We start from the raw sequence: 288,358 nt of genomic DNA, 5'->3' as shown, positions 1-288,358 counted from the left end.
ACATGATAAGTCAACCATTGTGAGACGATTTTTAAGGAAGTACATGAACACATTTGACAGTTTTAATTATCTGAGAGAACAGGAAGTAAACTGTGTGAAAATTTCTCATTAACACTATAGCACCTGGTCTGCTTGTCCAGCTGTGTCGCATCTGTCATAAAATTGTGCTCGCAGTGAAACAAAGCAAAGCAACTGTCGCAGACGTAAACTGCTGATTTGATTCGTGTGCCTTGTACCTGCTCTATCAGAACACAGTGCAGTCAATCCACGTCACCGCTGAGGTCCCCTGACTATCCAGACCTGACTTCATCCCTGACACCAACTCATTATGTATCAACTGAAATTATGATTGAGTGCGATCATCACAGTGCTGTACCTGTAGCCCTGAGGCAGCTGTCAGTGTTGAGTAGCAGTTCCCCTGGGTTTTTTACCAGTCTGAGTGCCAAATTATCCAAAATGTTCATTTTGCCTGCAGTGATTTACGTGGCTGCTCTGGTGTGGAAATTTCCAGTTTGGACTGACACAACACTGCGGTCAACAGTAAAAAATAAAATTAGGGGAAACCATTTCTGCATTTGTGATGACTGCCTTAGTTCAATGCACTGGGCATGCTTTGGGTAATCAGCTATAGCATGTTTGCTGGCACCTGTGTAGCATCCATAATACAATCAGGAAAAAGATAATTATTCTCATTATATCACCAAAATACTTTAAAAGGTACCCAGTCTTTGTTTTTTGTTCAAATCTTCAGTTAGTTTCTGAAAATGAAGTTATGACCAAGTGTTTTGTAGAATAAAAAAGAGGCGGCACTGTGAGAGAGCTCTCTGAAACTGACATGTATTCAATTTTTAACCTGAGTGTGGAGACAGAGGACCAGCCACAATGTTAAATTGTTCTTGGAAAAGCTACAAGGACAAAGTCAAATTCACTTTCACCCTAAGTTTGTGGTTTTTGGATATCTGAGGTCAAAGGTAGGCAAAGTGGGTGGTAACTAATTAAAATGGAGGTATTTCCCTCAACAGAGGTATGAATCCACTTCCATCTTGGTTTAATTGCATCTCAGCCTCTGGGTCAGGGCTCAAGGCTAAGGATGAGGTGTGCTGTGCTGCAGACGGGGTCACACTTGGTTTCTTAGACCAAATTTATTTGATGTATGCGGATAAAAGATAAAATAAACCAAATTAAATTTCCAGGGTCAAGACTGAACTTTCAGACTAAACCTTTGATCTGACAAAGTGAAACAGTTTTGTCGACTAAATTGATTTTCTGGACTTTATAAACACAGTGCCATTCTTTCTGGCATGTCAGAATGAAAGCTCCTTCACACACTCACCATGACATTTCCAGACCTGTCGACTCAAATGTTACCCGTCCAATGGAGCTGCACATAGTTATTTGGAGGGGTCACTTGTGATTTTTAAATCTTACCTTTAAGCTCAGCGCCAGTTATTTTCATTTTATCTATGAGAACTTGAGTTCAAAATGCCACCTATCGTTAAGATGAAATAATAACTTCAATGCTTTGTGTTCGTGCCTAACCAGCTCTCCAATGTGCTCAGACAGAAGTATGAAAATGTATGCTGAGAACTAGATTATTATGCTTTGTTGCAGGTGCATACTTTGGTAAAATCACTAAGTACTAGAATGTTATTTGAAGCAGCTGCTGTAATGAAAGGCTGCGGACAGGAGGGAACAGTCTGCTGTTGAATGGTGACTTCAATCATTTGGTTTTGCTTTTTTTCATTATTGATGTCACGCATTTATAGACAGTTGGTTGTGCAAGTCTGTATTTTAGATTTTAATCCTAGAGAATTCTCTCAATTTTCACTGAATTTTGTGTGTAACAAGTGCGCAAACTTGTGCAGAAGGTCACTGCAAAGTTGGCACCACAACATCAGGGCCATTTTTAAACTTCCATTAATTGGTGGTTATGAGAGTCTGACTTGTACAATGCCCTCTCATTCCTGAAGAGGATATAAGTATCCCTCTGAAAAATTACGGCTGCCATGAGACAACTAGACAATGTGTTCATATTGATGGAAAGGTTTTGACTTTCAAAACAGTTTCCATTATTAAAACAGTCTGTATTTTTGACTTTCAGAGTGAGAATGTTGTACGTTTTACCAATGACTGAATGGATGTGGACTGTAAGATAGGACAACAGGGAGAGGAGAGGAGAGGAGAGGAGAACAGAAGAGAAAGTGGAGGGGATCGGTAGGAGTTTATACAACAGCAGCTGGTACAAAGCTGTCATGCCATGCAGCTGCCACTAGTTGTGATTCACCAGTGTGAAATAAATGGCAGCAGGTGGCAATGGCTGACAGCTTACATTTGTCTCATTTGACTTGATTTTTTGTTTGTAGGCGTTACATCGCCGAATGCAGACGAGCTTTAAAAGGGAATGGCGTTTTGAAAACCAGCCCAAAAATTCAAAATGACTAATGACCCAGTTCTGGCAGGACACTCTAAGCTCCTTCAGACAGGGATGCCAGCAGAAAGACTTGAAGTATGTGCAGTGTTTCCAGTGTCTTTTCCTTGGACAAGTATTCTTCAGCTGAAGCTAGACTTACAGGAGCCACGGGAAGGTACTGCTCTACATCGCAGTGGCACTCGTATCAAGAGTGGTTCAGTTTTGCGCGGTGGGTTGCTGATACGTCACGTCATGGGGAAGCCACAATGTAAACAATGCCAACCACAAACAAAAACTGGCATGGTGCCAGCTTCGTGGCCAGAAGGCGGCTTACCGGAGTACTGCTGCTAACACACACACACAGACCTGAAAGCTGCTGACATGCTGACTTCAAACCAGCTTTTGTCGACGCTGAAAGGGGCTTCGATGTCATGCTTTGCTGTGTGAGTTGACTACAATTTTTCCTGAACCACTGCATTTCAGTGACGTGATTTGTTTTTTGATGTATTTACTCTTAACATTGATATGAGCCTGCTGTTATGGACCCTCCTGCTTCCTATACTCAACCTGTTGTTACAGCTCTGCTCTTGTTCAGTGCACCCTGGAGGGTCTTACACCCCGAGATAATAATGACAAACACGTAGGGGGAATATTCTCTGCAGTCTGCATGCTGCTTATCACGTCGCTGTGTTGTCCACACTGTTGTGTTTTTTTTTGTTTTTTTTTGTTTGTTTTTTTTTGCCTCCACAGGATTCATACCCATGAGCAGAGCTGGTCTGCAGACTGAAACCGCATTTCCATTTCAATTTTGAGTGCATCCTGAATGGGAGATTTTCAAGCAGCTTTTCTGAAAAGCACAATCTCAAGGTCTTATTTCACTGTTGCCACTCTATAACAGCTCTATAACTGGAATTCAGTCAACATTACCATACACAAGGTCCTCACTTAAAGGGATATTCCAATGTCAATGTAATCCATGGTCTAACACGCCGTGACACTGAGTAAGACACCCCCTCAAGAGATCAAGTTTGCAGTCCGCAGCTTACGAAGTTTTAGCAACCTCAGAAATGACCGCACGATAACAATACATTGCAGTATACTCCTCCAGCAAGAAACTGCCATCACAAAGCCACAAATAATGCTCAGAACAGCACCAAACTTCAGCAACAGTACAAATAGGGTCTCAGCACATAGCTCGAGGCATCAAACAGCAGCTAGCTTAGCCGGATTGCTATTGTAAAGTGAACACAACTCACCACTCTCCTGCCACAGCTTCCTGTTGTGGGGAAGCCCTGCGAGTCGATTACCGAATGCAGTAGAGTTCCGCAGCTCAAAGATGAAAATGTATGCTTATCACTCCATGGAAATGCAATCAAAGTTCATATGTGTCTTGTATGTGTCTACCAGCTTATAACAGTTATTATTGAGAGCAGACAGGGAAAAGAACGGAATTGAGCATTTTCTGACTGCACTCTGTAATCGACTCGGAGGGACCTCCCCTCAACAGGAAGCTGCTGCAGAAGAGTGGTGAGTTGTGTTCACTTTACAATAGCAATCCGGCTAAGCTAGAAGACATATAATGCCTCGAACCATATGCTGCAAGCCTGTTTATATCGTTGCTGAAGTTTGGTGCTTTTCTGAGCATTATTTGTGGCTTTTTGATGGTGATTTGTAGGTGGAGGCATATACTGCAGTGTATTGTTATCGTTGCTAAAACTACAGAAGCTAGTGGTCTGCAAAACTTGATCTCTCAAGGGGGGGGGTCTTACTCGGTGTCACGTGTGTTGGACCATAGATTAAACTTACACTGAGACTAATGAAAACAAGTATCTTATTGCTTAAAGCAGAACTCTTGCCAAAATGCAACCTAGGGTCTTTTTGTGAATATACCCAAGTCAAATGTTCATTTAAAAGCATAATTGCGTTTTTTTTTTTTTTTTTGTTTTTGTTTTTTTTAAATATATTTTAAGCTCTTAAAGCTTCCATATAAATGTACAGATAATTTGTTGTTTTGTCGTTAGCGAAAAACAATATTTACCCTTGAAGTTGAAAAAGGAGCCTCATAAGGAACAATATCCTAAAATCAAAAGCCGGAAAAGTCACACGAGATCTCACGCGGGTAATTGTTGCCAGAGGACAGTAGCTGTTCACCTTAACTGTGCTCCAGGTTACGTCACATTTGGAAGTCAACACTTTGCGACTGGCAGGACGGCAGCGAGTGGAACAAGCAACTGCTAACATGAGTTGTTCGAAAACTTTCTTTTTAGTAAACTCTGTACACATGAACAATGTTCTCAATACTCAAGTTAAAATGTAGAGACTCTGGTGATACTACGAGCAAAGTTTCATGTTGTGTCGAGCCTTCTTAGTGTTTTAAAAATAGCAATTTTGATGCTATTATAGAAACGCCCCTAGCACTCCATTGAAAATGATTTTCACCCGAAAAAGAAAATCTGGTCAACCTTAAAAACAGCACTTTCGTTGTAATTATGCTTTTAAACGAACGTTTGACACAGAAAGACCCTAGGTTGCATTTTGGTGACAGTTTCGTTTTAAGAGAGGGGGATGTATGAGTTTTTGCTTTTTCTTACCATTTATCATTTTTTTTTTGGATGAATATAGCAAAAGAACTCATAAAATATGGAAATTAAATTTCAACCATGACTGGATTTGCATGGACTTTCATCTTTTAGTGAAAAGTTTGCATTGACTGATAGACAACTTTTTTCGGTTTTATGTAAATATTGACTTTACAGTGAAATGGCTGTGGAAAAATTACACCATGCGCTTATATATTGGTTCCCTATAAGCCTCGCTTTCACGTTGCAATTCGGTCTTGATTTTTCAAGCAAAAATGAAGGTCACATCATGGCATGAAGGAAGCAAGTGTGCCACTGTCCAAACAAACCAGGAAAGGACCGTTGTTATTTCCCAGTCAGACTCCCCAGGTAATGGTGAAACAACTGGAACAACTGTGGAGACTCTCTGCAAAATAAAAAGAACCCACTGATGGAGGAGGTGAAAAAGGCGAAGCGGGAGAGTGGCAGAAACCGAGGTAAACAAGAGCGAATGCTTGGGCATCCGTTCGATGGAGAGTGCTGGTGTTGTGTCAAAGGTGTTTCTCCTAACAACCAGGACTCGAGATGGAACAAAACAAACAATCTTTCTGTTAGATCAGTAAGTAAAAAAGCCTGCCTACGTACTCATACAACCATGTGTTTTCCTTTGCGTAGCACTGAGACCAAGGTTTCTTGTTCAAATCTGGACATGTTGCTAACGCTGTGTTTGGGACAGTGGTGCCAGCAGTAGTACCACATGGAAAGACCATAAAAGCCATATATAACTTTCATCCACAGGCCAGCTTCCCCGCTCCTTTAAAGAGGAAATTATCAATTACTTTATGACACCTGATAACCAGTTTCAGCTCTCCTATTTGATAATTTTCTGACTTCAAACTCAAGAGAAAAAAATCATCCAATCGTGTCCCACCACACAGAAGTACATCAACTGGAATGTATTGATAATGGGACACACTTTATGAAAGTCAACAAATTCCATTACATTAGGTAACAGTGATTTATAATGTTGTTGTTGTTGTTGTTGTTATTGTGATTATTCAGCATTTTCTCACTATTATTGGAGAGCAAAGGCTGATGGGAAACGGATGACGGCTAGAATCAAACTGGTGACATTCAGATATTACAATGTTTACATTTAAAAACCAGTAAATGGTTTAAAGACTAAGGCTTTGGCTAAATATTAATAACTTATTGATAACTTGATGGTGTAAAAAAACTGTTAGAAACATGTAAACCTAATGAACGACCATTTATTAAAGATGTTTAACAAAGTCGGCTACCGCAGAACAGATAGAGCTCATCCAAACCACAGTGCTCTCTGATTCCACATGCTGCGCACATACGTTGTTATCATGTCTACAAACATTAAGATTAAATAAAAATTGCTCTTTTTCTCGTTTTTTATCCTCTAGTGATGCATGATAAGAAATTATTTCAGCTACTGATTAATATCAAATAGGTAAAGAGAAAAAAATCAGATAGAATCATCATGAAGGAGATAACAATTCTCTATCACTCACAGCTGCTGTGAAAATAAATTGATTTACCAGCCAGACAGCTTTCTGAACAACGTGCTGCAAGTCATATTTTCTCCTTTCTTTTTGGCCACTATATTAAAAAAAAAGGATGATAGAACAAAATGATTGATTATTATCATACTTTTGGTTGAGTGGCAATATAAACGTCGAGCGCACAGACCAACAAGGCTCTGCACACACACACACAATAACACATATAAGTTTTCTTTGTCATCACATTTTGACAAGCCGATTGTTGTTTTGGTTTCTTAGGATTGGTCTGAACATTGTTATTGACTGCTGGACAAGAGTTCTCTGTTTTTGTCATTGCAGGAGTGTTACAGAGGTGTTACTGTGTTTCTCCTGTGACAGGAAAAGAAAGGATTAAATTCAGAGCAGGCCATTTCCAAGGCTGAACTGTGTCCTCAGTTTTCTGTTACACATTCACAGACTGTGCTGGGCTGATGTTGTCAAACAATTACTTTCAGGTTTGGCCTGACAGAACCAGAAAAAATTATGTTTGGGCACTGAATATAGAGAGAATCTACTTCACTCTTAATCTTTATACTCTAAAGCTGTTAAATATCTTTGACATCTTTTCATATCTGATTTTATGTATGGAAATTGGCCCAAAAAAGCATGACACTGGTGCAGTCTGGGCTACTTGGTTTATGAAAGTTTGATTAAGGGTTTTAATTAAGGGTCAGGATTTTGAAGCAGTAAAGAGAAAAAAAAAGATTGATGGATGGATTTTAATCACATGGCTTTAATTTTTCTGCCAATCATTTTTCTATGCTGGACACAATGGAGTGAATATTAACGACTGTTAAATTTAGCTCCCTTGGTAAAAGCAATATCATACTCGACACCTATACATGATTTACGACACTCGGTATACTTTAAACTGAGGAGGAACAGCTCTCCAAAAAGTTTTATGACATTCAATATCAGCTTTGTGAAACTAAGATGCCATTTATTACGGAGGCACGGAGCAAGTTGTCATGTCATGTCATTGTCTGTACCCGCTTTATCCCTTTTATGGGGTCGCGGGGTTGTTGCTGGAGCCAATCCCAGCTGCCTCTGGACAAGTCGCCAGCTCATCGCAGGGCCCTCCATGGCCCAGCCATGCAGGGTGCCAACTGCACGTCAACGGCCGGACTTTCTTGATGTCCAGTCCTGTGTAGGGGCAGAATGTGTCAACAAAAGAGATTGCTGCTCCAGTCCTCTTGCAGTATGTAGGACCTTTCATATAGGAAACGGTATAAAAATGGTACAGCAATTTGTAAAGCCGGGGGTCTTTCTTGTGATACGCTGTGTAGCTTATACAACATGTCTGCATGTTGAGATATCTCCAGTGAAAGTACCATGTACACTACATTTTAAGAGCAGATCATCAGACTCTGTCAGTCAGTCATTGGTGTCAGTCCCCAGCGACTGAGGGCTTGTTTCAATACTCAGCATTTTTGCCTTCATGTTCAACAATCATCAAGGCTGAAATCCATTCTGTGAGCAGCTAACAATGTCTCTATTGATAAAAGTCTCAATAGACCATGGCAGGCTTAAGGTAGTGGGTACAAAGTGAGTGCACAACAACAACAACAACACACAACACTGCAAAATAAAAAGAGTTATTTTGAGATTGAGCACGGTGAAAGATGAGATGCACTGAACGTTTTCGAGTTGCTGATTTTTAACTGTGAAGGAGGATTTAAACACGCTTTATCCAACAAACATAATGATGTTTTTACTGCATGACTTATTAACATATCTTCCTCTCCCCAAAAATGTTCTCTATGTGAGAAGCTGTATTTTATAGCCTTTCAAGTTTGTATGCAGTCTGTTCCCTTTTGAAGCAGAGCTAAAGGCTCTGCAACGAAAGGGCCGCTCAGTCCATTTCCATCTGAGTGGTCACTGTATAATGTAAGTGAAACCGTCTCTGAGATGTTCTCCTGTGTGGAGGAATTCACTCAAGTGATTTTTCTTGCCACGTTTGGAGGGATGTTTTTTGTTACTGACACCTGCATATCTAATTTGAACTTGAGCCATCAGAAGCATCACTGCTGTGAAGACAGGCAATTAGGTTGGGCTTCCTGAGGAAAAAAAAAGACCTTGCTGTTCCTTTTTACAAAACGCCGGCATGTGGTAACACGTATATATGTCTGATATACGTATGTCGGCTGCTGCATGATCCTTTATACTTAAAAAAAAACAAAGAAAAAAAAAATTAATAGATGAGGAATATTACCCCGAGTACTCTTCAGACAGAAACATCATTTATTCTGACTTGCTAGTCACATCTAAAATCCATCCTATAATAAAAATATCATGCCAAAATAGGTTGGCAGTTACCCTGCTGGGAAACGAGGTTAAATCACATTAAAAGCTGAAGAGATGCCAACATGTAGGCCTAAGTGTTGCACGGAATTTCAAGCCTTCCAGATCCTTTGAGACTGAGCCCAGCTCTCCCCTCTCTGCTCAGTAAACAAACTGCAGGAGGTTATGGAAGTTTTCCATAGTTGCAGAGTCCTCAAGACCTAATTTTTCATGTGTTTTACACCAGCGAAATGTATGAGAACTGAAGTGAGAGTAACACGAGTCAGTACATAACAGAGATAAGCATTGAATCAACACCTCTCTGACACAGTCCAGCCCTTGTAAGAAGTTCTTCTTGGTGTGTGGAACGTGAGGGTCATAAACGCAGCTATGGGTTTTCAGTAATTGTGTTGAGTGTTTGATTCTTAAAGGAAATGTTTGACATTATCTTCCTTTAATAGAGTTAGATGCAAAGATCAAACTGTATCCTTAAGATAGAAATATCGCTACATCCGGCATTTATTCAGCTTAAAACTACAGATGTGCTATGCCTAGCGAGCCCGAATTTATCCAAATAATCCAATTAACAACAACTGTAAAGATAAACTGTAAGAAAGGTTATGTGCCAGACTATTTCATGGCTAGGAACAGTTATCCGGTGAACACACTTCAGAATGCCACAGTGTTTTTAAGAGTGTCCTCAAGAGTAAAATTGTTGGCTGGTGACTGAACCAAAACCACAAGATTAAAGACACTAAACACTCTGTAGAGTTGAGGGAAACGTCAGAGACAACTAAAAATTAGCTGGATTTGTTAAAACGAGGAATCCCTTCAGTGTCATAATTGTTGATATCAAATTCTTTTTATTGCTGTTTCAAAGTCCAGGTAGTCAAATTCATCCAATTCAAGTCATTCGTAAAAAAAAGAAACACTTTCTGCTGCAACGGCACTATTGAGCTGGCTTTCACTGTTGCTTGCTCAGTCCTTTTTAAAAACCAAATTCCTCAAGAGTTGGGACATGATAAAAATCCTCTGTGAACAAACTGCATTCACCGTTTTTTTTTTCAAGGATATGAATTGCGACTCGACTGCTTTGTGGAAGCATACAAGCATAAGGTGGTAATTATGTTTTTTCAAGCACATTCTTCAGGCAAGTGTGCGCTGTTTTTAAAAAAAGGGAAGTGTACATGGATGTACAGAACAGAATACAAAGTCTCAAACACTGTCATAGCCAGAGGACTCAATTTTCACCCAGCCGGGCAGACCACACCAGCCTTGACAGGCTAAATAACAATTTAACATGAGCTCTGGATATCTATGAATAGCAAATAACATCCAATTCAAGGTTGTACATACATAGAAATTTCAATTTTCTCATGCCAGGCTCTCATAAAAATGAAAAACCACTCGACAACCAGATTGACGTGCCTCCACTTTGCCACTGTTTGTGCGCGGATAATGGAAGTTGTTAACACCAGGGTTGATATTGTTGTTGGCCATCATAACTCTCATCTGATTTCTTTAATGATTCCATTATACATAACAACCCCTCTGCTTTAAGACAAAACTGCCATTCCCGAAGTGCAGGAAATAGAGGGCTGCGGGAAAATGTGTCATGAGGAGGTCGACTCGCTGGATATGTACAGCGCTGCAGTTGATGAATGGTAAGGTCTTGATCCCTGGACACCATGACAGCCATTGATTAAGTGTCTACACTAACAGGGTATTGGTTAAACATGCTAGCACTCTGATGGCGTCGGCTGAAGAAGGCTTTAATCGACACCCTCTCTCAGAGTTGCAGAGCCATCAGCTCATTTGAAAAACTGATAAATGTGTCTTTTTTTTCCCCTGGATGTGATGTGTCAGAAAGGCTGGAAATTGGCCGCCATCCTCAGTGGATCAGAGCATTATTTGATGGAGAAAAAAAACTTTGATTGTTTGCTATAATTAATCAGGATGAACCTTGAGAAAGTGTTTGACCACTTAACTTCTGGCAGCATCTGGACTGAATTCAGTTATCAACGAAGAAATAACCTTCACAAACAGATTTACAGATTTCTTGTTAGGAAGTGACAAGAAGTATTTATTCATGGATTGCCAGGATTTGTAACTTTATTAGTGCCAAATAGCAGCTATACTATGCCAAAGCATGTAAAAGAGCCTCTGATCTACTTGAGGAGGACGGGGTTGATGAATTGGTCAAACACAGGACTTTCAGACAGGAGACTTTGGGCTTGTGTCCCATGTGAAACCAAACGTTAATGTTGAATTGTTTTAAATTAAGTTTGTGAGGTAGCTCACACAACATACTCAACCCTGGATCTACTGATTTTAACCCAAACCCTGCACTTTTCCTAAACCTAACCGAGTAGTAATGGCACCGGCACTACTGTTGACCAACGGTAATTGTGAACCTACAAGCTATGAGAGAAAAAACAAACAAAAGTCACTCCACATACGACAACTAAAATAAAAAGGAAGCTTAATAAAAGAAGTAAAGGTAAACGATAAAATGTGTTTTTCGTCGTGCTGGAGAGAAAATGAATACCACCTCTGACATGTCATATCTTGTCGTTCTACCGCAGTTTCCTTCCAACACCATGCGTTAGACATTTTGAACACAACCCAACACAATAGACCGGATAAGTGAATATTGTCATTACTAACCTTGGAAACACAGAACTACATTGCTTTCTGTTTGCCTGGTGCTTTATTGTGCCGCAATCTTAACAAGTTCTCTGATCAGTCATGCAGCTTTCCTCTCTCCCTGCCTGCCTGACTATTTTCTCCTGATGCTTCTCTATTCTCTTTTTCATTATAATCTTAATATGCTGCTTTAATCTCATGAAATCTCATCTGCATGGAAAACTAATTTGCCACATTGTCATACAGTCCCCAATCAGACAGAGGGAGAAGTTTCATAGAGCAGTGACTGGTATCAAGGGCAGAAGACTGTTCCTGAAGGACTGCAGACTTAAACTTGGAGTGTAGTTTAATCCAAAGCATGTAGCCGACCGGGGAGATTTAGAAAAGATTGAGATCTTCTGCTGGATTTGCTGAATAGATTTATATAGCTGAAAAAAAAATGCAAAACTGTTTCCCATTAAACTTTACAAAAGAAGCTCACAGAATTGTCTCTTGAATGATGACAGTTTGATAAACATCACCCAATTCTGACTCGCATTGTCTTAAAAACAGCTACCTAGTCAGTTGTCATATACTTCTTAGTTTGGCAGTGTCGGTCAGTAATGTAAGTTACCTGAACATTATTTTAACACAGAGCAGCCAAGTTGTTTGTGCCTGTTATTAACAGTCCAGGAGCCATAACATGTCATAATAGCTAAAATGTTTGTCAGGAAGTTTCATTTTTTTAAACTCAAACTGGACATTGCATATTATGTATTATTGCTAACTTAACCACGGAGTCGTCCACAAGCAAAACTGACGCTAGTAGGGTAGGTAGAGCATCATATTGTGAAGCTTAACATCACAGATTACGGCGTGAGAATGAACTAGAGGTATAAAGTAGAGCTGCAGTGGTCACTTGATTAATCAATCAGTCGAACCACGGAAAGTTAATCAGCACATATTTTGATAATCGGTTATTTTTTTGAAGCTTGGATGCCAAAAATCCAGCTTCTTCATATATTTTGCTTCTTTGATATGAAACTGTTTCTCTGGGGTTTTTTTGTTTGTCGATTTTCTGTTTAATTTGGCAATTATAGCTCATGTGTCATAAATCATTTTCTACTTTTACCCCCGACTGTGTACTTTTTCCTGACATTTTACAAACCAAACAATCACTCAAGAAAATAATGATCAGATTTAATCGATACCAAAAATACTTGTTGCAGCCCTCGTTCATAATGATTAGCAGTTATTATTATATAGGAAGAAGAGTGCTCAATGAAACGCAGCAAACGTTATCAGATCCTCGTTAGAATAATTAATCAAGCAAGTTAAGTAGCTGTTTTAATCTTAGTCCATATCAAAATAATTTCCTGCTCGAGGTGACCTTGTTTAATTTCTCTAGCAACTGAGCTCCGGATGTCCCCAGAACACAGAGCATTGCATGGCGAGGCACAGCTGGCTGATCTGGTTTCTCTCAGCGAGTGAAGAAAAAACGCAGCGCTCTCCAGGCGCGGCGTCAGCCTTCTGTGAAGTCTCTCTCTTAGGAGATAACAAACAAGCCCACAACAAGGGAAAACAGAGTCGAGTTGTGCGCCCACTGAAAACCTCAAAGCTGTGTTTTTAATCCTTTTAAAACATTTCAGTGCCAGTGTGTGTCTGCATGTGTCCATTGTGTTTTTACATTTCCTCATTGTAATGGCCTTGCTGTTCAGTATATATGCACTACATCTTATTTCACCAAACAGGAAAGAACAGCGATGTTTTTTGTTTTTCCTTTTTTTCACGCTTACATTTGTCTTTTACCTGCTTGCTAATATGGGCAGAAGTGACAAATACGCCTGAATCCCTGAGCTGACAATGTATCATAGCTGCAGCAAGAGCTGATGCACAGCAAGAAAATGCCTGACCTACATTTCGGGGCTTTGAGTCTCTGGAGGAATCTGACTTGTGAATCATCTTTCAGAGCCCCATGGAAAACCTTAAGGAGAGTGCCATCCTCTTTCAAAAGGCTGAAAAACATGTCGGGGTAAAGGTCAGGAAATATAAATTGAATAACTGCAGTAACTCTCTTTCAGTTTTAAAGATCAGAAGTACATGAGTACCTGCAGAGTGAGAAATAAGTTAGAAAAAAAGTGCTGGGTCCTTCTGTGAATAATTCAGAATCCTGAGTTTTTCTTAAAATTTAATTTTCTCACTGCCTTACAACAAGGTCTTTAAAGGCCATATTCATGGACTGGTTATTATCACATTCATATTGAAACCAAAGGTGTCATAATTCTGGAGATGAACATCATATCTGAATCATATCATACTCCATGATAAAGAGCCCCATATATACATTGTAAAGTCATTAACATAATCACCATCTGTGCTCACACTGGGTTGATGACAGCAAAGATACACTACACTATTCTGCCAACACCACAGTTCATCACACTATAGATATAGAGTAGGGCTGAGAGTTGGGTGGAGGGTTGGGTGGGGGCGGGGACACAATGTTCATTCATTTACCTGCGGTGTGTCAGTCTCCATTCATTTCTGTTTTCCATCTGAGAGCACAAAACTTCGGATTGAACCTGCAAGTAGGTCAAAATCTTTTAAACATCTTGGTAACAAATAAGGCAAGAACATGTGCTTTTCAGAGGGACTCAAAATAACCTTGAAATGCTCTGTCATACAGCCCACACTAATACCTTACCTTCTTAAAGTGTTTGTTTGCATATGCAGGCAGAATCAAATTCAGACCTTGAACCTTAACGTCTTCAGAATACATTGCACAATATATTCGGAGGTTTTCCAGTTACAAAACCAAGCTTTTGTAAGCCACTGTATTATTAATGCATTTCTTATACGGGTGCACTTAATACAAATGTACATTGCTCAGGCAGCTATTCTCCACTCGCACAGTGCATGTTGCTACTCTACAAGCTGCACATCATATGGCTTCTGGTGGCATCTCTACAGTACGCGTGTATCAATATCTCTGTTCTTTGTATATATAGTTAATAGTTTACTGTTTGTTTTTGTTTATTGTGTTTTTAATGTTTTGCAGGTGTTCCTAACTTGCAAGGCTAGCCCGTCAGCTGGCTTCCTGAAAAGCTCGCTCAGGGGTTGCAGTGAGCCATGGTATATGATGATGATAACGATAATGTTGCAAGATGATGGTGATGCTGATGGTTATGGTCATCATCATGATCATTAACAGCAACAGTGACGGCAATGCCTCCTTTGTCCCCATTTCGAAGACATTTGATCGAGGTGGTAATACACTGATCATCTTGCTGTAAGTGTAAAAAATAATCCTTTATTCTCAAAAGGCCACCTCAAAGTTCCAGTTTGTAGGATTTAGTGGCATCTAGCGATGACTTCGCAGATTGCAGATCAGCCTACCCTACGGTGGCAGCTCCAAACATGAAAAACTGGAGCCAGTGGTTAGTTTGTTCATTCTGGGCTACTACAGAAACATGGCAGTGGGACATGGAAGACTCCGTGGAAGAGAAGGTTTTCTGTTGCCCACAACACGCAAATAGCTTATGTATGTGATGTTTAGTACATTATATAGCTACTGTTGAGAAAGGTTGTAGTTTGGTTACATTTTGGTTGAGTTGAGGATCAATACCTACTGGTTTACGCTGAGGAAAAGATCATGGTTTTGCTTGAAAATAGGCAAATAATTGACATTTTGATGTATGTAAGTAACCACTAAGCAAAGAATAACACATCTGGTCTAGAAGGGTGGGTCACACCTAAGACCTTCATATGATTGGGAGATTGGGTTTTGCTTCCTGTGTAGAGCAAATCTGTTTTACCTAAAGCCATGATGTTTTCCCACCACTGTCGGAGGAAACAGGAATGAGAAGCTACCAAGGTTCATGCTGAACCAATCACATTGCGACCTGTTTTATACCGATTAGGTACAGTTAATGTGCTCCTGCCCTGAAACACGTCCACAACCATAGCTCCAGAAGCAGACCCCCTGCTTGTGTAGATAGAAAGGGCTCATTCCAAAGTAAGAATTATTTTTTCAGGTGATTATACACTAATGATAATATCACTGCCCAGAATTCCACACACTGGAGCTTCGAATAACAAGACTAAGAAGACTGTTATCGTGTTGACTTTTGATTATCAGCATAAACATGAAGTACATTTGAGTCTGATGGAAATGTCATCACCTTTGCTAGTATGAGGTCATAAATTACCAGCACTGGCCAAATTGAAAAGTTAAGGAATGACCAAAATCATTGCAGTTCATCCTGAGGGTGACATGCATTTCCATTGTAAATTTCACAGCAATCCTCCCAGTAGTTGTTGAGATATTTCAGTCCGGAGCATCCAACACTGCCGTTCACAAAGCCATGCTGGCAGTGTGGCTAAACATGTCTGATTCCAATCATCTTTATTCAGCCCACTCATTTTTCAACATCTGTGAAGTAATTATACTGACACAAAAAGATGACAAAATGACAAGGTGTCAAAAAGGAAGAACTGTTTCTTCATACCTGACAAACATAGCTCTGTGCATAGGGGGCTGATCGGCACTCTGTTCACCAGCCTTCTCAGCTTAGCCTGGTGTGTGTGATAATAATGGGTCCAGATACGGATGAAAGGGTTTGTCCCATTCTGGCTTGTTGTATCTAAAGCTTTCTTTGTTGTGACCCGAGCTTCATTACATGGCAAGAGAGAATAGATAAAGCCTGAAACACTGGCTGGTATTTGAGCTTATCTGTGTTCTTCGAGGCAGGTCGAGATCATTATCAGCAGGGAAAGGTCAACCAGACCGCAATGTTCACGCCCGGAGCTGATGCAATTAACCGTAAACACTTTTTGTGAAATGAACGCAGGTCAGTATAATTTAAAAAATAAACAGATCAGCATCAATTAAAAGACTTCAGCCCATTTTTATCTCTCTGACAGTGTAAGTCTGTCTGATGGCTTGTTGATCCCGCCTCAGTTCAGACTGAAGTATCTCAATAACTATCGTACTGCTGTGACATTTGAGCAGACACTCACAGCCACAGAGGATGAAGCCTAGTTACTATGGATTATACTTCTTCAGCCCCCAGTGTTATTTTTGTTTAGTGCTTATTAGCAAATACTAGCATGCTAGCACTTAAAGTGAAACTCTTGCCAAAAAGCAACCAAGGCTTTATTTGTGACTGAATATGAGTCAAACCTTCGTGTAAAAGCATGTCTGGCAAGCTAATTTTCAATGGAGTGCATGGGGCACTGGCACGCTAGCATCAAAATCGCTATTTTTAAAACACTAAGAAGGCTCGACACAACATGAAACTTTGCTCGTAATATCACCAGGGTCTCTACACATAAACCTAACAGGCAGGAGAGCATTGTTTGTGTACGCAGAGTTTACTAAAAAGAAGGTTTTTGTACTCACTGTAGGAGCTGGATCTCTGGTGCGCCCCTGTCATGGCAGACAAAAAGTGTCGATCCCCGATTGCGACCTAACAGGTAGGAGGTCCACCATTACTCTCCTGCCTGTTAGGTTGCACTCGGGGATCATAAACTCTTCTTACACAAACAATGTTCTCAGTGTTTGTGTTCATGTGTAGAGACCCTGGTGATATTTGGTTGCTTTTTGGCGAGAGTTTCACTTTAATTAAGACGGTCATGGTACAAGTTTTACATCCTTAGCATCAACATACTTTCATTCTCATTGTGAGCGCATTAACCTCTAGCTAAAAGCAATGCTATGCCAGTGTACAGTTACACAGAGCTGCTATCATACATGTAGATTCTTGGTCTGTGTTAAGAAATGCGAGAGAGAGGTCCGACTGGACTAATTTTCATTCTGGTTTTGTACTTTTTTAAATAAACTACGTGAAAAACCCAGAATACAGCTGTGGTGCCCCGTGAGGGACTTCTTGTGCGCATAAGAAGGAAAGTCATGGGGAAGAAGCTAAGAGCTGCTACCTTGTCTACATCTCCACCTTTAGAGATTACAATATTCAGCATGTAAATTGCTGGCTCATAGGCAGTTTCCTGTAGCAATGGGGATTTGTAAAATAAGAACCTGGACAGTGAAGAAGAGGAGAATGAATGTATCAGTCGGCTACAGGTTTATGCTCACAATCTACATCCAGTGAGTCAGACAAGGTACATCCTAACTCTACACTTCTGTTCACTCTGTCTCTCCTCCTACATGAGCCTATGCACCAAATCACCTTGACAGAAGATGATCACCTCTTCACTTTCAACTGAATACAAGCAGCGAAAAGGTATTCAACATGTGCACGATTCATAACTTTTGACATGCTGACTTTCATGTTGAGGCTGAGACTTCCTGCTTATATAACCTCCAACTCACCTGGGGAACTTTCTGATCTATTTCAGGATGCGATTCTGGTTGCTTCACAATGACTTGTTTCCGCTCGGGGGCAATAAAAGAAATCAGATTCAGATTCATGAACCGTATCCTTCCAAGGTGCCTACAGCACGTGGACATCATGCTGGGCGCAAAGCTGCCAGGACACTCGAGCGAATAGCCCTTTTTAGGTAGAAAAGACGGCACATTTGCCCCAAGGTAAGGGCAGCAATGAGGTAGGCATAAACATGTGACGTGAGTGAAGCACGAGGTTGGGCAGTGAACAGTGACAATGAATTTGTCTTCAAAATAAGCGCTTTACATTGCACATTGGAGTTTAGAACTGAGTTCTTGGCTGAGGGCTTTTAATTTGAAAGTAGCGACCGTTAGTAGCTTGCTGCTGCAACAAGTGGACACAACCAAACAGCTACAGAGGTTACGCTAGCATCTCCCGGATCTCAGCGGCTGTCTAGTTGCTCATCTTGATGTCTGCGGATGGAGTGATGGACTGAGTGCTGTGATCAGCTGTTTCCTGGTTTTAAAACTCCCTGGCTGTGGGTCGCACAACAGTGCACGTCATTGACACCTCCGCCCATCCCACGTAGTGGCCGGCACATTGACGCCTCATTTTTAGATAGCAATGGAGGCGTAAATAAGTGTACCCTCCGAGCCGGCAAATTGGCAGCTCAAAACAGAACCCCAATTTGCAGCCCTCTGTCTAAAACCGCGGACCGAACCACAAAAAACGGCCAAATTGGCTGCTCGCTGCCCAGTATAACAATGGCTACTGAAAAAAGCAGTCAGACAAGTGAAGAAACAAGACTTTACTTAGAACTGTAAGGACAAACTTGAGTCATTAAATCTATCTGAACTTTGTGTTTCTGTTCTGATCGGTTTGTGCTCCCTCTCCCCGCTTAACTCTGTTAAATTAAGCCACAGAACAAGCTTCAGTCTCAAGGTCTCTGTGTGGGCAGCAGCAGAGCAAGAACCAACATTTGCCAAGTCAAAATGCCATAACTTCCCTGTCTCACTTTGATCATGGCCTGACAGCACACATACTGATCAAAAAAAAAAACCCTGGGCAAAAATTCTGGCAGAATTTTAATCATGAAGTGCAACAGGTAAGAACAGAGCATCACAAGCCGAGTCATTAGCAAAGCAGGAAGCCGGGAAGAGAGCTGGAGAGGGAAAGAGAGTCAGCCTCCCACTCTGTGTTAGCTCTCAACACTCATGAGACCTCTTAATAGTCACAGAGATAAGCACCTTCTGTTGCTTTAGGAGGTTAAATTGAATTCAGTGATGGACTTTTGAAGATATGGGTGTGACTGTGCAACTGAATATGACCAGGAAAAAAAATTGGGGCCACAGCTGATTGAAAATCTTCAAACTCTTCAAGGAAACGTGAATAAAATATCATGGAAATGAAAACAACCCCCACAGAGAGTAAGGTGCTGCTTTGAATGATTACTAAATTGTGGCCTGGTGAGTTTGTAAAAAAAATAAATAAATAAAAAAAAAAATAGAAAAGTTTTTATTTATCGGGAATATGATTCTCATTTGAGAGAGCTGTTTGAGATAAATGCCTGTAGGTAATGAATTTAATTACAAAGTGAGCTTTAAAATGAACAGCAGCCACTTCTCTACGGTCGTCCATGCAAGAAGCTTATGATGACTCATTTTCACATCAGTTGTTAAGTGATGATCTCTCGTGGCTGAAGTGATTGTGATTGAAACGAAGGAGGAGGTCAGGTGTCATACTGTCTTAAACGGTGTCGTCTGGATAAGGAAGAGTTTTGGGGTAAATGGCCGAGTCAAACACATAGACAATAATGTAGTTTCAGTGACATCACCCATAGGTTGCTGAGGAGCCATTGACAACCCTAACGTAGTGTCTCTGGTCCTCACCATCATGGCAGCACTTGACTCCATTTAGGTTCTTGCTGACCCAAAAATGGGCAAAGAAGTGGAGCGTGGGTGGGCCGAAGAAAGCCTAGTTGCAAATAACGAGCTAGACAGCTAACAGCTAGCTGTCACTTAACGCAGACGTGCTTATTTATGCATAACTTCGAGAGAGTTATTCAAAATGTAACCCCCTGCGTAGTTCAATCAGGAGAGACAAGTGAACGAAGTAAAGTAAAATGTTTGTTACAGCAGATGATATGCAACAGAGTCAGAAAGTCTTTGGTGCTTAGACTCCCCAGGGAGATTTCGTGACTGAAGGGGGGTCTACCCTGAGCAGCAGCAGCAAGACGAGTCCCCCCCGTGGAGTCAAGACACTGGTGGTGGTGCTGGTTGATGACTCTTCTGAGACAGATCGGCTGATGAAACGATAAAGCTGGTGAATCTGCAAAGACTGGGCGGTGTTTGGGAGGTGGAGGACGTGTGCAAGACAGCAGCAGGAATGAAAAACAGGCAGCGGACAGTCATACTGAAAAACACAGCAGCAAGATGACCGTCTAACAGTGAAGGTATGTCGCTGTGCCGTTGTACAGATGTGCCAGGCTGACGTAGGCAGCTGATATCATTTGATGAGCCCAGATAATGCCCGGCAATTATGAGTGAGAGGAGTGAATGAGAGGATGATATGAGAAATAAACTAAGGACGAAGCATGTGCAAGATCAGCCTTGCTGCCTGAACCTTCAACAGAGATTCATTTGTCAACAGGACAATTAGCTTTAGAGATCTAAACCGATTTTGTGCCATACATAAACATGCTTTGGCCGTTTCTGCTGTTGAGTTGGTAATTTTAATAAGGAAGTCTGGTGTTGGCTTCATTATCAGCCCTGGAGGTAGCCACACCCAGACTTTTACGTGGGCGACAGCTGTTCGTGCCCCGTGTGAAACATTCACAGCATAACATTATGCAACATATCGTGACAGCATACAAGGTAGCTGCACACTAACGCAACACAATGCAACCTAAAACAACACGACCTAACACAGCGCAACCTAACACAATGTAACGCGATACAACATAATGCAACTCAGTATTAGGTGATTCTACGTAACATAATGTTGTAGGACTTATGTTACGTACTCAACTTTTTGCTGCCTGAAGATTGTTTCACATCGTTGACCACGTGACAACAAAGGTCCCACATGAAGAATGCTGGCACACCACTGGAACCACTGGCTCCATATTTAGAGGTTTTTCAGGTTTAGTTCTGAGGATGCCAGAATGAAAAGATATGTGGAAGTTTATCATAATATTTCAGGACAAAAAGCACAAAGATAAATGATTAAACTTAAAAAAAGACAAACTGTCGTTGTACACACTGACACTTGTTTCTAATGGTTAACTAATGAGCATCCCTGCTTCCCTTTTCAAATGTCAGAGCCAGCTCTGAGATCTTTCTGTCAAAATCCTTTCTGTGTCATTTCATACTGCCTTTTGTTATTGCCTTGAGTATCTTTTACATATTTTCTCAATGCCTTTCTATCTTTTGTGCAGCACTTTCTACCACCCTTCAGCTGGAAACTGCTATACAAAAAAAAAAAAATCGCCTTTCATGAGATGCCCAGTTTGGTGCTGTACATGTATAGATAATCGATTTAGCCGTATGGGGTCTCTTTCACCCCAGGGGGCTTTTGATGGAAACTGCATGGCATTAACACGCTATGTGTCTCACCTGCTTCTAAATAATCCCATCCGTGGTTGAAAAAGTCAAGTCGCCCTCTGCCGGGTCTGAGCCTGTTTAACGCTAATGAGGGGCAATTAAATATTCTAAAGATGCCAGTGTTGTTGGGTTACCATTAGGCCTGAGAGAAAGGTCAGCACCAAGGGTGTTGGGCGACCTTCTACAAACGCTTCCTGTCCCAGGGGAAACTTGGATGAGTATTGATCAAACAGCCCGACATGAATAGTGACAAAGTGCGTGGTGATAAGTCTATTAGCTTGCTGTTAGAAGTTCGTGTACTCTTTTTTTTTAACAGTGTTCGTCTATGTGTAAGTTTTATATTCTCATCAAATGCTTCCTTTTAGAGAAGGAGAAAAGGTGACAGCGAGGTGAAAAAAGATGCTTTGGCTCTCTGTATGCATGGGGCAGATGTGAGTGCAGTCACAGAGGCAGTTCTTTGAATTACAGCCAAGGCATGGCGCAATATGAAATATATACTCAACTGTATTGTACTGTGATAAAACAAGAGCTCAAAGTCTTGGTGTTGCCTTCTTCATCTCTTTGAGTCAGCCAGTCGTACGTGTTCTGCCCTACAGGCATCTTTTCCCTTTGATTGTAAAAAGTCTTCGGTCCAGTCCCTCATGGGAGTTGACTTTTACATAAAATGTATTCGCTTTAAATGGAAAGTTACTGTTTGGTTACCCTTGGCTGATTCTGTGTACATAGGTCTTGAATCTATTCTCCTGCTCAGCCCATCCATATGCAGCAGATGCCGACGAGGCTTAAGAAAGAAAGATGAATATCTGGAGGTTGCATTCTGAGGGCAAACTAGGCTGCTGAGGTCAGAGAGTAGTGTGTGAAAAATATTTTTTGTGTACGTGGTTACACACTCAACTCGCACAGAAAGACGGATGTCAAAATATAGATCAGGTGTCATTTAGTGAAAAGCAAACATTTTATATTCCCTCTTTTCTGTCTTGGGCAACTGCCTAGGCACAGGAAACCTATTAAAGATAACACATTCATGCTAAATAGATTTTCCCTACAGGGCATTTGTTCATTATCATTTTATGAGCTCTGCTAGCAGAGTTTTTTTAATTGCAGGCGATTTGGCTGATGGCCAAAGGGCCTGGCAGGTTGTTGTTGGAAGGCGGCTAACCCTGAACCGTTTTCTGTGGATTGCCCAGCAGGCTTTACTGGATGCATGCACTCAAGCTACAAATCGTGCTGGTGTGGGTAATTACAAAAGTGATCCTCCACAGCTGATTATGAAAGCAACAGACAAAGCGTTTAAAGGTAAGATTCCTGGTTTGATTCCAGTGGTTTTTTTTTTCATGGAGGATCAGCACTAATGTGAGGCGCAGATTTTAAAACCTGCTCGTGCCAGCAGAGAAGCCGGTCTGACAGACTCTGCTAGGTGTGCTTTTCACGCAGAAGATGTTTGCATACAAATGGTGTAAGACTGTGAGTGAAAAAGCTCTAAAGTTTCGTGATTGCTAGCCATGTTCTGCATAATAAGGCCCCTTAAGTTTGAATGGTATTATTACAATAAAAAATGAGTCCAGAAATGCCTGGACACGCAACTGATCATTCAAGTATACTTATGCTCTGATTGACGGTGTAAAGGTCACAAAAAGCACTGATTCTGTTGTTTACAGAAATTACTGATGTCCCCAGCATGGCTGGATTAACCACCAGGGGACCCTGGGGCAAAAATAAACCACTGGCTTCCGTTGGCAGCCCTCCTCTGTCTCTTGCCATTATATATGTACCATGCTGCATTCACACTCAGCAGTCTACCACTGGCAGATTAATTATACTTTATCTCGAGCTTCAGGAACCAACCAGTACCTCCCGGCTGGAATACTGTCTGATTCAAGAATTGCTTATGTTACTTAGTCCATGTAAATTTGATTTAACACACATTTATTTACCAATATGCTCCATGTTAACACAATAAGGAACAAAAAATGTGATTCTGATAATTGACACAGGGTGCCATGCAAGACTGAGCATCCAGATAGCATCATTATAGAGGAGCTTTGATGCTCTAATCACTTCATACACTAATCGTGCATATTCTTACACAAATGAGCAATCAATTTGAAGGGCAGCTCCATCAAATCTACTCATTAAGTGTGTTTACAGTTCTTGGGGAGAACAGTGACAGTGCTGCAGAATACATGACAAAGCAGTATAAAGTCTTTTGTGGCTCCAGAGGACACCGCATGTAATCTGATAAACTGCCTCCAGTGATATCACTGGAAAAATGCATACAGCAGAAATAATGATCACCTTTTTTCATTCCGTACGTTCTTCCTCCTTTAAAACCTGGCAACTACATTAACCACATTGCAACCTTGACACTGAGTGACATCACTGGAGGCAGTTAAATACATTACATGGACCTGCCTCTGCAGCAACACACACACACACACACACACACACACACACACACACACACACGCACACATCCCGAAGTACACCACCAGACATGCAAACACACTTTAATATGTAAAACTGGTGGAGTTACCCTTTAGTTTAATTACCAGCTATCGATCAGCAAAAAAACTGAGTTACTGCTCGTGTGGGGACCCGAGACAGTAACCAACCAATAATTACATGGCTTTCAACAATAACATATAATATTTTATTTTCCCCCTATGCACAGAACACAGCCAGGTTTACCCAGAGGAACTCTAATGCCGAGAGTGATGTTTAGCAAAAGCCTCGTGTTACATTCAGAAGAACATTCTTGACTAATTAAATATCACTCCAGGGTGTTTTAGTAAGAAATATTTGGAGTGTGCTTTGTCAAACTTTCCCTCTGTGTCAGAGGAGCTTTGATTAAAAATGAAAAAATCTAATTCTCATTTCACCCCAGCTCATCAAAGGGGATTAAGAAAAGCTATCCACTCTATCTGACAGCACCTCTTGTTAACAGCACTTCAGTCAGAAGCCTTGTTTGTGGATTATTTGTGCGGCGCAGTGCTGATTTTGTGAGTGGGTGAAGAGCTGCTGCACAAACACTGAGGGAGACAATTAAATGGCATTAATAACAGAAGACAGGAGCGAGTCTCAGTGTATGTGATGCCCTTCAGTCTGTACAGGATTATTTTTCAGCAACATTAGGCCCACTTTATTTTTCAGTCAGCCGTGCATCCGCATATTTCACCTCCCCATGTGTGTGCTCAGAGTGCCAACTTGGCCCAAATATTCCAGCCGGTTCATGACAAGGTCTTAATTTAATCATAACTTTATTTTCATTGACACTGTGCCAATTCATATTATTTTCCACTGACACATCAAAACAAACATTTTTTTCTTCCAGAAAATACCACGATGATGGCCACAGCCGTGATAGAATACAGAGAAGACAACATATTCACAGAGAGATTACAGCGTCACGTCAGATCAGCTCAGTCGCCGTGTGCTCCTTCAACATCGATAACCGTGTGATTTAACAGAGGACAGGCTGGTGTCTGCGTCAGTGGATTCAGTCCACTTCCACGATTGGCCCAGTTTGAATCTGCTGCAAAGACACATACAATCTGCAAACTGAATGCAAAATTTCTAAATGATTCTTTATGTTAATCAGTCTGACACGTACAAAGATGCACCCAGATGTTGCATCTGTGATCACCGATTTGTTGGGCAGAGGACACAAATCTGCCGTTTCTAACCATGGCAACATTCAGCTCACAAACTGTACACTGTGATTTGTGTTGATCGTGTCGTACCGTCTTGCCTTTAAAAAGGACAAGAAACTGATTTGACTCCTTATGCCTTCACTCTCATGTTTTTTTCCAGGGCCGGAACCCAACAACTACTCTGCTTTTCTTTTCTCATGAATAAAATGCACGATGTCGCACAGTGCTTGACCTTGCCACTTTTCAAAAGCCACATCTCCTTACGCTGTTCGCCTACCTTGCTGTTTACGCCGTCTTTCAGATGCGGCAAAGACCGCTATTCATTTAGGTTTCACAATTTCTTGTTTGCTTTCACTATATGAAACAATGCACACCATTACACCATAGAACAAACACAAACACAGGAACTGGCCGGCACACTGGATAACCTCCTCTCGCTCAGGTTCTTTCCTCGTTTCACTAAAGGGGGGGGTCATGATTTACTCTCATTCTTGTCCAAGCAAGATTTGCAACTTGCCCTCTCGAAAGTAATTCCTGAAGACCTTTCGCCATTTTGTCTCCTGGTTTGTTTGCCTCTCACCTCTGCTTACTTACACATCCACGCGTGAGATTACGCTTCACGTAGCCGCGTTCAGTCGCTCAAAACTATTTGCAGAAACGCGCCAGATTCGCATTCTGATTCTTTTTTTTTTTTTTTTTTTTTTGCAAACTTTCAAAAGCCTCTGAGTGCGGCTATTTGAATTTATGATTGACAGCTATACATATTTATGACAAATTACTGGATGAGCAGCACTCCTACTGCCTGTCAGAAGCACAGAGAGAGACAGAGACAGAGAGAGAGGGAGAGAGAGAGAGAGAGAGAGACACAAAGAGAGAGAGGGAGGGAGAGAGAGAGAGAGAGAAAGAGAGAGAGAGAGAGAGCGGTGCAGAGAAAAAGTGAAAGAGAGTCATTGTATAACAATTTGCGGTGGAGTCAATCTGGGAGCATGCAGTGAAAGTGGGGCACATCCCACTGAGCAGTCCGTTGTGATTATGATGTTTCCGAAAGACAAAAAGGTGCTTCGTATTCTGTGCTGACAGGGCTCAGATCAATGCACCATCGCGGTCAACAGCTCCAGATCAAAAAGTACCAAAGACAAGTTCTCTTTTCTTCACCCCTTTTCATCCCTCTGTCACAGTCACACATCCATTTGGACCAGCACTAGAACCGGCGGCGCCTCCGCCACTTTGGTCTTGCGCCGCAGCAGGTGGGTCAGGCTCCTGAAGGAGGGCGTGGCGTGGAGGAGGAGCTCTTTGAGGCCGGCCCGAAACTCTCGGCGAATCAGGCAGTAGAGCACGGGGTTGAGGCAGCTGTTGGTGTGTGCCAGACACACGGTCAGGGGGAAGGCGTAGGCCTGCACATTGTAGAAGGCCTTGCTGAAGGGCACGAGGTCAAACTTTATCAGCACCCCCCACAGTGTGAGCGCCTGATTGGGGAGCCAGCAGAGAAAGAACGACAGAACCACAATGACAATCGATTTGGTCACTCTGGAGCGGCGATTTTGCCGGCCCTGCTCCACCTCGGGGCCCGCTGCACCTGTGATACGCCGACTGAGGATTAGACGCAGCAGCAGCAGGTAGCAGACAGTGATTATGATCAGAGGAATGAGGAAACCCAGCAGGACCTTCTGCAGCTGGTATAGACCCAAAAGCAGCTGTGGATCCCAGCTGCCTGAGTCTGGGAAACGCACTAGGCAGAGCTCCTCATCTGACACCTGGGCGCTGGTGGAGTAGATGGCGTGAGGCAGCGTGGCCAGCAGAGAGACAGCCCAGATGCCCAGGCTCGTCCACTTGGCCCTCTTGGCCGCTGCCCGCCGGCTGTGCATCTTCAGCGCCGAGGAGATGGAGTAATAGCGCGCCACGCTCATCGCCGTGAGGAAGAACACGCTGGCGTACATGTTCATGGTGGTGACAGAGCTGATGATTTTGCACATGACGCGGCCAAACGGCCAGCGGAAGTCCAGGGCCGTGTCCACGGCCCAGAAGGGCAGGGTCAGAACAAACTGGAGGTCAGTGATGGCCAGTCCCATCACGAAGCAGTTGATGGAGGACTGCTTCTGCCTGTAGCGCGAGTGCAGCAGATACAGAGCCAGCGCGTTTCCCACCAGCCCGAGCGCGCAGACTATAGAGTAGACACACGCGATCATCACGCGCACCACCAGGCTGGAGCTGTCTGCCTGGAATTCCATGATAGATTCCTTAGTGAGGAGCTGCAGCCAGCAGTGCAGCGACAGGTTGCCGGTGGAGCCCCCGCTGCAGTTCCCAGCGCTGTCCTCCTGTTGCAGTTGCTGCTCACATGGCTCAGGAGCCAGGGTCTGAACTCCAGTCTCGTTCAGCTGCATCTTGCTCACACATCAGCCTGAACACTTGAGTCGGACATCTGTGTTTCACGAGAGAGAGAGGGGGAGAGGGTGGGAAAAAGTTTGTGCTGAGGACATCCTGAGCGTCCGCTGTCGTATCCCTGTCCCTAGGATGCAATCCTAGCTCTTCCGCGATTATCCTCTTCTCTCTCTCTCTCTCTATCTCTCGCTCTCTCTCTCTCTCTCTCTCTCTCTCTCTCCACGACGACTCGCGGCTCTGCGCGCCACGATCGTTTATAGGTTCCACGTGAACGCGCAGAGCTCCGTCGCGCGGTCGGGGCGCTCCTCCTCACCAGCAGCCAGTTTATTGGACCAGAGCGAGTAGACGGTCTGACACATCAGAGTCTCCCAGCGTGTCCGTCAGAGGTGAGGCGTGGCAGCGCCAACTTCCAGATAATCGTGTTTGAGTTGTTGTCTTTTTTTTTTTTGTAAAGAGACTTGGAGATAGCGGCGCGCGTAAAGTATGCAGGTGAGTGGAGAGGATGCATGCGCCGAATCCCCACCGTACACGAACAAACAGTCCCGTTTTTTGTTATGTTCCCCTTCCCAGACGTGCGTGGAGAAGAGTCAGGGACACAAAAACAAAGACAGCGAGCAGCGACAACCTCTCCGGATGAGCATGCTCCGCTCTGACTAGAAACTTCAGTGGGATAAAGCTGCCGTGCGCACTCGAGATATGGCGTGTGTGCGTGCGTGCGTGCGTGCTTCCAACAAATCCCCAGGGTGAAACTTTTTTTTTTTTTTTTTTTGAGAGGAGAAAGGAAACGGGGTCAGGAGCGTCTCTAAAAGTTTTGGAAATAATAATAAAATAACCTCTGCACATCAAAATGTAAAACTCATTGGCAGTAATAACAATGATGATAATATTTGATGCGTTTCCAAATGTTTCAGTGCTTAGTTTTTTTTGTTTTTTTTTGACTTATTTGTATTTTTAGCTTCAGGGTGAGGGGAAAACAAAATGGTCCAACAGAGACACGAGCATCCTGTTTGAGAATATGAATATGTATAATGAGATTAAACCTCGCCGAGGAATTGTTTTCTCCCAAGTATTACAGTTGCATTATGCATTCAGAGGGGTGAGTTTTGCGGAAACTGTCAGCACAAATTAGCAGAGGTAAATGTATTCCAAATAAAACCGCAGGGGAGATAATTAAAACACAAAGTTCTTAGCGGAAAATCACTTGTTGTGTTGTTGTAGCCCAGAATTGATTCACGTTGCATCATTCAAGCCTCAGTACCTGATTTTCTGCCCATCCACGTTGCAATAATGTGCTCCTTTTTCACATGATGTACCGCAGAAAACCACAGTTGTGTGACCTTTTTCCTCAGCTCGCCACGGCTGCCAGCAGGGATCAAGAAAGGAAAGGATGACATGCCAGTGCCACCTGTTGTAGCTGCTGTCATTCTTTCAAACAGGAAGGCCCAAGTAAACATCAGAATAATGGTGGACACACTTTGCACAGGGGCAAAACTATAATATGTGACAACGTATCGGGAGGACAACTACATGAAATTTTCGCAAGAGCAAATTTCAGAGGGGGAACTCTGTGAAGGGGGGGGGGACAAAGCATATTTTTCCCAAGATGGGAGGGTTGTGTGTCCTCTGTATCCCTTGGGACTTGGCCACGAGTTTTTAACAGTATGGACTTCAAATCACCCCTACGACAAGATCTTCACCTCTCTTCCCTTGTCTTGTGAGTAATCCCTCCCTATGAGTTTTTAAAGCAAATTAAAAAGACAGACGGAATTAAAAAAAAAAAAAAAGAAGTAATCATCTGCCGTCTTTTAATCCCTTGCAACCCGGTTCTTGTCATCTTAACACCTCCTAAACCCCCCAAATGTGCGAGCAGTGACAGGGTGCAGGGTTTAATGTTCTAAGCGTTCAGATCTGTGATGTAGCCTGGAATAAGTCTTGCACAGGCTGCTTACTAAGCACTAATATTGCACAAGTTTTCTTGAACCAGTTTTTCATCTGCTCTGAATTATCGCGCGGCTGTGAAGGACGCCCTCACACCAACAGGGCCGATCAGAACGTTGATGAGACCATCAGTAATCGCCGGAGCTGATGAAGAGTAGTCACATAACATATCGACATCTTTTTTTTTTTTTGGCTGCAAGTCCTTTAAAATATCAGAAATCTGACAATTCTTTGTCATTTCAATGTTTAGTGGTTGTTAAGCAGCTAAAAAAACACTGGAGAGTGAAAGTTTGGAGCGACATCCGAGGTGAAACAAGACAGTATTTGATATCAGTTTACCTTGGACAATAGCTAACGTTCACGTATTTACACACTTCATAGCTAGCGTTGCTGTTTGATAGTACCATAGTGATGATAGGTAAGGCAAGTAAATCAATTCTAAGGTGTCAACACACACCTTGGACACATTTATTCAAAGCTGGGGGTGAAACTGTTTGCTAGTAAGCGGCTGAATGCTAACGTTAGCTAATAGGTTATCAAATATGTTGTTTTACCTTGAAGCATGGCCCGACGCCCCTCCGGATTTTCACTACCAATCAAAGCTTTACTGCTGATCAAGGGAGGCAGTGAAATGATGACAGTTTGTCAGATTCCTTATGTTTATGCAAATAGCAAACTGCGACACAGCGGCGTAGCGTTACCCCACCGCTCGAGCTTCACACCAGTAGAAAATGTCAGTAGAAAATGGCCCCCGTGTGAATATATGGTCTATTGGAGTTTCACCTCGGAGTCGCCTGTGAAATCACGGGGTCATCGACGGGGCCAGTGATGCAACAGAAGCATTCTCTGGTCTGGACAGTCCGTTGGGTCCTCAGAACCAGCTCTGTTGTGCTTTCATTAAGGATCTGTGGCAGAGAAAGCCTGGGGCTGGAGTGATAGTGATAGTGACACATATAAAGAGAGGATAAATCCCTCACATCTTGTTGCGTCACCCTTTTATTCACTTTAAAGGAGTGAATTTGAAGTTGGGGAATGACTGCACAGCTTGCTCCAAGGTTGTTGAGGCTGTCATGATTGATGGTGATTGATTCAATTCAGTGAGAGAGCAAAATGTTTAAAAAACGAGGTGTTGTCTGTTTGACGCAACGTTTTTACTGAAGTCACCCCTGTCAAACTGACCCACGAGACAGGGATGCATTTTTGACGCTTTATGCATCCTGCCCGACAGAATTGTTAAAAAAGGAGAGAACGATTAAGTGGATAAGGTTTGATATCTGTTTGCCCTTAGCGCTGACTGTCTCCTTGAATGAGTGAAAACAGTTTATACTGTCTTGTCCCAGTGGGGCTAAAGACACTGCTAACTGAATACTGACAGAAATGCGATGGCATATAAATCTCACATTGGTGTGTGAATGGCTGCCCATTGTCAGAGCTGGCCTCAGACTCACAGTCACAGTCACCTTGAGAACGATTAGCATTCCGGGGTGGGAGAAAAAGAACGATTTCAGGATGTCATCTGATCAGGCTAATATTTGGTGTAGGCCAAACTCTGAGGGTACAATTCTGCTGTCAAACATTTATCTTTGTCCAGACACAACTGCAAATCAATCTAGAGTGCTTAGAGGACAATTTTAAATGCATGCTTTTTTTTTTTTTTTTTTAAATCACTGAGCCAAAAGTAAACTACTCTGTTTCTGTCCACCTCACAGCCCAGCCAATAGAATAAAAGGTTGGCAGTTAACATTTCTGCGCGTCTTATTTCACGTACCATATCGGTGTCTCTTCATTGCATGTTCATGACCCGACTTTAATGTGAGACTTTTACAAGACTGTGTTTAAATGTGTTTCCAATACAGGCCAAAACATGATGTTTAAGCCAAAAAAATTGTTTTTTTTCCTAAACATAACAAAGTGCTTTTTTTAAATGTCTGACATATCTTGTGCCTTTCCACATCTCCATGGTTCGCAGATAATTATATTGCCAACAACTATTGTGGTCTGGCGACTGGGTTGCATCTTATAGTAATTATATAAAGCTCCTACAGGCTGTTCAGAATCTGCTTCTTTCGTTACGTAACGAAAGGAGTCATTATCATAGACCGACCTCCTCTGCATGGTGATAGGAGATATCTGAAAGGGGGGGCGTTCATCCCTGAGGTGAAGTTTGGTGTGTCCTGCAGTGAGACAGCAGTGTTTCCCAATGTCATCGCTCAAAGCTAGATGCGCAACATACGTGCCTATATTCTGTCGCAGCTACAGAACAACAGAAGAGACAGTGGTTGTGTTTCATATTTTAAGACAACGTGCTGGCTACGGTTCGTATTAGCTTTTGTGTGTGTGCTAATTGCATCACATCGGACTGCTTCAGTAACGAGGGTCAGTACAAAGCTGGCTTTGCCTCGACACTGACCCTCATAAAAGGATCAGTCTCAACCATACTGGACCCAGCAAGTGCACCTGAGCCACCGAAAAGCGTCGCCATGGTTTAATAGTATTTGTAGTTGCCTACGAGTATGATGAAGTCAGTTGGAAATCGGCTAACTAGTTAGCTCCGTGTCAGTCCGCTATGCAATGCATTTTGAAGTGAGTTTAATGTTAATAATATTACAATGGAGCTTGGTTGTCGCAGTAAAAAGTCTGGAAACGTGCAGACTGGAGACAGAGACAATGTGAACAGTGTCCAAGTGTTTGGAGACTGAGTTGGAGACAAACACAGCTTTCAGCCATTAGCTTCATGGTGGTAAATGTAACAACACATACGAACAAACTAACATTATACAGACACACTAACCATTCTGAAACGTCCTGCTGTAGCCGCAGAGTCTGTACTTCTTAAGGAGCCTCTCCTTCTGGGCCCAGTTCTGGGTCAGACTGGTTCGGTTGAACGAAAAAATCTCCGCGAGCCATAGCTATACATCCACCGTAAACATTAGCGCATGCTACTGCTAAAGCAAGGGGCATCCTCACCCTGGGAGTGACGCAGCAGGCAGGGCTATCCAAGTAGGCGTTGACAGGCAGAGCTCATTAGCATTTAAAGGTGCAGGCACAGAAACAGACTGCTCTGAATAGAGCTCTGTAGAGCGACTTTTAGACAGCTGAAATTCAGGACCAGGCATGGGTTTGGGGTAATGCATATCGAATACAGAGCTGTTGGACCTCTGACTGCTGTGTGAAATTGATGAAAAACAGTATAATATGGGACCTTTAAGTCTTGTCTTTACACTCCTTGTTTATTACTGCTGCTGTTTAATTTCTGTAAATAGATGGCTTCGACATTTGTACTATCAGGCTTTGTAAACACCGAGGTAAATTGTGTCTGCCACAGTTTTTTATGGAGATTTTTTTTTTTTAAGTGGAGCCACCCACCTTAGGGTGACACACTGCCTGGTTAATGAAACCTTCATTTGTTTGCACTGTGTGTGTTGGTGTGCACGCTGTTTGCCGACTCACGCTCACCTTTATCTTGCTGCGTCTTCGCTGTCTGGATTGATGGATGGTCTGTTTGGTTTCTAATGATTCATTATCTCCCTGGCAAGCTAAATTCCACCATCTGGGTCTGAAGAGATAATCCAAAAATGCGCAACAGTTATCTAAAAAAAAAACAAAAAACAACTTTATTCTGGACCACTGTGATAAACTTACGCTCCGTACTCATTGGAAGAACCTGAATATCATAACTATATAACGTGTTGGTATAAACAGGAACCAACATATATCCCTGAGATGAGACCGTCAAAATATATAGAACTCCTTGTTAGCTATAAATATTCTCTTTGTTTAATAAGCTTGTTATTTCTAAGAGTGTTCAAGCTCTACATCACGTCTAAATTGTTAATTTAGGTGACTGGATCCGAAGGTGATTAAAAATGCCTCCTGTTCAGAGCAAGGCGTCTGCTCTGCTAACTTTTTTTTTACAGTACTCAGCCTGCCTCCAGCTCTGACATGGTGATTAGAGGCAGAAGTAATCGGAGTGACATCCAGACATCTTCAGACCCTCGATGTCTTCAGAGTATATTTAGATTTCTCCATCTAATATTTACAGCAGTATTTTTTTTTTTTTTGCAGTCCATGCTTTGGTAAAAAGATTTGCTGTCAAGGTAATTTTAGCTTTTTCAACAAAACTTCCAGCCGCACCAGCTCTCCGCGGAAACACTCTTCAGAAATGTCCCAGTGCTGATTATATTTCTTGAACAAACTCTGTCCAAGCAATTGTGCTGATAATCACTTGTGTTTGGTCCATCCTTGGGAGCATTCATTTGTCAGGCTAAAACTGAAAGCCTCTCTGACCAAGGCTGGTCTGTTTACACAGCTTTCAAATTAGCGGACATTTTAACAGCCAAAAAAATTGACACAGGTTTCTGTATGTTGCGCTGTTTGCAGCATACCTCGCAGAGTTCCTCTGCAGGCTCTTTTCTTTCGACCAGGACTTGCAATGTAAACAATTAGCGTAAGGCTGCATACATCCATTTATACATAAGTTACCCCCCACAAATTAATATATGACTTGTAGTAGCTTTCCACACAGTGTGGGATGCAAGGTAATTAAGCTGCATACAACAGCGGTGCCACTAGTCCACAAAAATCATAGTTTGGCGTCAAATAGATCTTTGCAGGCAAAAACCTGGTTTATGCATGAACACGATCAAAGAAGCCAAAGGTGTAAGTCAGTAAATCCAGTGTAAAATATAGTATTGGTTTCTGATGGCAATTCATTTCTCCATTGCCCTTTTCAGTATCATCGTGTTGTGGATTTTTGTTGAAGCCAAATGCAAATCTCCACGACTGTTGCATTTAATACCGAATACATTTACACTGTATATCTCAACTGGCTGATCTGCATCTGCATAGTGAGCCATTAATTCCGCCATTTAATTAATACTTTAATTTGATTATCTAGTTATCACAACTAGTTAATTTCAAATCATCACATGGAAGGATAGTAAACTGATGGCAACCAGTGTACGTTAGGACTAATTCATTTGTGTGGAATGTCATTATATTGAGTTGTACAAGAATTCATTCTGATGCTGAAATGAATCACTCCATTAAGTTATAGCACTTTTATAAAGAGTTGTCGACAGATTATGTTCACTGTAAGTATAAACAGTATCCAACAGAAGCATGCTTTAGTGTGTAGCTATGTGAAAATCAGACTGTCCACAGCTGATGTTTCGATGGTGGAAAGAATAGTAAAGTAAAGATGGAAAGAAATGTCCCCGGGGGAGCAGTTATGCCCCTTATTAAATATGACTGCAGAGGTTAATCTGATTAATTGACAAAATTGTTTCAGCAGAAAGCAGTAACAAAATACATTTTAGGGTCATTTATTTTCCTCAATCTTATAATGAAATTGATTATTCCATACATACATACATACATTAATGTGGGCGATATAATGGTTTTTGAGAGGGAAAACTGTGCAGAGGAAAATATTCTAATATTTGACATATTTCGGAATCTCTGTTAGCCTGACACACATTTCAAATTAGTGTTGCAGAAAAACCTATCGCATCACGGCTAAAAAAAAAAAAAAAAAAAAAAACAAGAAAAAAGAAGGAATAATCCCCCTTGCACTTCTCTGAGGTGTGAAATATTGATTCAGCTCTGTGCTTTCAAGCTTTAGTACATGGGTAGTTGTTTTAGTTCCCTCTTTATTCTTCTGGAATTGGAAAAAACAAAACAATTCTGTTAATAAGAAAGTTTGGAGGCGCTTGATAATCTTCAACCAAACAAGTTTATTCAGGCCACAGTCACACCTTTGGAAAAAAGAGACCATCTTGTAGATTAAAAAAGGAAGGAATCTTTTTGAAAGACACTCTGGCCTACCATCATTCCTTCCTTGCTTACTCAAGTCAGTGGGTGCTGATCTAGGTGAAGGGGCTTCCCGGCTCCACAGGGATTTGGTCAATCAAAGCAATGGGTTATGTTAGTGATTTAAGCCACTGGTGGTCAAGAGATTTTCACCTTGATTAGAGCAAATAGCTTAAGACTGAGTCCAATGAAAGAGGAAAGGGGGCAAGATGGAGGGCAGCGATAGAGGGACAAGGATTCAACCAGGTCACACATCGTGCTGACACAGAACACATTGTCTGTTTAAAGGCATGTAAAATGTGTTGACTGTCCTGTCACACACCGTAGGCCTGCTCAAATCAATTTTTGTCCACTGAGAGTTAAATTAAGGTATTGTTTACTCCAAAGACACAGCCCGAGCCTTACCATAAAGCTGATAGGTGATATTTATTAGTATGCAAATGAAATTACCTGAAACTGTGTCCTCAGCCGGGTGAACTATAAATTGAAAAGTGACAGTTAATGGGTTTGCAGTGGTTCAAAGAATAAAAAACCTCTGGCCATGTAGAAGGATCTTTAACTAATGACATCTGTGTTATAGTCTAGAAAAACACAACGTTAAAGGTGAAAACTGTGCAAGGTTTGTTGGTGGCCGTTTGCAGACGTTCCACTTAAGGCTGGCCACTACTACCTGCCTGGATCAGAGGCCTAAAATTGTATTTTCCGACTTTCTGTGCAGCCAACGACGAGCTTCGCCCTGTCGGCTGTTTGCCTCTCTGCATGTGTATGTGTAGCTCGCCCCACCCTCAGTCAAACAGACACACAGCCCAGCAGCTCTTTTTACACCCATAACAGACCAAGAGCAGAAGACACAGACGGACACAGCAACCTGACCTGGTTGCCGCGTTTTTAAGGCCAGCATCTCATGCAGTATCAGAAAAGAAGAAAATAAGAAAATACAGACAGAGGACAGGTCATCTGCACATACAGACACAGCTGCACACTTGAATAAGAAGTGAAGAAACTGCAACAACTTGAGCAAAGTGCCCACAAATTGCTGCAATTTAAGCAGCTCCTGACATCCTGACTGTGACTGACATCCGGCTATGGGCTGGCCGTGTCAGCTCTCCACAGGGATGGAGAAAACGGACGGAAAGTACATCAGTCACATGTCGAGTTAAAGAAAGAGAAAGCTAAGGTATTGTGGGCGGTCTTTTGTTAAATTCCATATCAAATGTAATACTTTATGAAACGAGGATCTATTTTTAAAAGGCCTCCCCGTGCTTTTACGATATTGAAAACTGCTGAATTTTTAAAATGTCATGCCTCCACATGAGCAACCACTTTATTACTTTACAAAATGTTTCCACTATAAGGATTGACATTAAATTGGAATTGCAGTGTTGGCTTATTCGTACTGTATATTCTGTTCTGCCAAAAAAAAAAAAAAAATGGTTTCTACAGTGGATGATTCCATCACTGAATTGAATCTCCAGTCCTGCCTTGAAGTTCAGTTAAGCTGACCACAGGAAATGTCAACAAGTCAAACCTGAATGAAATTCTGGTCCAAGTGGCAGCGAGGATAAGAGCACTTTCATCCCGTCACTGTGCGGTCTGCGCTGACAAGCCGGACACGGGGAGAGCAGTGGACACAAGCTACAGCCCGACTTCTATGTGTAAATATATGAACATGTCGATCATTGGGTAAGAAGTATGAGTCACAAGATAAGAGGTCACCCGGCCCACCTTTGGCCCGTTTTTTTTTTTTTCTGTCTCGCTCTCTGCAAACCATGTCTCCAGTGACATGCTGCTCTCGCCCTTTGAGAGATGGCTCGTCTCGAAATTGGATAGTACAGATTCAGGAGCCGCAAAAGGAAACATTAACTGTACATCGTAAAGAAAAATGAATGCACAGTGTTTTGATCCCTGTGATCTCGCTTTGACTGCTTTTATTTGAGGCAGTGAATAAATCTCAACAGATTTTTTAAATTTGATTTTAAAAAATCCTTCACAAATTAGTCATTTGGATCTAAACTATACACATCGTCACAGCTCTATTTACCCAGCTTGTGACAGTCTGAAACGCACTCATTTACACTGGCATTTTATCAAAGCCAGCAGGCAAAACAAGCAAACAAACACAAACAGTTTACTTTGACAGGCAACGTCAGCATGAGATTCACATCCATATTCTGATATATAAAACGGTGGCACAAATAAGGAAAAAGGCGTCCAGACATAATAACAAACAGGAATGCAAAACAGGAATGATTACAGCCTAATTTCCCTGTCTGTGTAGACAGCAGCCCCAGATAATTTCCCGCTCTACCATTACGAAAGAGGACGCTGTGGGGAGTTCATGTTGAGATCATCTATGCATTTCTTTTACATATCATCAGCATGTGGTCGCAGCCTGGCTGATCGCTGGGGATCCAAGGTCAGAGTGGCTATGTGACCGGTAATCGGGTCGACGTGGTAGTGACCCGCTCTTTCTTCCTGGCTTCTGTTTAGAGACAGCGGCTCCAAATCGGGCCCGTCTTGGTTCACTAACAGCTTCCCCATCAGCGAGGTAACGTCGTCAAATTCCCCGTCTCCGGGGAAATGCCGGTGCAGAGGCTCGGATTCGTCCTCGGGGGAGAACGGCGGCTCGGTGACGTGCAGCACGCGGGAAGCCTGAAGGTTCTGCAGGGACCTTGACTGGACTGTGTGAGAACAACAGGCAAAGGGGAAGACATACAAGTTGAAGCCTCTGTGGACAAACAGCTCAGCTTATTATCATCCAGCATCCCTATTTAACAGTCATGAGCAGCTTCTCTGTGCCAAAGATCATTAACGTGATATCACGTTTTTGTATTTACTCTTTGTATTATGTAAGAAGTTCATAGCCTGCAGTTTGTGCACACCTTAGGGTAAGAAAAGGCTAACATGGAGTCAACATTTTAGCTCCCTTCTGAAATCTTGCAGAACATGTATTGCAAATTGGCTCTGCCCGGGTGCAGCAGTTTGATGTCAGGAGCGCAACAACAGCATGCTGTGCTCGCTCTCCTTCTCCTCCTTGGTTTTAACTGGGGGAATCACAAACAAACCTTAAAGGTGCATGCTGTCAGTGTCTGCTGTATCAAAGTGTGTTTAACAATGCTTGATAACTCAGTTACAGCAACATGGCTTTTTGTATATATATATTTTTTTTATAGATAAATAGATGAATAACGGATAACATAAAAGTATTTAGTGCTGCCTTTCAAGAGCAGTTTAAAAAGTGTTATCAAGATATACATGATACACAGCCAATGTTAACAAGTTGACGGGGACAAGGAGTGTCAAGATGTTAAGTAAAAATCAATCAAAATAAGCTTTTAAGTTCAGCTATTAGTTGCATGCAGCTGCACTTCCAGGCAGTTATTCTCTGTGTACGATGAAAAGGAAACTGACTGGAAGGAAGGTTATGCTGACAGTGTTGGATATGTTCCACACATCTATTATTGATTCGCTCGGTGGTTTATTCAGGGCAAGTTTGAAAACATGAACTTTTGTAACAAAATGAATATACCGTTTGTTGTGTGAGGTTTCTGAAGTGTGGTGTTTTTTCCCTATGGAACTCTGGGATCTTTACATTTTTGTGAATATCACTTGAACTTGCCTGTTCATAACCTGCAAAAGTTGCCATGATATAAAGTCAAACTGTTGCTGTAAAGACATTTGTTAGACATGAATTTGAAAGATTCAGATGGCAGCTGTTAGGGTGTAAAAATAATAACCCGCTGATTTTTACAATCAAGATGTGATGGTAGCGGTAGTGTAGCTGAATCAAATTGAAACTCTTAGTGTAAGTTAAATGGCCTTATGCTGCTTGAAACAACATGATGGTATGTTTGAAAAAAATGCTTGTACACTGCTTGAAATTGCTATTAAGGGGGATATAAATTGAAGTGTTACTATGTTGTAGCAAATGAGTGTTAGTGTGCTCCCCTGTGCGCGCGCACACACACACACACACACACACACGCCTTTGTGTGTCACAAGTACATCAAACTCAAGCGTAAAGACATTTAAGACTCTAAACCTCTGAAAACTTGTGACATGGCCTGTAGCACTCAGGGAAAGTGCAGCATCGATTGCTTTTTCAAGGCTGTCAACCAGCTTATGGTAACAAATTACATCTTGGTACTGCAGAAATCCCGATCTCGCCTCCAAATTAAAAAATTGACATTTTGGAAGTTGGTGCCAATAAATCTTAAAACAAAGTGATAATTAATGGCCATTAATTAGAGGCTGTAGACAGCAATAGCTTCATAGCTGTAATGATAATACATGGCCTTGGCTCTCTGTGCATTAGCCTGTAATCATTCAATTTTAAGCTGACAGCAAATCCCTGAGACAGGCGGAGCCGGCTGTGAGGCTCCGCAGGTGAGACCCTTTCAAGTGGTGGGTGAGACTGCAGTTCTAACAAGCTCCTCAGCTGTGACAGAGAGGTGCTGGATTAGTTGGCGGGCGGGCACACAGTGCTATTTGGAGTTGGAGGTTACTCACTTCTGACTGGACTGAAGTCTCCTTGGCTGACCTTGGTGTCAGAGAAGGGCTTGAGGCTGGGGAACAGGATTAGGGAGAAGGACAGCAGCAGCACCTGGGGGACGGGGAACAAGAGAGATGGATAAAGGCTGGAAAATATGTCCTTCCCAGAAAGAATGCTACTTGAATATCTGCGTAATCTTCATTGTGTGGCTTTTGAATGTCCAGTAACTTGGACAGAATGGTTTTCCTGCTCCTCGTGAAGCAAAGTACACAGATGTGAGACTATTTATAGACACTCATGTTGCCTCAGATCTTGTATTTCATCCTATTGGCGGGGATCAAAGGCAACGACTTGCAGCTGTTCAAACAGTGCTTGTCTCTCCGCGGGGACGGTGTCATTTTGCGATGTTTTGGCCATTTACATATCTAGTTTGACCTTTGTCAGTGGCTCGCTTGTTGCTTTTTGGCTCGCCACGAAGGTGAATGTATTTTTAACGACGAGTCATACGGCGTTTCTGGGCAGTTTGTTAATCAGCCTGGCATACACACAGAGGACGTCCATACCAGTACACATGTCCCTGTCTGGGCTGGCTTTTTCGAAGTATTCATGACGAGAGCCTGCAGCCTGCGCAACTGTTCCATTAGTGACCTGCGGGGAGGACGGGGCACAAGTGGAAAAGGAGGAAAAAAAAAAAAAAAGGAAAAAATATGAATGAAAACGTGAGACAAGATAATTGGATTAACAAGGGTTTGAGGCAACACGAGGGCGAGGAACAACGTCTACTAAGTGGAGGAAATGTCAGCTGCCTGATTACAGAAAAAAGAGCAGTTGAATATGGAAAAAAAAAAAAAGAAAAGAAAGAAAAGAGGCCTCTCACATGTTGCACTTCTCCAGCTGCGACACTTTCCTCTGCAGCTCCTGGTTGTGTGCATTACAGGCAGCCATCCTAGAGGAGATAATACAAAACAGCTTCAGTCCAGGCAATATGTATATCCAGGGGTAAAATAGCAAAACCTGGAAGACCAAGATGCCGCCTGCAGTAAACCCACAGCAGGAGAGGAAAAATCAAGAAATTCTGAATTTGCTCTGGGAATGGTCAGCATTTCGAATTCGTCGTTAAGATGCAAAAACATGCAAAGGAGGAATTTCAGCCGACTGGGTCGCGATATGACGAGAGGCCAGAATCCACTACAGTTACACAGCACAGCTGGCTAATCATGGCACTACATAATGTCATAATGTACTGACATTAACTGACCGTGGAGCGCCTGGAGGGCATGGCAGGAAAGAAAAAGTCTAAATCAAGAAATTCTCAGTTTGCTTTGGAACATGGTCAGCATAGTGAATAAGCTGTTAAGATGCAAAGCCATGGAAAACAATCAGGATTTCTCTGCATATTTACCTGCTCTCCAGCCCATCAATATACTCCTTCTTCTTCTTCCTGCTCTCCTGGGCGGACTGCTTATTGCGAATCTTTCTGCGTATTTTCTTCAGAATCCTCTCTTCATACTGATTGACAGAGGAAGGAACATTTTCATTTTGCGCCTCCGTGGGATAAACTCTGTGAGCCGGTGGTTGTTTTCATTATTTGTGTATTGATAGGCATTTACCTTTGTGAGAGGCAGCTGGCTGGGTAGAGTCACCCCCTCCTTTGCCAGAAGCTTCTTCTCATCTTCATTGAGAATCAACTCCTGGATGGACTGTTGGGATGGGTGCTGCGGCTGGTGGTGAGACGTGAATACTAATATTTAAAACATAGTCAGTGCTGTTTGATTCAATTTTCTCTCTGCCCCGACTCCTCTCCCTCCGTCCTCCTCCTCCTCGTCCTCCTCCTCCCCCACCCTTCTCTCTCCCTAGAGCCTTACAAGAAGTAGTTAAATGAATGCAGAATATCTGGCCACCTTCATCACTCTCATTTCATGGCTATCTCAAAGCAATTATGGTGTGACATCCTAAGTTGCATTCTGCGACTCTCCCCTTCATCTTATTATTAAGCCGGCCTGGTAAGATGTGATCAATACCCGGAGTGAGCTGAAACCCACACCACTCGAGAGGCGAAAAACAAAATAGTCCTGTTGTCATCATCTGTATTCCCGTGATCTGTATTCCACTTGAGGAAAAGTTTCTCAGGTACTTAAAGAATTATGACAAGTATAATTCAAATGCTTACATATATTTATACTTTATGCTAATTTCCGGGTTCATACTTTTGTGTTCACATACTTGAATTATTTTCTCATACTGTCCATTGCTGCGACACCTCTATTCACCTTCTGTCTTCTCGATAGTGCCCATAGGTGTAAATGTGACCCTGCCTCTTGCTCAGTGTTATGGATGGATGGTGCGGCATGAAACTTTGTCTTCACAAAATTCTACTAATCCATTTGGCAAAAGGTACGAACAGATTATAGGATAGTTCAGTGTTTCTTTTCGTTTCCTTCGCCCTGTGTCAACATTAAAAACCTGAGCACTGCTGGCAAGGTTTGCTGATCTTGCAGCAAACCCTCCCATAAACAAATGTTTAAAGATAGAAAGTTCATTTGCAATTCCCCATGCCTCACCTCTCTCAGTGAATGCATGATTTCAGCGATTGTAGTCACCCACTTGTTTTTACACTCACACTGACTCACTCAAAAGATGAAACAGCAGGCCCTGCACATGAGTCGAGCAGGCAAAGAACGACGCGCACTAGCGCTCTCCCCCACCAACCACGACTCCACCATCCCCACAGACTGTCAAACTCCCAGCCCAACCAGGAAACACTCACAGCTTCGGCAGTGCCAGACAGCAGCAGATCCTTGACAGTTAGAGGGAATCCAGAGGACAGCTGGGGTCTGTGTACCTCGGAGGGATATTCTGTAATTCTTGTCTGGCCCGTTGAGAAGGCGGGCTCCCAGGCATCTGCTCCATCACACACAAGAACACATAAAGCCCATGTAAACAAAGATGAATAAGACATGCTAGTGTCATAGTATGTATTATGTGATCTGTGCTCATTCTTTACTGGAAACATTTATTATGGTGTAATAACGATGAAATGATCGTGTTTTCATGGAGTGAAAATTGCCCCAAATTTATCAGTGCTCATATGTTAATATTTTCTCAGTCCTCCATGACAGTATTCATTAATCCAATATGGATATATTTGGGTTTTGGACTATTTGACGACATCATTAAATTAAAGGAAATTGTGACAAGCATTTTACATTGATAGACCCAACAATACATTTGCTCAATAAGAATATAGCCTGTGAAGTGCTCAGTTATAAAAATGCTCATTAGTTGTCCCCTAGATGTTAAAATGTGTCATGTTTTTCACGTGGACTTACTGAGGTCAACGGAGATGTTGCCTTCCAGGGCCGCCTTAGTTTGTGGCCTCGCTGGAAAGTACTGAGGGTCCCCATGGGGGCTCTCGGGACGCTGAGGGCTGTCCATCTGGTCTGATGGAGGGTCTTCACTGATCCCACTGTCACTGGGAGAGGGGGACCAGAGAGGCGAGCCTGACACGGAATCATTTCCAGTCAGGAGGGCGTTGAGGAAGTCATCATCTCCCTGTTCGGCCGGCTGCAGCATCTGCTGGATGAAAACACTATCATTAGTCCGTGCCTGTGACAGCGCAGCACGAGATGGGACAGTCTCTTTTAAAAACCGTCAAGAAGCCACAGAGTATGTCAAGGAGCCACAGAGTCAACGCGAAGTAAACAGCTATTTGTAACGTGTACGAATGGCAGTCGAGATCCCTCAGTTTCACGCACATTCGGGTCCTGGATTGGCCAGATGTGATGGTTGCCATGGCGCCCTGATTCTTCATGACGGAGAATGCCTTCGTTTTGATCAAACAGCCAGTCAAGCAGTTCGATGCCATCACATCCCTGAAATGAGATCATGACATTTAATGTCACACAGTGCTTTGCCTTTCATGCTCTTAGAGGCAGAGAAATCAAGACAAAAAGCCGTCATACACTTCCAGAGCTGGGGGTGATGACTTATCACTGCCATGATCCTCCTGAACACACTGTACTCTACAATATCTTTCCCCAATCTGCCGAGATATCTGTCATTCTCTGTGACCGGCACTTTCAATGTAGTTTTAACAAGCATTTCTTTATAGATTTCGGCAGATTTTGTTTTGGGTTTTTTTGTGTTGGGTTACAATGCGCTCTCACGTCTGAACTTTGCTCTGGTGACTCGTCCCAATAACCCATAAATGGCAAGCTCCAATGCAATAAAAAGTATAATACTTTATTTACCTGATCTTGGTAGTGCTCCATAGTTCCCTTGCTTGGGGGAAACACCAAAGAGGTCCCCAAGACAGCAGAGATCAAGCCAAAATATCTTATTCCTTTGTAGTCGAGGAGCTTTGTCTCCGTTCCTAAAGAGTCTCCGCTGTATCTCTCTCAGCTCTTCTTCTCAGGTCCAAAGTCTAAACTCCAACTCAACACACCCAGTCAACTAGCTGGCTTTGTTCGCATTGGCTACGAGGAGATATAATCTGATTGGTAGCCAAGAGTACACAATAAGGAACTTGACAAGTTGGTCAATATGGAGACGGCGGACATGAAGTCTCCACTAAGATGTAAAACAACAGAACGGGCAAAGTCTGTTGTTTCATTTCCCTTCTGTTTTTTTTTTTTTTTTTGATAGTTTATTGACACAAAGGTAGCTCTGACCTTTGGCATATATTCACAACACAATGGACATGCAAGGGTTGTAGAAAACAAAAGTCATCAACACTGGTTTGAAAAATGGCGTAGAGCAATGAGAGCACTCCAGACAACAGTCCTCTTCAGTAATGTGATCATGTGTTTCAAATCATATTCGTGAAGTGAATGACACATTTTCATACGCATAGATTGCATTTTGATGTGTCATGGCACTTCTTGAAGAAATGGGGATATTAAGGGGATGATTTGTTTGTCGAGTAAGTGCAAGTAATAAAAAGCAGCCTGAAGCCATTAAAAAGCTGCGTTAATCAGCCTTTACAAACATGAATGTACTGCAAAGTAGTGGATAAAAACCTAATTACACAAAAACAATTAGCACCCTCTCTTAATCATAATCTATGTGAATTGTCTGGGGGCCTAATTATTTCTTTCACTTAAGCTTTAAAACCCAGAGTGTACCTCTGCAAGACAGAGAATAAATGAATTCCTCGCGGAGGGAACCTGAGAGCACAGAAATACCCTCATTTTATTAAAAATTTAGCTTTAGATTGAATTTTCATGTGAGACTGAAGACAAAACACACAAAATAGAAAAAGCGCACATAGAAAAAAGAGGAGCACTGTTCTGAGGATTTGAGCTTGTTGATCTTTTTTTTCTGTCATCCGAGAGCACGAATCAATACGCAGCTGTAGAGACAACACAACTTTCTCCATCAAAAGTCAGTACAGTAAAGTTTCAGCCTGATACAATCTTAAAAAGCAACCATATAGTGAGTCAGTGAAAGCATCTTGGCACAACCCGTAGCAATTATTAAATCAGCAAGGGAGGAAGTCAGGTGAGGTGATTCATTGTCATTGGTGGTCACTGCTTGTGTGTAGCTTAACGCAAAATGTCAACAGTGAGTTATTGTAACTTAATAATGTAGTTAAGTTACATAAGATATCATGAAGTGCTGCAGTTATTTTCACCCAAACCACAATGTTTTCCCTAAACCTAACCAAGGAGTTCTCTTTCTGGATAAGTTTGACATAAGAAATATAAAATAATATTAAAATTACATTAAAAAACTTGGTTTCTTGCAGGGAGTTAGATGATGAGACTGATACCACTCTCATAATGGTTCTATAGATATGGCGCTACAGCCAGAAGCTGGTTAGCAACGGAAAACAAGCTAGTTATTGGCTCGCTTTGAAGATATTCGTATGAGGCTTACAAGGAAAAAAAGGAAAGATTATGTTATTTTATACATTTTTACATTTTGCATGGATTAAACAAAAAAGGTATAATGCATAGGTGTGGGAAGGTGAACTTTTTACATTTTGGACTGTGCCAACCTAACCTTTTCCGCTAATAGAAAATCTAACCAGCTGCTCACTCAAGCAACGAGTTTGACTTTGTCATTACCTGGTTTGCTAGTGACACTGGTGTCAAACCGAACTGCATTAAAGGCTGCCCTAAGCGTTGTCGTCATTTTAGCTAACTTCGAGCGATAATGTGGTAATTGCCTGACATAGCAGCAAACAGGTGGAGACAGGACTGCCTCTTTATGAAGTTCTCTGTCCTGATTGGATAAAGTGAGCAGGGATACCAGAAAATGTGTTTTCTCTTGTTTATGAGTGGGCAAATGAGAAACACTGGTCACTGAGCAAACACTGTATAACTGTGAATACTGTTGGAATACAGAGCTATTTAACACACATTTTAGTAAAGACATATATAACTGACAGCAGCTTTAACACTGTGCATCTGTTAAGTCTAGTTAGGATTATGATCATGTTTGCTAATGATTGTTTGAGACAGCAGTTCGTGGTTGCGTGTTGTTGCAAGGCATTTCTTTTTTAAAATTTTTTTATCAGTGTTCTTCTTGCTGTTACTGCATGCTGTCCAAATATCTGGACAAATTGTGCTGTACTGATGCTTTGGCAATTTTGTCCTTGAAATGTTCATGTCATTAGGTTAATTTTAGATTGAACTGATGTGAAGGAAAATCCTGAGCCGCAACAGGCAGCCAATCACCACCATCCGAGATAAACATTAGCAAATATAACGAAGTGAACGCACTGTATCAAGCTGCTGGGAAGAAAGTGACAAAGCAAGATCGTAAACTATACCTTTAAAATCCCTCCACCAGCATAACTGCCGGAAAAGAAAGTCTTGCAAGAAATTCTGTGATACTTGAACTTTTAGTGTAGAAATTGAAATTTCATGATCTTGCCTGTAAGGCCAGAACCACCGCTTCTTTTCGTTCCACCAAAATCTCACCCTCACATCCTCTCTGAGCTCACTGACACGTAGACAGGTAGAATGAGGTCACTGCCAATAAACATGTTTTTTTATCAGACTTATTCACTTCATGTATTGCAGTTGGACATGGCAATATATTTATTTGAGTTGGCAGCAAAGGATTATCAGTAAGGCTCCCTGCTGCGGCAGTACAGCATGACAAAACAGAGCAGACAACACGTCATAAATAAACTGAAAGGGGAATCGCTCACAGTAGTCTTGTATTTAACTGAACAATCCAAACTCAGCGGAGAGAATAAGACCTTGCGGTCAGACGAGACGGGGAGCTGCGGTGAAGCGGCAGCAGAGCAGCAGTACGAATGCCTTTAAACAGACGACCACATCAGTACACAGAGATTTGAGGGGCATGATAAGCTGGCTGTCAGCTGACAAAGCACACAGTGTCTTGCCGGGACTAGTCTGATGGGTGTTCATAAAAGAAGCATTATGTAATCATTATGACTTCATTATCTGATGCAAGAGGGTTCCAAAGGGCAAAAAAGCCCTGTAAGTGCTGCACAAGTTGTTTCTGAAAACTCCAAAGACACAAAGCTCTCTGAGAAGAAACGTTCAACACAAACACTAAGTGGGTGTACAGTAATAAACAAAGGTCAAACAAATAAAGGTCAAGTTTCACGGCCCCAGCGTCATGTAGGTTATCAGCAGTATCTTCAGGAAGAGACAGATGTGTTTTGTGTGCCACCAGTGTGTCTAGTTATTCTTTACTTATCTCACACTTTGAGTCTTCACTCGGGGAATTTACTCATGCTGTGATATAATTGCCACTACTAAAAGGATTTCCTCCATGAACTTTACTTCTGCCTATTTAATAATTAATTAATAGTTAACGAACTAAAGTTTAGTTTTTGGAGCATTTTAGTAACTAAGACAACTAGGATGCATACTTTAATGCGGAAGTAAACTGAGTCATTTCGCTGCGTTAGCCGTGTGGCTCCATTAATGGAAATGGCAGTGGCAGTTGTTTGTGTCAAACGCCGCTTTGGTCCTCACAGATGTTTCTGTTAATTTAGCAAACAAAATTAGCATGGTAGCTCAATAAACTGAGACGGGGAACATGCCAAGCGGTACACGTTATCATAATTTTAGCGCTGTCATTGTGAGAATTTATGATGGCAGACTCCATTTCTAAATGAATGTTAGCTACCTCCACTCAGCTCTCAGAGGAGGGGAGAGAGGCACAAGAATCTGCATGAGGTCTCATCCTTTGTGGTGCTGTGGAAAATTAGTGTCCTTCACAAAGAAACCCACAGTCCAGCAGCAGTAAGAAACGTGTGTCCACAAAACTGTCTACAGGCTCGAGTACTGCAGGCAACTGAGAGAGACGGAAAATGTCTCTTTGTTCACGTCACATTGTGGTCTGATCACACTTGGCCAATAAAAAAAGTGACTGATTCATGAAATTGCAACACATTGTTATATACCATATTTAAGTCCCCCTTTTAAGTCTTAAACTCTTAAGTCGGCTAAGAAGAGACGAGAGGTGAGGAGAAGATACACGTTAAGGTCATGAAAATGCCTTCCGGCATCGTACATGATGTCAAACAGTTCATTCCTTGAGCTTGTGGAACTGCATGTTCCAGCACAACCCTGCAATTTCTGGGTGGAAAAAGGAAGGAAAAAAAAGGAAAAAGGTAGATGAAGAAATTCTGGTCTTTTTTTTCAAGCTGAAAAGATTTTTAAAAAAATGGGGGGGCGGGGGGGCGGCTGAGAATATAACCTAAAATTAATCCTGTGAATCTGATTTCACTTGGCTGAAATAAACAATAAAGGTAACCCCCATTACCAGCACGAATCCAAAACACAGATTTTACGATGCTGAATGTCAGCTACCCAACAGACAGTAAATGGCAGTACTGTACTGTGCCGTCGTGCACGTGCCTCCACTCTATGCCCCAGGAGAAACTGCTTTCAAACTCGAAGGTCAGCGGTCTGACAGTACTGTGAAATATTAATTTGAAGGTGTCTAGAGGGATGCAGTCAGGTACTGACCTAATGTTACAGTACAACAACACCTACTTTTTTTTTTTTTTTTATTAATTTGCTGCATGTCAAACCATTTCTATTCCAATACCTGAGGGGCGATTTTTTTTTTTTCAAGTCATGGATCCTTGTGGAGAGTTGAGAGCCCTGCAGGAGGAACAAAAAGGAGCTAAACATGCATAATGAATGGCTTATATAGCGCCTGCGCCTGTTGTTGTTGATGAGTTGAGATGACATTTGACAAAACACTATTAATTTCCCATTTGAACGCTGCTCTCCGCTTTGCTGCATATTCCAGAAAATCTGAGGCGAGGGTCAGATGACAACGTATTCCTAATTGAAACCTGGGGTGGGGAGGGCGGGGGGTGTAGTTATGGTAATGAGCCTCAACAACAACACCGCACTGAGATTTACAGATGCTGCAGACCAAATGCCAATCATTACAGTAAATGCCAGTCTGACAAGAGCTTCAAGACCTCACAGGTGGCCTGCATAATGTGAAATTAAAAAATCCCAGGAAACACTAATGTAGCCTGAAAGAAGCTAATGAAAATCCCTATATCATAATATGTTACATGGCGCAGTAGATGATGTGACATTTGGTAAAATAAGTCGTGCATACATGAATATTATAACGGTTCTAGTGGCAACTCCTCAACTATAACCTGGCATGTTTCAGTCACATGTTTAAAAGTGAGGGACTTGTGCTGCAACGTTCGTATTACTTCTTACAGTACACTTGAGGCTTCATTTTTTCCATGGGTAATTACACAAAATATGCAGAACAAAACACCAGACAGGCAGCTAATACTACATCTACCACGCAATACAAAGAAACCACTAAAGGTCTAGCTCTGAGAGACTATTAGCATATCAGACCAGAGATGTGACAATAGGCCAATTTGCATTAAGTCTCTGGAGTGAGTTAAGGTCAGCATGAAGGCTTAGTGAATAACTCTGAGCTGACATCTTATCATGTCACGTTTGTTCAAAAGAGAGACTAAAAAAGTGTTTTGTCATCGGAGGCTTTGTGCGCGGGGAGAGAGAGGAGAAAACTGGAGGAGAAAGGGGGGCGTGTGGCGATGCAGCAGAGAAAAGCAGATGCAGATGTCGCCGAGAGAAGATGTTTTTCACGACCTTAAGTTCAGCTCTTCTTGCCAGCAGCACTGGTTAATGGTGATCACAGCTTTTGTGATATGAAGATCTGCTCACTGCTCTGGTTCTCATGATTCTTGTCAATGGACTGAACGCACAAGATGAGCAGTTACACGCTCACTTTTAAATCTTGCCATTCGTAACAGTCTTTTGCCATGATATTCCACAATTTTATCGACTGAATGATTTCGAAATTATTTGTGCAAAGCTTTGAAAGACATGGTAGAGTACAATGACCATTATTCTAAAAAGATTGTTATTCTGCAAGTCTTGGCCCATAAAAGCAAAGTCAAAAGAAACATCGTAAGAAACACCGGTGCTTAATCCTAACAAACCGATTGATACATTCGTTTGGCAAATAGTCGGCTGAAATGATCATCCAGTACAGATAAAATACTTTTTTAGAGGTATGAGTGTCATCCAAGTAAAGTATGTTGGTATCTGGACTGAGGTTTATTCACCAAGCTCTAGTAAAAAATTCTGTTGATAATACTCCTACGTTTGTAATCAAAGACATAGAGCTTGAGCTCAGTTAAATATAATACATCTAATAAATATAGCAAATTCTGATCAACCCATCAATTCCAGGCTGAACTGTGCAACCTCAGTTTGAGTCCCACGCATTGTGAGTACAGATATGGACACAGATAATGTATCTAATGGAACAGATGCAGACACAAACTGGAGAGCATCTTGCAATGGGATGACACCGGCCGCCTTCAACATCATGAACCACGAGTACTCTACAATCATTACGAGATAATTACGTGAGCCGCATGCATCTTTTGAACTTGGCTTTCATTTTAATCTTATTGCATCTGTCCACAGACAGACATAATTACGACCGGAATAAACACTCGTAGCTGCTTCTGTATTGGTTCCCGCCTCATATGTATCTCTAGGACAACAAACGTGGGCGGGGGCATGCGATGGGGAGATGGGCTGGCATGCTCCCACGTCCATCCCCCTTGGAAAACTTCCACGTTCAAATTCTGCCTTCATTTTGCTCTCAGCACACACCTTTAGTGTGTCACACTATCGCACTGACAGGAGCCTGTCCACAGACAGACAAACAGATAATACGTCCAATAAGGAACCCAAACTTGTTACAGTAAAGCATACATACATTCATACACTGATGGCGGTGGCTGCCATTCGAGGTGCCGACCAGCACATCAGGAGCAGTTTTGGGGTTCCGTATCTTGCCCAAGAACACTTTGACATGCAGACCAGAAGAATCGAACCAGCAACCTTCCAATAAGACGCTGGGCTCTACCCTGAGCTACAGCTGCCCCTGAGTCACAGCTGACAGCACCAATCGGCGCCTTTTGGAAATAACAGTAATAACGGTGTACTAGCTCCTCCTTATACGTCCTGGTTAAAAGGATGATGAGTCCAAACTTAAAAGCAGCAGCAGAATTCCCCTGGACTTTGACCAAGGACGAGGAAGAAAGGCCCTTTGTGATTGACGACATAAGCAATAAATAGTTAGTGAATCAGAACGTGAGCCAGGAGGTGGGGTGGGACTTCAGCTCTGTGTTCCACAAAAGATAATCCTGAGTCTCTTGTTGGCCCAACACCGAACTGTCCTCACAGTGTAGTGTATGATTCAGGCATAGCAGTTAGCTTGGCATGCTTAGCTCTGTCAGAAAGTCATGACATGTTCCTACCAGCACCGCTCATGGCCATGTTGGAACAAAAACACAAGAAACAATAAAGTTTTTTACGATTTGTGATAGTTGAACTGACAGGGTTTGTCTTGTACTTTGCTTACATCTGGCAGAAAGTCAGACAACACATTATTTTTTTCACATGCACTGTGAAAACACACTCGGGGGCACCAGATTCATGTCAGCGACAAAGCACACACATCCAACACCGACATCGGCAGCAAAATGAGCAGCAGCAGAGAAAGGTAAAGTTGGGGCTGGTCGTGTTGTCCCTGTACTCCGCCGTGTAAATTGATGATATCGAAAAATGTATTCCACTTTACAGTCAATCAGTCAAGTTTCGGTTCACCAGTTAGCTGCATCAGCCCCCGGGCGAAAGGAATCACTCTAACTCGTGATAAAACAGCTCCAATAAGAGCCAGGGGACATGCATTCTAAACCTTCAAATTGCTTTATTCAGAGTGCTGTGTTTTTGAAGGCGCTTATTCATTAAAATTCCGTTTCATGCACGGGAATTTAAAAAGTGTCAAATGTTTGTTTTGTTTTTCAGTCAGAGTGTGGCAAAATAGCTTGGATAGAAGAGTTCACTTGGATTTCATTAGACACTTATAAAGACAAAAAAAGGGCACTTTTAAGTGACAGGACCTTGAGGCATTTTTTCTAAAAATGTGTCTGCATTTCCACAGAGTGCTCTGGTTTTCTTCCCAAAGAGTAGCAGGTCAGGTCGAAGCTGACATCCCAAATTACCTGTGCGTGTGTGTGATAGTCTGTCTGTGTGTGTGCCAGTGTGCGCAACCTCCTGTGCGACAGAGGGGAGTGAATGCATCCAAGAGGGGGACTTATTAAGGAACTATCAACTTTACTAACAGGCGTTTCTCACAAACATTCTGACCCCGAGCAGGTGTCAAAGGTAATGTTCAGGGCCCCAGACTAACATTTCTCACTGGTCTTACTGGCACCCCTAAATGCGCCTCATTTAGGTGCACCGGCACAGGATTAGGGGTGTCCTCCATAATACATTTTCACTTGGTTTCATAGCAAATTCCGTAAATGACTGTAAACAGGAGTAAAGGTGCAGGAAAATGATTCTCTTCATTTATATCACATCAACAAGAAATTGCGACAGCCTACATCGTTTTCAAAAGCAAAGTTACAAAGAGCTGATGTTTAAAGGTGAATGTGGTGAACTTTCTAAGCCCAGTGTGACTCTACAGTCCTCTGGTTTATCAGTGAAGAGTCTGCAGTCTGGATTATCTCTGACAAACACAGCTGACTCGCATGGACGGGTCCAACGCAGGTTGCGTTCCACATCTCACGTGTGAAATGGCTGAATCCTAACTACTCCTGATAAACTATGATATTCTGGTCATGGGTCTCCTCTGTCATCGTCCAGGGTCCGACTCTCTCCCTCCTGGACTTCCATGGCCTAACGTTACCGATGTAGACACAGGAGCCCTTAAATTAATGATTGCTCTGTTATAATCGTCTGGGCCAGAAGGCAGCGTCAGTAAGCCAGCAAGCACGATGGCGAGGCTCTTAATGAAATGGCTCTTGCCAAAATGAAAGCCAGCCCTTTCAACAGAAAGCCCCTTTGTTGTTGAAAAGTCACGCCGTCACGGTTCATGAAAACTCTTGACAAAGACTATTTCTCCCATCTCTCGTGAGCGTTCATGCTCTGCTTGTGTTCTAAACAACTGACTTTTAATGTTTCAACACAGTGCGGCTGTTGTTAAAGTTCCCTCAGCCTCACCAGGTTCAGGTTGTTAGAACTCTTGCCCAAACGACATGTATGGGATTGCTGTCGCCTAGCAACCTAAACCACGTGCAGGTATGACATCTGAATGTGTCTGGGAATCGTTCGACTTCTCCGTAACTTCAGATGATTCCAACGGTAGCGCGCGCTTCGAGGAATTTGAGTGAAGATCAAGTTTTCTATGGCTTCAAACATTGCATCTTGCCCCATGCAGAAAGGAGGCTTTGCTCAAGGCTGGCCCGCAATCATGCCGCAGGGACTTGTCCCCCGACCTGAATAGGAAGGTGTGGGGAATCAACCATGGCAGAGATTAGTGGGTTCTGCTCCAAAGGATATCCGGTTTGCTTTGATCTGTTGACACAGTGGGTGGCCTGTCTGCCAGTAAAATGAACCAAAAGACTTTCATTATTTCGGTTGTTTTGATGCAATATGCAGATTGAGGCACCTTGTAATATTCAAATCTATTAGAAGTGGAAAGAACTGTCATGTTGCCCATGAAACACCATCCTGCACGATCCGGTTTGCTGTATTTAGTTGTCAGGAGTTGTCAAAGCTACCGTGTCCATCCAGCACTAACATTGTTTCAGGCTGAAAGAAAAGCAGCGAGTGAAAGAAACAGCCACAAAAATCACTGAATCATTACCTTTGAGAAAATATATAATTTGCATAGCCCAGTCACCGGGATGTAATGGTTAGCAGTTAAAGTGTCTTCAAACCAGGGATCCGTCCAAGGTTGTCATTAGTAGCAAATGTAGCATATTACATTCACATCTGACGCTTATTTGGTGAAAAGTGGGTGTTTCGTTTTTTTAAGAACACCTGCGAACCTTTCCATCTATCATCGTGGCCACCAAAACAGGTATTTTAACCCATACCAGGATGTTTTTTTTCAAACCCAAAACAAGACATTGTGACAAGAGAGAAATATAAAATTGGACCTGTATAAATGTAAAGTTGCAACATAAAGACACATTCAGTTTGAACTTGTCTGTGGTTTGGCAGAAACAGACTTAGCTAACGTCTGGATGGTTGTATATCACGGCAGTAAAACCTTTGCTTTAATGCGACGCTATCAGTAAGATGTCACTTATGAAAACAATCTAAACATGAATTAAACTGGCTACAAACAATATCTGTGCAATAAAAGCTGAATGAAACACTGTATGGTGTGTATATATATATATTTATATATATATATAATGACTTCATGTTGTGGAAAATAGCAAAAAGTAAATTACAGCCGCAGAATTGTGGCAATCAACTGAGACTGCAATCAAACAAAGTGTAATATCAGTTCCAATTCATTTTTCTCCCTTTTAGCAATGCTCAGTTCAACGCAGACTAGACTGTGCAGCTGTATTCTTACATGAACGGATTGATTTTAAAACACGGAGAGGCATATTTCAGTTTAAGAAACATAAGCCACCACATTGTGGACGCTCCCTCTGTCATGGATCCATGCTCTCCTCTGGTCATTGGGAGTGTTAAAGGTGCAATGTGTAAGAACTGGCCACCTGTCAAATTGATCCAAACAAGCAGCAACAAGCAGTTTGTCTGAAAAATGAACTGCTTATTTCCTGCTAACTGCAGTGAGCTCGTAAGATCAGTTGATCGTGCAGCTTGCGGATGTAATAGCTGACTCTGCGTGGACTGGAAGGTCGGTACATCGGTGTGTTGGTGTTGTTTACCTTCTACATTACAACGTTGCTCATGTCTAGCTGGTTTTCACGCCAATACAATAGATATCCTTGCAACACAATACACAGGCATCTTTATCTTCAAAACTGCATTTCTTTCACATTCTGTTGATAATTGTGGTGAATTTTTAGATCTTTTCGGTGGTAAAATGTTTTATTTTGTGATTGCATAATGTTTTTGTTGATGTTTTTTTTTATTTAAAATGTTGCACTTTATAGATACAGATTTGTCAAAACACATTAATTTATTTTACTTTTACTATTGTCAGTGTTTGCATTAAAAGCCGTGTTTTAAAGGGTCATAGTGATGACGCGCTCATGGCACACTTTTTTTCTTTTTTTTTTCTTTTGTTGATGACCCAGAAATTGTATAGACTTAATGCAAGCTGAAAACATGCTGTCTGATATTGACATATGTGTGGGAGGAGTGTTTGGACACTTTTCATCAGTCTCATCAGTCCCCCTGAGGCCGAATCGCAGCAGATGTTCAGTGGCCCTGAAACAGCCTCATCTCAATATGCCCCAACTCACCTGAGCCAAACACACTCCACATCTGCCAACTCTTTTTCCACACCGCTACCACGTAAGTGCTCCGGTATTGTGAAGTTTCCCACCAACAGATGTGTTTAGTGACGCTCTGTAAAAGTTGTGCAAAGCGCCTCATCTGCATACACTGTGCCAACACGGGTGGATAACCAGCCGACTGAGGAGGCCAAACATCCTCAGCTATCTGTGAAGCCCTGCCTGTTTAACTGGCAGTTCCTGTGAGAGAATCATTTCTGTCGATATGGATTATTAACAGCAAATGCGATATTGCAGATGCTGCTTTAGGGGAACTGGCAATAATTTATTGCAGGTTAGTCATTATTTAGACACAGTTGTCCTTAAGTGACTAGCAGGATCAGAGCGCAGATCCCAGTGGAACACAGCTTCCATCTAGTGGTTGCAAATTGTAAGTACAAATTCAACCCAAAGGTCACGGAGGCTTTCTTTCACAGCATGCTGACTTGCTGTAGCAGTGGGTATATAGACGTGTAGGGCCCAGATCATCAAACGCTACGACAATCCAGCAACACAACTTGTTTGCACGCATGGAAACACTTCATGATAACTTTCTTTCATGAATGCCACACTCATTGTTTATTAGATTTTAGTTCATAGTTATTTCACTGTTAAAAAACTCTTCAGTGTTTCATAGACTATTTAATGAGAGAGGAGTGTTGAATGATCCATCTGAGCCCAGGGTATGATGATCCAGATCGGTCAATACATCAGGCAGCAGGAGCTACACAGTGTTTATTAACCATTCACAAAGTATAATAAACATCAGCTGCAACTTTACAACACAACGTTTCTGAATAGTAATAAAGCGTTTCATTGCTCTTGAAAAAACTATTTAACTAAAAGTGAATTCACTATAAATGTATCAGTTATTAACGATGACTGTAAGAGTTAAAACATTCATTTTTGTTATTTACTGTTTGTAACTACTTTCAAAAGAAATGCCAGAAAACAGTTATGGATTGTAACTTATTACATTCTCGCAAATATTGAGCTTAAGTCAAATTTTTAAGTTCTTTCCATTTTCTGCTACTTCCACGCCTCCACATTTATCGAATAACTTCAGCAACACTGCAGACTGCATCATATATCAGAGACAAAGAAGCACATTTTGAATCAATTTATTTTATTCGCAGTCAGATTTTTAAAAAAAAAAGGAATGAAGAGGAAGAAGGAAGAAAACAAAATGATTTTGATCATCAGAGAAAAACTGTAACTAACTTGCTGTAACTAAAGACGTGACAAAAAAAAAAAAAAAAATAGACCCGTGACTTGGTGCCTGACACTTGGACCAATATACAGAATATACATAGTAAATGTAAATAGACATACATAAACGCACATCGATCACCAGAAAAAATCCTTTTGATCAAGTATTGTACATTCAATATCAGATACTTTATGACTTGACTTTTTACCAAAGCAGTGTTTAAACACAATATATTTACTCTTATTTAAGAAAGACTTGTGGGTATTTTCTTTACAACGCTGTCTAAAAGATATAAAGATTTTGCTGCAGGAAACTGGGTCATGTTGTTTGATGAGTTTATTACACCAGCCTGAACACATCCTGTCACTAATCTACTTCTTCTGTTTAATATAAAAAGGATTCACTTGTGTCTCTGTGAAATTCATTTTCCAGCGATAAGCCGTGTGTGTGTGATAGGAAAGACAAATATTCCCTCTACAAAAATGGACATGAGGAGGTCAGACCATGTCTTCTGTTGATGTGATGGCATTTTGGAGATAAGTGTATTAATATTGAAACAGCAGCGGTCCAGACAATCTCAAAATTGAGGTAGTTGTTGAGGCAACTCAGATCACAGCAGTGACTTAGATTAGCGAGAAAAGACGAGATGGCTCTGCGGGCTAGACCATTTCCCAATCACAGTGGGCGATCGGCATCTCTCAGAGGCCATTTTTGGATGATAAAGTTAATCTTCAATATATCAAAATTGTTTCATTATTTCCAATCATTCCTGCTCCTCTTTTATCCCGCAACCCATGTGACGCCCAGCAGGAGACCCGGAGCAGAAGGAAATTGTCTGTTTCAGAGCCCTCAGTGGACCGAGAACAAGCTGCTCAGTGGGAGGAAGACACACATCCTGGATGAGGATCCGTACGAGTCCTGAGACAAATCAATAGTGGTGGAAGGGGCACTCAGGTCTTTTAAGGGAAGTTTAAAAAAAAACAAGAAAAGCAATACCACATACAAATACTCCATTCCCAGTAATAAAGTCATGCCTTGATTTTTTACCAAAGTAATAACAGTGATTATTTGCATGTGTAAGGTCACATTTCTGCATTCAGATGTATAAGAAAGTACTAGCTGTTGTTGGTCATTTGTTGACTTACACATGTACATTATCCCAAATGTTTACAGAGAAACCCATACATGTATTTCAAGCAACTGCGCCCCTCATTTGGTCTCTTATTCCTCCACCGTTTTTTCTTCTTCTCCATATCCTCCTATTCTTCCTCTTCTTTTTCTTCATCCCCTGTTCTTCTTCTTCTTTTCTTCATATTTTCTTCTTCTTCTTCTTCCTCCTCTACTTTTTTCATCTTCTCCATCTCCTCCTCTTCGTCTTTTCTTCATCTTTTCATCATCATCATCATCATCATCATCATCATCATCATCATCATCACCATCATCATCTTCTTCTTCTTCGTCTTCTTCTTCGTTAGGGCAATTATAAATAAAGCTAAGATGCATTTTGAAATTGCTTCCTCAGCCTGATCTGCTCCGTCTTCTTCGGCATTTGTGATTCTGTGATGAGTTTTAATAAAACGATGATCATAATAATGATAACAATTAGAAGAAACCTGCAAAGTACCCAGTTACTAAAACCATCAATTACATGCTGTGGAGTACAAAGCCCATCATCAAGCAGCACAAATGAGCCAGCTGCCACAAACCAACCACAATCCAGGGTCTAATCTGGGCCGCCGGGGACAACTGGGAAACTTAGGAAATGTTCAAACAGTGGAACCTGTAATGGTTCAGAGATTATCAGGGACTCGTTTGTGTGGTCTGTAGAGGGAGGGATGATTATTAAGACAGCTGGTGACAGTGGAGCCGGTTCTCTCCCCCCCTAACTACTACATCCATGTTGTAATTGGAATTAGAAATGTGAGATCGGGGTGCTCAGACGCTTGTACTAGTTTAGATTTCATTTGCGTTCATCTCTGTCAGCTGACTGTTTAAAGCTCCACAGCAGGAGAATTCACAGGATTTACCATCGAATGTGGAATTTCATGAGAACTCGTGATGTAGGAGTGGAAGTCCGTTTTCCTGATCAGGGGGGGAAGAACATCTTGGAGAGCCTCGGATTGATATCGTGGAGCTTCATACTACTTTCTAACCGGGGGGAGAAAAAAAAAAAAGGTGCGGCAGAGCAGCTCCACAGCTCAGCCTGCTCTTATCACATCTCATCAGCCTGTTAACTCAGCGGCCCATAAAACTGTCTCCAGTGTGATCCGCCATCATCACATCGCACCCTAATTTTTCTTCAACAACACCTTACAGTCGAGCGAGCATGCTTTGCAATGCATAACCGGATTGCAGGGGTGAATGAGGCGCCGGGGGACACCTCCAACTCTTACCGCTTGTTAAACCGCAACTACACTTTCAGAAAACTTCGGCGCGCCAGCCGGAGCAGAGCGGAGCGGAGAGGAGAAGAGAGGAGAAGAGAGGGAGCTTTTCCCTTCCTGCACATTTGTGATTTGTCAAGTTCCCTCGTTCACTCGTCGACTCATCGTCTACAACTAGGCGGCATATGGCAAGTTAAACTGTGTGTCCTCACGTTCTCAGTGCGCTGTTTGTGCTTACGCTGTTGTTTTGCACAATATGCAAACTGAGTTACTGGATGAGCAGTGTTGAATTTGGATAATTAGGGTGTGTGTGTGTGTGTGTGTGTGTGTGTGTGTGTGTGTGTGTGTGTGTGTGTGTGTGTGTGTGTGTGTCTGCAAGTGCACGCCTGTCTTGACTGTATGTCTACGAGTGCACACAGAATGCAAAAAAACCGACTCCCCCTCAGCTGCTGCCTGTTGTCTCCGCCCCCCCTCGGGGGCCCTCCAGGCCTCCCAAGCTGAACAGATCAAGCCGGGCTGCCTCCCTCTCAGGGTCCAGGCTGGTTAACAAGCAGAAGAATGAACGCCAGCCAGTTAAATTGTATGTAACTTTTTAGTTCGCACTAATAGTGTGACCTTTATTGATTTCTTGTCTCTGCCTTCAGCTTGGCGAAACACTAATGGCACGGGTCAATAAAAAAAAAAACCCATGAAGTGGAAGTTCTCAATACCCCCCTCCACCCTTCCTCCCCCTACACTGACCACATCCCTAAAAATAGCCGCTCAGCCTCCCTCCGCCACGACAGCTCCGCGCTCCGATTCAATATGAGTCGCGCTCGCCCCGTTTGTTGCCTCGCCGCGGACGCCAGCTGAGCCGTCCGCCCCGACACACCCACCCCCGACCCCCGTCCCCGCCAGCTCCCATTCAGGTGGCCAGCCACATCCAGTGAGTGCCCCCGCCTGTCCTGATCAATACATCCATAACACGACGGACGGAGCATAAAATAGCACCGCGACTGATCGAAAAAAAAAAGAAAAAAGAAAGAAAGAAAGAAAGAAAGAAAGAAAGAAAGAAAGAAAGAAAGAAAGAAAGAAAAAAAGCAAACAGCAGTCTCAGCAACTGTATCTTCTGGTGTGGCACTCTGGGACCCGCCGCTTCAAAGGATCACATTCACATTTCAAAAGAATAAGTTTACTAAACGAACAATAATGAAAAAGTATCAAAGAAAAGAAAAGAAAAGTCTGTGCAGCTACCGCCCACTATTTTATTGACCGGTAATGTCAATTTGTACCCCTGCCTGCTGATGTCTTTCCATCCACACTTGCGCTTATTGAGTTTTGCAGCAAGAAATATTACGAGCGGAGTTCAACAGAGCTGAAAGCATTCTCAGAGAAAACAACCATCCACTCCTGGACATCTCCAACAAAACTTCTCAACGCTGCTGACCGGTCTGCTTCTGCTGCACACCGAGGCCCACTTTTGGATGTGAGCCACATTCCTCCGCTTTTTTTTTTTTTTTTTTTCTCCAGGTACACCACTCAATTCAGAGCGACGGAGGCAGCTGAAGGCGATTGTCTCTCACGGTGTTGCAGCCAATTGCGAGTCAAAGTTCTGGGAGGGGCCCCCTGTGGTGCTGCCCCTCCACAGGGAGACAGGCGGCAGCCAGCAGCGGTATCGATTCACCTCGCAGCCTTGAGCCTGCTGTCACAGACGGTATATATCACTTTATTTAATCCACTGTTAAATAGGCTGTAATTAGAAATCTGTCCGGCAGACGTGTTTTAGTTAAAGGCTGGTTTATGGCTAAGTTGTAAGTCAAACTACACTGGTGTTGTTCTGCTTCCAGTAACAGTTCAGCAGGACTTTTTTTTTTTTTTTTTTTTTTGGGGTTGGTGGGGGGTTGGTGGATTTAGATCTGAGTGCTATTGACAGTGTCTGCAAAGAGAAGGCAAATGATGCAAATAAACCTCCTCATGGGGGATTAGCCTGCGTGCTATTTGAAAAGTACTTACAGTAAGTCTCCTAATTGTGGTTAATGTTTGCAGGTCCCCTGACTCAATCTAATGACAGAGCGCAGATAGCAATACCATTTACTTTTAAACTGTGCACTTGTCACTTGCAGAAGCGTTTGCTGTAACATGCACAGTGGCACAGAGGCCCGTGCCATGTTTATGGAGGTGTATATTTGGGTGAAGCAGACGGTTATGGTACCTGTGATGCCAGAAAGGTGTCCAAACAACCTCTAAAAGTACTTTTAACATGTTCTGAGTGTGTTTTAACACACAGCGTTCTGAGCTGTGATCTAATCTCAGTGTATCGCTGTTGCTCAAAAGTGGTTCTTAAAGGACACGTTCACCCGAATTATATCAAATTCAGGCATTAGTTAACCCCCGCCAATATCAAAGTTGGGTGAATTTTCTAAGTCGACAAAACATTTCGGGAGCTTCACAGTGAAAAAAGGGTTGCAGCATTCTCCTGCTGAAGTAGATGGGGACTACTTTTTCAGCCCCACAAAAACAAGCAAACAAAATAAATGATTCAATAAAACGGCTCCGCGCAGCTTGTCTGGCACAATCCAAGTCTCCGGAAAAACCTGGAGAGACAAATTGATCTGAAATGACTGTATTTATAACCCTTGACGTGTGGCTCCTGCACTGACTTCAGATGGGGTGCGTGCTAACACTTTTTTTACTTTCAGCTCAGCAGTGAATTAGCTCCAGTGAAGAATTTGACCTGAAAAAGGTGTAAATAACATCTTTTCAAATCAGTTTGGGATCTCTGGACTTCTGGGGACATTGATCATGCTGCGTGAGCTGCATGGAGCCTTTTGTGAGTGTTTCCTCTGTTTATTTTATGTCCCCATCTACTTCGGTTGTTGAGGAGAAATGCTACAACACTGTTTTGTTGTAAGCTCCGGAGATGTTTAGCGGTTGAGTAGATAATGACTTCATTTTCATTTTAGGGTGACTTGTTCCTTTAAGCTTCTTGCTTAAATTTCTCTCCCTCATTTGCCTAATTTCTCTGTCATGAATCCTCTATATTTCGCACACTGATAGTGGACATTTAGATATACAGCCGCATTTTTGACATCAACACAGCAGTTTTCATCATTCAGATCAGGGCACTGATGAACTACTATTTATAGACCTGCTGACTGTTATATGTTTAGTCGCAGGAGAAGTAACCCTGCACATTTCTACTCGAGTACTGCGCTGAAGCACAGTCTCGCTTTTAACTTTGTGGAAGCGTAACACTTTTCTCCAGCGCAGTTCAGAGGCAAATATTGCACTGCTTTACCTCATTTATCTACAAAGTTTCTGCAGTTTTCAATTAAATTTTTATCCAACCGCTGCAGAAACTTTTGCAAGATATTACTCCCTAACGTCAGCGTTTTACTCCACTACATAGTGAGAATCAGCACGGCCGCTGCAACTGAAATGCACCGCTGTGACAGCTGCACATCAGTGCTTTCGGAGAGGGTGAGTTACGTCCACATTTCCTGCCAACCACTCGTTCACTGTGAGTCAACTAACACTTCGAATGACGGGCTTTTTGCTTTTTTGGACGGGAGACGTTCGGACGAGTCAGAGTAGGAAACACACAGGTGTGGGATGATAAAGTCAACGATGGCTGTCAGGACTTCCTGGAGCACTTCCACGTGTGAAGGAGCCATCACTGATGCTGTTTGTAACGTCTGGGCTGCTCCTGCTGTGACAGTCCAACACGTCCTCTGCTGCTCTCACTCAGCCAAATGATCTGGGGGTTACTTCTTCCACAACGGGCGGTATTTTACATACATGCTCAGTCATGGCCAAACCCACACTTCATACATTCCCACACAACCCTCACCAGCCTGTTGGCCTCTCCCTGAGCTGCAGTACCCGTCTCCTGACACTGGGTGTCGCTCCAGAGCGTCTAATGTCGCTGCTGCGCGCTCGCTCCGCCGCGACTCCCCCTCCCCTCCACCTCCGCCTCCTCTCCCTCTCCTCTCTCCGCTTTGTACTGTGTGTGCGTGTGTGTTGTGTGTCGGATAGAAAGTCAGCCTGGTTTCCAGCTGAGTGCTTGCTCTCTCACAGTGTGTGTGTGTGTTGTCATTATTATCCACTCTGCTCCCAGCTCAGAATGGCCAGATTCACTCAGACTGAAACAAGAAGGCAGCACCATCCACAGCAGCCCCAGCCCGCTCACTCCAGCCTGGTTTTCACCGGACCGGGGGCGCCACCGACCCAACAACCACTACTACTTATCCCACACCAGCACCAGTACCCTCAGATCACATTTCCGAAACCCATGAACGGGTCAGAACCCATTTCAATTCATCCGGAGAGCGGCAACATGAAAGACCAAGATGCCATTAAGCTGTTTATCGGGCAGATACCGCGGAACTTGGAGGAAAAAGACCTGAAACCTCTGTTTGAACAGTTTGGGAAAATCCACGAACTGACAGTTCTCAAGGACCGATACACCGGCATGCACAAAGGTAACGTGTCGCCCCTCCAGTGGCTGCGAGGCCCGCTTATATGTCTTGATATCATTTCTGATCATTTTCTAACCTATTGAACTCGAGCGTGTTAAAAACAGGTTCGCGTATTTACGCGTGTATGTCACTTCTTCTTAATCCGATACGGAGTCGCTTTACTATTATATACATATTTATGATGAAAGGAAATCATAAAATCTTCATGTGCATCATCGCTCACACGTTTTCATTTTACATTCATGGTTTTTGTCATGTTGTCCCAGTTGTAGTGGCGTAATAACGCGCGTTGTTTCCTCACGGCGTCATATTTCGGAGGCATTTTTATTTATTTTTTTTACGTTTCCATCTTGATAATTCCACCTTTTTTTTTCCTCAATACGCGTGCAAACAAAATGGAAGCTTTTACAAACAGTGTGCGGTATCGTGTTTCTGCGTCTCATAGAGCATTTGGACAGTGTTTTTCTTGACGCGCTCTTAAGTGGGGCAGAGGCGCTTGGAAAGGAAAGGATGCATTTTTAAAGAGCCTCCCCCTGCCAGTCCCCTCCGTCTCCTCGCGCAGGGGCGGCATCATTTATTCATCCATATGCTTTCTTTAACATCGCCCCATGTGCGAGTAGGGGCCGGGTCGCAAATAACCCCAAAAAAAAAAAGAAAAGAAAAAAAAAAAAATCAGTTCAATACCACAACGTCTCCAAAAGGGCGCCAGAGCTGTCGCAAGATGACGGACGGAGAGAGGGCAGTGCTGCTACTGCTGCTGCTGCTGCTGCTGCTGCTGCTCAGGCGGAGGGCTGAGAGTGTAAATCCACTCCGCTCACTGTACACAGTGACAACTTCCACCCTCCATAATGAAGTTGGTTATATCAGGGATGGATAGTGTACATCACTGCTGCCTGGGTGGGAGAACCGCATCACACAATACGTGGTCCCCCTCCTCACAGACGAGCCACGCAGTGTTAGACGTCATCACCACCATCACCACCACCATCATCACCACCATCATCATCATCATCATCATGAACTTTGATTTTGTTTGTCACATTTCATTTGTATTCTCACTCAGCCATGTTGGACACAAACCACGGGCAGCTGCAGGGCTGCGCCTGTCTGCTGTTTGAAACAATCACTCATAATAATAATAATAATAATAATAATAATAATAATAATAATAATGATAATAATAATGATTATGATGATGATAATGATAATTATTAGTTCCATTGTAATCACAAGATCACATCTCTGCTGTAATTGCTTGCAACACAAGATTCACAATTCAAAGGGAGAACAAAAGTTTATTCTTTTGCACAACATTTATGTGTTTCTAAAAACTGGGAAAAAAAAAAAGAAAAAAAGGCCGCTCTCCTCCTCTTCCTGATCTTGGACTTCTGCAGAGCAGATGTTGGCACTTGAAGGATGTTAGTCGAGGAGATAAGCCCCTTTATTACGGTGACATTTAGAAAAAAGACAAGACAATCTGTGACAATAATGTAAATGCCATTTGAAAACAGTGCAAACAATGCCACGTCGCTGTATGAGATACAGGGGCACCGTCAAGAAATACTGCATGTGTTACCATCGCAACGGTTGTCCACAGCTGTCACAAAGCCCCCCTCGCACTGAGGCCGCGTCACCAATGCAATAATTCTGCTGTATATATTCATTAATATGGATTCATTGATCGCCCCAACTTTAACGACATGAGACGCTTTGAATACATTTTGATAAATGGGATTAAAAAATGTATATCAATACATAGATTTTTATTTTATTATGTGCAGTATCCTCTGTAGTGATTGAAATGTTGTGCTCGGTTTTATGAAGGTTTCTTGTGCTCTATAGATATTTTCCATCCAGGCTCTTATCTGTCACATATATGGAGCCGGATGCTCCTGATTCCACAGTTGGTATTGTGAGTGAGTGTGGAGGAGGAAAGACTCTTTTTTCTTTCCCTTTCTTCTCAGTGTAGCTCTCATTTGGCATTCATCGGTATGTGTTTGTGCATGTGTGTGCATACATATACTAAAATGTCATTGTCCCGTGTTGCATAATGATTGCACTATTTAGCACGTGAGTGATCGTCGCCTGATCACGGTGTCAGGGAAAAAGACAAATTCAGGCCCTTGGATGTGTTTCCATGCAGAGAAAATAGAGCTTTGACAGATCTGAATGTAGTTCAAGTGAAATATATAAAGAGATTACTGTAACATAAATTACATTTATTGGCAGCGGTAGATTAGAATAGTGATTTGTTTTTGCTGATCCACTGTTTTCATCACATTTGAATAGTCTCTTATGGCTTTTCTTCATTGTATTTTTATAACTATCATCATTTATGACATAATTCATGCTCTTATGATTAGATCTTCCACTTTTCAGTGAAACTGACTCTTCCTCAGGTCTGAAATGCAAAACTTTGTAACAAATTAAAATCCTCTTTTCAGAAAATGTAACAGAGTTTGTGAGAACTTATATACTGACGTATATTGTATGTCAATCAGGCGTTCCTTCCCATTTTGAATCTAAAACATGAACTCATATAAATGTAAGTAGACAAGGTCGCCTCTCTGATCAGATTAGATAATAACATAACTGTGAAAATGACTGAATTGTAGAAGTTCATTGTCACCTTTATTCATTAACTTACAGACAACTAATTCATTTTAGATAAGTACTGTCCAGGCAAATTAAATGGCTTATAAATGTAATGAATCCAGGCCACACACAATTAACAATACATAATCAAACCCTAATGTGCCAATGATCTCTGATGAGGTTATTTTATAGTTAATCACATTATTAAGCAGAAAAAAGGATTACGGGTATGGAAACACTGGAACAGCAGCCACAAAGGAACACATTCAGACTGACAAAATACGTTGATGGACAGAAGGATAAACACACAGACGCACACACACACACACACACACACACACACACACACGCTCGTTATCACTCCTAGTGTCGTGTGTTTCGGTAGTCACTGCACTTATTCTGTCATTCTGATTCTCATTTCGTCCACATTGTGCTCTCTGTGTTTATTATTTCCTCTTTTCTTTTCTTTTCTTTTTTTTTTTGCAACTATTTTTCCCCTTGGTAATCCATGAGGGAAAACATGGAATTAGTTTGTAACGCGTGATAATAATGCATGGCCATAATAACTTGACTCAAGAGGATTAGCAAATGTGCATTGTCTGAAGCAGCAGTCTCTTGGGTGATCAGCTGGTTGCCTCCCTAAACAGTGGCTGCCTCTGCCAATTAAAAATTCAGTCTAGTCTGCCTCTTCAAATGATTAATTCTGCCCACGCTGTCGATGGCCTGCCAATTATTGTCGCCCAATTGGTATTAATAGGTAGAGGATTTCCTGATGTGGAATTTATCATAGACTGTGAAAACTTCTCCCTTTGGCTCTAATTAGCCTGCACTTATAGTGCATGCAGAACACACACTTGCACATTTATGCACATGCATATATGCAGAACTAAGGCTTTAATCTGTGGATGTTTCTTTTTCATGTGTGTCGGCTGCTGGTCTTTTTTGTTTTTTTGTTTTTTTTTTCGGTCTGATTTTCTTTTATTTATTTGATTTTGGAAGAAAGTGGATGCACACATGAAGAAGCACTTAAAGAGAATAGGCTGAATGTGTTTCTGTGTCCAGTCGCATTGAGTCGCTCCTCATCTGGACAGATTTTATCCCACGAGTTCGGCTGAGGTTGACTAATCTTCCCTTGTGCGGTTAAGTAACCTGCACTCTAACGAGAGAGAGAGAAAGAGAGCTGCTTCTTCTTCTTCTTCTTCTTCTTCAGGTGTGATTCAGCACAGCAGACAGACAAAACAATCCCTATGCTGCCTCACTTCAATCTGCCGACCGGCACAGCCCGGGTATCAATATTAAGCTATTGTCGGGTATCATTGTGTTAATGCATTTATAAATGGACCAGAGATATTGCCCCGGACCTCAGCCAAGCAGAGGCGCATTAAATCACAGAATAATCTAATGAAATATTTATTCAAGATTTTATTTTTTTTTCACGCTCTGAGCTAGTGTGATGGATAGCGTCCCTCTGTGGGTTGGCCTCCCAATAAAACAGAGAGGAGCAGGGAAACAGAGATGGATGGAACGTAGCGTGTGCATATTAACATGAGACCACACTTTACCCATTTACATCATGAAGTGATACCTGAGCGACAGCAGCACCGACGGAACTCTGGTTTGTTGACGATGTTCTCTCCTCTCTGATTGAATGGAAGCGCGAGCTCCCTCTGCACGTCGCCATATTGTGCGCGCCTTATGGAGAGTGTCAAAGATCACGGCACTGCTGTAGGACAGCATCTCCCCTGAGGAAACAGATGGGATAAACTCACTTACAGACTATAAACAGAGCTGCTGAAGTGATATAGATGGTACATACACAACACGCTGTGATAGTTTTACTAGTTAAAGTGTAGTACGGGCATGTGCAGAAGGAAAGGGGGGCGGGGGGGTCTGAGGGTGCCCGAACACCTGCCCCTGTGGCCCTGATGTTCAAAGTGCCCCTTTGTATGGAGTGTATTTTATTTTACACTATTGTTGTTGTTTTCTGGGTGAAGGTCTTTCCATGGCCCTCATCAAGAAGGGCAAGATAACAATTAAGGTAATTTAGCGCTGACTAAATGACCTCGCAGTCGGCTGACATCACATTATGACAGTGGTTCTGGTATATAGCATGAGCATTAAGCTGTATCAAATAGTTCTTCCGGGTGTTTTTGCTAGTTTGGGCGACAGAATGATACCATTTATAAGCATCTCAAAGTTTGCTAATGCTAAATCTAGCTCGCTGATTTAAACTGATTAAGCGACTAGCTTTTTGTTTCAGAAATGACTGAAGAGAATAATGGATTATCAAAAAAATACTGTGTTCTTTTTAATCGACTGATTGCTGCTGCTCTAGCTCCATGTGCCCTTTTCAAATTTAGAGCACCTGCTACGCCTCTGCACGGCCCTGGTGCATATAGGCCTTTTGCCCGTATGACAATTGTATGGCTGCTAATGAAACAGAGCAACTTCATAAAGGTGTCGACTCCGTTTCGGCTGAGCATGTTAACACCGAGGCACAGGAAAAACAATTCTGTCTCCCTGCAGTTTTGTGCAGTGATTCGATTTAACAAATCAAGGATAAAATCTTCTGTCAGGGCTAGTGAGCGAAGGCCACCGAGCCAAGCTAATGCAGTAACAACACTCGCCTCGCAATCTTTAAACGTCTGTAAATATTGTAATAAGCAACAGGGCTTTCCTCATAAAAGATGCAGCAGCTCAACTGGTACTGACAGGCGCTATGGGCCTTGACTTCAGGATGAGGAGCTTTGCCTCGCTCTCTCTTTCCCTCTTTTTTCTGTTGGTTTTCCAAGGAGATTGCCAATCTCGGATGCCGACAAGGCCGTGCTGCTCTGCTGGAGGTCAGTGTCCGCACACCAAACTCACCTGGCTTTTATTCGGTCCCCGCTTCTCTTCCCCTTAATCCCTGCCCGAGAGAGCCTTTCAGATGGATTGATTTCCTGCTCGAATGCAACATTCATTACGGCTCGCAGTATATTATGCTTTCATTATGTTGGAAGTGCAGTTATTCCGTGACCTTTCAGGAATGTTTGCTCTTAATGGGTGCCTGGAGCAGGAGACGAATATGGGAAGATGTACTGTGAGGTCCGAGGGAAAACACGGACCAATTTCATCACCGAGACACTCGTTTATGAAGCCATACACTCCACGTGTATTTCATTAGACTGGACTAAATGGAGTTTTGCGGTGTCTGTTGCAGGAGCGTCGCGTTCGGAGGCATGAATTGTAATAGCATGTTAGGAGCGTTAAAGCAATTTTAAAAGGTTCTTTCATCAGTTGGCTACCTGGAGGGAAACCCATTTGTTATTCTGTCGTGCCGTTTGCTGCTTGAAGTCTGTTTATTCAAATATCTTGATGTTATCATTGTATTATTGTTGCTGTGATAAAATATTACCATTAATATAACCCTGAAATGTGACAAAAAATATATATATTTGTATATAAGAAAAAGGAAAGAAAGAAGCTCTCTATTTTGGATTAAATCTGGAAATATGATTTAGCATTCATTACATTTATTGGGACACTTTTGGGGCTGTTTGAAGATGTCGGGCTCAAACGTTCTCTGCTGTGTTTTAGCTCCAGTTTCTCTTTCAGAGTCAGTCGGAGCGTGCCACTTTCTTGTGCATGCACAAAGGTCACACAGCTATTTCCTTAGTCTAAATAGAGGGATAGAAGCCTATCTATTTTGTATGTGTAGCTTAGCAGAGAGTGCCATTGCCTACAGAGCAGAGTGTGCTCTTATGGGGGGGGGGGGGGGGATGGGGGTTGTAAAGGCACAGAGAAGAGAAAAAAAGGAAGGGAGAGACAGAGGGAGGGATGGAGGGAGGGAGGAGAGGAGGGAGGAGGGGGTTGGTGGTTTCTGTTAGAATAGCATGAGCTCTTTAATGTTGTGTTTGAGCCTGGCTGGGCACAGACTCATTTTAGAAGCAAAATGAAATAACAAGGGAGAGGGGAGAGAGGAGATTTTAATGCAATGTTTTGTGATAATCCCTCTCCATTTTGGAATGGTTCAGGAGAACTCATGCGATAAAGCCTTGTACAAGCCTGGAAAATAATAACTTATTTGTCTTGCCTTATAGTACTGTGCCCTTGGAGGGCTCGCTAACCCCCGTGTTTTGGCCAAAAAAACAATCACAGATTAGTCAAGCTGTCACATCTCTGTGATTGCCAAATGGTTGAGCCCTTGATGCTTGTGTGAATGAACAATGCACGAATGTCGTACATGTATCAGCCCGAGAGTGCGTGCGCGAACACAAGATATGGCTTAGCGCCGCCACTCCGTCGTACAGGACAGGGAGGGAGGACGACACACGCGCGCAGGGGTGGCCCGCAAGGCAAATGACAGACGGACACACGGGCGCAAACAGTAGATGTATGGACAGATGGATAAGTGGAGGGGAGAAGAGGAGATGAAGCGTTTGTCAGGGATGCAGAAACAAATAGTTGCTTTTATCCCAAGGCCTTGCGGGAGAAGAGTGATGGCTAAGCTTGGGACACGGAGGATCCCCTCCGACAGGTTGGGAGCTTTTTGGACACTCGGGGGAGGGTGGAGGAGGAGGAGGAGGAGGAGGAGGAGGAGAGGAGGCTCAAGTTCGACAGATGCGCAAAATAATCACGTGAAAGCTGCAAACACAAGAAAATCCCCCCGGCAAAACGAGTAATACTAATAATATTCCTTCCTAATATACTTCCGTCGCGATGTAATATTCCAATATTACTGCTGCTGGTGCACATGCTATGACTTCTGCTACTGGTCTCAGAGGTGATTTACTATTTTTATGGATGTTAGCATTCCTAAATTACCAATGCAAACAACAATGAAATGCTTATATTAGCTAAAACAACAGACTAGAGATGCTAAAAAAGGAGATTTTTTTTTTTTTTTTTTTACAACATGAATAAGCCACCACATTATCTCCCTAAATGGTGATTATGACAATGGTAAACAAGGCTATCAGCGTCGAGACCAAGATTTTAACCAGTCCCCAACTTGCGATGAGGACACATTTTCGGATCGGAAGAAATGTCTATGAACGCTCAGGTCCGTGAGGGATGTGTGAAGATACATGCTGCTCAGCACGGTTATAAATAGAAATTCTGTGGTATTTCCGAAAATAGGTTAAGCTGCCATTGCTGCACTGCTGGCATGACATCACTGATTGCCTGCCAGCCTCCCCCAAAAGACTGCTCCCATACTGTGCTCAAAAAGGAGGGGGGGAGACCGGGAAGGAGCATCTGTGGGCGAATGCAGGGCCACCTTCCTCCCCCTCACACACACACTCGTTTCCAGCCCCCATCGCCCCCCCACCCCTGTACCCTCCATCACGCGGCCATCCCTCCCCTCACTCCTTCCATCTATCTTCCCCGCTGAAGCGCCGACGCTGTAGCTAACAGTGTCTGTGCTTTATTGCCAGAGACACAAACTGGTCAAGGAGCTTTGTACTGGAGATGTATCGCATCCACAGTTTTTTTTTTTTTTTTTTTCCAAGATACAAGCAAATTGTGTGCCAAAATAGTGCAGGAGACACGGGATGAGGGGGGGCATTTGTGTTTTTCCTTTTTTGATGATAAAATGTTAATGCGGTCGCATGAGCGGAGCGTGTGGACTTTATGTGAGATCCAACATGGCAGCCGTTCTGTGGTTCACTACTCAACGGTAGATCTGGCTTAATTAAAAAAGACTACTCAAATTAATTAATGGCTGATGGGTTCTCATATCTGTTTCATCTGCTCTTTTGGTTCACGTCAGACTTCTGTCCTTGCCATCCCTCTGATCTATCTACCTACCTACCTACCTACCTACCTACCTACCTATCTATCTATCTATCTATCTATCTATCTATCTATCTATCTATCTATCTATCTATCTATCTATCTATCTGTCTATCTGTCTATCTGTCGACCTGTCGACCTGTCGACCTGTCGACCTGTCGACCTGTCGACCTACCTTACTAGTCCCTACTTTTTTTTCCCTGTTTGGTCATTAACACAGTATTTCGGGAATCCACTGGGCTCAATGCGGCTACCAGGAAATATACGTCAATACAATTAACACACTGTTGCCTGCTTGTTAGTCAGGCCATTAGTGTTAATTATTACCCTTCTGCAGCTCAGTGGCGACAAGAGATAAATAAATAAAAAAAGGCAAGAAAGAAAGCTGGGACAAGGACACAAAGTTGTATTTTTATTCTTTTTTAAATTTTTTTTTTTTTTTGCATAGCATAATTGAAAGTATGTGTTTGGAATGCAGCATGCTCTGCTCCATTTGGCGCATACACAGAATGGAAAAGACACAACCATAAGAAGCTCTCATTACAGGTTTGTTTACGTGCAATTAAGGTTTTTCGCTCAAGGTGGGCTGCGTTCAGCGCGTGTGGTACAGACGGATTGGATTTTTTTCTTTTTTCTTTCCTTCTCGCACGTCTTTCCCCCTCATTCCTCTTTCAGTCACTCCATCCGAGCAACCTCTGGGCCCTTTGAAGCGCCGTCTTTAAAGGTATCTAAAATCAAAGTGACTGAAAACCTGATCCGTCTCTCTGTCTGCAGTCAGTTTGCAGCTGCCAGTCATCTTGTGATTGTGGCTTTGCCGGGATCAATTGATCTGTCTAAAAGGTTTAAATGCCTTTTCACCTTTGGAACGAGGACAAGCATTGTTGGGGAATATTGCATGAAATATGTATATTAGGTACGATAAATGAGGACTTTGCATCAGTAGAAGTGTAGCACGCCGTGTTGTGCCATACACAGCAGAAGGCGATGTGCCTGAGCCAAGTGGAAGTGATTTTATTACTTCCGTTCGCCTGGTTTGTTTTTCCAAGAGGTTGTACATGAAAAGGAGGAGATTCAGTTTTCTGACTTTGACTTGTGGGGAGAGGGGCTCGGAGAAACTTTTATTGATTTCCTTGTAAATCCCCTGGCCGGAGCAGCAGACGTGGCTGGGAGGAGGGAGGGAGGGCGCGACAGGGCTGGAGAGACGGGACTTGGCAGGTAAACCCGTGTTGCCCTCCCAGAAGTAGCACGGCGGGAGGCAGTAAGTGTGAACCTACACATTATTTACAGCTCTGTGAAACTCCATCCATTAACAGTGACAATTAGCTTGCTCATCAGGGATGCAGGCCACTAGATGTATTTATAGATCGGGCCCTGGCTTTAATAGCAGAAGAGGGATGGAGTGCGCAGATAGTCTACAAAAGTCAAGGCGTACTTTAAAGGCTACTGTAGATGCCAAAGGGCTGTATCCTAAGTGTTATCCTGAGCCACATATTGAAAGATTTCTGGCTGACTTGGGGAATGGGGCGACCAGTCGCAATCTATCACGTCACCCCTGGGAAAGTGCACCTTCTGCCAAGCGGAATTATCTCAGCAACTTTATCAGGAACCGGTTGGAAGTGTATCACTGTTTCCAGCCTTTCCAGCGGCGCTACGCCTACAGCATAGAGCCGTAAGTACATATGTCAGCTCTGGAGAGAAATCCTCTACAGTTGGATTATATATGAAGAACCACTTCTGCCCTGAGAGAACTGTTTAACCTCAGAGCCACACAATTGTGCGAGAGCGAGGGCGTTGAAGTCTCTCTCTCTTCATTGTCAGAACGGCTTTCTTGCGGAGCCTTTCATGAAGAATTCATTGCATTCGTCACACTCATTAGGCAATGCATGCCACAACATAACACGTGCATGTAAACGTTGTGTAGCATTCACACCTGCATGTGGCCGGCTGGCCCCTCGGGATATGCCGCCTATGGATCTGTTTGACTGCTGCTTGGAGGCTAGTGTAGTCTGAATGAGCGGGTAGCAACAAATCAATGGCTGAGGTCTCCTGCTCAGGGGTCAGAGAGGATACTAGGGAGGGACTATTTCTTGCCCTCATGATGGACACCGATGCTCCTCTGCACTCCACGATGTTTATCCCCCCACCCCCACCCCCACGGCCATTGCTCAAGGTGAGGGGATAATGGGCGGAGCAGTGAAAGGAGAAATGAAGGAGGATTTGGAGCTTGGATGTGGCAGAGATGAAGGGATGGGGTGATTGATGAAGGAGTGATGGAGGAGTGTAGTCGGCTTCAGGATCATGAGATGGTGACTGAGCACAGTCGCTGGCTGCCTTTAAGGTGGCTGTCTGACTTAATTAAGGTTTACAGGTTACGCTAGGCTACTGCTTATATTACAGTGCTCATTACAAGCCCATTAGGCCCGGGCAGAGAAAATATTGTTGTCAGAACAATGAGTGAGAGCATTTTCAAGAGTCCATCTCACAACTCCATGCTCTGGCTCTTCTTTATTATACCTCTCCATCTGTCCTCCCTCAACCTGTCCTCCTCTCCCCTCCCAGAACATTGCTGTGATTGTTGCAGTGTGTGAACAGATCGAGGATCTTTTTTTTTTTTTTTTTTTTTTTCCAAAGGTGAGGGAGTGATTATATGAGTTAACAGCTTCTCCGAGACCAGACTGATTACCCACCTCACGGTCAATCTGCGCCACCGAGCCTCCTGCCTCCCCAACCGCCGATGATTCAGGTCATAATCACATTGTATCAGTGCTGATGATGTGTGTTTCAGCTTCCGACCCCTCTGAAAGGCTATCAGTCCCCCCTCGGAGCCCCACATGGCAGTAAATGAAGTAAGCAAGTAATCTACCCACAGTGATAGCATTTTCCAAAGAGTGCAAATGATGTGTGAGGGTGCAGGCGAGGCTGGTGCCAGCACTGGCTCGTTTTTCTGCTACCTTCACACTTTCTGGCCATGGAAAAGCCACACTGAGAGCAAGTTCACACTTTTTCATAACACTGGGGCAGTTTGGCTCCTCTGGGGCGAGGAGATGGAGAAAAGGGAGCAAAGTGGGTATGAAAGGCGGAGTGGAAAGAGAGGTTGTGGTTTAAGCTAGTCTACAAGGAATTGCATTCATATTTGACGATTCTGCAGCTCAGTGTAGAAGTAGGACGTTTACTGAGCTCCTGCAGTTGACACCACAGATTGCTGCCTGTTGCTACGGTCACAGGCTCCATATATTTTTGATTTCTTTATGGTCCTGCTAGCATGTGCAGCTGAATATCATTAGGTGCTAAGGTTGTTGGGTAAAACGTTGCTGGATTGCTGCCAATACGCATAACACACAGGTCTATGGATATTAGCAATGCCAGCAAACAAATGAGAGGGCCATTGTTTAAAGTCAGAGGCCCATGGAGCTCGTGGTGCTTTCAATTTAATGATCATTTTATTAAATGAATGACTTTCACATTTCAAAGGTTACCATCTTTGAGAAACAGCACTTTGTTAAGGGAATAGTGTTATAAGCTGGCAAATGAAAGCGACACAGTAAAGTTACTGATCAATACACCAGGCTGCATGTATTTCCCTTAAGGGGGATGGAAAGTTAATGGACTAATTTAATAATGTATTCAGCATTGGGGCCGCCACTGTCGTTCACGAATGCGAGTGCGTTGCACCCTTCAGTGCGGTGCTCGGTGGCAACATCACAGCAGACGGTGGTGAAGTTGCTTTGCCAGCTAGCTGTGATAGCTACACAATAAAACAGCGTCAACGGTCAAAAAGGGTGAGAAAAAGCAAAAACATGTCAATATGTTACTTTACATACTTGTCAGATATGTAAAGTAAGAGCCCTACTTTGGTGGTAGTATAAAGCTGTTTGCTGATGAGGATCTGTTCACCAGAACATGTCTGGTGAAGGCCCGTTGAAGCTGGTGATTGACATGATTGGCGTCATGAGCTCATTTTGAACTTGTGAGTGAGTGAGTGTATCTTTGAGTTGAAAGATAACTTAGCAGATTGTAGTCTCTATCGTGACACTAAATTATGTTAACGGTTATTGTATTGATTGGTGAATTGATTTTGTGCTGACAGTATATTCCTTATAGTGGCATAAGATAATTTACGAATGACAGTGAGTTCTTGCTTTAATTCATGCAAGACGCCTCGTTGAGTTTGACTGATGCTGTTAATGTATTGAGCTGCACGGTCAGATTTATTTATTTTTTTGAATAACACGTGGTTAATGTTTGGACTAACTATGTAGGTGGTTAATTCAGTTTAGCTCCTCCAGTCCTCTTATTTCATACAAATTCACACACTGGATGATTTGTGGAATTGAAGGATAAAAAAGAAACAACATTTCAAGACTGTAGATTAGCATTGTTTAACACATGTAGTAGGTGCAGTGTGTTCATCTGTGTATCTGTGCGCACATGTTTGTGACTTCATACACATAGGTTTGCAAAGGTCAAGTGTTTACATGTATCTGGGTCGACAAGAGCTGTGTCCCAATTCGATACTTCACTGCAATTTGAAGCAGGTTTTGATCATGCGGATGACAAAATGTGGCATTGTGGACATGCGCATTATTGCCCCATAATGCATTGCACAAAGGGAACTTGAGGAGCTGCTCTCAGCAAGTGAAGCCTTGTATTTATACAAGTTTAGGGTCATTTCCTGTTATTGACTTGTTGTGCGGCGAAAACAAAATGACTCGTAACGGTAAGAGATTTGGGACACAGTCGGTGTGTTAATTGAATAAGTGTTCTTGATATAAGTGCTTGGACACAGTAAGAAAGTACCAGAATCAGGTGTGTTTGTGTAGACGTAGATGTTCTCACCAGGACCTGTAACCTTAACAATACAATTAGCATCCTACTGAGCCGCCACGACAGATACATACATTTTTGGGAGCGGAGAGCCTCAGCCTCGGTGAATGTAAATGGCTGCAGTCGCCACAGCAATACAGTATCTCCCACCGCTCTCTCTCTCTCGTTCTCTATCCGTCTCTGCCGCCCACTTGCTCTCTCTCTCTCTCTCTCTCTCTCTTCCATGTAAGACTCTTTAATTACATGCCAATTCAACACAGTGGAGATGGAGAGACTCAGCCCCATTTCCCAGTACACACACAGCGCGCACACACTTAAAAAATATAGCATTAAGAAACAGGAGACGAGAGGAGCCGAGTTGGCACTGATGGAGCGAAAGAAGTCGGGAGACGAGGGGAGGATGAGAGAGAGAGAGAGAGAGAGAGAGAGGAGGGAAAGGGAGCAGGGAGGAGAGGAGAAATGTTTTTTTCTCTTCGGAGCTGAAATCAATGTGCGAGATAAGGCTGTTTTAGGTTTCTATCAGATGATGCAGAGGATCATCTCCTCACAACGGGAAGGCTTCCCCCATTGCTGTGTCAGCAGGCTCCGATTACAGTGGCTTTTTGTTGTGTTTCAAACAATTTCATCATGCTCGCCCCCCCCCTTCACACTTTTGCACTTGGTATGCAATGCAGCACTGGCAATTTGTACGTGTTTGGATTCCAATTATGAAGTTGTTAAAGCTCTTTCGCCTGTGGCCTGCAAATTCTTATTAAGCCATACATTAAAGAGCACAGAATCACATTTAAATGGAGTTCATGTTTCTCTTTTGTTTGCCAGCTTCGTGGTTGTTATTAATTTATTCTCAATGCCCTATGCATTACACATTAACAAATAAATCGCCTTTGTGATTGTAATGCAAAAGACTTGTTTCTTATTCAGAGATGGGGGCCGGCATTTGTCAAGTAAACCAACAACAACAAGCCCGGAGAGAGTGGAAGAGAGAGAAAAACAAGCACCAAAATGGAGCCATTCCCTCCGATTAGCCTCAGCCATTTGTGAAACAAACAAACAAACAAACCGAAAAACAACAATGACATCTCTGCAGTCTTTTTTTTTACAAGCTGACACAGAAGAGAGAAAGAGGATTTAGACAGCAGTGTGAGTGATTGAGCGATTTGCTCGGTGGCCATTGGAAATCATTAGGTTAGGGGTGCTGGGACAAGGGAGGCTGTGGGGAGGGCTGCACCGTGACACCAGCGCTACAGTCGGCCACCTCAGAGGTCACGACCCTGGGCCGACTCCATCACTATCTGTCTTTCTCGCGCTGAAAAGCATGGCGCCGTGCCGAGCAACTGTCCACGAACAAAAGGAGGAGCGGTGTGAAATGGGGAGGAGAGAACTGGATTTGATTTGGTCGAGAGTGATCAAACGCTCGCTGTATATAAAAATGTGCAAAGTCGCACACGTGCAGACACTTCGTGCTTCGGGTAGGTTACAAGTCAATCAATGAATCAATGGCTGACATGGCCTTTTTTAACCCCGCTGTTTGATGCAGTCCTGCAGAGGTTACAGTGGGGACGCAGCCAAAGCGCAAGGGTCATTGAAACAGCAGGACGAAAAAAAAAAAAGTACACGTGCGCAGGCGAACGACAAAAACGGATGGCGGGTGAAAGCGATCTCGAATGCAAGAGGAAAAAAACAGATTGGAATATCGTCCGTGTAAAGACACTTAATACACCGCCACCCACTGAATACATTTGCCTGTTGAAATGAGATCCAAAATGCAGTGGCTGCTAATAAACCGTCTTCAGAGTGGCAGAAATATGATGCACAGTAACCCATATGAACCTCATTAATAGAACACAAGCAAATCTATTTATTCAGACAGTCAGGGGGAAAATGATTGCCTCAATACTCCATCTGGTTTCGCGCCATCTCTCCTTCTCCCTGCCTTCTTTCTTCTCCCCTTTATGTATTCAGTGATTTTGACAGATGTTGTGTGTACGTGCGCGCTTAACATTCGTGCTCGGCGGCTGTTTGTGTGTGTGTGTGTGTGTGTGTATGTGTGTGTGCACGCATGGCAGCACATGCGGAGTCTTACAGTTTCACCCCGGAGAGGTTTAACGCCACCTCCCATCCTCCCCTCTTCTCCACCAGTATTTTCCCCCTCCTTCCTCCATCCCTACACTGATCTCCTGCCTTCTTCTCCGGTCTCCAACCTCCCGATACTCTCCTGCCGTCCCGTTTTCTTTTGTCTCCGCCGCTGTCACAACTATTCAGGGTGGGGGGCGCTGGTCGGGCTGCTAGGAGCTCTTGAAAGGACGCGGCGCTGGGGATGAGGGAGGCTGGACGGGCCTGGTGACTCATCCAAAGCGTCTTCTGCTCATATTCTACTCTATTTTTTGTTTGTTGTGGTTTTGTTTTTTTTGTATCGCAAGGTTTCCTGTTGTCATTAACTTGCTCTAGTTATTCTCAGACATTTTCACTAACCCATGAGACCCTCTTGACAGATGTGGCTTCTTCCTTTTATTAATAGCTTCAGTATCTGGACCTAAGCAATCATCATACCGAAACAGGACAAGCATCATGCTTTTTTTCCTCCAAATTCTCCAAATGCTTTGTAATTCATTTTCATCTGTGACCTCATATTCTTAGCTGCCAATTATTTCAGTCATTTTTTAATCTAATTAAGTTAACGTATGTTCGATTGGTATGTCTAATGTCAAGGTATGTTTGACTCTAATGAAGTTTCTACGTCGTCTTCCCCCGTCACAGGTTGTGCATTCCTCACCTACTGCGCCAGAGAGTCGGCCATCAAAGCCCAGAACGCCCTCCATGAACAGAAAACACTGCCAGGGGTAAGTCTCTCTCCCTCTCTCTGTCCCTATCTGTCTGTCTGTCTCTTCCCCCCCTCTTCCCAGTCTCTCCCTTTTTCTCTCTATGGCGGTCGGCCGTGCCATCTGCACCCGGCTGCACACCAGCCGGCATTCTCCTTGTATAGTCCCAGAGATGAAAAACACTTTGGAAAGCAATTCAATCAATAGCTCAGCCTTTTGAAGGCCTGGTTTCAACTTTTCCATGTGTCTGTTCCCCGGGGGATATTGCCAGCATTGATCAGACCCACTCTGCCTCGCACTTTTTGAAGCGATAGCAAAGGGTGACAGTTTTTGAGGGGGCGAAAGCTCTGCATTCCTGCAAAGGTGCTACCAGCAGACGAAATGTCATACAAGGCTTGGAATAATGATATTGAAATAATTCATTTGATGAAGAGAAAAAAAACAAAAAACGTTCTATTACATGTTGATTTGTGCCCACGGTGTTAGCGCATTCATCTGAATTATATATGCATTTGTGTTTGTGAGACGCTTGTGCACAGATGTGATTTTCCTGTATCTGTGTGGGATTCTGACAAGTGTTAAAAAATTGTCAGATAGAGACAGAAGGAAGGAAGGGAGGGTAGAAATTGCTCCCCACAGAGGCAGCGTGGCTTAACATGCTCGGATCAAGAGCGAGCCAGACGGAAACATCAGTAGAGACCCACTCCCGCCCCTGCCACCCCCCAGCATCCCCTCTGATGGAAGACAAAGAGCCTGAGAAGCCTCAGCCAAAAGGCACATGTTTCAGTTAAACATGCAAATACAACTACACACAAACTATGGACATTTTTTTTTTCCTGTGGCTTTCAGGAAAAAGAAGTTGTCTCGTTTTTTTTCCTGCAAATTAGCCACGCACGAGGCTGGAGGGCGTTGTTCTCCTCCTTTTTTTTCTTCTGCTTTTGAATAATAAGATGGAAGTTCTCTCACATAATGCCAGAGGATGTGCTCATGAGAGGTCATAACTGTGTTCAGCAGTGTGTCCAATAAAAGATGATTCTCTGATTTCTTCGCCGCTTTTGTCAGTGGTCTGGCTTTTTGGTGAGCTTCTCTCTCACGCCTCCTTGTCATTAATTACGTCCCCCCCAACCCCCCCATGCCATTCTGGCAGATCGTCGGGAAAGTTCGACCTACCTGTGGGATTAAATAGTTGATGTGTCTGAATGTTTAAATGAGCGTACAGACTCTGACTCACTCGCCTTCTCCCTCCCTCCTTTCTCTTTGTTTGTTCTGAGCATGACTCCAAACCATCTGGGCTCTGAAAGGTTTAACAATCATCTGAATGGAGTGCTATAAACATCATTACTATAAACAACATCACTTAATGTAAACGGAAAAAAGCAACCAAAAGAAAATTAAAAAAATTATTTGATGACTGTACAGCCATGATGCGTGGAGTATGCACAGATGAGCACCCACAGCCTCGCATGTCGAGTTTCTCACAGTGCTGAAAGCTCTTCCTGTCGAGTGTGCGAACACACACTCAGGCTGCACTGTATCACTTGTGAGAAACAAAGCCCTCTTCGTGTACCTTTCAGTCCTGCTTTTGGACCTCCCGCTCACTTCCCCTCTACCCTTCAGCCGGTCCTGTCCACCCCACATCCTCCTGTCTCCCCCTCTCTCCCGTCGCTCCCGTGCCGCTTTGCTCTTCCTGAGACAGAGCGTGTCATAGAAATGTAACAGGCAGACATTGATGGGTGTCAGGCCTCACAGATGAGGGTGCTCTGCTGTTCCCTTCAACTTCACTCGCACGCACAGAAACACCAGCGGTCCATGGAAGCACAGTGCACGCTCTAAAACTGCAGCCATACAGGTACAACTCAAGCTCCTGACGGCTACAGTGGCTTAGGACAACAGAAAAAAATCTACTATGATACAAAAGGAAATATCATGCAGGACTTTGTTTAATTCCCATGCTGCATTGCGCTGTGTGTGTTCTGTATTTGTGCATTCGTCTGCCCCCCCGTTGCCTCTCTGTCCTCCTCTCTCTCTCTCTCTCTCTCGAGCCTCCCCGCTCCTAAATCTTTTGCGATGTGACCCCTGTTGCTTCACTGCTTGATGGTAAGTAGATATGCCAGTTGTTTGTTTGCAAAATGCTGCTTGATATGCAGTTTGCCAGGGGCTACGGTGTAATTAATGTAAACTAGGAATCCTCCAGAGATGGGTTATGAGTGATTAACGTGTGCAAGTAACCCCTGCATTGCTGCTCCGCTCACAGGGGGCTCTGACCGGTGTGGCTGCTCATCCATATCTGTAATTTTTTTCCAAACACATTTGAATCAGTTTTTGCTTCGACCAACCAAAATCCTGCCGGACTTTACTTGTTGCAAATGAAGTATAAGCATGTACGAAAATTGCACCGCCTAACAAGCTACCCTGAATCTTATGGAGGGCCCTTTGTGGACACCAAGCACAAACGAGCCCAGACGCACACACACACACACACACACGCTAGCGGCACACGCATTGACACCAGCATGCAGATGGAGTGTTGGAATTTTTGGGCAAGACGTCAGCTGGGTTAACACCTTGTGTCTGCTGTAATGTCCTTTACTAAAGTACTGAATCTTTTGCAGAGAGACCGCACTTTAAATACAAGTTATAACCCTGGAGATCTGAGTCCTGCTCGGCTACGGATCACCTCAGGTCACTGCTGGTGAGGGCAAGCGCGTTTCAAAAGAGTGGCTGCTTCGGCTGAAAGTAACCATTAGTTGTCGATCATTCTGTTGGTTATTTACTTCATTAATAGATTAGTACTTTGGTCTGTAAAATGTCAGATGATGGTGAAAAACGTTGTTCGGCGCTTCTAAAATGTCTTGTTTTGTCTGTATTAAGCTTACTGATAAAGAGGAGGAACAAAACCACAAATTCATATATTATTCATATATCGTATTTAAGGAGCTGGAATCAGAGAATTTGACATCTAATTGCTAAATTTCCACAGCTTTAGTGACCTCCCTTTTCAGATATGCAAAAGAGGACGAGCAACTTGCGTGTACGTCGTGGCTGCGCACCCAAACAAGCAAGAAAACGCGAGCTGAGATGATTTTAGTGTTTCGAGAGAACACAGTGAACTGTGCCATCCGACGTGGTATTACTGAACTCCTGATCGAAATGTTGTTTCTTTTGTCTCCCGCGTCTATTCCAGTTTGTGCACGGATCAACTTCTTCGATTCGCCCGTGTGCATGTGTGTGTTCAGCAAATCCTCCGCGGGCAGGTGCGCTCCTCCAAAACGATGAAAGCCACTTTATAAGAGAGGTGATTACAGAATGCTAACACGTTGGATTCACAGAGTGGAAATAATGCTTTCTCTAAATTGTATCAAAAATGTGGTTCGGTAGAGTAAGCACAAAAAAAAAAAAACAAACTCTAAGGATTGTTAATTATCGAGACATCAAGTGCCGTGTGTCTGCAGATGCTAGCATGGAGGCGCTTTGTGCCACACACACACACACAAACCCCCACAACTGTCCTCTTATTATTAGAAAGAAGTGCTTGTGTTCTTGGATGTTATTATCCATGTGCCCCCTGTTACACATTAGCTGCTGAAAGGAACAGTATGGCCTAATGCAAGTGTACTGGACTGGAATATAGATTCCTGCGGTGAAGGGTGATGGGAACCTTGGGGACGCGAGTGCCTGACATAAGTTTGGCCGCCGAATAGGAGAGGCTCTGACAGTTTACCAGGTGTGTGTTGCTTGGCTCCATTAGCCGTGTGTGTTTGTGCATGTGTGGTAAGCTGGCTTTGCATTGCAGCCAGCCCTATGTAGTTACAGATATCAGTGTTTAAAGGTGGGAAGAAAAACATGTGCACATGGCAGCTTGCCGTGATCACACACCGCCCACGACAGCGAGGCTTGAATACATTATTTGTGTCCTGTTTCGTGCTTGTTTGCCACTGATGGAGATGCACTTTCTTTGTGTATTACATAACCATACCAATGCCTTTGTGTCTATGCGAATCTGCTTGCGTGTGTTAATTTTAAAACACAGGAATCAGTGTTTTTTTTTCTTTTTTCTCTCACCGAATGAATCGTAAAGCCTCCTCTTGTGACCCGGACAACCCGATGACCCTTCATGACATTGTTTCTTGAAACAGGCTGTCAGTTGAGGCCCGATGGCTGCTTCTATAGCTGTGTGCGCATCTGAGCATCACAGCTCTCCGCAGAGAGATTCCGCAAAGAGATTTACTCCACCCAGCTTCAGCGTCAGCGACAAAATCCTGCGTCCTCCACGCTATCCCCTCTCGCCCGATCCCCCTCTCTCCTCAAACTCTCTGTCCTCCCTCACCGCCGCTCCTCAAATCCAGTAGATCCAAGAAATAATCTCAGCCACTGTAGCAGGTCCATTTACTGTAGCATGGGGAAAAAAAAACCCAAACATGCCACCCATGCTAGGGTTGTGTAGAACAGTGAAGAGGCAACGATGGAAATGTTTTTGCTGCGTGCATCTACTCCTGGTATTAGTAGAGCTAGACCTGAGGTGTGTGTGTGTGTGTGTGTGTGTGTGTGTGTGTGTGTGTGTGTGGTGGTGGTGGTGGTGGGGGTGTAAGAGGCTGGCAGTGATTCAGGAGGCAGGTTTATGGAAATAGCAGCCACATTAAAAAACCCAATGAGAGCAGGGAGAAGATTATGCTCCAGCACACACATGTGGGCTCCTGCAATGTCAACACTCTAAGTAGATCCCCTCCCTCTCAATTGCCTCCGTCTCCCTCCGTCTCCGTCTCTGCCTCCCTCGCTCTTGCGCCGTGCCCTCTGCCGCGCGAGTGCCTGCGCCGTTAGTCCGCCGTGCGCGCGCACGTGGGCCCTCTCATGTTTCTGTGTGCGTTGCGCGAATTAATGTGTTTGTTTGTGCTGCCGGTTGAATTTGCCGGTGCTCATCTCGGCCATAATAGGACGCGTGCGAAGCGAGGAGCGGTATGCAGGGGCTGCGCTGCGGAGAGGGCGGCCGACCTCGCGCTCTTGGAAACGAGGCTGCCGTGCGATGGAGCCGTTCCTCGACACGCCGCACGAGCGCCCAGCCTTCCGCGGGGTTTTTCGCACGCACACGCAGGCACACAAACCTCACATGTACACCCGTAGTTTTGCGTGCGTGCTATCCACCTGTTCATCAACTAGAGCAAAGCTGTGCCGGCTTAGCTGCCACAAAAGCTGAATAATTCAGTGCCACACTCTGTGAAGGTTGGCGAAGTACGAGTGCGGTGTATTGTACGATTGTGTGTGTGTGTGTGTGTACTGTATGTGCCTGCGTTGAGTGGGCAGGGGGGGTTGGGGCGTGAGTGGAGCGGGCTGGTCAGCATGAAGGCAATCGGTGCTGGCAGGATTGGAGGCCTTGTAGTCAGGGAGTGGGGACTCATTAGAATTTAGCCTTTGGATAACAGGAGTGTGTGTTTGTGTGTGTGTGTGTTTTCAGGAAGAAGTTCATAGTGGAGGGGGAAGTTGAAAAAGGCATGGTCAAGGTCTTTTCCTCTTTAAAACATCTTTCTCGGCTTTATGAATTATACACAGATATGTGGTGCGAATGTATCATCTGAGTTTAAAGTAGAATACCATTTCTGCACAGCCTTTACTTAGTTTTTCAGTTTTTTTTGTTTTTTTTTTAATCACACATGGACTTGTCTGTAAGCTCTCTGTGCTTCTGAAATTAGCAAACACATCCATAAGGACCCGGATGTCCGTTAAAACGTTCCAACACCGTACGTTATGAGCGTTTGCTCTTCCAGAAACAAGCTGTTCTCAATGCTACAATGAGCTGAACGGCTGCTGATGTCTGTTTTGTAGATACAGGTATTCTGTGGTTTTCTTTGCCTGTGACCTGGCCTCTCTCTGAAATCAAAAAAAGTCTGATCACACTGATAAGTAGGAGGAGCAGGTGGTGTTATAGAAAAGTCTAGAGGACCGGGGTGTACGTGCACATGTTTATTACTGAGGTGCATTCTTATTATACAGGGGGCAACATCACCACAGTGCCAGTAGCGGAATGTAAGCACAACAAAACTAGTTTTCTTCGAGTGTGTGTGTTTGTGTAAGTGTTTGTGTGTCTGCTGTAATGGCATATCGGTGTAATGTACGCACAGTAAAGAGCTGCTGTTGCAGAGTGCTCCTAAGGGAACTAAAGCCCCACACCCTTACAACTTGCACTCGTTCTCTCTCTCTCTCTCTGTCTCTCTCTCTCTCTCTCACGTGAATATACACACACCCGAAGCGGCGGCGGCGGCGGGGGGATGGGGGGGCTACAAATAGACTAAAATACACAGGGTAACTGTTGGCGCCATCACAGTGATGCTTGTTTTCCACCTTCTGTCTCGCTGTTGCTCCTCTGGTACCCCTTTAACACACACACACACACACACACACACACACACACACACACACACACACACCTCTCCTTTGTTGGCTTCGTTTTTTTTTTGTTTTTTTTTTTCGTGTGGTAGATTAGCCACATATTTAGAGAAGCCTTCTTCTCCCCGGGGGAATTGGCTTCGGAGGATATGTGGAAGAAAAGAGCGGGATGTGCACTGTGCACCTGCCTTCGGAGAATAAACAACACCCACTGAAACACTGAAAATGTGTTTCATCATGACATTCCAGTTCATTTTAGGCCGTATATAAATGCAGTGGTCTCCCACTATAATGAATGTTGTAGTATCTGTTACTTTTAAATGCTTATTTGTGTGAAAATAATGCAAAACAGTAATATGTATACCATATGGTAGTCAGATGGAACAAAAAATAATTGCATTGTCATTCATTGCAGTCAAAGATTGCAGTCTATAAAAGCAGCTGTCATCATATATGGAGCAAAACACCTGCCCCCCGAATTTCAGAAGTTCAGGAGCTGGCTTTGAGTCACAGATGACCGTGTTTTGACCCCGTCACTGACATTACCACTGATGACAATACAATGCTGCTCCCCCTCCCTCTGCTCATGTTACATCTCGCTAACCGGCTCTCGGGGCAAGACGTCGCCTGAAATACCAAAATAATCCAGTGTGCACCCTGCCCATTAAGCCACTTCACAGGGAGAAGTGTGCTATTTTTTTTTTTAGAACAGTACAGGTTAGCGAAAAAGCTGAATTATTAATGTTTTGATATTTTTAGTCTGTTTAACCTATTTCTGGTTGTGGCTGGAGACTGCTCGCCCGCCTGTCTGTGAGATTCAATCATGTGACACAGCTGTGATCTGGGTTATAGAGCTGTGTAATGGGGGAAAGTGTGTGTGTGTGTGTGTGTGTGGGTTTTGTTTTTGGACGTTTGAATATCACTGCCCGTACACCAGACTAACATGTGCTGGTCTGGCTCATTTTGATGCCGTGCAGTGCGGATCAGCACTGCGAAGCATCACCTGTACCAGCGGGGCAGAACCAGATGAGTCTGGTTTAATTCCAGGCCGGCGGGCATGGCTGCGCAGACCCCGCGCAGGAGAGGCGAGGCCCAGATACCGACTGACAATCCATCTGTTGGGTCCCTGCACAGGCTTGTACAGGTGTGCCACTGCCCCGCAGACACAAAGAGGAAGAGTGGGAGTGAGTGGAGGGGTTCGCACACGGATGATAAACTACGGCCCTGAATAGATGTGTGTGTGTGTGTGTGTGTACGTGTTTGGTCGAGAGTGTGTCCTTGTGAGCATGTTGAACAAGGGAGGGGAAAGATTAGCTTACATAAACTCGACATCCAAACAGATAAGGCCACAGTTTAAGATGCATGGGCGATGGTGGAAAGTGATTAAGTACATAACCAAGTTAAGATACTTGTACTTCACTTGAGTATTTCCATTTTTTCCTTTTTTACTCTATACTTTTACATCACGGAGGGAAACATGATCTTTTTTGGATTCAGTTACCGGTTACTATAGAGATTCAAATTATTAATTCAACATGTTATGAAGAAATATATATTATATGTCATTATAGGTTAAACTATGAACACAGAAATGCATCAATAATTAAAATCCAATCGTATGATATAAATGATTTTTTAATGGACCTTCTGCATAAGGAGTACCTTTACTATGCAGAAGGTCCATTAAAGAATAATTTAGTGTAAGTATATTTTGATGCTAGTTCTCACATCACATTTTGAGTGCAGGACTTTGACTTGTTTCAGAGCAATCCTACACTCTAACCACTTTTAACTTCAGTCAAAGATCTAAGTATCCCTTCCACCATTGGGCACAGGCAAGTTTAGCCGAGAACATGTCGGTTCACTCAATAATGAAGGACACACTTAAAACGCATCACCCGACGTGGCTAATCGGAGCTGACATCTCGCTGGCTGGACCCTGTGCCTGTGGGAGAGAGAGGGGGGTGAGTGGAGAGTGTGTGTGAGAGATTAGAGGGGGGTGAAGTGACAGAATAGCTGAAATATTGAGAAAAGGGAGTGGGGAGGAGGAAGGGGACACGGGGTCATGTTGACAGCTCGGAGTCATACCTTCAGAGTTAAAACAGACATTCCCCCCCATTCGTGTGTGTGTGTGTGTGTGTGTGTGCCGTCCATAGACACACAGCATGTGCTCCGTGCGGCTGTGCTCGATTGAAATGGCACACTTGTGTGGTGGAACCAGGGGGAGCTCATTTGTAAGGCAGATCTGCTTTGGTGTAGCGTCCACAGAGAGGGTAAGGGGGCTGCACAGCACGACAGCGAGCATTTGTCAGCAAAAATCAGAACTAATGAAATACAGTACACATGGCTGGAGGGCAAGGAGAGGGGTGTGAGTGACAGGAGGCACGAGTGGAAGCAGCCCGTGGCAGCGCTCCTTCATGGCTTCCAACGCGTGAGCCAGCCTAACCGATTTGTTTTAAGCCCCAGCCCCCTTCTCATCCTAGATAAGAGTAGCAGCATGAGGCATAGGGACAGCGTGTGTGTGTGTGTGTGTGTGTGAGGGTCCCTGGGGGTAATGACACGGAATACAAGTGTATGGGGAGTGCCAGTGATGGGCCTGCTCATGTGGAAGTCGGTATTTGCATTGCAGAGGAGGGCTGTCAGTAGAGCTCGCTCAGGGAGCCGGTGTCAGGGCGATGGCTGGCGGTGAGGGCTTCTGCCGTGTGCCCCGCAGGATACCGCGACACTGGATATAGCTGAGCTAGCACCGGCACGATCAAGCACGCCGACACATTCAACGGCCCTCCACGTTGGGATCCTTGTGTGTGTCGAGGCGGCTCTTCTCTTCTGTCTCTCTCTCTCTTTTTTTTTTTTTTCCCTCAAACTTAGATTTTACCTGACACTTCATTTAAGTGATTGTGTTTTGTCCACTGCAGCAGCCTCAGAGCGTTTCATATAGAAAAAAATAACAATAAGCTGGATGGCTGCAGAATAGCCGGGAATATGAATTATATAGTTTGGTGCCAACAGCTATAGTCTGTGGCCTCTAAACTATTTCAGTCCCGGCTGCAATAAGAGGCAGCTTTTAATAATTCAGAGTAAAACAGTATACTGGATGTCTTCCAGGCAGCAAGCTCTCATTTAGGTGAAACACTGAATTCCCCTCTACCCCCGTCACTCCCACCAAAGCCCCAAAACCATAGCCGGGCTGTATCCGATAACCGTGAAGGGCTTGTAGGGACACACACATCACTGGGTGGTGTTGTTGTTGTTTGCAGAGTTTGCTGGCACTGTGCAGAGCTTTGCATTGATGTGTGTATATGCGCTCGTGTGAGTGACTATGCGGGAGAGAAAAGTGAGACTGCATGGTCTCTCACTCTCGTCAGCCCTCGGGCCCTCTGAGCCGCGGCACACAGACATACGTGTTGCACGTTTTCAAAGGATGCAGTTTAGAGTCACGCCGCTCCGCGGGGGTGAGCAGGTGCGCATCCTTTAATGCGCTTTCTGCAAGGCCTTAGACAGGAGGCGTTCCTGTGAAATCATCTCAGAGGCAGAAAGAGCGAAAATGGAAACGAGGGAGAAAAAGAGGAAGATATGTAGATGAGAGAGGGGGGTTGGAAAAGGCATGGGTCAGAGAGAAGACTGCGAAACAGAATGAGAAGTAACAGGAAATGTATTTGAATCACTGAGTTGTGAAGATTAAGAAATGAGATGGAAGGAGTGAGATAGAGTGTAATAGAGAGGGGGAAATGGAGAGTGGGAGGTACTGATGGAGGACCTCGCTGTCTGAGTTTGAACCCGTGCTATATGAAACGGGGGGAAAAAAAAAAGAGGAACAAAAGCCGCACAGCTGTGGTCCTCCCTTTGTTGAATCCCATGATGGAAGTCCAAAGGTGTCGCAGAGGAAATCACGAGGGTTGACAGTGTGCTGCTTTGCTAGCCGAGTACGCGCTGCTTCTCATAATTTCACATTATAGAAAAATATTGACCGGTTGAGAGAAAGAAGGGGAAAAAAAAAAGAAAAGGGGAGAAAAGCGGGCAGGAGAATCAAAATGAACAGAGGGCTCAAGAACCAAAGCAATCATGAATCTTTGAGCCCTGCACATCCCCTGGATAATCTGTGTTTTTCATATGGAATCTGAGCCCATTGTTTGCTCTGCTTTGTCAATATATTAATATATAATATTGATGGGGCCAATAAACCTCTTCCAGCAATTCTCTCGATGAAGCACTGACCCAAGGCAGTGCAACTCATTTCTGTGCCTCTGTGTTTTTTTCTTTACGTGCCAAAAGTATGTGTATTTACTCACCAAATCACTGCGGTAACTCTACTTCTATATACCATAGTATAATAGGTATATATACTTTATTCACACGTTTGATTGCTGGCGTAATTCATTATGCTGCTCGTCTGTACAATGATAGACAATAGCTGTCTTAGCGCACAGAGAACAACACACACACAGCGTTATGTAACAGAGTGCACACTGCCTGCATCTTTTTTTCGAGTTTATTTGGTGCACAGACACCAAAAACATGAACAGCGCAGCACTGACAAAGAAAAATCACACAATCAAGTTCTATCAGGCTTCAGATTTGATGGATTTAGAGGGAATTATTTTCTTAACTGAGTTTGTTTAAGTGTGAGCTTTGAATAAAATGTTTTGTCAGCTGTCTCACACGACAACGCCGCCACAAAAGCCTTGCCTATATTTTCCCCACAATTGTTGTATGTTTTGAGTGACACATTCGAAAGGAGCTGTAGGAACACAGCCGTGTTTTATTGACCGTATAGCTCTTCCATCGGCAAATGCCTTGCTTTGAGATGAGGACATTTGTTGGAAATCGTCCGTCACACTTCCGTCGGCGTTTCTCGATCAGCTGCGCTGGCCGGCGACCAGGAGGAGCCTGTGATCGCGCTGACTGATTCGGATTCAGATGAAAATGTGCAAGTTTTTAAACTCGTTTCTGTGTCCGCCGCGCAGATGGGTCGTACCTAAGCCCACAGCAGATTGATATCCACCCACTGATAATTATGAATCACGAGAAAGCTTTTCGTGCCATTTCTTTTTTGTTTCAGTTAAAAAGAAAAAGGAAAAAAAAAGAAAAAAAGAGACAGGAATTGAACTAAGTAAAATGTGTTTGAAATACGAGGAAACGGTTGCTTGATTTTCTGATTTAGCGACCTCTAATAAGGGAGAGTTAGACTCCCTTGAATTACAAGCTGAGAAGTAAGCATCTGAGCACAGCTGCTACAGGTGATGAAGCTCAGTCTGAGGCTGTATATTTGTGTTGATGTTTAACCTAGATTTTTTTCGTGGCGTGCTCTTGAGCTTGCCTCCAAGCTCCTTTTAAGACAAAATGTCGTGCACCTCTTTGCTGTTGTTTTAGACGCTAAATCTGGCTGCACTATATGTTAATGGTTATTTGTGAGGGTGGCACGAGCGCGTGGAAGATGCTCACTGACGGACAAACATGAGGAATGGCACGTGTGTCTGTGAGTGCGAGTCTGTCTGTGAGGCAGGATAAAGCTGTCTCGCATCATCATCATCTTCATCATCGTCGTCATCGTCATCATCCCACAACATCAGTAATGGGGGCCCGGGCAGATGATTACCGTGGCAGCGTGGGCCGCCACACCGCTTAAATGAGTGTTACATGCACAGGAACACACATGCATAATATACACTGAGGCAAAAGATGTGCGCAGGCACAATCCATTAGGTGCCGGGGCAGAGGACGAGACGGCACATTTATTTACTGAGTTTATTTCACCTGTTTTTCTCCATTCATTATTTATGAATCTATCAATCTGTATGATGTGCAGCGCAGAGTTTGGCCCGGCTGCCTTCCTGCCCGTTTTTTCCACTCGCCAGCCTCTGTGTGTCTGTCTGCCCGTCTGGCCTCACAAGGCCTCTTCTTTGTCTATCAGAATACGTCTGCCGTATGCAAACTCTCTTTTTTTTTCCCCCCCCACTTTCTCGTTTTTCTCCCTCTCACCGTACATCTTTGTCATCGGACCAGTTCCTTTTCATTCTTTGATCTTTTATTCAGTCTTTAAAACATTTTTAAATTATGATGATGACTTGCAAATTTATCTCAGATTAATTTGATGGGTTCTGCTTGTACCCACTCGCCTCATGGGTGTGCTTTTACTGCAGTGTTATTAATATATTCCTGAAAGACTACTCTCCAGTGCCCCTCTTTCAAGATTGGGAAAGGGCAGAGGATGCTGTCCAACTCACTTCTTCATCTTCTCTCCCATCTCTCCTGGTTTAGCTGCTTCTCTCTCCCCAATTTCTCCTTCCCGGTCTTTTTTTTCCCCCCATCCTAACAGTCGGTGGGCTTGAAAGTATGTCTGGAGCTTTGACCACTAGTGGATCTGTCAAGGTTTGACAGGCAGTCTTGGTGTTGTTTTGTATCACGTGTTCCACCGTTCGTGGTATTGGCTTGACATGATCCATACCTCTGCAGACAAGGAAAGTGCTAAGAGTTGGTAATATCTCATCAGCCCAGCGGGTAAAGGAGTGGAAGAAGAGGACGACAAAGGTTTCATATCGCAAATAGGAAATACATTCGGTGTGCTCGTGAAGCCTCTGGAACACACAGTCCACCGGTGAAAAATGCCGTATATACACAAAACCATTATTAAAGCTCTGCAGGGAGCTGTTAACTAACTTTACACAGGATAAATGGGAAGTCATCAGTAGGGCAGTGAAAGTCTGTCATGTCCTCTGACACATCTAAAAGCACTTAGGCTGTGTCTGCTGAATGACCAGGATCTGATAATGTCAGATTTATTATAGTGTCCGCTCATAGCGAGAGCCCTGTGGGTAAAGCCCGGCCGGCTGCCTGAGTATATTTCAGGTTGTAGCGAAGAACACAAAACAAAAAGCCTTTTCCTTATTTCTTTCACTCCTCCTCTCACACACTCTCTCTCTCTCCCGCTCTCTCTCTCTTTCTCTCACACTTTTTTTTGCCTCTGTCATCACCGCTATCTTTAGCAGCTCGGCCCCCCTCCCCTTTACTGAAGATGCTTGATAGTGGTCTGGTCTACAGCTTAAAGAAAATAGGACATGCGGTAATGAAGGCAGGCGATGACGGCAAGTTATCTTAGGATCAGCGTGCAGCGCGGCACAAAGGAAATAAGAAATTACAAATATATTTTAAAAAAGCGTAGGCCAACCTCAGCGCTGGCCTATCAGGACGCTGGATCACTGAGCTGTAAATCCAGGCTTATTTTTTGTTGTCGTTGTTGTTGCTGCAAACCAAATAGGCAGAAAGAGCTATTCCCCCTTGAAATAGACGAGAACAATGACATATTGCCTGGGTTCTGCGTGAATGGAGCTACGTCTGATGGCTAGACGTGGCTCTGTTGGGCGGATGCAGTCATATCATGCCACGTCAGATATTGGTCTGTAGGTGTAGCGTAAGACGCGGCTTGAAATGTGTGAATGAGACAGCTGTTGCAAAGCCATGGTTGGAAAAAAAATAAATAAAAAAGCACACGGAAGCTAGGCGACTTCTGCAGGACGGCACACTTCGCATGCTTATTTTATGTAATTTCTTTTCGGAGTGGCGGCACACAGAGCTTGTAAGACAAATCCTTTTTAATAGGAAGTCTCTGGGGCCGCAGAGAAAACGTGGTCGATGCACATTGACACAGAGGGCTTTGAAGATGGCCCATCTCTCTGCCTCCATCCAAATGAAAAGGCGAGAGAGGGTCCCGCGGGGACGGGGCCAGGCTAAGTTTCTCTAAACACTATCTACATAACACCTAAGATGTCCCCGTGTTTGATGTGACAGTGTCCAGATTAACTCACATTAGGGAGAACAACAAAGCCCCCGGGTGCTGCATCCCCTCTAATTGCCTCAGAGACAGGAAGAGACGGACTCAGAGGACAAGGACGTTAAAAAAAAAAACAAAAAAAAAAACCAAACACACAGATTCAAACATCTAAATAGAAACACGCTCACATGTTGTCAAGGCGTGTATGCAGTCACAGATGTGAAGTCCCCCGAGTATGTCACTTTATTTTTGACTCTATAAACGATTCCTTCTTGTATAAAACCAGATCTTACATTGTGGGAGCGAGCCTTACTCACATAAGCCCTTCCTGAATGATGTACACAGTAATCATTACCAAAGGCATAAACTGTTCCTGAGATTCGAAACAACACAAACATTTGAATATCCTCCCCCTCTGGTGATTTTCAAATTGTGCATTTCTTTCCACAGTCGGCGGACATTATCCACCAGTCGCCATTTGGAGCTATCACACTGTTGTGAAACAAATGATGTGCTACCTGTGTGTCTGACATTCTAAGTGTCAGTGTTTGGTTTGACTAATGGATTTCTTCTGACACAGAGGTGGATGGGATTTCTTAGTGTCGCCATGTGAATTGCAAGCACAATGAACAAAATGGTTTTTAAGTGGGTGTTATTATGGGCGCCGGCGTCCTCGGTGATGGGCAGACGGAGGCTAATAGAAGGTTTTGTGTTATGTTTGCTTGTTGCGCCGTTGTCCTGCTGTGACACGTCGGGGACGGAGATCGTTCGGATGATCCACAGAGAGGAGAACAGACATATAAATTAAATCTTGTTGTTGAGCTGAGGCGATGACATTAATGGCTGTGTAATGCAGACTTTATTTGGCTTTGTGTTTTTACATTGAGCCAGCATTAATTTGCTGTGAGTCATACAGTGGTGCCAAGTGGGAAAGGGCAATGAGTCAATAATACCATTTGTTGATATTTAATTGAATAGGTTTTTTTTAATGTTTTCATTTGTGTCCGTTTGTTCGTTTGTTTGCTGGTTGGTCGGTCGGTTTGTCAGCAGGATTACACAAAAACTACTGAATGGATTTCTGCAAAACTAAGATTGGAGGATGGGTCTTGGCCTAGAACAGGGGACTGTTGGCTCTTGGCGGAGGTATGCGCTCTACCGAGTGCCTTTTATAGTTGGTTTTATGATCATGTTCGGTTGTCAGAATGAATAATGACAGGATTTGTTAAGTTTTTGTTTCAGACATATTACTGAGCTCTGCTAGAAACTAGATATCACTTGGAGGTTTCTGCGCCAGACGTCTCAAAGGTTGAGGCTGACTGGCACTCCAGGATTAGAATAAACATTTCCTTCTAATGTGTACTTGTACTGTACATCAGTGTGTAGCTGAGCCTATGAAAATGTACACAAAGCCCGTCAGGATACCTACTTTTGTTGGACGATATTTTGTGCCAGAAATAATTGCCATAAAACATATAATTGTCATTTAAAGACGATATTATGCCATTGATATTATTGTAATATGATAGCATGATGATGACTTCAAAGAGCAATGAACATCTAATTCTTGAGAATAATTAGACATTGGATTGTGAAAAAATCTTTTATGTAACGGTCTCTCATAACAGGACCAGATCCATCCTCCAACAGGAAACCCGCTGTGATTCGACAGAGTTGTGCGTCCTGTGTCTCCCCGAGCTTCAAACCTTGAGGCCCCTCTGATTGAGCCCCATTTGGTCTGAGTGAATCAAATTAACATCACTGCCTCACATGAAATGTCTTTGTTTGACTGCTGATCGCAGCGGTTGGGGTTATTCGGGATTGCCACGGGTTACGGGATGAAGGCGGTTGCGCTCTCCCGTTGAGAAACTGTGGAAACGGCTTCTCCCCTTGAGCCACAACGAGCTCCAACGCATCGCCTCTTCCCTTTGATGTCGACTATAAATATGAATGGACCGGGGGTGGCTGTGTTTATAATTGTATAGAAATCTTTTTTTGGCGGGGGGATGTTTGCGGATGCTTATGGAGAGACGGCGGGGGAACGCAGAACACCGAGAGATTTAAGCACAGGGAGCCATTGTGCTTACTTTAACGTTGCAATTAGAAAATTAATGAAACCATTCATCTCACATTCCTCCTTGTTCCCCCTTTCAAATATTTCCCAGCTAAATGTATCCTACTTAAACTAGGCTACGTGTTGCGGGAGTGCGAGTATTTTTCAGATTAAGGAATAAATGATAAGAGAAGCGGCTGTCTTAATATTGCAGAGCCGTGTGTGGAAGTGAAGCATCGCATCTTGATGCTTTTCACCAGCCCACACGCTCCCACGTCAAGCCCATATATTTAGCAGGAGGGGTGGTGGGTGGTGGTGGGGGGGAGCTTTTTTCTTCTTCGTGCGCTGTGGTGCGAGAGGTGCACGGGGGTTCTGAAATGTTTGTCTTTGTTCTCCTGGCAGAGTTTTTTCTGTGTGTGGGCGTTTTCACAGTTTCTAGGAGCACCTCGGGAATGCATTTCAACAGATGGAGGTTTTAACTGGAGTGTCGGCTTCCAAAAAAAAAAAAAAGAAAAAAAAAAGAGAAAGAAATCAGGGCTATATGCTGTTTTTGTAGCCGGCTATTTTAATTTGTTTGTTTGCCTTGTTTGTTTTTGTTTGCTTATGTGTTGTTGTTTTGTTTTTTTTTTTCCAGAGGGATAATCACGGGGCGTGCGTGCATGCGGGCCAAAAAGTGGAGTCGCAATTACGCTGTCGTGTAGCTATAGGTTTTAAGTCGGCTAATCAAATATCTGTGACGCCTGACACAATATTATGCGGTCGCCGTTGTGTCAGCGTCACGCCCGATTAGAGATGGTACTTTTTATTAATAGCTTCCTCGTCTCACTCACCACAGTGTAGCACTAGAGATCCTACTGCAGGAGTGCAGTGCAGTGCTGATCTCTGCCTGCTGTAGTGCTGTCCGTGGTGCTGAAACAGCCAGCGGCACCGGCAGCGCTTCTTCTTCTTTTAAACCTGCCTGTTCCTCTTTATTATGAATTCTAAGTGTCTCCAATCGCGTGAAGTTTAGTAGCGGTAGTAGTCGTGGAGAGAGAGACAATGCATAGCAGCAGTGGATTGGTCAACAATTTAATACACAGTGACCTGAATGACACGTGAGTGATGTGAGCCGCGCACTGTTTGCTTTGAAATATGCACATTAAAGGACATTTTTTTTTCTCCTTTCTTTTTTTGCAAGGCAAAACAATTCTCACCACCTCGGGGCGAAACAGCAGCATGTTATGACACCCATCTAGTAGACTGCTCTCCGTCTTTTGTCTAGAACACATTTCTTATTCGATTTGACAGCCTCAGAAAAGAGTAATTGCTTTTCTGACCTGTAATTTTAGCTCAGCCTTTGTATAAACCAAAAATGCATACCTTTGATTTATGTCTTTTGTCATGCCGCCGAGCTGCTTTGAATTACCTGAACCCATGTAGGCCCGGCTGCAGCGCTGTTTTTCAGCTCTCTCTAAGCTGTTGACAAGTTAAACATTTTTGTTTTGTTAGTTTTTTTTCCCTTTTTTTTCTTTTGCTCGGCTAATTAATGAGCGCTATGAAGATAATGCATTATTCTCCTTCTGAGTACTCTCAATCAGAGGGGATATGCTATTTAATGTGTCTACTTTAATGCAGTCTTTATGTTCAGGATGGAAATATTTCAAAGGCCTGTTTGAATTCTTGTCTTCTGTTCATTATCCCTCTCCTCTTCTTTCTCTCTCTTAACTCTTTCTATCTCTCACTCTGTGTCCGCCCTCTCTCCCAGCCTCTTCTTCTACATATTTCCATCTCTGTGTCTCAAAGCCATTTTTTTTCCCCCTCGCTCAGCGGTGGTGGCTCTCCTTTTGGGACTGTGGGTGCTAGAGCGCCGCAGGCTTCCCTGGAGCCAGACTGTAGCCTACAAACACTCTGTCTAAGACCAGACAGGGCTCCTTTATATTAGCCCTGCTTAAATACAGTATAGTGATCCAGTATCTGGATTCTGTATCAATGGACATCAGACAAAGGAATCTGTTCTCCCAATATTTGCCAAGGTAGCAGTCTGTAGTATACCACTTTGTATTATTGTGTTTTTTTTTTCTTCAAACCAGTGGATGTAAAATAAAATCCCTCCTCATATGGTGCCTAATCTCCGATGTACAGCACATAGCATATAAGATGTGTAGCACAGACAGTTTAGAAACCAAACAAATAGGTCACTGTTATAGTAATGCGCTATAAATAGTTGTGTGTGGGTGTGCGTGCGGGCCGGTGTGTTGTTGTGTGTGCGTGTCAGGGATGTTCTGGCTAATTTTAGGCACTCGGGAGAGGAGAGCAGTGAGGAGATCAGGAGAGTGAAGGTGGAGTGAGCCCCAGCTCCACAAGCTAATGGTTTAGTGTTTTTAATAACTTGCTTGGGAGGTGTAATATATCTCCTCAGCAGCAGATAGCCCTTTCCATACATTACCAGGACGTGAGAGCATTATAAACAGCTGAATACGGCGTGGGCTTCTCCAATAAACTGTTATTATTAAAACGTCTACGTCTAATAAATAAAATGGGATTTAATCTGCCCCGCCTTCCTGTTTAGACCTTATTCCAGGCTTGGAATGAAGGCACAGAATCATCAGGGGCAAAGTAGTTTCCTGACAAGAATGAATACAGACAGGAAGGGTAATTTATTAATGCACTTTTCCTAACCTATTCTCCATCAGACTTGCTTGCTCTCTGTGCATAATTTTCAAGAGAGGCTCATTATAATCTAGACCTGCATAAAGCGAGCAGATAGAACAAAAAAAAAAAAAACAGATCAGAATGCATTCACTGGATGTGAAATAACTGTTTTAGTGTCCAATTAAGCTTATGTTTTATAATTAGCCAAAAGGGTTCCAACGCTGTAATTTCAAACCAGCTTTATTTTTTCTCCACCCATTCGCCCCCTGAACCCTATCCTTTTTTTTGTTTTTGTTTTTTGTGACTCCGTCCACCACATTGCACGAGAAATTAAATCCCTGTGTGCCCACTCATTCACGTGGAAAGGCCCTTATTCTAGTACATTTTGTTTTAATGCAGAGAGACAGCTCTGTCCTTTATAGTCATGCCCTGTTCCTGACAAATAGACCCCGAGCTCTGCACAGCCAGTCGCTACGTGCACGAGCTCAGTCAAAAAAAACAAAAAAAAAAAACAAAAAAAAAAATATATATATATATATATATATAAATATCACTACCTTTAGTGATCTCAGATGCTTTGAATTCTTTGTACTCTAACACCACTAAAAATGGACTCTGAATAGATATGGATTCTGACTGAGAAGGGGGGGGGGCATAACGCTGACACTGGTGATATACTGTATGATGATGCAACACACAGTAACACAGAAATCTTAGGATTCAATTGATTTCATTACTTATCTTATTAATATTCTGCCTTGTCAGCATCATCGCACACCGCTCTTACTTGAGCGTTCTGATACTCGCCGAGCATTACTCTGAGCTTTATCATCTTATATGGTGTCAGTGCTCATTCACGGCTCCACGCAGTCACATTGCAGCGGCGGTTGGGTCCCGCTCATGTAAAGTATAGCCGGCTGCTCCCTCGCCACGGAAAGCCATCCCTCTCGTGACCCGGCAGAGACAAACAGCACGCAGGGCGGTCATTTTTTACTCTCCTTTGATATACCTGCTCGGTTTCCTTGAGAAGAAAGAGCAGATTGTTTGTTTTGCTGAGGCCTCTTTCATTTCGCACGGGAGAGAGGGACCATCAATATTGTCTTGCCATACATCTTACACACTGATAATGCGGGCATTGCTCGAAGATGAAAAGAAATAGTGCATTACTGTCACCCTGGCAGATGACACATGAAGCGCTCACTGGGCGCCCGCTTTGAATAGCCTTGATGCTACTGGGGCAGAGGAGGCGAGGGAAGCCAAAAAAAAAAAAAAAGATAGAGGACAAAATGTGGGAGGAAGGAGGCGATGTGGTCAGAGAGGAGATATTGGGTTTGATTACTGGACAATGCAGGGAGGAAAAAGACATTTGGGAGCACAAAAGGGGAAACAAAATAGCACAAAATGAAGAAAGCCACAGTGTGGAAAGGAAAGTCGCAGTATTTCTTAACATCCCATAAAAATGATACAGAGACTGTGCTTCTCTCCTGCAGCGAGTTAGTAAAAAAGAAATCGGGGCAGAAGGATTGTGTTTTTCGCCGCAGTCAAAACATCCTAAATCTAGGAAGCTAAAAGGCAGCACAGTGTTACAGATATTAAAAGTGAATTTACATTTGTCTTCGCCGGCCAAAAACTAAAATTGTTGAGCTTCAGAAGGAGCACCGGCGCCTCCCGTGAATGATTTGAATTTAAAATTGTGATAAAATATTTGCAGCTATCCAGTACTGGATTACATCAGTTTGTATGTGCAACAGACTTCAGAAAGAGGTTCAAGTCAAAAGGACAGAATCATACCAATCCTCCCCATTCCAATACAGACATTCCTATTCCTCCAGTCTAGTTCAATAAGTATGATGTTCTTTCATTATATATCTCACGCATGCAGCCGAGTGGCAGAATTCACAGAAACATAGGCTTTCATTTGCATCAGTGCCTCCTCTTTTTTTTTCCTCGGGCTGCGTTCATACTTTTTCGCTTGCGATGTTCCGATGCAAAAGTGATACAGTAAATAATGCATCGACGGAGAAAAGTTTCAATTAATTTAAATTTTGGTTTTTTTGTATCTTTTGTAGTACTTCATAAACTTAAAAACCCAAAACTAATATATTTTTCTATTATACTATTATAATATCAAATGAATTGTCTATGTCTCTGACATATTTCAGCTTTGTTTCTGCGAATATAAAGAGCGTCATTTGTGAAGTTTTGTTGCATTCAGATGATCTGTGACATCGAAGCACAAAAGCTTTTCATAATTCAGATTTTAATGATGCAACGCTCAAGACATAAAGCAGTAGCTCTGAGTGGAAAAGCGCGGCATATTAATGACCGCGCTGGCATCTAAAAAAATCTGTTTGATATGTTACCACACTGTACGTATGCTAATAAAAGAGGCTTCAGTTTGGAGAAGCATTGTGCCTCCTACAGCACCATCTGTCTTAATACAGGCAAAAGAGATAGAGTGACGAAAACGTGGCGAACGCGTGGATGGCCGCGTGAACTGTCGCATTGTTTAACTCGCAGTTGTCTGAGCGTGGGTACTGCGCGTGAGGTTTCGGTCTATATGAAAAGCTGGACCATTGTGTGTCCCCGTCAACATTTCACAGCCTTAAAGCCTGTCTCAAGTTATCATCGTCCTCCATTTTTGTTGTCGCTGCTCTCCCACCCCCCTCTGTCCCTGCTTGTGAACTCCAGCTGTCTCCCTCCATCTCTCTCTCTCTCTCTTGCTCTCTCTCTCTGGGCATGTGACCGAGCAGCAGACTTGTGGGAACTGTAGTGATGCTGTCAAGCTGAAAGCCTCCCAAGAGCCTCAGAAGGAAACAACAGAAGAACACATTAGAACAACCCCAAAATGTCGACACAAACCCGTGTATTTGTCAGGCTGACCTGGATTTGCTCAAAACAGCACTCAGTCTCACCACAGAAAACTGTCACCACACAACATCTTGCTTTTTGAGAGATCGAGAAGCAGATGGGTCTGACACTGTTAAGTGCAGTTCCCGTCCTCGGGTGGTGCCGCGCGTGCTCGAGTATCTGCTAGAAGACCCTGGTCAAGGCTAGGCGTGATCAGGAGGAGGAGTAATTTGGCACAACAGACCTGACTTTGTGTTTCTTTATAAGTAAGAGGAGGTACCACTTGAACTGAAAGAGGGGAACAGGAGTCAGTCCGCATCATCAGGAACGCAGACACAAGCACACCCTCATGCATGCACTCTGTTGTGCACTGACATGCTCATATGCACTCAATCAACCTTCCATTTCTGTCTCAAACCCCTAAGTGAGAATGGAAAACACAAAAAAGAGCAGCAGGGGAAACATTTTCCCAAATCCTCCCTTCAGTTCTCCGCCATCCATTTCACTTTCCACCCTCCACCAACCCAACACCCACAACACTCCCTGCCCCCGCTCACACTTTTGCCTCAGTGGCAAAGCGAGGTTTATTTCCCTGGTGGAAATATTGGACTGTCAGTCAGATCAATTGCCAGTGTCCAGGGCACTTCATGGTTCCTCTAATTATAATCCTGTGCAGCTGGCGCGGGCCCACGTAGCTGTGGGGCAGCCATTGTAATAGAGGCATCACTGGGCTATAGATGGATAGAGCGAAGCGTCGGCCAAAGCCTTGCAGTCATCGCTCGCGTCGGTGGAGAGGCTTTACTCCAGCAGTCAGAGCAGGGGCCAGGGTGTCTTATCTGGCTCCTCCATGCGGCTCGCTGTATGCTGGGGGAGTGCATTACCAATTCTCTACCCCTCTCTCTCTCTCTCTCTCTCCCCCCCTCTCTCCTCTTTCTCCCCGTGCCGCTCCTCGCTCCTCACATCCTTATGAGAAGTCTAGGCACTTTGCCATGTTCGCGTGTAGAGACAGAGGTGCTGTCTTCTCAGCAGTACTGCACCCTGGGATGGCACCAAATTATAGCTCCGGTTGCTTTGAGGAGGGTTTAAGTTGTGTGTACTGTGTGTGTGTGTGTGTGTGTGTGTGTGCGTGTGCGAGAACGAAACTTTTCGGGATTTCGGGATTCTAACTAGTTTGTCAAAAGCTCCAACGCAATTTTTTATTTATCCTCATGAATATTCTGGAGTTACATCAGAGTGAAACGGTGGCACTGAATAACCTTCAGTTGTGTGTCGGTGACAAATATTGCCACATATTTTCCCCCCTCCAAACATTGCAGCGCTCTCTCACTTCCTCGCCAGAGGAAGTGTGAATACTATGTAGAAATGGCACTCCTCCTTCCCCTCCTCCTCCTCTACCGCCCCCCCGTCTTCTCCTCAACTGGCATTGTGCGATTCCCATCTCAACATGCTGGGAAGAGGTGTGAGAGAGGAGGGGAGGGGTGGTTGGGTGGGTGAGGGGGGGGGCGGGCGTGAAAAAAAAGACAGAGAGGAAAAAAAGGAAGGGAAAAAAGAAGGAGAGAGTGTCACAAGTAAGGAGTGCAAGAGTGGAGATGAACGAGAGAGAATGAAAATGAGTGCAGACAGCGAATGGGTGGGGGTGGATGGCGAGGGGAAGCGAGGCTTTGAGATGTGGTGGAAAGAAAGAGAACAAGACAATCGTAATACAGAAAGACATTAAAATGAGAAAGTAAGCAAAAAAAAGGGAAAACACAGGTGGGGAAGAAGGTGGAGTGTGTGGCAGCCGAGACCGGGAGGTACGAGACAAAGGCACAACAAAGGGAAGAAATGAGGGATGCCTGATCTGAAAATACACAAGCTAACCGAGTTATATAAGCGGATGCCGCTGCTAGGGAACCGTGGGGCTTCTGCTGATGACGAGGAAAGACTCTCTGACACCGGAAGGGGAAAAAGGGGGGGGACAGAGAGAGGTGAGAGGGACGAAACATTAACACAGACGGATTAAAAAGAAATATAGAGGAGCAGAAACATCAGAGGGAGAGTGCTGAGGGTCTGGAGAAACAGACTGGAAGGTCGCGGCATCAACAGAGGCTGACGAGTGTGTAGAGACGAGCGAGAGTGAAAGGGGGGAGAAAAGACAAAAGAGGAGAGGAGGGTGATTCGCCAGTCTGAAAAAGTAAAGAGACTATTAGGCTGTACAGTGCAACAGAGAGTCCCAGAAAGCGAGCGGGTCGATGAGGGATTAAATGGCTTAGAAGGAAAAACTCGGAATGTGTGTCTACACTGGTACGACTCTGTGTGTGCGTGTGAGGGAGTATTTTATGTTAACCTTGTGTGAAAGCATGTTCCAAACCACTCAGGACACGCCGAGCGTAACTCCGGCGCCTCGTTAATAATTTAGATCTCTTGTAATACTCTGAGGCGTTACACGTCCACGTCTGCAGTCGCTGTGCCACTGTGTTTGTTTGCATGGGGTGCCACTGTATCTACTGTATATGCAAGTGTGTGTCTGTGAGTGTGTGTGTGTGTGTGTGCCTCAAACATGAATTTGCACTGCTGCCGGTAAGGGGAGGAGGGAGTGGAGGGTATTTAAGCTGCATGGTCTGGCAAACCAAATAGACCATGAAAGGGAAAAATAACAAAATCTGCCCCCCCCCCTCCTCCACCTCTTCCCTCCCTCCTTCCCTCCTTCCCTCCCTCCCTCTATTCCCCCCCCCCTCCTGCACAATTCCCAGCAGATCACAGACTGCAGCTCGAGCCCACTCTTCTCTCCATTGTGTTTCAAACCACTGGCTCCCTTTGCTTCCCTTTATCTTTCATTTCGTTTCATAGATTTTATTTTTTTTATTTTTTTATTTTGGGAGGTGGGAATCTAGCCTTGGTAATGTTTTCCTTCACTGCACTGCCTTTCTATCCTCTTCTGCCCTCTCCTCCCCTCCCCTCCCTCCCTTCTCTCCTGCCTCTCACCCCCTCCATCCTGACTCCTGGTCTGTCAGAGGTGTGACAGGTATGTCACAGGCCTCTCCGTCACTCTCTCAACTTGTTGACCTTTGTCTTAGAGATTACTCCGCTCGCAGCTCTCTCTCCTCTTGCCAGGTGGGATTGACATGATTGCCCGGCAACAAAAAAAAAACCTCGGCTGATGCTCGGCGCCCATGATTTTTTTTTTCTTTTTCTTTTGGAACAGAGGCATGGTAGAGTAAAGACAATAAAGATGATGAAGCAAACTAGAAAGATGAGAGGAGATGGGTGTGAAAGGGAGGGAGGGAGTGTGCGTCAGGAAGGATGCCTATAGAACTCTCAACCATTGTTTCTCCCAGTGTGAGCGGTGTATAATCACTCAGCCTTAACACAGTAATGGCACCATCTGGGCCCGGAGAAGACGGCAGCTTCTCTCCAGCTGAAAAATGGATCGCATAGATCCAGGGCGATTAGAGCATCAGCTGTACACGACCTATCCGCGCAATGAATTCGAGCGGCTAATAACTACAGTAGGAGTTGGCGGGGAGTCTTTTCTCCACAACAGTAACAAAACTTGGGGGGGCACATAAACCAAAGTCCTGAGGGTGTTATTGATGCGATTTGTTTGATTTTTTGGGAACGTGCAACATGTTTTGGGTGTGTAAACTGCGCATCACTTGTGGAAGACACATTTGCGCTTTGCCTTTACATACGGTGGAACTGTCAATGTTTCAGTCCAGCCCAGTCGTCAGAGTAAATGTTGGAGATGTATGTTTTCTGAAAACCCCTGACGGGGTGAAACATTTCTTCAGATTGCAGCTTTACATTTCTCCATGTTTTGTTTTCAATTGTATGTTTTGACAGTGTTTTGTTTTACGGTCCAGTCAGGTTTAGCCACAAACAAATCCCAATGTCTTATCAGAAACATACGATGGTTGTGCGCTTACAAATGTAATGTCGCCTAGCTGTCACCTGGACATGATGTGTTTGTACTGACGTTGATATTGTATGAAAGTATGAAACTCATATTTAACACATCCCTGCTTTGCAGAAATGCACAAAGCCGTCATTTTATTCTGGCGACTGGGCTTGAGGCATCATCACTGCATGCACAAATTCCCCCGTAAACCTGCAGGCGAGGCCTCTTAAGTCTGATTGGACATTGTTCACCCTAATCCATCCACCTACTCATTTACCAACAGCAATCCCACTCTAAACCCAGACACATTGTTAGCAGGAAATGGCTCCTGGTCCTACAATCAGACATACTTAAATAAAGGTCTGTCAGGTTACTCCAGGCTGCGTGGTCCGAGCTTTCGTCCGTATCTGTATCGCAGCTTCCGTTCTGAAATCACACATCTTGTAAATATTTTGTGTTTTGAAGTATTTTCTTGTAAATGTGATGGTGAAAAAGAGGAAAAGAAACATGACAATGATGGTTCTCGATGACCTGTTGCCATGGCAACCCTTCTCTATTGATCCAGCCAGCCCTCATCTCTTTTTACATTCGCCTTCACTCTCACTTCCCTCTCACTTTTCCCACCTCTATCAGTCTCTCTTTAGTTACTGTCTCCATCGCGGGCCTCACTTGCTTTCCATCCGTCTGTCTTGTTCTGTCAGGGAGATTGATGCCTTGTGGGGCTATGCTAACCTTCACCTGGTTCTAGCATACATTCAGCTCTTCTGTTCCAATCTGTCAGATTAGATCCGCCGCTACCTGCCTCATCCATAAACACATTTATTCAGAATTTAAATCCTAACCCCAGGCGATGATTCAGTAAATACTTTGAAGTGCAACTGCATAACGTGATTGCATTATTAAATGTTCTTATGCACAAATATAGACAAACTGCAGGCTAGGAACAAAAATGTAGTTCATGCTCATTTCGGCTCATTTTAATTCATTCTGTAATCTGCACTGCATTTGCCCCTCTGACACTCTGTTGATAACGTGCCATGCACATTTTTTTTTTCCTCCTCTTTTTTTTGTTTGTAGAACAGCGCTTGCATCAACTCTCACTGTATTTCGCTTGGAGAACTATGAAATTAATGAGTTGTTTAAGGCTTGCCGCCACTGTTCAGAACCTGTTTTGCTCTGCAAAGTCTTACAAGTAAGCACCACGGCATTCAAAACATGTCACAATTCAAGGTAAGATAAGAATAACTTCTCAACATTTGCAATTAAAGATAATGTTGTTATTTTCAAATAGGATTTATCTCCTGCGCTACCTTGTGGTATGACATGATCTGCCTCCACGTTATACTTTCATGTTCAATGAATCCAGGAGGTAATAACGCGATGCAGGCAGAACTCAATTTATTTTGTAATTAAACCGTGTACACACCCCTTCTTTTCATTTACAATCAGCCGAGCTAAGATCTCGATTCACCCGACACTGCTGAACATGTTCACTTCTATAACTGCACATCCGAGAGCACACGTTTTTTTTTTTCTTCTTCTTCAAGGCCGGCGTAATTGTGTTTTGTATTTCTCTTGCACAAATTAACCTTAAAATTCAAACCCATCTCTATGCCCTCAGGGCTTCTCCCTAACTTGAGAATTTATCAATGTGTGTTTATTTAATTTCGCTATTCAAAAGGCCTTTTTTTTCCTCCCTCTTTCACTCTCAAATGAATTATTTAAGCATACAATGAGAGCGGAATTGCTTGTTCTGCATGGCGAACAAAATGACGCACACGCGTGCACACCTATGCACATTTCACATCCGACTTCGTGACTCGTCACAAACACACACAGTCATGCAGTACATGCAGCATTTACATTGCCACCCAATGCGGTTTCCTCATCTCCTTCTTTCAGACAGGACCGTGACTAATGCTAGGAAAATGGCAGGGAATATTTTGAGCATGGAGGAGGCAATTTTTTATGGTCCAAGGAAGAATACATTTTAAAATGAACACTGCACAGGCGGCTCGCAGACCTCCTACACGATGCCACAGTTGTAAAGCATGTGTGTATGCGTGCGCACATGTGTTGCGTGGGTGCATGGCTATGTGCTGCTCTAGGCCCCTAGTAGGTGGCTGATACAGAATATTATTCCTGCTAATGGACAACAGACATCATTGTGATTTAATGCTGCTGATCTCCTGCCGCAAAGACAGATTGCTGTGCTATAAGGGACGACTTAAAGGGAGATTCTGGGCGGATACAAACCAGGTGATGTTGCAACATTAGCCGTGTTTCAGCCGTGTTTTCGACACATTTTTATGTGCATTTTCCAAATAAGTTCTGGTGGTGAACATTTAACTCACATGACTGATCAGCTGTTTCCGCTGAGAGGAGAAAAAGGAGGGGAAGAAAAAGCTGCTTACGCATGGAGACTTCTCTCTATTTATCTCTCCGAGATGGCCAAGGCAAATGTTTCTTTTTCTTCTTCATCTGTTTCTTCTTCTTTGGCATCTACTGGCAGTTGGCAAACAAAGCTGTGCTTTGCGTAGCCCAGTCACTCAGAACCAGTTGATGGATTTTTTTTTTTTTTGCCACTTTTCTAAAGTTGGCCTTGAATTTGGATTAAACTAAACAGAAACACTGCAATGTAGTATTCACCAAGTTGAACACGGAGAGGGGAAAATATATCATATAGGGCAAGACACAACAAGTAGTCAAATGGGCAGACTGGTTTTGTATAACCTTCTAGGTTAGACGATGTTATTTGGAGGAGGAAATAAAGGTGAGGGTACAAGTCTCGCCTGAACTGCCTGTTACAGACCGACTTTCCATTTCAGCTTCGACCGCACTTGCTGTAATTCTGCTCGCACGTCGTATGCACATTCACAAATATAGATTCAATTCTTACATAAGCCATTAGGAGATTACTGACTTAATTCATGAGTCATTCCTGACATGTTACTGTGAAGAGCCTCTTGTCGAGAGAATACGCCAGACATTATCCCGTCTACGGTCCCCTGCCTGCATCCCTTCTCCCATGGCTGTCTCTCTTCCCCTTCCTGCCCGTCTTTCTTTCTTACCTGCATGACTCCGCACTCCTCTAACAGCCTGTCTGCCTGTTTTTTTTCTCTCTCCGCTGCCTGCCTGCACTCCTGCCTTACTCTGTGGCTGCCTTCACAGTATGACAGCCCACTAATGAAAGCAAGATAAGCATGCCAAGCAAACTGTTCATTTCAAATTAGAAAAAAAAGAAAAAAAAATCCCTCACACATAAAAAAATACAAGTCCTCACCCCCCCCCCCCCCAACACCCACTCCCACCTTATCATCGCTGTATTCCACCCTCCTCTGCCTGTCCCTAGCTAGCCGGAGCAAATTTGATTGGGTCCGGATAGGAAGAGAATGGCAGAAGATAAGGCACCCGAAACTGTCGCCAAACGAGGCCTGATGCAGCCGAGGATAAGGGCCAAAATGCAATTATGCTGGCAGAATTCTTATATTAAACCCCAAACACCGGTGTAACACTGCTGCCACCTCCGTCGCCATTCCTCCACCCCTCATCCCTCTATCCATCCATCCATCCCTACCTTTTTCTGTGAATGATGAGTGTCTAATCTCCTTGGGTACAGATCTCTCTCACAGGTCTTAACATGGCTGTAATCACACCCCTCACCTCCACACACACACACACATGCACACATACACACCCTCTCCTCTCTCCTACCCAACCCTCCCTAGTCAGATGGACTGTGCCTGATAACGGCACCGCTGAAGAAACATTTTTTCCCCCCTCCCCACCCTCTGTGGAATAGGCCAGCACTCCTGTCAGCTTGGAGATAGTTACAGCTGTTTTCCTCTTTCTTCCTTAATGCGTTTCACACTTACTCTGAGCATCTTTGAGGCAGTAATGGGGGAATACATGTCACAGCTAACAGCGGCACGCATGATTTTGAGTCCTCTATTTCCCAGCCCATCAACAGCAAAGAGTGTCGTGCCATATTCCATTTTCTCTTCTAGATTGTATTTATATTCCCTCCAGCGTTATTCATTAGAAAAAAGGCTTAAGGAGAGGCTATGGAAATACCGGACAGTTGTTCTCTCCGCCACTTAGTGACGACCCTTTCAGGAGGCAGTAAGTCAGGGCTGGAACATTTTCTGCTAATGACAGAGGGACATTCCCCTTTCCCAAAGCTCTCTGTCAAGGAAAATGGACTCTAATTATAATAATGGTGACCGGCCCTGACAGTCAATAGAAAGGCCTGCGATTATCCCAAACATGGCAGTATCGTTGTCAGCGAGCAAATCTGATTTACTTTGTTTGTCCTGTATAATGCTGGGCAGTTTTTCAAAGAGTAAAGTTAAATCTAGGGCTGCAACTGATGGTAACTATCATTATTATAGCTTAATCTGCAGATTCTTGTCATGATTCATCATTTGGTTGACAAAAAGGTCAAAATGATTGTGAAAAATGCTCATTACATTACCCCATTTTCTCCTTTTGTCCAAAAAGTCTTCATTTACCATCATCAAATAACAAAGAAGCTTCAACCAGGATGTTTGATGCTAGAAAAATAACAATAAGTCAGCTACTCAAATTGGTTGGCTAGTTTCTCTCCACTAACCGAATAATTGACAATAGTAACGGGCTGTCGCTGTTACCAACATCAAACATTGCAGGGCGGTCATTTAGATGGCATTGAGGACTTTATTATGCAGGAACAAGATGTCTTTAGTTGCAGGGACAGCCTCACTGTGAAGCAGTGGTATATAGGGGTTGTAGTTCGGAAAAGGCGGGTGGGGGCGAGCGGGCCGACCAACATGCAGTGTGCTGCTGTTTCCTGTCCTCCCGCTGTGAGGGCCGCGGCTGCCACAGCACTATTAGGGGGTCCGGGTCACCGCCTGCCGAGTGCTCCATTGTCAGCTGCCTGCTTAACAGACAGAGAGAGGAGAGCGAGGTCCAACCTCTATTGTGGCACCGTTGCAAAACAGCAGAGGAGACGGAAAAAAAAAAACCATCTGATGACTGTATAATTACACAGTGAATGCGGTCCCTCCCCCACCAGCACTTTTCCCCTTTTTTTTCTATTCATTCCCTTTCTTCCCCCCTGTCTCTTTCTTTTTTTCCGGTAGAGTGTCTGCTAATTAAGCGCTTCCATTAGGCAGCCTGTAATTGGTTTGAAAAGTAATGACAAGCAAGTTTATTTACAAGGTAATTAGAATAAAGGCAGGCTTTGTGCTGATAATAATCATTTACAACTGCAGTAAAGGAGGGGGGGGGAGGAAAAAAAAATGCTATTATTTGACGGACAGGCATTTCAGCACACTACATGTAGTTATTAATGTTTTATCCAATCTGTAAACACACTGCACTCCACACATGGGCAGCACTTTTTTTTCATCTCGCTGCTCTTTTGTTCAGTGTGCAAATACAGGCCTTTCTTTGATAAATGGATAAGATTGAGCTAAATCAAAGAAGACATGCTGGGCAGCTTTCTTCATCTTCTTCCCTCCCTGCTTTCATGCCATCATAATGCTAAATGCAGAGAACTGGTCTGTCAGCTGAAAGCTGCACACTCTGCTTAGTTGGTGTGATGGCTTGAAGGGAAGACTTAGACATTGTGTTATTTCAATAATGTACAATTTTCCTCTCACAGTGGATTGGTAGGTAGGTGCAACAGGGATGGCGGGCTCAGAGAGAGAGGGTTGACAGAGAAAGAGTGAGAGAGAGAGAGAGAGAGAGGGGAGGGGGGTAATGCCCATGCACTTGGACATCTCTGCCCTTCACTTTCCAGGCAACAGATGGAAACAGTGTATTAAGGCACCCAGGGGCAACCCTGGGCACCCTGGCATAGCCGAGGCACGGCCAGGTTCAGGGGGAGCAGGTGGGCATCTGTTCCGTGCCCTTAATCGCTTGCCGCACCCGCCATCCCTGTGGTGAGCTTGGCTTTGTGTGTGTGTGTGTGTGTGTGTGTGTGTGTGCGTGTGTGCACTGGGACATATTCATATCTGTGTACAGTATGGATGTCTCGGTGTGTCACCTCTCTGCTGCCTTCAGTCAGGGGTAAGGGGGATTTACTCTCTGGTTGCAGGCTGGTTTCACAGGCGCAGGCTTATGGGGCTGCAGCACAGGAGCTTAGTCATTGGATACCACCTTTTGTTCACACAAATGCAACTCAGTCGAAAAACATCCTTCGCCGCGACCGGAGGGACGATGTACGACTTGTGGCTTGTTGTCAGATGGGGTCAACAAAATCAGGCTTTCAGCAGGACTGCTCACAGTTAACTGATGTTTGTCACCGAATGTGAGCAGACAGATTTAGGTTAACATCGTTCTTAAAGGGATAAGTCCCCGTTCATCAGTCTGACAGTTCACCGCAAAAACATAAAATTACACTTTTTTCTTGTCTAGTTGTGCTGTTATGGAAATGCTTTGCCCGGAGAGATGTTAGCCTTCTTTTAAACGTAATGACTTTTGGCTTTTTAGTGCTCAAAGTGCACTAGCCTCTCCTCCATGAGCATGTCCCAGTGCAATCTCATTCCTTTATTGTCAAGAGAGGGCAGACATTTATACTCAAGTAAGACGACCAAATATGTATTTTTGATTTGGGGATGTACTGTCCCGGTTACGTAAGACATGACATCACAAGAGGACAACAAAGATCTACATGAAACAGCCTTGCATAAATCACTGGACTCAATGCATCCTTGTGTTTTATTGCTATTCCTCTAGAGGTGAGTGACTGCCGACAGCAGCTGTTGTGCTAAAACAGCAGTGAAGATTTTATACTTCCTGTTGTCGGCCTCCTGTTGTCCACAGTTTGTACCTAGTGCCTAGCTTTTAAATATTGAGTCGGGCATTATAGCAAACATAAACAGCCCTCAGTAAATACGATTGGCAGTCATGTTTCAAAGCCAGGCTAATTCCATTAAGCTATTGATCTCTCTCTGCCTCGGCTTTGGCCGCGTACCGGCTATGAATACCTGTTTACTTTGCCCCGGCCCTGGGCTCTGGCTCAATTTCATGCTGCCCGTCCGTCTGCCCGTCTGTCCACCGCTCTTGCAGCGGGGAGAATAACTTTTGCAGACATCTCTCACCATGGTGCTCGAGCGTAGTGGACAAACAAAGAGGAGCAGCTTGCACACGGCACAACAAAGCGGAGATGCTGACTGCGCTGCAAAAGAGGTAGCTGCAATTCTGATACAACAAAAAAAATAAATGGCCTCTTTATTCCGAATGTGAACGGCGGTTGTTTATCGGCTGTAGGTGTGTAAAATTCACTGATGCTGTCTTGATTTCATGTGATGACCCGTGTGGTCCATCCATCTCGGCCTTTCTCTGTAGTTTGTGACTCATTCCTTGTCATCATTTTGTACACTATATTCATCTTCTGCCTTCTGGCTATATCTCAGTCCAAAATGATCTGTATGAAAAAAAAAAAAGTATATTACTAGCTCTCCCTGCCTGAGCAGCACACTTTATTGCTGTCAAACCAAGCTTGAGATTTGGTTGGAATCGGGAGCAAAGGGGGGGACGAGGGAGGGAGATGAGAGGGGGGGGGGGGTTGAGGGAGAGAGAGAGAGAGAGAGAGAGAGAGAGTGATGATGGCTCGGGCTCCACTGGAGAGTTAGCTGTTGTTCCACTTGAGTTTTACTTTACTGAACAAATCATTTGGTTGACTGACGTGGTGCCCCTCCCCTCCCCTCCCCCTCACCAGCCCCGTTTTTCTTCTCATCTCCTGTCCCATTCTGCCCTCTGCCGCTCTCTGCCAGATTGGGGAGAAGGGTGTCTGTGTCTGTGTGGGTGGCTGTTTACCCAATGTCCTGCTGGTGCATGAGCAGGAGTATAAGCTACGGCTAACTCACCACAACCCCCCCCAGATCACTGAGCTGTGTTGGTACAGGCAAATGTGTGGCCCCAGTCCAGGAGCATCATCCAAATGAAGTGTGTCTGTGAGTGTTGCTGCTTCTGTGCATGTGTGTGTGTGTGAGGAAACTGTCCTACTTTACAGTCAATGAGGAGCTTATTAAATTTTAAAGTTAGTCCCAGCAAGTTTTCGTCTGCCTTTTTTTTTTTTTGTACACGGACCACACATATATGACAGCCCGCACACACACACATACACGCACGTACACAAAAACATATATGGTGCGCAACAGCAGAGTTTATTGCCTCGGCCCCCGGGGCTAACCTCACAGCACCGCCTGCCGTATTATGGACTTAGGAATGAAGTGCTACTTAGGAAAGCAAGACCACATCCCGATCTTTCTTCTCCTTCGCGCACGTAAGCGCACCAAACTACACACACGCGCGTGGACAAAAGACGCACACAAACACACACACACAGGGATGCGGCACGCTCACAGTAGCCGAGCTCTGAGGAGTAACGAAGCAAACAATGAGTTTCCCCAGTGCATTGTGGCTCGGCTGCCCTGCTTTAAATGTGAGCAGAGTCATCAGCACTTAAACGCTTGATTGATGGCACAGAAGTGAGGATGATTGTGGGATATGCCAGCTCCAAATGACAAGCAATTACTCATTTTGTGTAATGAAAACCTTAACACCAATCATTGGAGCTTTACACCGTGCTAACGCTTTATGTAATATTATAGGTTCCCCCTTCACCAACCCCCCCTCTTTTTACTCCCACCCCCGCTGCCATCCCTCGGGTGTCGCGGCAGACGTTTACTAAATAACATAATTTGTAATGGCTGAAGTGATGGCACAACAGGCCTCGCTAAGTGAGTGAGCAGAGGCAAGCGTTTTATGGCTGAAGGTTGTCTTTTTTTTTTTTCATTCGCGCAGATCTATGGAGTCCTGGCAGGTCTACTTACGGCGGGGCCCGTAGACATCCATGCCATTAGGTCCTCTGATTACCATTCTAAATGTTTGTGCTGCTTTAGCCTAACACTGTCATCCGTCCGACGAGGTGTTGCCATGGCAACCCAGACTTAATTACGGTTTTTAAACGCGCGTGTCTGTTTGTATGCCTGCATGCGTGTGTGTGTGTGTGTGTGTGTGTGTGTGTGTGTGTGTGTGCGCGCGCGCGTGCGTGGCCCATGAGCGTTAGCCGGTGTTATATCTGTGTGTGTGTGGTTGCGCCACGTGCACCCCGGGGCGGGCGTGTTCATCAACAGCTCTGCGTGGCGTGAGATAGTGAAAGTGCTGTCCTCCTTTCTCTCCTCTCCTCTCCCTCCCCGCTCTGCCAAGACTACAATTACCCCTGCACTCCTCTCCTCCACAAAATCACTGTAATTATCTGTAGGCTGCATGGGCATACTGGCTGGCAACAGGTGCCATGTGAATGCTAATCACCTCCCCCTGGCCACATGCTATTCTTCTGCCTGGCCCCTGACAAACCAACTGTCACTGGCAGAAGGAAAGACACTCCAAAGCCGCACACTCCTTCAGAGCCACATGCGTGTGGTCAATAATTAGGCTGCCCGGAGATGTTAAGTTGTGGCACGTCAAGTGTAGTTAAAATGTAGTGCTTTTGCTGAGCATGTACAGTTGGGTGTGTGTGTGTGTGTGTGTGTGTGTGTGTGTGGGCATATGTGCGAGTTTTGGCATGGCAGCCGTTTTCTCCTTATGGTAATTTGTGTACATGAGCCTAGTCTGCATACAACACAAGTGCAGACACACCGCCCCCCCCCCCCCCACACACACACGCACGAACGCACACACACACACAGACACACACACACAGATTTGACATCAATCCATGGCATTAAATGAAGTGTGAAAAACAGGTCAGAGAGGACTTCCTGTCTTTATAAACAGCCTAAACGCTATCCAGATGTTCCATGCCTCTCCTGTCCCCGCGAAATCTGCTCACGTCAGCGCTAAATGGCAAAATATAGCCTCTTTAAAGTGATATACACTAACTGAGGCAAGGACATCAGTGAGCACCACCTCGGCTGCTGCACTTTGACTATGGTCCAGAGTAAAAATGTCAGCTCCCCTTCCTGTATTTATAGTGCATTTCACTGTCTTTGCTTGAGTGCCATCCCAATAAAAATGAGCAATATCTCTATTTTTTTTTTTACTTTTGCCTGTCTGTGTGTGCCGGGGATCAGCGCTGCTTCTTTTTATAGACCTCACCTGACATGACAGGGATACACAGGAGGATACACACCGGTCCACTCGCTGTCATGTAAATATGCATCGAAGAAGGTGAGCACAAGGTGGGGAGAAGGCAGAGAAGGATCTGGAAAAGCCCCAAGCGCCAGTTGTACTAGCTTTTTTTTTTTTTTTTTTCGGAAAGGCTAGGCTTTGTACAAACAGTACAGTGTGTACGCAGCACAACAGGCTGAAGCTCAAGACCGAGTAGACAAGACGGTAGAAATACTCCAACTCAGTGTGGTGGAGCCTGAAGTGGTGGATCAGATGTCCCTTGTCTCCATGTGGTTGAGTGTATCCCGACTGTGTGAGCGTCCCGACTGGCTTCTCTTGCGTGCTGCGCGATACACGAAACTGCTGCACATGCATGTTAACGCCACACAAGGCATTTTGCTGGCTTTTTGTTTTGAATGCAGTACAATAGGAGGAACAACAAGACTGTTTGGGGACAAATTGAATCAATAAATGAATAAATAACAATGGCTCTTTCTATTAGGAAACCCCCCTGAACACTAACACACACACACACACACACACACACACACCGGTTCACCATAGTGATCCCTGGCCTCCTCTCTAACGGTCATTTGGCACACTGGCTTGACCTTTTCCGTCTGTACAAAGCAGCAGAAACATCCGGGACGACTGGTTGTCGCCTCTCTTTTCTCATTCCGCCCCCTCTTCCTTGTTAGCTCAGCCATTATTCTGGACACAATCCTTTTGACATGGGGGCCATGTTCAATGTTTAATACTGTTTGTTTTATATTCCTGCCTCATTTCCTTATATAAAAATTTATGATGACATTCTCTACCTACCATAAAATATTCATAAATGTCATTACTAATAACTTTCATAGATCATCTAAATTGATCCCTCTGTCTGCTTTTATCTATGCTGCCCAGCATGGATCCATTAGTTTGGAGAGAGAGAGATGAGCCTGTCTTGGGTTTGGTTATGTGTGGACAGCAGGGAAGTGTGTGTGTGTGTGTGTGTGTGTGTGTGCGTGCATGTGCATGTGCATGTTCGGCATGACTGCTACTACAGATGTATCAGTTGATCAGGGAGGTTTTATTGCCCAGGCATTAATCTCCTCAGCCTCTGTTGTGCAGCTTTTCTGCTCTGATTTGTGCATCCGAAGACTGGTACTTTTGAATTTCCAAGGATTTTTATTTTAACCATTGCATTTACTTTTTGTTTGGTTTTGGTGAGTTTTCTGGGTTTGTCTGCTCATTTTAGTCCAGTTTTTGTTTTTCAGAAAGGTCTGCTTTTATCTTTTATATTTAGTTCAAGTTTCACTGTAGTTTTTGTTTGTTTTGTGTCAGACGTATGTGGCTACATATTTGTGTAGACAGAAAAAACACATTAATGAAATAAACTTTATTAAATGCTTCTAATGCAAATTTGTGTACTCCGGTGCCTCAGACACTGATCACCTATGATCCCCTCACACTACTGACAAATCTGTTCATTTCTTTTGAAGGACTGTTTCGGCGGCTCCTGTTCCTGTCGCTTCTTTTTTCAGTCAGACCTGAAGCCGCTACCTTTTTGAATGTGGCTCAGCAGGCTAAACTCCGTGTTGGAACATTTAGTGAAATGAATCATTTGCATTTATAGCCAATTTTCCCATAAATGAGTGTGTACCTTGTGTGGTTATAGCTCCCTATCCTGGCGTGAAATCCTCCTCCCTCTGGTCCCCCCCTGCTCTTTAATATATAATGGATTCCTCTCTCTCAATGCCTTGTGTTCCCTATGAAAATTTCAAATGTCCCATTAATCATTCACGGGCTAATTTCACTTACATGGCATATGCATTATGCTACATGCAAAACATATATATGACTAATTTCGCCGAAAGATAACAGAAGTCATGGGAAGACATACATTTTCCCTTGACCTATCACTCTACTTCCTATTTTTCTCTTTTTGCACTGGTCTGTTCGCTCCTCATTTCTTTGTCTCCTCCTTATTTTAAACTTATCTTTGACTCTTCCTCTATTGTTTTGAGTGCTACTTAATTACCAGAGTGCTTTTATTTTGTATCAACTGTCAACAAAGACTAATTATGAAATCCCTCTAATTTTATCTAAATATTTAATGGTGAAAGTAAAGTTGCATTTTCTATATAAAAGCCTTTATGTTGGCATGGAAACAAGACAAAAGAGGACATTTTTCACCGTGACTGTTTGCGCTGGGCGAGGACTTGATCGAGCCTTATCGAAATGACAACAATTTGTTGTATTGTTCTCCTTGTTGGTTCCCCTGGATTTGCTGGTTGTCTGTTTTAATGATAGGTCTGAGCCTCCGAGTGTCCTTCTGTCTCCTGTCTGCCACCCTGACACGCAGATGAAAGATGAAATGGAGATTGTGACTGATGCAATTACGGCGCTGCTGATTGAAGGAGAGGCCAAATTATCACCGCCCTGATTGGGCTTTGTCTGGACTGAGAGCATGCCACGCTCTGATTAAAGTGTGCAGAAATGTGTGTGTGTTTCTCTCTCTCCCTCTCTCTCTCTCTCTCTCTCTCTCTCTCTGTGTGTGTGTGTGTGTGTGTTGGACGGTAAATGGGCTTTGGATGGTAGAAAGGAGAAAATACATTTTGTCATCTTTGACCTTCCCACATGAGAGTCCTTCTTCGAGAGAGCAGAATCTATGCACAATCTACTGAATCATATCTCATGTTATCTGAATATATTAGAAGTCTTTTTCATGCTTCCCTGTTTATCCCTGGAATGATAATGCTTCCCTGTTATTGGTTCCAGCTCAAGCAGGCTTACCTATTTGGCCTTTAATTTCTTCATTATTTTATTTATTTTTTTTCATCTCACTTCATATTACCTGCATATCGATTTCCTGTTGCAACATCCACCTTGCACCACTGGAGGCCTCCTTTCTGTCTCTCGCCATCTGTTTTTCTTGTCTTGCAACATAACCTCGTGCTCTTTCCATATATTTCTCCCGCGCGTCTTTTTTTTTTTTTTTTCTCATGGATCGTTTTCTGTCTTCCCTCGACCCCCACCCCCCTCCCTCCTTTTTGGCCCTCTCTCTCATCTCCTGCTCCACTCTTGCATCAGTCTTTTTCAAGCAGCTTGTGTTCAGCTGAGCCCCAACTTCAAACATACATTTTAAAAGAACCGAAACTATCTCATGTTTAAAAAAAAATAAATAAAAAAAGCCCCTGAGTCTTATTTGCCCAGCACTGCCACCCTCGTTCCCCGTCTCTCTCTTTCCTTCTCTCCATCCGTCCCTCCCCATCCAAAGTGTTGTTTGTTTATCATCATTGGAGCATACTAGCTCCAGGTTGTTGCATCAGAATTAGCACACGGACTAGTGCTGACGTAAACTGTGCGCACGTGCCTTTGCGCATGCGTGCGCGGTGGTGCTGTTGGTTCGTTTTCTGATTTCACAGGGAGTTAGTTCATCCCTGTGGCTGATCCCAGGAGCCAGCTATTGGCTGTAGACTATTGCAGCCTCACAGCATGGTAACATGGAGGTAACACACATAACCCCCCCACCACCACCACCACCCTTTTTCTGCTTACGACCAACTTGAAAGGCTTTACTCTCTCTCAGCAGGTGCCTGATCCCTCCCTCTATCCCTCCATACATCCATCCATCCATCCCTTCCTGCATCTTTCCCTCCCTCTCTGTTCTCGCTCCTGTTGTAGACTGTAATACAAGGCCTTTAAATAATTACACACAGAAGTCCTCCAGAGCGCCCAAATGGGAAGCTAGGGCTCAGTGAATTTTAACCCCTTCACCGCGCGCCGCTTTACAGCTCCTTACAGCGGGTCACTGACAGGCGAGGCTGTGTTGATCTTGGCATGTGCGCCTGTGTCGGTTTCCCTGGATGTCTAAAACCAAGGCTGATGTAATCTGTGGAAAAAAAAAAAAAAAAAACGGCTTTCTAGTGACAGAGTATCTGGCTGGAGATCCTGGGTCTTTATCTGTGAGGGAAATCTGTCAGCTGAGAGAGCTCTGAGCGACAGGATCTGAAAAAAAAAAGAGGGAATTATTCTTACTTAAGAGTTTCGGCTGATCAGAGGTCAGGTTTCTCTTTGGCTGGTGGTGACGATGATGATGTTGATGAAAAAAAATGATATTCCAGTTTTTTTTTTTTTTGTTGTTGTTGCCAAAGGGAGAGCTTTTCCCTCACAGGGATCAAACGACTTTCTCACACATTTATTAAAGCGAGTTGTTAGAATGACGTATGCCAGGATTGAATGGATCCTGTTCTTTCATTCAAAGATGTATCGTGAGAATCATAAGAGAGCTATGCTTAGTGATGGATTGCAGAATTTATGCTGAAATCCATTGTTATTGGAACACTGGAAAAAAAAAAAAGAACAAAAAGGCGGAATTCCACATTGGATACTTAAGATCCATCCCTGCCAGGGCTCCCTTACTTTATGTAGTGTTTCTCAGTTGTATTGTCCGCTGATTCGTTCTTGATAAAAGTCTTGGCGAGCATACTGTACTAGCCTGCTCTTCCTGCCTCTATTAAAGCGTGGTAAATTTGTTAAATCAGCCAACAATGCTGTGGTTATTGACACAGGTCCTCAGTAGACGCCTATGAAGTTCAGAGACTCGCCATACAAACATCAGTTTTGCTGCGGGGCGTCCATGTTTTTTCCGAGCAGATGCACCGAGACTGGAAGTTGGGAATACCAACTCGGAACTATCCACTTCTGTCTTGCGATGGATTGCAGCATTACACGCTGCTGTTCACACAGTGTGGGGTGAGGCGGGTGGAGAAACAGAAAGGAGGAGGTGACAGAAACATATTTAAAGCTGTATATGATAAGTGTCTTTATGGTGCCAACAGGCTGCAAAGTACACAAACAAAACCAAACACTATATTCTTCAGACTGCAGCCTTGTGTGGAGGCATTTCAAGAACTAGCATGAAAGTAACACTCGCCCACTTAACACTCCAAACTAAGATCATGTGGAACGGCTATATACGGCACCGGGCTACTGTACCACCAGTAGTCGAGCTGCACTTTTCGCCATCTTACCTGCCAAGTGTAGGTTGCCTTGGAATTGGAAACGCTGGGATTTGGTTTTTTGCTCCGGCTCCCACAAACGTATATACGTATGAAGAAGGTTGGTGGATGGAGCCGAGCTCACAGCTTGAGTCCCGTTAATGCAGATGGATGTCTCTGCTGGCGTATGGGTAGGGTTTATGTGCAATGCCAATGAATATTTATGTGTTTAAAGCACATTTGTGGTGGGAGGCTCTAGTGGATATGAGCACAAGACTTTGACTCAGAGCCTTAGTGAGTGTCAGGGGGGTGTAAGGGGCATTGGAGTGTGGCTTAGGGGGATGAGGATTCCTATTCAGCTGGCTTTATGGCTTAAAATGTCTTTGTCTTTATCACTGTGACTGGAACATGGATATACAAATACATATTCTATACGAGTGAGTGGGCAGTCCACCTTTTTTATTTTGATTTTTTAAAAAAAAAAATATTGTTTATGATATAGTGAAGGAGTGGAAGAAGAGGAGGAAAGTGAACGTGGCTTATGTGGAGCACAAGCCACAAACAAAACATTGACATTGACATTTTATAAACTAAAGATCATGATAACATAAGTCAGCCATGCAGCTCACACACTACATTAACATATAAATAATAATTCATGTTTGCAGCTGGTCTCTTTCACTTTAGTTCAGGTTTTTAGACAGCATCCCAACTTTTCTGGACTCATGGTTGTATCATTTAATGTGGTAATGCTGAATTGATTCTCTCAGACTTTGATTACAGCGGTGTAATAATTGAGTCTGCTCAGCCCCCTCACTGCTTCCCTATTGAGCATGTACTGTATACAGTACAAGGCCACCACTAATCAAATTCTCTCCCTTTTCTCTCCCCCCACCCACACCATCGCCTCTGGTGCACCTCCAACATCAGGTAAGAAATTGTTCTATCATTCCACCAATCAATAGCAATATGGCCCGTAGCTAGCTACACACTGACACGCTCTGCACTCAAAGATTTAGATGTGTGCAAATGGCAGCGGTGATATTTTACTCCCGACACCAACAATATTATCAGAGCCCAGGTGGGAGCAGCACAGTAAATCCACCCCTCGTCCTTTGTTTGGATCTTTTATCAAGACTGATACTTCCCGTGTAATGAAAGCTATTTGGCAAGAGCTGTCGCTGTGTGGTGTCCTGGGAGCCAGCTAAAGACGCTCTGGCTCGCGGTGGAAACAGCTCAGCGCTGGGCTCTGGCAGCTGCACCGCTGCTGCTGTGTGGTGCGTCTCCTCAGCCCGCCCCGTGACAGCTCCCCCCAGTTTATGACAAATGGTGGGGTGCTGAGTGGGCTAACAGGGAGGTAATGCCTGTTGGTTCATTAGAAAGGCCAGGTCACTGTGGGCTGTGGACCAGACGTACCGCTCCACGCTCCTCGCTCTGGGGGTGATGCACAGATACATTGGTCTTGTATAGGTGCACAAACAACACATGTACACATTCAAGCGCATGCATGCTTTCACTTAAGCATGCACAGTGAAAAGGGAACGGTGCATTTTTTTTTAGAACGTCTTTTCCCTTCTTAAACTGATGAGACAAAAGTCCCCTTCACGTGTGGCTTCATTATATCACTCGCCTATATCACCCACTGATGTTTGATTACCTTTATTAATGATCGAGTCACGAAGGTGCTGACCCCTTGACCCCTGACCCTGACCTAAAGGACTGAGATGAAGTGTTTCTGGTGCTCAGTCGTCATCGGAGAGCCGATCCCATCTTAAAAGCCATCACTTTTTAATCAAAATGTTTCTTCACTGACAGTTGGGAACGTCCTAACACCCCATATAGCTCACCCTTGCAATCAATAAGCAGGCTCAGCATGATCCCTCTGTATCAATCTGTCCCTCATTTGCTTAGTTGCAGACCCCCCACCCCAAACTCTTTCTTTCTGTCTCATAGTCACTCACGGTCTCGCTCTCCATCCTAACTAAGGGCTCTCCGAGGACCACAGCCCTGTCCGTCTATTAATAAATGGCATTAACCACCTGGCCCTTCAGGGACTATTCATTTTAAAGATGAACTACCTTAAAGTACAACACAATGCTGTCTCATTTTTACTGCTTCCTCATTACCGCTCAGGGCGGCTCAAGACTCATCACCGACCCTCCTCCTCCGCCCCCTTATCCCGCCACTCCTCTATCTTTTCTTCCTGCCTTTAACCACTCCCTTCCCCTTCGCCGTCCTTAGGAGCAAAAAAAAATTAAATAAATAAAAAAAAGCGACTGGAGCATTCGTCGCTAAATCAATAGCGGAACAAGAAAAATGATTATGATCACAATGGTGAGAAAGTTGCCTTTTCTCTGAATGGATTTCCAATTTCGCGAAACTCCCATCAACTCGATGGTTTGGCCTTTGAATAGACAGAGTCCCAATTCCCAACTCTGTAAATGCACTTACAGCAATTGTGATGATAAATCTAGGCCCTCACGTTTAAGTGTTTTATACTTATATAATTACCATAATAATCAAGTTTATTGTGGAGTGGCGTGCTATGCAGTACCATGGGCGTTTTCGTTCACAGCAATTACAGTTATGAACGTGCTACAGTGGCTCTGTGGCTGCACAATAAGCTGCCGAGGCCAATTTACTGTGATCCATGACAATGTGGAACACTGCTGGCCTGCTAAATCGTTTACAGAATAACATATAGAGCCTGTTCTTTACTTTAATTACTCTCACTCTAAACAGGCCTCAGCATCGTGCTTGCTAATTCGCGGTGGACGGATAATATCAGGATCACAGAGATCACTACCGGTCAGATAGGGAAAAAAGGAAACCACATCAGCATTCGATTGGCCCGTTCCGCATTTACAGTATTTTTAAAGGGATTCTCTCCCTGTTTTTGTCGAAGATAAGTCGGGATGCTCGGGAATCGTTGCACACGTCTTCCCCTTGTGTCTGAATGTCAAAATATTTGTTACAGGTTTTGTTTTAAAACCCTGGCAAACGGGTGAAGGGAAGGTTTGAAGTCGTAGAGGAACAGCCTCATTATACTCACCAAGCCGCGCAGTTATTCCGTATGAAGTGGAGATAAAAGCGAGAGAAAAGCTGAGAGCAAGAAGAAATAAAGAACACGGTAAAAAGGAATATGGGAAAAAAAAAAAAAGAAGCTTGAAGGAAGAGAAATGTGGAAAAAGAAAAGGGGGTTGGATCAAAAGGATAAGGGGGAGGAAGGAAGGAGGAAGGAAAGCACCATGTGTTTCTAAAAACGAAGCAAAATACAAAGTGAAAGAGATCAAATTAAAGCAAGAGATAGTGACTCCACCGGTATGACTGGTTTATCAGCCCAGCTTAATGGTTTAAAGTCCCTGTGTCTTACTCTCTCTCTCTGAAGTCCTAAAGACAATTTCAAATTACTCCATGCTGATATGGCTAATGTTAATTAAAAGCTGAATGCTTTATCCCTCATTGTTTTACGTTTGAAGCGTTATACCCTTTTCTTTTCTTTCTTTCTGCCTTTATTCTTTTTCTGTCTCAATTAATGTGGCCCATACATATTTGCACACACACACACACACACACACACACACACACACACACACACACACACACAGAAAGAGCAATGGAAGGAACTCCCAGATTTTGTATAAGTTCTGTGTGGGTTTTTGGGAGATGGGATTTCCGTGCAGACAGAGTTTGCGTTGTGAATCGCAGCCTTTGGCCTGTGAGCAATGGGTTCAATTCTGTCTGTGACAGCAGTGTCCACAACTGCTTCTGTGCAGCAGATATTTTAATCCATCATGTGTCTTGTGGCCCACTAACAGCTGACTTTTGACTTTTGACTATTTTAGAGAAAAAGCGCTTGTGGTAAACATGGAATGCAGAGAAATAATGCATCGGTAGGTGTTAACATGACAGGGCCAGTATTTTTAGGGATTTATGGATTTATGATTGGCTTTTGAGAACATGTCAAATTACTGATGAATATATTGTGGATCATGATATAGCCTCAAAATATTGTGATATGATTTTAAGGCCCTACAAGATGTGTCTTGATATCAGCAATGTTAGCGCTGACCAAAGACCTTGGTGTCAGTACTGCAACATTACTGTAAGGTTGATCATTGGTCATTGGTAAACAAAATATTAACAAATATTAAATGAAAAAACTTTATTTTTTGTTTTAACAACATTATTTTATCAATAATGTCGATGTAATTACTTTGGTTAAAGAAAACCATTCCAGACACGAGTACTCAAGACAGGCTCTTTATCCCGTTTGAGACATTGTTATTATTGTTATACTGTTGAGTATAGGTTCAGGATATAGGGTATTAAGCATGCTTACTCTTTTCCATTTCTACCCAGTTTTATGTCACTGTTCAGGTTTAGGCAACAAAAATACTTGGTTAGGTTTAGGAAAAGTTCAAATATAGACTTTATCAATGTAAACCACATATTTGAAAGGATTACAACTCCCATGTGTATATTTTTCAGTGTTTTTTTTTTTTCCTGAGTTGCAAAGCTATGTCTTTACAAAATCAAAAAAACAAACATCCAAAAAAAAAATCTTGACTGGTCAGTTTTCAAAGGTTGTCCTTACAATGTTCAATGAACAACACCATCACAGCGATATTAAATCAGGCTTCATTGCCTAGCCCTGTGATAAATGCAAGAAATTGTCCATTATTGGACACTTTTATGTCTTTCAAGCTAATAAACACACACTATACTGGAGGACATGTTTTAAAAATTCAGTATTATTTGAATCATAAAGAATATTTAATGTATAGATGTTTTTATGTGTGTGGCTGATCTTTTTACAGCACGGCGTGACAGTAAGAACTTCACAAACGGTTCAGTGGGAATGTGTTCATTAGGATTTCCCATACATATGAATAATTAAAAATGCTCTCATGTTGTGATCTTTATTTGTGTATGTCTGTGGATGTGTGTTTATAATTGGTAAAGGAGCCGCCATTCGCAAAAAAAAAAAAAAAAAAAACCTCTGGGTTACAGTCATGGCCCAGTGTGCTGCACAATAAAAGCAGCTGCCAAGCGCCTTTGAAGACTAGCTCAGAGGCAGCAGCGCTCACACGCTCCGAGCGCACTCACGTAAATTCCTCCACCCGACACAACACAAACATGCGCCCATGCACTGAAGTCATGCAAATCAAACATAAAGGCTAGTTCGCACACAGAGGCGCTAATTCACATGCTCAGATGTATATGGAAACACACACATACACACACACACACACACAGGCTTTTCCAAGGTACGTGGTTTCAATCTAGACACAGTCCCGACATTCTTCAAAGACTAGGCTCCACTGGCTCGGCTTCATTCTTGTCTTGTCTGCCTGTTCCGGGAGACAGATGTACTGTACAGTTCTGTCGAACTACTGAGTTGAAGAAAATCACTCTTTTTTTTTTTGTTTTTTTTACTGGGATACGTCAGTCACAAGCCCTCAATAAGCCATCTGGCATCTTCTTGGCAGCGGCTAGTATTTATGGATGGCATAATTATATTAAGATTGTATGACTGATTATTTGGCAAGAAAATAAGCAGACTTAGTATGCCTCACCTACTGTGGTTTCCTACTTGTCTAAGACCATTCCAACGTGACGCGAAAACCTGGAGTCAAACAGGAAATTCACGGTAGTGAACCCAAAGCCTTTAAGACGGCGCGGGAAATTGCTGTCCCCGCGTTATAACACCATGTTTTCTCAAACGCGACCATATATATATGGCCACACGAGAACTCTATTTTAAGCTTCTCACCGCAGATAAGAAGGGATAATTTGACACCTCTGAAAGCTATTGCGACACACCGGGGCGACCGTCGCTACTATAGCTGCCTTGCTTGACATTCTATCATGTTTGTATCCTCCCACATTGAATATGCAATCAAATCGCTCCCCTAGCAGATGAAATGGCATCCAGTTGATGCTCATATCCTCCACATGCATGATGTGAAGGCTCGTCATAGTGTGTGTGTGTGTGTGTGTGTGTGTGTGTGTGTGTGTGTGTGTGTGTGTGATGAGGGGGTTGTACCAACCCCTGGGATCTGGTCTGTGATGAAACATTCAAGAGGAGTTGCCAGAGGAGTGTATTCAACACCAGGCTGTAAAATGAAGCTCTGGAAAAGCAATCTCCACTCACAGAGACCTATTGCTTTCATTACCACCGGAGCTCCCTGCATCAAAGGCGGTATTTTACCAAGATAAACGCTATGTCGAGATTCTTCGACAGTGGGCGTGTCTAAACGGTCATTTGCATACCGTACGCATGCATGCTAGGTACACAAAAGTGCTGGATAAAAACATTACTGGGATCTTTTTCCGAGCCTATCGTACATTATAAAGCGCGGAGCTTGTGCAGTATCCCACACATAATAAATGAAGATAAATAGATTTCATTAATTGTACAGTATCTGTGCTAAAGCCACTGATTAATGCCACTGTTTGCTGATTCAGACCCTGCGATGATTTATGAGCACTTTTATCAGCTGATAATTTTCAGCACGCACATTGTTCATCCTAAAGCGTCGTGCGCGGAAATGCGAATGCGGGTGTACATGCTTGTGCGTGTCCTCCACACACACACATACACGCACACACATAGACAGTGGACAGAGAGTGAAGGTCTGTATTTGTGTGTGTGTGTGTGTGTTTAGAGGTGAGTGAGGGAGCAGTCAGAGTTTGTTTAGCTAATCAGGCAAATGAGTGTCATAAAGCAAGCCAGAGGCAGGAGGTGAGCAGAGTGCAGCACAGAGGAAACCCACACACCAAAACACACACACACACACACACACCCCCACCCAACTCCACCGCATCCACGGCCCACACATAACATTTCAGCAATTAAACGTTGACTGATGCCCTGACTGATCAAGGTTACTGGGCCAAGGTGAAGCCCAATGAACAGTGTCACATTGCTTTATGGTTCCTGTCCCATAGGTCTCCCTCTGCATGGACCCCTTCAGAACACCAATGCACTCTGTACATTGAAACTGTCCTCATCGACTCACAGAGAGGTTCCGTTAGAAAAAACAGGCCTGCACTTATGTTTTCTTGCTAAGTGACCTCTGGTGTTTTTGGAGACAATAGCTGTTGACAGTGACAGCATTCGTCGTTGTTTTTTTGGAAACACGTTCAGTAGGAAAAGCGAAAGAAGCATTGACTTGTTTTACAGCGCTGCCACTCCAAGTGTCAGAACCATGACGGTATGTCTCTTACTTTCTTACTATCTTTCTATAACCTAATCAAAGCAGTGCTATCTGTTTTAAAGTCAACATACCTCAACCACAAGGCAAAACAGATCAGAAAAGGGCTCATGAGATCTGGGGCATTCATGTTGAAAGGCATCGATTTTGTTGTTCAGGTATGAAAATTGCGGGAAAAGTGTGGGAAACTATTTTGGTTGTGCCTCGTTCCGGAGGTAAAAAGAACCATCCATTTTCTCCCCTGAGGAGATGTGAGGTGACTCTCAGTTAGAACACTTTCACAGCTAAGATGTGCGTGAGCCGCTCCTCGTTGAATCATTAGTACGAGAGAGGAACCACTGTGTGAGAAAATATTTGGTTCTTTGCGGAAAAGAAAAATTGAACGCACGAGCTCTTTGTACAAAACAGAAGTGAGTAGTTAAAGAAGTACTCTGCCACCGGAAAGATGGCACTTTACCATAGAAGGACACAGATATTTTTTCTAAATTGGTGCTAAATGACCAGACAAAACAGGGGAAAAGAACTGTGGTTTGTCCCTTTTGCACAAAAGGTAGAAAACATATTACGCAGTTGCACTGGACCAGTGAACCCTCTGCGAGTCGGGCGGTGCTTGGTTTTGGCTCGGACTCAGTTTTGGAACAGGGAAACATTAAAGCGGCCAGCTAACAAACAATATTGTATCACAGCTGAACAGTACACTAAAATATGTATAATCTGTCGTTGATAAGAACAGCCCAGGTGTTGGATCCTTTCGCTGTCAGTGGATTTTTACCACAGAAAACAGTGGGGTCTCTGGAGGGAAGGCAAAATGGAGAGAAGTCTAACAGTGTTCATGTGGATGTACTCCCAAAACCGTAGTGATGAAAGTGATAAAAGTTCTCTTTTAACTGTATGTTTAAGGTGCATTTTCAGTGAGAAACATCCGATCGCACGCATTAAAATTCTGCCATGTCCACTGACATTGGCAAGCGGAAGCTTAAGAGTACGCTTTTGTGAAAACTGAAAACTCAACAAAGTTGAGATGATTACAACCGGCTGGCCGTGATACAAACCTGTTGGATGGCTACATTATCAGAGGGACTGTGTTCTTTATGTTGAGTAAGCATTGAGGACGACATTGACAGAAAAATGGAAATTCAGAGCGCTGAGAATCCCTTCTGGACCCGGCAGCTACTCCCGCTTTCCGGTATTCTAAGGTAAAGGGCAGCCCGTGCACAGCTAGAAGAGGCGGAATAGCGACGTGCTGCTCAAATGTATCGCCGAGTTTTGTGAATGCATGTGGAGGAAGCGAACATGAGCACATCTGTCCGCCTGCTTTGGAGCATGTGTGTCCTTGTGTTCCGTCTTCTGCCAGGCACACAGACCAGATCCCAGAGGAGAGATGCAGGTTAATCAGACGTGTTGCTCTGAATTAGAGTTTCACAACCTGTCACCAACGCCACCGTCGCTGATTTCCTCAGCCTGCCGTGCTCCATTCTGCTCCTCTCCGAGACCAAGTACCTCAGCAGTAATGGAGATAACGGCCGTGTAATAGACTTTTTTTTGTCGCATCCACTGGTGTCAAAGCAGCGTGGGTTCCCTGTGACATGGCTATTGATTCCTGATTGGGCCTGCTCACCGGAGAGAGTTAGAGATAGCTACAGCGATGGTAGGCTGGCCCAAGGGGCTGACGGGCCACTGGTGAGGCTTGAAGGATGGGGCCAGGCCAGGCCAGGCCAGGCTAGAGCTTTCTCAATGACAGCCCCCTGGCGCTACACTGTCCTTTAGGTAAATGACTCATTTCATTATAATGATTTACTTCCTCCGTCCGCCTGTCATTGCTTGACTTTTTTACCAGTCAGGTGCCCTCTCTTCTTCTCTCCCGTGCTGTTTTATTTTCTCCTGTTCCCCCTCCCACCCCTCCATCCTTCTCTCCACTAGCCTATCAGGGAGAGGGTTATAACTCAGGTCAGGCCTATAAAAGCGTCAGGGTGGCAGCATGCACGGACCTTGCATTATAGGGTCAGCCTGGACTTCATTACCACAATTAGACTGAGGTGCTGGTGGCCTGGCTTAATGGCAGGCCGGTCAGCCCATTCGCTGCCGAGTATTTCTTTTTACCGCCGAGCGATTTGGAAACCGCAAAACGCTGTGAGCCTCCATTAGACAGCCTGTTCTAAAACACTCTGTTAGTGCTGCCATGTTCACTGCCAAACAGTAGCACCAAAGAATGATTGCAGCAGAGCACGCTAGAGCCAAATTGATATGTAACAGAATGTTGCTGCTGGAGAAGAGAAACAAGCTGTAAATTACAGTCGGATGCTTTTTTTTTGGTATGGGGGGGGGGGATTTTGGGGGTTGGCAAAAGTTTCCGAGACAATAGCCTGGACTAAATTAATAAATAAATAAACAAAGCTAAGCCTAATCTAATATGTGGAAGACTGTCAGAGGAATGGGGGGCGGGGGTGGGGTATTGCGTATGTGAAAGGCAATTGGAGGATTAGAGTGAAAGGCCAGACAGAGAGAGAGAGAGAGAGCGCAACATAATAAAGGCAGAGCAGCTGTGCAAAAGAGGACAAGAATGGAGGGGAAAAGAGAAGGAAGGAGCGGGAGAGGGAGCCTGAGAAAAGTGAGGGAGATTGCGGGAAGACTAGAGACTGTATTTTTAGGAATTAAAGATTTATTGAGTGGCGCAAGAGCAGAAGGGAAGGGAGACGGAGAGTGAGAGAGAGAGAGAGAGAGAGAGACCGACAGAGAGAGAGAGAGAGAGAGAGAGAGAGAGAGCGTGGATTGGAGAGAGGAATGATCATTTCAGAAGACCTGAATGGGAGCATTTTTGCCCTTGTCATTTTAATCTGGGGTTGGACAACATGTCTCAATCAAAACGATGGGGGGAGAACGAACCAGGCAAACAACACACACACCATCACACACAAACACACACAAATACACACACACACACACGCATCACAGTGGGGTTCCTCATACCTGTTCGGAGGCCTGTGAATCAGCATCTGGAGTCAGAGATTGACCTCCCCGCTGCTTGGATCCTTCATTAATTCACAGAGCATTGGACCCGGGTGCTTTCAGTGCACCAGGTGTGGCCTTGAACGATGCCTGTTAAAAAAAAACAAAAAAAACCTCATTTCCATTCTGGGGACTTTAAGCACTTAGGCTTGTTATGCCCAGGAGGGCAGTATGGTGCTGTATGGAGTGGAGGAAGCAAAATCAGTGTGTGAACCAAAGCACTGTGACTCACACTGCTTAAATCTGAACAGGGGCATGGGCAGCGTGGCCCTCTGAGTTGATTTGGTTCTTTGTTACCGACTCGCTAGGTGACTGTGTTGTTGGCTTCATCTGACCACAGAGCCACCCCCTACTGATCCCCTCCCTCTCAAAAAATGGTAGCATTAATATGCACCAGCAGTATTTCCCATACCTCTTTAGCACCTAATCAGACTTTATTCAGATTTGCACAGCTGTAGTTCATGTATTATGCAGCATTAATTGCTACTTCAATAGTCATTAATAAAGAGTTGGCTGGCCTCTGAATAAGCGATGATGCAGGAGGATGATGAGGTGCGCGAGAGACCGAGGGCAGGGAACATAGCCTGTCATCTCCTACAATCTATGTCCTTCGAATGGTTATTTATTTCCTTATTGTGCGCCGTATTATGATGTCAACGAGGACGACGGTGTCAAACGTAATTATAAGCAGTGGCAGCTTTGGGGAGCTGACTCTCAGTTGAAAAAGTTTTTCGAGGTTTGCAGGGGGGCCCTGGGTGCCCTCTGCTGAAAATTCTATTGAAATATTTGTTTGCACGGCTCAGTGGCATTTAATCTCCTGTTGTTTATCAGTTTCCGCTTGATTTATTTCTTCACCTTCGCGTATTTATTGAATTTAATTACACCTCAAATCCCAATGCAAACCCGCTGCTGTTAAGGGCTGAGAGAGGCAGGGATGGAAGGAGGAAAGGGGAGGAGGACGGGGAGTGGTGTCGGGTATAAACCATGACTCAGACAAATAGCCTACTCTTGCCAAAGACATACAGTATGTGCCCTCTTTTACTTAAGCCAACTCACATATAGACAAACACAAACACACACACACACACAGACGCACACAAATTAGAGGTGGAGGTCAGTAAATCAGCCCGAGAGTGGTCCTGCAAGACACACATCCTCTAAAAAACTGGTAAATGATCTGCAGTCTGTCGGCGGCCGAACCGACCACATAAAATATCGGCCAGTTAATTAGGCAGTAATTGTGCAATGTGCTCTCCTTTTTATGTGCCATGCATTGGGCCATAAAGAGGCCGGAGTGGAGGATGGCTGGGAGAGAGGGACACCGAGGTGTGTGCTATAGCATCAGCCCATTCTGAGTCTGCAGTATGGCCAGAGGTCACATATATTTCTTTTTTTGAGGTGGAGTGTAAGAGGCCCAACCCCCTGCTGTATTTCTATGAAAGGGCTAATGAAAGAGGCAGTCACCTTAACTGGGCGCCTTTCACTCTCACTGTTTATTACCATAATAAAAGAAGTCATAGTTCAAGATATGACATGTAACGTTTCCACTTTGAAAAGTCTGAAAATGACCAGACCTTTGGTGTGTATTTTATTGAGTTCTGGCCTTGTATCTCAAATGTCTCCAACAGTGTTCAAACGCAGGATAATCTGTAATAGCAGAGCAACAATGGTGACGAAACATGACATAATCCTTCATCTGTTGACCTGAGTCCAGTCTGAAATACACCAGAGAGAGACAGTTTCATCATGTTGGTAACAATGAACTCCCGTAATTCCAAACTACTTCATGACCTAATCAATCCCTTTTGCTTTCATTGCTGACTGAGAGGCACAAATCACACATTCATTCAATCACTCATTTATAATATCAAATTTACATTCAGTGGTAGGTACTCTAAAATCAAGGTTCCGCCATCCAAGTCAGACGTGAGCGGAGGACCTTCTGCCTCGATTTGAAAGCGTTGGACTTTTATTCTCTTGAAAGAACGGAAAGGACCCCCAGAGACACCGGCATAGAGACGGAGCCGGAGATTGAGGTATCGTGTCGAGCAGGTCGTGTTCACCTCTAAACCTTCACTCGGCTTGACTTTGTGCTTGTAGAAGCACAAAAACTTCCAGACAAGATTCTTTGTACATATTTGCTGAATACAGCAGAGAGCGAGCCTGAGATGATACAGCAGAGAGCGCAGAGCGGGGCTGCTGCTGGATTAATTGTGCTCTCTCCACTAGTGATTGAATGAGTGTGGACAAGGTCATCAGGTTCACGTGTTAGAGGAGAGAGGGACATGCTTTATACGCTCCATCTCAGGAATGTAAAGGGACTGTTTTGACTGTGTGTGTGTGTGTGTGTGTGTGTAGAGAAACTGAAGCTCCTATAACATCTCACTCTGTGTATTTATTTGTGAGTCTCCATGCACTCATGTATCCTGAGATCAGTTATGTGTTGTGTGTGTGTGTGTGTGTGTGTGTGTGTGTGTGTGTGTGTGTGTGTGTGTGTACTCAGAGCCACAGGGCTGTTTGTGTGTGTGTGTGTGAGTCAGTGCTGTGTGCTGCCGTGCTGCAGGGCCAACGGCACACAGCAGCAAGACAGAGATGTGACAGTGATGGCTCCTTAGCCGCGGGCCACAGCTGGGAGGCCTGAGACACACCCACACCACTGACCTTCACTGTCACCACTGCTGCAAACACACACACACGCGCGCGCGCACGCATGCACGCACACACACACACTACAGAGCTGTGCACTCACATGGGTCCATGTTCTAACAGCCATAGCAGCGAGCACGTATGTAGCTGAAATGCTGATGGACACATACACACACATGCGCGCGCGCACACATACACACACATGCGCGCGCACACACACACACGCACGCACGCACACACACACACACACACACACACACACACACACACACACACATATTCTCCACCTACACACTGCTCCTCTGTTCTCCCCTCCTCTCAGTGAGTCAGAGCTTATCAGGCAGAGCACAATGATTCACCACCAGTGTGAGTAAGCTGCTTTCTGCATTCAGCTCTGTCTGCCTCTCAGCTCCATATAGTTCATTATTATCCATACAGACCCCCGACCCAACTGTTTCATCACACACCCACACCCGCCATAGTGTGACTTGTCACCCACCCCCCCCCGCCTCAGTAAGCCTGTGCTGTGGTCACCCTGCTTCTGAGCGAAGACTTCTATTTTCTCTGTCATTCTTCCTCTTGCATGTTAGACTTTTCACACGACACTTGCAGCATCGCCCCCAGATGATTACGAAGAACACGGTTTCCAACTGGTGGATGCGGCACTCGGGTCTACACAAGGTTATAATGGCACTCCTCGGCCTCCTGGTTTTTGCTCTATAAATATGTATGCCCGGGGTGGAGAGCCTACAGATCGGCACATTCTGTGCTTGGCTCCTCTGTCAAATCAGTTGTCAGACTGAAGCATGATGTGCATAAGTATGCATCGGGCAGATGGGAAAAATTATAAATTTAACTTGGACGGCGCACAGCCTTGCACTCCTGAACCCCCGCAAGCTTTGAAATTTCAAGTCCTGCACTTCCTGTCTCCTTCCTCTCACGACCTTTTTATCATTATTGTTGATAATGGCACACATCATGTATTCCATCATGTATCTCCATGTACAGTATATGCCTCATTTGCACTGTGTGAACCATTGCGGCTGGAACGCAGGCCCGGTGGAAATGTAATTCACACTGCGAAGCCTTAATATGATCTCAGCGTATGTAAAATTCAGCGTATGCAGATTTACATTCAGAGCCAGTCGGTATACTTAATGCTGTATTAAACCACATTTCACTCAATAGTTCAGCCTAAGCTTTTCCTGGGCACATTCCATAATCCACTTCAAAATCCTGTGCCCTCATATGCCTTCATGCCTGCTGTAGTGTATGTGGGAACTCTAGCACATAATGCGGAAACGTTGTGTTAGCCCATCCTCCCACAGCGGCAGAATCCCCTTGTTGCTTTACTGTCAAACTCTGCTGTTGGTATGTTGTGGTGGTGTCACAGCACATTTGGAAATATGCTAACAAGTGTTGCATGTTTTTTTTATGGTTAGTTAGTCTATTACGCACTGCAGGGAAATATCTTTGATGGTGCACAGAAGAACAGAGGAGGATTGGCGATAATAGGGCACAGGAGAGGGGAGCAGGTTTTAATGGGGCAGAAAGAAAAGAGGTATGTTTGTGTGTTTTAACCACAACTGTGACGCCTGCGCTTTCCTTGATCCACCGTAACGAAATTAAAGGCAGAAATATGGAGACGATGTTTTTTTTTCCCCTGCTCTTTTTAATGTGCACATGGGATCGCAGACTCTTTGTGTGTATTCACGAGGGACATCTGCTCGTCCTTACATGTTATTTTTTTCTTAAACAAGCAAAGATGGTGTGAAATAAGTGCACTTTTTTTTTCCCAATGTGAATCAAGTTGTGCCCAGGATATTCTTGAATCAATGGTAATTTTGATTGCGCTGACCTTCCTTTTTGCCTGCTATTGCTAATTATCTCGAGTGGATCCTTCAAACATGCCGTGAAAATAGAAATTAATTAATTTAGTGAATTTTTTTTTTTTTTTTTTCCTGTGGAAAGTAAGCTGTAAAGAATTACTTGAGGTAAATACATCGGCAGAATATCTTCTAAAGCACCGGGAAAGACTTTTTCAGCTGAGTATATTTCATATTTAGCAAAAAGCAATGCTCCATCACTTTGTCGGCGTGTATGTGTGTGTGCTTATAACTTCGCATGCCATAAAAAAGACACATTCAGTTGAGTAAAGGGGACATACGGCCATTGTACTGCTGAGCAAGGCAACTGTCAGCCACGTTTAAGCCGCGCATTATGTACTGCATTAGCTTATACATGCCGGTTGGGCTTGTGTGTGACTGCGTGCGTGTCTACGCGTGTTGGCACGTACCGCATGCACACACAGCACATGCAACTGTCAGCACACCACAGCACAGTATATCAGGTCCATGCAGCGCCATTAGATCTTTCTATGACATCTGATTTACACGAGCTGTCAGGGGGCCCGGTGGGACCCTCTTCACTTCCTGGAATAACCTACACCTCCTTGGCAAAAAAAAAAAGAAAGAAAAAAAAAAAGCACTGAAACAAAGACTTCGGGGTGGAAATGCATTATGTGTGTGTGTGTGTGTTTGCATGGCAGAGGCAGAGCCTGGGGCAGAGACTTCCTGCTACGCTCTTGATTTACACACACACACCAAGTCGATGCTGAGGGAAGGAATTAGATAATTAGCTTCTGAAAATATCCGTGTGTGTGCGCAAGATGGAGAGCCATGTAGTGTTTATTTATGTGCATGTGTGCAGTTGGGTGAAGGGGGGGGTGGGGGGTGTGGTACCCAAGACTCAAGATTGAGTGCATGTGCAACATTTGTCCGTCCTCACTGTAGTGGTAGCAGTGAGCTGAAAAGGTGAGCCCTCTGCCTTACTCCAGTTTTTTTTTTTACTCTGGTGGATTAGGGGCATGCTGTGTTTGGCGTAAAGCTTCAGCCATTCACAGAGCGCGCCGAGCGGCGAGGGTGGGGGTGAGCTTTTTTTGTTTGTGTATCCTTGCTGTAAGGATAATGATGTGATGAATGGAGAGAGGGGGAGAGTGGGAGAAAGAGAGAGAGAGAGAGAGAGAGATTTCAAGGCTAATGCCTGGGGGGATGTCAGACAAACCTGTGTATGTGTAATAACCACGGAGGTTAAAATGCTACACCGGCACTAGAGATGGCTGCCAAATATTTTGACATCCACTCTGCCTCCTCCGCACAGCTGCTGAGGTTGAGGAAGAGAGGGATGATTTACAGCGGAGAGAGAGAGAAATTGATTAATGTGAGTGAGAGGAGGGACAGACTCGAATGTGAACGAGTGTGGGCAACAGAGGTGTTGATGTACAGTCAGTAACAGAGAAAGAAAGAGAAAGCTGCCTGTTCGCCTGCCTGTAATGCCCGCCTGTCTGTCTCCCCTGATTTCTTTCTCCCAGCGCTCTGCGCCTGAGGATGCGTCCATGGTGCTATTTGTTTCAAGGTTGTTCTAAATGTGACTGATGCGTTCAACCGACGTGCTGGTTGCTTCGCTTTCCCCTCACCGCAGCCGCATGCAAAAATAAAGAATAAGGAGCGTCGCGCCTTATCGAATGTGGCAGAAAAACACGCAGTGCAAATGATGCAGATGGACTTTTCCCAAACAGGGTTATCTCCAGCCTAACCTCGTACAGGGGTGAGTGTTTAATGGCGCATTCAGATTTCTTCATCCTTTGCGAGCTGTTGAGTGCTGCTACAAAACTCAGTTATGGGCCGCGAGATTGGTCACCTGATGCACAGTGTTTATTACCAATTGAAATAGGAGGGAATTACTTTGCGGGAGATAGGACGCTTTGTTTGTGTGTGTGTGCGTGTGTGTGCGTGCGCGCCATGCCTGCATAACCCCCCTCAGGGGCAGTATATATAGATTGTGTCTCTCATCTTCTTTTTATTCTAGCACGTATGGATAAATAACTCTTGTTCCCTTAAGATTAGCCGTGACCTTTCCACCCACCCCCCCCCACACTCCCCCTCTATATGCACCTAGCAAGCCCCTACAACCCTTATCCTGTGATTGCATTGTGAATCCTTCACAATAACAAATGTCAACTTCATTGATTGGCCAATCCTCGCCCCCAAAATAACAGACATCGAAAATGAGCGGTGTCGGCGGTGCTGCGGCCCGCCGGGTCCCGGGGCTGTGCTGAAAGCGTATGTCGTGAGAGATTGCAGAGAAAATAGAAAACCTTACTCATTAACTTCAAGTCCACAGCCCCAAGATTTCATGGATTAATCAATGCTAACCTACTTTATCAAAGACACTTATCTTCCACATACAGAAATCTATGCATGTCCCTGGCCAAGAGGTCGATAGCAGGAAATATTTCACATTGCCCACCTTTTTTCCATTACTAATTCTCCCCCTCCACCCCCCCCCACCCCCCCCCCCCCACCCACACACACACACACACACACACACACACACACACACACACACACACACACACACACCCCACCTCCCTTCTCCGTCTCCCTCACTCACTGCATCTGTGTCTCTTCTTTTGCCTAAATGTCCTTGGGATTGGAGTGTGCGTGGAGAAGGGAGACCCATATCGGATAACTTATTGGTTCATTTTGCCCATCTCTTTCCAATAATGTGTAACATTACCAGTGTTATTAGATAGGAGATTAATGGTGCTTGGCCCTGCTCCTCCTCTTCAGGATGGGACAGAGAGGAGAAAAGATAAAGGAGAGCGAGAGACAGAGAGAGAGAGCGAAAAAGAGGGGAGGGAGTGAGGTGAATGCAGAGAGGGGGGAGAATGAGTGAATCCTCTTTGACTCTGGAGGCCTTAATGTCTGACTTAGCCCTGTAGTTAGAGGGTCATTTCGTGGGGCTGACTGACAGACGGCGGAGACCTCAACTTCTCTATCTCTTCCCTCCCTCCGTCCCCCCATGCCTCCCTCGCCTCCTCCCCTCCCTCTCTATCTCTCCATCTTCCTGAGTACTACTGTTCAGCAGCCTTTGATCCTCCTCCCTCACATCAATCAATGCAGACAGCAGAGAGAAGAGAGAGGAGAAGGATGACTTGTCTTCCAATGCTTCAGGTGCTGTCTCTGCCATGTCAGGCAGAGGTCTGATGCTCTGTTTATTTATGCACTTATTTATGTATTTATTAGGCAGCGCCGCTCCCCCTTCTGTGCTCCCATTTCCTCTTTCTCCGCTCCCTCCGAGGCCTAAGATAGGCAGTAGGAAGTTGGGGGGGGACTTTATCGTCCATGATTTGGGAAATGGGCTTCACTGCAAGCGACATGGGTTTCAAGTACGACAATAGTAAAAAAACAACAACAGTTTTTATAGTCAATTATAGGTAATAAAACACAGTTCAATAAGTTCAAATTCCAAAAACATAAAACAGGGAGGCGAGGGAGGCCCTTTATGATTGGTTATGTTTTTAATAATTTAACTGCACTTAGGACAAATGATTTCTTGGAGACGTTTTTTGGTGGCTCTTGGCAGAAGGTAGACCGAGTTGTCTACAAATCAGAAGGTCGGCAGTTATGCTTCCTGGCTCCAGCCGCATGTCCAAGTGTTCCTGGGCGAGAGATACTGAACCCCCAAATTGCTCCCGATGGCTCTTCCATCAGTGCGCGTGTGAATGGGCTGAGTATAAAAATATAATGGAGGACTTGGGATAAAAGGCGCTGCATCACTCCTGATGAGCAGGCCAGTACCGTGCATGCGACCTCCGCCATCACTGTATGTATGTGTGTGTGTGAATGGGCGAATGTGGCATGCATTGTGGAGCACTCTGAGCAGTCGGTCGACCAGAAAAGCGCTATATAAATGGAGGTCCAGGTCCATTTGCTTGTTATGTCAAGAGGTTTCTTTTTAGGTATTCAGCACACGCCTGCAGCGTAGTTGCATCCATGCTCTCCCTGTGATTTTTCTGCCGGCCGTATTAACAACTCTTGACAGTTTCTTCTTGCATTTGACATCCGAGTGTCTGTACCACGCGACCGTGTGAAAAGACAGGATGTCTCCCTCCAAGATTCTTCTTCACCATTTCAAGAATACTCTGGCTGCTTACGCTTCCTGAGTAGGTACATCCTCTGCATGAGGATTATAAAAAAAACATTATGTGTGTTATCTGTAAAATTAAGTCGGCTGTGTAACATATCAAGTATTGAAAACAACTAATCTTTTTAACCCAGTTATTCAAATCAACATAGGTCTCAAATGTAGCACCTATTGGCCATGTGACAATTTCTTTTGTTTTTGGTAGTGTTTATCTCAAGCACTCGACTGACACAAGTTCCCAAGAGATGATTACAATACAGACTTTTCTCCCGCAGTGTTCCCTTCATGTAGGAGGCTGATGAGATAAGTAAGCAAAGATCTGAGTGTTGGATTCTGTATAGATTGGTGTTCACCGAAAATTAGAGGCGTGATAGAACGGTACCTCCAGGAGCATCTGTGTTTTAAAATGGTTGCCGTCAGAGTTACCAAAGTCATAATGCTGTAAACACTGCTGACGTTAACGGCCAAACTGAATAGCGACACCTTCTGCTCTCTGCTGCCTTCTAAACCTGAGAGGGGCCTCCATCTTTTTTTCTGTGTTTGAGCTCTTTTTATATTTTTTTTCTACTCTCCGTCTTTCTCTCATTACCCCCCTCCTCCCCTCTCTGCTCCCTCTCTCTGTTGTATGGAGTAATAACTTGCTCATTATTGGATGTAAGAAATATCTACTAAGAGATTATGCCAGATATAAAAAGCTCACAGGTGACGGGAGTCAGAACCTCTTTGCATCCCTAATGAGGCCTGGGGATTGCAAAGCACGCTCTGCAGAGACCCAGCATCCTCCACTAGCCCTGCGCTGAGGCCTAGCTCAGCTTAGAGAGAGTCAGCTTGGCCCAGCTCAGCCCCGCTCAGCTCAGCTCAACTCAACCTGGCTCAGTTCAGCTCTGCTTGGCCTTCGCCTGCGTAATTAATGTATTAACTGCAAGCTCATCTACTGCTGGTCCGTCAGTCATTAGGGCTTGGGAGTTTTGTTGCGTTGCTGTTTGCCCGCTTGCACCTCTGGCCTCCCCTCGTCTGCTCACCTCCGCCGCTTAGTTCTGCCGAATGAACTGCTTACCCCTCTGGAGCTCTGTCAACTCGATGCAGTACAGTTCTACTCCCATTTTCATCCCAAGTCCACCATGGTGCCTGCCAAGACCTGAGAAAAGACTGCCAATCATTATATCTAAATAAATTTCTCTGACTTCCAGGCTTTGGGTTCAAGATGTGGGTCAGGTGTAATAGGCCACGGTTTTGGTTTACTCAGTAGTCTCCAGTCAGTAGTCACTAAAGCTGTATGGCCCTATTTTTGTTGTTGTTCTCATGAAAGGTAGTTCTAATGTACAGATGTATGTATATGGATGCTTATTAGAAACAACTCTGCTCTGGTATCATGGATAGAGGTCTTTGCAAGTGATGATCACTCTCAGTAGACTGTAGAAACAAAGCAAAATAGTAAGTATATATAGTAAGTGTATATATATATATATATATATATATATATATATATATATATATACACACATATATATATGAAAGGATTTGAGAAGCCAAGTGACACCGAGGAGGAGGTAGCAGAGTGAGAGCAGCGGAGGAGTCAAAGAACATCTTTGCCCACCACAGGAACAGCGAAGGGCAAATGTTTGAATCATTTAAAACTCCAGAGACATGGATCTGTTACAGCGGCCAATGGCAACAGGACCTGCCATGGCACGCCTTGGGCCATCACTGCTCCTTTCTATGCCTCCGTCTTTCAACATCTGCACTGCTCACACTGATTTTTGTTTTTCCTAATTTCTTATTGTAGTTGACTCGTCTGAAAGTAGGAAAACAGTCAGAAAAACTGTCAACGTTTGATCAACTCGTCAACCAGTCCTGCTCATCCCTATCCACATAGTTCTGGGCAGTATGGCCTTAAGCCTTAATCGAAAATACACGACATGTAACTTGATATTTTGAAGTCTTCTCAAAAGCACTTCATACGTGTAAGGACTGGCTGACAGAAGCAGATATCATGATGTTTTTAACCAAATAGTCCCTACTTAGATATTGACATTGCAAAATTATCGTAGTGATGACTATTTTTACTTTAACCCAATGCAATTTCTGATCCGCAATCATTAGTAATGCGCATATAATGACAAAATGGGTAAATGTGAGTACTAGATCAGGTAGGACAGTCTCATAATTTCAGAAAACGTACATCTCTTTCTGCAACACAGCCGTTAAAACCTGGAGGAGTCAACACTTGTCATATAACAATATAATGATATAGAAAATGTAGGGATATACACACACAAACACACAGACACTAATTTACTGAGCTGCACAGAGTGAGAATTTTGCCATTTTTTTTGGCGTCTGGAACTCTTTATTTGGTGTTTGTTACCCTCTTTGACCTGTGGGGACTATTAAATGTCACTCCCCTTTAAGTGTGGAAGAAAGACAACTTCACCTAACTTCGGAACACCGCTAAAGGTCAGACATCTCTGTGGTGACAACTACCGCTCTCAATACACACACACACGCACGCACGCACGCACACACACACACACAGACACACACACACACAGACACACACACGCTCTCTGCGGAAGAGAAAACAAACATGCAGGTGCAAACAAACTAACATTTAGCTGTCACACATACCTGACCCTCTCTTCCCTCCTTGACAGTGTGTCTCCCTCCAATTGGCTGAAGGTTTGCCAAATGGTGGGCATGTTTTTTTCCTTAATGGTGTCACTTGGGACATCAGCAATCGATTTTGATATTATTTTATTAAAGGAGAGTGTTTTTTTTAAAGCAGGACACAACTCTCGAGCTGATGAGAATTAACGCTAATATTCAATGAGTCTGTGTACTTTTTGTGACTATGGTATGCATTTCCTTTATTTCTGCGTGTGTGCGTGTGGTAGAACACCTACTTTTCAGTCACCGCACAGCAATTTATTAGAATTTGTTTGCCTGGCCCTGAAGTCTTCATTAGGCAGTCGCAAAAGCACACAGAGACGGGGCTGCAAGGTCGCCATCCGGCAGGCCAAATGAAGATGCGGCCCTCAATTTAGCAACCCTTTGGGGAGCGCCGGTGCACACACAGCCATACATGGATGAGCAAACAGACACATATCGCGCTGTTTCCTGCCTTATTCCCATACTTTTAACTATCAATCAGCTCCATTGGCGAGCCGAGATAAAATAGCTGCGAAATAGCAATCAAGCGCAGGCATAAATCAAAATGCTGAGTGGCACCGAAATCTTTTATCAGCTGCATTAAATGATGAATGAGTTTTCCAGTTGATCTGCCCGTCACTGGATGCTGCACCCAGTGACTAAATGATGCTTCAATTTGGTGAAAATGAAGCTGATTTCATATTCATCCGTGCTTATCATTATAACTATTCATGCTAAGGATATCATTGCCAAGTGTATTTGATCACTTCACTACAAACAGTCCTCCCAGACGGCTTTGTTGTATCTTTCTTTGCCCATTAAGCTGTTCATTAAAGAACGGCCTTGTCTGGGCCTACAGGGTGTGTGTGTGAGTGTGTGTGTGTGTGTGCTTGTGTGTGTGTAAGCAGGTGCATTTATGTGGGTACAGTGTGTGTGTGTGTGTGTGTGTGTGTTGGAGCGATGGCAAGTGCATGCTTGTGTATACAAGTGTAAATGTGTACGTACATCGGTATGCGTGTGCGTAGACGCGTGCGGGAGCGTGCGCGTTCTGTATGTTTGCATACTCGCCCCTTTATCCACGCTTTGTGGCACTGTGAGCGGGGATGCAGATTTGTTTCTGTCAAGGTTAATAAATGAAGAAATCAAGGTGAGTGTGTCTCAATCCAGACACAAAGACACTGGGGGGGCAGGGGGGGGGATCAGACACCCAGCTGGTACCTCTGAAATTTTAATTAGGCCTTCTCTTTATTTCCCCTCCACAGTCAGACACTGTGGTCGAGCATTCAGACTATCAGTGGAACTATTTTCTCCCTCGGTGTTACCTCAGCCGGTGATGGGACACGGGGGAACTGCTGGGTTTGAGTTTAAAGGCACACATGGTTTATTGTGTTAATAGTTCCACTGTGCGGTGTCATTATGGCTTATGGAGAGTACACAGCCGTGTACTGTATTCAGTTTAATGGAAACATGCAAGTTCATACACCTAAGATTGCACCTCTTGAAAAGAGTAAAGAAAAAAACGCGAGATGAAGTAAAGGACCATCACGCGGCGTTCCACATCAGCACCACCGAGAAAAGTGAAATCTTGGGTGTTAAGAAATAGGTGATAGGAAAATTCAAACATGCTCCACTCATGTTACTTGACGACATGTTTACACACCTCAGTTACCCTCCGAGTTTTCACACATGAAGTCGTCCTTGCCATGGGGAATATGAGTTTTTCCTGGTGTTTTTTTCTTTGGACTTTATGGTTTTTATGCTCTTTATGCTCTGGCTACATTGTACACTTGATGTTTGCAAACCATTTGCAGACCAGATGCGCATTTGAATGGCTAGACCTGCCTACCTATGCCTTGGGTTGTGTGATTCAACGTTGAGCTTTTGTTTTTGTGACTGTATCTTCCATTTTGGACTGTTTTAACACAGCGCAGTGAAAGTCTGACTTCTCACTGAGATTACGTAATGTGGGTAAGTCAGCAGTCTACAGACTAAAGTAAGCCAGGTGAAGTTAGCTTGAAACCACCAGCTGTTACATAGATATTGACAAGGCAATCAAGTGGAGGCTGGCTAGAGTCATGATGCAGCCAGTCTCATTGATTATAGTGGTGTTGTTGCAGCTGCCGCTCTGCGTTGTTCATCCGCCTGTAAGTGTTCAGACAATTCAACATTTTTTGATGTCGCCTCTCATCATGTTATGTCATGTTGGCACTGACAACCATGTTGAGATACTGGCAACCAGTTATTGGTTTAGTGACTCAACATTATTTTATTCAAAATGTTAAGCTGGCACAATACTCTGTGGTATTTTAATCACTCACTTTAAGATAATAAAAATGGCAACCATATTTCAGTTTGGTGGGGGTTGGTTTCTACACATCGTTGCTTTAGTTAGCTGTTTAGGACTTCATGAATGGCCTTCAAGCTCCGTCACTGGCCCGTAGTCAAATCCAAGAACAACTGCTGTACCACAAGTAGACTTAGTCTTTAGCATGTTGGCACACAGAAGCACATGCGTGTTGGTTGGTTTTTAACTAGTCATAACTGTCCCATGGGAGATAGCAGTGTGTATTTTTTTTCCTGTGAAAACAGCCCAAAAACAGTGTGTGTGTGAGAGAGAGTGTGAGTATGTGTGTGAGTGTCCAAACAAATCAAATTTATTAGCTACTGTTCCAGTACGATGTGATTTTATTGCTTTGGCAGTTGGGAAGGAATTGGAGAGCAGAGTGAATATAACAGAGAGGAAACTATGAGAATGGTAATGTAGTTCAGTGTGTGTGTGTGTGTGTGTGTGTGTGTGTCTGCCCATTACACTCTTGCGGGTATACTACTGTAGGTGCAGAGTGGTACTTTATGTGTTGGCTTATTACTGTGAGAAAAATGGGACATCCTCCCAACAGTAACCCCAAGCACTCTTTTAGGCCTTATCAGTGACTTCACACACTCACTCTCTCACACACACACACACACACACACACACACACACACACACACACACACACACACACACACACACACACACACACACACGCACACACGCACACACACAGGTGGTAGAACTTAGATCTGGCACCGACAGATAAAGTTTCTGAAAGTTGTCTTTGAAACATCTTCTATGGGATTATCATCGCACTTTGAACAGATCTTGATTCAGACTTTGGGGCATGTTCAGATCTCTCACTTGAAAGGAAACGGGAGCACAAGAAACAAGTTTATTAAAAGGTATTTCGTTTTCACAACAGCGATGCAAGACGTCTCCTCTGTCTCCTTGCCATAGCCCATATAGCAGATGGACCTATTTCAACACATGAATTATTTACTCAACTTTAATCCAAACAGTTCAGTCCTGCGAACTAAATTAGATTTTTCTCGGCTCTCAAGACGAGACATAAATAAAAGACGCACTCTGGATGAAAGATAACTTAGAGATTTTGATAATAAAATCGATGCATCATCAAAGGCGTCTCTTTCATGAATTAGTTATGACAAATAAACACGACTCACATGCAATGAAAAATATAAAAGCAGAGCAGAGATATACATAAAAGCTCACTTTAACATGTCCAGGACTGTCAATTACAGAGCTAATGAGTGTTTTTTTTTTTGGTTATATGTGGAGGGTTACTGTGTGTAGTTGGTGAAAGACTGTGAAAGGAAACTTTACTCCTGATTCTAGATGTAGTCATAAAGCAATAGTACCAGCCCTGTCTATCATTACAAGTTGAAAAAAGTCAAATCTAAAACCCGACTCACAACACACTGCATTGCATCATCATCTGTAGACGCCGCTGTCGGTTGATAAATTGGTACGTCTGTCTTTTTGGAAATAGATTTCTCTCTGTGCTGCTTCTGAGTATGAGTGTAAAGCCTGGAAGAGTCCTTTGTGCTTTCATTCTGAGGCTCCGACACCAAAAACCTGCAGATACCCATTGATGTTGTTGAAAGCTTAAAACTTTTCTCACGTTGAACATCACTGTAGCTGCACTGGAGAAAATCCCAGCCTGCTAGTTTACTTTCAACGTTTGGCCAATTATCCCGAAGAGTGATATAGATCCACCATCAAACGATGAGATGGAGGAGAATTGTCTCTTTAGGTAAAAAAAAAAAAATACTTGAGAGAAACACGATCACACAAATGTATAGTGGATCCCTAACTATGACCTCATGTTACAGTCGCCTCAAACTAACCCTGACCTTGTTGCAGACCGTGTGTACTTCTGAGGAGCAGATACAAATTGCTTGTCCTCTGTGTGTTATTATCACATAATCCAATTTGTGGGAAGGGGAGATTGCATTGAAATCACCTCAGGAGTAGATAATACGCTGCCACGGGCTGTTTGTAACATTGTTAATTTTTGTTTTAGGGCGGATTATTCCTTTAAGTTAAGCCTTAAGATTTACCTGCCAAGTGTTTTCCAGCTGCTCCCTGTATATTAATCTCATTAGGGGAGCTCTATAGGAAGTGGGCAAGGCACACTCCATTATTTATGGAAGTGTAATTATCTATGGTGTCACAAGCAGGCAGGAATTTACAGGACCCCGGTTCTGCATCAGCACAATGGCTAGCTAGGTAATGAAGCGAACGCACCTCCAGGCCCTACAATACACTATCTGATCTGCTCCACTGTTCTCGCTGTTACTTTTTTTTTTTTTGCTACACTATCTAACACTGCTGCGGTATGTCTCAGGGAAAGCACGGCAGCCAAAAACAATATTCAGTTTATATGATAATAGGTAAAGTATACATTAACCCATTAAGAGCGGATGCAACATAGGAGTGGAATGAAGAATAACAGTGAAAAAAAAAGCAAACTAGAAATAAAACACTTTCTCATGTATTTGTGACACAAAAACTAGTTGAGGGATGCACAAACTTGATCAACGCAAATGCAAAAACTGTTATATTTTATTGCTGTTGTGTTTCAAGGCTCCTTAACTGACTGGCTTCCTTGTCACTCTGGCTGTTTATGATTAGATTATGAAAGGTAATTAATAATCAGGGACATATATAAAGAGCATTTTTACCTCACAGAAATCAAAACAACATGAACGTTCTGTTTTGGCTGGAAACATCTGACAGTTGTAACTTGGATGTCCTGGTGGGACAACTCTTGTTACAGTTTGCAGGTGGTTGTAAAGTTGGACCCAAAGGGGAACACCAAGATAAAAAAGTGAAATCCAAAAATCATACAATCGCAAAAAAAACAAAGAAGCTCAAAATGCCAAAAGCACAAAAGTAGCAACACTACCAAATACTAAAACAAAGTACAAAACAAAGAGTTCAAATCAGGAAAAACCACAAAACTAGAAACATACCACAAGAAGAAACAGCGAGACACTGGAGCAGGTACAGGCTTAGGTGAGACACAGGTGACTGACACAGGAGGATTACAAAGGAAGAACTGACGAAGACATCAAGGAGCACATAGGTAATATTCACACAAGGGCTGATAACAAACAAGACAAAGGCAGACGCAGAGACAGGGCAGGGAATTCACACAAAGGGAGGAACTGAAAAGCCACACATGGCACATGAGTCCAAAGCTTCAAATTAAAACAGGAAATCACAGAATCACACAGAGTCGTGGCCCACAGGCTCCACTTTTGGTAGCCTGGGACTAATTAATTCATCAGTTACCTGATTAGACATAAAATTAAACACCAGCAACTTTGATAACGGATGAGTTGTTGAATTATTAAGTGAAAAGTCATAGTTCCAGTTTCTCCCACATGAAGATGTGCTACATTTAGTCTAACATCATGTATGTAGAATATGTTTGGTTTTGGATGACGTCTCCTTGACTTCTGGATAATTGTGACTTACAGGTCACATTGAAAAAAAAAGTCATTTTAAATCATTATTAGATTAACCAATGAAAATAATTGTTAAAAGAAAGACAATTTGTGTCTCGGAGCAAAGTAGATGTTTGAGAGGTTTTTTATTTTGGCACAAAAACTGGTTAAGTTTTTCCATCCTGACATTCTACACAGTAAGAACAACTTTTCTTCAGACCAGTTTTTTTGAGCATAGGTTGTCATATGTCACTGGCAAGACAAGAAACATTTCCTTTTTTTCATTCGACAAAGCCGTTGTACTGCACTAGTATTGTTGGATATACAAACATTTTTACAGGCTGCCTTAAAATATGTGCTATTAGTGAATCTTGGAATGACTCGGCTGTGAACAAAAAATGCATTCTTGTCAAAAAAAACGAACAGTTGAGAGGTGCTCTTGGTATATGTGTAGGTTCTTGTGATGGTGTAGTGTACAGACAGGTTAGGAAAGGGAGAGAGACAAATAAAGATGAAGAGAGAGCAGGGGCTGCACGGAGTCAAAGGGAGGCAGCAGCAGAGACAGGAGTCAGCCAGGCTGGCTGGCTGGCTGGCTGGCGTTCTCTTTCAGGCCGAGCATTTCAGTGTGTGTACAGACTTAGCAGCAGCTTCCACAGCAGCTGCTGCACCAACGATGGGGTCATTTACATATAAATGAAAGTTGCCGATCACACGCTGCTGACCCCATTTATTTCAGCGGACAGACAGACAGGCAGGCAAGGCAAGCGCCAGGGAGTTGCCGAATTACTCCAAATTACCGCATTTCCATCTCCACATCAGGCCTGTCAGGCCTGCAACCATCGTCCCGGCAGTTTTTTTTTTTTTTCCCACTTCCCCCATCTCCTCCTCCGCGCGCCCACCACCAGGTCTGGAGTGACTCTAATTGGCAGTGGTGAATTTAAAGGACCTGTCAGTGGCTGAGGCTGTCACCACCCAGGACAGCACAGCAAAGAAACAACATATCCAGCTTATCACAGCGCGGCACAGCATTGCAAAGCATAGCGGTGAAACAACACAGTCAGGTTAGCTTAGCACGGAAAACAATACAGCCAGGTTAGCACAGCACACAAATAGCACTGTAAACTTCACATCACAGCAGTGGGATAACACAGCTCAGCAAAGCAGAGGAAAAGCAACAACCCGACTCATCAGGTACAAATCTATCGTTCGATGTGACGTCCCGTCCCACACAAATGTTACTCTTTTCATTTTTTCTCTGCTTCCCCTCGTTTGTTAAGTTGTATGTTCTTTAAATCTGTACTTCCTACTCTCACTTCTCATCCTCCCATCATTTCCTCCTCTCCCTGCATCATGCATCTCTTCCCGTGCTATCGTCTCATGCAATTGGTTTGCGTGAGCATCTGGATTTGAATCTGGGGCCATATGCCCTACGAGCATCTTCATTTCACGCATTCCTTGCACATGCCACCACTCACATGTGCAAACACACTCACACACATACACACACACACACACACACACACACACACACACACAGCCTTAAGTACCACAGTACTTAGGGTCTCAAGGTTCTACAAGACAGATTAATGCTACAGGCCTGCATGATCTTAATGTGACAGCTGTGTCCTTTTCCAGGCAGCAACACACACACAGACACAGACTCACACACAGACACAGACTCACACACACACACAGACTCACACAGACTCACACACACACACACACACACACACAGTATCTCCACACAAAACTCAGTATTATTTTCTCCTATTCTGAAAAATAGAGCGATGAACCCTCGTAGAGAACGGCAGCAGAGCCGGTGCTTGTGGCTGCTTTATTGAGCTGGTAAAGCAGCCTCTCTTCCTACTTATTTGTCTCTTTCCTGTCTCATTCTTGGTTAGCCAAGCACACACCCTTATTAGTTCATTAAAAGGACTCTGCCGCTACCGCCCGACTTTGGTATAAGCAAGGGAAAGAGGGAAAGCAAGGAGGGAAAGAAAAGAGGGGAGAGAGTCAAAACACCACTCTCTAATTACTCAAGATTGATGCATCCAGTGAACATCCTGGTAATCAGTGTTGTTTTTATTTGTTTAATGGTAGGACAGGGATCACAGGCAGGCTGACCCTCTGTGATCATTAACAGAATTAATGCAGGCAGAAGCACACGCAACTCCTCTCTGCCTGCCTGGACTGGAGGCAGGTGTCAGGGTGTTTGTTTGTGAATGCTTATGTCTGTGTGTGTGTGTGTGTGTGTGTGTGAGTGTGTGATTAAATTTAAATTTTCATCACATAATTGAGGACTCAGTTTAAACCGACCCCATCCATACACATCTGGGTTCACAGAGGGACTCTGTGGAGCTCATGCACTTGGGGTCACCTGCTGGCATCACCATATAGCATATTTAGATTTGTACCACGTTTAACTCGTTTGGTTTGAAATGACTGGGATTTGACAGTGGTGCTACCTATCTCTGTGCAGTGCTAGTGACGCAGCTGTTTCCACTGAGCAACCAACACAATGGCTGTATTTAGTAATCTTACAAACGTTGCTTCTGCACTGAGATAGAGATGTTCCGATATAATTTTTTCCTAACCGATACTGATTCTGATACCTGGACTTTTGGGTATCGGATGATACTTTCCACTGGCATACTTTAAAGATGTTTTATTTGTGTTCACTTCACACTTGAAAACTGAAAAAATAAAGTTGTTAGTGTTGTCAGGTGGACAAACTATGTTACACTGCGATTTTGATCTTTTTTTTTCTTACTTGACAGTATGTACCCCAGTATTGATAAATCTGTATTGAGCCAATGTCAGTTCGCTTGCAAGTTACTGTTATCAGGATTTTGTTATTCTCAAGAGTTGATATTGACCTCCAGTGTTGCTCAGGCTGCAGCCTGTACCACTTTTTTTCTTTGCTGCATCTGTGTTTATTGAGTTTCTTTTACTTTTCCATCATTGTACTGAATGGGAGTGACAGTGCAAGTCAATAATTCCAGCTGTACATGGACACTGTAAAGGGCATATGGGTTTGGGTGGCATCATGGAAAAAAAAGGAGGAGGAGGGCGGAGAGTAAAGGAAGCAGCCACTCGAAAAGATGGTACTCTAATTTCATGGTGATTAATTAACGTACAGTAGCTGTTTGCTGGGAATCTCCTAAGCTGCCCCCGGGGGCTGACACGCTTTGTAACTGGCAAATGTCATGACTCCCACTGACAGGAGGAGGATGGTAGGCTTAGAAGGGTCAATGAGTAATTAAAGAGGACAGAGAAAAGGGACTGAGTGTTAACTGTTGATACAGTTTGTTCATTTTCAATATAACATGGCCCAGAGTCGACGTATTGTACGTGTCAGAAATGCCCGTTACACTTAGGGCCGGCACCCAAAGCGGATCTTTACATGGCGGAGGATGTGATATTGAGCCTCAGCCTCTCTGAAAGTTTCTAAAACATGTGTCTCAGGCTGCTAAAACTTAAGTGTGGGCGTTGAAGAGAAAATCCAGCGAAAAAAGAAGAGCAGCAGGGAAAGAAGCTGTAAAGTCCTATGCTAGATATGCGAGGTATGTGTGACACACAGTAGGACACAGAGCGAGTAAAAGTGGGAGTAAAATATGCAAAGGTCTAAATCCTCTCTTCATCTTCATCAGGAGCTCTTAAGACTCTCTGAGACATGTTTCCTCTGGTGACCAAGATTTCCCCTGCACTCATCGCTCACTCACATATCTGTGCGTGTGTGTGTGTGTGCATAGGTGTTTATAGTGGCTTAACAGCCTCTGCAGCCCGTCTTCAAGTGGTACATATGAAATGATTTGTGCTATGAATCATGGGTTTCACTGCTCTACACTGCGGCAGGATGTCTGGGATGTTAATGAAGGCCTAAAATTGCCACTGTATCTTTGAACTGAGAGGGTGAGGGAGAGAGGAGAGAGGGGAGAGTTTTAAAAAATGCAAAAGGCAGAGAAGGGAAGAACCTGGATTTGGTTTAAGAAGGGTGCACAGACTGTTAGGGACCGAAGAGCTTGGAGGGAGGGGAAGAAAGCCAAAGAAAAGTTGCAATGCGTGATCTTCATCAGGCTGATGAATGTTAATATTTGTTCTTATGTGCTCTGTTTATGGGCTATAATTTCCTTATTGCTGATAAGATGAAGCCAAATTGCTTCTATTTACTTAACAAGTGCAGCATCTGTGCAATCTGAGAAGGAGAAGGAGACAAAGAAGGAGAGCCATGCAGTGTAGACTATAAAGCCAAACACATCCTTGCCCACTCCATCTTAGCCTTTCTAACCCTCACGTGTGCATAAACTCGAGGTTAGGGAACGCCTTATTGAATTAAAGAAATGTGACATTATCACTTATCGGTGTCCGCCGTGAGAAGCAGGCGATCATCAGTTATTGGCATCGGCTGAAAAAGCAATCCATACCGTGCATCGCTAAAAGAAACTGGCATAGACAGCTGCATATAATCAGTTTGTACCTTGGAACTCAAATGTGAGTAATTCTCTGCACATTCGAAGCAACATTTTTCACAGCTAAGAATGTTCTTCCTTCTGGCTTTCTGGCATTTTTGGATGTATCCCACACACACCTGCACACATGCGTGAAACACGGAGACCTTGAGGGCATTTTAAAGCGTGGCCGTCCTACTGTCCTACCTCAGGCTAACCTCCAGCAGCCCCGGCCATGTAGTGTCAGCAATGACATTGGGATTCTATTAGCAGGTTGTGCAAGGCGCTGGCCCCCTGCCCTGTGGTGAGACCTACCATTGATCTGTCATGGGAGATGGCTGCTCCCTGCTCCTCGCTCCCATAGGGCTCAATTTGAACCTTTCCAAAAACCAGGACCGAACCCTCTGCTTGAAATCTACCTGGGGAGCCGAGAGAAAGAGGGAAGAGCGAGGGAGCCCAAGGTCAGGCGTGACACCCCGCGTGCAGATGAAGACGGCTGGGTATGGTCGACACCGACCATAATGGCCAGTGAAAAGTGAGGTTATTTGTTATTGATTCCCAATGAGGGAAATCACCAGGTCTATATAGTGCTGTTTATGGCTGAACGAGGGCAGCGCGCGCGTGAGTGTGTGTGTGCCGGATGGTTGATGTGAGGCTGAGAGTATCCTCTGAAGGACGGGGAAAAGAAATGAAAGTCTTTCTCTCGTTCTCCGGTGCTCTTTCCTTCTATTTTGAATGAGTGCATAGTGATCTGTTTTCCCAGCCAGACTCATTTGTATTTTTACTGAATTACCCCGGATACGCAACCTGAACCCACTTAAGCATGTCACTTAGCGTTTGTTGAAGTTAGCCGAGACAGGGCCCTCATCAGGTTTCAATGAGGGAGGCTGTGGCTAAGTGGCCACTTGTCATGTTTTATTTATTTATTTCATTCCCCCCCCGATTCCCACATGATGTCTATGTTGGCTGTCCAAGTTGCTTAGAAAGAAGCCCATAGGGAGAAACAAAGGCTTATGATGGATATGTAAGCACTCTATATTATCTATTGTCCGTTGTGTTTAGTAAAGCGAGTCTTTAAATGCACATTGTGTCATCTCTGCAGCTAATGGTTGCTCAATCCAAACAACGAACAACAAAAAGTTGCAGTTAGATGACATCGTGAAATCGCGTGGAATTAGGTTTTATTCACATTATGTCCAGTGAAGTGTTTCCCTGGAAGTTATGTCGAGAGGCGACTAAGTGAAATGCAACGTTTTTGGAAATATTTAGGACCAATGTAAGTTATTTTTAGACATTTTATAGCAACATTATACACAAATAATGCGATTTGGCGCCCCCCTTAGCACTCAGAGTGCAAAACCACTGCCGTAAATACAAATCCCAGATCGGTTTCTCAGATGTAATCTAGGTGCTAACTACAAACAAACTCACATCATCATAACAGTGTTATGTGTTGACAATGTGTATGTTGAAGTAAACGTGATGGGGGCGGAGTCACCATTCACCCTATAACAAGACACTGTGCCATCACTGCGATTTTAAGCTGTTATTTAAAGGTTAAAAAGTTACATAACGTTGCCTTAATGTGAAAAATATTACACATTACACAACATCTTTAACTTCCCTAAATGGGGCTGGCTGTTATTCTTAGGTTGTTAGGATAGAGCACGGTCTCTTTGTGGCGAGGTTAAACACGCAAAAGTCATCTTTTCTCGTCGCAGAGGTATTTGAATAATCTTGAATTAAAAGCGTGTTTACATATAGTCATGGAGTCTTTTAATCCTTTTTGACTTACACAGTATGAAGCGGCGCTAAGGAACACAGGGGTATATGTGAATTAACAGTATGCAAGTACAAACAGAACAGAATATTGAAATTGCCCCCACGGGCGATTCTCGGCTGTGCCATGGCAGCGAGACACTTCCTGGTGCTGCTCCATTTTATATGTATGAAAATCTCTCACGGATCCATGATATACATTATAGATGAGGGCTCCCGTTCTGCACTCCAGTCACTGGAGCAGAATTTTCCATGATACGCACCCCCACTGCCACCGCTACGCCACCTCCACCACCCCCAGCCCACACTGCCGCCCACTCCTCTCCTCTCATCCCTCTCTCCATTCATTTCTCCTTCCATATGCCCTCCCATTGGAGTGTTGTTTCATCCCTCACCAGCTCCCTTTCATCCCTCTCCAGCCCTTTGGTCTCTTATCATTTCATCCCTCCATAAGTCAGACCTTACATCGTTACATCCATCCATCCGCCCTTCCTTCCTTCACTTATCCCGGCCCTCCCCCCATACCACGGAGCCAGCGAGCGAGGAACATGTGACCAGTGAGGTGGGAGCACGCTGGGCCTCCCCCTGCAGTGCCACCATACGTTGATTTGTCTCCTCCGGTTCCATATTGATTTTGCTTTAAACAAGGGGAGAATACAAGAAGAATGAGGTGCCGGAGGAGACATGAAATAAAAAAATAAAAAAAAAAAGCGAGAGAGAGAGAGAAAAAAAAAGGAAAAGAGATGAGGGGGGGAACGAGAGTGAAGGGTGAGGAAAGAGAAAAGAGGGAACGTCTTTCTGCGTATCAAATCTATGAGTTAGGTCTTGGGTGGGTTCAGGGGTATTATCGGGCGGTTACTGTACAGATATTGAACTCCAAACGAAGTGGAGGGACAGAGTGGAGATGAAGAGGGAGTGCGAGAGCCTTTATTTAAAAACCTCTTTTTCATTCGCACCCTTTGCTTTGTGCTTGCTAAATGGGTTTCTGGGGGTTGGCTATGTGGCAAATGCATCTCATTCGACGTCACGGTACAGTTCCTGCCTTAAAATGATTCTCTGCTTAGTTCAATTTAAGTTGTGTGCAGAATAATCGATCCCCCCATTAATTCTACTTAGCCGAGCTTCACAGTACAAGCCTGGGCTTGACTGGTCCACCAAGGCCAGCGCTGCTGAATGGCTGACCTTTACACGGCTCGGACTGCCATTGATTTTCAGCAGGACTTATTTCATGAACTGGGGTTTGGGACAGGGCAGCCAGATGAAGATGAACTATGAGGCAAAATCAGTTTCTTCGGCCCTTTTCATTTTCTCTGCTCGTGTCTCTCGTCCTGCTCTCTTCCTCCTCCGTCCTCTTCGGAATCAGCACCGTACGTCGTATTGGCTGAGCTCGGTGGGTGGCATAGTCTGAGAGCAAATAAGTGTCCCCTGTGCGACCCCACCTCCGTTGAGCTAAGAGCCCCCATACCCCCCCCCCACCCCATGTCCTGTCAGAGGAGTGTTGGTGTGTGCTTTATGTTCATGCTTTAGTGTCCACATATTTCTCTCCACGCTGGAGTGTATGTAGGTTACATTGTTAAGTACTTTAGGATGGCTCTCGCTGTGACATGGCCCCTTGGTATTTGCAGTTAGGAAATAATGCAAAGCAGAGTGTGTGAACAAGCCATTAGAGCTCCCCGGACTGCCCTCAGAGCCCAAGAAGTGTGGAAAACAAATCCCGACCTCCGTGAAACGACAGACACAACATCTACCTCGCGATCTACCCGGGCAGGAGGGGAAAAGGAAAGAGAGAGAGAGAGAGAGAGAGAGACAGAGCGTGTCTCAAATCCCAAACGTAATTTCAGGAGGATTTTAAGGTCCTATATTGCACGGTGTTTAAACCTTTAAGTCCTAATTGTTGGACGAATGTGCTCAGATGAGCATCATTAAAATGAATAAATTAATAAATAATACAAGCTAAGACAAGGAGGGGCGGAAGTGTAGGAGGCTTCTGAGTGTGATTTAGCTGGAGTTCACACAGAGTGCACCGAGTGTCTCCCTTTCTTCCTCCCTCTCTCTTGTCTCTCTTCTTCTTTGCCTGCATTAGCTGTATATCAGTGACTTTTGACTGTAAAAAACATATTTAAATTTTATACCCGCTCATGAATACATGCATGCATACAAATGTCCCTGGATGGTGGGAGGCGTGCGGAGCCAGTGAGGTGATGGGCTGTCAAGGATGCAGCTGTAAAAATAGGAGGAGGATAAGCTATGAGGGTAGCGGTGTGGATGAGGGAGCCGGACAGGTGTGGGGCATTCCGATCGCACCTCAAGGTAGGGTAGTGTTGAGCCATCTGATGATTTGTAGATCATGATCAATGTCGGGAGGGGGGGTGTATACGATGCGCTCTCAGATTGCGCTTTTCAGTGTCCTCTTACTTCTGCATCCAAACTTCGAATGACCTCGTCGCCAGCAGATCTGCTCAACGTGAACATACAAATAGAGGGAAGTAGCCGACTAGATGGCTTTGCTAACTGGATGGATGACCTCCCATGGCTCTTTCTTTGGTGAAGTACCGTAAACATGCGACACGAGTTACAGCTAGCATTGAGAAACTCTCGCCAAAAAAGAAACGTCTTAGCAACTGTTTTCGCGGTGCACTTGGAGAAATTCATAGGCAATTCTGAGTTTATTCTACAGGGCTTGAGAATTGAGAACAAAGATCGCAGTTTATATTATGGTTTGTATTTAAATAGATGGTGATATTATCTTTTTGACCGTTCACCAGTCCCTCACTAGAGGTCTTCATGGGTCCGCTTGGTTTTAAGAAACCAAAAACCTAATCCGGCCCCTAGTCAAATCTGATCCAAACTATTTCCTGCTTTGTGCAGATATGTCTGATGTCCCTGTTGTTCCAGTTGGACATGATCATACAGCTATGATCACATGGTAGGTCATAATCCTAATGGGCAGAAAAGATTTGAGGAAATCATTGATGGTGTTTGTGCCTCCCGCACTCTGCTCGACCCTGCTCAGGTTGACCTTGACCTTTGTTCAGGTCGGGTCTTTGTTCAGATCCTTAAAAAAAGATGCTGGTTATTCTGCTGTTGTCCTATAAGACCCAACCCCTCCCCTGCTGTCCCAAACCATAGATTGGTCTGCAGTGTAAGTGCATCCTGGAGGATCTAACGCTCAACGTCTTTTTGAAGGCTCCCCCCCCCTCTGAGAGTCACATACAGTGTATGGCTTGTCTTTTATTCCCTCTGCACTTAAAACTTAGCGACATTTAGACTTGAGCACACTCAAACACACATACAAAAGGGAGCCCCAAACCCTACCGATGAAAAAAGCCACCCAAGGCCATGGAAGGTAGTGTGGAGTGGGAGTTGGCAGGGACACTTCCAATGTGTTTTCCGCTCCAGTGCTTCTTGTTCTCACTTCGTCGGAGTGTGTTTGCTGCAGATTGGGAGAAATGGCGCGAGGTCAGGCAGCTGTACTGCTTGTCTGGCCCTCAGGTTCTGCGTGGTTCAAGGTTGAAACACACGCAGTGAGAGGAGGCTTTTTTTGTGTGATTTTTAGCAAAACAATTTCACTGTGCCGCAGCAGCGCGGAGGAGCGGACGAGACACGGGGCTGGAAGACAGGCCAGTACCTTTTGTTGTGATACCGAATGCGCTTATAGACAAGCAGGGATTTTCTCTAAGTGTCAGGATGAAACATAAGCAGGCTTTACAGCCAAGGGCTGGAGTGGTGGGAGAGTGATGGAAGCAGCAGAAGTGGCAGGTGACAGAATACCGCGTGCTTGTGTGTGTTTGTGTAACCGTGTGTGTGTTTGTGTGTGTGTGTGCGTGTGAGACGTCGGGTATTGATATGCTGGGAATGAAGCTCAGAGCAGATGGACGGAGCAGGCTGGCCCTGTGTCGATCCTGTGAGCTCTGGCTCCTTCTCGCAATCCCCCTTTGATGGACACACACACACACACACACACACACACACACACACACACACACACACACACACACACACACACACACACACACACACACACACACACACACACACACACGTACCAGGCAACAGTGCAGAGTCCAGATTTCACCAACTTGATAATGGTCCTGTAGGATAACAAATTGTCGATCATCCTATCATTAATAACCAGTATGTCATACTGATCTGTAGTCATAGCAGATGTGGCTGGTTAATGAGACCGAGTGGAGAAGTCCTCCAGTGCCGTATCCGAGCACACAGCAGGATTTGGGGAAGAGGGCGTGTAGACTGAAAGCATATGTATGGCAAAAAGGGATAGAAAGACCCATTACCATTTTTGAAATAATGCAGTTGCTTGAGGGAAGCATTGTTTCTCTATCTGACATAGGCTTTTTCTTTTTTTTTTTTTTTGTCTTCCTGTCTCCGTTTTTTGTCTGCCTCTCTCTTTTCTGGCAGCCCTCAGACTTCTCTCCAATTCAAAGCCAACATGCTTGGCTGCGTCCCTATCTCCCTCCCTCCTTCCATCTATCTCTATCCTTCCTCTGGCTTCTTCTCCTCCCGGTTCTCTCCCCTCCTCGGAGGGGCGGCATCGGGAGTGGAGGGGTAGAAAAGTGCAAGTGCTGGTGAATTGCTAATAGGCAATCATAGTGCTCAGGACAAGGATGCCTACCGGAGGTCTGGGAACCATTAAAGAAACGTCAACTCGGCATAGGTATGCCAAGAATTATGAGTCAGTGGGCAAGCAACACTTCTTGGCTCCGATTGGTCAGGGCAGCAGGCCGTAATCTGTCACAATCCTGGAGTTGCTGTGACAGCAGCAGGAGCATTCTGGGCTCAACACAGAGGGTAAAGGAAACATGCAGCTAAGGGTGTGTGTGTGTGTGTGTGTGTGTGTGTGTGTCCATCTATAAGCCTGTATGAGCGTGGTTGAGTGAATGTGGGACTGTGCAGAAAATATACTGACACTGACACTATGTATCTCTCGTGACTTAATTTAAAACATGTTGGTGCGTATTGATTCTGTTAGCATGTTTTAACGTACGCCTTTAATGCACCTGAAAGTACAAAGATGGATGACATCTAATCCTAAGAACAAACAACTCATCACTGTGCCTGCGTCTTTTCTGTGGATTTAATCTAAACTGGGCGAGTCAAATCCACCTCGTTCCACCCGGAAGTTTCGAGCCGTTCTGTAAACCGTGCGTTCCCAGTTGAACCCAACTGAAACTGCAGGACCGGGGGGGGGGGGGCGTGAACTGGAATGGGTAGACAGCGATGCCACATCATTTGTGTTGTCACACACTGGCTTCAGCAGATACGATGGAGAACAAAAACAAAGCTAAATCTAAGTTCTTTTGGAAAACAGTTTTAACAGGCTTTTAGAGGAAACATGACCAAATTATGTCGACACCTGAAGCAAAGTATGTCATCCACTGTGACAGGGCTGTTCAAATTCAGTCGGGTCAGATTTTAATACCAGGAAGTGTAGATGGGCCAAACATTTTTGGCAACCAATTAAACCTGTTATTAAATATATGCAGCAGAAAATAGCTGTGTTTACTCTGACTCTTAGTTTGCACAGAAAGTTTTGATGTGTCTCAACATGGTGGTGAGCGACTTTGACGTGTATCACATATTTAAGCAGACAGGGACGTGAACATGGATGCGCTCGTATGAGATTCACTGGGCTGCATGTGGCCCACAGGCCGCCAACTGAATAGGCCAGCAATACGATGTTGTGCATGGCCGAAAATCAGATGACGACCGAAAACCATATACTTGGTAAGGGCATGTTTCATCCAGTACACATACATTTGGTAATATACCCCAATATCTCCCGCAGATGGAAGGAAATAACAGAATGCATAAGTAATATGAACACATTTTTTCGGACTTTATTTGATGGGAAAGATCAAGGTTGTGACAGGAAATGGGGATGAGAGAGACAGGATGATGTGCAGAAAAGGGCCATGAGTTAGGACTGAACCCAGGTTGGTGCTAAGGACTCGCTCTACCATGTGAGCTTCTGGGCCGTGCACCCCAGTAGTTCTTATTTTCATAATCTCGGGATTGTATATTGTCCTAACCTTACATGTTTCTGAACTACAGAATTGAACTCAGAGTTATAATTCATGACTTTCTGTGTATTGCTCTGTATCACAGTTTGATTTACTCTCACCGATGTAAATGTTGAACTTAAATCGTAATATGGATTTCAGGTCATACCCAGCCCCCCCCCGAGCGCACATGCGACGGCCAGCTTGCATGCGATACATGCCGTTGTACATCATCATCGTGGTTGTAACTCATCGACGGTCAGGCAGGGACGTAATCCTCAAAGCAAATATCAAGGCAGGAGCCAGATAGGGAACATGGCGTCAGTACACGAGGCCACCTTTAAGCATTAAAGCCCTCGCGCGATTCGAGATCTGTAATTCTGTCACGGAACACATCCGCTGCCATTTCGCCACTTCCTGCTCGCCCCGGACCCACGCTGTGGCTCGCCGCGATTGGCGCGATGTTGCCCTTCTGAAGCCACCGGGTTGGGTCCGTCGTCACGATGGTATCTCTCTGTGGACAGTTCCTCAAAATGAACTGAAGAGCGTAAACCACATCAAACAGTGAGCAGAATAAGAAAGAGAGAGAGAGAGAGAGAGAGAGAGAGAGAGAGAGAGAGAGAGAGAGAGAGAGAGAGAGAGAGAGAGAGAGAGAGCGTGTCTGTGTGTGTGGGAGAGATGTGAGCCCACCAAAAGCTTAAGCCTCCAGTGTGCTGTGCAGATAAGATTCATTAGATAGGTCGGTAAATGCAAGAGAGAGGCAAAGCGAGGCAGACACAGGGAGGGAGAGAGAGATTGAGCTCGCTGCTGCTCCAGCATTTGTTGACACAGATTTACAATGAGTCTCCCACTGCTTCACGCATTACAGTAACACGCCATGTCAATAGCTCTCTGGGCTTGAAAAGCAGCCGTGCCAAAGATGTCTGGGAGTGATGCCCTTCCCCTGATAACCAAAGTGCGGCTCATAAGTCAGGAAGTGGAGGAGAAGGAGGGGCAGGAGAGGTTTTTTTTTTTTTTTTTTTTTTTGTCTTTTTGTTTCTCTTTTCTCTTATTAATAAATACCCACCCACTCCCACCTCCCAGTGTCTGCATCATCTCCAGCATCTTTTCATTAGTTTTCCCTTTTTCTGTCACTTTTATATGATCCCGGTCCTCCCGCCTTCTCCGGCTCTCTCGCCGTCTCTCACCCATCTCTCTCCCTCTGTTTTCGCTTTATCTCTTGGACGCCCCGCTACAGGCTCAGTAGGACAGGATTTAGGCATTAGCTCAATCCCCCTATCTACTCCCCCTCGTGATTGCACACTGTTTCTGTCACCCACATACCCTAGTCCACTGCACAAGTCTTGTAGGACTCAGAGTCTCTCACACAAGTGCCGGTGGAGAGCTTATACTCCACAAGACAGGAAGACATAATCAAGTAGACGGACAAGCGTGGCGTGAGGGTGTCTGCGTGAAGGGCTGGGACAGTGGCGAGCTAGCTCAGAGGTGGAGGGAGAGGTTTTTTCGTGTGGTATTTCTTCGAGTTAATCGGACCCTATGCAGAAGTAATAAAGAGCATGATGAGAACTAACATCAGCTCTCGCCACGCGGCCCTGTCTGCTGAGTCATGGGGAGCCCACAAATGAGGCGGTTTTGATGTGTGACATTCACCTTCATGAAATCTTGATGAGAGCTGAGTTCTGCTGTCTGTGTAATGAGGTCTGTAGCAGTCAGACAGCTGGCCAACCACTTCAGCTAGTAAAGCTATGATAATAGAGAGGGTTGGAAAGCCTTTTGGAAAAGCGTTCGGTAGATGAACTTCAGGCTGTTTCTGGGAGGCAGTTAGTGTTTTGGAGGGGGGGGAGATAAACACGAACTTGGAAGGCATCAGACGACAGAAGGTCTAATGGTCTTAATCAGAGATGTAGTAGTGGCGCTAGTGATAATGGTACTACAGATTGCACATGTTTGTGAGTTAGCCGTGGCCTCATGGCTAATTTGTGTATTACAAGGCACATTCAGCGTAACAGATGGATATCGACGGTTTTGTTCCAAAAGCGGCGATTCAGCCTGTGAAACTAAAAGAAAGGGGAACGCTCGCTGAAACAAAACAACCACAAGGAAAACTGCACTTTTCTGAATGACGGCGCTCATTTTTTTTTTTTTTTTTGAATGACAAATTCACTCCCACAGAATTCATGTTAGAATTCAAGGTAGAATTAAGGAGCGCACCTTCGTAAGTACAAATGTGATATAGGCTCGCTGAGGTCGGCAGGTGTCTGTCAGTCCATGTCAGCGCCTCGAGCTCTAAATCCTGTTGGTTCTGATAGGAATCCCAGAAGCTTATAGTGGCTGCCATCTCCCCAGCATGGACTGATGCTCCTTATCAGGACCACCACACTGCTGCCGCCAGCACATTTTCACATATGGGTAAATTATAACTCACTTTCGCAAACAGTTTCCCCACATGCGCTCAAGCACACATATGAACATGCGTACACAGGCGCAGTATGTTGACACAGGGCAGGTCATACTTCAGATCTACACTCGCAGATACCCAACACACTTATAAATACATCGTATGTGTTCGACGTCTCAATTTCACAAAATCCACATGCGAATATACACGACCCCATTCGAGATGTGTAGGAGGTGCAAATATTTAGTACCGAATGCATTTCGAGTATTTCTCGCAACTCATCCGCGTTAATTGGGGATAGGGCTTCGGTTTAGGTTTGTGCTGAAATTACGCGCTGATTCATTTATAAGTCAATCGATAAAGAATGAATTAATCATTCATGTTTTTTTTTTGAGCACAAAGGCCAAACATTTCATTTTCCAGTTTCTTAAATATGATTTTCTGCTTTTCTCAAGATCAGGTTGTTGTAAATATAAATAGTATTTGAACTATTTTCTTACACTCCAAAGACCAAATGAAAGCTAAAATAAACAACAAGATAATGTTGAACAAATGATATCTCTGCATAGACACAGTATACTTTATGGCAGGATCTGGTATCGCATGTTGGCGTTGTCCCACAAACATCATAATTAACGTTGCTAAAGGACCAATGATTTGTTTGTGATGTCACTGGGAAACAGACAGGCAAAATTCACACACCCAGCCTGCGTTGTCCTGAAACTAACCAAGTATTTTAATGTAACGTTCAATCCCACGTCTTCTGAGTGAGAGTCTATACTAAACTTATAAAGCCACGCCTGCTCGCTTGGGATGCAGACGTTGTTGCTTCCTCTTAATTAGAAATGATGGTCCTGGAGCAACATTAATTATGATGCTCTACCAACAACACCAACATCAGTAATATCAGGATAGAACATACATTATGTGTGTGAGGATGAGTGAGAGAGTGAAGTCCTTCACTGCAACACAGCACAGACAAAAAGCTCCTGGATTTTCACACAGTAGCGGTGAGATGCCTTTATATATCCAGTTGATTTGCAATATTAAGAAATTGTTAATTATCAAGCTTCAGTAAGCCTTTTCAACTTGATCTTTATTTGGAACTTGTGATTTTTACCGTTAACGAACAATTATTGCGATTGCAGCCAAGCATGCCGCAACTATTAATCATTAAACCATAGCTCTCCCTCTCCCTTACTCTCTTCCGACTCTTGCTCTTACTGTATACAGTACAGATTTATTAGCCGGAGCTGGGGGCCCCCGGACAGCCACCACTCAGCACTCCCTCCGATCAATAATTGGAAATATTAATTATATCAGCAGAGACGGCCCAGTCAGAGAGGGACTGTTTATGCTCCTGTTACTGTGCAGTGCAGCAACATGAGCTTTGATGGCCCGCTAATACGTATTAATGATCCCTGGACAAACATTACTCTATATTAAACCTGAGTGAAAGCCAGAAGACATCACACATATTGTATAGCTATTAGAGTTATTTTATTGCAGGCTCTGTAAGTAAGTGCTTTTGCATAACTGTTGTAAAAAGACTTTTACTGCTGAGAGATGAGCTGCCTGCTAAACCAGGACAAGATTTACTGCAATTCTGTTTCTATGTACTGCTTTATCCTGTAATGGAGGTTTCTTCTCTTTCGGATAATATGAAAGTTACAGACTAGCGAAGTTTGGAAGTTGGAATTGCACCAGGTCTTTGAAACCCATTCCAAGGCAGTATTATTGTCTTGCTACTGGCCCTCTGTGGGGCCCTCACTACAGTTCCTTCACTTGCCCGGTGTAATTTGAAATCAGACAGCGGAATGTCTTTTGTGGCCTCAGCCCAGGGCCTTTGGTCCTCTCTCTGGCTAATAATAGCTTCGGTAGAAAGATGTTTGCTCCTCAATCAGGCCAAACTTTACCAGGATACTGAGGTCAGAGAAAGTGTACTGTGGATCTGTGCATTGTTCATACTGTAGTCTGCGACTGGCAACATTCATGCGCATCACTGTAGGTCAAAGAATACCAGAACATCAGTCTTAAAGATTAGCAAACAGACAACGTGTGTGTATACCAGGCCTTTTTTTTTTTTTTTTGCACAGTACATTATGTGCTGTCGGCCTGGGGGGGGGTTTCTGTCCCACCCTCCGAGTGTAACAGCAGTGCTGGGAGCTTGATTTCAACTGACTGGAGGCTCAACTGGGCAAATGAGACGGCGTAGTATAAACATATGGAACTGTAGATTTGTCAAAGCCCTTAGAGCAGCGCAGTTTGTGGAATGAAAAAGGGAAAAAAAAATATGTCGGCTCGTGCAAGGAAAACAAAAAACGCACTCTCTACTAGAGGAGGAGGATCAAGAGTAGTAGCTCGTTTGAAGGTTGTGAAGCCGCCGAGTTGTTGTGAGTCACCAGATCAGCTTATCTATTCACTTGAATTTGTCAAAGCGTTACTAAAGTTTCAGAAAGGTGCCTCCCACATCCATTTCTCCTTTAACATAGTATATACAGCATTTTACAGCCTCACGCCAACACATAAATGCACAATAGGCCAACACAGGCTTGTCAGATGAGTGTTTTGACTGCATGGCCACGCATTATTCACTGTACTTCATTTTTACGTTCCCTTTTTATTCCAAATGTCTGCAAATCTGATCTGCACAAAAAACCCCATTGAACAACATACATAACATATTACCGACTACACATTATGTTATATTTTCATATTATTAATTATGTTCTTATGGGTTGTCAAATTCAAATAAAACGGAACAAATTCAGAAAGAACAAATATTTGCAGAAGTCAAATTATTTGTGCCTCACTGAACATCACATGTGAATTGAAAACATCCGTAGCATTTGCATTTTTTGAAAAAAAAAAAAAAATCATCATCCAGGAATGTCATGCTCGGTTTGGTGAAACCTACACAATCTCAGGTAGACAAATACGGCAATGCGAACAGAATATGAGCGCAGCCATGGTAATGTTTCTCTCTCTGTACATTGCAAAGGAAGGAGAACTGAAATATAAGAAATAAAAAAAACAACAACACAAAACTGAGTTTGTGAATAAAATGGGAAGAATTTCATTTGACAGGAAATGTAAAACAAGTAGGCTTTGATTCAAGTCAGCATTCAAGAGTTTAAAATAGAAATATGCTAAATTTGAGCCAATAATTCTTCATTAAATTCTTTGCTTTCTCTCATAGTTCTCTCATACTGTCCAGTGCTGCAGCTCTTTATTCCCCTTCTGTCTGCAACACTCTGTTGTTAGCTCCCGTGTATATAGGCATATATTATGCAAATGGTGATGTAATGTGATGTCATAACGTCGCTAAAATTAAAGGCGAGACCACTGACGATGTGTTTCGGGAGCAGTGTTTACTGTGGGAGAGAGAAGCTTCAGTTGGTGCGGATGTTTTTAACTTAAAGATCTCTGACATGCTAAATATCCTATATAAAACACTGAGGGAAAGGAACAAATGAAAAAGTATAACAGGTCTCCTTTGAGACTAGTGGAGTATGATTATGCAGTGAAAGACGATGGTATCTGGCTTCTTGTCTCTGTCTAATGTAGCTTGATTTAGCAGGGATTAACTCAATTTTACAATATTGAATGAGGATTTGTGATCAGTTCAGAAATACACATTTGCGTTCACATTCAACTTTTGTCCAAAGCGGCTTACCGCAATTCACACATACATTCATACACTGCCGAGCAGCACATCAGGAGCAGTTTGGGGTTCAGTGTCTTATCCAAGGACACTTGGACATGCAGGCCAGGGGAATCAAACCACCAACCTTCAGATAATAAGATGCTGGCTCTACCCCTGAGCCACAGCTGCCCAGTATATACCTATACCACGAGTTCAAAGATAAATCCGCTGCATGCGATATAAACCGAGATGGCACATCTCGGTGTGCACAGAACTTGTTGCCGTGTTTCTGTCCAAGTTTAGAACACGTTTTCAGCATTTGGCCATTCGGTCAATTTATAATTGATGCCCCCCCCCCAAAAAAAAAATGCAAGCAGTACATTTTCAGCTGTGGTGTCTTTAAGGAGGTAGTTGGTTGATTTTTTTAGATGCCACTTTTTGTACAGTGCTGCTGTCTTTCAATTTGCGCTTGAAAGTGAAAGGCAGGAAGGTGGAGTCGTCGCAGGAGAGACGTCAGTCAGAGGCGAAAGCAATCTTATCTAAGAGTTGCAGGCAGCTTTCTCTCTATCTCTTGTTGTCTTTTCCACAATCTTTTCCCCGCCTCTCTCTCTCTCTCTCTCTCCCTCCCTCTCTCTTCTTTTCCGCCTCTCTTTGTTACTTCTCCTCTCTTGCCCGACCACTTCTCACCTCAGTGAACGGGAAGAGTGAAAAATGTTACAATTAAAACACATGCTGCTTGTACAGGAAGCAGAAATGACTGCTTCGCTTTGTCCACCGTGGGTGTGTTGAGTAGCTACCAGCTCCGGCCTGTAAACAAGAGAGTGAAAACACGCCTGGCAGTATACGGGGTTAATGAATGGTCTCCTTGGCAACCAGCAGCACTTAATACATTTTACTTAAAGTTACGGCGTCTATGCTTATATGCGAGCATGCTTCTGGTACCAGTGTTCTCCATGACGTGCACTTAATTTCTCTGCTGGAATTACACAGTTTTTTTTTCTTTTCTTTTCATATGTGTTCAAAGGGAACGGAGCAAACTTAGAGCCAATCACTAGTGACTGTTCGGGACCATAATGCATTGCTGTCGGGCAAATAAATAGACCATTAAGCTGGCACGTTGGAGGCTGAACAGTAACTAGCTTTAGAGAGAGCTGCCTCCCACACACAGGCACCCTGCAGAGACGGCTGAGATCATAGCGTGGTAGAGGAGCCACAGCCGCAGATTTGGCCTCCTCCAATCTCGCATTTGAACCAAAATCAACTGGCAGGATGGAAGCATCTTTTGTCCGTTTGACATGTCAAAGGCAAATTCAAAGATTCCCTGTGTTGTTGTGAAGGAGCGGAGGGTTGTAAAGTTATGTGCGAATTTGTCTCGCGGATGTTTCCCCCCCCCCCCCCATTCGGAGGTGTTTCTGTCTCAGAGGCTGCTTTGAAACATGCGTGTGATAGTGTCGCGGTTGATTCTGTAATCTATCCGTACACGCTGTGGAGCAGCGCGCCCTGTGGCTTGGCATTAGCATACTGTAGGGTTACTTTGCTCATGTTGTACAAGGAAAAAAAAAAAAGAAAGGCACTTGTAGACGGGGAGGGAGAAGGACGGGGAGCGAGCCAAAGAAACAAGAAGCTGAAAAACCTCAACCTTCACAAGCATAACATCCTCCCTGTTTTCCCACAAAGACTTATCCGCTGCTAGTTATTATTTACGATGGGTAAATTTATGGAATAATTTCAGTGAGGGAAGGTTACTCAGTTCCTCAAGGTGAAAATGGATACGTTTAGCACTTAATGAATCGGGCCTGCGCCTCTCCCCCATATATCAGCATGTTATTAAGACATTTTAAAATCCCATTATGGTGTTTCTCCTTGAACATGTCATGCTTTTATAGGACTGCCCTGTCTTTAAATCTGACCTTTTCAGCCTCGCTCTAGAAATCGAACAAGGGGGGAAAAAAAAAAAAAAAAAAGATGCATGACAGGGCAGATGGAACAAAATATACATATGTAGGTATAAAAAATATCGGTGCTGGATGGTTTTCAGTGATCTTGACTGGGATGCCCAGTAATGGCGAATAGTTTCTGGCAATAAAAAGACACTTAAATAGCAGCTACAAATGGTTGAATGTAAATGACTGAGTGTGGTTAGAGGTTGTTTTTATGTTCCAGTAATCCTGTTATTGATTTGTGCTGCTTTTGGTCCCTAATTTTATTCAAATGTGCACTTTTTTTTTTCTTTTTTATTGTTAAGTGTATGTGTTTTGGACTGAATCATGGAAAGGAGAGGCGCTGGCATCAGATCTGTGCACATAAATTATCTTGCGGGCTTTATGCACTGCGACAGTAAATACATATGATTGCGTGCGTGCCTTTGTGCGTGTGTGGGCGTATAAACAATATATGTGCTGATATGCGACTCGGAGGTATGTATTCAAAAGAAAAATAAATGCAGCAGCTGAAGCAAACATTGTAAATCCGGGCTACATCTTTCAAACTTTTTTTTTTTCCCCTCCAAACAAATCACGCGCTAAGTCTGGCGAAATTGCTCAACTCGAACAACAATAATGAAAAAAGAGGGAGGTAAAATTGGGGAAGGAGGAGAGCGTGACACAAAGACTGTGATGACAGAGGCATCTAATCCAGGCAATGCCATTCTTATCAGGGTCCAGTGGATTAGAGTGAGCCTCCTAACCAGAGAATCCTTCCCAGCCAGACACTCTCCACAGCCCAAGGGCCTGGATCAATAGGCCCGCATTGATCTCTCTCCTCCTGTGGCTGGATTCACTTTTATTAGGACTGCCTCGGCCTCTATCACTCAGGCACACATATAATGCAGCCCCCTCGCAGCCTCTCCATGCACCTGCCACGAAAACACTACAAATGCGACTGGACACACAGGCGCGCACACACATACACACACACACATATATACCCCATTTTAAAGCGTGAAAGAGACTTTTGTTTACACTGAATAACTGGCAGCAGAAACACTGGAGTGTCAGGTCAACTTAGTTGCATGATGGTGTTTTTGGTTCCCCTCTGCAGCTGAGGCACTTTGATCAGCATCGCAGAGCAGCCATTAGTATGTGAGAGGGGGACCTTGGCAACTCCGGTTTTGTGGCCTCTTGTTGTCGTTTGCGACGACAGCCCCCCCCCCCCGAGTCGCCGGCTCCTAACCTCTCCGTTTCCTCTTTTTTTCTTCTCTCCCCTCTCCAGATGACTCGCCCCATCCAGGTGAAACCGGCCGACAGCGAGAGCCGTGGAGGTAGTTGTCTTCTTTTCTTCATCATTTATTCATGTCCCCCCCCCCACACACCCCCTTTTCATCTGCCTTATCTGGGCTAATTCTCTTCATTTCATTTCTCTCTGATCTCATCCATTTTCACTGCTCTCAGTGCAATACTTCTTCAGCCAACACTTTTTAAAATTTTTTTTATCTCATCCCAATTCCTTTTGTTCTCGTATGCTCACATACACCATGTTAGCAGTTGGATCATCATAGCGCGATGCCTACCAAATAGCTTGAACCAAGTGGTTTCTGAATGTGTGTTAAATGCATACGTTGACGTCAGACACAGGTGACTGGTGTCCCCGTGCCTGTCTCTCAGCATGACACATTTTGGTAGACATGTCTTAATCTCACTTCATGCATATTGTAGCTTTTGTGTTTGTGTTTGTGGATAAATCATCACGTGGTCTCACCCTATGCGCGCCCCTTTACGGTCACTGATTAAAAGGTCTGTGTTATTGAAAGTTTGCGGGGCTGTGATGCCTTGCTGCCCCGCTGCAAATCCTGCTCCCTATGCCAAGTACATTATCATCACACTGTAAATTATATAGTGATTAGGCTCAATAGAACGCAGAGCGGGCCACATGTTGAAGCCCACAGTGCTCGGTCTCTGTGCATCTGAAGCACAAGAGCAAACGGTATGGAGGGAGGAGGGGAGGAATGGAGTGGGAGCACATACAGCCTGCCAAACAATCAATACATTTGCAGGGTTCTTGCCAAGATCCTCATTACTTGGCCTTAATTCTGTCGTCTTTGATCTCTCCCTTTTTTTTGGGAGGCTTTTCATTTACTCACTGCCTATCTGCATATATGTTAATGGGATGAGGAGGCATCCTTCAAGTCAGCGGCAGAGATAATGAACCTTGCTGTAATTTTTTTTATTTATTTTTTTTCGGGGGGGGGGGGGGAGCATCTCATGTGTCACCCCGGAACAAAGCCAAGTGCCTTTTTGTTGTTTTAAAAGAAGGAGCGCTGTTTTTCAGTCTCCCTCATCAGGAGAGAGACACAGAGAAAGAGAGAGAGAGAGAGAGAGAGAGATTTGGAAGTGAAAAACAGGCAGAGAGAAAAATGCAAGCATGATGCCAACTGCATTTCTTTCTTTCTTTCTTTCTTTCTTTCCCCTCCCATCCGTTCAGTCACACCTTTAGAGGAGTGGCGAGACAAGCGAAGAGGGTCCTGTGCTGTCCAGATTGATGACACCTATAGCTCCATTGATTTTGCCATTGTGGTGCTGTGTGTCCACATTAACAATGACACTCAGCTGTCTCTTTACTTGGTTGTGAGTGGCCAGTTTTAGAGCTCCCAGGGTGCCCTGGTCAGTGTGGGGGCCTCTTACTGGCCGGCCGCGGGGACCCCGCCGAGGAACAAATGAGTGCTGGGGCAGACCTGAGAGTTGCACATCATCTTAAATGAACAGGTCAGAGTGGCGCCGCAGGGGCAATCAAATGCCAGCGTGACTTTAACAGGTTAGGAGTCAGAAGTGAAAGTGGGCGACAGGGAATGTGTGGGGGGAAATGAATCTGAATTACGTTTATTTTTTAAACCTTGCATTCTCACCCTGCTTCTAATTTACTGGCTCGAATCTTCGTCTGTGATTATCATTGGCAAAGATAATTCTGGCTGTCTCCAAATCCGGTGCTTTCTTTAGCTGCTCTTGCGACTGTTAGCTGATGCGCTGCGCTGCTGATGCTCCTCCATGGCCTACTTTTACAAGTCTTAGCTTCTTATTTGCCGTGAAAGACTGAAGAGGATTTCATTCTGCTGTCTGTAATTTCAGGATCACGTAATTATTGCTCTCCTGATCAAAACTGCCAGGATACGTTTTTTTTTTTGTAGTTGTTGTTATTTTGATCCTTATTTGCCTGCCAGAATCCAGATCAATATCTTCAGGGCTGTAACTCAGCATGGTGTACAGGAGCTGGAAAGAACGAACGCAAAAAAATATTAATTAGCCTCTCGGTGCAGCGGAGGGAGGGACACCAGGGACGGACCCGGTCTGGCCTGCTCTCTCAGGGGCCGCGCCGCCAGTTTGATAGGGGCCATTTATTCCTCTGTGCACATGGTCACACTACAACACACAGTCATACTAATTAGTCCCTTAATCTCATTATGAGGACAACTGTTCAGATCACCTTCTCCACGTTGGCCGCCCGTTAGGGAAAGACCTGTTACTGTGGTTTTGTACCTGCTGGAGCTGCTCTCCTCCAGGAGCAACGCTCTGCTGTCATTAAGACCAGACAGGCCCGGACCAGATCGGAGGTCTGCTCCAGTGAAGACTGAAGACTGCCTGCTTAAAGTCGGCAAACAGACGGACAGCAGAACAGATTCCTCAGACTAATTCCACTAAATATTTGATGACACGTGTGCAGTTTCGTGAGATGCTCGTAGCTTTCGCCTTATCTGAACAAACTGTTCAAAAAAGAAACTACAGTGCACCCGGCCCACTAGGCTGATTCACCAAGTCCATACAAGTAAGCCACCTTGCCTATAGAAAGGGAAAGGAAATGAAACGCTAGAGTAAATCCATCCAAACACTCCGTCAGCCCCTGCTGCCGCCTAACAAAGACACACTGTGAAATGAATATTAATGGACAATCACCTACCTAATCTAGCAGAACAGCAGCCGTTACACATTGAGCCACCAGCGCCGCGAACGTCCCCGTCACTGATGACGCAGGGATGTTTCTGTTCGGGGGAGAGGCTTTTAAAGAGGCTCGGCGAGCAGGAGGCAGCAGGGACCCGTCTCTCTCTTTTTCTACTCGCAGGTCTCTGATATAGAATAGATTGATTTTCCATCACACATGGCACTGATGACTGGCACTGACTGCTGCTGATATTTCATTTTTGAAGGGCTGCTCAGTGCCTCCTTAGAGGGCTCGGCGTCCTTACACAGGATAAATCAGCTTTAACCACTTTGATTTCATCCTAAACCCCTTACGAGCGGCACACAACCCCCCACCCCCACCCCTCCTTCAGCATCCCACCATTACTATCCGACCTTTTCTTGTTTCCGTTTTCGCAGGCTGTCATTTCATTTGATTTTTTTCTTTTTATATCATCTTCTTCTCAAAGATCGGCCGCGTCTCTGTTTGAGTCGTGCTTTCTTTCTAGTTCCTCTGCGGCCCCTCGCGTCGCCCAGCTTAACCCATTGTTAAAGTTTTGGAGCTCAGAGACTGTCCAGAAAGGCAGAGAGAGGAGCAGGCTCGCTGTCAGCTGGGGCTCTGTTGGTGTTGCAGCAGGGCCCGCCTGGCACAGCGAGAGCTGCAGCCCACTGAGGAGGCCTGGATTAGAAACAGGCTCTGGCATTATCAAGGCAGGCCCGCCGCCCACGCACACACCCACACGGAGAGGACAAACAGGCAGACGCATACATACCCATACGGCTCTGACACACACATACACACACTCTCAGCCTCTCTCTCTCATGCTAACACACACACACACACACACACACACACAACGCCGTGGGAAGTTGGATGTACATGATAATAGGAACACGTGTGCACACACGGGGACGTGTCCAGCACAGGTTACATATTTACACACAACACACATGCGTGCGCGCGCACACACACACACACACACACACACACACACACAGGTACGCACAATGTACACGTATGCTGAACTGAATGGGTCAATTTTCTTTTCATGAGCCGTGTTTCATGTTGCAGCGGTGTTGCATTGTGTTTGTGTGTTTACTCCAACCGAAGGACAATGAAAAAAGGTTTGCTCCAGTTCACTGAGATGTGACGGAACAAAGAGAGAGAGAGAGAGAGAGAGAGAACCGGAGCAAGCGGCAATAAGTTAAATGGAGAGTGAGGAGAACAACAACCCCAGAAAAAAAAGAAAGAAAGAAAGAACGAAAGATTGGGAATCTAGATTGAGAGAGCAGGTTTACATGCTCCGTTGCTGTTCTGCTGCTCAGTTTTTGATGATGAATTTATCTGGCGTGAAAGACAACAGAGTGGTCCATGTATTAAACATCAGTGGCGCTCTCCTTTTTCCCTTTACTAGAGAGACGAGCGCCGTGTGTCAGAGCGGTTCAGTAATGAACCAGGCAGGAAGGCCTCTAAGCTCCACTGATCCCCTTTAGAAACGAGAGGGGAGAATGAAGGAGAGAGGGGTAGTTAGAGGGAGAGGAATGAGGGGGTGAAGAGACCAATAGCGGTAGTAGAGGGGTGAAAGAAGGTAGGAAGACAGAATGTGCGCGTGTGTGCGAGGGAGAGTGCAAAATAAACAGAAGAAAGTGTGGATAAACCAGCTGGAGGGGGGGGCAAAGCAAAAGGCTGAACAGTATATCTTCTCCCTTTGGAGAGAAGAAAACTATAGATTACTGGCGCACAATGTGCTTGGCTGGGCATAAATGGAGAGATGTTGAAATAGTAGGGAGCATGTTCTGAGGTTGTGGGGATCAGGGCGAGCTAATCCAATGGTAAGGCCAGCTGCAGGTCATACATTCAGAGCTCGCACTCCTTGTCCAAATCCCCTCCGGTGCTCTTACACAAAACAACACTGATGCACAGCCCAGAGTTCAGTCAGCCAACTCCACCGAGCCGGCCCGGGATGTTCGGGTCACTCTGCCCGTAAGCTCTTAAATTTACCCTCACATCAGCTCGGGCTGGGAGGGACGGGGTGAATTTTAGGTTTACGGAAAAGACAGACAAGGGGAGGGGGAAGCGGGAGATCAACAAACAAACAGGAGACAGGGAAAGAGATGATGAGATAGTTTCTGCGGGGACGCGCTTTGCTCCAGAGGGTCGAATTGTGCTGAGGCTGTCGGAGTTATGCGGAGTCAGTGGAAGAAGTAGATCACAACAATTGGCTAATACACCAGGTAGGTGGAGATCAATTAGCCTTATCTCACAAACTACTAATGATAATACCGATGCAAAAGTTGCTGACGTGGCACAGAACAACAAGGGGAAGCAGAGTGATGATGTAATGCATTTAGTGAGTTGAAGGGATGCAGGATTTCTGCAAACACAGTGTCTCTAACTCTTTTTCCCCGGCAAAATGCACTATTGCTGCATCTTCCGCGGTACACTCGGTCAGCACATACACAGATGGATGCAAGCAGCCACTTTCAGCATGTAGACAAAATAACAGAAGCGCTTTGTAATATCGCAGCATTACGAACTAAGAAATTATAAGACCGGGGACGGGACTCGAGAAACGGTTCCATTTGAGAACATCAGAGATCACACGCCTCTGAGTTAGTGGATTCCTTTGATCAATGCCGGTGTGTTTTTTTTTTTTTTCCTGACAGTTGCAGTGCATTGGAGAAAAAAAAAAAACTGACATCAAACCTCTGCATCTACTCTGCTAGAGACTTGCAACAAGTAGTCATGTCGGAGAGGAGGAGACGGTCCTGAGTGTAGCTTTATTTCCAGAGTAAACATGACAACAGTGCTGGTTGTACTGTCGGTCGGAAACGCCAGCGATAGACCATATTCAAACACCATTTTCCCACCGACGTCGAGCTCATGATGAGATACTGTCATATTGCAGTGTTTTAATTTGCAGATCGCATTAACGTGGGGACTTCTGACACATTGTTATAGTTTCACAGCCTCCCGAAAAGACAAGAAGTAGTGAAAATCTGACGGGAGATTTGTTTGTATGTCATGGTAAAGCAACATATCTGATAGCCTATTAGCTCCCTTAGACTGGAGCTAATGTTAGCAGCAGCGTTACAAGCTCATAGTGTTACACAACACGATGGAAAAAGCGAGACGAGTTCCAAAATATCGGCACACATCTTAGACATGTTTGTTTAAGCATGGAAATGAAAAGCGCTGGATGTAATCAAATGGTAATGTGGGCTGGAAAGTGGTTGGATGCGAATGTTAGCTAATGGGCTATCAAGTATGTTGTTTTACCTTGAAATGTGGCGCCTTTTCAGTTGCAGAAGCACTTGGTCGGATCCCCCACTGTAAGTTTATACGACGAGCAACCTTGAACACAGCGGTGTAACACCACGAGCAAGACATTAGAGGAAAACAGCCGCCTTGTGAATATGGTTTATAGGCCGAAACATCTTTCTGTGCAAAACGGGCTTAAATTTCATGAACGCCGATTATTTGACACTCTACACACAAGTGCCAGCCTTCAAATATTCTCTTCTATCATTTATTTTAGATGATGACGGACAGACTACTGCTTCAGCCTTTTGGACAGAGACAGTAAATAAGTTGTGTGTATGCTAGAAACCTGTGTACACCCGCCCCCACATCATTGATCAGGAATCAGCAGCAGACTTAACAAAAGCGTTGGTATCAATACAATCTTACCAATTCCGCTCCCTTTGCAAGACGGACAAAGACATTGTAAGCCTCACAAAGCTTGTATTTATTGCAGGACTGTTGTATTTGATTGCATGAGATTGTAACAGTGTTGCTGTTATCACATCATCCCCCCCACCACCACCACGCTTCGCTTTTAAATATGCATACATAGAGAAAAATTCAGCTAAACACACACCCGTCCTCGCTCCCCTCGCTTTTTTTTTTTTTACAAAAACACACACATTCCCTCCACTCTGCCCCTCGTTCGTTTCGCGATGGTCTCGTAGCGTGGGCGGATCAGCAAAGGTTACTGTTGAACACAGAAAGGAAAGGTCAGAAATCATGTTTAGTTTTCCCGGGGCCGGGAGGTAATTCCAGCCAGCAGATTGTGTTCAGACGAGCAGGCAGGCAGGGCAGGCCAGCGGTGGAGATGCTCATGCAGAAGGAAGCGAGGCGGGGATGGGGACAAGGTTATCCAGTCAGCCACTGCCTCTCAGCCCCTCCGCTGTCACCCTTAATAACACCCTCTCCCTTATCACCGCAACAATCACCTTGAGAAACAAACTTGTCTTCTTTCAGAGAGGGATGGAGATGGGGAAGAGACGGCCCCCGTATGCATCTGGTCTGCCATTCTCATTACAGCACTTCAGCCTCTTTGGGGACAGACAGACTGCAGATCAATTTAGTGCTCAATTCTCTACACTTTATAATTCATTCATTCTCTCTCTCTCTCTCTGTCTCTCTCACTCTCTCTCTCGGTCTTTGTCCCCCTCTGGTACTCCTGCCTGTTTGTCTGAGCCCTTTGAACACATCAAACCATGTGGGTGATGTACAGTAGCTGTCCACGGTGCTGTGCCAACAACTTTTGTGCCGAGCAAATGTAGCGCTTTGATGTTTGTCATTCACTGAGCCATAACACAAGAAAAATCTTGCAGCTCATTGTGGTTCAATAGAAGAATAAATCCACAGGAATTCAAAACATGTGATTTATTATGCACTTGATCATATATTTAGTTTAACAGTTCATTTTAATTCCCTTTAAGATGTTTTCTGGTATAAACAGTGCACCATACAAAGTAAAATCTTCTCCTCACACTGGAAGCAGATAATGGCAATGACAAGCCCATACCTAAGGCTGATAAACTGTGTGGATTTGTGTGTGTGTATGTGTGTGTGTGTGTGTGTATTGGTGCTTCGTGATTGCAGTGGAGCTGGAGGAGGCCAAGCGAGGCCGCTGATTGGAGGACAGAGTCTGTGCAACCTCTGCCAAATCACTGCAATCACCCGTTTTCTCCTTCTCTCCGCTTTAATGACACCACTTCATAAGGAACCGGGCTCATCAAGCAGCCCACACACACACACACACACACACACACACACACGCACAGACACACACACATTCCCACAGTGAGGTCAGGCTCGGCAGATCGGGCGGGGCACGGCAGGCCTCTGAACAGGGAGAGGAGGTCCACCAGCAGATGGGTGGAGATTAAAGCAGGCTGGAGACACAGGCAAATACACACACACACACACGCACAAAAATAAAATATGACACACAAAAACATGCTCCACTATCCACTTTGGCGTTGAGTTAGACCGAGTTAGACAAGTACCATGATGTGCAGTAATGGGTTTCTGAAGTGTGTATTTACATCATACGGGTTAATAACAAGTAATCATTTACACTAATACTATCATGTTACTGAGATATTTTTTGGGGGTGGGGGGGCAATTCCAGGTCAGCAGTATTCGTTTTCGTCCTCTCTTCACTGCCTGGCCTCCGTCCAGTGCTGAATTCTCTCTGCCCTAATTTTGTGAGACCTTTGCTCTTTACACTCCATGTAGAAAGAAAATGTCCTGTTTGTTCACCGAGAGATGCCAAAGACCATTTGGAGCTTTCGTGTGCACAAAAGCTGACAAGAGACGAACAAAAATGGTTGTTGGTCATGCACAAACATTGGCCTATTTGAATAAAAGCTACGCTGCAGATTCCAGCTTTTAGTCGCTGAGAGTTGATACAGTAGCCGACGGTGACTTTACTGAAGAACTCGTCCGTGTTTGTATCAAGTGTGAGGGTTTCATTCTTTTTGGTGTTTCTTGGATCATGACTGGTGATGGCCAAAGAGCAGGCGTGACACATCAGACTGACAGACAGAGCAAACACAAAAGAAAGGCTGATGTGGCCAATAAATAAGAAAAAATAGGCAGGGAAGAAGAAAACAAGCTTCCACCTCAGGATATGGACAGGAAGGAAATGTCTTTCCAATTGGTTTGAGACACAAAACTCATACTATATTCAATGCAGTCGCTCTTTATTTTTGTCTACACAACACACTGTAATTTCACTCTGAAAATGTGTGTGGAGCACTATAGCATTGAGGGGTGGGGGTTGGGGAAGGTGCAATTGAATATACCAATATGCCACCAACCAGATAAATGAAAATGCCAGCCATTTTTTTTTTGTATGAAATCAACATTTTACACATTAGGGTGCCTGCATGAGGACAGTAATGCATTTTGGAGTGCGTTTGAGCTCTGCAGATATATAAAAGCTTTTGCAGCAGCAGCAAGTCGGACGAACAAGAAACAAAGTTATAGAGAAAACAATCAGATCTGCATTCAGATTCAGTACCTGGAACTCAGCTCGATCTCCGCGTCCGTCCCTCGGTCTGGCCTTTCCTTTCCTCTCCTCTATCTCTCTATCTCAGCATATTAACTCTATTAGCCTCTCATATCACCTCCTGGCTCTCTCCCTGTCAGTCCACACCGTCCACCTAAATCGCTGCATCGTGCCGCCATCGGACTGGAAAGGACACCAACTTCAGCCGATCGATTTAAACAGAGATATTGAGGCAGTGGATTAAACAGAGGTTAGCCCTTCTGCGGGCTGCAAAACTACAGAGCTGCAGAATATTCCATCTGTATTGAATTTGTATTGTAATGCCTGTACTGTCAGTGACTTAAGCTATTAAAACAATGGCGAGCGACAAGGACAGAGGACACGGGGATGACGAGGAGCAGCACAGGATGACGTGCCTGTGATGCACCATTAGGGAATGCCAACAGTGGTTCAGCGGGCACCGTAAAGAGGCTTTTAAATAAGGCCCGGCCACGTCTCACCTGCCTTTCCCATCTCATCTGCTGAGACGACAAATAGCGCTGCAAGCACGCACGCACTGTGACACACAGTCCCATGATTGCCCGCCCGCCCACTCTCCATCCACCGTCTTTTCCACCCATCTGCCAGTCAAACGAGTGCAGAGGTAATGGAGAGAGAAGCAGTCATTCTGGGGCTGTAAAACTGCAGCAGCCGAAAAAAAAAGAGAGATGATTGGGGCAACCTTTACTTTGGTGCATGAAGGAAGAGGAAGTGTTTTAACATTATTCATAAGTATTCGTGGGGGCGTGTGTGTCTGTGTGTGTGTATTCCTGACTGAGTCATTATTGAAACACCGCCGCCTGAAGTACGAGTGTTGATGCGGTCATGCTCTGGCTGCCCTGGCCTTGCCACGGTTCATGGTAACTTGTAATGTATGTATTTTGCCCTTTACAGGGACCCTTAAATCAAAAATACATGTATTTATTCCAACCGCTAGTGCTATTTTCTTCATGCGTTTTGGTGTGCATTAGCCGGGTTCGGGAGATATCCCGCTATAGAGATGTCTGCCCTCCTTTGAATGCAACAGGACTGGCTAGCACCAAGCTTGTGGTGCGAGTAGGGCCAAAAAGATATATATGAAAAATACAACATCTTGTTCCTGAAGACAATCCACAGACCGTTTGGTGAGCAGTTTCATGCTTGAACTATTTACTTGCTACTGAACTACGCAGAGAAACCATGTCATCACACAGTAGGAAGCAGTCATGGTCGTGGCTGTAAAGTCGGCTAGCTTAGTTAGCTTTGTCAGTTAGTCTCTCGTACAGTAGTAGCTGAATTATGGAGAAGTCAGGTCATGCTTTCCTGAAAGTCATTACTGTTTTTTCAAATGTAGATTTTTGGCGCTTTGAGCACAACAAGCCAAGTGTCATCTAGCTCCATTACATGTGCGAGAAGGCAGACATCAACATGATATCTCTTAAACACAGGAACTCACTCCAAAACAGTCAGAATGGATGAGCAGCACTACAGGTATGAGGAAATATATTCATCTCTAATTTTGGGGTTAATGGTTCTTTTTAAACATACCCGATACACCTCTTTAATCACTCACTATCTCCTAATGTGTGCTTTGTTTGCTGTTGCTGTACCTTTATGCTTTTTTCCCCCGACCCTGTTGACGTCTTTTCCCCCGGTCCTCCTCTCATCGATGAGTCTTCCAGGCGAAATTGGCATTGTCCGGGATGATTGGCGAATGTCTCTCTGTGCAAAGATGTTAAGTGTATCCCCAGACGCTTCAGTTCTTAGGGGCTTGCGGCCAGTTCCGAAACACAGGCCATATCCTGATTGCCTCTTTGCAATAAACATGAAGAGGGCCCCTGCTAAAAGAATACAAAGAGAGCCAAGGTTGCGTTGGGGAATAGCTAGAAAGAAGACTGAAGCTTCACATGATTGCTGTACCTTTGGCTGAGGGGAACTCTGACCTGACACTTGAACCAATTTTTATACAACCTGAGCTTCAAAGAGCACTTTGATAGTGGCGGGACTCATTGGGTGAGATCTGAAGGACCGAGCTGCCTTTTCATTCCAGATTAGCCACTGACTTGGACTTAGACTAATGACAGAGGTGGAGCAGGGTCTTGTTAATGAAGAGATCCCCATCTGGAACAGATGTTATTTGCCGTAGAATGACACCAGCAGATAGAGATTCTTTTCATTATTGTCTTGCAGATCTCCCTCCTCTGTATCTCCCTACAGCTATAAACTTGTCACAAAACCCAAAACATGGCACATCACTGCCTGAAATATAAATAAACCCATTCGTTAGCTATTGATTTTCCTACCATTAGGGAGGCGAATGGCTCGGATGTTGTTGATGTGGAAGATATTGCGGGTCAATATTGTGTTGCTCTTAAAAGCCACAGGAGATGTTCAAGACATTCGGCAGGGCCAAAGAAAAAGAGGCCAGTCTACAAGTCTAATATTAAGAAAATGTCTGGACCTGTTCAGGGACATCTGCCTGGCATTAATGTTATCAGGGAATCGGGGAGCAGTGCCGGCACAATGTGCTTTAGGGAAAGGTACAGCCCTCAACAGCTGCCTGCCTAGACTGCTGGCACACATCAACCTAATACGCCGGATTGGAAGCGGGGATTGATTCCTGAATGTTCGAGTGAAACCTTGAAGCACTGCTGCGACCATCTTCATCCGACTGTAAGAGCGAGGGGTTCTGCGAGGCGATTTGGCATCTTAATCTGATCGGGCCGCTTAATCTACGGCGGCTCAGTTTAACAAGACCAATCTGACAGCAGGGGCAGCAGCCAATGACAGGAGGAACATGTTAAATCTGGGCCTATCAGGCGTAAGACAGGAGGACGACGTGTTTTGGCTGCATTGTGGGTGTAATGATAGCTGGTACAGCCGCGGTATTAAAAACTGCTCCCTAATCCGGGTCAAGGAGGGAATGGAGGTTGAGATGCAGAGGAAATGACAAAGTCCCCGTCTTGCAGGCTGTCAGCCCCTTTCCCAATTGTTGTCATCCCGTATTCCCCTCCAGCCCCCCTCCCCCACCCTTCCCTTCCTCCATCTCTCCGTCCTCCTGTTATTTTAGGAATCTATTCTTGGCCTCCCAGCATGTACAATCTGAATTATTTATCCGGAGAAATTGGAACCCAGCACGACAGTCAAACAGGATTTTATTTGTACCATTTGATACCATTAGAATAAACAAAGTGCAGACCCTGCCATGTTCATGTTGCCCTACCCCCCCACCTGCGGCTGGGCTTTTAATGCGATGATGTCATTCATTTAAGTTTCATCTAGATCCGATTATCTTGATTACGTTTTGAATGAGTCATGAGTTTTGAGGACAACTGCTTTGGAAAGGGGTTTATTTTATCAGCGATATTGCGACATTTGATAGTGATGTTTCTAAATATCAAAAATCATCCAAATCAGCACGGTGATGATTAAATCAGCCATATCGCTCCTGTTTTCCTTTTCTTGGGTTGGTTCCACCCCCCTTGTAGTCACCCCACAGGCTGTGGTGTAATGTATTCGTGTGTGTGTGTGATTCTACTTTGTGTGATTCCACTAGTAGTAACCCACTTATTAAAGCCCCTTTCTGTCTTTATTGCACATGATGAGGGCAAATTGCCTATTTCCGCTCTTATCACACGAGCCCACAAACAGAACATAAAAAGAGCTGAAAACAGTCAGCAGACAGCTCCATCGCAGTATGAAATGAATGTGACCTACAGCTGCAGAGAAGTAATGTACAGCAGCAGCACGGAGGAAACAAAGGGCTCTGTCAAAACCCCTGCGCTATCTCTCCAGTGTGTCTGTGAAATCCTTTCTGCGCTGGTGTGTGCATGTCAAGCCGCTGTGCCTTCTATCTGGATAACATTAATGAAAGGTGAAAGAGGGAATAATCAAAGATCACAATATTTTACCCTTGATACAGATGCGTGTTGGTGCGCTGCTGGCAGGAGGATATCTCCTCGCCGCTCAGCTCGGCTCTGATCTGACATTAAGATTCAACGCTACATTTCTCTCTCCGGCTCGCTCACTTTCTCCCTCATTCCCATCGGTGCCCCCGCATCCTCCCCACACCTATGTCCGTCCACTCAGCTGCAGCTAAAGGGTAAATGTAGCTCAGGGGAAGTGTGCAACCTCCACCACAAGGTCCCGGAGCCCACCATGTGACCTGGACCTCCCAACATCTTGCTCTTCTCTCTCTCCTCCTCATCTTTTGCCTTGTTCTCCGCAGCCCACCTCTTTATCGCTGTCCACCTCAGTGGCCTCATCCGGAGAGGCTGATGGAACGGACGTCGAACAGCAATACTTTCTCCAACCAAGCATGGCGCAGTTCAAAAGATCAGATGTTTTGCAACACAACACTGTTGGCAATGTAAAAGAATCATTGTGGCCTTCTTTGATACACAAACCCAGAACTGTTTTGAGATTGAATAGGCATCGTGACAGTCAAAATGCAAAAACAAAACAAAAAAACTCCTTTAACTGGACAAAGACAATAGAAACCACATAGAGCAGCAGACATGCTAGTTGTCATATGCACTGGTGGGAGTGGCAGTATTGCATTAGGACATAGATAAACAGAATTACAATATTCAGAGTATAATATGATATTAAGTTAATATTTACATAGGACTTATATTTCCAAGTGTATTATTTAAGACATACTCACAAGGGACATTGTGGAATTGCCACCTAAGACATTTTATTTGCAGTTTGTGACTGGCTGCACTCATATTGCTGTAATTCCTGTGGATAAGCTACATGTTTCGATGTACGTTGCCTGGCTGGTTAGGTCATGCAAAGGGGTTAAAGGATCGCTGAGCCGAACAGGTTAGTTTGGTGAGCGCGGACAGCAGAAGGTGTTGCTTTGAGAGTATTTCTCCGTCAGGGCCTCGGCGTTCGCCGCGTGGTTGTCATTCTGAGTGTGTGTCTGCTCGTATGCGTGTCCATGTGTGTCTAGCTGTGTGGGGCTGAATGGCACCTTTCAGAGTGGGGGTGAGACCATGTGGTCTGCACTGACTGCTTTGGAGGGAGGCAGGAGGGCCCAGCTGGTTCAGGGAGAAGAGCTCTCTGACTAGCCAAGGCAGCCTCACAGTCTGCCAACCAACCTGACTCACAAAGACACACACACATACACACACAATCACACAGTGCATGGTTAAAGGAAGATTGCACACAGAGAAAACGCTGAGAATCGCACACTACTCTCAGTGCAATTAAAAAGATTTATTTTACCGCCAATGTGGGTTTGGCTATGACTTCTGCAAGGTGCTGTTTGTCAGTTCGCCCCTCAGCTGAGCCCGTGCATGGATATAAACATAACATGCAAAAAAAAAAAAAAAAAAAAAGTGTGATGAACACATTCGGGCCTCCTGTTTACATGGGGACAGCGCTGTGTGCACCCACAGAGCTTACAGAGATTCAATCATTTCAGCTGACCTGCAGCCAGGATTTTGGCGAAAATAGCCGCCTACCTCCAACAAAATTGTCCAATATCCTTGAATGCAATGTGCAGGATCAAAAACAACAACAACAAAAAAAATTATTTGTTGGCAGCCAGGTGCTGGCCCTGCAAATTATACATGACCACGAGTCCTATTGATTCGCTCTTGTTTTTCTCCGTCTCATAACACATTGTTAGAGGAAAGTTGGTTCAGCGGACTCACACAAATTGTTTTGTCAACATGGAGGGAAAAACAGAACAGTCCAGAAGCTGTCAAATGTAACAAAATGAATTTTCTCCGCTTGCTATTCCATATTTCCGTTTGATTCAGTTTGTTGGGCTCCTGTAGTTAAAGACTGCCCCAGAAACGCTCAGGTATTCCTTTAAATTAAATGAATGGACTTAATTAGATAGGCTTTTCTGTTGATTTTTTTTTTCTTCTTCTTCTTCTTCTTTCTGGATTGAACCATTTCACCGTATTTCCCCACAGCTGCTACAGTCCATTTGCAACAACAGCGGCGCTGATCGCTCCTTCATCCGCTTTGACGGAGAACAATATAAAATGTATTTCTCCTGGGTTGTAGCAGCTCTATTTATTCTGACCTCCATCCCGCCATACAGTTCACTGGTTCTCTAGTGAAATCTGAAGTGTATCTCTAAATGGTGTGCAAGTGCTGCAAGACTTGCACAAATTAGCTGTGTTAAAATATATGTATGCCGTCGACAGAGGGGGAGGCTCACTGGAGGCACTGTGCTGCTTATCTGAACAGTAGGAACGTGGAGAGAATGATTAGGTAGTCTCACCATAGGCATCCCACCCCCTCTAGCTGGGCCATTTTCACTTCTTTTCTATATAGCAGTTTCTCTCTCTCTCTTTCTCGCTCTCTGTGCAAATAGACTAAAGGGTAAGCCTAACCAGGGGCTATGTGTGAGTGGATGGAAGACACAGAGAAACAAGAGCTCTAAAGGGAATTTGTCATTTTAAACAAATTGGTTTGGAGAAAATCAAACTGAGCTTTCCTCCCCATTTAGTCCTAACTGTCAGGATGGACGGGGGAGAAAAAACAAAATAAAACAAAAAAAATGCCTGACCCGAAGTGGGAGTGATACTGCTTACCTGTAAAAACCCGTAAACCTGTGAGAGGACCTAACAGCATGTGGTCCCCAGTTTCTCCATTAGAGAGCCAGCTTGGCATTCGGAGGGAGTAATTGGCTGGATAGGGTTTCAGCAGGCTTAGCCACCCTGCTGGCACAACAAGGCTGTCTGTCCCCATCCCTGAGTTGCTGCTCTGCTAGGCAGGACCGCAGCCAGCTCAACTGCTGCCACGTCCCCTTCAAAGCCCGCAGAGAAGCCGGGGATGGCAGCAGCTGTTGTCCCCGGGGAGCCGCAGGAATCCAGGGCCTCTGGTCATTAGTGGGAACCAGTGTGCTGGGACGAGTCCGGGTCTTAGACAGCTGGGAGACCTCCGTGGCCCCTCATCCCTTCATTCCTCTGTCCATCCATTCCCCCGTCGCTGCCAAGGAGGATTCTGTATTCTCGACCTGAGGGAAGTCAATCTGGGCTTTTTTTTTTCTTTTTGGAGAAATATGTCGTTTTCACCGAATTGATTGCCACATGCAGTGAGGCAAATTTTTCAGGATAGTTTCCAAAAATGAGTCGCTATTGACATTAAAACTGTACAATGTGTACAATGGCAGAACCACCCAGCAGAAGATGAGCAGAGAGTAAAGAAAGTGGAAAATAACCTCTGAAAATTAAAGTTTCAACATTACATGTGATATTTTGTTACTTACAGGGGAGGTGGGGGGGATGAAGGCAGTGGTAGTGGACACACTGGTACTGTATGTTTTCAGGAAGTCATGGACGAGACAATGTGTAGCTTTAACCTAATTATTTTGGAAATCAATTATTAGTTGTATTGTTTGAAGCAAATCTATGAAATCGTCCAAAAATAGGTTGTAGCTTATTCACAAGGTAACGACTAAGTCAACAAGACGAACATTTAGAGAACAGTGAACAACACTTACCAAAGTGCAATTGTTAACAACCGCAATGACATGGCATAGGTAGTGGTGACATTTTTACACGCAGCACCAGTTATATTTCAGTCCAGCTGCAGAGGGCTGCCCTTGGGAAGCACATTTATTTGCCAAGTTCCACGTTCAAACCATGTCACATTAATGTTTACATATGAATGTGATACAGTGAGTTTTCACATCCAGCGTGACCTCGATGCAGCCAAAGTTGAAATCATACAGATGTTTCCTATCCAGTGCAGCATATTTGCAACAACAACATTTTGCTGGAGAGAAAAAATGTAAATACGGATTCAGTCTTTGTTGCAGGAAAAACAGCCAGAGGCTTGTGACAATTGTGTATGTTTTATTCTAAGTTGAGAGACAAGTTCTATGCATGTGTGCATGCGGTATGCGTGCTTTATCCTCGCAGTTCCTCTGATCCTGTTTGTGCATCGTGTGTGTTTGAGCATGTGCACAATGCTAACCGAGTTGTAAAGCCATCTGACTCAAGAGTCACTGACATTTGGTGTGTGCTGAGACATAAGTCTGAGTACAATGGAAAGGGCGAGTCCGTGACTGTATAATACAGTATGTGGACATCTGGAGGAGCCCAGGCACCACATAGGTCTGGACTGCAGTCGGCACTCATCGTGATGTTGTCTCTGGTTTTTATTATAGCTCTGTCTGGGAAAGACATACATAATACATACTTCCTCGTCTCTGTTTATGGATCAGGTGCAGTGGCAGGGTGGATGGGGAATACTCAGCTGTTGCAATGATATACAAGTGGTAAACTGAGTTTTGAGGGCAGTTAATCAAAAAGCTAATCACACTTAAAATGGCAGCTAAAAAAAAACAATAGAAACGGAGGACAAGCTGAGAGCATAGTTATACAATGTCATTATATTCATCTGTACTTTCAGTGTCATGTCACTTAGGCCCAAAGGTAACTTCATGCTCCTTTACAAACAGCAGTGGCTGAGGTCAGCCTGACGTCACGTCAGATACAATGCTGACAGATCGAGGGTGACTGCAGCAAAACAGATCGACAGAGGAGAAGCGGATTGTGCTGCAGGAGCGGTTTGAGAGCTTTGTGTGGATGTTCATGCCGTGTTGAGTCTTTATGACTGATCGTACGTCAGCCTTTGTGGGGCAGAAGCACCCTGCTGGTCAAAAGTTGCTCCATGACGGTGTTCCTGCATTCAAACACCAGGGTGATGTCAACAAACCTTCCATATCTGAATGACTGAACTGAATACACGCTGATAATGAAGGTGCACAAGGTTCAGTATGAAACACTTTCATTGTTTGTTGCAGTTTTTGTCAACAAATGCTGCCAGAATTAAGGTTTGATACCTTTAAAGTAAATCGTAGAACAAATCTGATCTATACCGCTGGTGTTTGGCGTCTGCCATTTAACAGACAGGTCATAAGTGTTATGCTTTTGTTGCATCCACAACTCTATGTGATAAACTGCCTCTGTGCAAACTCTGTGCACACGCCCAGGGGAGAACATTCACTGTTTTCTCTCCTTGTGTTTTCCCCTGTTGGCTTTGCATGTATTGTTAAATGGGACTGATGGAGGCAGCCTGGCCATTACTCACCGCATTGCCTGGCTAATTTCTGTGCTCTTACAAGTACAAAGATGTCAAGCAGGAGCAGCAGGCTTACCTTGGCTTCCCCTGAGACCATTAATCCTTTGGCTGGGTGTCGTCCCTGCCTGCACTGGCTCACCTGGTTCACAGCGCTGCCAGCAAACTGCTGTTCCCAGCCCTTTTCCCCGTTCTATCTATTTATTTTGGTTCCGAGTCAGCTCCCATCACCAACAAAATCTGATTGCACTGGAAGAGCTGAATAACTCTTTAGGCATATAGACTCCCTTCTTAGAGGGAGAAGTGCAGAATCTGTGGAAATGTTTTTTGGTGTGTGTGTGAGAGAGAGAGAGAGCGTGAGAGAGAGAGAGAGAGAGAGAGAGACTGTGTATGCATGTGTATGTGTCAATGTAGAGGAAAGTTGTGGAGGTGGAAGGATAAAAGCTGGTAAAGTAGTAAAAGGAAAAGAGAATGAAAGTCTTGCAGAGATTTGTCACCGTGACCTTCACACAGCCGTTCTGTGTTTTGAATGAGATGCAAAGCTTTAGCAAACACCTTCTCCACCAGCACTGAAGCTCTTTGCCCTAACTTCATTACCACACAACTGGTAAAGGTGAATGGTGAGAAAAACTGGTGTTTATTTCTTCCTCAAAGAGATATCTAACCTTGTAACACATTTCAGTTGTACAGTGTGATCCTGAACTTGCCTCTTTTCACACTGTGACTGTTCTTGTTTCCGCTTTTTAAGAAATTGGCAAATGTTTTCCTAAAAATTCCAAAGAAAAGGTTAATAGAGTGATATTTGCTTCAGCATAGATACATGTTTCCTGTGAAAAACGGGCAGGAGCCAATAGCGCGGAATGAACTTGCCCCACCCAACCCCCTGACCACAGGTGGCGGGTACTGACCCTCCCCAGACTGGCAACGCCCAGTGAACTCGGTTGGACCAGGATGGATCAAAGCTACTAGTGTCTGTCTAGCACCATAAATCACAATTTAAAACAATTTTAATGGTTTTCCAGGAAGTTACAGACTCTAGAATAGCATTTTAGAATACTTACAAAACTATTATTTTCCACTGTTGGGCATATGGTGCACACCATATGTGAAAAAACAAAACAAAACAAAACAAAAAACACTTTAACAGCAATTTTGACTTCATGGGGCTTTAAGTGTTACTAATGCCACTTTGTACATACACTGATTGTTCCACATTTATAAATCAAAGTGAAGTCATGCAAATGTCCCAGCCAGATCAATACGCTGATTGTTAAAGGCCATGACCATCAGTTGAACGTGCATTAGGATATCCAGTCCATTCAGCCTGTGTATTAAAATCCAAGCTATCTCTGGGCATCCAAAATATTTGGACAGAAAACAACTCTGCATCCCCCTTAAAATTACGATATATCTTTTATTTGCGTCTTTATAGTATATGCTAACGGAGGAAGATTATGTTGTTTGCATCCTCATGATCTTCAATCGATCATCCTGAGCACCGACTGCACAACCACTCACATTATAGTTTTTGGCCTTTCCGATATTAAATGGCATTCTGGGCAGGAGAACTGCTTTAAACAGAGCCATTACACTAACGTAATTGACATAATGGTAAACTATGATGAGAATGCTTCAGACTAAAGTGTCATAATGGCATGCAAACAGGTATAATAACCCAAGATGGTGTCGTTTTTAACCTTTAACAGAATAAGATGATACAGAGTATTACACTGTTAACCATAAACCTCAAGAGGTGCTCTAGGAATTAATTTCAGAGCCATTGCTTGAATGATTTCATGTCATGCAGAAGCTATGGAGAAAAAAAAACAAAAAAAAAAAACAGTTCAAGTACAAACCTGACATTCAATTTAAGATTTACTCAGCTGTGTGCTGTGCTGCGCCGTGCTGTAGTGTTTCCAATATTTTGCTATCTTCCTTGTTTTCTGTGCATTTTCTCCTCCTCTGTAACTCTCAGTATCTGTTTCTCAACAATTTCCCCCACTATTTCGGGATGAAAGAACACATCTTCATCCAGCGGTGGATTGAGGGAAGCGAGGGGGGCGGCGGTGTTGTGGGTGGAAGGGGAGCGAGGGAGGTGGACTTTAGATTACCTTTGCAATTTCAAGAGAGAATGCAGCTTATAATGATCCGGGATGTTCCCGGGAAAGGTCAGCTGAAATTGCAACAAGCGTAATTAGTAGCTTATCAATAATGCATCCAAGGGTTCAGTGGGTGTGCAGTCTCGGTCTGCATGTGTGCGCGCGCGTGTGTGTGTATATAAGAGGGAGCATACACGCATGGGTGGGCAGGTGTGTGAGTATGTGTACCTACACACCTGTGTCTGCCCAGGGATGACCAACAAGACTCTTCTCCTGACATTCATTAACATAAAAACACCCATATGCCACTCAGGGGAGCTACTAGAAGCATTAGCATCCAGCCCCCCCCCCCATCAACAAACCCATGCACTATCCAACAACAGTGTGGACACAACTGATGGCAGTACGTACTGATGGAAAACTTCAAGAGACACATCGATCACTTGGTCAATTACTATTGATCACAGTGTCAAAATTAGGGGCCATAAGGGGGGAAGAACATGAAATAAGGGTATATTTTGCATGAAACATGCGGAAAATATTGGAGCATTATGCAGAATTGGTATCAGCTCTCGCGCAATCACCAACTAATTATCTAGTAGTGGAATACATTCCCTCAAGCACCGTCTCGGCCCGGGCTCACTCTGTATCACTGGCTGCAGTTGAATGTCAAGTCCTCTCTTATAGGAGCTACATTATACTTTCTCTTACCTATAAAACTTCTCAGAGACGAAGAGAAATCAGCTCTGGTGCTGAACAGGAGCACTGATATGACTCTGGGAAATATATGAGACTGAAGTTGAGTCGAAGAAGTTTTTTTTGCTTTTGCCTTGCTCATTACCTGTAGAAGTGTTCTGTTAAAGGGGAAAAGCCAAAATCTGAAAACCCTACACACATTTTGATTTAATGTCTTTCCTGACATAAGAGAAGGTGAAACATTCCTTCAGAGGTTCATCTGCCAATTTCTGTAAAACATGGAAGCATATAATCTCATATGTAAAAACCTCTCTGGACCACATCCTATTCTTCTCAATGCATCTATTTCTTTAAGTGAGCACCTTGGTCCATCTAAATGTACTTGTCTCATTTAATTAAATGTCAATTGCTTTTTGAATCAGTGCTTTTTAGGTCAATTTAGTTTTTTTGTTGTCTTTCTTCTGTCTCCCCGAGAGTTTGGTTGAGGGTTGGGCAATATATCGGTATGTCATCATTGTGATGCAAAAGGCTGCATTACCAGTGATGTATTTTTCATTTATCAAGATTCTAGTTAAGGTAATATTTTGTTAAAGTATGAAAATGTCGGTATTGTTTTAAAATATTATATTTTATTTTGTTGCCCTGTCCTAGCATTTACGACGTACTTTTGAGGACATTTAAAAACACTGTGTCATTTCTGTCTCCAACACACCATAAAAAGAGGGAATGAAAATGATTCTACTCTATTTTTGACATTTATAAAACACAGTTTTCTAATAAAAAAAATGTTCCTCTATCTCATAAACTGTTTTATAAAGCAGAGTACCCCAAAAAGTTTGTACCGACAGATTTTATAGTTCTGTTGTTTGTTTAGTTTTTTAGTATTCTGAGATTGATCCGTTTGCATTGGACATCGACATCTAGCAAATCCCCCCTGGTGCAAGATGACATAAGTGCTGGTAGTAATAGCAAAGCTCACACAACAGCCATCTTCGCTGATTTCATTTCATAGCATTGCATCAGAGACCTGATCAAAAAAGATGCTCTTGTTTAACTTGTGTCTTGATCAACACTGTTGCCATTTCCTGCCGTCGTGTTGCACATGCACACGAGGGCCGATAAGGTAGCCGCTGACTTTGGCTGAGCACATCTTGAGTGATTTCAGTCGGAGCGTACAACTGAAATATTAAGCTGGGAAAAGGAAACTTGAGTGTCTTGAATAAATCATCGGGAATGTTCTCAGTCAGACCCCGGATCGCTGATAAGGAGATCAAGATTGAGGTAGATGCTACCCCCCCTCACCTCAAAACCCTTTGCTTACCTCTTTCTGCTCCTCCGGCGGATGAAGTATGGGAGCTCTTAAGATCAACCTTGTGTTTGAAGGAGGAGAGGAACCTGAGGTGCATGTTAGCGGCGGGTTAGCGGCGGGGGGAGACTGTGGGGGTCGAGTGGACCTCGGGGAATGTGTTTGTGCATGGGTGTGTTTGCAGAATTATTGGTGTGTGTGATGTAATGATCCCAGGTTCTTTGGCCCCTGCCTGTTGATAAGTTGCTGCAGAACACATGAACAGGGGAAACGGGAAGCGAGCGAGATGAATGTGATTGGATTGCCGGCCGAGTGCAGCCTCTCCCATCTGTCTCGGAGTCTGCCATCCCATCTCACAGGCGGCAGGAGGTAATTGGGTTCATTGTTCTCACCACAGGATCCCCCGGATTGAAAGCTTCATTATCTGGATAACCATGAATGTAAATGAACCACACGTATGCAGTAGGGTAATGGGAAAAAATAGATCATTGCTCGCCACAACCACAACACGCAGCACATCCCCAGACACATACGGTGCTTGTGCCTTTTTTTTTTTCGTGCGTTCACGTGCAAAAATGCCTACACATGTGCAAACGTGTTTAGTATTTCTTTACTTCCTCACTGACTCTCATTCGCTGATTACACACACACACACAAAAACATAAATTTGGCATGTGCAGTATAAGGGTTGGCTCGCTAAAAGCCTTGTTGTGCCCCTCTTGCGAATAAAGAGTATGAGAGAACTGTTTTGACTGCTGACGTGTTCGGCCTCTGCGGATAGATAGCCACGACGTGAACTTTCGTGGCTGCAGCCAACAGAATTGTATGTGACAATGCTGTGATGAGCTGCTAACCACACTTTTCTCTGTAAGAATATTTGCATGAGTGGATGGCGGGCACTCGTATACACACTGGGAGCCTACACCATGAATGGCAAGAGAGGGCCTGAAGAACAACAGTAAGCCTTATGTGCTCTGAATTATTCATGCAAAACCAATGTATAACAGAGACCCGGGCACATCTTTCTCTCTAATTAGGCAGAGTTTGTGGATGAATTTTGGGCAAAGCCTTTGGACAGTTATGTCACAGCTGATGACAGTGTACCGCGAGGCTCCGATGTTCGCCGGCCCCGGGTCCGTGCTGGCAGCAGTCAGAGACGGGTTAAACATCTGCCTTCTGAAAATAAACAGGAGCTCACAGCGGAGCCCCACCACTCTCAGATCCTTTGGCAAATCCATCAATTAGCTGCAGATGTGATCTGCATTTGAGATTACCGCAATTTAAGCATGTCAGGATTACAGCCAAATCTGGTCTCCAATGGGCGCTCCTGCGTTCAATTTGCTTTCCAGGACGGACCTGATCTGGAAGAGCTTGGGATGCAAGCCTACAGAGAGGATTGCACAAATATCCTTACAGGAATGATCAAGTCATTCCCTTTGGGCTCATGCGTCCCAGAGTGGGAATGTGACCCATCAACACATCCACATAGCAGTGAAAAACAAAGAAAAACAAAATAATCAGGCTGAAGTATTTAGATTCAGCAATGAGACCTGATGTGTTGTCCTGTCATAGTGAAGACTGGAGGCCCGGAGGAAAGCAGGGACATGTGAGAGGAGTGCAGAGCAAAGTGCCCTCCTCACCGACTGTGCCATGCTGTGCCTTTGCGTCTGTTGTAGGGCCTTGTCAGATTGTGTTTACTTTCCTGAAGGACGTTTCACCTCTGGAAGCCTGGGAATGAATGGAGAACTCATTTCTCCAACAGAGACTAGTCAATCACTCCACATTTATTCTCCCCCCTTGCAGTGACCTCTCCTCGGCCAGACGAACAATGGCACCCTCGTAAACTGCAGATGAGTTTGACTCAAAGCAAGGCCTTGTATACCGGGCACGTCAATACTGCTACAAAAGCTCCGAAAAAAATCAAAGGAAAACGTTAACATTAGACGGAGGCCACGGGGGCCTTTTTTTTCCAGCGCGCATGCAATATAATAACGTTTGAACCGTGTTCCACAGTGTGCTACACGGTCGCATTATATTGAGTGCTTATGTGGTACTGTGGCTCTCCGCGAGGAGCGCGTGTGGTTGTGCATTAGCACTTGACACAGAGCGGATCAGCGTTGCTTCAGCTGAAAGAGGTTTGAAGCTTAGCATGGCTGCATAGTTAATGTCATGACTAGGGTCTGGCAGATGGCAGAAACAGTTAGGGATCTCATTAGATCAACCAAGCGTCAATGCTTGTTGCAAAACCTTTCATTATAGTTCCATTGCGGGGATACTACTGTCTCACAATATTGGTCAAAGTCAAGAGAGGGTAGAGCAAAGTGTTGAAATGTTGCAGCTGTGTAAAGCCGAGGGATTAATACAATGCATTCGTCTAATCAGCAGCGATTTAGCTCAAGCGTGCGCGCGTGTGGCGTATAGGAATATGCATGTGCGTTAACCGGAATCTTCGTATCCGCGTGTTTTCATTTATCCGTGCGTGCTCGTGTTTGTGTGGGTGTGATGAGTGATGCATCCTTGCTGAGCATAGCAAACAGGATTGTGATGGTCACAGAGCACATTTTGTACCATTTGCCTTGTAATTAACTGGAATTTGTTCAGCACAAATGCACTGCAAGCGTGGGAATCTAAAAAAAAAAAAAAAATATTGACAGTTGGTGAGGGGATGCTGGTTTTTATTTTCCAGGGGAAGGACTGAAAATGCCTTCATGTTAACACTTATTTTATTTGTATTATCTTTAATGACAGAGGGGCTAAATGGACCATAGGGGGAACTGATTAGCAGCACCCAACAGCTTGGCTGCCCCGAGTCAATGTGGATGTTTTATGGGTTTTTAAAGGACATTTAAAATGAATTTTCATATGGTTTGAGGCATTGGGCTAATCACAGCAAGCAGTCTTCTTATGAATGATGCTACACACTCGGAGGCATCAGAATCACTGGCTGGCAGCAGTCATTACAGAGAAGAAAGGCATCACTGTAGAAAGGATGATCTTAGACAAAGCAATAGACACAGCAGGCTGAAACAACTCTCTTTAAAGGCACATTTCCACTACCAAGTGAAGGTACCATTATCTTTAATGTTGATTGATGCTGTTTGAAAGAGACAGAGAAGGGAGACTTTCTGACATCCAATTCATGGTCTATCCTTTTCTTTCTTTCTTTTAGCTCTTTTTCAGTGATAATGCTCAAGTGTAAAGTCAGTCGCTGAGCTGAATCTCACACATTCTGCCAGGGTTCTCTCTGCATTGTTCTGCCAGGAACAAGCTTCCTAACAACATCAAAGAGATCAGAAATAGAGTTTTGCTTTAAAAAGTCTATGAAACAAATATACTCTCAGAGAAGCTATCGTGTTTTGGTTGGTTTTGGTACATTTCTGTTTGTTTTCATTCTTTTTTCTAATTTCCTTTATTCTTTTTGTTTTTGCCCATTAAAGTTATTGTGTTCATGGTCATACAATTTTGTTTGTGGTTTTATTTACAGAGTTAATTGATAGATTGATATTTGGCTATCTAACTAACGATTATGGAATAAAGAATACATTATCACCAGAGAGAGACATTGATTAACTTGACATCAAACATCACAATTCACTGTCTGCTCAGGCCTCTGTGAGCTGACCAATCAGAGCAGACTGGGCTTTGAAGAGACAACGGCTAAAATGTTCTGAAGGAGGCTGAATAGATTTGCTGCTGAACTGGACAATATGAGAAGACCTTCGCACATTAAAGCATTTTGGCATTTCTAGTAGACCCTGACAATGAAAGTATGAACCTGGATATGAGAAGAATATGTGACCTTTACATGGGTGTTTGGGGTTAGTGATAGTAGTAGAGCAACATCTGATGGTAAAAATCCTTGTTGTGGATCGTCTCTTATACGCGTGGTATGTACATTGTTTATGTCCTCGCGAGGTGAGCGTGTGATAAAAGAGACTCCGAATGCTCAGAAACTTCTCGCACATCACAGGGTAGCACCATCAAACGCAAGACGAGAAGTTTGATCTTTCAAAGACGAGAAGCAGAACATACTCGGGATGCCTCTGCCCTGGCAGACTGAGTTTTAGTTGTTGTGAGCATTACTGATCAACACCTTAGGAAAGCAATCGGCAGAACTATTATGCACAGTGATTTTTTTTTTCCCTCTTACCTCTGGTGATGGGAGAGCATGGAGGCCCATGCCCAGAGCCCTCTGGTAGATGGTGCTTTGCTGGGATCTGTGGAACAGAAAACCAAGCTATTTACAGGGAACACAGCGGCCTCAGAAGTAGCTCCTAGCCTCGGGGTGCAAAATACTTGAAAATAAGCTCCTGGTCTCTTTGATGTGTGTGTGCACCAAATCTAAAGGCATTTCAAGTAGTGATGCCTTTGAGCCAAGGACGAGTCTAAATTGTCTCTTGGAACTGGAGATGGTCGAGGTTGGGAAGAGGGTTAAGTAAAAATCAAGAAATGTAATATTTTTCCTGATGGTTGCATTATCATAATGTACACTTCACACGTCCTCTGACGGGAGTAATCCCAGCTGTGTTTTTTTTGTTTGTTTTTTAAAAAGATGGCTATCACGGATATGTGGAGCACCAGTGGTTTACTTTTCAGCCACTGATGAGTGAAGACAACAGTCTTGGGATGCTCTTGTGATGAGAAGATGAGTTTTTTCTATCTCCGCGCAACACTCTGCCCCTGTTTAACAGCTCTAATATGATGGAAGAAAACTGTTCTGGAGCAAATTAAGTGAGCGCTTTACAACATCTGCCTCTTCACAGCTATTTCATTTTGGTATTGCCGCCGCATTAAAGGCTCCGTTCTGCATGGCAATCTGCTGCCGTTGTTGCTGCTCAACAGTTATTTGTCACAGCAGATAAGGAATCTAGCAGCCCAAACTGTGATTGCATGTCTCACAGATTGGAAATTACCGACCAATGCGATGCAACATATTCAAGTACTGAGTGGAAGGAAAAGATATAAAAATACATGCGAGAGATAAAATTGTCACGCATGGGGGAAGAGTACATTGAATGTCAATGCACAGAGCAAGCTCTGAAAATGTGATTAAAGTAGAAAAGGGAGTAAGGAGGGACGGTGGGGACGGAGGAGCGGCTCGCACGAGAACAGATCGGACGTCATGCCGCTTTAGATAGCCGCTCTGCATGGTGCCGGGGTAAGCTATGGCTGGGTAAAAAAGATGGGAAAACGTGACGGCGTACTTTAAAAAAAGCTTTCCGTAATTTCATCCCAGGCCGCAGACGTGGCGAGACGCGCACAGCAGACGGCAGAGAGTCTCGGGAGGTCTGAATGGCGCACAACATCTGAAAGACCTCAATTTTGAAATGGGATGGTTACTAAACTGCTGTAACCGCGGCTTTTCAGGTTTCCTTGTGCCTCAAAGAAGGGAGATGAAAAATAACATTTCACAATCTCTGGACCTTGAAAGCTTTCTTCTCTTTCCACAAGAGGAAAAGGGAAAAGAAAAATTTCAGACTTTCACGCTTCAACGGTTATTTGGTCTTTTTTTTTTTTTTCCCCCCTCCGTTCTGCGGCCAGTGAGTCACCTTCCTCCATTTTCACTCAGACACACTTATGAAGCGAAGGTCCCTTTCTCTGTTGCCAAGACAAGTGTTGGTTTGAAGTAAGAGTAACCGTATTTCATATTTTGACAAGAATGGAGGAGCCCTGTGGCACAACAACAAAGGTGGTGTGGACCTTGATAGATTTACAGGTCAGAGGTCATACATAGCCTAATTGTACTGGGACCTTTTTTTTTTTTTTTTTTTTTTTTTTTGCTCATCCTGCAAGTGATTTTTGAAATGATATTTCACTTAATTTGTCGCTCCAGGCTTTTTTGGACAAACCATTCGGTATTCACAGTGGGCTGTGGCTTTTATTGTGGCTGTGGTCAGCTCAGATTTGCGTCAGGCGCGTTGTATTCCGGAGAAACGTCGAAATCTATTTCCATTACGCTCAGCTGATTCCGCGTTCTCACTTTCATGGCAGAATATGGCTACGGCATGGTGTCCGCAGAGCTGCGTGTGTAGTACTTTGATGTTGAACCACTTGATGTATTGATTGAAACACTTGTGTCTTCTTTCATATTTAAGCTTTGGTTCCATCATGTTAAAGTGGTCCTGACATTTTCAGTGTTGTACATCCATAACGGTGGTAGAGACAGATTACGAAAAATGATCAAAAGAGGCGAATGGCATGAAATCTCTTATTCTTTCTTTAATCTGTTGTAGTGATCAAGTCCCCGAAACAGCTGCAACGATCGGTTGATAATTCATCAGGTGACTCATCATTTCAGTCTTTTTTCAAGCAAACACATCATAACATTTGCTTGTTTTAGCATCTTAAATATAAGAATATGCTGCTCCTCTTTTTTTAATTTATAATAGCAATTTTTAATATTCTAGATATATTAGACTAAGAATTAAACTGTTAGTTATGAAAATAATCTTAAGTTTTGCTGAAATTAACTGCTAGATGTAGCCATACTCAAAAAATGCTGGATCCTACAATCCCAGTATATCCCGATATGCAACGTCCATTTATCATCCTCCACTAGATCTTTAATAAAAATAATGTAACATGTAATTGAATTATATATTGTACAATTCTGAAACATTTAAAAGCTAGAAGATTTACTCAACAAAATGCGATGAAGGCATGACACAAATATCATCCTCTAGTGTTACGTAATATAAAATGAAGTTACGGACATGAACAAATTATCAGGGCTCAGGTTTGTAAAGCTGTAAAGCTATCCAGCCTGTTAATTCTTCAGCTACATGGAAGTGAGTTGTTAGGAATGGTTGGTACTCATCATCGGCTCTAATTTTTATGATTGTGTAAAGGACAAACAGCAATGAAAAAATACATTTAAAAAAAAAAGAAACAAGATTTATACTCTGCAACAACTGAACCGTAGTCGTGTGGTTGCAAATTAAATCAAAGCGCACACCATGCCTACATATAACGATAAATGATATCATACGGACATCATATGATGATAATCATTACAAAGATAACAGCAACAAACAAAACAACAAAAACCTTAGTACAGGAACACCACCACATATGCACACAGATCAGCATATTCACAATAGAAAACTTATGATGTCTCTATATAATTCTGAATCATCAAGGCAAATCTGCAAAATGGTTTCAACAGTTATTATATTGTAACCATTCACATGAGAAGGGGTGAGTGAGTAGGTTTCATGTTACACACAGTCAAACTATTAAAAAGGAATCCTGTGAAAGAAAATCTTACTTTCGGTCGCATCTGTTGACTTTACATGGAGCACTGGATTAACTGAAGCATTGTGAGAAACTTGCGTCAGGACTGTAGCTTACATTGCTTTTCATGCCGTGGAACACCATTTTTATTTTTTTTTCATTCTCCAGAAGTTAGGCAGCAGGGTTGCCGAAGGTCGGCTCTCTCATTGAAGACACCAGATGTGAAGCTCTAATGGTCTCAGGGGGCAGGGCAACCATCAGCAGCTGCCATGGAGACAGTACTTATTCACTGCCTCTCGTTTCACTATTACCCCCTCACATCTTTGAAGTCTATGGAGGGGAAGTTGTGGCTATAATTCTGGGCCGTTTTTTTTTTCTCTCTCTAAGCTTCCTGCGTTCGCTGGAAGCACCTGCATTAATCCAAGGTAACACCTCTGATCAAGGATTTAATTTAGACCTGAAAAGGGTGTGCACACCGCAGTCCTACAGGCCAGATTGTTGTGTTGACAACAGAGGTGATGGATGGGTTTTGCCTCAGGCAGAAAGAAAGGCAGAGATCTCTCACTTTGCTCCTTTTGCCTGGTGCTACAAACACAATATGTGACAGGAAATATAAGAAAATCACAGCCTGGTTTCTTTATTGAGAGCAGTCTATCACTGAAGCACCTGAGGTTAATCAATGAATGTGTATTTTTTTGGGGTTTTTTTGCTTTCTTCTAGAGAAAATGAATGTATTTTGTTGGAGTAAATCAGTCTTATTTTCTTTTCCCTTTAAGCAAAAGAGACCGTTTTGAATCCACACCAGACTTTCACACAATGCGCAGGGCAGAAGCGGAGGTTAAAAGCGGTGACACACTAATGCCATTTCTATAAGACAATCCTGGAGGACAGTCAATACGTCTGGCTTGCTGCCTACTTCTGCAGACAGCAAAAGTGCCAGTATTTACCCCTGAGTGATTTATTTTTCTCTAAGTGATCTTCCAAAACAAAGACGGTCTTTGTTTTTTTTTGTTTTTTTTGCTCAAGAAAAAGCAAAGCTATTGCCATCCCTCAATTCAGAATGTTTCACTCCCGGCCGCATTGATTTCTCTTGTTACTGCAGGTCAGCGAGAGGAAATTGAATTGGAAATTGTAGAAACACTATTATTTCATTTTCTGGCATTTGTATTTTTTTCCTCTCGCCGCCGCCTCCTCTATGTTTTCAGAAGTCGGCTCTGAAACTGATGGGAGGAGCAGTTGTTGTCGGCACAGTTAAATGACTGCTCTGACTTTGGCTTCTCTAATAACACTGTCCTCCGACGCAAAAGGTTACGCTCACCCCTGTGGTTTTTAGACCACATTGGTTTTGCATTTATGAAAGCCCTTTCTCCTTTTCTTTGCCGTCCGCCCTCTCTCTGTGCACAAGGGGTTAGATCTGCTTTTTACACAGAGAACACAGGGTCAGATTTTGTTGGATTGCTTCCTGAGATATTTTACCTTTGGGGAAGGGGTGAAGCTTCAGAGTAATAATGAGGTGAGCAGCAGCGGTTTGTGGGCGTCTGGGTTGAAAAAGACGGATCTGGTCGACATTAGTATATATTCAGTGTCCTCTTAATTTCACACAAGCTTTGACCACTTAACTTTGCTCAATAATGCTACCGTACATCTGTGTGTATCCATGCACTGACAATTCGCATGTCTGTGGCAGCGGCAGCAACACACCTCACTTACCTGCTCTTTAACCGGAGTGAAGACAGCATATGTAGCTCGACATGCAATCCATTTCCCCCTTTCATGGCTTCAGGAAAAAGTGAGTGGGAAATCTCGCCCAACCTTTCTTCCTCTCTGAAATTCAAAATAAAGCATGTATTCAAACGTTAATGAGTCAAAGTAACATTCGACGTCCACAGTCGATTCATACAAGATTACCTAACGTCATTTGTCTGTGAACAGCAATTTTCACCGAAGACACTTCAACATGTCAAAGTAAATGGAGTTGCTTTTCTATAGCGTTTTTTTTTTTTTTTTTTTCCAGTCTACTGACCGCTCAAAGTGCTTTACAGCACCTGTCACATTCACCCATTCACACACACATTCATACACTGATGGCAGAGGTTAGCATTGAAGGTGCCAACTGCTCATCAGGAGCAATCTGGGGTTCAGCATCTCGCTCGAGGATACTTTAACATGCAGCTGGGGGAGAGCCGGGGATTCAAACCAGCTAGACAACACGCTCTACCTCCTGAGCTACAGCCGCCTCGATAAGCATACGTGTCAACAGACGAGTCTCTTGTGTCAGGTTGAAGATAAACTAAGATAAACAAATGGTTTCTCAAGCCAAGGTTCCTTATCAAGGCAAGGCAAGTGATATTTACTGGAAATAAGCTTCCTTAGAACTTCCTTAGAAATGACTAGATAATCTATTTATACTGACAACAAGCTGAATCCGAGGCAGAGTTTTAGTTTTGGCTGCATCCATTTAGCTACTTTGGTGTGAGGGTCCTGCTCTTGTATATGCCTGCTCACTGTCACACGCCACCGCAGAAATAATCAGCGACACCTTTCCCGACAATGACAAGCCCAAAATGTCTGCTGTAAAAAAAAAAAAGAAAAAAAAAAAAAAGAGAGAAATGTCAATTCTGACACTCAGATGGGGTTAGCTGCTTTTGGAGGCAGGAAATATTAAATAATTTGTTTGTTGATGTCAAAATAAATACTCCTAAGATCTAAGGAAGCTGAAAAGGGACTTTTTTTGTGCTGCCAAAATCAAGAATTCAACTGCTGAATTTGAGCATTTTTTTCCTTCAGAGTAACGAAAAGGGACAAAGGCGAATGAGGAGTGGGAATGTCACAGCCTGAATAGGATTAAGTTGGTAGCTCTTTCATTCTAAACACCTAACCAGGGACTGGTTTCCATCTGGGATGAAAGGTGGACATAATTAACTTTGAGGTAGGATACTGTTACGAGCTGGTAGGATTAAACCAGTACTATGGGTCCCCAGGAACAGGACTAACAACCTCTGTTGAATATCAGCGGTGATAAATCATAAACTGCAGCATGTAAGAACATTGTCAAACAAGGACGCTCAAAGCTATTGCCACAAAAAGCTAAGAACACACTTATTTTTTTTTTTACCAAAGACTACAAACTGCACAGAGCAGCTTTTACAACATGAACATGAACATTGTTAAGATAATGAAAATCATCCTTCAGATTCCAACGCTGCTTCCCGCTAACATTTTTCACTTGTAATGTCCGTCCCTCCCAGGTGAATAGTTTTCTCAAAAAATGTGTTTTTTGTAAACATGCGGGTTTTTAAATTTTTTTTTTTTTAAAAAAAAGCCTATTCTTTGGTCCAAGACTGTGTTTATAGTGTATCCTTGAATAAAACTGGCACTCACACTTCCCCATGGGTTACTGGTTTAACCAGAAAAAGTGCTTTAAGAATTAATTATGAGGAACGGAGAAATGCTTGTTCAGTGCTGAATAAACTGAAAAAAATGTATCTTTTTTATGGGTTTTGGGCTGTTTTAGGGATATTTACATCTAAATAAAGTGCTGGAGAAAATATGGTGATATTCTCTGGTGAATTATTGCCAATCATAAATAAATCAAGGAAACGCACTTGTAGGATGATGTTTTATTCAAAATATTTTTTTAAAAAAAGTTCCTAACTATGAGCTGCCGCTGCTGAAGCTGCTTGTCTTCAAACAAGTGATGTACTGAACATATCTATTCACTGTTTGCCTCTGACAGGGTTTTGTCCAGGGTTTCTCTCGGCCGTATATAGTCGGCGCGCTGAATCCAGTATCGTAGCAACGGTAACTGTGGGAATAGAAACCTGTGGAGAGGTCAATGTGATGGCCTCCACTTGGCCTCTTTGTACAAAGGCTCGCACATTGATTTTTCTAATTCACAACATCTATAACCCGCCTTTGGTGCACAACAGCCACCTCTGCACACAAACAGAAAAATATTCCATCCACTTCATTTTTGATTGACTCCGAGTCCATATTCAATTAATTGCAGCGAGATAGAAACGTGTTTATTTCAAACAGCTCGACCCATATTTCCATACGAAACACGTAATGTTGTGTCTGTCCTGCATGCCCACCCTCTCTGTGTTTTCTTCTTTCTTCACTTTGCCGCGGACCCGTCTCGTCTGTCTCCCATCCCTTTCTTCTCCTCCGTGTATGCATTTGATGTCGGCTTCAGTCCTCGTGGGACGGGCTCTCCGGGGACCCTTAATTGACAAGTGTGTACAATAACTAATCAGCGGCAAAGCAACTGCCCTTTAAAATGATGAATTAACTAAACTAATTTCAGATAATCCTTCACCACGCTGGGCCACGCTGACAGCGCCAATTGATATTTGAAATGCAGACACCCCCTCCTCTCTGACTTCTGCCAGTCATTTTCACTGCACACCCAAAAGCCCCCCCACCGCCCCTCGGAAAAGGTGGCGTGGTTGATAAACTGCTGATGGAGCTCGGGGAAGATTAAAACAATTTTCCAGCTCGACGTGACTTGAGTGGAATCTCAAAAACACCCCCCCCGACCTCACATGCGGCCATATGCACGCGCACATACACAGTGACATTACCTTAAGCGTGGAGCGCACTTACTAACATGCATATATATATATATACACACATAATGATTTAATTTCAAAGGGCAGGGTTAAGTCTAGTGGGCATTTGCTCGTAAAAAGTTCATGCCTTGTAAGAGGTTTACCAATTTAAATTCTCCTTCTGTGTTGACGCCTAACCTTTCCCCCCTAAAGCTCCATAATGTGTTCTGTCAACGCGGTCCTCTCCTGCAGATTAACACCGTCAGACAGTTGTGGAGTGAAAAGGACAACATGCTGTTCTCATCGCAATGGAAGAAACTCCTGACAGATCGACCTGACATCACACATCAGCGTGTACTGTAAGAACAGGGGGCGAATACATGAGGCCAAAATCCCTGTAGTTCTTTAAAAAAAAAAAAAAAAAAGATGCACAGGTGAACTGCTGTCATGTGTACATTCACTTTTTCATGTGAGTGAAACGTGTAAAGAAGCTGGCGGAGGACGAGAAGGCTCTGAGACTTAATTGAGTTGTCCTGTAGGTGTCTAATTGCCAGTGTTTCTCTATCGTTACATCACCTCTACCGTGTGATTAACGAGTCCTGTGAAGGTTTTCGGGGGAAGAATGGCGCAGAATACCGCTTCTTTGATTATAACCAGCACTGGACTGGGAATTGACAGCCGACAGGCTTCCCCATCGACTAAACTGAAAGTATGTTGCACTTTTCTGAGTACAGGTTACATGTTGCTTTGAAACGATACGTCTGTGTTGCTTCACTCTGAGGGCAGTGGCAGCAATAGGTGTGCAGTTTGGAGAAAGACATCTCAGTGCAGATTTTTTTCTAGAGACTTTATAATTAATTTCTTTTTCATTATTTTCCTAACTGAAATTTTTCACCTTTGTCACCTTGATATACTGTATTATGCGTTTCTGTGGGCAAAGCACAGATTCTGTATATAGATGAACATGTCTCCACTAGGCCCAGGACCGATATTAAAATTTCAGGTCACAGTCAAAGCCCCACTAACTGCAATTCATACTTTTATCCCAATAATAATCAAGATATGCTGAAATCTTATGAATGTCACTGAAACATATTGGAATCACTCAACCTTACATTTTACTTTTGAAACAAATAGTTTCTATTGCAGCACAGATGGGACTCGCATATTTTTCTTTTTTTTGAGTGAACATATAATATAATAATCTGTTTTTCAAACTGTTCAGTGAACCGAGCTGTGTGGTGGTGCGTGAAGATATGACAAGAAATTGGAGGCGTTGGTTTGCAGGGCAGACACCTTCCCTGGCAGGTTATGCAGATAGGCACCTCCTCTCCCTGTCACCTTTAAGCTTGAAATCCTTTTGTACTTCGCCACATCCAACTTAATCTTATTTGTAGGCGACACAGTTTAAGACTTCGGCCATGTTGACAGACTTGGGATTTTGGACTCAGTGGAAGGATGCAACGCCTCCCTGTGACAATTCAGAATAACTGAAATATTAATTCTTGATTATGCCAATAAACAGTTATCCCAAAGATGCCCAGTGGTGATCAGGAGGATGGACAATATCCAGGTCCCAACAATACACTTGCCCAACTCAATCAAGAGCAGGGCTCAACTGCCATTCACGGCATTATAGCCCCCTTTTATAGCACCGACTTGTTAACGCCAAACTTAATGGGAAAATGTACACTTGAAGGAACAGAAATGTAAGAAACCAGTGAGGTTCTGAGCTCAATGTGTGCATGTTTATTTGTTGTTTTATTAAGATTGTGGCCACACAGTTAATTCAGTGTGGTTTCTACATGTTTGAGTGTGTGTACAGTTGCCATGAGTGTCACTTTTCACTCGCCGTCCTTTCACTCTGCTGTTCAGAGGTGTGTTTGGTCAGTCGGGGAAGCAGCACTGTCAGTAGAGGCAGCTGGGGGGGAAAAAAAAGGCAGAGCAGAGCATCTGCAGGAGGTTCTTAGTAGACAATTGTGTACAGGGAGCCACTGTCCCCCTCTCCCCTCCATGCATTTTTCATCACACGCTCATTTTTTTTTTTTACTATTTAGCTTTTCCCTCCCCTCTAAACTTCCATGTGGTGCGTGCTGACATGGCATTTCTCAGCCTCGCACACAAAGCCCTCTGGTGCTCAGTGTACTAAAAGTTGGAGCGCGTCCGTGTTTGTGTGTGCGCCAGCGTTTTGTGTGCGTTCGCGTGCCGTGCGTGCAAACATGCCAATGTTGAGGAAGTTTTTCCCCCTTTTCCGCAACACGCTCACATCACACTATATGCCACAGCCCCCCCATAGACGGGAGGGAAAAAAGAGAGAGATCTCTCTTCTTTTTTTTTTTTCCCGGAAAGTCCATTTTAGCCAGTTGGCAGCACCCGAACTACAAAATAGTTGAGACTTCCCTGCAAAGAAAAGGATCGTCTTAAATTATTCCGAGCTGAAAATTCAAATTTCATTTTGTTTTGGCCCTAAGCAACGGGCAAAACTGCCTGGGTGAGATCTGTAAAGGTCAGGGGGAATTAAAATGCTTACTGTAAGGTTTGTCAGTGAGAGAGAGGGAGGGAGAGAGCGAGCTAGGTGGAGATAGAAAAGCCAGAGGAAAAGGCCATCTGCCTGATAGTTTGGTCTAAGTTGCTGAGAGAAATAAGTCATTCCTTTTTGCAGTCTAATGCTATTAGGTGTCGGCTTGACAGGTCCACATTTCTCCACTCCGCTCATATCTATCATATTTCAAGATATAGATTGCATTTATACATGCCGCATCCAAAATGGAGCCTCATGGTTCAAGAGTTTCATCAACAGACAGCGCGTCGCTTTACAACACATTTCTAGGCGTGTCGGGCACAATAGATGATTTGCTATGACAATAAACAAATCCAATAAACGTGATGCATGAAGTAAAACAGCGAATGCGAAAATGTAACTGACATCCGATGAAGAATTCCTCCCGCCCCTTCCTGATGATTTGTTCAATATATAGATATTTATTTCATTAGATATCAAGCAAAATATCCTGGGAATGAAAACAAATGAGCTGTCAAGAAGATTGGGGCGGAGGGGAGAGAGCGAGAGAGAGAGAGAGCATGCCGTCTCTCCGATGAGTGTGTGTTGATGTGTGTGAGAGACAGAGATGGAGAACATTATTGGGGTAATCTTTGCCACGACACACACACAAATGAATTTGCCTGTATCTGTTCGTATACGTCTCTCTGCGTTATGACCATGTCTGTGTTACTTATATCATGCACACGAAGTGAGGCGGTAAGCGATCCATAATAATAATAATAATAATAATAATAATAATAATGGCACAGTTGATACGAGGGATGAGCAACCACATGTTTTATAGCCTTAAAAACGTTTCCTCATACATGTAGCACGCTGATGTTTGTATCAAAACTTTGCACATCAGCATCGCAACATTTGCAGGTCTAAACCATAGACTGTGAATACCAGACAGAGCTTCCGGGTCTGAAAAAGTAGGAAGCAGGAAGTGACTCCACTGGTTGGAAAAAATAAGTCTGACTGTATGTAATCCTATAAGAAAATGACTTCTAGCTTGAGTTATTACATAAGTATACAGTTTCCTAATGCGTTCGCGGTCTTGATTGCTCGTTTCAAGTCTTCTTTGATACACAAAGTAAATGATGGCTCCATTCAGAGTAAAATAGGCAATAAAGCAGGGCGTTCTTTGGGGCGTGGCTACCTTGTGATTGAGGAGTGGCTGGCGTGGTTGCTACCTCCCATTCTCAGTCAGATAATCTCCCAGTGGCCAACCTCTCGTTCAAATTTGGTCCTTTTCTGCCTCCAAAACAAGATGGCGACGGCTGTAATGCCAAAGTTGAGGCTACGAAGCACCAGTCTGTTCAATTTTAGGCACTTCCCTCTTAATATCATGTTTGTATCAGTGAGCATAGCAAGTTGTCGCGTTAACAAATGACAGATGGATGGACTCGTGCCATATTTGGTAATGTGGAGCAAACAATTGTGGAGACATTAGGAGGAGTTATTGTTCTGCACAGTTACTGTATGCAGTTCGCAGTCAGCTAAGCAAGATTTCTGAAACTTAAAGTGAAACGTTAACATGCCGTGGAAAGTGAAAGCTGGAATACACAAAGGTGCTGATTTTGTAGAAACAGTAGTTAATCTAAAACCCTGTGTTTTCTCTGTCTAGCTTGAAATCCCTTTTCCTTTTTTTTTTTTTCAAAAATTGATTATGAACACTTTCACCGAGCAAAAGGGGCCCCAAAGGATCCCTGCGAAAAAAACATAAATTAGATTTACAATGCAAACTGACATTTTCGGTTATTGCCCCCCAAAATCACACACAACATATGCCACAGGGTGCTTATTTTAGCAGAGTCGATGACAACGGCGTATTCTGCCGTGCCACGCACCTGCGAGGGACAATTTACGGAAGACAATTTGGTAGTTGATGGCGGAGCCTCATAACAACAAAATTGAAATGCATTTATCCAAGCAAGGCAGGGAGAATACAAAAAAAAACAAAAAAGTTAAAGGAAAGCAAGAAGTAAATTGTTCATTTTGCAAAGGTAACATTTAAATTTCCTCCTCACTGGTTTATTCTTTCAAACGTGGTGCAACAACAACAACCTGCTGCTCGCACACATGATGTAGCTTCATCCGGGTGAAGTAAGTGTTTGTTATGGAGGCAACGCGATAATGAAGAGGCAGACAGACTTGTTACATCCTCTTCACGTATCAATGATGAAAAGGAATTGCTTGAAAAACAGCAGGTCATGTCAGGTTTCCATGTGAGGAACCAGTAGGTGAGCTCTGTATTATACATTGCATCTATAGTAGTGTCAGTGAAAGATGTCTTCAGTTCAATCATTTCTTTTTTCCTCATACATGATGTAGAGGCTGTGTTGTGGAAAACCTTTCCAGGGGTTCATTATTTCAGCAACGCAAGGCTCTGTGCAAAAAAAATGATATAAGTAGATCTGATCGTTCAGACGAGTCGGGATCAGAGGGGGGAGTATTGAGGTGGAGGAAGTCCTGTGTGCAGTTCTGCCTCAGGCCCCCCGAAACACTGCGCCTGTCCCGGATCATGAAATGTTTCAGTGGAATCAGATCTTCTTAAAAAAAAAAAATAAAAAAAAAAATGTGCTGATTGACCCTCTAGCCTAATTAAAGCACACCATTGCCAATAGAGAGCAGATAAGACAGCTTGGCTGTCAGTGTGACTGACAGGGTTAGGCTCTCCCCCTGCAGTCACATCAGCACTACAGAGGCCGTGCATACAAAGAGCACACGGCAGCACCGAGAGCGGGAAGCGCTCTAAGTTTAGCATCTCGCCTCCTATCAAGAATCGGCTCCAACTAATAATACGGAAGTGGTAAAATATAAAAGTACACCAGTGACATGCTTTAGGGCTTATGTATTTATTTATGCATTTGCAACAGCAATTCCCCATCTCATAACTGTTAACACTGCAGTTTTTTCAGAGCAAAGAGAGATGCTCTGCACTGGAGTATATATGCAAAAACGAAGCTGCTGGCTGATGTCACATGCACAGAGCAAATCTGAATCCACTTTCTTCAAGGTCCCTGTAGGTCGAGGCAGGTGAGTGCTCGAGCGCACCCTATATTCACCCTACAGCTCTCAATGTTCGGGCCGGGGGGAAAAGCTGACATGCAGGGTGGCCTGTAAGCCTCTTTTGTCCATGTGCAGCAAAGTCATCTGCCAGCTCAGTTGCTCTGGCAGACAAAGCTTCAGAGAGATAGCCCATATTCTGGTACATCCTCACTCTCTCTTGAGCTGGAGTTGGGCATGGCCCCCTCGCTCTCTATCTCCTAAGCCTCGTCCCTTTCATTTCTCTCTCTCTCTCGCTCGCTCATGCAGCCTTTTCACGTTTTTCCTCATCACCTTTTTCTGTGGCATTTCACTTTATTTTTGTTTTGTTTGTGTCCACATGTATATTACCATTTCTGTGATAGTTGAGCATTATTTCATAACCTTTGTGTATTATCTGACTCTTTTTCCTTCCATCGCTGCTTTTGCCTGTCAGTCAACCTTTCCACTGTCTTCTTCCCAGGTAGAGGTTTTTGTTTTTTTTTTTTATTCGGGCACGAGTTCATATTTTGCAATATTGCAGAGGTGAGGAGGTGAGAGGATATTGGTATTCTACTCTATATTTAACACAATCAGATCAGGAGGGCAGGATATCACATGGGGCTCAGTTTTGGCTCAGTGTGTAATGAAGTTTGTTGTCTCTAGCTATAAGTCAATTTTGTCCTTCCGTATGAGAAAAAGAAAGAGGTAATTACTCGAGAGCAACCATGAAGGCTAATGAGCTACCATGAAGGTAACTCATTAGCCATCCAACATAATCACAAGGTGATGTGTGAGAACGAACAGAGATGGAGATAGTGAGGCAGAAGGAGACGAACCCCCCCCCAAAAAAAAATCAGACAAAGAGGGCGGGGAAAAAAAAATGATGTCAGAGAGATGATACAAGAAGGAGCCACAGTGCTTTGAGGGAAAGAGAGAGAAACTGTGCGTTTAGAGGGAAGAGGTGGGGGTTGGTTGAGGGGGCTGGCCGAGGGGGTGTGTCCAACATTACCCTCATGAATCAGTGTCAGCGGAGCGATGAGAAAATAATTAAGAAACAGGCGAGCGCTGTGTTAAATACTGCCAAAGGTAAAAGGCCCATTCTACTGGATAGGAACACAATCTGGACAGAGGGGGGGAATGGCAATAAATGGGATAGAAGGAAAATGGGGGGGGGGGGGGGGTGGAAAAACCATATCATAACGGATGCCAAAACGCCCTTCAGATGGCATTATGAAGGGAGACAATATAAATGGTGCTGCCATATTGTAAATGTTTATATACAGTAGCTACGTATATACACGTTTGCGCAGCAGTTTCAGGATTTATGACTGCAGCCGTAATACACTGAATTCAACACAAGGCTGCGAGTAATATTTCACATTTGTTATCATATCGAGTGTAAATTTGCTGAGACGTATATGGTAGAGATAAACCATTTTTTAAGCAATTTCTCCTTCTACTCTTCAGCCTTTCAGCTGTTCTGCACTGAGTGGTGTGTGTGTGTGTGTGTGTGTGTATGGGGGGGGTGAGCCATCAGCCGGGCTGAGAGGAACACACAGAACAAACATGCATGCCAACAGTTACACCTACACCACCTCAGAGGGGTTTTTTTAGCATTCAAGCTACGTGGACCCCGAGTCAGAGACTATAATTGTGCGTTTAAGGCACCCAGCAGCGCAGAGCAGAGCGGCAATTACATTGTACTGGTGCATTAAATCCATGGAGGATATCGGAGTGACGTACACGAGGTCCTGTGCATGCATGTGCAGATGTGTGGGTGTCATATGTGATAGCCATCATCCCTTTTCTGCCAGCGGCGCTGAGAGAATTCATGATCGTTGGTCTCCAAAGACATTATAGTTTGATCTCGAGCTCTTTGGCCCGACTAATATGCTATAGGGCCTGTGATGCAACAGTTGCCAACAGCAGCCTCCCACTCACTACGGCGTTGTTTGTTTGTGGAAAGTGTTTCTGTGGCCTCCCGGCACCCTGTATTTGTATGTATACAACATGTCCTGTATACGATTGTGCGTTTGCCTGTTGATAAAGCTACTTGCATTTGCAGGCAGGCTGTTCCGTTTCTCTTGTGAGCGTGGCTGTATATCATTTTACGGTTACTTTGTGTGCAGCGGCGTGCATGTTTACAATATGTATGCATATATGAGCAACCTTGTGTCAGTGTGCTTATGTGTACTTACATGTATGTGGAAACCCTGAGGCGTAATCCATCCCAGAGGAGTGCTTAGTGAAAGATGCGCTGCTTTTGCAGCACGGCTATCAAGGCCCTGCACACAGTGCTCAGTGGCATTTTTACTGATGGCTTTTATGGGTCGCAGCCAAGCTGCCAATGAGCAGCCTTGACACCAAAATAATGAAACCATGACATGAAATCAAGCTGGTGTCAGTGTAGGTGCTGCTTGAGTTAGAGAAGCAGGCCCCTGAAGCTGCTATAAAGGGAACACGTCTAAAGTGAATTATAGTCTGAATATATGCAGAACAAGGCTGGGGACTTTACAGGCAACTTGGCAAGCATCACAATGAAATACAGTCTTTTTACCATTCATATATGTTGACATGTTGGTGCAGCCTCTGTAATTCTTTATTCAGTCATATATGTTTCAACAGAAGTCAATACTGCATTGCTTTGTTGTTTGAATTACACAATGGGGAGCACTGGGTTTGATGGCATTTTCTTTTCTATTTTTTTCCCTTTTCGTGGGAACAACAGTACTGTTCTCTTTGCAATGCTGTTTCCAAGCAACATCTCTAAAGTTGTGAGGGGAAACAGCACTAATAAGCTCCCTCATTAGGGCCGGTTCATGGTAGACCTTACAGTTTGTGCTGTCAACTCTGTGGGTTAGCATGCCAACTTCAAAAGACAGCTGCAAATACAAGCGCTGTACGCACAGGAGTGCTAATTTACTTTAGGAATTGGTAAACAAAAGTATTCTTTCGCAGCCGAAGGTGTGCCAGTTGGAGCCTACGAGCGGCGTCATGTCTCCACAGCGTTATGACAAAATATGTCCCCTCGCTGGCGATAACGTAGCACATTAAAGACTCATTATTCAGGAGTTCGTTTGGCGGGGTTGTCTCACCCTAAGGCTGTGCCAAACCTCACACCTCAGCCGTTCCTCCCGCTGATCCTGTACCGTACTCGCCCATACACACTCCCATGTACTGTACATGTGCGCACGCACACGAGCGCGCACACACACGCACATCCACACTCACCATCTCATTAATCCAAACACAACCCTAGTTAGATCCCTATATGTAATAAATTGGATTAAATTCCACTGGCTAAGCACTGTGATCTCTTAGGGTTAATTAATTTCATTCCATTCTGTCTGTGTTTCTTATGCTTGAACACATGCTGACACTGTTATTGTGTGGCATCCTGCTCATTGGAGGAGTATAATGGGCTCGTGAAGGAGAGAGAGAGAGGGAGAGAGAGGAAGCCAGAGTGTTTGGTATTCCGGCTACAAAGTGATTTTGATTCCTTCTTTCTTTCCTTTTGACGTGGAAGTGCGCTGCGGCAGCTAGCTAGCTTGTAATATGGTGGATCCTTCCCCTCCTCACAGCCTCTCTCCGGCTCTTATCTTCCCCTCCAAATGAGAAAAAAACCTGGATGGCTTCTCGGGGCCCCTGTTTCTGCCTGGATGCTATCTCATTTGGTTTTAATATATTTATCCATTCATTATTGTTCCCTTTTATCGGTCGGCTAATATTGTTCATAATTTGTCCTTATCTCCAAGCCTGACAGTCAAATTTACACTCCGGCTCGGCAAGACAGCCAGAGAAATGACCCCTTTTCCGACCCCTCCTTCCCTAACTCCTCTCCTCCCTCCATTTCTCTCCTCCTCTCCAAACTCCAATGAAACATGACTGACAGCCCGCTGTATAAGTAGTTGTCATAGCAACCTCCCCCATCCCCTCTGACAAGTGCTTTTTCTCTATAGCACGCTCTCTCCCTCTGTCACAATAACTCCCTCCCTCCCTCCTTCCATCCCTCCCTCCCTCGCTGTTGCAACAATTGAGAAAAAGACAGACAGAAGGGGAAATTTGAAAACCAGAGAGCACCTAAGGTAGTCCGTACGCCTTTCCTTTCCCCGCATCACCCCACATTCCCATCACAGCCCCTCCCCCCACCCCCTCCCGCCCTCCCCCTCTCCTCATCCTCACCCACCCCTCATGATGATTTACCATCTCCTATGGTGCACCTCTTTCATCCATCCTGGCTTATCAAGGACTGCAGGACTGTATGCACATCAACTTACAGTACGGGCACTTTCTCATTCGTTCTCACCCTCCCTTCGAAAATTCACACTCTCCCTCATTGTCTGTCTAAACCTCTGCCTCCCCTACAGTAGCACCCTTCTTTTTTTCTCTTTCTTTCTCTTGTTGCCCCCCCCCAAAAAAAAAACCCTGCCCTGCCCCGTTTCTGTTCAGTACGTCTCATTTCACTGTCGACATCCTCAGCTGCCTGCAGTGTAATCATACAGTAAAAGAGTCTCCTGCGCTGCACTGTGCCACAGAAAGTACGTACAGTATGAAGTACGGAGAGGAGACCCCTTCAAACTTTCAGTGGAAATTAACATTATGTAACAAATGAAGCTATTTGCGGGCGCATTTATAGGGGAAGGGAATTACAGCTGTATTGTTTTATCATGCGCGCGCCGTAATGGTCCGAGCACAGCGTGAAGAATCGAGATATGAAATATTACTGATTTAATTTGCCTTTTTCTTTTTTTTTTTGCGCAGCGACTCAAAGACTTCACACGAGGCCAACGCGCTCACACGGGAGAAGCTCATATCGATTAGGAAAAGGGTCAGAATGGATGCGGTAATCTCCAGTATGTATAAGCGGGCCGCGCGCTGCCATTTCATTATTCCCGGAGTTTAATTTCCGATGCATTTATTCCAAACAAGCATCTGTTTAGTAACTCGGAGTAAATTAAACATGATGGGGGGTGAATTTCAGGATGCCAGTGGTGTGTGTCACGATGGAGTTGCATACGGCCCTCTGCCACAGTGAGCTGTAAATGCATCTTAATGCCAGCGTGCCGCACAGTTTTCACAGTTAACTCGCCGGCGGTTATTAGAGCCCCCCGAATTGTTTAGGTGATGGCTTTTCACTGTAAACACCACGGAGGAGGAGAGAGTCGCCCTAATTCAAGATGGCACTTGTGTCGACTGGGCTCTGTTTGCGTGATGTAAGCAAGAAAAAACAGCTCATAATTTCTTGTCTTATTTCGTATTCATCTATACAGCAGACGGCATTTACCACAGGTGAGTGGCTGCGGCAGAGAGATGATTCAGCTGTTTTTTGTTTTTTTTTTTGGTCTTGTTTTTTTTTTAAGGCTGCGTGAGAGAGAAGAGGGTAATCCAGAACAGCATTTTTCTGCTAATCATGTTTTAACCTCTCAGCTCGGCGGAATGTTTCAGGGTTGCAGTTGAATTCGCAGGGCTGAGAAACACGATCCAGTCGGAAACATTCCTGACATTGCTTTGCATTAATTATGTTAAAGCACAGTTGACTTTGGCTCGATAGTCCAGTTCAAAGTAGTTTTTTCCCATCCTATGAGTAAGCCATCTTACGCTCAGGGTGCAGATACAGGTCACTCCCATTCCAGACCAAGCAGGCCATGTCAATCTTTGCTGCCTCCATCAGACTCATACATGCCTCAACTAGCTCGGATGCTTGACCCATATACATTATTCATCTATGGATATTTTTGAGCACGCTACATTACGTACGTTTTATATTGATTCAAACTATGCTTGTCAAATTTTATTCACATAGCTCCGAATCATAACAGAGGAAGTTTACAGAGACCTAATAATTACCGCTGTAACCAAGCATTTGCCCATAGTGGCGAGGAAAAAAATCTTGCTTTTAAAAAGATACACTATGCAACTATCTGGAGAAAGATACCCGAGAGTTGAGCCTAATCTCCGGGTCATCAAATGACAACGCTTTCGGTCGACAGCTTCGGGTCTGATGCCAACCTGAGGCGCCAGTATTTGGCTTCATACAGTATCTGTGCTTTGAAAGGCAGAAGCCTCAAGCAGAACCAGGCTCTGGGTGGTCGGCCATCTTGACCAGTTTACTTCTACAGTTGGTTGATTACGCTATGCGGTGAATATCAGGTCAGTGGGGAGAGGTATTATCCCGCATGTACTGTACTGCGTTATTGATATGAATCCAGAGACTGAATTCAACAGAGCTCGAAGAAGTCCAGAATCTGACTTTGCCATCAAAACAAACGTGCCGAAACACCAGTAAAAGACGCATCAGGATAAAGATCGGGATTTCACGATCTGTGTGAATATGCACACTAACGAGGAAAAGAGGAATAGCATACATACCCAGCTTTCCATTTTAGTACAACAACAAACATGTGAAGCTGGATTAATGGTGGCATGTTGTGGCGTCACAGTTAAAACCAGCTTCTGTCTTTTGTATTTGTCTACACATGGTGCGTTCAGGCAAAGCACTGAGCGCAAGTCATCTGTGTCTTAAGCGGCACTCACAGCCCAGCGCACAGCCATTGTCGTCGCACTTGCAAAACAGAAGAAAATATGCTTCGGGTCAGGCTTAAATGCATATAGCCGGGATAAAATGCAGGCCATTACGCGGACAGCCGGATTGATCGAAACACAGGGAATATAGAGAATGTTCCGTCACGAGGCTCGCGAGACAGACGACTGAGAAATGCAGCCGAGAAGCCTCCTGCGTGGAGGCTTGTTAGCAGCATGATAACGTAAATCAAAAAAAAACGGAAGCTGAGGTGGTGGTGGGCTAGCAGCGGCAAAAGCTGGTTATAAGTTGAGGCGGTGAAGATTTGTGTGTGTGTGCGTTTTTTTTGTGAATCAGTGAAGTCCTCAGAAATAAAAAAAAACACACATTAGACAGCACCAGTCTAAAGAACAGCTGCCCCGAAGACAAGTCATTTCATTGTTATTATGGCGTAGTTAGCTGTGGTCATGGCGGGGCATCTGTCATCTGTAATCTTCCACGTCAGCCTGAGATGACATCTTAGTTAATGTAATTTTCTCTTCTCTCCCTCCCTTTCTCCCTCTCATGCTCCCTTTTTTTTTCTCTCCCCCCTTCAGACATGTGTAAATGGCTGTAGGTGTTTTGCACACACACACACACACACACACACACACACACACACACACACACACACACTCTCTCTCTCTCTCTCTCTCTCTCTCCCCCCCGTGTGTCTGTTTGCACACAGCCTGTGCTGCAGTGTTGTAGATAAATGAGATAATGTTTCAATTGGTCTGTGAACACAACACCTAAAACTCCCAAGGTGGCGTTTTAGTCAACAGCAGCCACGGCAGAACCTTTAGACGGTGGAACGGATCTCCTCGATGATCTGTTTTCATGCGTTGTTGGCTTGTTTTTCCAAAGCGCACTCACGTTGCAGAACACGCACTCCATCACTCTCTCAGCCACAGATGAGAAACTCTTACTAAATGTCCCCGGCACATCTTTCTCACACTGTGGTCCGCTCCTGCGTGTGTTCAGATTAGCAAATCCAGCCCACTGAACACGACAGTGTCAGGGTTTTTTTTTGTTTTTTTTAAGGCTTTTTGTGTAGCTCACTGAGACCCAGCACACAGGGGATGTGATATATAGTGGCCGACGATCCTTTTATACTTTGAGACGTATAAATGTTATTCCATGCAGCTGGAGAGGCGACGTGCCAGTTTGCAGTCTTTCAGCTGAAAGGATGGATGTGGCGTCATATTTTAAGACGGGCCGCACGGTGCCGAGCTGCTCGCGGTGGGATCGCCAGGGTGAAGCTCATGCGAAATTGATAAAGGTCAAGCATTAATTCAAAACTTGTCAGATTCTCATCATCTACTTGACGATGGTAGTTAGAGCCAAAGTGCATGAGGAAACTCAAAGGGCGCGGCGGCGGTTTGCTCGGTGGCCCTTGGTGCCGCGTGTGGCTCTTCCAGCTGTATACAGGAGCGTATATGAGATGTGGTCTGGCGGCATTCAGGGGGAATGTGTGCAGTCTGGCCCCTCCCCCACTCCCCCACTCCCTTGACTCATCTCCCACATCCAACCTCAGAATTTATATTCTCCCTCCAGCAAAAGGAAGGACCATCTTGGCCTTTCATTTTCCAGTTCAGGGCTTTCCTTTTTTTGCAGATAAATGCTCTCCAATCCACCCTGACAGATGTCACATTGCATCACTTCCATTTTGATACATAGCCTCTGATCCTGCCACTTGCAATAAGGAGCCAGCACCAGGGACGCCCCTCCCTAGACAACGCTCTGACACGGGTGATTATTTTAAAGGTGCATCATTGGTGCTGCTGAGTGCTGAAACCCTAGCTGGGCGCTGCGTTTCGCGTACTCTCGCTGCCGTACCCACTGTGGGAACGTGGGTATCGGCTTGTGTCTGGGTCAGGGAGACGACAACAACACGACACACTCGGTAGTCGTCACAGGTCACCCTGACACCGCGCAATACCTCTGGCAGCGATTTATGCCGCTCCCAACCCCTTCACAGCGGCAGGCGCTTGTCCTGTCTCTTGCTCTCGTCTCTCCGCTGTGACTTCACGGGTCAGAGTTGGAGAAACAATCTGTATAAAGGGAAGGTTTTAGTGTTTCTGCTGCCAGCAGAGACATGCAGCACTGTAGCATTAATCATATAAGGCCAGAGTACATCAGTAAACACAGTGTGTCAGGTCAAGGTAAAGATCAGATCCCACAGCATTTAACAGGACTCAATAGCATACAGGCTATCTATTGAAAAGTCAGCGTTATTCATGGCATGTCTCCCAGCCTTTTCGTTCGCTCGCAGGAGAGACACACCATTGTTCACTGAAGAGCACACTGAAATATTTTCTCTGGCTACACAAAAAAACACTGGATCAGCAGCAATTAGTAGAGTAAGAGAGAGATAAAGAGAGGGAGGGAGGCGGTTGAAAAAGAAACGAGGGGGGAAAAATGTAGAATCAGCGAGAGAAAAAGAAAAGCAGAAAAGAGGGAGGGGAGAGAGAGATGAATAGAGAAGGGAGAAAATGAAAGACAGAGAGAGACCAAGAGAAAGAGTGGGTAAAATGGGGGGAGAGAGAGAGAGAGAGAGCGAGAGCGAGAGCATGGGTTTCCAGCTAGTATAGCTGTGGTGTGTGTAGGAGGTTGAAGCTGCCTGGAGCCCCTGGTGCTTTTAAAGGACCAAAGACTTGCTCATTGTCTCGGGTCTCTGTGCCTCTGTGTGTGTGTGTGTGTGTGTGTGTGTGTGTGTGTGTGTGTGCGCGTGTGTGTGTGCAGAAACCTCTTCATTAGTCTTCCCATTGCTCTTCCCTGCAGCCCCTGACCACCCACTTACCCCCGGCAGCTACAATATATGTGCACATGCGGGACTGAACCCAGTTATACAAGCGATTAAAATGATCAGTCTTGGAAAAAAAAAGAAAAAAAAGAATACAAAGTGACTCAAGCAGTGCTAAATAAACTGGACAGTTACTCATGTGCATCAAGGCTCTGTAAACAAATGTGTGTTCACAGAACCTTCTTAGATTAGACCCAGCTCCAAAGAAGAAATGACGAGGTTTCACCGCTGTATTTCCTCAAATTGGTTTCATAATTGAGGTCAAAGTTATAATTTAACCTTTTGTCTCACTGTTTTGTTCCAGAAGACAGGAAGTTGTTCGTCGGGATGCTGAACAAACAACAGACCGAGGAGGACGTCTACCGTCTCTTCGAACCCTATGGAGTCATCGAGGAGTGCACGGTCCTAAGAGGTCCTGACGGAAACAGCAAAGGTAGGAGCCAAGATCCAGTTGTCAGCACTATTTAGGTCACTGGCAGAGGAGTGACAGTGTGTGCGAGCGTCTACGTCAGCCAGGGTGTGTGAAATATATGTGACATATGCGGCGGATATGGGTCAGAAAGCATTTCCGTTTAATTACAAACATTTTCACGCTGCGCTATTTGATGTGCTAGTCGGCTGCAGGCGGTTACAAAAATGTTAAGCCTAAGGTATCAAGTACGGTTTGATTGATGTCTGACTTTCATAATTAAGAACCATGAGACGTTAAGTGGGAAATGAGTCAGAAGTGTTCCTTTTGTTTAGTCTGGACAGAAATTATTGTAATTTGATTTTTGTGGCAGCAGGCCCTCAGAAATCTATGTTTGTCATTATTTTAAAGGCGCTAATTGTGAAGTTTTGTCTTTGTTTGGAGACAGGTAGGGAGATTTTGCATAGCTGTGGATATAATCTGGATAAAGTCAAAAGGCCAGATGCAAAACCAGGACTCTCCACTCGCAGGGTAACCACCAGCAATACAAGACGCCCCATGTTATCAGTAATTGTTATCCCATGAAATATAGCAATGATTGAAAATAAACATGCAATAATGCTCTATGTTATGGTCCTTGCAATAAGTGACAGTGAAAAGGTATTACATCATGGTCTGAGTTACTACTCATTTCTGATTGGCTGCAGGGTTATGATTAACTAGTGATAAATGAACACCTCTGAAACTATTATGTACTACTGAAGGAGTTCCAGTGAAACTGTCTGTTCATCATTCTAATTAACATGCCAATGCCTGTATCTAAAATGATTAGCACTGGCGTCAGCTGGCTGCAGACACCTCAAAGTTAGGAGTCAATTAAATGAAAAGAAGTCTGAAAATCTTATTTACAATCGTTAGCATAGTCCTTAAGCACACCATCCTCTTAACACCACAGGCTGGCACCTGTACTGTCAGTTCAGTGACAGTGATCACTGTTTTTGTTAAGTTTACCACCCAATCACATTAGCCATTTCACATTTTGCTAGCATAACATAGCATAGCATAGCATAGCATACCATAGCATACTAGCTTAGAGCTGGTTTACAGCTGGAGTAGTGGGCAGCCTTTGCATAAGGATCTTATACAGTTCAAGCTGTTTGTCAAACAATCAGGTGTGCTGAGGAATCAAGAGTTTTGTGGAAAAAAAAGTGTTATATACTGATGCAAAAAAAGCAAGAAAACATAAATTAGTCAGTGGTGAACCGTGCACATCAGAAGTGGGCCTTCTGTGCCCCCCTCCTTCCCCCCTCAAAAAAAATAGAAATAAAAAATCACAAACGAAAAATACATGGCGTTATTTTCCTGCTCCATCTTCAAGATTGCGTTGCTCTAATATGTACACAGTCACACTGCCCCACACACACACACACACACACACACACACACACACACACACAATCGGACGTCAGGTAGACAGTGACTTTATAAACAATCTTTTAACAAGTGTGTGGAAACAAAATGCAACCAGTTCAACGAGATGCAAGACTAGCAAAACCAGCAATAAAAGATAAGTTCCACTCACCGAGCCTGTGAGCCAAGTGTATCTGTTCCCAGCTGCTAGCATGAAAGTGACATCGTCTGCTTTTGCAGGTTGATTGAGCTCGAGGTGTTCCTCTCAGGTGTTCGGGCGCTGGGCGGCCTTTTTAAACAATGTCCATCTTTTCATTAAACGGTCGTCTTGAAAAAGGGCACTGACAATAAATCCGCGATATTACCATCTCCACCTGCGGTATCAGTATCATCTCCACCTGTTGCTATTTTCAACGTAGGCTATCAATCACAGCTCGCTAGTTAAGCTAGGTCTGACGTGACTGAGCTAGCGGGCCTTCTAGAATACCCCGGAGCCGTTGAATATCTTAAAGAATACGCCCATTGGCTACATATCCAAATATGATTGGTTGATCAAATTGTCAATCCAAATGTACGCGCTCATTACGTTTAATGGCCAGGGCTTTCTATGCAGGAAACAGAATACCTTAGATGGAGGATATTCTGCCCAGAGACACCGTAGAAAAATATCTGATTGGTTGATTTTTTTTCCCCAACAGAAAATCATTCAAATGCGCAGTGTATGGACAGAAAACTACATAAACGAGTCGGCGTAATTTTCTTTTAGTCATAAAATGAATAAAATTCGTTTCTTTTCCATCTGAGGATTTCAGGGCCTTCTCTGAATACCTTGAAGGCCTTGAAGCTTCGCCACTGAAATTAGTTGTGCGTTGGACAGTTCTGGCCTCCGGGTCACCCATTTATTCCTGATAATGGACACTTCCTCAGGCACTGTCCCTTACATAAGGCCATTGTATATAAATGTGGGCTATATAAAAGTCTTGAAAGATTCTTATAGTTGATAATTGCATCCCAAACACATTGAGTTTAACTTACATAACTATTATGTCACTGTTCACCATGAACTGTTTGTTGTTGTTTCTTTATTAAGATTCATACAGACATATCATGCGTTTACTCTGCACAGCCTTTTAACAGTAAGAACAGTGGTTGTTAAGTCATTTATTTTGTGCTTTTCTCAGATTTGTGGGGGGTTGCCTTTATTTGATAGAGCTTAAGAATAGAAGGAGGGTATAATAATATTAATAAGTAAAGTAAAATGATGTTAATAAGCATCTTGCTAGCAATTAATAAGAGACATACTAACTAACACGTAGCACAATTAGCTTCATATGAAGTCTTAACTAAAAGGTGAGTCATTTTAAAATGCTGACTGTGCCATCACCAGCTCTTCCTCAGCACATGTCTCACTTTGGGAACTCCTTTACATTACAAAGCCGCGTTTTCCTATTCTGCCACTAAGTGTTAATCTGAGGGGCTCTTTCCTACGGATGCGCTGCATGCCCTTACTGTAACTACTGTAGTGTTGATATCTCGCAGGGCTTTTTTCAGGCAGCCGAAAAAAACTTTTGAAGACATCCGTTCCCTCTGACATGCAGCAAAGAGCAAAGGGACTAGTGGTTTTTCATGTCTCTAAAGCCTATTCCCCAGCTGGCGCTTATGGAAATTGTTGTGGAATTATATCTGAGGGGGTTTGAAGCACGAGCGTTCTTACTCTGCAGTGGTTTGGAGGAGGAGGAGGGAAAAAGATGGATGTCAAAACAATTCAAGTGTCCCCTCTGTGACGAAGGGGGCAGCCGAGGGGAAGTTGCCAGCGGTGGAGAGTACATTCCATCAAGTACAATTTTGACGTCCTTGTACTTTACTTGAGTATTTTCGTTTCATCCGACTTAATACTTCTACGTTTGAGAGGCAAATTATGCACTTTTTACTCCACTATGCTTATACGACAGCAGTAGTTACCCGCAGTTAATCATTTAGACATAAATCCTGATGTTGCAATATCAAACAATGCTGGCATATAAAGGCACCAATAATCAAGTAATATGTATTGTGTTATTCTGAATGTTCCGCATGACATCTTTGATGCAAACTAAATTATTCCTATGTTGTGGCATTGCTACTTAAACTTAAGTAAACGTTCTGAATACTTCTTCCACCACTGGAAGTTGCATTCCTCTTTAAGGCTTTGGAGTATCTGTACTCTGTCTGGAAATGGAAAATTTAGTCTTTTGAAAACACTGCGCCCACCACCAACCAGGCAGTGCCCAAATCCTCTGACAACCACAGCCCTGCTTTGCGCACGTCTGTTACATTTTGGGCCTAACAGCGATAGGAGGACAACAAGAACATTGGCTTATTGAGCTTTGTTTGTGCTGCTGACCACAGTGTAGATTCGCTGCATCATCACTGTGATGTGATGGTTCGCCGCTCTTCAGAGGAAACAGTTGTGCGGGCATTTAATTACAAACTTAGACCACCATCTCCCAGGGATGGGCATTTCAAGCAAAAATGCAGTCCAACTCACCAGAAACTACTTGACGATTATTAAATTTTTCAATCTTCTGCTGTCTGTTTGTACTGTAGCATACATCGCCACGGGTTTATACTGACCTTGCGCAAAAAAATAATAAATAAATGTTTGAAAATAGTGATGCAGTTCTACCAAGGCCACTGATAACATGGTGGTGAGACCTGGTGGTGCCATTGGTGAAAAATAATGGAAAATCCATAAAATCTAGCATGATCCATTCAAATACTTTGTTCCTATATTTTGACCCGTCCTTGGCCTTGCATGCATTCTACAGTATTTTCAAGTGTTCTTTCTTCTCATGGCCACAACGTTGTCATATGAACGCTTACATTTTGTGAAACGCAACCCTTTCCCACTTTTAGTAAGACTGTTATCGTGTAAATGAGTCAAAACAAATCACTTGGTTGAAACGCTTATTATAATATAAACTGATGCTCCCTAGCTTGTGACTTGCACAGTTTCAGTTTTATTTGAAAGTAGGTAGGCGATGCATGGCTTGCAGAGTAAAAAAGTTAACGGCATTATTAAAGCACCGTATACCGTGTGACTGTAGCAGAGTCCTTGTACAGGTCATGCCGAGCTCGAGCTCTTTTCTATCCATATCTCAATAGGGGGGTTGCGGTTTGACAGCTGAATGGGCATCTTGATTGGCTGGTGTCCACAGGGGTAAGCCCATTAAGAGTGGAAGAATGGCAGGGCGGCTGGGTCAAGCAGGATAGATGATAAGAAGAATAAAGTATGAAAGATTAAATAAGAATAGAAAAGAAACTTGAAATGAAATGAAATTAGGTGAAATAGGGTATAATTATGAGAGGGCACGGTGGCTCAGTAGTTAGCACTGCTGCCTCGCTGCAACAGAGCCGCGTTCGGTCCTCACGTGCTTCCTCATGGAGGGTTTATGTGTTGTTTTTGTTCCTCTGCCATCTTTAAGTTTGATAGATTCACTCAAGAGAAAGGGAGAGCAGTGTGTTGGGCGTGCTGTATAGTCTGCACACATGTATTACCGAGACTGTGTGTTTGTTTTTTTTTACGACTGATCATTTGTACTACTTTGTCTCAGCCTTCGACCCAGCGCATCCAAAAAGAGTAAACGGATAAAGTGTTATTCATGTTTTAATATAAACTCAGGTAGTAAGTGCCACAGTGCTGAGGATATTTCCAGAAACGGGGTCTGTACATCGGTGTAGTCATTTCTATAATTAATGTGCAACGGCTCACTTTGCGAGTTCGAAAGCTATCCTCACTGTATCTACTCCTCACAATATTCCTCTAGGACATCAGAGCTAAGAGTGTTGGTTCTGTGGTTTTCTGGCCTTTGGACATGCATCTTCGCATTCACAAATATTGATCATAACATCCTGTTGTGGGGAACGATAAACTGCGCCGAATTCTCAGATGAAGTGGTTTTTTCCTCTATTTGAAAACATTATGAGTTTAGCCAGTTTTGCTACTATTTAATATGCACAGACAGGCATGTGGTGCTAAATAGCATGCTTTTCTGCTTCATCAGTGCAATCTCTTAGCCTGCAGCTCCTGCCTGCTTGTCTGCCTGCCTAATGCCCGGAGTGGGGCAGCCTGCTGTGCAATGAGAGCCTCTCACTGCACAGTGATTTTCTGCGGTGTCAAATATAATTCAACATCTTTTATTAATATATCGTATATTTAAACTGACTTGATTGATTACATTTACTGCATATATACACCGTGTGTTTGTGTGTCTGCGTCTGTGTGTGTGCCTGCATGTGTGCGGTGTGCATCTGCTCTGTCTTTTCAGGTTGCGCCTTCGTCAAGTTCTCCACACACACCGAGGCTCAGTCTGCAATCAGTGCCCTCCACGGCAGCCAGACCATGCCAGTGAGTACAGCTCTCTCCTTCGCCAAAAAAAAACAAAAAAAACAACAAAAACACAGAAACACACACGCACACCACGCAACATCCATCACGCACATTCACAATCGCTATGGGCAGTCTGACACTCTGGATTCAGAGCTTTAAACTCCAGGTTCTGACCCCCAGCTTCAAGGTTTTTAATCAACGTACAGGAAAAAAAGTGCAACTGTCCTCATAAATATTCCAGTTTTAAAAAAAACAGATCCAACCAGAAACCTTCTGTCTGTATAATTAACGTGGTGCTTTCTTTTTTTTTCTTTTTTTCTTTTTTTTAAAAACGTCCAAATCTAATTTCCAGATAAAACTGTTTAGAATGATAATTGAATTTTGGGTGAGTCATCAATCAGTAGTTCTGCTTGCATAATCAGTGAATATAACTCCAGTTTGAGATTACATTTGCTCGTTATATAAGCACGCCGTGTCCTCTGAATTCGCTCCGTATTGGATTTACTATGAGCGTGGAAGCTGTGCCGCTCATTTGTATGTGCCTCGTGTTTAGGCATCGGTCCCTGTATACCTGACGGTGTCAAAATAAAAGCTACTTACTCCGCACTCCAAACCTGAATAGAGTTATTCTCTGTGACATCCGGCGGGCGGACCGAGAGTCACGTCCCATATTATACAGTGGCATGAAGTGTACTCTGCTTTTATCCTCATTTTTGTTTCGGGAACTCTCGCCTCTGAGAAGCAGGGGCCCTGAACTCTCTGCCACCCTATCTCACAGATGTCGCGTTTCACTGTATGATTTCATTATTAATGGTTGCCAATGTGTGGCTCAAGAGAGGAGAGCACGGAGAAGCGTGGGAGCCAGCTGTGCCGTTTTGGCGCAACCTCAGAGTCAATCTAAGTGCAAATGACTGCAGGTCATGAGGAAAGACTCTGGATGTCCATTCTCCATAGATACCCTCCGTCTCTGTTGCTCCATCCCCCCTATCTCTGCTAGTTCTCTGCCCTCACTCGTCTCTCTTTGGCAGCCTCTCGGGATATTAGGCAATAGACTTGTTTACTCCACCTTTCACCACATTGGCTGCTGAATTATTCATCTAACTATAAGCAGGGGGCAGAAGGAAGGGGAGGAAGAGTTGGAGAGCGAGTGAAAGATGGGGAGAGAGAGAGGCAAAGGGAGAATGAGTGAATGGACAGGATTTATACCTCCTGCTCTGGTAAATTGATTATAGAAATCTGATCAGCATCTCATATCCTGTGGCTGCTGAAGGAGAGGGCACAGTGTGCCTGCCTCGCTGAGATTAGCAGACCACCGGTGGACAATTACGCCTCAGCAGGACGGTGCTATTCAGAGCAAAGTGTCCATCAATGTAGCCAAGATCCTGGAATAAACCTTGAACCATACATCCTGTGTCCGTTTCAGTTAAAGTTGATTGCAGTTGAGTCACAGCTGCCAAGCGAAATCATGTACATTTATGGAATGATTGAGTAAATAAATAATCGTTTCATTTACAACACATAAATAAAGAAGTAGAACACAAGAGGAAAGACCATTGACCGCTACACTGAAGGGTACACACTGAACTTGTTAAGGGCATCCATTGCCTGGCAACTGTTCTAAGAAATCGCCTCATAATCCTGCTTCTCTAGGGCTAATATAAATGATTAATCGTTCTAATGAACTAAGACAAACTGAGCCAGCACATGTAGATGTGAGTGAGCAGATTTGCTACCACACCAAGGCCCCGGCTGTTGAGCCGACTCAGCGAGATGACCATGAATAAAGCGCAGCCAATAGCATCGCTGGCCGAGGTGTTGAAGTGCAGCGAATATTAACACCGCGACTAACTACGGCTGTTTGAAAGATCTACTGCCAACAACCCCAAAGCATGAAGACTCGCTTTAGAGTTTATCAGTGTGCACACACACGCACACATGAACGCCTGTGTGTGCATACATAAACATCTACAAGCAGAGGCACTTTGTGGCGAGCACATTAACATGAGCGCACACATGCACACGCACACATGCTTTCCCTATAGGGCTCCTCTCTGTGTTTCACTGTCACATGCTCTTACTGCCATGGGCTAGGGTCAAAGGCCTCCTGACTGATGTTATTTTCCAGCTCGGAGGACTTGAGCTGAATACATTTATGTTATTCATGTAGAGGGGGAGTGGGCATTTTGTATGTGTTGGGTATGTGAGTTGGGAAGGAAAGAGAAAATCAGCATGGAGCGCGTTGCACGAATGTGGAGAGTATCTCTGCATGTAAGGAAGGCGAGAACGGACAAAAAAGTGATAAACATCCCCCACAATCCCCATATTTATGTACTTTCCCATTCATTTATCTGTATGATTGTTTGTCTTTGTAGTACTTTCCCTTTTGCATTTTTCCCATTTTATTTCCACAAACGTAGTCTGTATTTTTTCCATTTCTCTATGTATTTTACCCTAACCCTGCCATTCGAAATGTGACCGGAGGTCAACCTTCCATCCATTTGTTCTCCTATTGCAGAGGGAAAGTAAAACACCATTTAAAAATGAATGAATTGATAAAACATTTAATTATTTATTTGTTATAAATTAATAAATGTCTACTTTTTTTAACCTCCTCCTCGAGGTTGGTTGGTTGGTCAGTCAACAGGATTACATTACCAATTACAATTACAAATACCACCCAATGGATTTCCACGGATCTTGGTCCACAATAGACACCATTCACTTTATGTCCGTTATGGACTGATCCAGGAATTTAACATTGTGAGACATTTTCATTCATTTGTCAGGGAATAATGCATAGTAACATATCCAAACAGATCTGCGGGGAGGGGGGTAAAGAAGATTGCGCTCAGCAGCTAAACATTTTTTGGACCAGGCTTGATCAAATTAGTGGGAGTGTGAAGCCCTGGTTAGCGGGTAGTGTTAGGGCTCTGCTCTGATTTCTGCAGCTTGGGTCCTCTATATGCGTTCATGCCTCCGTGTATTCATCTGTGGACACATGTGAGGGACGGCGAATGAAAAATGATCTGCCGATAGCCAACTACGACATTATGTCACCGCATGAGCGATGATGGCGAGATAGTGTAAGTGTATTATGGCAGCGTCATCGGCAGGTCACATTTTTAGACCTCGGCTCGATCTCCATCACGCCCTAACCCGTCATATTTCAAGCGTCCAGACCTCTGACTCCCATACTACCATCCCTCAGCCTCCTCCAGCTATTACACACACACACACACACACATACACACACACTGCTACAGTTCAGGATATGAGTGGCTCAATTAAACATTTAAACGCTAGAGCTGTAGAGCAAATTGCTGGGATTCAGCAGGGCCGTGTAGGAAGTAAGTCCCGGGACAGAGTTACAGCGAGGCGAAGAGGCAGGTGTGGGTCAGGTCCGTAGAGCCGCGCTGATTTTTTTTTTTTTTTTTTTTTTTTCTCACTCCGTATCCACGTCGGCTCAGCCTGGGTTTGAGAGGGCTGTTTTCAGCTGACACAGGGCCCCGAGATGGAAACACAGGAGCGGGATGATGGGAGGATAAGAAGCAGAACAAAGGAAAGCAAATGAGGTGAAGTTTTCAAAGAAGGGAGGGCTGGATGGTGGAGAGCGAAAGAGAAAAGAGGGTTAAAAAGGAAAAAAAAAGGCATCCAAATGTGGTTAGAAGAAGAACTCACATGCAAGTAGATAGTACATACTCGTATAAGTAAGAACCCAGTAACGATCTCATTGTGTATTTAATGAGATGCAGAGTTTTAATGTCAGCATCTTACAGGGATGACAGATCTTTGTGTTGCCACTCATTAAACAGTGCTCTGCTTTTATATTTTTAAGTTAATGTTTATTGTTTAAGACCTGTCATTCCTCCCCCCAGCACCACTGTTTTCTGCACAGGCTATTTTACATTCTAATGACAATGTATATTACAGTCATCCATTATTTTGCCAACCGAGCTCAAAGAGGATGTATATTTGTGTGTGATTTCATGGCTGGGGAAGCCTTATTAGCTCAACTGTGCCGCACAAAGGACATAAATTGCACACTGTAGCATCTAACTATATAAAAAAAATGGGGGATAAAAGGGAGCATGGTGAGGTCACGCAGTGTCTAAATATTTTGGAATATGTTGCTGTTTGTGCTGCGAAATGGTTTAATGAGGACAGCAAAATTAGGAGTGTGCGTGTTTGTTTGTGTGTCCGTGTGTAGGTGCACGATGTTCATAGTACTAAAATGGAGCTGAGGAGATTGATGGACATGCAGACAGAACACATCTCTTAGTTCGTAGTCTGTTGCTCTTGTTGGTTGTTAATGGGACTTCCTCGTCGGAGCGATCCACCACAGGCCGACGGGGGGCAACGACAGGCGAAGGGAAAGTGAGGACAGTTCACAAGGGAGACAGAGGGAGAGAGCGAAACAGCTGTTTGCGTGCACCTCTCCCCGCTGGTTTTGAGTGATTACTACGAAAGCGCCGAAATGAATAACGTTTTATCTGTGGTGACAGTTCAGGTTTTGTTTGGTTTTAACTGCTAGCCCCCAGGCGTTGTCTGATGTGGATTTTGTTTTGCGTGTTCCCTGACTTTATATTTTCCCACACTGACCCACAGGGACATCAGCCTCTCTGTTTTCCGAGTCCTCCTGATTTATAAATTACCGGTAGGTATTGGGCACAGCGCTGAGTGCGAGCACTACAGATAACATTAATGCTTCTCAGATATGTCAAATTGTTTATAATCTGCAGTGAGGATAATCAATGGAAAATGAAGCCGTGGTAATATATTCTGATTCAAAGATGCAATTTTATTTTGTGTGCAGTGGTTAAGAAAAATGTAAGGATGTTAAACTTGAGACGTATTCCTTAATTTTCATTTTTTTTGTGCTAGCATAATCATAGCGCAACTAAGCCATGCAGAGCGGGACACCATTAAGGTGTTCTGTTCACCAGGTGACACTTAGAACTACTCGGACACTACAGAAGATCAGTCCGCTGCAAGCCATGTTCAAAGTTAAAGAAGTGTGGAATACGCAGCTGGGCGTGCAGGTTTGGACAGGCACCAAGCCTCTTTGGCAATGAGAGCGAACTATAAAGAGGCAGACTTTTCCTTTTTGGTCCTGAATCTCTGTGGTGCCTTTTTCTTATCCCCCCCCCCCCCATGTTTAACTCCCCCCTTCCTTCAGTGGCTCTCTAGGCAGCTGGGAGCCGCCTGGTGGAGGGGATTCTGCTCACACTTGGCAGCTTAAAAATTTAATGAGACTTTTTACTTCACACTTCATCCTCCTCTCTTTATAGCAAATGGAGATTCTGCTCACTGATATCCTGAAAGGACTAACTGGGCAAACCTGGGAGACAAACAAATGAGGCAAGGGGATGCTTAGCCGACAAGCCATATGATTCAGCTGTCCTGAGGGGAGGGAGTGTGTGTGGGGCAAAGTCAGCGTATAGACCTCCTTGAAAAAAGGTTTGCAGAGAGTGGGGACATACATGCAAAGGTATAAAAGAGAACGGCACAAGGCCTCTTATACAACCAGACAGGACACTCCAGTCTAGTACTAGTTGGAAAAGAGCTCGACTGCAGTGTTCCAACTTAACACCCTCAGATTATAAAACTCAGCCTTCCCCAAAAATTGTAGAAGCAGAGCAGGAACACGTACTCCTCATTATCAAAAAGGGTAGGGTTTTTTAATAGCTTTCTTTCTTTTTTTTCTTTTTTTTTTTTTTTAACTGTGAGAGGGAGTCGAAATATTCAATATGTACTAACAGAACTCGTCTGTATGCTGGTGCTGCACTGCCCCATCCTGGACTCTCCCAAAGTTAAACCTCATAATAAAGTTAATGATGCAGATAGTAAAAAAAGAGCTGGACTGATGCGCGACAAACCCGCAACAGAGAAAACACATTCGCATTCAGAGGTGGTCTGGGACACACGTGACCACATTCTGTCAGCGGTGTGTACACACACACACACACGTGTCCTTGGCCAAAACGAAGGACCGCCTACTCAACTGCCGTCCTCCAGGAAGCCACAACGACAATCATAATGTAGTAAACGCTGTCTGAATTCCATTCAGTCCACTGTAATGTAAATTACATCTCTGGGCTCTTTTAACCTCCCAATGATAGCTGCAGACGTGTGTGAACCCACTCTGTTTCAGATAAACATTGATCCCTTAACAAATGGTGTGATTGTAAGACCAACATTAAAATCTTAGTGAAGCAGCTTGAGCGAATTGTACATCATTGATGCCTTCTCGATGTTTCTTTCCTTGTAAAAAGTGTCAGGTTGTCGCGGCATTGCTGTAAAAAACCTGCCTGCCCACGTCGAACCGCCCAGCAGCAGTTTGAACGCACTGTTTAAACTGATTTCCCCATTTGCATCAAATGTATTGAACACAACATATCAAAGTTAATCATGTCAAATCTTTCAAATGCAGTAAACGGTTTCTAATCAATGTGATATCTTTGTCATCTGTGAAGAACGTCGCCAGACTCCCTTCAAAAAATACTCCATTTTGACATTTGGCGCCATCGGAGAAACACCGTCCACAACTATTTTGGCCCACTTGTTAATTCGGCAAACATTATATGAAGGTTTTTATGTCTAGTGTAAAATCATTGTATTTCTTTGTTCTAGTGATGTAGGTATATCTGCATATCGAGCAGGGAGGTGAGAGGCAACTCAAAAGGCATGTTATTGCCAGGTGTGAACTGACCTGCTGGAAGCTGTCCATAGGTGGACGGATGGTAGAACCAAATGTGAACAGCCTCGAAGTTAATCCTGAATTGGTTCTTCGTGTATGAGATGTTATTTAAGAGATTAAGGAACAGAAACATTACTTTGCTCTATCTCTTGTTTCCATCCTGTTTGTTGTCGAAACACACACACAGCTCTTGATGATCAGCGAAAGTGTTGCCCCAGTGTGGCAGGATAGCACATACAGTCTGAAACACAACAATTAGCCAGTCAGCTGGCCAGAGTACAGTCGTCAGCCGGCTTGACAGTCTGACAATTAGCCTGTCAGCCAGTTAGCAACCATCTAGCTGACCAGCCTGCCAGTCACTCAATCACACAACTAACTAGACAGTCGGACAGCCAACTACCCAACTGGCCGCTCACCTACAATCCTTCAAACCAGTGATTCAACTGGCGAACAAGCCAGGAGCACAGGGCTCCGGAGGGGTTATAGAGAAAAGTGGGGAGAATGGAAAGGGAAGGGAAAGGAAGAGGATAAAATCTATATGCTACAGTCGAAGGATCCAGTGCCTGTCTTTAAACATCTCTCGCTATCTGTGGATGTCTTTATTAGCAGAACTCCTGGGACCTCAGGCAAGGAGAAATACGAACAAAGGAACCTAGAAGCTTTAATGTCTTATGTAATAAAAACAATAACATAACTAGAAGTACAGATGCAATTTCTGACACGACTCCTGATCCAGCCCAACCAAGAAATACCCTTTTAGCTCTTTCAGCAGGGCCCCAACCTTCAATCCAGACACCTCGCCAGTCACCACTGTTATTGACAATCTTGCATCAATTTCAGGGGGGCCCCTTATCGTGACTGACACACAACCTTTCTACACTGTCAGATCAGAGTAATATTTCGGCCTTTTATGTGGATCGATGGGCCAGTTTCGGGGCGCAGAGGGGAGGAGAGGCGGAGTGCACAAAAGGTCAACTGTAGCGCTAAATCATTTGAAGATTCTTAATGAAGGGTGTGTGGCAGACACACCTGCTGGTTCATTATTGGGCTGTGGAAAAGAGGTAATAGCGTTGATAAGGGGATGGATGGCCGGAGCCACGGAAAGGAAAGGAAGCGGGGGGAGGGGGGCAAAAAACAGGACAGGATGAGAGAAATTGCACTAAAAAGCAACATTTTCTTTGAAGAACACTTTCACCAAGGTCAATAGGAACCGCCGCCAATTGTAGCTCTTATTTCAAATGATTATACATCAAAGATCTTTTAACCTTAACTGTAGGAAGGAGCACCAAGGTTACATATATGTACTGTACCATCAGGGGTAAGCTGGGGTGGGGGGGTGAATAAAGTATTTATGTCAGGCACGGCGCGGCTGCTTTGTCCCGGGTGACTTTGTACATATGTTAAACAATGATTGAAGGAACGGATGGTCTCTGTCTACAGCGCACATCTGCCTTCAGAGCTGCTCACTCAATAAGTAGAATATTTTTATTCTCCACGTATCTCTGTTGGGTTCATGTTTATGTATGCGCAGCCACAAAATAAGGATCTCTGCAAAAAATACAAATGTGTAATGATAATGCATGTAGGAAGCCCCCCCCCCCCAGAAAAAAGAAAAAACCCTGACATGCAATCAGAGGAGCTCACTAGATATTGATGTTAACAGCGGTTGTTGCTGCTAATGAACACGAATTAATAACCAGTAACATTCTTCATGCTCTTTTATTTATTTATAAACCTTTTTTCGCTGAGGCAAATTCTTCCTGAAGTGGTTTGAAGCCTTTTTTGGGGGGGATAAGATGTTGTAAGACTGTGATCCTGTTGTTGACTGAGTGTTGGCCTTAGAGGTACTTGCCGTAAAGTGAGGCGAAGTGTCCACGCTCTTTTTGCCTCCTCTAATTTTCCATCCTCTTTACCTCCTCGTCGTCCTCAGGGTGCTTCCTCCAGCTTGGTGGTCAAGTTCGCCGACACAGACAAGGAGCGCACCATCAGACGTATGCAGCAGATGGTCGGGCAGTTTGGCATCTTCAACCCAGCCATCGCACTTCCCTTCAGCACCTACAGCTCTTACGCACATGCGGTGAGTTGGAAAACACGCACGTAGCACGGCAGGCAACGTTTGCAACTAGCTGGTGAAGGACGCAGATATTTCCCATCAAGAGTTTTTGGAGAACGCACGGGAGAAAAAAAATTGAGCTCCATTCTTTCATCAGTGGCAGCAAACACTCAAAAGGACTCCTAATATTGCTCCACATAAGCTAGCCTGACTCACCAGATGCAGACTGCAGGTATAAGCCACCTGCCATTGGCTGACTGTTTCTGATGGCATTCTCCTCCCCTTATGATACCTACCTAATACTGTTTCTACAGGAAACAACAACAATCTCCAAGCTAGCAACCTGCATGCTGGAAGTGGCAAGTTACCCTAACCCTGACCTGGATGCTAAAATTACAGACTCACTCAAGTTATTAGTTTTTACCTTTTCTTTTGGTGATTTAGGCAAATTCTGATGCCAACACTATTTTTCAGTGACACCGTTGCTAAAACTTTGGCTGCCTGACACGATTTTGGTTTGATTCAAAGGAGTGCAAACAGGCCAGAGCATTGTGTTTTCCCCCTACACCAGAATAATAATGAGCACAGTCCGATATTTCTCTGTGACATAGGCCAAGCTTTGATGGACTACATATAAGCTAATGTTTGCCCAGTGCCACATCAACCTAAAAGGGAATAAATAATATGTCAGTGTTGTGTTTATGGCTTGTTTTTTAATGCCCAAGTGGACAAAGAAATCAGTTCATGTGAATTTAAATGCCTATATCTCAAGTCTTTTATTCCATCAACTAAATCTGATGTAGCCAAATTGTGTGAAGACCTTTATGTGCAGAATTTGAACATACCGGGAGCCCTCCATCGGTAAAATCAAGCCCCTCACAGTAAGATGAGTGGAACAAAAGTGGAACAACGCTGCACCAGCCTTCACGGGAGGGGGAGAAAAAAATCAACCACACAACTCACCCAATCAGAGTCACTTGAAAGAACACATTAAAGGTGACACGTCGTCGCTTTTAACAAGTATCTTGATATTGTTGTGACTGCAGCAAGTGATGCTTCTTTCCCCTGCGTTTGCTAATTAGCCTGGTACGCATCATTTGTGTTTGACCCTTCAGGTAGTTCAGCGTGCTCCTGAAGTGGAACCAAAGAATCCACATCACACACTGGACACACAATTATATAAACAACTCTTAAGTAAACTTATTTTCATTATCCCTGGTCCACATAAGTGCTGGATATTCCAACGCATCTGCCGCTGAATTACATACTTAATATTCCAGTCCTTTCAGCCTGACAGAGCGACTTCTTGTTTTTTTTTTTCTTTCTTTTTACTTGGTAGACATCTTCATAAATGAATATTAGCCCAACTATCATCACTTCCATTAACATCACTTCTTCCCCCTCTCCTCCTCTTAAGCAGTGCTGTCATGCCATTACGTTCCAGCTTTCGCTACTCACAGCACGTAGACACTCACTCACACACACACACGCACATTTAGTTAGCTTGTACCCTCCAACCCCTTCATCAGCTTCCCTCTGCCCTCCTACCCCCCCTCCTTCCCCCCTTACCCACCGTACCGCCACCCCCCCTCAGGGCATGGCACCGTACACACACAGCAGACCCGCGGCTCTTTGATGAGTTCAGACAGCCTATGCAGCCCCCTCTCACCACTCCCCCCCACATACCCCCCCACCCCCCCACCCTCTACCCTCCATCACACACTGCTTCTCTACCCTTCCCCTCTCCCTCCCACTGTCCCTCCCTCTGGGCCCATGAGATGCTTCAGGGGCCACGGTTGACTCAGAATATTCCATGGGCAACTTATATGCACACAAACTTTCTTCCTCTTCCCTGCTGAGACAGAGCACACACCCACACACAGACACACACATGCACAACCTACTTGAAGCAGGCTAAAAATTAATTTAAGAGGAGCTTTCCACATCCAGCACTGCGATAAAAACCTGGGCCCCCTGTCACAACACGCCGCATGAATACACATAAACATCTGCGGAGTGTTTATTTACAGAGAAGGAGGAACACAAATTCTTTTTTTTTCCCCCTGTACTTATTTGGATGTCAAAGTTGTGTATTTTCTTTTCTTTCTTTCTTTTTTTGCTGTTTCTAAATGCCAGGATTAATTGTTGACGTTAGCCAGGTCTTGGGGGCTTATCCATTTCCCTTCATTTTCACATCACAGCCCTGGGACCCAGTGTGAAATGTGCAAATTGACCATCCCAGAGTAATTGCGAGGCCATCTCTTGTGCTCTCTCACTCCAGTAAAAAGTCCCACCTTCATTACCATTCATGAAATGCAGCCCTTTCCCAGGAAATGTGGAGAAATGCAAATGTTTAAGGGGTGGTGGAGGCAGTGGCGGTCTGCGGGGAGACCATTGTGCCCCGCTCAGGTTGGCCATGACTCTTATTTACTGTGGCAGAGACCCGTGTCGACTCATACAGACGCACACAGGAGCGAACACACTCGCACGCACCACTGCTGCAAATGCTGTTCCCCCCCCCCACCCACCCAGTCTCCTCTCTCTGATACACACATATAATATAACAAAGAGCAGGATGATGCTTGGAAAATCGAGTTCCGAGTGAAAGTAACAAGGGCACAGGGGATACTTCAGCATTAGAGAGAATCAATTACCATTAAATCTAAAGGAGAAATTGCACGTATGTGGTTACTCGAAGCAAAGATTATACGGCATGAATGATGTTAGTGAAGGTGAAATTCTCCTTGTATTAGTGTTATGAATCACAGAGACGCTGGATGCCATGTACCTGCATATAATGAATTTAGCAAAAATAAAGCAAGTCGGAATGAGAAACTCGGAGGCAAGGCAACCTTGGAGATAAACTCGGCTCAACTTTTTGATAAAGTAATGAGTGCACAAGAGGCAGTAATGGATTATCAGCGAAGGCACTTGTTTTCATATCTCGCTAAAGACTTATTTAATGAATCCGAATGCTGCCTCGGACTGCTAGGTAGGTAATAATGTGGAATAAGGAGAAATATTAGTTATCTTTAGTGCGGGTGTCCAGCTTGTGCAGCGGTTATGATTACATTACAGTCACCGGTGCCGGGTGTGTGCACATGGTGAGTAGTCTTGATTCGTCCGCAGCCACCGGGAATGCGCCGAAGTGATGCGATGAATGTTTCTTTTACGGCGAAGATAAACTACACATATTCCCCCCAAGATGAGAAAAAAAAAAAACCTGCAGTGACAGAAAAAAAGGGACTTTATCTGCAAAGACACACAACATGTTCGCCCACTCTCCGTACACACTGGCCAAGAGGAGAGGGTGGCACAGTATAGAATACAGATGTGGGGAGAGATGGTATATATAGCTATAACCAGGGAGTACAGTAAATGGTAAATTCAAAGAGCTACCTCTCCACTACAGCAGTGGATAGGATTATAGAGTTGAGCTGACAGCCAGTAAATTGGATTTTAGTCAAACCAGGAGGAGGAGGGGGCTCTGAACACAAATTGGAGGGGCACAACACTGACAACATATGCCAAAAAATGAGAAATGTGCCATTTTTTCCACGATAGACACAGACACCGGTGTGCCCTGACAGGAGACATCCTATTTGCAAAAAGGTGATTTCATAAAACACAAGCGGGGAGAGCGAGATCCCATGTTTCATTCCGGTGTTAGTTGTGAGCGATTATAGTTCGGCCGAATGTGAGCAATAAAACCGGCTTTTATTACCTTTTGTATTTCCCCTCCAAGACACAAACATCATATTTGTAAATGATTAGATTTGATTCGAGTCACTTGTCTTCCCTCCGTCTCGTGAAGCCGCGTCTCTTTTGTGAAGACAGCCATTTTAGCTTTCCCCTGGTCTCTTTAGGTGGAGGGCTGCAAGCTGTGTCAGAGGACAAGAGGGAAGTTTTTGTTTTGTTTTGTTTTGTTTTGTTTTCAGATTTAAAGGCACCTCCAGCGCTGTGCAGCCCCCTCCTCCCCCTCCCCCTCCCCCCAGGTCTCCCCCCTCTAAAAGATGCATTAAACTGAGTGTGAGATAGATGAATGAGAGGAGAGAAAATGGTTTAACTTGGTGCTAATGGTGACAATGTGTGGGTGGATGAGAGGGAGGATGATGACTGTAAGCTCACATTAGGAAACATCTCCCCCTGTTGGAGGGACTGGCATTCAGACGGAGCAACACACACATACACACACACACACACACACACACACACACGCACACACACACAGCACACATGAGAAACGATGCTAACAGATTACTGCATCATTTGCCTGTGATGTAAAAGTGCCTGCACACACACACATATGAGCATCTGTGTGTGTGTGTGTGTGACCTGGTTTAGTTGTGTTATACTTGTGAGGACTAGCTCTGACGCGCACACGCATGTATGCACGCAACAAAGAGCATCGGATGAAAAAAAAAAAAAAACCTATTAGAATCTTTCAGTGGAAATGTAGCCTGCTAGCATTGGTGGGGGGGGGGGGGAGTGACAAATGAGGCCCTTGAGCTTCAGTCTTCTGTCTTCAGTCTTTTAGCTCACCTCATTGACCCACCATCTCCCTCTCTCTCTCATCTTTCCCAACCTTTCTCACCCTTCTCTCTCTCATCATCATCTCTGCCTCTCTTTGTCTCTCTCTCTCTCTCTCTCTTTCTCTCTCTCTCTCTCTCTCTCTCCCTCTCTCTCTCAGCCCCCACCCTCTCCCTCCGTTCCCCGGCTGGTTGGGCTATAAGGGGTCACATGTGACGGTGCCGAGAGTCGGCGAGTCACAGAGCAGTGCTACTGAGATAATTGCCATGTGATAAAGAGGTGATTGCCTGCTGGCACCAGGGGAGAGTAATGCCATCAGGTTGCAATAAAAAAGCAGATGTCTGACACTAAATGAATGCTGCCGGATCCCGGGCAACTTTCTTTTTCTTTTTTTCTTTTTTTCTCTTTTTTTTTCTCCCTTTTCATCTCACGCGCTCCTCTTTTGTCCCCCACTTGTTTTTTGTCTGCCTCCTTCTTCCCGTCCTCCTTTTTTTTCTTTTCAAGAGGAAGCGGAGAAAGGTTTGCGTCTGTGATGATGAAGACCGCTCCTGCTCATTCCCCACCAAAGACGTTTTGCTATCTACCGGATAGCACATAAATAAAGAAACGGGAATGTCTTTTTGAATATAATGCCTTTGAAAATTTTTGAAAAGGAAAAAAAACCAAAACGCATATACATATGAAAAGTGAAATGGAACGACTTTGAATATCTCTGTCAGCATAACCACTCTGCTTTCTGCTCTTTATTTTATTTTTTTATTTTTTTTTTTATCAGAGAGTGTTTGTATTAACCACTGAATTCCAACATAATTACATGGTTGGGTTTCCAATTTTCTCCGTTTTAATTCGAAACGAAGCATCAATGAATGCCAGCGTTGTTATCCGTGGAAATCTGACGGATGGCATTAAGGATTGCTTTATCAAAGACGAGCATTGGGAAGACAAGCTTCACCCACCACCTCATTTCTACTCCCTCCCGGGTGGTAACTTGTTTGAGTCCACCAGGGCCCACACACCATAAATAAAGGCTGCAAGCTTATTAGAATCAGACCCGGTCCTCCTCTGAAAGCAGCAAGCGGAGCCCGAGAGAAGACAAAACAAAAAAAAAAAAAACAAAACAGAAAAAAAAAAAAACAGCGAGTGGTGTGACAGTGTTTGCTCTGTAACACCAGCCGGGTCCGACCCTTCATCCTGAAGTCCAACCCCATTCACATCCTAATAGGGGCGGGCAGTCACAGCATTGCCAGCGCTCGGGAGCCCCAGATCCTCGAGACCTCTTTGTTTGTTTGTTTCTGTGTCACTGCTTTTGTTTAGTTTCTTGTTCCCCTTCACCGTCTTTTTTTGCAGCCATGCCCCCCCCCCCCCAACCTTAAAGGCTCAATTTATCTTATTTGGAAAGGAATGGATGATCCCCATTTGTCACATTGAAATTATGCAAATGACAAAAGGCGCTAATAGATAGCAGTGGCGAGGCATGTGGCTAATGGATGAGATGCCAGCGCCGGGCATTCTACAGCGGGACAGCCACTTTCAGGTTACCTGACAGGGGCACTGAGGGAAAATAATTGGCTTTTCCGTCGCTGGGTCCCCATGCAAATGCAAGCGGAGTGGCATTCTATACCTCCACCGTCTCCCAACATCGTCATTAGCATTAGTGCCAGTGGCAGAGGAGTTTGATTTCTGCTTATACGAGTCATTCTCAGGCCACGGCCATCAGCAGCTCCCCTGACACATAGCAGCCATGCAGTATTTAACAGATTTGGAGATGGGGGGTGCAAGGTTGGTCCAGCTGTGTTTGTATTCTTATACCACCGAGGTCTGTCAGGCTGCATGGCCCACAAAAGATGGCTGATTCCCTCGATTAAACACACCGGTTCACAATCTGCAAGAGACACTGTACAGCAATAGATTTTCTTCTGAGTTAGGCGTTCAGCAGTGGTTTGAACGGGCAGCTGAGCGCATGAACTCACACAGACTCTATTGCTCGTCATGCGTGTTGTGTGTATGTATGTGTGTGTCCCGTGCATATGAATAAACACTCCGTGGGGCTGACAGGAAAATAGTTTCAGCTCCAACTTCTCATGTGATGCTAAGTAGAAATGCAGCGTGAGTGACAGGCGATTGATTTGATCTCTTAGTTGGGGTGAAACTCGACCGTGACTGCAGTTTTCTGACCAACATGGTGTGCTGCTCACACGGCCTGGAATGCAAGCTGCCAGCTACGCCTGCTTTAAAAATATTGCTGTAATGACTCAGGCTCTGGATTCAGTGACACCTCGGAAAAAAAAAAAAAAAAAAACAGTGTGCAGCTCTGCCTACCAAAGAACACAATGTTGTTTGGCAGAAGTTTGCCTCTAAAACAACTTCTCGGCGGCAAAAGACCGTGGTCATTTAGCAAAGTTCCACCACTGAATGCATTCTGTTTGCAAACCGCCAGCCCAGAACCAGGCCTAGTGGCTTATGACTAAATTATAAAACAAAGCATATTTTGGACTTCTGGCTGAACGCCAGGCCACCAGCAGCCATCATAACAAATACATTGTAAGAAAAATTAGAGATGTGTCCAGGGGAAAAGCAGAAGACATCTGTAGGATATCTACACAGCCAAACTGGTGTTTTGTGAAGTTTGGCAATTGTCAACGGGAAAAAAAAGCGTCGCACCACTTCTGCAAACTTTGCCTGTTTCCCGAACACGGAGATAATGTGCACATGTCAATGCCTTGATTTGTATGAACCCAACAGACAGCTATTAAATCGTTTCTGCAGCTGGTGACAGGCTTCCTGCTGGGAGGATAGACAGATTCACTAAACATAGGTTGACAGGCTTCTTTTTTCTTCCCTTTCTTTTATTCCGCTCTACTTTCTCTGTACTTCCCATGCACTATCCATCCATCAACCTCAACATACATCCCTCCCTCCGTTCTACCCTTGCTATGTTTCTCCCGTCTTTGTCCGACTCCTTTCCAACTTACTATATTTTTCATTACCATCTGTCCTCCCCTCACCTCTCTCGCACCCCGTTCTCCCTCATGCTCCCTCGCACACGTCCCCCCCACCCCCACCCTACATTCCTCCACCCAACTCTCCGTGTCCCTCTTCTTTAGCTCATGCAGCAGCAGGCAGCCATCATGGCAGCAAGCCACGGAGGTTACCTCACGCCCAGCGTGGCCTTCCCCACCACGCAGATCCACCAGATGGGGGCGCTCAACATCAACAGCCTCCCACCCACCCCCATGACCCCGGTGTCGGGTGAGTTTCATCAAACCCTGGGTGAGCACTTGGTTTCATTCCCTTTCCTCTTGCGAGTGTGTGTGTGTGTGTGGGGGGGGGGTGCAACAAGCCGGGACTGTTGTATGCTTGTGTCAATGTCTGTAAGTGTGCGTGTGTGAACATGTCGTAGGTCAGCTTGTGTTTTTTTTTTTTTTTTTATAACGTCTGTATGTATACGTGCATGTGTGCGCTTGAGTGAGAACAAGGAAAACAGAGCTGCAGCGAAGGCCAAGAGGAAGTGGGCCTGTATACTGGTAAATCCAGAGTTATTCCACCAGAGAAAGAGACACAAATATGGAAAAATAGATTCAATGGGATTTGCATGTTTATGCTGTTTGTGAATGCAGAGGATATTTGGGGATAGTGGCAGCAGAAAGAGGGGGAATATCAATAAGTAAGTTTACAGATAAGGCGCTAATTTCCCAGTAGTATTTTGACCTTGCGCTTTGAAGCGCTCGTGCATGATCTGCATGCGCTTGGTTTTGTTTTCCATAACAAACAGCTCCTATGCAGATACATTACAGAGGAAAGGGAAGGACTTTGAAATACCTACCCACTGCATCGCATTTGCTTATTCAGCAGCGCTTCATTTTCCTTGAGACAGAGGAAACTTCAAGATTCTCCGCTCGACAAAAAAGCGCGAGCCGAAATAAATAATACAGTATCCAAGTCTTTGTTGTGCCTCGCTCACCTACTTTGTCAACACTGCAGTATTGAGTTTTTTAAGGTGATGACTTTGGTAACTTTAAGCCAATCACTGTGAGCGAGCGAGCGCAACAAGGACTTATTTTAGATTTTTCTTTATAGCCATCATAGGGATTCAGCTCCTTACTACAAACTTGCTGCGCTATATCAAATTCTCTCTGCAACCGAGGTTCCTGTGGGGAAGAAAAATATTCTCTTAAGTTGGTATTCTGTTCACTTCTTCACCCACAGGCACAAAGAAAAGGACAGTTTTTATCGTACAGCTCCTGTTTGGCTCGGGCTTTACTTACAGTCAGTCGAATTAAAATGGAACGGGAAAAGGCGACAGACCAGGGTTGGAAATCAATGCGTCAGGAGCCCTTATTATTAATCACACGTGTCTCCCACCTCAAGCCAAGCAAACACATGTACGCACACATACGGTGAGATGATGGAACATGCCAGTGGACACACGTGCTGCATGTGTGCTGCACATCCGCAATAATTTCCAACATGGGGCAATATATCCAGAGAAGAGGCCCATTTGTCAAATATTCACGTTGATGTTTTTCGGTGCAAAGTGTGCACTTTTGGGCGGGCATAATCAATCAGAGACAATGATTAAAAGTGGAGCTCGGTCTTGCTGAGAAGCCTCTTATTTTGACGGGCAAGGCACTGACAGTGTGGCAATTCAGATCTTTGTGTTCTGCATGCATACCTGTAGTTTGCAACACAATAGTGCTGATGAAAGATAGTGCAACTGTATTGCAAGGGTGTGTGTGTGTGTGTGTGTGTGCGCGTGTACGTGTGTGATTGTATTATTTGTGCTGCTTTTGTGTCCTTTCTTCTAAACTGTAGCCTCTCCGAAGCCAAAATCAGTGCCTTATTCTTAAGTGAAATATTGCTGGATTTTGTCAGATATTCAATAAAAGACGAAACAAAAACCACTTCTATAAAGGCAATTTCGTATCAGTTGCCAACACCGAGATCCAGGCGCTTGGCTTCGGAGAAGAAAAAGTACATTTGTGCCTCTGATCCAGGGACATAGAAGAGCGAAGAGGAAGAGAAGCGAGTGCCCGTACGTCTGCGAATCAGACGTATGTGAAGCGGCGCCATTTTTATGCGTTTGGACACGCTTCTGTGTGAGCTCCAGCTGACTGATCACCTTTGATTATTGAAGGAAATATATTATTAATCCTTGAGAGAAAGCATGGCTTTCGTGAATTTTCAAGAGCTATCATGAATACGAACTGTTTCATTTCCCCCTTTCTTTCTTCATTCATTAATTTGAGCGTGGCTCCCAGCAGCTGCACGAGTGGAAGTCTAGCTTGCTGCTTTGGTATACACAGCTATTTTCTCCCTCTCTCTTTTTCACACTTGTGGCTATGACTTATTTAGAGTTCATTGAAGGAATACATAACATTACTGGCAAGGCTGTCTGTATAAGTAGGCCAAGAGGCTCTGACACTACTGAGAGACTGTAGGAAGTCTGCCACGAGTCAGTGGAATAATTCATTGTAATATCAGAATCTGTTTTCAGGGTCTGGGAGCAGAGTGCTTCTGTGCTTCGACAGAGGTGTAATTTATGCATTAAGTTGTCTCATTAACCAAATTAGAGCTCTAAACAAATCTATAAATTCTGGCATTTGCCAGCTGTGGCAAATGTACAAAAGCATGAAAGGTAGAAAGGTTAATGTCCCCTTTCCTTCTAAAACGAGAGCAATTGCCTATTGATGGCTCGAACAGCACCTCTCTGAATTACACACTCCACTCTGCATTAACATAAAGCTCCAATAGTAGTCACCAGATGAAAAAGCCTGCCTAATCTTGGGGCAAATGTGTGACATTAATCTTTTATTTAAATGATCGGTATAACCTCTGCTACATGGGAAAAAAAACAAAAAACCTTGTTTGTGACAGGAAGTGGAAGCACACAGAGGCTCAGAGGTTAAGGGTGTTACTCTGAAAACAATGAGACATCCATTTGATCAACAGATGCAAGGCATTTAAGCTTGATGGTGCATAAGCCGTTTGCCAGATGGTTCAGCTGATTAGAGCATGTATCCTTACAATGATGCATGATGATGCTTTTTGAAAATAATGTTCACCAGGTGCTGCTCCCTGAGCGCCGCAGAAGAAATAAAAGTTAAACAAAAACAAGGGAGAGAGAGGCAGAGCCGGGGAAAAAAAAGAGAGAGAAAAAAAAAAAACAGGAAGAGAGGAGATGAGGAGATAAAGAGGGCGAGGGAGGAGAGGAAGGGAGAGGGATGCAGATCCCGCTGGGTTGTGCGTGGTGAGGAACACACGAGTGTCAAGGATGCTTTGTTTGGATGTGAGAAGTGTGTAATCAAAGTCAGTCTAATGTTCTGTTGCGCGGTGCCGCTCTGCGCCGACGATGTACATGCACAAGTACATATTACACAAAATATACTGCAGATGCTCCGCAGTGAGAGACGACCCACTCACAGGCGGGCTGGATGTGCCGCGACGCCCCCGCTGGATTCAGGCATGGTTACACCATTAATGCAGAGCACCTCCGTGGTGACAAACACCATGAGACTAATGAGCTGTTTGACATAGTGATCTTTCTCAATGTGCGCACCTGTCCGCCACGACGCACACGTATACGGTAAACAGACATTTGAGATCTAATGGGGAGTTTTAGAAAACAAATGCCAAGGCGAGGTTAAGGTTAGAAGTTAATTTACCAAAAATCAAACCAAATAAAGCGGCGCAGCAGGTTGCAACACAGCTCTGTAGTCTTAACAGAGCCGGATGAAACATCTAGGGAAATGAACATCGGTGTCTAAAAGATGGCGTGACCCTCTCCATCTCACTCTAGTTCCTCTCTTTAAGGTTTTTCCTCTTCCCGAGATTGCTTTCACAATAATTCCCTCTTCAAGGGCAAACATGCTCAGGTTCACAAAGGCTCACTGTCCCTCTGAAGTTTTCCGCCCCCCCCCCTTTCAGTTTAAATCAGGCCCATTGCATCAGAATCACAACAAATCCCAGGAGCCAAAGGAAAGAGGTACGCCTGCTCGTGGCACGCGCGACGCTCGCCTCTCGTCTCGGTCGGGCCGAATCTGATTTGTGTAAGCAAAAAAGCTGAGCCTCGCACGAGCAGCAGAGCTTCGCCAGCCGCCCAGCTGGTCTGCTCGGGGATCTGGAAAGTCAGGCACATCGGCGCGGTCAGTGCGTTGTGTGTACATGAGCCTCAAGAGTGAAGCAGACAGCACGAGAGGCTCAGTCGCATGGAGAGTTGTGTTGCCCGACACTGTGTTTAATACTGAAGGTTAACGGTCCAGGTTTCTCAAAGTCAAATCACAAGACTTCATTACTCATTACTGGTCATATTGTATGAATGAATTAAGAAGTATTTTGTCCATGTGTTGCTTCATCCACTCCTAGTACTTCTCAGATCTTCCTTCCACGACACTGCAGACCTGTTGCTGTATAGATTGTGGCTCCACTCGTTGCATCTCTCCTCACAGCTTCCACTTTTAGATGATTAGACGTTTGGTGCTTTGCAGGTGCTACGCATCGCCGCTAGCAGGTGGCTGAGCTCTTCATTGGACGCCGATCATTGATTTGGTTGATGTTTTTCCTCAAGAACACAGTGGACTTCAGTCGCTCAACGGTGTTTTTATTTACTTCCCCAAATTTTTACCTGTTTATTTGTTGAGGCAAGCCTCCACCTCAGCAGTCAGCCTTAATGTTAATTGGCTGAACAGAGAAGGGCTGCCACGACACAGAGAAAGTAAATAGATGTAAAAACAATCACATCATGGCTACTTTTGCAGATAGTCACGGTTTTAGTGAGAACCCACATTTTTGAATTTCATTTTCACAGAGATATTCGTTTTTATTACATGCGTTGTGATAGTATCAGGGGGGTCCATTTCATAGGGAGGGATTTCAACCACTACCCCTTGTAACTAACACAGTGCTGAGGGGCAAGAGGGCACTCAACAACAAGGCCTAAATAATTATGACTACATAAGCAACAAACAAAGTAAAAACAAACATTGTAGCAGGTTTTTGTCCTGGCACCAAATCGGGCGGTGGTGGTAGGTTAGTCACCGCCACCGTTGGCAAAACAAAAAAAAAAAATCTTTGGTTGGTCATTTCTTGCGGTGGCCTGGAAAATCGGTGGTGGCATCCACCTCCAGGATTAATATGCAGGAAAAACCCTGTGTAGTTGTGATTAATCGGGAGTTGAAAAAGCTCTGATAATCTGTTTCTTCTGTGTGGGTGTGGTTCGAGCAGCTTTTGATTGGCAGCGACCTCTCAACCGAGCAACTGTCATCGGATTCTGGTGGCAGAAAAACTGTGTTCATGTAGGAGTCCATCAGGCAGTCAGTCAAGCAGACTGACATGAGAAGTTTTCAGGGCGTATAGTGGAGTGACTATACATCGTGTCCTAGATGACATGATCGGTAAGAATCACTCATTATCTGACGCAGAGCAGATGACGCCTCGGTCGCATTTAAAACTGTGCTTTGCAGTTAAAAATGTGACAATGAACCACGTTTGTTTTGGAGAATGCATTTTTATGCGCTCCACCAATATTTATTAGCGATCCAAGGGGCCATTATGCAAAGTCGCATAGTTGTCTTGGTATCTCGGCTCGCGGAAAAAAGGTGCCCTTCCCATATTCAGATTTATTATTCAGACTTTAAGGACCCGACAGACATTTTCTCTTTGAGTCTAAATGCATCGCATTTTTTAAATCAGTTAGATGAAAGCATCTGTTTTGAGTGCTTATTGCTTGCTCCAGTGAAAGACAGTCCTTGTGCCGGTAATGACTGCACTCTCCAGTGTGGGTATAGCGTTCCTCGTTGATTTGAATGTATAATTAGCATAATAAATACTTCTGTCGCATTTGAAGACTTCTTTTTCGCGAAGCAATCATCAGCTAGGAGCAAATCAACAGTTCCCCCCCCCCTCTACGAAACGGCCTGCGTGATGAATGCGAATTCTGCTGCCACAACATAAATATACAGTATGTGACACACACACACACACACACACACACACACACACACACACACACACACACACACGCTGTTTAGCAGTGCAGACTTCTTTCTCGCGGTAATAAGAATGGAGAAGTGATAGTTAAGAGCTCGGCGTATAGAATATGTAATCTGCCGTCCCATTGCTTTGTGTTCGCCCACGCCGGAGTGGGGAACAACATGTCATTATTACAGGCCAATACGCGGTGCACGCACACACCGACACGCCACGTGTGTGTGTGTGTGTGTGTGCAGTATTGTGTGTACATTGTAAACAGGCTATGAATACAATTTTCCCACAATGCAAAAAAAGAAAAAACAAACTATGTGTCCACTGAGGTATAAAATGAAAATGTCTTGTTATTTTTCTAGCTTAGGATGGTAGGAAATACTTCCCCGTTTCAACTGAGGAGAATATTCTCAGGGCTGCTCGTGGCGGATATGGCACCTTTGTGACAGCGAGGATAAAGATAATGACTCTCTCTCTCTCTCTCTCATGTAATCACTGTTTTATTGGCTGTGGTGCTCTCTTATTGTCGTCACCACATATCATGTACCCATTATGTTATCCAGTTGGTGTATAATCCAGCTACTGTACTATAGTATTCAGTTTAACTTGCTGGTGGCCTGAAGATGACTAATCCTCAAGTACAGATTTCAGGTATTTGAGTATTTCTTTCTTTCTATTTTTTTTTTTTTTTTTTTACGAAATTTTGAAATATGTTTTACTTGACTATGTTACCATATACTTACTACGATTTACAAATTCTCATACCCTTTCTGTCTAGTAAAAACCATGTGTCACCAAACATATCAAACGTGATTATTTTACAGAATACTATGCCTTGCTGTAAATAAAACCACCCAAGTAGTTAAAGTGAGCTCATGCAGCAGTAATGTTACACCAAAACCACTTATATTATAGTAAACACTGACAGGGAACGTTTTTTTTTTTTTTTTTTCTGCACAGTGACCATTTTTCCTTTCGATACTTTACATTTTGCTGATAATATCTACACACTTCTGCTTAAAGGTGCAAAATGTAAGAACTGCTGAGGCTTCAGCGGCTCAAGTGGCATGAGAACAGGACTAGCTAGCTGGTTAGCATGCTAACTTCTGTAGATATTTTTGCAACACAATGCATAGATGTCTTCGTCAGATCTGTGATTTCTTCATGTTCCGTTGATAGTTTCAGTACAATTTTGGTGATTTATGGCACATTGAGGTATTTGAATGCTGGTCTTTTTTTACGCGTAGTTGAAAAGGGTACATTTGATTAGAGCATCTGATTACTTCTTTCACCAATGGGTGCTGTGTGTACATGTTTCATAGCTGCAATATAAATGCTGTCTTTATTGCACGTATGATTCTTCTGCTCATTCCGCCCCATGACATTTCCAGTATGATAACCTGACTGGACTCGCTGGCCCCAATCTGTTATGTTCTGTCATGCGCTCTGCTCTACAAAAGATGTCACGTCACACCGCTGACCCCAGAGCTTGTGCAATTGCATATAAGTTGGTCCACGCCACCACCTACTACTACCACTGCTACTCCCACTATCACTACAACTGCTGCACGCACACGTGGACGTGCACTCCCACAGCACTGCTAAGCCTTGGAAAATGAATTTGCCTGATGATGGAGAGGGTGCATTATCCGGCGGTACAGTAGAGTGCGTGTGGCCCGGGCAGACTAGCTGTCTCTAGCCCTCAGAATAGGAGCGGCGGTCTCCTGGGTCCTCGTAGGAGAATGGGCTGAAGCTGCAGTCTAATTCATCACAGCTCCGCAGGAAACAAGCAATCGTGGGGAGGCTTCGGGTGGGGGGGAAAAAAAAAAAAGGAAACCGGTGCAAAAGACACAACAGCTCTCGCTGGACCCTGGGCAATTCCCCTGGTCACTGCAGTTGCTGGCCTGACTGTCAGCCTCCTCATGACTGTAACGCTGAGGCGGGGAGAGGAGAGGGTGGAGAAAAGAAGAGAGAAAGTGTAGGTAAAGGAGGATAAAGGCAATTCCATATGGATATGTAGATGATATTGCTCGGTGGTGGGAGGTTTCGGCATTTGATATACAGCATATTTACAGTGGCATTAGCATAAGTCTCGGCGCGCGCTGTGTGTATACTGGATGTGATTGTTTACCCTATCTGGACCACCTCTCGCAGGAGGTTTCTTTGCTCAGGCGCCAGGTTGCGGGGATATGGCATGCTGGAGGGGTTTCCGTGACAACCTGGGCTTTTTCTGTCCAATCAGGGGGCTAGGGTTTTTTCCAGATTGAGAGGTGGTCCTCAGGGGAGCTGTACTTCAACGAGCTGGGATGCTTTGCCACGGAGCGGCCCCCCTTTTAGAGGGACCATCACACAGTGAGATTCTGCTCAGAATGGGTACTTTGATGTTCCCGGCATAATTGGAAACACTTTCCAAAGGAGGGTCTTTTTAAAATGCATTGAATGAGAGAGGACAGGGAGCATCCAATTTCAGTTCCACTCATGAAGCATCCTGCAACTGCCTTTCAGGCGTGTACCGTACACAGTGCGTTATGACCCACCCATTTGTCAAACTGCCAACTGTTGTTATTCCGTCTTTTTTTTTATTATTTTTTTTTCATGATGTGTAAAAGTAAGAGGCATCTTTGTGTTGTTTTTTTTGCCACCTGCTCGTTCAAGCAGATCTCCCTCTGTAATCTCCTTCTATTTAGTCCAGATCTTTTTTCCTTTTTTCTTCTTGTTCTCCTTTTTCTTTTTTTTTTTTACCCTCTCTCAGAAGTTGCATAGCGGTTTCATCATCTTGAGCAGTAGGAGCCAGCGGGGTATCGCACAAACACTACGGACAGGCTCATTTTTCACAGGTTGACTTCCCGGCTCTCCTGCAGGATGTGTCACGACTAACGGCGGATATGTGACAGACTCACGTCGCACCCGTGTCCTTGCATTAGAGACGAGATGTGTGTGTGAGTGTGTATCTGTGTGTGTGTGTGGGTGGTGTTTTTGTGCAAGTGTTTGAGCGTAGATCTGCCTGTGCCGGGGTACACGAGCAAGTGATTACTCTCTGTACATGACATTGAAAGCATGTCTCCGTGCACACTTTACCTACACGTTTTTTTTCTTTGTTTTTTTTTTACAGTATCATGTAGAGCTGCAGAGTCCTCGCGATCCAGTAACAGCGAACCTGTTTTTTTTGTTTTGTTTTGTTTTCCAGCAGGCCTCAGTTCTCCACCAGCCAACATCACCACCTCCGCCGTGCCCAGCATCGTCACGCCCATCGTCAACGGATTCACCGGCATCCCCCATCAGCCCAACGGACACCCCGCTGTGGAGACTGTGTACACCAACGGCCTGCCGCCCTACTCCACCCAGAGCCCCACCGCTGCCGACACACTCCAGCAAGCCTTCACCGGAGTACAGCAATACACAGGTGTGAGACAGGAATGCTCTGTTTGCTATGGTGAGATTTACAACACAAAGCCTTCAATGCTAAATGTGTGTCAGCCGCGGGGCGATAACCACTGAATGAGCGTCAGGCTGTATGCATTCCGACAGTGTGGGACAGAAACATCACAGAGCCTTTTGATTACACATGTTCTGCCTGTGCGATCGACCTTAAGCATCCTTGACACCATTTCTACGTGGGATCCCCCTATTTTTTTTTTTTACACTCGTTCTCCCACCCCCCCTCCTCCTCTCTCTCTCTCTCCCTCCGCCCCACTGCAGCGATCTACCCAGCCACCACGCTGACTCCCATTGGCCAGACACTGCCCCAACCACCCCAGGTCATCCAGCAGCAGCAGCAGAGAGAAGGTGAGGGTGAGAAAACATTATTACTTTTTTTCACACTTTCACACACGTCATCCGGTGAATTAGACACGTAAAGAAAAAAAATCATACATAAAGAACGTGTGTCCGAGAGACGAGTATTACTTTAACACATCTCATTCTCTGTAACCGATAAATACAGTAGAACGGTTGAGAGAGCAGTGAGCTAGAAGAGCATGAGGACGATAGAGCGATGTTCGTGAGACTTTATGGCGCTTTACATCTTGAAAAAGTGCTTTTTTTTTCACAAGTGATAATTAAAGCTTGTATGATAAAAGCCCTCAGTGTGAGAATAGCAGAGCTGCAACCCAGATGGAGAAAGACTCAAATGTAAAAAGTGAAGTTAGAAGAAAAAATGTGGAAGCTGACTGGAATATAAAGTAATGCACGGTGTGATTTTCCACGTACGTGACTGGCAGGTTCAATCAATAATGATACGTTCAGGTTGGATTGGCATTGTGTGACTCTCAGTTGGTAATTAGAAGGTCATTGGCTACGTCTTCAACTGAAATTTTAGAAGTAACTGTGTCCGACAGCAGGTGTAAAAGTATGATTGAATGTCAAAAGAAGCAATCAAGCCCTCATCATGTAAACGTCAGGTTGACATCTTATTTTTTAAAATTCTTTTTAGTGTTTTTAATTGATGTAGATTCAAAAGCACAGAAGAAAACTAACTGAGCTATACGTTTTCAAATGAAATGTGGAGCGAAGGACTGCTGTAAGGAAGGTAAACGTTCCACAAGGCAAAATCAAAACTTAGAAGAGCAAACGCTTAACCCCGTCCTCATCATATGTGATCAACACAGATGATTTTTGCAGGAGACTCCCTGTTTTTAAACCTTTCTCCTGCTGTGAGTGTGCTCCCGCCCTCCGCCTGCTCAGTTTGCCACTGAAAACTGACGAAACAGGTCCTGTGAAGAGGAAATAGCTTTCTTACATTTCTCTCAATTCTGGCTGTTGTTAAGCGTAGGCTGTTTGCTGATATACCAGAAACTCTCCATCTTTCTCACAGCGAAATGTTGGCAGGAATATGACCTTTGAGGAGGTGAAGAAAACATTATTATTTAAACATCATATATAATGCACATTTTCAGGTTTGGATTGTTATTTTGGGTGTCTACTAGAAAGGGTTTACGTGTTTCCATTCTTTTTGTCTCATACGGTCTACTGCTGCAGCACCTCGATTCGCTTTGGCCGTGCTGGGGACACGACTGAACTGTTGTAACATAACAACTTCACTGAAGCCCTGAAGTTACTTAATACCTTCACAGTATTGATACAGAACCTAGACCTGCTTTATACACTTAAAAAGAATGACAGAAAACAAGACTTAATAACTTTTCCACCATATTTAACATCTGGTTGGGTGATTGCTTTTGCAGCCCACTGATCAAATTACAGATAGTCGCCAGTTGAAGAACACGATCTGTCATCTGGAGTTAGTCTTTCATATTCTCATCTAATCTGAAAATCTTGTTGAAATTAAAATAGAAATATTTCAATCCCCTCTCAATATCTGCACAGCATCAGCAAATCAAATAATAATAAAAAAAAAAAAACTTTTCAATTAGTTTTTTTTTGTGTGTGTTTAAGAAGAGTTATGCTTTAGCGCTGATAATGTCACAGACGCTCCCAGAAATCTTTTTTCCTCTTATCTTGATTTAGTCAACATGAAAGACCGCGTAGATCAAAAATGACAGATTCACAGCTCTCAAACGCTTTCTCTCCGTCTCCGTCTCTGCATCCAGGTCCCGAGGGCTGTAACCTGTTCATCTACCACCTGCCACAGGAGTTTGGAGACAACGAACTCATGCAGATGTTTCTGCCCTTCGGCACCGTCATCTCCTCTAAAGTCTTCATGGACCGGGCAACCAACCAGAGCAAGTGCTTCGGTGAGTTAGTCACCAAGTCGAAGATGTCTTTATACGAGTGTGTACATTTCTGCTGACTCCTACGTAGATACAACTTTGGATGTTTAATTTAATTTGTTGGTTGATTTTTTTTTTAGCCACGGATTAAAACACAAGTCTGGATGCACAGGCCTCTACTGACATGGCTTCACTACCCATTTGAATTAATAGTTTTTAATGAAGTTTTTGCACAAAACAAGAGTTGTTTTTGCAGATCTCCTGTAGTTTTTCAGACATTTGTGGGTGCTGTGTTAAAAAAAAACAACAACTCACAGCTGAGGTGTGAAGCTTCGCAGTGTAAAGCTACATTTTCACAATAATGATTTATTTTCATATTCCACACCCAACAACATTTGTTATAAAAAAAAAAAAAACATTTTTTTTTTTTGTAGGTGCTATGGATTTGAACAATGTTAGACAGCAGCCAGACACACAGGACTGAATGATCTTACCCCTGACTGACTGACCTGAATTTGCATCTTGATGACTGTTGTGTTTTCGCGTCAGTGTGGCTATAGAAGGAAAAAAAAAAAAGGTGCTGAATACACGGCTGCAGAACTAGCGATGATGCAGTCGATCACAGCCCATGTCCTTATTTCTATTTGGCAGCCGTGTGACCTGGAAACCTCGAGGTGCTGTATCAGCATCCACATCACCGTTCTGTAACCCCAATATCTGTCAATACCCTCGCTGCAGAGGCTGATTCACACACCTCCACGCCTCCCCGTCCCATTTAGCTCCGTCAGCCTACACGCAGCAGCAAGCCCCGGGGCTTATACAAACTTTGAGGAGGCAGCAGGGGGATGGCGGCAGGGGGTGGTGGGTGGGTGTTGGGGGGGGGGGCAAAGGACAATTATGGATCAGCATTTGTTTTCACTTCAGGGAACCGCAGAACCCTGGGCAAAATTGATCGCCCGGTTCGGTCTCCCCGGGGGGACTTAATAACATATAAATTCATGAAAGAAGAGCTATTTGCAGTATTGATGTACACACTATGCATTTACAACATAATGTTAGGCCTGGGGAAGGAGGGAGCACACTGGTGTAATTAATCTGGAAAGGAGAAAGAGGGGATAAACTTAGATTGATGGTGTGCAAAAGACAGGGAAACAGAGAGAGAAAGCACTTGTAATGTGTGACAGGACCGAGCAGGAGGGCTTAGAGGCTCTAAGCCTGCGCCTCGCCTCGTCTCCATCTCATCTCCCCGCTCCCAGCCCGAATGTGTTAACCTGATGGCGGGTTAGGAGGTCACCTCCTTTCCCTGCCTCCATACTGTCTTCAGTCTCAGCACTCAGCCCCCTCCTCGGCGCAGCCCAGCCTTCACCCTAATGGGCCGACCCGGAGCCGAGCAGGCCGGCGCAGACATCTCTCCCAGGTGGCTGTGGACGTGGAGAGGCTCCCGCTGTTTTTTCACGGGTCATCGACTGTTCCTAATGACACCACAGACACAAGGGAGCGCATCAAGCAGGAGACACACTCCACTGCAGTTTCTGGTCACTGAGTCCTCAAGGCTTTTATTTTTACACATGATGAAAACAGGATGTTCAGCATGGATTTGAGGAGCGGCGCACCTCTGAAGACTTGTCCACTCGTGATGAACTGTGTTTGCTCTTGTTTTTTTGTTTTTTTTTCTGCTCGAACCACTTCACGCACTGATGGGCGAAGTCGTGTATTTCGGGGGCTTTTGAGGGGCGTCAGACAGCTGTGATGTTTAGAATGAGATTTAGGAGTTAAAAGCGGAGCATTTCATTGGGGCGGCCCGATCGTTTTATTGACTAGCGATGGGCTCGAGTCTTCTGATCTGATACAGATCACAGTGTGGATTACACAGGTTTTATACTTTAAATACAGTTTTGACGCACTTGTACTTGACTTGTACTTTACATCGTTACTTTTTTTAATTCTGATCATTCGTGGAAAATGAAATCAGCAATTAAATGTAAATCAGAATGTAACTAAATATGTTTACTTAAGTACTTAGTACGTAAGTAGTATAATTTCAAGGTAAATTAAACTCAGCATCAGTTTTTCAGCCTGACAGACGCTCCAGAATTTTTGTGAAATGAGCCTTTTTATGCTTTTCTACTTTATAATAACGGATTTTTGCTTGTATTCCTTTCTCTGCTGGTTGCCAGTATTTGAAATTTCCTCTTTGTTACTATAATTTCATAAAAAAACAAACGATTTATATAAGATGAGCGACGATTTACATCTTCTTATGATGCAATAAACCCTCCGAAAGCTGCACTTGCATCCTTTTCCTAACCCCTCAAACTCCGGATGCCTCCCTCCCTCCCCCACCCACATGCCTCGGCGAAAGATCACACACCGGCTTGATATTACATCTCTTCCAGACAAAAACTGTCTACCGCCAGACAACATCACAAGACTGATGCCCTCTGACAGTTACACTCCCATCACCTGTTGCACCTGGAGCCCCGAGTTATTTTAGCGGCTGCAAACAGTTGATGTGAAGCCGTGCAACACAATACCAACACACCAGCTGCACACTGCAGACATATTAAACTCCTGCGTTTTTCTTTTTTAAAACAACTTTATGGCGCGCTGTCACAGGCTCTGAGCATTTGGGCGCTGCCTGCCTCAACAGCACCATCTAGGCTCCGACGCTGGGACATATTTCTTCACGTCTCTCAGCCGGTTTCTTTTCCCAGCAGTCTCATCATCTCTAGATACAGACTTCTTCATGTTATATTAAAGCCTCATAAGTGTGTTAATTCTCAGTCAGGCAAATCTTGCTCTTGTGTTTGTTTTTGTTCATCTCTCAGGCTTCGTGAGCTTCGACAACCCTGCTAGTGCACAGGCAGCTATTCAAGCCATGAACGGCTTTCAGATCGGGATGAAGAGGTTGAAAGTCCAGCTAAAGAGACCGAAGGATGCCAGCCGCCCTTACTGACACAGCCTACTTTCAGTATTCATTGCAGCAGCACAGGTGAGCCCTCCCCCCTTCTGTTGAGGCTGAAGATTTATCCCTCCGGTCCCTAAGAGTCCGACATGTTGATGTAAGAGCTTATAGTTTTCTTTAGTATTGAATTTACCTTCTGTTCAGCCGGTGTGAGGCTCAATCGTTTTTAATGTCTCTGGAGATTTCTTGTCCTCACTTATAGAAACTATAAGGCTTGATTTCATATGCGGCACAGCAGGAGGATTAATTATAGGAAAATCTGTCATCACGGTGATTGACAAAGATTGATTGGTGTGCCACTGTGGGTTAGCTCTCTCCAGACCATTACACTGATATAATAGAGCCATATTGAACTGTCCAAAGTTTAAAGAAATGGATCTTTGGAATGACAGTTTAATGAGCAGTGAGATCTGAAAATTGCCTCTCTTCCCCCCCGCCCCCTTTCTTCTTCTTCTTCTATTTTTCAGGTTTTAGAGGACACGTGAAGTTATCTCGGAGGAGTTAAACTTTTTTTCTTTGAAAAGCAAAATATGTTTTAAAAAAAATCAACACATATGGAATTTTTTGAAGACATATCAGCATTTACTTATGAAGATATAGGTTATGGCAGAAGAAGACGAAGATGAAGGAGAAGAAGAAGAAGAAGAAGACGTGAAAAGAGGAGGAGGAGGAGGAGGCGCTTCACCGGGGGACTTAACAGTAACAGATGGCACAGTGCAAGAACGACGCGAAGAGAGAGAGAAAAAAAAAAACTGAAAAAAGATGCGACGAGACTGAACAACAGAACTTTTTTTCTTGTTGAGACTTGAATTGTTAATTAAGCAACAAACTAACAAACAAAAAAGCAGCAACAACAGATAGATTTCTATATACATATTATATACACATATATATAAGGAAAGAGGCGCTTGTGGCTTTTACTGTACTGGACAAATGAGGGTTAAAACTTGAAGATCAAGAAACACAGTGGAAAAAAAAGGAGCTTATTCTATACGTCCACTGACAGACTTTCTTTCTCTTTCCCTCTTTCTCTTTTTCTCTCACCGTCTCTCAGCAAGCGCAGAGCTATGACTCTTGGAGGTCACTGAGGTTTCCATTAACAACAGTAGAACTGCAAATCTTTCACCCCTAAGGGACCAAAGGACCAAACATTTTTATTGTTCTGAACAGTAATATATAGTATTAAATGATACTAATACTACAAACTACTACTAATAATATTACAAGTTAAACTTAAGAAGAAATTACTAGCTTCAGGTTGAAAAAAAAAAAAAGAGGAAAGGGGGTTTTAGTTTATTTTCCTTTTACATTTATAGCTACTGGGTTTGAGGATATTAAAACAAAACAGAAAAAAAAATGTATTAAAAAAATAAAGCTATACTAATTTTTAGTGGCGTAGAATATGTGGGATAGACATTGATTCGGGGCATGTTCAGATATGTTCATTATTTGCCACTCATCGCTTCACCGCAGCATTTCATCTCGGAGGTGTGATCTCACCGAAGGGAAAAAACAAAAAAACAAAACAAAACTTGTCTTGTTAGTGCCAAAAAAAAAAAGTGACACAATAACAGCCTTGTTGAGCCAAACGTGACCGATCCGAAGCCATGCGACGCCGTCTTCTGTTCCCATCAGCGTGCTAAATTGAGGGCAAGAGTAATTCCATGTCATCATTAAAGCCTTGATGTTACAGATAATCTGACCATAAAGCACTGTGGTAAAAGTGCCACCCGGCTGAGCTGGAGACGCCGCAGTAAAAAAATAAAAAAATAAATAAAAAAATAAACAGAAAACGGGGCAGCATCTGTAACTGCTTAATAAAATATACAAATGAGCCTGACAGCAGTTGTAAAAAACAAAAAAAAACAATTCCATCGGCGTGTCACAGTGGTCCCTGCCGGGTCGTGCCCTCTCCCGCTGCCAAGATCCTCCAGCTGCTCTCAGCAGGCGAGAGCAACACACTCTCTCTCTCTCTCTCTCTCTCTCTCTCTCTCTTTCTCCTCACCTCACCTCACCTCCAAGTGCCAGCATCTCTCTCTCTCTCTCTCTCTCTCTCTTAATAGGGGACCATCAGCTCGCGGGGGCCCGGGCACGAACCCACAGCGTAATTAGGATAATGATAATATTGATCAGATGGGGAGCGGCACCGCGGGGCAAGAGATGCGCAATCAATTACACATTGGCATTTTCGAATGAATTGACTGAGTGACAGAGTCCATTTTTTTCTTCTCTTTTTCAACCCCCGTCGCTTTTACTGTCCACAGTCTCAGTGTCGCGTTCGCAGAGATGCTGAAAAACAAGCTTCAGAGGTTTACGAGGCTGCGACAGGATGTGTATATAGCGTTCAGACCGTACGAATTCTTCAGTGAAGAGCAGCTGTATATTTTTCTTTTGTTTTGTTTTTTTCTCTCCAAAGGGTATAATAGCACAGTGAGAGCTTGTACACGGTGAGAAACAGCCTGGCATTACCAGCCTTAGGAGGTCAAATTAAGAGCAAAATGATCCATCAATTAGACAGCAGCAGGCCTGTAAGTGTAGCCGCTACAGCTGCTGCTGCCTCGACGAGACGACAGCTTACCATTAGCGGCCGGTCACACATGGCTCCTATACAGTGTGGTCACGACACATCACGCAGTATCAGATGTGATTAATTGAACTAAAGCAGCATCGTCTTTGATGCTGCTTTTTTTGGGGGGAAAAAAAGAAAGGCAGAGACGGCGAATCCGAGATGAAATCTGTATTTTTTTTTGTTGTTTTTTTGTTTTTTGTTCAACATCCACTCACATCTTTTTATTTGACATGTTTTGAGTTTGCTCTGAGGCAGCTCTCTCTCTTTCCCCCCTCAAAAAACCCTCAGGACTCTGTGAGACCTCTGTAAACTTTAAGACACATCAGCGCTACAGTCATCAGAACGCTGTCTCTACGGCACCCCATCCACTCACGTAGACTCCTCGGAAAAACTACAACCACTACGCCTGGTACAACAAATGTCATCGCACTGCCAGAATGGCTTCCCCAGGTCATGATGAGTGTATCCTAAAGTTTTACTTTGGCTCAGCCTCTTTATTTGTACCATTACTGCTTGACAGGACCGGTGTTGCGAGGCAGGGGGTGTTTAATTTCCAGGAGACACTCGTTCAGTTATGTTACTCTGTTGCAGGGAATACTTTGATGCTTAAGAAAAACGCCTTTTCTTATCATGAATTGCCAAATTATGCAAACATATCCACTGCATTTCCTTATCCTTAACATGTAAAAATATGTGCCAGATTCCTTGAAAACTTAAGATATAAGTTTCTTATAATTAGATTTCTGTCAATATTGATCAGTAGAAAGAAAAGAATAGATGATGTGATGTATTATAACCTTGCAGGAGGAGGGTCAGTCCAGGTTGTGATGATATAGAGTAGGGTTTTCCAGTGAAAAGGTTAGGTTTCATATATATTTGCCAGAAGACAGCTTCTCCCCCCCTCCTGGTTGAGTTACTGTTAGTTTCCTCTCCCCTGTCAGGGCCCAGCAGCTTTAGGTAGCTGTGATATATGCTCCCCGTTCCTCGGGGCCATACAGGCCCTTATAAACCCACTCTAAAAAATCTTTTCTTCTGGGATTTCTACTGGGGAGAGTTTATTAAATAATTAAAATCAAATTAAATTTGGCCTTCACAACAGCTTGGGTAATGCAAATTAAAGATGCCAGCTGTGGCTGAAATGTAATGAGTTTGAAAAGATGTTGAGTTAATTTCATTCTGCCAAGGAAAAGGAGGGGAAAAAAAAGAAAGAAAAATGAAATTTGATCGAACGCAATTAAAACAGTCGAAGGTTTGAGGATGGAGCCGGTTTTAGCCTAAGCCTGAATATACATATCTACTGTGAAATTCGGGAAAAAAAGGGGGGAAAGAAAAGTAATGAAATGACTGGAATCTGAGAGGATAATTGAGCCGAACAATAATCAGAACTGACTGAGTATCCGCTAACAGAAAACGACAGGAAGCTGCATGCAAACAAACTAACATTTATCTTTTGACACTCACTTTTTGCATCTATTTCTTATCATTATATATATATATATATATATATATATATATATATATATATATATATATATATATATATATATATATATATATATATATATATATATATATCATCCCACCATGGTGCCCTTTCAATCTCTGAGCATGCTCGACGGGGCTGGGAGGGTTAAAGATTACGATTATGGTACTACTCGTATTAACAATATGATTCTTTAACTATGGTTTGAATGCTAAGGATAGTAGCTTATTATAAATATGAAATCTGTATATTATGGAAAAATCAGCACAGGACCTTTCTTTGGATACATATAGGTTTTAGGGGGTTTGAAGTGGGGGAGGGGGTCGAGGGAGGGAGGGAGGGTTGGCGGGTTATCGCTTTATAAAGATGTTAACTTTCTGGTTTCTCAGCACAAAGCATACAAAAACATATTAACAGCAGTACAAAGTCTGCGGCGGAGAGACTTTACTGATATACAGGGCGCAAAAAGAGGAAATCTCAGTACTATTCTTTAAAAAAAAAAAAAAAAAACCTGGAGGAGAACATGCAGTTTCACAGGTTGTATTCTTTTCCTTTTCTTTTTCTTTCCTTTTTTTTTTAAAAAGGATAGCGCCACCTGTTTTTGTGGCCGCGTCAGTACAGCATGGATTAACTGACAGGGACAGCAGTATCTTTTTATAAAAAAAAAAACTTTAAAAAAAAAAAATAATACTATGTGTTCTGTATTAGCCTGAGAAACCAAACATTTTTTTCCCCTGTTGAAATTTCTTAATACTTGCTGCTTAGATTACTTCATATTAATGATTGATGATTTAATAATTTTATAATTAATTATGGGGTCAAGTATGTAACTTGATGTTTATTTATGTATTTATTTTATTTATTGATCTATTTATTTATTTTATTTATTTATTTACTTTACGATTAATTTAGTCACTTTTCCTTTTTCTTTTCTTTTAATGGTTATGGTAAGATAAAGATATGTATCAAAAAGAAACGCTTATTGGGGCTTTTCTCTCTTTCTCTCCTTTTTTTCCAATTTTACAATAAAAATTCAAACTGGATGTTTTTTTTTTTTTGTTTCTCACAGTCATGTTACACCCCCGTGCTCGCCCGCGGTGCAAAGAGAGGGGGAGTTGTTGCACAAGGATTTACTCCCCCTCGGCATCTTGAGGACCTTGACAGTTTTCCACCTCTTGCAAAAGTCTTGTCGGTGTGAAGTGATGAAACTGGCAAAGGTGTTGTTAAAAGGATAACTGGTTTACTGCTGCAGCTTTTTTTTTTTTTTTTTTTTTTTTAAGAAAAAAAAAAACATTTTCATTTTCTGTTGCTCTCTCACACCGGGCAGGATCCATCAGGAAACACTGCAAGCTATCAGGAGAGGAGATGTACCCATTTCATACTCATATGGAAACTAAGTGGCGCAGTCTGTAGGATGATTTGGATAATCTGTCACTGTGGGGACCAGAGTCTTTACCAGCCAGCAGGGTCACCTGATGTTGCTCTGCTGCAGGGAGACACACTTCAGCTGAAATGTGTGTCAGGACGTGTACATGGTGACAGGGACAGAATTAAAAAAAGGCCAAACTCTGGGCACGCACACATCAGACAGTTGGAAGGTGTCGCGGATCGGGGGAGAGCTGAGAGAAGAAAGATGGGGGGGAACAAATAACATTAACATTTTGACAAGCGGGAGGCAGAAAATTGAAATGAGGGAGGCGTCGAGCATCAGTCAAGTGCATGCACAGTAACTGCAGCGCTGCTTGGATGCCAGGAGCCAAAAATCTGATGAAGCATCTGTTGACAGTTGACTCGCCTCTCCACCTTGTAATCGTCGTCTCCGTACATCAGTACGGTGCAGCTGAAATGCTCAAATTTTAAAGAGCGGGCAGCAGATATGAAAAAAAAAGAAAGAAAAAAAAGAATGGGAGGGACAGGAAAAGTAGAGCCACTGGCTCATGAAATAAATTGTCCCAATTACAATAAAGTGTGGCTCTTGGTCAGTGTGCACGGCAGGCAGTTCATCTTTATTACAATCAGTTAATGAAAATCAATCCCCCTCCTGATAAACTCTTATCTCCACGGCCTTTGCGCGCCCCTCGTGCGGGGAGATAATAAATTAGGGTAATATTGCCTTTGATGAGGGAGTGAATTGCAAATTATTGTAACTTTCCAAGATTTATGATGCAGATGCTTAATTTCCGAGCTGGGTTTTTCAGGGCGTCGGGGTGCTGGGGGGCCATTTGTTAAAAGTTTGGTGACACAGGCTCGTTAATAAAAATACACACTCAGACAAGCAGGTGTTCTCAGCTGGCCCCTACTGTAACAGTAGCAGAGGAAGAGAAAGGCACTGCTGAAAATGGCAGGAACCCCCCCGCGCTGGTAGGATTTACATGGGCCCATTTTTCCCTTCCGTTGTTGGTATTTTACCTCATAACAGAGAGTGCATATGAAGAGACCCCAGGGGATGCAACGTGTTTACTCAAAGTAGGACTGCCAATCATACAGTGTTATCCCCCTCCCCACCATAACAATCTCTATCACACAAGCCAGGAGCGTGTGATTTGATATGTAGGTCAATACGCATTCTGGAGCGAGCCAGTGGGTGAGATATGTGTAGTTGCTCGCTGTCACTCTGATTATTGAGGAGACAGAAAGATTGAGTCGGTCAGGTATGAGAGAGCCTGCGGTACGAGATAGCTGTATAATCGCTGCCACTGGAGAAACGCACACACACACACACACACACACACACACAAAGTCACTGAGAAATGAGTAACTTCTCGCTCTTTGTTCTGCAGCAGTGACCCTTGTAACAGGGTGTTAATGCACGTGTATGCTGGATGTCTTCTACCCGGCGCAACAATCAGACTCTGAGTGCATCATTAAGCAAAAAGCGCTCCGGTGGGAGGAGGTGAGGGGGTCCAGGAGTCGTCAGGAGCTGCGGGAACGATGGCAAGGTGATTGTTTAAGGAGCCACTTGTGAAGCCGAAGGCAAACAGTTGTCGCAAAGAGCAGCCGGATGAGTTCACGTCTACGGCTGACCGACGTCACTTTGCTTCGGGATCCATCCTCTCCATGGTCTGCTGTTATCATTATTACCATGCACCTGAAATATGTGACTTATGGCACCTTGAATATCAAAGTAAGCCCTGAACGCTTGATCAAAACGCCTCACCTCATCAAGGCCACCTCATTTAAGTCCGAGGAACATCTCGCATTAAGACAGCCATCAATCTGTCCATTATCAATCAAGGAGAGGACTCACACACCACTATCTATTTATCTTGCCAAGTGCTCTATTAATATCAAATTAATTTCCCCATTGAGAGTATCAATCACTCAAGCAGTTTTTCTCTCAACTCATTAGCTTGGTAATTGTCCTTGTTTACAGGGGAAAGTCAAGACGGGACAGCTCGAAGAGGGGTGGACAAGCGGTCCGTACAGGCTCCAGCAGCTTCCTGTAAACCCCCCCCCCCGACTCACGGCTACATGCTCCCCCGCTAATAAACATGGACGGAAATCATCCACAGTCTGTCAAACATGCAATGTCCTTCGTTTATTATTTTTTAAAGAAGTAGAACGTTCTCAGCAGTGATCTACATTTTTTTTAAAAAGGGGGGGAACACATGAGATGTTCACGACTTGTCAAGAGTCTCACTGTCTCCGAGGAGGGGGCGCTCTCAGGCTGGTGCTGCCTGACAGGCCGGCCGCCGGATGGCTGCCTCTCAACAGACGACATCAATCAAGACGAGGCTGCAAGCTTCTTTTTTTTTTTTTAAGCTTAGATTTGAATTATAAAGCGAATGGATGGACACACACAAACACAGCTTACAAGTCATCACATTTGTTATGAAACCGTCTATTCAGATGAAAGATGAAGCGATGTGCGCCCAGTGGTGGAAGAAGCATTCAGATCATTTGATTAAAGGCACAGTGTGTACGAATTTCAGTTGAAAACATCCAAGAATAATCAAAATTATTGACACAATTTGAAGAATAAACAGTTTTGCATGTATTGTTGCAAATATATCTACTTAAGTTAGCATGCTCACAAGCTAGCCCAGGCCCGTAACAGTCAAAAGATCCTGACTCTTAGTCTGAACTGCTAGCGGCACGGCTAACTGAGCTAACTAGCTAATGACAGCTATAGTTAGCAGTAATTCTTACATATTGGAACAAAATGTAACTTCCTGGAGAAAACTGGTTGATAGTGAAGTTTTGGGTTGCCAGCTTTGCTCAGACACCAAACCAAACCGACCAGCAATCACCTCATCTTTCTCCAGGAAGTTACAAGTAAGTTTTGTCGCTGTATAGTACAAACCAATGAAACAATATAACAAATATCACCAATAAATTACAAGTTCTCCATTCAAATTCCCACTCAAGTACGAGAACAGAAGTGCTATCAACTAGATGAAACTGTTATATTTATCATATCTTACATTTATAGATTTCACTGTCGTAGCTGCTCCAGGTAGAGCTACTTTCCACCACTTTATGTATAGTAGGCTACTTTTTCCCCTGGGGTTCCCAGCCTAGGAGGTCAGACCTCTCCACCTTTTTATTTCAGGGGCAAATACTGGATAATTTTACTCCCTTACTTTCTGGAGTGGAAATAACTAACTGCATCGATTAAATTACTATATTAGAGTCATTTTTGGGTTATTTGTACTTTTGATTTAGTATACACTGCACAATGTCCACTGAATTTAGACAGAAGCTTTGGAGAAACAGAAACCCCTTTGATTGAAGGCCCGCTATTGATAATGCAACATCAATGGTTAAAAAGTAACTAGTTCTGTGAGTAGTGTTTGAGAAGAATACTTTATTAATTTACTTACTTACTTACTCAGTAATGTAGCTCTACTCATACTTCAGCACAGATTTTCAGTGCTCTCTCCACCACTGCTTACTTTACTTGGGTCTTGAATATGACAGGTTCCCCATCTAGACACTGCCATCCTGACAGGGGGTCACAATGTTTAGGAGCAATTGATTACATTTTAAAAAAAACCCTCTGTACTTTATAAGCTTATCATAGCTTTTTAAACTGTAAAATCATAATATGTTGTACAATATTACAATATCTATGCAATAAAAGTACAACATGTTCCTCTGAAATGCACTGGAGTAAAAGCATAAGATAAGTACATCCCTGAGACAAGACTGTGACAGATTTTACCACCAACCCCCCGTCACCTCCCTCCCTCCCCTCATCTAGCTTTTCATCCCTCTCCATCTCTTCATTGTCCTCCTAATATTGAGAAAGAGGTGATGAAGTCGACTTGACTCAAGCCAGGACTGTGCTTCACATGTAATGGTGGGGGAAATGGTGACACGTTTCATTGGCCGGCTCCTTCCCTGCTCACCGTGGCGTCTTTATTTGAAGGAAATGGGACGTGGGGAGATTACGTACGATTGCGTATGTGACGAAACACACTGCCACTTAGAAAAAATACATGGATACTTTGAGTCAAGATACAAATGAAATCTTTCGAATTATAAAGCATTAATTGTTAATGTGTTCACGAGGAGTGTGCAGGAGCTTCCTTAATTGCATTTTTGATGGCGGTTTAAAAAAAAAGAAAAGCTGATCACATCCCTGTGTTTCTAATCATGGCAGTCATTGTTCACATATAGTGCAAATATCAGCAGTGTGTGTACCTGTGCGAGCGTGTGTGTGTGTGTTGACTCTAACCTGGTGTTAACCACAGACTAAATCCTATTTGGAGCCATGCAGCGCTCTGGCAGACAAAAGCAAAGCCAGCAGCCAGCTCAGCACTCAGAGGTAACATTTACACAGGGGACTGAGAACATACTGTGGATCCCTACAGCTACACAGCCAGCCTGTCAAAACTGTCTTCATAGTGGGGAGCCGTCAGGCCTTGTGGACCGAGGACCCCACCAGGACACGAGTGGTATTACAAAACATGCTCTCACAAAACGGTGGCTCATTTTGAATACATGTAAATGTCCCATGTTATTCTGTTACGTAAGAGTCAGATTAATGCAAATCTTCCATATCATGTCGAGTCAATTTGAATAAATTAGTCTGATTAAATGACTGCAGACTTCTATACCAACCTTATGTGTTTATTCAAGAGAACTTCTTCATAAACAAATTGAAGTGTTTATTAGTATATACATCAACGTAATAAATGCAATTTTAGCTATACTGTCTCCTGTAACTGAATCAAACATCTGAGTTACCTTTGGTTTAAATTTCACCCGTATGCGTTTTTGTTTTTTAATTTGTTGGTTGGTTTCTTCAGCAGGAGGATGGGTCTCGGCCCAGAGTAGATATCATTAACTTTTTAGTGCAGATCTGGATATAGGAACAGATCCAGGAATTTTCTCTCACTTTCTTCAACACTGGCATTTGTTTTTGTTAAATCAACCCATTATTCTTCCAAAACACACTGGAGCTTATAATTCCATCTGCATTGTGGCTGACTGTTTAAGATGCGGTGAGCGTAAATCACGGTTATGAGTGATAGAGGACTATCAAGTCTGATATTGGATTAGACTTCATTAAATTACAGAGGACTGCTTTTGGCAGAGGCATGCGCTCCAGTGCCGTTCTAGTTGATCACGATATAATGTGCTAGGAAAAAAGATACACCATCCTCTGTCTAAGATAACAGTGCAAGGGTCACACAAAAACAAGAAGGAAAAACAGACCTTTTTCTGGAGTGTCCAACACTTTAATACAGAAAATTACATATCCAACACAACACGTATTAGTTTACTTTTCTTACAATGTCTCAAAATAACCTACTAAAACACAACGAATGTAAAACATATTACAGTTAAAACATCTATACACAGGCAAATGTACACAATATAAAACACATATATACACTCTCTTAATATATTATTATATAAAGATTTGTGTTTTTTTCTTTTTTTTTTTTAACCTTTAAAAAACTGGAAGCTGAACAGCTTGAAGAGGGAGTGTTTCACAGAAGATGAGAACTGCTGAAAATCACACTGACACATCATGTATTATGGATAGGTAGTTTTTACATACAGTTGTTGGATCCTGTGTATTTTAGCATACCGATTTCTGAAACAACAGTTGAAGCAGACAAAGGAGGAACATTTAAATACACAAAACTTGCTGTTAAAACTGTTAAGTGCTATTGATATTACTGGATTATACAGGATCTAGAAGCCACATTGGAGTTACGTATGCAGTTTCCATTCACGGTGGAGTGTTTGGACGTTGTACATTTTCTCAGTAAAAACATAATATTTACAAAAAAAACAACTAAATTCTGCTTAGCTGCCTTGACGTCAGCACACATACTAATGGAGTTAACCTTTTTAAAGTCTGCTGTAGACCAACTGACAGTATGTAGGTGAGAATGGAGAGCATGTTGTACTTCAACCACATGATTTAATCTATCAATGGCTTTTCTTGAAATGATGTGACCCATGAAAATGTGAAGTGGGAAGACATGCCATCTATTATGGCAGGGGAATCCTTCAAATGACAAAAACAGAAAAAGATCACAACATTCACAAATAAAAAAAAAGAAATTACAAATACATATGTCTGAGCTCTAGTCACTCTTTCCTCAAGCTGGCAATGCTTCCACGTTCTGTTTGTCTTTCTCTCCTCTCTTTTCAAAAATCATTTATATTTATTTTATTTTTCACAAAAGCAGCACAATGAGGAGTAGGAGCGAGAGCAGGGAGCCACTGGCTGCCGTGTGTGACACCCCTCGGTTAGTAGGACGAGGAGTCCACGGGGAGTTCTGCTTCAGTTTACTGGGAGGCAGCGCCTTTAAATCCTCCAGGGCGCCATACGCTGCCATAGAGAACTCAGGGTCTCCTGTGGTCAGCAAGTCAAACACACAGGACTGAAAGTACACGTCCTCCACCTGCAGAGTCTCTCTACACTTGGCCGTGGCCCGCTCCACTGTGTAGACCTGGTGAGGAGGCCGCAGAGGACCCAGCTCTGTGTTGGTGCCCTGCAGGCGGGGCTGCTGGCTCTGACGGCTCAGTGTGTGCTCTTTGATAAGCTCATTGCGCGGGCAACCGTGCAGGCAGAGCTGCAGGCCGCCATTGTCCTCCGAGAAGTCCAGGGTGTCCTCTGGCATGCGGATGGCGAAGGTCAGGTAGCTACCCACGCGCCGGACGATGATGGAAGTGCCGATGTAACGGGCATGGATCTTTACCTGCCGGCCCACCCCGGAGCCGCCGCGCTCAACAATGGTCAGGCTGCCGCTCTCACCGCCACTGCGAGTGCCATCTTGAAAGGCCAGCGGCAGATCTTCTGTGGTGGCCTGGTACACCTTCTGATCTGTACAGCCGTGGTATGACTTGAAGATCACTGTGATCTGAAATAAGATAAAAAAGTATTATGTGAGACTTTAGGAATTTACCATTAAAATTTCATTTTACTACCATACAGTCTGAATATTCTTCCTTACATAAAGCAGCTGATACAGATCTGCAAAACTGCAGCAAATAGTTGTCAACTATTAATCGATTGATCAGTCTGGGTTTCAGTTTCTTAAAGGTGAATGTGTTCCGCTTTCTTTATTCCTAGGTGACAGTAAACTGAATATCTTTGGGTTGTGGACAACACAAAACATTTGAGGACAACATCTTGCGCCTTGGGAAACACCGAGTTTTTTCTGACATTTTATAGACCAAACAACTAATCCAGAAAATGACTACCAGATTAACCATCAGTTTGGATAATTGTTACCTGCCGCCTTAAACTAGTGAATAAGCCACAATGTCACATCTTTGCTGAAATATAAAGAGATGTGCCACAAAAGATGCCTACATGAATCTTGACTAACAGCAGTACTGATTAAAGACACAAGGTGGCAGCAGGTAACTGCTGTGAGAGATGTTTATACCCCAAATTGGCCCTTTTCACTGTGCGGCAGTGACTCTCTCTCTCCTGCAAAATATTCAAAGGGTGGCTGTCAACTGTCCACTGTATTGTTATCACTCAAGCAAACCACAAATTAAACCATTGTGGTGTCTCGACTATCACAAACCCTTTCTAACCTAAAACAAATTGTACGCACTAAACCCCACCAGTCTTCCCTGAGTGTTGGCTCACACAGGACGGTTTCGTAACAGCATCGAATCTCCATGTATCTTCCAACACTTCTCCTGCGCTGGCACTGCTCATTCTTATTCAATGACTGACTGTGATTTGTATTCCAGCTGAGCTCTGAAACACTGTGCTCTAACCTCAGTTTCTTCAAAGTATCTTGACAAAGCGGTGGCTGTGGTTGAGTTTACACTTAAGGGGATACTGTATTTGATGGATGATTTCCTGTCTCAAGTCTGGCAGTTGCAAACAACTCCAAAAGCATGATGGGGGCATGCGGGTGATGGCACAGACAATATCCACACTACAAGGTCTGCATTCGGCTGCACACCCAGAACACACTGCGAATGCTTTTCAAAGAGTGTGTTGTGAAAACTTTGGTGCAAAATCAGCCCCACTCAATTAACAGAATCAAAAAACCCTCGCTGCTGCCAATTATTCCTTTATTTTTCCACATTATTTCATATTTACACAAAAATCGGCCAGTTAATTATTTGACCAGAGGGGTGAAAAAACATTCCACATCGTGGCGGTGGAGGAAAATGTTTGAGTGAGCGTTAATCACTACCATATGACCACCCATGTGTTAAAGGTAGAGCGCTCAAGCATGTCTGTGATTCAACACCGCTGAAGGACTCCCCTCCTCTCTCTTTTCCCTCATAGATCTGAAGGAGCTCCAAGACAAGAGGAATGCTGGAGGCTCGAGAGGCACCATGGAATGACGATTAACTTCACATGTTTGATACTTTATGGCAATACTTGAGCTAGCAAGCCCGCACTCAGAAACATCCTGCTCATATAGGCCATGGGTTTCAAACTTACTTTAACGTGTTTATTTCTAATATGGAGAAAATAAGTCTTAGTGGTCATAATTTTGTTTGTTTTGAACTTAGTTTTCCTTAATCTTTGATTATTTTTTGTGTGTGATGAAGGATAGGGGTGGGGTTACAAGTTGATAGATCACATATAAAGTAGAAGAATACAATCACAAATGTCCACTCAACATCTTTGATTTCTCTTTTTGTGAAATATTTAATGTATTCAAGCATCTATATGAAAAGAGAATCAAAACTTAAACAAGAAATGTTAGAAGGTTGGCTTTGTTTCAAGGCAATAAAATTGTGAACCACTGAAAACAATGGTCTTCACAATCTCTTTGAACCCATAGTGACGTCTTCACTTTGTGGTGTTATGTTTATCTGACTAACAGTCAAACAGCTAAATATTTGTTTTTTTCCAGCCATAAATGAAAGAGAAAAGCAGCAAATCTTCACATTTTAAGACATGAAAACTGAGTATATTTGGCATTTTTGCTTTAAAAATGAGTGAAACGATAAGACAATTATCTAAACAGTTGTCGATCAGTTATCTGTCAATCACCTCATCATTTCAGCTCTACTCTCAACCATTCTTACCTTGCTGGTTGCCGTGGCGCTGGAGCCTAGTACAACAGGCACGTTGGTCACCTGCACCGACAGGAAGCGGTTGTCGATCAGAGGCCACGCCCCCTCCACCTTGCAGGTCTGAAACTCATCTCGGAAAGTCCGTAGGTGCGGGTCTCCGAATAATCCACAGTGGGCATATTTCTTCTGCTGACCGCCTGCACCCGACACGAGGACCCGATTCTCGTAGTCGCACAGCTCCGACACGGCCGGCCGAGACGTGCTGGGGACCTTGGCGGAGGAGGTGGGCCCGTCGCTGGAGCAGTTGTGCTGTGAGAATAACTCCTTAATGCGGAAGACGGCCGAGTGGTAGACCAGGTCGCCCCTGCAACTGCGTGCCTGCCGCCGGGTGCACAGGGCGTAGGCCCGCAAGGCGATGCAGTAGTCCACATCCAGAGCCACGTCCTCCTGCAGACCACTAGAGGGTGAGGTAGAAGCCACATACTCGGCATTGCAGCGCTGGATTCGACACTGCTGGCAGTGAGCTGGAAAACATAAACAATGGCCATTAATATTTCGTACTGTTACTGCGTTAATGTATCACAACTGCTCCCTAAATGTTGTATTCTTGACTCCTTTTCCTTCCCTGTTTGCAGCTTCTTAAATGTGGTTATTTTCTGCTTTCTTTACTCCTTGATGGCAGTAAACTGAATATCTTTGGGTTGTGGACAAAACAAAACACTGATCAACATTTTCACCAATTTGCAATATTTTATAGACCAAACAACCAATCTGTTAATTTAGACAATAATCAACAAATGGAATCAACAATGGAAATAGTGGCAACCCTACAATCTGAACAAAACCAGTTTCCCTTCCACCAAGAATCTTGAAATCCATTTGACATTTACGGGTACATTACCTCAGCACAGTGCACGAGGCAGCAGAGTCAAAACTTTTCCACTATCAAGTTTAGCTCAATCTGGAGAGCCATTAAAACCCGAATGCGTGAGCTCACGAGGCCATGGTCCCACACTGTGCTCCGGGAGTCAAAACTTATTTCCCCAAACTAGTCCTCACAGAAATAGCATGCAGCCTCGCTGTAGGAGGAAACCAACCTGTGTTAGTTTGCCTGAGGGTGCTGAATGTGGTTTGGCTGTTGCTGAGGTGATTGAAGTCCATTAAGCTACACTGAATGGCACGGTGAGGCCTGGTGCACGGGGCCAGCTAACTTGGAGAGGATCACAAGAGGACTATTACAAAGAGTCACACTTGTTCAGCAACTTGGGGTCTAAACTGGAAGCAGGAGTGTAGGTGGGGGCAGCAGAGCACAGCACGTGATATTAGGGTAGTATCGCCTAAATTCAGGGCTTCCTGTTCGGTTACGACTCAAAAGTGGGATATTTATTATCAAGGAAAACAAAAGACCTGCAACTATTTCTGTGGGAAGTAGGAGTCTGGACAGTCATCAAGTTCGTTTCAGTGTTACTTCTGGGTGGGACGTCTCATTTGCTGACTCCTGCTGTATTGCCGATGTATTTTCCATCTCATCTCAGCATTAAGCACCATCCACCCAACACACATCACTTTCGCTTCAAAACCCGGATCAGTTGCATCAGACTGCTCTTCTATTGCAACAGAATAATCTTCTGTTTACGCCAAAGCTTCCATCTTATCTCCCAACAAGATAAGCGCGGAGATTTTACACCAGTGCGCATGAATATTTTTGCACCACTTCACCCCTTTCTCTCGCATCCGTCTGATGCACTGGACGGGGACATGAAGGATGATTAATGCACCCGGCTGCGCTGCACTTCAACACGAGCCCTGATAAAACTGAGATGGAGTGTGAGAGGTCAAGTTGGAGCCACTCCGCATCCCTCCTCTGAATTCCAACGGGCCTCCCCTCCCGTCTCGCTGCGAGGTCACCCAAGTCCGCCCTGATTGACACTTTTTGACAATCACTGCCTGCGCAGCCATCAACAACCACACATCTCCCTAAAGGGTCTTTATCGTCTGGCACTTAAGTCGGCTACCAACAAGTTTGATGACCATGTGGGGAATATGGGAACAGAAAGTGGACAAGCAGAGTGACCACACACACAATATTTAGTGTTTAATCGACGAGTAGATTTTTAGTTAGAGCTGGGGATTAATTGCACAATAATTTCAACCCCTAGGCTACTGTTAGGGCCTGAAGTGAAAGCTCAAAATGGAGTACAAAACAAGGGCGCAGACACTTTCAGATGGGATTAGATGTTGGATGAACTACAGAGCAGGTGGCTTTGAATAAATCATAGTGATTACATGTTAACACTCAAACTAAAAAAAAATCCACAAATGTTCTTAATGACAAGGGTGCATGCATTAATGAAATATCACATATTTAATGCCCTGTTGTGCTCCACCTTTCAGCAACTATGCCAAGGAAAATTCACTACTGTTACAACTACTTCTGGTGCAACAGCTAATAGAAAGGTACCAAAACAGTCGAGAGGAACCTGGGGGGCCTCCAGGGGACTTTAGGTATCCAGCTTTACATTTACATCATAACACGTCAGAATTTAACCACTACATATAAAGACGGGGTGGTTTGCAGTTTTGGCGTCCTCATAAACAACATCAACTTCAATTCTGTTATATTCTTTGAAACCTCACATGCCTTGCCAACTTTTTAATCGTGTGGTTTTTAAACATTTAACTACACACGCTTGCACTAAAAACACAATATTCAGTGTGCTCCTGACATTCACAGTGCCAGGAGACTTTCTTCATAACTTTGTTAAGTTAGAGAAGCGTCCAGATCAAGTGAGATTATTTATGATCCCAACCAAGACGAGCTGCTGCCTGTGTTTGGTTTGTGGTCTGTGGGCTGGAGGACAGAGAGGAGCGACCAACACGTTCAGAGGCCAAGAAGTTGGACACCCATGCATGGTAGCTAACAAAGTTGATAAATGAAGCATGAATAGAGGGGGGGAAATACCACGGTCCGCTTAGCTTCACCTACAACGTAAAAACACTCAAAACTGTGTGTAAAAGTTAGTCTCATGTCTTTAACAGTAACGGTGGTCGTTTGGTGTCCTGTTAGCGACATTTTCTTGTTTAAAAAAACCAAACAGACGCTTGGTTGCTTTTTCTTTGGTGCTGCTGGACGCCAGTTGGGCTAATAAAGCTATGCTAGCTGGGAGCTAACCCCGTAAACTCCGCACAAGTCGATAAAACCGCAACCCGCGGCGGTGCTTCTGTGCTCCCTTAAAAACTCGATAGCCGTCAAGAGGTGGGTGTCAGCGTGTTCGGTGTCGTGGTTTTATGTTGGGAACATTTGGGAATTTGTCCAGGAAGACGTCCGTTAGAAGAAAAAGAGTTAACTCGTGCTGCTCGGCTAGCAAGAGCGGTGCAAACTGCTGCGGCGCAGCCAGGCTGGAGGCTGGTGGAGAGGCTCCGCGGCAGGAGCAGGAGCAGCAACAGGACAATACATTGTCCTCTCAAAAACAACCCGTGCTCTCACATTTAACACCGACAAACTTGAGAGAAAGCGTGAGAGAAGTGTTACAAAGGTTCCGAGTCGAGTCACACACAAACAAACAAGAAGGGAAAGAAGTTAACTTTTTTTCCGGGGAGGAGAGCGGGACGGCGGGGTCTCTCTCGCATGCAGCAGAGGAGTGGAGGAGCACGGATTGGAGACACAAAAACAAAACATAACAAAAACAGAAAAAAAAACAACACAAAAAGATGCACGAGAAGCAAGCAAGCAACTCACCTGGTCGAAACAGCAGCGAAAGTAAAACCATCGTCAACGTTACACAGTCCCAAAGCTGCCGCTTAGCCGTGATTTGTGGTCCGCTTCTCCCCATACCAATCCATTCAGTTAGAATGGAGTTCCTCGACTGCTTCTCATCGACGCTGTGGCTGCGGGAAATCAGACAAAAATTCGTCTTCCTTCCCAAAGCGCTGTCATTCAAAGAGGGGGCCCCTTGTCTTCAGGGCGGCTCTACGCGAGGGAGGGGTCTAAAAAAAAAAAAAAGTGTAGATGGGGCCCCCAGAGGTGATGGCTGGCCAATGAAACACTAATTATTCACTAACCACTTGATATTTACATGTAGTGGCAATTTACCGGGGAGGAGGGCGAGGACAGTGGAAAGAAGGAGCCTTGGACAACAAAGACAGGGGGGCGGTGTGAAATTATAATTGGCCTGATTATAATCGAAGAATGACAGGGTTTTGTGGTCATAATGGTGTTACAACTGCCGATTATCTGCACGTATGCAACATATCTATGCTTAGGAATGTAAGTGAATTGATTATGATTACTAACTGAGCTGTGGAGAAGGGGTAGGATTAAATAAGTGTGTACTTTCTTCCTACCTCCTTTTTGGGCATTGTCAGTGCTTGTTAATGGAATATACTTTGTGACATGTTTTTTCATTTTGTTATGCTTATTTGTTGAACTAATTTCTAACTTAAGTTTCCCCTTCAGGGATTGATAAATCTATCTATCTATCTATCTATCTATCTATCTATCTATCTATCTATCTATCTATCTATCTATCTATCTCAGTGGGACCAGAAGTGACAAATAAAGCAACATTTCTCCTGCAGACCCATAGAAAGATTAAAGGGGCACTTTGTAGTTTTGTAGTTTTCAATACTTACAATATTGATGAAAGTCAGAGCTATTTACCCTTTCCAACATCGAATCAACAAGCTGTTCTCAGAACACTGTTTCGAAGCTAGAAAGGTGGCAGGGTCCGCCACACATAAACAAAGTGAAAGCAGTATGAAATCGTGTTGTCTTTGTAGGTCCGTTTGTTTGTTCAGTTTATTCAGTCGTGAAAACAAAGGGAGTTTGTTTATTGTGGATGTTAAGGCTCAAAATGAAATTTAAAAAATCAGTTAATCTCTCTCTTCTCTTCTCTTCTTAATAAAACTTCTCCCCCAGAACTACAAAGTGCGCCTTTAAAATATCCACTGGACAAACTAACTGGGATCTATTCTCTGAAGTCAGTCTGCACAAACATTTGTCAATCACACGCTATTATTTAAAACAGTCAGTTTACTGAGTTTGTTTGGGCATTCAAAAAATCAGTCATTGAAGACCTCTCTCTCTCTTCTCGTTAAAATTTCTTCCCCCAAAGCCACATAGTTCAGCTCTTTGCACTACAAAGCACCAGAGGCATCTGTCCCATTCGACTCCCCCTCCCCCCCTTAGGACAAATGTTTGTGTGTTTTCAGCATTAAGCAGGAATCTCCCACCTGTTGTTTTCTCACTCTCCAGACTTAGCGCTTAAATAATAGAGTGTGATTGACAAATGTGTGTGCAGACTGACTTCAGAGAATAGATCCTGGTTAGTTTGTCTAGTGGATAGTTTAGAGGAGCACTTTTGTAGTTTTGGGGAAGGAGTTTTAATCAGAAGAGCGAGATCTTCACTGATTTTTTAAACCTAAACAAACTTGATAAACAAACTCTTGTTGTTTTTATGACTGAATAAACAATCTGACCTTATAGGACAACACAGTTTCATACTGTTGTACTTTGTTTATATGTGGCGGACCCTGCCACCTCTCTAGCTTCAAACAGTGTTCTGGGGACCTTATTTTCCTCTGAGAAAAGCTTCCTAATGCAGTTATAGAAATGATAAATAACTCTCCAAAACTACATAGTGCCTCTTTAAATATGGACCCTGATAAGAGACAAATAGTCGTTAGGGTTGCGGCAGTGTAACATTTACACAGAATTACACAATTACTGTTGTAATTATAGGTCTCAGTGAACTTAAATAGGATGAAACTGTTTTTTTGTTTTTTTTTTTGCTTGAACACACACAATATATTATGTCCTGACAGACATTAAAGTTGATATAAAGAATTTTTTGTTTAACAGTAGATTTGATAACCAGCGATTTTCATGCAATGATGAGAATGTATATCGCTGCAATCCTAACAGTAGCTACCTACAGTATAACCAGGAGTTTTCTCCCTTACACACTGACTAGCTCAGTAAATGCTTTCCTCAGACATTTTTTTTGTTTCAAAGTGGGGTTTTTACCTGCCAGAAATCATTGTGCATTGTCTGTTTTTGTCACTTAAGAGAAAACTACTCTGACTCTGATTACTTTCTCTCAGCAAAATCCCAGGGTGCCATTTGATTTTTCCATTACATTTTCAGTTAGCAACTTGTGTGTTACTCTTTTCCTTTTGTGGGCCAACTTTCCATCTCTCTCCCTCCTTCAGCGACACTCCGTCTTTCATTTGCACAGCTGCTGTGAGGGCCGGACCATCTGCAGGCCACATAGACTCACCGTGCAGCCTTTCGGCCCAAGACACACGCTGTGGTTTCGGCGCCATGCAACGACAGAATTTGAATGCACCGGCCGATTACCGAATAAAATATCAGTGTTTAGAAAACCAAGAGTTTTTGGTTTACGTAACTCCATTCCTGCACTTCGATTAAAAGTTAAAGCCTTTTGTTTCTCGGTGCAGCTGGGGTGTTTGGCTTGTAGCTGTGAGTCTCCCTCTGCGCCTCCCTCCTCCTGACTTTATGAGAGAGAAGTGAACCCAGACAGTTATTGGATCACTGGTTTTTCTATACACATGCAGGCTCCTCCGGCCACACAATTGTGTGATTCAGGTGGCCTGTCAGTCTTGTGAAAGGTCTTCACGGGCTCATGTTGATGTGGGGCTGATATATATAGTGGAGGGGGAAACGAAGACAGCTCAACCCAAGTGGAACGTTTGGATTGTTCTGAGCTGCCAGAAGGGCCTCTGTCACACTGGATCCAGTGTGCCAAGTTTATCCCCGAGAGGGTTCTACCTTACTCTGTTTGTTCAGCTAATTTTGGAGGCTTGCTTGGTTGATCTGCTTTATGGCCGTGCTTTATGGTCACATTTTAAATCCCCCCTCAAACGAGTTACACTCCGTATTCCCCGTGACAGCTAGGACAGGACGCAGTGATGCAGGGCAGGAGGGAGATCTGTCCATTGGCTTGGATGCTGCGCGGCAAATTAAAAGACAATTCCTGTGGGACACGTCTCACCTGTTACGCTGCTCGTCTTCTGGTGGAAGTGATGACATTTCCTGCAGAAGAAAGAAAAACACATTGTTTACTTCAATTTATAACAGACGAAGATGAGTAAATGCTCAGTTTTACGCAATAGAAAGAAGACAAAATCAAAGCTGTAGTTTCCCCCTCGATAAGTTGCCGTCCACTAAATGAGCTGAGGTTCCACACTGTGAGACTGATGACCACTGAAGCACACAGTTAATTGATCCAGGTGGACGGCAAGGATGAATTCAGCGCATGAAAGAAACCCAGGGTCTGCCTGTCAGGCTTGATGGGCGGAGAAAGGCCTCTTTCTTCCCACGTTTTCCTCATGAGTGTATTGCATTGCATGACCCAGCAATATGTATATGCTACCAGCTCTAAAACAAGAGAGCGGGGCGCTGTGTATGGGAGTGTATATCAGGTACAAACAAGGCCGGTATATTTCTCCCGCTGACAGTGGGTCACTTGTTCTGGCACGACAGGGAAAATAGTCTGAAGAGGCGGTTTTCGGTGGACTGGAGAAAAGAAAAACATTGAGAATATCTGACACGTACAAGAAACAGAGAAGCAGAAAAGCAGTTCAGCGGCCGTATAAAAAGCCAAAGACGACCAAAAATGTGGAGAGCGAGGCGAACGAGAGTGAGCAAGAAAGAAAGGGAGAAAGGGGGGAAGGGAGAAGCAAAAGGGGGGAGAAAAAGAGGGAGTGAGGGATTGGGTTTCCTCTGACTGTGTGTCTGGGCAGCTCCACATGTTCCTCATTAAGGTCCTCACACTGTGGGACCAGATCCACACCAGGATGCTTGTTTTTGTTATTAGGCCCAATGTGCTGTGGTCTGGTGGAAGCCCGAAAACATGGCCTGTCCGGGACCATCTCGGCAGCTCGCCGTCCTCAAAAAAACAACCACAGTGACCTCACGTATGTGCACTACAACGTGGTCAGCTTACAGCCCTCTGAATACTTGTTTATAAAGCAGTTAAACACGCATTAAAACTGGAAAATGTACATTAAAACCCAATCAGATGCATACAATATGATAAATCTGCTCCTGAGCCATCTGCTCACTGTGCCTATGAGCAGTTTCTGTAAACCAACAATTTAGGTTTTTTTTTTGTTTTCCAGAAAGGCAGTGTTTAGAAAATGATCAAAAGTACAGTCGCAGGAAATTGTTGATGTGTCACGCTTCTGATTTTTGTCCAATTTCATGCCCATCTAGATTAGCCGACTGAGACATGTATCATGTTTCTTCTGGGGGCCGATAGCATCAGAGATCGGAATCGGAAGGGAGCACGCGCCCTCTATATCCTCCGCTAGCACCACACGGTTGCAATAGAAGAGACGCACTTATTGAATTTTAAACAGGAACCGGAGCAAATTGACTGTTTTTTTTCTTTTTTTTTTTCTTTCTGAGGGCCTCTGTCTGAGATGAAGTGCTCTGTATTGCGGCTGAGAGTGAGGGAGCGAGCTGGAGAGAGAGAGAGAGATGCAGAAAGCGAGTGTGTCTGGTTCAGGCCTCTCGCTGTGAGGGGGGATCTGTTATCTCAGCGCAGATAAGGGAAACTGTGGTGTGAGTGTATACGGGGCAGCGCTGATAGCATCTCCTCTCAAGGATCCCACTTACGGCAACCTGATTGATAACTGACAGCACACACACACGGGGGTGGGGGGGCTTCTGGAGTGTTTTTGTAGGTACCCCTCACCAGGTATCCATGCAGGCATCTGTTGGCTGCGCTCCTCTGAGTCAACAGGAATTATCACACATGCGTGTCATGTGTAGAGAGTCAGGGTGTGTGGGGACAAATGCAGGGTAGATTTTTACCAACTGATTTCAAAATGAAATAAATTCCGTCTTCCTAACTTTTTCTAGCTTTTGTTTTTTCTTAGTTGATTTGGTCCCCCCCACGTTGAACCAAACTCCTCTCCTCTTCCTCACAGAGCAAATGTTGACACAGCATCAAGCCCGGTGCTCATGAATAGACGGTCAACTGACAGGTAACCCTAGCTCCAGGGTCGCGGGGTCGTCCCGGCCTGATGAGGGATGATGGGTAAAATAAATGGAGAGCAGCACACAGAGGGACCTCTGATGTCCTCGGCCCAAAGGGAGAGAGTTCAGGGCCATTTGACCTCCGACCTGAACCCTGCCCGTGTGTTTGTGTGTGGGGTTTTTTGTGGGTTAAACCTCTCCCCGATCTCCAACGCTCAAACATTTTTCTTTTTCTGGCGAACAAATAAGTCAAACAGCAGAAAACAGCTGCACGTATGGCTTCACTGAGCAGCATGTGAAGTCGATTCCAGCGCATGGCTTTGTTTGAACATGCCTCGTCTTTCTCTTCCCGGGACGGCACTCCACCGCTTCCAGCCATTCGACCCGTGATGCACGACGGAAACAGGCAACAAATTGTTTTGTGAAGACCTGCGGCAACTCTCTTCGCTCCCAGGAAGTGACATTTTTGGAACACCTCTGCGCCCACAAGATCAAGAATTAACACTCAACATTTTCATCTCATCTTTCGTTTTTCTGCTTTCAGTTATTGTTTTAAATTTTTATATCACTTTGCCTGCAGAAAAAAAAAGACTGCTAACCAAACGCTATATGTAAAATTCAAAGTGGGATGTTTCACTGGGTTTGATAAAAGATCTATGACCATCTCATGTTATCACCAAGAATCAGAGTGCTCCATGAGGTTCTCTCTTTTTTCTTATTACTGATGCTGTCACAGATAAATACATTCCAAGCAATGGTGGTTAATATATCAGGAAAACCTTTTTTTCTGTCTTCTTCATCAATTGATCTCAACATCTTTACAGCATACAGCTCAAAACTGCAGCCCGATAAGCGGCATCTTAAATGCGGGTTTAGCGCTTTGCCCCTTACACCTGACGGCTCGACCCGCAATCTACCGAGTGCATTTGTGATAACGCTCGTCCTTCAGTTAGTCTGCAACAGCTGGTATTGTTTTCTGCCCCGGCCCACCCAGACAACGACCCTGAACCAGGAATAGACAGTTAGACAATAGCTCATGGGTGTATAAATTTAGCCATTCTGATCTACCAGATTTTTAAACCAAGAAAGCATTCGGAGAATGTTCCCTCGTGCCCGAGTCGGTTCAAGGCAGTGAAACATGGAGGAACACGGCGAGTCGTGTACACTTCAACCAACAAGTATGACTGACTCACCGCTCTGAGTCCACACAAAGTGCTGGGAAATTGATATGTCTGCTTTTTCCCCCACTCTTTGCTTTTTTTTTTTCAGCAGATGTTTCTCACATTGACTTTAAAGAAGAGGCCGATCCTTCTATGGTTAGATGGTACCATGCAGTTAAAACAACCCATTGCCTGCTTTGTTTGTGTTTATGAACTGCTGCATCCGACTGTCAGTGGTGTTAGTGAATTATGCTTTTCTCGGTCAGATCATCTGCAAAACGACATTCAAAACCAGCCTCTAGTAGCATTTTTTTTTATTATTATCTCTGAGAAATCTTAATAAGCATCTTCAGACATGTATGGATCTGAGGGTGTTAGGAGCAATGCCAGAGAGGAGGAAAAAAAAAAAGAAACTTACCTTGGATCAGTGTGTTTGTGGTATGTTGTGAATTGGAGCACTGCTCTAACAGGACTTTGAATTGGAGGACGCCGTTAACCCTCGTTCCCCCTGCAACCTCAGCCAGCCAACTAAGAGCTGTAGGGCAGCTACAGGGACAGATAGCCATTGGAATCGAGGCACATGACAACAGCTGTCTGTTTCAAGAATCGGCACTTTGATTAGAGCGGGTTGGTAGTGAGCGATGTGGCCTAATTCCCACATATCTGGGTAGGGCACTTCTGTGAAGAGAAAAAAGCACTGAATGGAAAAAAGGATTGCGGCGCAATCACACACGCGCGCATTTTCAGAAACACTCGCAAACACACCCACACTTATACCACACTTATGCTCGTTGATATTCATAGGCTAGAAAACCATGTGTCACACTTGGAAAGCCTCCCAATTCTCCAGAAGGCCATCAGACGCACAGACAGAGGGATACGAGTGCAGCCGACCACTGGCCCCGGTGTAAGCTGAGCATGTGTGCAACGTGAATGACACCTCTGTCACCCAGCCCCACCCCGACGCTATCTGCCTCTCTTCCTTTTTCGCAGCCGTTCTTTATGTGTTTTGGGCTTTATTTTCGTTGCTCAAACACCCGAGACGCCGCTGTTTATGCTTGGTAACAATCACCAAAACACATATCGGGGGCCCACAGCTTCACCTACATCCAGCTCTTTCATGTGGCATCACTGTTAAGGAACGATATGAGCAGAACTCGCAAAAACAAGAGGGATCATGCCCCGTAATGTGTGTTTGGTTATCAGTTGGCTGCTGCAAACAGGCCAAGCAGACGTGAATGTGATTAACCTTGCCAGACTGACTCAGCTTGCTCGCTCCAGGATATAAGCATGCGTTCCCGGTGATTTATAGATGTGGAGTAGTCAGCCACAAGGCCTCGGGGCTGAGGGAGAGGGAGAGAGCAAAACAACAGTACTTAATTCAAGTCTGACAAATATTCTGCAGGAAATCCATACAGACTGCTCCATCAAATCTTTCAGGCCCCCCTGGTTCTTCCACAGTTGTAAATTGCAACTTGTAAACTCAAATATTCCACATTAACAAAGCTGACGGAAGAAAAAAAAAAACAAAAAAACATTGTTTGCTTTAGTTTACTTTACGCAGGAACACACCAGACTGTTTCTGTCTTGCCCAGACAGCATAGAGAATGCATCTTTGCGAGCTCCCTGGGAAATGCGCCCCGGAGCAGATGTGAACTCCCAATAAAAGCGATTCTTAATCCTGCACGCATTTTTCAAACTTGTGAAATTGCAAAATACCTCATAGGCCGCGCATGATTCATCCGGCATTGTTCTTTCCCTGCCTGCCAGAGTTTGTTCGGTCCATTCTTTTTGGGTGAGCAGCTGTTCGCGCAGACAGCTGCGTCGGCCATTCGTCGCAGCCGAGAGGCAATTAAAAAATCAAGCCAATGTTGTGTTTCAGTTGATCCATTTCTATTTCTACATGTAATCCCCTCTCTCATGCCTCCCCCCCACACACACACGCACCAGTTTTCTCTCAGGCACGCACACACACACACACACAGACACACAGACACACACACACACGCTCATGCCCAGCCCCATCAGGAGAGTGATGGTGGGATGGTATGGAGATTCACTTTTTTTCTTTTTCTTTTCCTCTAAAGACAAAAGCCCCAAATTGCAGTGACATGGCACCGTTGGATTTGAGGCATTATTGAGGCTAGAGCTGAGAGGAGCCATGTAATCTCCGGGACTTACTGGTCCACAGATTTTTTCCATATCTTCTTCGACGTAGGTATGCGGCCACACAAAGTCTGACTGGCGTCACGGTGGCATTCAGCGGAGAGTTAAATTGAGCTGAGGCCGTGCCTTGTGCCACAAGCACTGACGCATTCTCTCAGGGCCGTGCGCACGTTAACACACACACACACACATTTGCCCAAAAGCTCGCATGCCCAGTTGTGCACACGCCAACACGCACACACACACTCGGTCCATGCCTCCAGTTGTTCTGTCCTCTCACGGCACACAGCAGGTGTGAGGCGGAGTGTGATGGAGCTGGGCTGGGTGGGGTGACCTGCAGTCTTAAGAACAGCTTTCCTATTGTTTCTAATAATGTGTGTGTGTGTGTGTGTGTGCGTGCGTGCTCTCGGAATTGAGTTTGGAACATTTAATGGGATTAAGCCATTGGCCATGCACTTTAGCTCATTTATGAAACATGATACAATCAGCTTTGGGAAAGATTTGTAATATTGTTGTGGTTCATCATTTCAACGTTTGGCACATTTTTGACAAGAGCAAACAGAGTCATTCCCAACCACACCAAGAGTGTTAATCCCAAGGGGGGGAGGGCAGGGGGCCGAGATTCCCACATCCTGGGAAAAATAGGACTTGTTACCCACGATATATCACCGAAAACTTTCATAATCCTGACCAATCTTTATGTTTACTGCATGAAATTACAGGTCACTTTTTTTGTTAGACAGCAGGTATCTTACACTTGTTGCTCGCCACAGTAGCATTAACCAGAGTTTGCAAGCTGTCTGAAATCGAGTCACTGAGAGAAGCTGGCAGGGTCACAGACTTGCAGCAAACTCTTCTGGTGCCCCCCCTCACCCCTCTTGAGAGTCTTTTGCGTTCAATGTGATTGTCCCCGCCAACACTGAGATCAGATTTTTCGGCCAACAGATCCTCGCTCATCGCCCAGCGTGGTGCCAAAGTGGCTCGAGCATCAAAGCTCTCCGTCAGCCGCTGTCAAAAGTGCGAGAGCGCGATGGCCTCGGGGTGAAGGGACAAGCTCTTTTAGAAGATGCAACAAATCAAATGCATCCTCAAGCTGCCACTCCGTACTGTAGGTGATCGATGAGAGGACGCTCGGTGATTTGGAAGTCAAGCTGGGACGCCGACCTGCATGTCAGAGAATTGTAGAAACAAGCTCACTTTCTGTAGCAGTCACACTGGGGGGATCAGCCATTGCTCTGATTTAAAGTCTCGAATTAAAACTAATCCATCGCGAAGAAAGAAGATATTCTGTGTAATGTGGAAATGATACAATATATGTCCAATACCTAGCAAGCTTCACTGAGAAAATAGACGTTTTTATTTTCCAAAATTGGCTGAACCAAGTGCTGAACAAGCAGTTATTTTCTTACTCTGCAGACGAGTAAACATCCCCGGCGTTGCCAGCTCTTATGGCTGCAACTCATTCCGGGTTCTGGAAGCAGAACGAGGTCGGATTTTATTTTCCACAACTTAGGGTGAAGTGTGCCAAGACCCTCATCCATCCATCCATGGTTTAAAATTTATTTTGGTTTGCAGGCTAGAAAAGCCAGAAACCTCTTTTTTTATTAAATGGCAGCATGAACTAATGATGTTCCACTGAAGTACCCTTCAATAAGTGATATATGGCTTCATTTTCTCTCCACCTTCGACAAAAGTGAAATGGCTTTTTTTTTTAGCATAAACTTAGCTCTCCGGTTGCTTTATCCTTTGCTCCCGCTGCCTCTCTGTGCATTATTCCTGGCAGATGCCGCCACTTTGTCAGCACGGCACGTAATTGTCCCTAAGCAAAGAGATGATCCACATGATTTATTTGTAATTGCTGGTGCACAGACAGACCATTATACACACTGCATGTCAGGCGCTAACCAGCTGTGGACTCTGTGAACTGTTCCCGCACGTACTGAATATTTTTTTTTTTTTTTTTTTTAAAAAGCACCTCGAAGCTGAAAGGAAGTACGGATCATATATGATGGTGATTTCTGACTTCCTCGGGAGAGTCTTGTCTAATGATTGCTGGGGATAAAGGGGGCCATCATCTTTCCTGCTCTCCCGCCACCCCCCACCTCCCCGCCTCACCCGCGTACTTCCTGTCTACCACATGTGTGCTGCAGCATCCAGACGTCCGTTTTTTTTTTCTTTCTTCTCCTTCTCAGTCCAAGAAGAGCGAGAGAGCTGCCAATCACAGCGCCACAGGTAAACTGATTCGGAGTATATAGAGATGCTCGGAATGTATCCTCTGTGCTGCAATGACATTTATTACTTTATTACTTTTCCTATTACTCCGCTCGGACCTGCTTCCCCTCCTCCTCCTCCTCCTCCTCCTCCTCCTCCTCCTCCTCGTCTTCTTCCTCCTGCTCCAGACAGGAGCATTACAGAGTAATAGCAGTCAGCTAGGAGCGCTTTCGTAATTGCCTGGGCTCATGTGCTGTGGAAAAGCCAGGGCAGGGGCCAGCGGCATCAAAGCCTGACTGATCATTCCTCAGCCTCCCCTCCACTGAAAGAGGGGGGACAGAGGAAAAGGAGGGGGAAGAAACACAAATACAGATGGACAAACAAACCAGGGGGAAGTCAAAACTGAAGCAGATGTGGCGATAGCGTCAGATGGACAGATAGACGGGACGGCCGGGGAACACAAGAACCTCTGGAGTCCCCTCTCCTCCTCCTTCCCCTCCTCCTCCTCCTGCGCTCCAACACCTGTTGATATTTAACCAACAATGGAGGTGGCACCAGCAGTATGGATGAAAAAAAAAAAATCAAGAAAAACAAAACAGAAAAGTGATGTTGAGGTGACATCATGGATTATTAAGGTGGGGGTGGGTCTAATAAGGGCCTGGTTTGGCCTGGTCGGTAAAGAGGGCAGGAAACTGAGGCAGAAGCAATTTGAGAAGCCGAGGCCTCGGTCTGCAGCTGTGCGCTCAGTTTTTCTCTCCCAGCTACACAGCTGCACGGCTTGACAATACTCCGAGTATTTACCCACGACCTCTCCTCTACTTCACTATCCAATGCGTGTTTATTTGATACATATGTTATATTACACTCTGTAACCCAGTTTCCCATGAGCTCAAGCTTATTCTTAGAGCTGAGAGGAGACAAAAAAAAAAAAAACCCTGAAAAAACATCTTTGTTGCTGCAAGGTGCAAAACTTGACCCAGAAACGCGTCAAAATTTCATCTGAGGCCCTTCAAAAGTGGCGCTCGGCATCTTTTTTTCCAGAGCGGCTCGAGTCAGTGGAGCAGCTTACTTCTTATTCATGTCATGTGTTTTTCCATGGAGACATTCTAACATGAGCAGCGCTTACATGGAAAACACACAGTCATCACGGCAGATGTTGTCCAGAGCGCTCAGATTAGCAAAGGCTACAGTGAAACAATGAGGTGAGGATTTATACGACGCTGTCGGGTGATGCTGCTGCACCACACACTGTGATCAGAGTCACATACCGATGAAAAGATCTCTGCAGATCGTGATGCTCCACTTTTGAACTACTAATCATGTCTGCGTGTGTGTGTGGAGGCGTGTGTGTGTGCGCTGCGTTGGGCCGAACACAAAGAAATTTATCTCTGGGATCTTTTTTTATTGGCTTGTGTTTAAAGTTGCCAGATTGTGAGCAGCCTTTCCCCTCTTTGAAAATATGTTGCTGCTCGCAGTGTCACAGCGCTGCATTCATCTTTGCAGACGCCTCAATTACAACCCACTGATACACTTAAAGTCGGAGAGGAGCTCAGGAATGCTCCGGCGGGACAACTGCCAAGCATCACTACAAACACCATCAGCTCCTAGCACCCCACAGGGAGAGAGAGAGAGAGAGAGGGAGAGTGGGAGAAGGAGAGAGGAAAGGGGGATGAACCTCGGTATGTTTGCAGACCGAACCAGGAGTTGCGGAGCAGGAGGAGGGGATAATATGTGGCACCACTCTGAGAGCTGAGCCCTCCGCCACGGCGCTTTTGTTGCCAGATCACAACCAGATGTGCCAAGTGTGTCCAAACAGGAATGACTGTGTGAAGGCAATTTTCAGCAATTTGTCAGATTTTAGAGTCGCCTCCTTCTCCCACTCCCCACCCCCCTCCCCCACTCCCTCCATCTGCCCCATGCCTCCTAAAAGACAAATACAAACGCTGGAGGAGCACAACAATCATTTTCAAACAGGCTGCCATGAGTGCTCGCTCTACTCGCCGCCTCCAGCGCAGTCATGTGATGAAAGATATACAGTGCAACGGCGGAACACAAGAGGGGCAAGACAAGGCCTGTAGTATTGACAAATAACCGCCCACCTACGTTTCATGCATCAGCATTACCGAGTCCACCGATCCAAATGTGCAATTTATTTGCTCTTTGCTTGTAGAGTCAGAATCGCAGACAGCGCCGCACACCCTGAATCCATCATCTTAACTCACCGTGGACAACGTGAGCCAAACAAAGAGAGAGATAAACAGAGAAAAGGTGGTTAATCTTTCTCCTGTCACCTCATAAATTATGCCCTCACTCTCCAGGTTACGCAATCAGTGGAGGCCAACTTCTCTCACTGCTCGCTTGACTTCTTCTTATCTTTGTCTACGCGCCCATTATTAAGAGACAGAAAAGCAATTAAAGAGGTAGATATTACTGTATGTGTAAGGAGCTATGTAGGAGCATCTGGAAGGAGCTACATAGAAAATGTGTACATTGCTCACATGATGTCACTTGACATGGGGCTTAAGAATGGAAGGTAACAAATTGCATTTACTCAAGTACTTACATACGTATTTGAAGTACTTGTACTTAACTTGAGTGGGTTTTTTTTTTTTTTAACAACTTTATACTTCTGCTTCAATACATCTCAGAGCCAAATACTGTAGAGCCAATAACTTTTTACTCCACTAAACTACACTGTATTTGTCTGTATTTGTATTTGTCTGACAGCTTTGGTTACTACTTACTTTTCAGATAACATCTTTTATCCCCTTGTATCTCCAGATGTGTTGATTTTGAATGTTAGCTCCTTATGTGGCATAAACTACCTTATACCACTCTTAGAGCTCTTCTGAGCTCATGAAAAGTTGACTTTTTAGAGGCACGTTGTCCGGTAAGGACAACATCTCTACAAACACATGAGGATCATACAGAATTGAAATGTGTCGCTGTAGATTAAACTAACCAACAGTCTAAAAAGATGCTAAAAATATAGCACAAACCTTGGTATTTAAAGCTACTGTAAGTGATTGTTTTATTATTAAAAAGTGTTAAATAACTATATATTCCTACAGTAACGGATACAATCATCTGGGCAGTAAAAGAGAAAAGAAATGTTCGGGAGGTGATGCAGAGAGAGGATTGCTAACTGCAAAATGGACAGGAAGTTAGCTAAAACAAAGACAATGCTTACAGCAGCTTTTAAGATGGAATATGTAACATAACGCAGCAGTAACATAAATCCAAACTCATCTTAGTAAATCGTAAAACACTTTCAGGGTCAATTTTACTGCACCTGTGTAAGCTTTAGGCTAGCAGCTTACTAGCATAACACACCTGAACCTCCAACTGAGCTGTTTGCAGTTAAGTTGCATTGTGAGTAAGAAAGGCACCGAAGGAAGGAAGAAGAATGCGTGGGTTTATAAAGACTATAGCCTCGCTTTGGTTCCACTGAATCAATTTTGGTAATAAGGGAAAAAAAATATGAAAAACAGTTACGTGAGCACAGCGCTATATCAGTGCAGTACGCTTTTAATTCGACTAATAAAACTCACATTTTGCTCAACACTGGGAAAGAAAGCCTCCTCTGTTGCCTTTACCGTATTTAGGCCTCTTTCATGGGAAAATCGAGGGCAGTGTCTCGTCTTTATGGCAGCCATGAAATGTGTCAGCTCAAGGGATTGGAGAGCGAGGGGTACAACCATGCACCTCGGCTGTATCGGAAAAAGCTGCACAAACAGCACAGTGCCCGACGCTCACCTGGGAAAGAGGATCATGTGAACCCAGCCGGCCCCCCTCATGACATCATCAGAATAATCTAAAGAAAATGGTTTTGGTGCCCTCGCATGCAGTTGCATGCAAGCAAGCAATTCGCTGACAGAGCCGACGAATTGTACTCTGATGAGACTTACAGTGGCATTTTTGGCTGCGGGTGGTGATCACGAAGGCCTTGCTGCAAAACAACCAAGCATACCAGGAGCATCAGTCAAGAGCTGATTCGGTTTGGGGCGCTGTGAGAGGACATATGACACTCTTGGATGCTAATGAGTAAACATGTGGAGGTGGTTGGACGCTCCTGTACAGCTGCATCTCTGTTTTTGTGTCATATGGGAATTCCTGGTTGTTTTGTCACCACATTAACTTTTTTTGACTGCATGTATTTTTATTTTTTTTTTTAAAGAATCCCACCCACTGAGAACCAACTGTCCCCTTTCCTTGAGTCAGACTTTTGGAACAAGTCTGATTCGTGGGACCAATGAAAGGGACAATTGTGGGAAAGGTTTGCATAACATTGCTGTCAGTCATGTGTCTTGTTTCTCCGTAAGAGAGCTCAAATTCAGCACTAATGCCTGTTTTAATTTGTTGCCTCGTTGCTCTGGAATCTGGGATAAATTGCTGGCGTTGTTCG

General features: G+C 44.0%; 4 protein-coding genes across 17 annotated transcripts; 1 reads left to right on the top strand and 3 right to left on the bottom strand.

Annotated features, from left to right (window-relative positions):
- Positions 1 to 25,722: 25,722 nt before the first annotated feature.
- Positions 25,723 to 28,313, bottom strand: rxfp3.2b (relaxin family peptide receptor 3.2b). The gene has a single exon (XM_037113555.1). The coding sequence runs from the start codon at positions 27,419 to 27,421 to the stop codon at positions 26,219 to 26,221; it is 1,203 nt and encodes a 400-aa protein (XP_036969450.1). The 5' UTR covers positions 27,422 to 28,313; the 3' UTR covers positions 25,723 to 26,218.
- Positions 28,314 to 35,527: 7,214 nt separating this feature from the next.
- Positions 35,528 to 44,099, bottom strand: creb3l3a (cAMP responsive element binding protein 3-like 3a). Its single transcript, XM_037115600.1, has 10 exons — positions 43,911 to 44,099; positions 43,416 to 43,532; positions 42,990 to 43,233; positions 42,428 to 42,561; positions 41,271 to 41,381; positions 41,063 to 41,169; positions 40,538 to 40,606; positions 40,224 to 40,308; positions 39,678 to 39,771; positions 35,528 to 37,849 (listed from the first exon to the last, which is right to left on the bottom strand). The coding sequence occupies exons 1-10, from the start codon at positions 43,929 to 43,931 to the stop codon at positions 37,533 to 37,535; spliced, it is 1,299 nt and encodes a 432-aa protein (XP_036971495.1). The 5' UTR covers positions 43,932 to 44,099; the 3' UTR covers positions 35,528 to 37,532.
- Positions 44,100 to 63,015: 18,916 nt separating this feature from the next.
- Positions 63,016 to 256,266, top strand: celf5a (cugbp, Elav-like family member 5a). 14 transcript variants are annotated; one of them, XM_037115192.1, is made up of 12 exons: positions 63,016 to 63,495; positions 79,441 to 79,523; positions 168,946 to 168,994; positions 218,123 to 218,248; positions 223,942 to 224,021; positions 232,631 to 232,777; positions 240,388 to 240,532; positions 249,453 to 249,695; positions 249,962 to 250,054; positions 251,812 to 251,955; positions 254,760 to 254,923; positions 255,364 to 256,266. In XM_037115192.1, exons 1-11 carry the CDS (start codon positions 63,138 to 63,140, stop codon positions 254,885 to 254,887), a joined length of 1,596 nt encoding a protein of 531 aa, XP_036971087.1. In that variant the 5' UTR covers positions 63,016 to 63,137; the 3' UTR covers positions 254,888 to 254,923; positions 255,364 to 256,266. The 14 variants fall into 14 exon arrangements, with proteins under 14 accessions (XP_036971087.1, XP_036971094.1, XP_036971082.1 ...); XM_037115199.1 differs by having other exon boundaries at positions 63,017 to 63,495; positions 249,962 to 250,048; XM_037115187.1 differs by having other exon boundaries at positions 63,017 to 63,495; positions 240,388 to 240,553; positions 249,450 to 249,695.
- A 9,346-nt stretch (positions 256,267 to 265,612) lies between these two features.
- rgmd (RGM domain family, member D) lies at positions 265,613 to 273,393 on the bottom strand. Its single transcript, XM_037115674.1, has 3 exons — positions 273,152 to 273,393; positions 269,425 to 269,936; positions 265,613 to 267,275 (listed from the first exon to the last, which is right to left on the bottom strand). Exons 1-3 carry the CDS (start codon positions 273,243 to 273,245, stop codon positions 266,589 to 266,591), a joined length of 1,293 nt encoding a protein of 430 aa, XP_036971569.1. The 5' UTR covers positions 273,246 to 273,393; the 3' UTR covers positions 265,613 to 266,588.
- Between the last annotated feature and the right edge of the window lie 14,965 nt (positions 273,394 to 288,358).

The sequence above is a fragment of the Acanthopagrus latus genome, chromosome 11 (genome assembly GCF_904848185.1).
Source record: "Acanthopagrus latus isolate v.2019 chromosome 11, fAcaLat1.1, whole genome shotgun sequence".
Classification (NCBI taxonomy): domain Eukaryota; kingdom Metazoa; phylum Chordata; class Actinopteri; order Spariformes; family Sparidae; genus Acanthopagrus; species Acanthopagrus latus.
The sequence above is the reverse complement of the archived record's forward strand: the minus strand, read 5'-3'. Positions and strand labels throughout refer to the sequence as shown.

What these genes read in the sequence shown, in the direction of transcription:
- rxfp3.2b (XM_037113555.1), bottom strand. Translation starts at nt 27,421, where the DNA reads ATGCAGCTGAACGAGACTGGAGTTCAGACCCTGGCTCCTGAGCCATGT.
- creb3l3a (XM_037115600.1), bottom strand. Translation starts at nt 43,931, where the DNA reads ATGGAGCACTACCAAGATCAG. An exon ending in CAACATCTCCGTTGACCTCA is followed by an intron (nt 42,562 to 42,989) that starts GTAAGTCCACGT and finishes GTGATGGAGCAG; the next exon opens with ATGCCTGGGAGCCCGCCTTC. An exon ending in GCCAGCTGCCTCTCACAAAG is followed by an intron (nt 41,170 to 41,270) that starts GTAAATGCCTAT and finishes TCTGTCAATCAG; the next exon opens with TATGAAGAGAGGATTCTGAA.
- celf5a (XM_037115184.1), top strand. Translation starts at nt 63,138, where the DNA reads ATGGCCAGATTCACTCAGACTGAAACAAGAAGGCAGCACCATCCACAG. An exon ending in ATACACCGGCATGCACAAAG is followed by an intron (nt 63,496 to 79,440) that starts GTAACGTGTCGC and finishes CCCCCGTCACAG; the next exon opens with GTTGTGCATTCCTCACCTAC. An exon ending in CGACAGCGAGAGCCGTGGAG is followed by an intron (nt 168,995 to 218,119) that starts GTAGTTGTCTTC and finishes GTTTTGTTCCAG; the next exon opens with AAGACAGGAAGTTGTTCGTC.
- rgmd (XM_037115674.1), bottom strand. Translation starts at nt 273,245, where the DNA reads ATGGGGAGAAGCGGACCACAAATCACGGCTAAGCGGCAGCTTTGGGAC. An exon ending in TTCGCTGCTGTTTCGACCAG is followed by an intron (nt 269,937 to 273,151) that starts GTGAGTTGCTTG and finishes TATGTTTTCCAG; the next exon opens with CTCACTGCCAGCAGTGTCGA. An exon ending in GCGCCACGGCAACCAGCAAG is followed by an intron (nt 267,276 to 269,424) that starts GTAAGAATGGTT and finishes ATCTTATTTCAG; the next exon opens with ATCACAGTGATCTTCAAGTC.